General features: G+C 43.4%; 3 protein-coding genes across 3 annotated transcripts; 2 read left to right on the top strand and 1 right to left on the bottom strand.

Moving 5' to 3' along the window:
* Positions 1-6500: 6500 nt before the first annotated feature.
* On the top strand, positions 6501-17868 carry fbp1a (fructose-1,6-bisphosphatase 1a). The gene is made up of 7 exons (XM_038984573.1): positions 6501-6726; positions 12394-12556; positions 12767-12859; positions 14653-14793; positions 14970-15107; positions 15479-15598; positions 17603-17868. The coding sequence occupies exons 1-7, from the start codon at positions 6557-6559 to the stop codon at positions 17801-17803; spliced, it is 1026 nt and encodes a 341-aa protein (XP_038840501.1). The 5' UTR covers positions 6501-6556; the 3' UTR covers positions 17804-17868.
* A 30200-nt stretch (positions 17869-48068) lies between these two features.
* On the bottom strand, positions 48069-173583 carry dapk1 (death-associated protein kinase 1). The gene is made up of 25 exons (XM_038984572.1): positions 173370-173583; positions 167517-167655; positions 165141-165270; positions 162852-162900; positions 162298-162324; positions 159078-159230; positions 145578-145623; positions 145226-145315; positions 144111-144203; positions 135979-136098; positions 135703-135801; positions 133270-133368; positions 130847-130945; positions 119984-120181; positions 117334-117531; positions 113116-113214; positions 109040-109117; positions 106567-106783; positions 84013-84198; positions 83448-83645; positions 72700-72959; positions 63222-63410; positions 50792-50980; positions 50386-50589; positions 48069-49460 (listed from the first exon to the last, which is right to left on the bottom strand). The coding sequence occupies exons 3-25, from the start codon at positions 165256-165258 to the stop codon at positions 48567-48569; spliced, it is 3903 nt and encodes a 1300-aa protein (XP_038840500.1). The 5' UTR covers positions 165259-165270; positions 167517-167655; positions 173370-173583; the 3' UTR covers positions 48069-48566.
* On the top strand, positions 172835-173377 carry LOC120039047 (glycine-rich cell wall structural protein 1.0-like). Its single transcript, XM_038984574.1, has one exon. The coding sequence runs from the start codon at positions 172835-172837 to the stop codon at positions 173375-173377; it is 543 nt and encodes a 180-aa protein (XP_038840502.1).
* Positions 173584-204657: the final 31074 nt, after the last annotated feature.

The following is a 204657-nucleotide window of genomic DNA, read 5'->3' as shown; positions in this document are numbered from 1 at the left end:
GGAGTTTAGCATTTTATATCATACCCCCAAGACATGCTAACCTCTCACCATTACAATAACAGGGGAGGTTAGCATTTTATATCATACCCCCAAGACATGCTAACCTCTCACCATTACAATAACAGGGGAGGTTAGCATTTTTGGGCGGTATGATATTTGTGCGTCTATAACTTTCTCACTCATTATTATTCACGATTCATTCAGGACTATCCGTTACCACGGTAACATCCACATTAATGTAGAAGTGTTTAGAAACATATTCTATTCTTATTTACAATAAAAGTGACTCCAAAATGGGACAATACATTATTTATCATTCATTTCTATTGGACACAAAATAATCTGAAACACAACCAAAACAAACAGCAAATGCATCCAACAAGTTTGTAGAGTCACGAGCTAGATGTAATCATTGCGTGCTATGAATATGGGACCAAATCCGTGGAGGCTGCTGAGGGGAGGACGGCTCATAGTCTGGAATGCAGTCAATGCAGAAGTATCAACCACATGGAAACCACATCTTTGATGTGTTTGATGCCATTCCATTGAATACATTCCAGACATTATTATGAGCCGTCCGCCCCTCAGCAGCCTCCACTGAAATACTAAACTTTTGACTACTTTAATACATATAGGTGAATTTATCCCAATACTTTTTGTCCCCTAAAATGGGGGGACTAGGTGCAAAAAGTGCTGGAGCTTTCTAAACGGTTCCCCCGATATGGATGAAAATCCCCTCAAATTAAAGCTGATAGTCTGCACTTTAACCTCATAGTCATTGTATAATTTTAAATCCAAAGTGCTGGAGTACAGAGGCAAAACAACACAACATGTCCAATAGTGTTGGAGCTCACTGTAGTTAGTCTGCTGTTTGGTTAACTATTTAATTATCTGCGTGACTTCTCTGTTTTTCTCTCTCTCTGTTGGGAAGGGCCTGTCAGTAATCACTTCACTGTTACTCTACAACTGTTGTTTACCAAGCCTGCCAGAGAACCTGAGGGGCCCAGACTCTGGAAGAGCCTGTTTTTTATCCTCTTATGTTTGTTATGTCGTGTCTTTGGCTATGCCTGATTAAGTGATATGACATGCTATTCTATAAAATCCTTTCTCCGTAATTAATATTACCTGATTGAGCTAATCATGTAAATGTAATTAACTAGAAAGTCGGGGCACCATGAAATAATGTTAATAGAGCTGTTATCTTCCGAATAAACTCTTAAAGACCTAGTAATATTTTACATCAATAGCAGTCAATATTAATCGTCACATTATTTCAGTCTCATCTGAAAGTTGTAAATTCTTGGTTATCTTCACGAACCCTGGATAACAGTTGAATCAGCAATACAAATTGGTTTAATTATTTATTTACTAAATACCTAACTAATCACACAGAATTACATATATACAGAATGAATCATACCTTGATTACAAATTACGTCATAAAGGAAAACGTCCCTAGCGGGCGGAACAGATATGATAGCTTGTTACACAAAAGAAAGGGGGCTGGGTTTGAGTGAAAGAGCGGGAAGACTGAGGAACAGAGGGCGAAGCTGTGCTATTGTAAATACAATATCTTATGCATTCTAAATTACTGCCCATTTGGAAAAGGAAAATGCAATAAATATTTACTCTGAGCTGCGCTTCGGTAGGTTGGTGGTAGATGGAGGCCGTGTTGCCCAACCGGGTCCTTTGTCCTTTGAAGAATGTCTCTGCTGCTGCTGCTGGGTGGTAGACGGGATACTCTGTCCTAATTTACGTTTGCAGCTGCTGTTGCTAACTCAACGTCTAGGAGGTATCACTTCTATAGTGAATAAGAGTTCAAAGTTCATACCATTCGCAACCAAAGCTCATGCTGAGGTTGGCTTAGTTCTGTAGTTGACATGTTATCTGAACCATTCTGACATCGGACCGTCGTCCTCACATCCTCGGAACAGGAAGTTACATTTTCGTCAATGGCTTATATAGTGGAGGGAGAAGGGTGTGTCTGAAAAGTTTATAACCCATGTCTCTTCACAGGGACGGGCCAGTGGTTGAGCAGAGCCCTAAACTTATGAAAACTAAAATTACATTTCATCTCTTCACAAATAATTTCATATTCAAACATTTGAATTGAACAACAATTCCATGTGAATCCGATACCTCTGATGTGTAGACTTTCCACAGTAGAGTTTATGTCATTCTATCATTGATGAGAATGTGTCAGAGGGCAACCGAACTGACATAATATACCTTAAGTACCACCGCATATGTTCACTTGGTCGGATTACCAGCATATAGTTAATTTCCCCCCAACTTCTGATGTTCCCAGAATCTCTATGTTAACCAAAGGGGTTTTCTAATGTCACATCAGTAGAGTAGGGAGAGGAAAAGGGGGGGGAAGAGGTATTTATGACTGTCATAAACCTACCCCCAAGGCCAACGTCATGACAGTCCCCCCATGTTGTGTTCAATCTTGCGATTAACCTGCATGTTGCAAACCAACATAAAAATGACCGTGGGTTGTCCTGGTTGTGGACCATCGTTGTGGTCCCCATCTGGTGGTTGACCCGGGAAGGGTTTCTGCGAATGAAGTCCGCTCCATGGCTGGACAGCAGATGTCCAGTTGGTGATCGCTGTTGCAGTCCCCCCTCTGGTGGTCGACCCGGGTAGGGTGTCTGCAAATGAAGAAGTCTGCTCCATGGCTGGGCAGCGGATGTCCGGATTGGGATCGCCGTTCCGGACCCGTCGTCTGGTCGTCCAGACTGGAAGATCTGGGCAGTAACTTAGGCAGATGTTAACAACGCACACACACTCATGAAATATATCAATACATTTCCTGGCACTAACTGATGGTTGTATGGGGAAGTTGTTTATGGCTCTATCACTTTCTACATGCTGAAGAAAATGAAACAAAATGAATGAAAGCATAAACAAAACAAAATATAGTTATGCCACCTTAACCATCTAATTGGACTGTATTCTATCTACGTCCATGGTCTTGGCAAAATGACCCTATCATGGCATTGTCTAATGTCATATCTAGGGCTTTCCTAATTTGCGGGGTACTATCCTAAGTTGATAACTATATGATAAGTCTACAGCTGTAAGGCACTAGTTTTGGGCAGTCTACAGGGATGACAGGTCTACAGGTCTACAGGCCATGGTCTACAGGCCTACAGGTCTACAGGCCATGTCTATTATTATACAGGCCAAGGCTATTATAATACAGGCCAGGTCTATTATAATACAGGCCAGGTCTATTATAACATTGACCAGGTCTATTATAATACAGACCAGGTCTATTATAAGACATACCAGGTGTATTATAATACAGGCCAGGTCTACAGGACAGGTCTATTATAATACAGGCCAGGTCTATTATAATACAGGCCAGGTCTACAGGACAAATCTATTATAATACAGACTAGGTCTATAATTATACAGGCCAGTCTACAGCCATGTAGTATAGAGGCCTGGAGGAACAGGCCATTTTAATATAATACAGTCTATTAGGCCGTGTCTAAATCTCTATCCTGCCCTCTATCACACAATTACTAGAACCGTAACCTGTTATTGTAATGGTGCGAGGTTAGCATGTCTTGGGGGTATGATATAAAATGCTAACATAGCCTGTTATTGTAATGGTGAGATGTTAGCGTGTCTTGGGGATATGATATAAAATGCTAACCTCCCCTGTTATTGTAATGGTGAGATGTTAGCATGTCTTGGGGTATGATATAAAATGCTAACATAGCCTGTTATTGTAATGGTGAGAGGTTAGCATGTCTTGGGGGTAAGATATAAAATGCTAACCGCCCCTGTTATTGTAATGGTGAGATGTTAGCATGTCTATGGGGTATGATATAAAATGCTAACATAGCCTGTTATTGTAATGGTGAGATGTTAGCATGTCTTGGGGGTAAAATCTAAAATGCTAACATAGCCTGTTATTGTAATGGTGAGATGTTAGCATGTCTTGGGGGTATGATATAAAATGCTAACATAGCCTGTTATTGTAATGGTGAGAGGTTAGCATGTCTTGGGGGTAAATATTAAAATGCTAACATAGCCTGTTATTGTACTGGTGAGAGGTTAGCATGTCTTGGGGGTATGATATAAAATGCTAACCTAGCCTGTTATTGTACTGGTGAGAGGTTAGCATGTCTTGGGGGTATGATATAAAATGCTAACCTCCCCTGTTATTGTAATGGTGAGAGGTTAGCATGTCTTGGGGGTATGATATAAAACGCTAACCTCCCCTGTTATTATAATGGTGAGAGGTTAGCATGTCTTGGGGGTATGCTAACCCCCCCTGTTATTGTAATGGTGAGAGGTTAGCATGTCTTGGGGTTATGATATAAGATACTAACCTCCCCTGTTATTGTAATGGTGAGAGTTTAGCATGTCTTGGGGGTATGCTAACCCCCCCTGTTATTGTAATGGTGAGAGGTTAGCATGTCTTGGGGGTATGCTAACCTCCCCTGTTATTGTAATGGTGAGAGGTTAGCATGTCTTGGGGGTATGATATTTGTGCGTCTGTAACTTCTTCACTCACTATTGTTCATGATTCATTCATGACAGATGTGGACACCAAGGAACTTGAAACTCTCGACCCGCTCCACTACAGCCCCGCCGATGTTAATGGGGGCCTGTTCGGCCCTCCTTGTCCTCTAGTCCATGATCAGCTCCTTTGTCTTCCTCACATTGAGGGAGAGGTTGTTGTCCTGGCTAAACACTACCAGTTCTCTGACCTCCTCCCTATAGGCTGTCTCGTCGTTGATGGTGATCAGTTACCACTGTTGTGTCGTCAGCAAACTTAATGACGGTGTTGGAGTCGTGCGTGGCCACACAGTTGTGGGTGAACAAGAAGTACAGAAGGGGACTAAGCACGCACCCCTGAGGGGCCCCAGTGTTGAGGATCAGCGTGGCAGATGTGTTGTTACCTACCCTCACCACCTGGGGGCGTCCCGTCAGGAAGTCCAGGTTCCAGTTGCAGAGGGAGGTGTTTAGTCACAGGGTCCTTAGCTTAGTGATGAGCTTTGAGGGGACTATGATGTTGAACACTGAGCTGTAGTCAATGAAAAGCATTCTAACGTAGGTGTTCCTTTTGGCCAGGTGGGAAAGGGCAGTGTGGAGTGCAATAGAGATTGCGTCATCTGTGGATTTGTTGGGGCGGTATGCAAATTGGAGTGGGTCCAGGATTTCCATGAGTTTTGCAAAATTTGTATAATTTCCAGTTTAACAATATAGTGAGTTAGGCCTATGATAGTTTAATACACTATATATGCAAAAGTATGTGGACACCCCTTCAAATTAGTGATTTTGGCTATTTCGCCACACCCGTTGGTGACAGGCGAATAAAATCGAGCACATAGCCATGCAATCTCCATAGACAAACAATGGCAGTAGAATGGCCTTACTGAAGAGCTCAGTGACTTTCAATGTGACACCGTCATAGCGTGCCACCTTTCCAACAAGTTAGTTTGTCAAATTTCTGCCCTGCTAGAGCTGCCCCGGTCAACTGTAAGTGCTGTTATTATGTAGTGGAAATGTTTAGGAGCAACAACGCCTCAGCCGCGAAGTGGTAGACCACACAAGCTCACAGAACAGGACCGCCGAGTGCTGAAGCGCATAAAACTTGTCGGTCCTTGGCTGCAACACTCACTACTGAGTTCCAAACGGACACTGGAAGCAACGTCAGCACAAGAACTGTTCGTTCGGGAGCTTCATGAAGTGAGTTTCCATGGCAGAGCAGCCGCACACAAGCCGAAGATCACCATACGCAATGCCAAGCGTCAGCTGGAATGGTGTAAAGCTCATGGGACAAATCTGGGTTTGGTGGATGCCAGGAGAACGCTACCTGCTCGAATGCATAGTGCCAACTGTAAAGTTTGGTGGAGGAGGAATAATGGTCTGGGGCTGTTTTCATGGTTCAGACCCCTTAGTTCCAGTGAAGGGACATCTTAACGCTACAGCAAACAATGACATTCTAGATGATTCTGTGCTTCCAACTTTGTGACAAAGCGCACACACTGTGCATTCACTCAGCTTCAACTTGATTTCAGGCATGAGAGAGTCTATTATTTACCCTCCCATTCTAGCTACAGTGTCAGTTCAGTCCATTGTTGGTTACAGACAGCATTGTCCTCTACAAAGGACGCTCTGTTTTCCACCGAGAAGGTGCATGTGTTGCAGGACCCCCTCTTTATACCGCTATAGGTCATTTTTGTCAGTGGGAGAGTGGGTTCAGTAGGTGGCGGTAATGCACTATAGTGTTAGATGCCAACCACGATAAACCCTACAGAAGAAGAAGAGGCGTACCGCTTTTGCCCGTTTTTGTCACGGGCCATAGACCGGTGCTCCACGGCTCAGCATAATCGAATTACCCATCGTTTCCCCTCGGCCGGCCACTCCTCTTTCCCTGTGCGCTTTCACTTCGGATTGGCTGTCCTGTCTTCACTACCCTCTCTCATCTCCAAGTTCCGTGTTAACTGTCAGGCAGTACATTGTTTGATTTGTAGTCAACATTTTCATTCAGGACTCTTCTGGCCCGCCGCTCTCTACGATCTTTGCAGTCATGTCTGACCGAGGCTCTTTTGATACCAACGTGGTGACTTTAACCCGGTTTGTGCTGGAGGAAGGGAGGAAAGCGAAGGGGACAGGGGAGCTCACTACCCTGCTCAACTCGATGTGCACGGCCGTCAAAGCCATCTCCACAGCGGTGAGGAAAGCTGGCATCGCCAACTTGTAAGTAATTATCATCACAGTTAGCAAGCATGCTTTCAACAAAATAGGACTTGTCTGTCTATCTCTCATTGGAGAGAGAGACAAGAGACCGAGAAAGTTTGTTGTTCAGCAAGTCATTGTACAAGTAGCAATTTGTTTACAGATATATTAGTAGGCTAATGTCCTAGGCCTGTTTTTACACAATTTACACACTGAACGTTTCAGATGTAATATGTAAGGAGGTTGGTGGGAAGTTGGGGAGGACGGGCTCCTGGGAATGACTGGAACAGAATCAGTTGAATGAGACAGACAGACCGCCATTCAAGTTGAAATACCTATTCAAATTTGTCTGAAACGAACTGTTGTGTCATTGAACCAATTGCACTTAATAATGGCAGCGAGGTGTGGGGTCAACTTGCAAAACAAGATGGGACAAACACCCCATTGAAACCCTGCATGCAGAGTTCTGTAAGATTCTCCTACATGTCCAGAGGAAAACTACAAACAATGTATGCAGGTCAGAATTAGGCCAATATACACTAATAATAAAAACTAAAAAAAGTAATTCAGTTTTGTTAACATCTAAAATACAGTGACCCCCTCTCATATCATTACCAAGCCCTGCAATGCCAAGAGCTGAGCAAAGAAAAGAGTCCCCTCATCCAGCTGGTCCTGAGTTCACAGACCTGTTCTACTAACACACTGAAGCCTCAGGACCAGAACATCCATTCAATCAGAATAAACCAAATTACAACACAGTCAAAACAAAACTATATTGCTTATTGGGAAACAAAGCAAAATGCAGTGCTATCTGGCCCTAAATCGACAGAACACCGTGGCTAACTATTTGACCATGGTTACTGATCAAAACCTTAGAAAAATCTTGACAAAGTACAGGCTCAGTGAGCACAGCCTTGCCATAGAGAAGGGTAGACACAGGAAAACCTGGCTCCCTGTAGAGGAAAGGCTGTGCAACCACTGCACAACAGCAGAACCTGAGACGGAGCTGTATTTCCTGACAAAATGTCAAAAATATAGAACAATTATTGTCTTTTCCCCAAATTTGAATCCCTTATTCAAGGTTTCAAAGACCTCTCTGATGAGGATAGGCTACCCGTCCTGTTGGGGGAGGACGCAGAGAGCTGTGGGTTGGCAGCGCACTACATTGCTGCCTGCCATAAGATGAGGGACAGTGTCTGACAGACCAATCAACCTACACATGTCCTCTACTGTATATTTATTGTTATTGTTGAATGTATGGTTATTTTGACCCTTGGTTATTGTTGTTACTGTTGTCCCGTTGACAAAATTGATGATTATTTTAATTATGTTAATATTGTAAATATCCAAAGTAAGCATTGTTACGTCATGCCAATAAAGCGAATTTGAATGGTATCAAACACGTGGTTTGATTCCATTGGCTCCGTTCCAGCCATTATAATGAACCATTCTCCCCTCAGCAGAGGGTAGCCTAGGCCCTAGTAGGCTATTTGACCAATCATAATCACTCAACATAGGTAAGGTAAGTAGCTGTATTTTATGTAACTTCACATTTAATTTGATGGGATATTTGTTTATTTTTTATTTAACCTTTATTTAACTAGGCAAGTCATTATTTTACAATGACAGCCTACCAAAAGGCCTCCTGGGATAAAATAAATAAATATATATATATATATGACAAAACACACATCACGACAAGAGACCTAAGACGACAACACTGCATGGTAGCAACATGACAACAATACAACATGGTAGCAATACAACATGGTAGCAATACAACATGGCAGCAATACAACATGGTAGCAATACAACATGGTAGCAATACAACATGGTAGCAATACAACATGGTAGCAATACAACATGGTAGCAATACAACATGGTAGCAACACAACATGGTAAAAACATTGTTGGGGGGACAGCACAAAGGGCAAGAAGGTAGAGACAACAATACATCACGCAAAGCAGCCACAACTGTCAGTAAGAGTGTCCATGATTGAGTCTTTGAATGAAGAGATGGAGATAAAACTGTCCAGTTTGAATGTTTGTTGCAGCTCGTTCCAGTCGCTAGCTGCAGCGAACTGAAAAGAGGAGCGACTCAGGGATGTGTGTGCTTTGGGGATCTTTAACAGAATGTGACTGGCAGAACGGGTGTTGTATGTGGAGGATGAGGGCTGCAGTAGATATCTCAGATATAAGGGAGTGAGGCCTAAGAGGGTTTTATCAATAAGTATCAACCAGTGGGTCATGCGACGGGTTTACATAGGAGTATAGAGTGCTGTGAAGTGTCCTATAAGGAGCATTGGTGGCAAATCTGATGGCCAAATGGTAAAGAACATCTAGCCGCTCGAGAGCAACCTTACCTGCCGATCTATAAATTATGTCTCCATGTAATCTAGCATGGGTAGAATGGTCATCTGAATCAGGGTTAGTTTGGCCGCTGGGGTGAAAGAGGAGCGATTTACGATACAGGAACCAAGTCTAGATTGAACTGTAGCCTGCAGCTTTGATATGTGCTGAGAGCAGGACAGTGTTTTTGGTATACACAATCACACTCACTTCCTCATTTCAAAATTGCAGTATCACACTTGCTTGGCACATATTTGGTTATCTTTACATGTGGTAATGTGGAGTTGTTTTTGTGAAAGAGCATTGGTCAACTAAAACCAGCACATCCATCAACAGACAGGACTAATCTGTCTCTCATTAGAGAGACGTACAGTTGAAGTCAGAAGTTTACATACATGAATGTAGTTGATGATCCCTGGGATACGGCTTAGAATGAAATGTAGCCGTAATGCTGAGGTGGCATTGGCATGCACCTTAAAGCCAGACTCGGTAAGAGTACATTTACATAATTTGTGTTTATGAAGCAAAGGGGGGCCTAGATGTAATGTAAACAGGGGGGGGGGGGGGGGGTAGACGTAATGTAAACAGGGGGCGGGGGGGGCTAGATGTAATGTAAACAGGGGGGGGGGGGGTAGACGTAATGTAAACAGGGGGGGGGGGGGCCTAGACGTAATGTGAACAGGGGGGGGGGGGCTAGACGTAATGTAAACAGGGGGGGGGGGGGCTAGACGTAATGTAAACAGGGGGGCTAGACGTAATGTAAACAGGGGGGCCTAGACGTAATGTAAACAGGGGGGGCTAGACGTAATGTAAACAGGTGGGGGGGGCTAGACGTAATGTAAACGGGGGGGCTAGACGTAATGTAAACAGGGGGGCCTAGACGTAATGTAAACAGGGGGGGGGGGCTAGACGTAATGTAAATGGGGGGGGGGGTAGACGTAATGTAAATGGGGGACACACTAGATGTAATGTAAACGGGGGGGGCTAGATGTAATGTAAACAGGGGGGGCTAGACGTAATGTAAACAGGGGTGGGGGGGCCTAGACGTAATGTAAACAGGGGGAGGGGGGGGGGGGGGCTACACGTAATGTAAACGGGGGGGGCCTAGACAATGTAAATGGGGGGGGTAGACGTAATGTAAATGGGGGGGACACTAGATGTAATGTAAACGGGGGGGGGGCTAGATGTGAGGTTTGTTTGTTTATTTCATCACCCTCTGTCTCGTCTCAAATGTGACAGGTGGTTAGTAGGTAGTGGTACTGTCTCCTCCCCCCTGGTTGACAGGTATGGCATAGCGGGCAGCACCAATGAGATGGGTAGTGGGTACTAACTAGAGGTCGACCGATTCTGATTTTTCAACACCAATACCGATTATTGGAGGACAAAAAAAAAGCCGATACCGATTAATCGAACGATTAAAAAATAAAATAAATATTTTTTGTAATAATGACAATTACAACAATACTGAATGAACACTTATTTTAACTTAATATAATACTTAAATAAAATCAATTTAGCCTCAAATAAATAATAAAACATGTTCAATTTGGTTTAAATAATGCAAAAACAAAGTGTTGGAAAAGAAAGTAAAAGTGCAATATGTGCCATGTAAGAAAGCTCACGTTTAAGTTCCTTGCTCAGAACATGAGAACATATGAAAGCTGGTGGGTCCTTTTAACATGAGTCTTCAATATTCCCAGGTAAGAAGTTTTAGGTTGTAGTTATTATAGGAATTATAGGACTATTTCTCTCTCTACGATTTCTATTTCATATACCTTTGACTATTGGATGTTCTTACAGGCACTTTAGTATTGCCAGTGTAACAGTATAGCATCCATCCCTCTCCTCGCCGCTACCTGGTCTCGAACCAGGAACACATCGACAACAGCCACCCTCGAAGCAGCGTTACCCATGCAGAGTAAGAGGAATAACTACTCCAAGTCTCAGAGTGAGTGAGTTTGAAACGCGATTAGCGCACACCCTGCTAACTAGCTAGCCATTTCACATCGGTTACACGAGCCTAATCTCGGGAGTTGATAGGCTTGAAGTCATAAACAGCAGAGCTGCTGGCAAAACGCAGAAAGTGCTGTTTGAATGAATGCTTACGAGCCTGCTGGTGCCCACCATCGCTCAGTCAAATCATAGACTTAATTATAACATAATAACACACAGAAATACGAGCCTTAGGTCATTAATATGGTCGAATCCGGAAATGATCATCTCGAAAACAAGACGTTTATTCTTTCAGTGAAATACGGAACCGTTCCGTATTTTATCTAACGGGTGGCATCCATAAGTCTAAATATTCCTGTTACATTGCACAACCTTCATTGTTATGTCATAATTACGTACAATTCTGGCAAATTAGTTCGCAACGAGCCAGGCGGCCCAAAATGTTGCATATACCCTGACTCTGCGTGCAATGAACGCAAGAGAAGTGACACAATTTCACCTGGTTAATATTGCCTGCTAACCTGGATTTCTTTTAGCTAAATATGCAGGTTTAAAAATATATACTTCTGTGTATTGATTTTAAGAAAGGCATTGATGTTTATGGTTAGGTACAGTCGTGCATGGATTGTTATTTTTTTCTCAAATGTGCTTTTGTTAAATCATCCCCCGTTTGGCGAAGTTGGCCGTCTTTGTTAGGAAGAAATAGTCTTCACACAGTTCGCATCGAGCCAGGCGGCCCAAACTGCTGCATATACCTTGACTCTGTTGCAAGATCAGTGACACCATTTCCCTAGTTAAAATAAATTAATGTTAGCAGGCAATATTAACTAAATATGCAGGTTTAAAAATATATACTTGTGTATTGATTTTAAGAAAGGCATTGATGTTTATGGTTAGGTACACGTTGGAGCAACGACAGTCCTTTTTCGCGAATGTGCACCACATCGATTATATGCAACGCAGAACACACTAGATAAACTAGTAATATCATCAACCATGTGTAGTTAACTAGTGATTATGATTGATTTGTTTTTTATAAGTTTAATGCTAGCTAGCAACTTACCTTGGCTTCTTACTGCATTCGCGTAACAGGCAGGCTCCTCGTGGAGTGCAATGAGAGGCAGGTGGTTAGAGCGTTGGACTAGTTAACTGTAAGGTTGCAAGATTGAATCCCCGAGCTGACAAGGTAAAAATCTGTCCTTCTGCCCCTGAACAAGGCAGTTAACCCACCGTTCCTAGTCATTGAAAGTAAGAATGTGTTCTTAACTGACTTAACTGAAAAGAAAAAATCTGATTGTTATAACTTGAAATCGGTCCTAATTAATCGGCCATTCCGATTAATCGGTCAACCTCTAGTACTAACTGTGTCTCCTCTCGTCTTCCCAGGTATGGCATAGCGGGCAGCACCAATGTGACGGGGGACCAGGTGAAGAAGCTGGACATCCTGTCTAACAACCTGGTTATCAACATGATCAAATCCTCCTTCACATCCTGTGTCCTAGTGTCAGAGGAGGATGACACAGCCATCATAGTAGAACCAGACAGACAGGTAACTAACACTGTTGTTGCCCTGGTGTCAGAGGGACGATAGTAGAACCAGACGAAGGATAGTTATTGGACCAAAAGTTATTAAAATTCTGGCAGCATTTCTTTTTAGAGCAGGGGGGGGGGGGCAACCCACCAGATAGAACCAAAATGTGGACTATCCCTGCACTGATGAACATAATACAAATTATTATTTTTCTCTGGTCTCCTCCAGGGTAAATACATTGTGTGTTTTGACCCTCTGGATGGTTCCTCCAACATCGACTGCTTGGCTTCCATCGGCACCATCTTTGCCGTCTTTAGAAAGGTCTGTATTCTATAGGTTTCTCTACAGGAGCCATATCTCACGTTGTTTTTAACCAAACAGAAGGTGAACCCAGCGGTCAGTGTCTTTGACCAGGCTGGGTTTATATGTATGTATGTGTTCTATAAAGTGCTTCATTGAGACCTGATGTATTTAGCTTATACAGCGGCAAGAAACAGTATGTGAACCCTTTGGAATTACCTGGATTTCTGCATAAATTGGTCATCAAATGGTATCTGATCTTCATCTAAGTCACAACAATAGACAAACAGTGTGCTTAAACTAATAACACAGAAATTATACATTTAATCATTGTGTAGGTTGGAAAAAGTATGTGAACCCCTAGGTTAATGACTTCTCCAAAAGATAATTTGAGTCAGGTGTCAACTAACCTGGAGTCCAATCAGTGAGATGAGATTGGAGATGTTGGTTAGAGCTGCCTTGCCCTATTAAAAATACTCACAAAATGTTTGTTTGCTATTCACAAGAAGCATTGCCTGATGTGAACCATGCCTCGAACAAAAGAGATCTCAGAAGACCCAGATTAAGAATTGTTGACTTGCATAAAGCTGGAAAGGATTACAAAAGTATGTCTTAAAGCCTTGATGTTCATCAGTCCAAGGTAAGACAAATTGTCTATAAATGGAGAAAGTTCATCACTGTTGCTACTCTCCCTGGGAGTGGCCGTCCTGCAAAGATGACTGCAAGAGCACAGCGCAGAATGCTCAATGAGGTTAAGAAGAATCCTAGAGTGACAGCTAAAGACTTACAGAAATCTCTGGAACATGCTAACATCTCTGTTGACGAGTCTACGATACGTAAAACACTAAACAAGAATAGTGTTCATGGGAGGACACTACGGAAGAAGCCACTGCTGTCCAAAAGAAACATTGCTGCACGTCTGAAGTTTGCAAAAGTGCACCTGGATGTTCCACAGCGCTACTGGCAAAATATTACGTGGACAGATGAAACTACAGTTGAGTTGTTTGGAAGGAACACACAACATTATGTGTGGAGAAGAAAGGCAAAGCACACCAACATCAAAACCTCATCCCAACTGTAAAGTATGGTGGAGGGAGCATCATGGTTTGGGGCTGCTTTGCTGCCTCAGGGCCTGGACAGCTTGCTATCATCGACGGAAAAATGGATTCCCAAGTTTATCAAGGCATTTGCAGGAGAATGTTAGACTATCTGTCCGCCAATTGAAGCTCAACAGAAGTTGAGTGATGCAACAGGACAACGACCCAAAACACAGAAGTAAATCAACAACAAAATGGCTTCAACAGAAGAAAATACACCTTCTGGAGTGGCCCAGTCAGTCCTGACCTCAACCCGATTGAGATGCTGTGGCGTGACCTCGAGAGCGGTTCACACCAGACATCCCAAGAATATTGCTGAACTGAAACAGTTTTGTAAAGAGGAATGGTCCAAAATTCCTCCTAACTGTTGTGCAGGTCTGATCCCCAACTACAGAAAACGTTTGGTTGAGGTTATTGCTGCCAAAGGAGGGTCAACCAGTTATTAAATCCAAGGGTTCACATACTTTTTCCACCCTGCACTGTGAATGTTTACACGGTGTGTTCAATAAAGACATGAAAACGTATATAATTGTCTGTGTGTTACTAGTTTAAGCAGACTGTGTTTGTCTATTGTTGTGACCTAGATGAAGATCAGATCACATTTTAGGACTAATTTATGAAGAAATCCAGTTATTTCCAAAAGGTTCTCATCCTGTTTCTTACCATTTTTTTTTTTATGATCAAATCAATCAACCAATTGTCCGGTGTGTCTTCCAGACGACAGAGGATGACCCGTGTGAGAACGACGCGCTGCAGCCCGGTAGGAATATCGTTGCCGCCGGATACGCCCTCTATGGCAGTGCCACCATGATGGTACTGTCCACTGGGCAGGGGGTCAACTGCTTCATGTTGGACCCGGTCAGTACACACCCACTACCGGGCAGGAAGTCAACTACTGCTTGTCCCCTTGAGTACCGTCCTCTACCCACATCACTGCAGCTGTTATAACTCTTACTGGACCTGCCATTCAAGTTTATGTATCTGTCTCTGTCCGGTGATAGGATCATTCATGTTTATGTATATATCTCTGTCAGGCCATAGGTGAATTCATTCTGGTGGACAGAGATCTAAAGATCAAACCGAAAGGGAATATCTACAGTCTGAATGAAGGATACGCCAAATACTTTGACCCCGCTGTCACGGAGTACCTACAAAAGAAGAAGTTCCCCGAGGTACATGCACACATAGTAGTACCCCGAGGTACAGGCACACACAGTAGTTCCCCGAGGTACAGGCACACACAGTAGTACCCCGAGGTACAGGCACACACAGTAGTTCCCCGAGGTACAGGCACACACAGTAGTTCCCCGAGGTACAGGCACACACAGTAGTTCCCCGAGGTACAGGCACACACAGTAGTTCCGAGGTTAGGGTTGCGTTTAGCCAAAGTAGTTCCTTACTTGAGATTATTTTCTCATAAACATCTAAACTGGCAGTATACAGAACAGCTACAATGGTGAAATGTCCCCCTGTTATGGGCTAACTACTTAGACATTTTAACTGTGTTTGTGGTTCAGGGGCTAACCCTTACTCTGTGTCTCAGGATGGCAGTGCCCCGTACGGTGCCCGCTATGTGGGTTCTATGGTAGCAGACGTCCACAGGACCCTGGTCTACGGAGGAATCTTCCTCTACCCTGCTAACGTCAAGAGCCCCAAGGGAAAGGTGGGCCCTGACCTCTAACCCTCTCAAGGGAAAGATGGGTCATGTTCTCATTGTGTTGTAGCTTTGTGTCCTGGCTAGTTTAGTTTCCTAATGTGGAGGGGCACAGTGTGTTCATCTCCTCCGTTGCTTAAAGCAGAAGAGTTATTTCTGGGGAAATAGGAAACTGAGGTGGTGTTCTCCTCTTGTCACAACAGTGATGTCCTCAGAACAGTTGAGGTTGTGGTTCTGTTGAAAAATATATTTTCCTCATTTATTATTGGCCCCCTAACCCTACCACCCCTCCCCTAACTGAAGTAAACTAATGGATAACAACACTTCTACTTCCTCCTGGCTTCTACTTCCTGTTTATACAGAACCAAAAACCTAAACGCAACACGTATAGTGTTGGTTTCATGAGCTGAAACAAATGATCCCAGAAATGTTCCATACTCACAACACACTTATTTCTCTCATATTTTGTGCACAAATTTGTTTCTATCCCTGTTAGTGAGCATTTCTCCTTTGCCAAGATAATCCATCCACCTGACAGGTGTGGCATATCAAGAAGCATGATCATAACACAGGTACACCTTGTGCTGGGGGACAATTAAAAGGCAACTCTAAAATGTGCAGTTTTGTCACACAACACAATGCCACAGATGTCCAGTTTTGAGGAAGCGTGCAATTGGCATGCTGACTGCAGGAATATCCGCCAGAGAATTGAATGTGCATTTCTCTACCATAAGCCGCCTCCAACGTCATTTTAGAGAATTTGGCAGTGTATCCAACCGGCCTCACAACCGCAGACCACGTGTAACCACGCCAGCCCAGGACTTCCACATCTGGCTTCTTCACGTGCTGGATCATCTGGACAGCTGACTAAACTGAGGAGTATTCAAGCCCTTTTGGGGAAAAACGAATTCTGAGTTTGGTTGTGCCCCTGCCCAGTCATGTGAAATTCATAGATTAGGGCCTAATGAATGTATTTGGTTTCCTTATATGAACTGTAATCAGTAATATCATTGCATGGTGTTTTTGTTTGTGTGTGTATACATTTTACGGACACAGTATATTTTACAATAGTTATCTTTTGTTTGTTTTTAGTCCCGTCCTTCAGCTCCCCTCAACCCCTCCCATCTATCTCTGAACACCATCCAGTCCCATCCTTCAGCTCCCCTCAACCCCTCCCATCTATCTCTGAACACCATCCAGTCCCATCCTTCAGCTCCCCTCAACCCCTCCCATCTATCTCTGAACACCATCCAGTCCCATCCTTCAGCTCCACTCAACCCCTCCCATCTATCTCTGAACACCATCCAGTCCCGTCCTTCAGCTCCCCTCAACCCCTCCCATCTATCTCTGAACACCATCCAGTCCCGTCCTTCAGCTCCCCTCAACCCCTCCCATCTATCTCCATCCAGTTTGATTTCTAGCTGCCATATTTTTCCGCTGTACTGTGATGTTTCACAAAAGTTGTGAATCTTTCTATTCTCATACAGATTGTAAATTTAAGGATGAACATTTTTACTGAGTATTATTGATCGATTGACTATGGCTTTTCAAATCACCTAGCAGGCTTTTTGGAGAGTTGGCTCCAGGTAAATGTTTCAATTCTTCAGCCATTCCTGAACCTGTGACCAAAAACAAGCCACATGAGGACAGAACCAAAACAAGCGAACGAATCATTCTCTTCGCAGCAAAATCTACAGAGCTGGGATGGTTGTATCCATCATATACAAAACATTCTATTGGTTGCAAGATTTTTGTATAATCATTTTAAATGGAAATCGACGTTTTGAATCTGATGTTTGGTGTATCAGTTCATAAACCATGTGGCATGGAATCGGTACATCAAAAATCTCCCAACTATTTAGCAACCTGTATGGCGGAGCTGCCAACATGGACCAGCATCCCTGTGGAACACTTTTGACACCTTGACGAATTGAGGCTGTTCTGAGGGGAAAAGGGGGTGTAACTCAATATTGGGAAGATATTCTGTAATATTCTGTGTTCTCTGTGTTCTAGCTGCGTCTGCTGTACGAGTGCAACCCCATGGCGTTCATCATCGAGCAGGCGGGCGGTATGGCAACCACAGGAAGTCAGAACGTCCTGGACATCCAGCCAATCGACATCCACCAGAGAGTTCCCGTGGTGCTGGGGTCACCTAGCGACGTCCAGGAGTACCTGGATATATATCAAAAACACCATGCCAACAATGGCAACTAGGGACCACACACACCAGGCCAACAATGGTAACTAGGGACCACACACACCAGGCCAACAATGGCAACTAGGGACCACACACACCAGGCCAACAATGGCAACTAGGGACCACACACACCAGGCCAACAATGGCAACTAGGGACCACACACACCAGGCCAACAATGGCAACTAGGGACCACACACACCAGGCCAACAATGGCAACTAGGGACCACACACACCAGGCCAACAATGGCAACTAGGGACCACACACACCAGGCCAACGATGGTAACTAGGGACCACACACACCAGGCCAACAATGGTAACTAGGGACCACACACACCAGGCCAACAATGGTAACTAGGGACCACACACACCAGGCCAACAATGGCAACTAGGGACCACACATACCAGGCCAACAATGGCAACTAGGGACCACACACACCAGGCCAACAATGGTAACTAGGGACCACACACACCAGGCCAACAATGGTAACTAGGGACCACACACACCAGGCCAACAATGGTAACTAGGGACCACACACACCAGGCCAACAATGGTAACTAGGGACCACACACACCAGGCCAACAATGGTAACTAGGGACCACACACACCAGGCCAACAATGGTAACTAGGGACCACACACACCAGGCCAACAATGGTAACTAGGGACCACACACACCAGGCCAACAATGGCAACTAGGGACCACACACACCAGGCCAACAATGGCAACTAGGGACCACACACACCAGGCCAACAATGGTAACTAGGGACCACACACACCAGGCCAACAATGGTAACTAGGGACCACACACACCAGGCCAACAATGGTAACTAGGGACCACACACACCAGGCCAACAATGGTAACTAGGGACCACACACACACCAGGCCAACAATGGCAACTAGGGACCACACACACCAGGCCAACAATGGCAACTAGGGACCACACACACCAGGCCAACAATGGTAACTAGGGACCACACACACCAGGCCAACAATGGCAACTAGGGACCACACACACCAGGCCAACAATGGCAACTAGGGACCACACACACCAGGCCAACAATGGCAACTAGGGACCACACACACCAGGCCAACAATGGTAACTAGGGACCACACACACCAGGCCAACAATGGTAACTAGGGACCACACACACCAGGCCAACAATGGTAACTAGGGACAACACACACACCAGGCCAACAATGGTAACTAGGGACAACACACACACCAGGCCAACAATGGTAACTAGGGACAACACACACACCAGGCCAACAATGGCAACTAGGGACCACACACACCAGGCCAACAATGGCAACTAGGGACCACACACACCAGGCCAACAATGGCAACTAGGGACCACACACACCAGGCCAACAATGGCAACTAGGGACCACACACACCAGGCCAACAATGGTAACTAGGGACCACACACACCAGGCCAACAATGGTAACTAGGGACCACACACACCAGGCCAACAATGGTAACTAGGGACAACACACACACCAGGCCAACAATGGTAACTAGGGACAACACACACACCAGGCCAACAATGGTAACTAGGGACAACACACACACCAGGCCAACAATGGCAACTAGGGACAACACACACACCAGGCCAACAATGGCAACTAGGGACAACACACACACCAGGCCAACAATGGCAACTAGGGACAACACACACACCAGGCCAACAATGGCAACTAGGGACCACACACACCAGGCCAACAATGGCAACTAGGGACCACACACACCAGGCCAACAATGGCAACTAGGGACCACACACACACCAGGCCAACGATGGTAACTAGGGACCACACACACCAGGCCAACGATGGTAACTAGGGACCACACACACCAGGCCAACAATGGTAACTAGGGACCACACACACACCAGGCCAACAATGGCAACTAGGGACCACACACACCAGGCCAACAATGGCAACTAGGGACCACACACACCAGGCCAACAATGGCAACTAGGGACCACACACACCAGGCCAACAATGGCAACTAGGGACCACACACACCAGGCCAACAATGGCAACTAGGGACCACACACACCAGGCCAACGATGGTAACTAGGGACCACACACACCAGGCCAACGATGGTAACTAGGGACCACACACACCAGGCCAACAATGGTAACTAGGGACCACACACACCAGGCCAACAATGGCAACTAGGGACCACACACACCAGGCCAACAATGGCAACTAGGGACCACACACACCAGGCCAACAATGGTAACTAGGGACCACACACACCAGGCCAACAATGGTAACTAGGGACCACACACACCAGGCCAACAATGGCAACTAGGGACCACACACACCAGGCCAACAATGGCAACTAGGGACCACACACACCAGGCCAACAATGGCAACTAGGGACCACACACACCAGGCCAACAATGGCAACTAGGGACCACACACACCAGGCCAACAATGGCAACTAGGGACCACACACACCAGGCCAACAATGGTAACTAGGGACCACACACACCAGGCCAACAATGGTAACTAGGGACCACACACACCAGGCCAACAATGGCAACTAGGGACCACACACACCAGGCCAAAGATGGTAACTAGGGACCACACACACACCAGGCCAACGATGGTAACTAGGGACCACACACACCAGGCCAACGATGGTAACTAGGGACCACACACACCAGGCCAACAATGGCAACTAGGGACCACACACACCAGGCCAACAATGGCAACTAGGGACCACACACACACACCAGGCCAACAATGGCAACTAGGGACCACACACACACCAGGCCAACAATGGCAACTAGGGACCACACACACACCAGGCCAACAATGGTAACTAGGGACCACACACACCAGGCCAACAATGGTAACTAGGGACCACACACACCAGGCCAACAATGGCAACTAGGGACCACACACACCAGGCCAACGATGGTAACTAGGGAACACACACACCAGGCCAACGATGGCAACTAGGGACCACACACACCAGGCCAACGATGGCAACTAGGGACCACACACACCAGGCCAACGATGGCAACTAGGGACCACACACACCAGGCCAACGATGGTAACTAGGGACCACACACACACCAGGCCAACAATGGTAACTAGGGACCACACACACACCAGGCCAACAATGGCAACTAGGGACCACACACACACCAGGCCAACAATGGCAACTAGGGACCACACACACACCAGGCCAACAATGGCAACTAGGGACCACACACACCAGGCCAACAATGGCAACTAGGGACCACACACACCAGGCCAACAATGGCAACTAGGGACCACACACACCAGGCCAACAATGGCAACTAGGGACCACACACACCAGGCCAACGATGGTAACTAGGGAACACACACACCAGGCCAACGATGGCAACTAGGGACCACACACACCAGGCCAACAATGGTAACTAGGGACCACACACACCAGGCCAACAATGGTAACTAGGGACCACACACACACCAGGCCAACAATGGCAACTAGGGACCACACACACACCAGGCCAACAATGGCAACTAGGGACCACACACACCAGGCCAACGATGGCAACTAGGGACCACACACACACCAGGCCAACAATGGCAACTAGGGACCACACACACACCAGGCCAACAATGGCAACTAGGGACCACACACACACCAGGCCAACAATGGCAACTAGGGACCACACACACACCAGGCCAACAATGGCAACTAGGGACCACACACACACCAGGCCAACAATGGCAACTAGGGACTACACACACCAGGCCAACAATGGCAACTAGGGACCACACACACCAGGCCAACAATGGCAACTAGGGACCACACACATCAGGCCAACGATGGTAACTAGGGGCCACACACACCAGGCCAACGATGGTAACTAGGGACCACACACACCAGGCCAACGATGGTAACTAGGGACCACACACACACCAGGCCAACAATGGCAACTAGGGACCACACACACCAGGCCAACAATGGCAACTAGGGACCACACACACCAGGCCAACAATGGTAACTAGGGACCACACACACACCAGGCCAACAATGGTAACTAGGGACCACACACACCAGGCCAACAATGGCAACTAGGGACCACACACACACCAGGCCAACAATGGCAACTAGGGACCACACACACACCAGGCCAACAATGGTAACTAGGGACCACACACACCAGGCCAACAATGGTAACTAGGGACCACACACACCAGGCCAACAATGGTAACTAGGGACCACACACACCAGGCCAACAATGGTAACTAGGGACCACACACACCAGGCCAACAATGGTAACTAGGGACCACACACACCAGGCCAACAATGGTAACTAGGGACCACACACACCAGGCCAACAATGGTAACTAGGGACCACACACACCAGGCCAACAATGGCAACTAGGGACCACACACACCAGGCCAACAATGGTAACTAGGGACCACACACACACCAGGCCAACAATGGTAACTAGGGACCACACACACCAGGCCAACAATGGTAACTAGGGACCACACACACACCAGGCCAACAATGGCAACTAGGGACCACACACACACCAGGCCAACAATGGCAACTAGGGACCACACACACCAGGCCAACGATGGCAACTAGGGACCACACACACACCAGGCCAACAATGGCAACTAGGGACCACACACACACCAGGCCAACAATGGCAACTAGGGACCACACACACACCAGGCCAACAATGGTAACTAGGGACCACACACACACCAGGCCAACAATGGTAACTAGGGACCACACACACACCAGGCCAACAATGGTAACTAGGGACCACACACACACCAGGCCAACAATGGCAACTAGGGACCACACACACCAGGCCAACAATGGTAACTAGGGACCACACACACCAGGCCAACAATGGTAACTAGGGACCACACACACCAGGCCAACAATGGCAACTAGGGACCACACACACCAGGCCAACAATGGCAACTAGGGACCACACACACCAGGCCAACAATGGCAACTAGGGACCACACACTCCCAAGTGAGATGGCAAGCATACAGGTACACACTCCCTATGTAAAGACCCATTGTAAACCAAGAGACCAAAGATCCACACATTCCCCTATCACTTATGAGACTCAACGGGATCAGCATGCTGTTTACCAAAGATACACCAACACTCCATCAACCACTAGACTGTAGACCAAAGATACACCCTCAAGCATCACCACCCAGACCAAAGATACACCCTCAAGCCTCACCACCCAGACCAAAGAATAAGTAAACCAAGATAGCCACCAACTACTTCCCATGCTGGACCAGGAACTGAAGGGGAAGAGACCATTTTCCCTCCTTCATTTTCAAGGAATTTGCAGACAACCTGCAGGACCACATGTTGGGAACCAGTGTGTGAAATATCACCATGAATATTTATCAGTACTACTAAATGTCAGACAGACCTAATGTTACCTCTATGCAGTACATAAGATATGTGCCTTGACACAGATATTGTTTGGGAAGATGAAGCATGTGAATAATAAACCTTGCTGTACCAAACACAATGTTGAATGTCATTTCACCCCACATACATACACACAACACCAGGGGCACGTTCAGATAGAAATATGCTTACGTACAACAAACATCTCTATAGGTCAGAGATATGTCGGCTCTGACCTATAGAGGATATCATGTCATCTCTCTGACCTATAGAGGATATCATGTCATCTCTCTGACCTATAGAGGATATCATGTCAGCTCTCTGACCTATAGAGGATATCGTGTCATCTCTCTGACCTATAGAGGATATCATGTCAGCTCTCTGACCTATAGATGGGTTCATGTCATCTCTCTGACCTATAGAGGATATCATGTCATCTCTCTGACCTATAGAGGATATCGTGTCATCTCTCTGACCTATAGAGGATATCGTGTCATCTCTCTGACCTATAGAGGATATCGTGTCATCTCTCTGACCTATAGAGGATATCGTGTCATCTCTCTGACCTATAGAGGAAATCATGTCATCTCTCTGACCTATAGAGGATATCATTTCATCTCTCTGACCTATAGAGGATATCATGTCATCTCTCTGACCTATAGAGGATATCATGTCATCTCTCTGACCTATAGAGGGTATCATGTCATCTCTCTGACCTATAGAGGATATCATGTCAGCTCTTTTCATGGCATTCCTATCTACAACGTTTGGCTAATGAACCCTGAAGTCAGATGCTCTTAAATGAACAGCAAAGATAAACCAGACTGATAGGCAGCCCACAGTACACCGATTGTCTAACAACATAACACTGTGTCTCGTCTAGATATTTTCTCTGCAAACCAATGATTTTCACAACACCCTTTCAGACATCTTTAGGTCCAAAAAACTCAGAGACCAATAGTTTCCATGATGCCTCAGATGAGGACAGATTGTACACTAGAGCAGCGGTCCCCAACCACCGGGCCGCGGACCGATATCGGGGCACGGCACATTCGCTACCGTGCCGCACAGAAAGGATTAATAACTAATTTAAAATAATAATTATATACAATTATAGGCTATTTGTGTAGTAATTACATTGAACTGAGTCTGTTGGTCCTTTTCTCACCACTCTAATATCTCTGTCACGCCCACAACAGTTTACAGGGTTTGAACTTGAGTAATGAGCGTGAAGCGAGTTCATCACGGTCTGAGTGAGATGTGTTGCCCGGGCAACTTTGTGCTAGCTAGCTACGTTAGCTGACGTGAATAAAAACAAACGTCGCTGGAGAGCTTCTTCGGAAGGGGTAAGGGAGATTTTTTAAATTTTATTTCACCTTTATTTAACCAGGTGGCCAGTTGAGAACAAGTTCTCATTTACAACCTGGCGAAGATAAAGCACAGCAATTCGACACACATGGAATAAACAAAACATACAATCAATAATACAGTAGAACAAAAGAAAACAAAAAGTCTATATACAAATGAGGTAAGATTAGGGAGTTAAGGCAATAAAATAGGCTATGGTGGCGAAGTAAAACACTGGAATGGTAGATGTGCAGAAGATGAATGTGCAAGTAGAGATACTGGGGTGCAAAGGAGCAAGATAAATAACAGTATGGGGATGAGGTAGTTGGATGGGCTATTTACAGATGGGCTGTGTACAGGTGCAGTGATCTGTGAGCTGCTCTGACAGCTGGTGCTTAAAGCTAGTGAGGGAGATATGAGTCTCCAGCTTCAGAGATTTTTGCAGTTCGTTCCAGTCATTGGCAGCAGAGAACTGGAAAGAAAGGCGGCCAAAGGAGGAATTGGCTTTGGGGGTGACCAGTGAGATATACCTGCTGGAGCGCGTGCTATGGGTGGGTGCTGCTATGGTGACCAGTGAGCTGAGATAAGGCAGGGTTTTACCTAGCAGAGACTTGTAGATAACCTGTACCCGGTGGGTTTGGCGACGAGTATGAAGCGAGGGCCAACCAACGAGAGCGTACAGGTCGCAGTGGTGGGTAGTATATGGGGCTTTGGTGACAAAACGGATGGCACTGTGATAGACTGCATCCAATTTGCTGAGTAGAGTGTTGGAGGCTATTTTATAGATGACATCACCGAAGTCGAGGATCGGTAGGATGGTCAGTTTGACGAGGGTATGTTTGGCAGCATGAGTGAAGGATGCTTTGTTGCGATATAGGAAGCCGATTCTAGATTTAATTTGGATAAAAGACCCAACGACGATGTCGACCATGCAGAGACAGCAGAGCCCGAGACTGAAAAAAAAAGAAAACCTCATTCAATAGAAAATATGATGAGTCCTATCTAAAATATGGCTTTACTGCGACAGGCGACTCGCATGCTCCAAGCCCCCTGTGCGTAGTATGTGGAGATAGGCTCTCTAACGAGTCAATGAAGCCCTCGGCACATCGAATCCAAGCACCCTGCACTTAAAGACAAACCTGTTGAATTCTTTGAGAAAAGAAAAACGTGAACAAGAAGGACAGACGCAAGTCTTGAAAGCCACCGCATCAACAAACGTGGCTGCACTGAGAGCGTCATACTTAGTGGCTAGCCGTATTGCTAAGGCCAAGAAGCCTTTCACTAGGAGTTGATTCTACCTGCTGTTAAGGACATTTGCCGTGAACTCTTAGGAGAGGCTGCAGCACAGGTTCCTCGTTCTGCTACCACCGTCACTAGGCGAATTGATGAAAGAGCGGAGGACGTTGAGGCACAATTGTTAGAGAGGCTTAATGGCTTACCTGGTATGCAATCCAGGTTGACAAATCTACCGACGTCGACAACAAGGCAATACTGCTTGTTTATGTACGATATATATTTCAGGATGATGTGCATGAGGGTATGTTGTGTACGTTGTCCCTGCCGACTAACACAACAGCCGCAGAACTAAGTCTTTGGATGATGACATGTCAGGAAAATTGGATTGGTCATTCTGTGTTGCCGTGTGCACGGACGGGGTTGCTGCCATGACTGGACGGCTGTCTGGTTTCACTACCCGGGTTAAAGAGGTTGCGCCTGAATGTGAGTCTACGCACTGTGTCATTCACAGAGAAATGCTGGCTAGCCGAAAAATGTCAGCTGAATTTACCGTGGTATTGAATGATGATATTAAAGTTATCAATCACATCAATGCATAAGCCCTTAACGCGCGTCTGTTTGGGCAGCTTTGTGAGGAAATGGACGCAGAGCACAAATGCCTTCTCTTATACACAGAAGTCAGATGACTATCCAGGGGGAGATCGCTTGCCAGAGTGTTTGAGTTACGAGAGCCGCTGCAGAAATTTCTTTCAGAAAAAGAAGTCACCACTGGCAGCACATTTCAATGATGAGGAACGGGTCACTTACCTGTTTTATTAAACCTGCTCAACGAACTCAATCTGTCACTTCAGGGGAGAATGACAGCTGTCTTTAAGTTGGCAGATAAAGTGGCTGCATTCAAAGCCAAACTGGAACTGTGGGGATGGCGAGTGGACAGGGGCACATTTGAAATGTTCCAAACATTAGCAGGGATTATGGGAGAAACTGAGACTGGGCTGTCTTTCTCCCAACTGGTGTGCGATCACCTAGCTTCACTGTCAACGGAGTTCGAGCGTTACTTCCAAACCCCCAAAGAACCACGAAGGAGAAGGAATGGATCCGCGACCCATTTGTGAATGTCCCAGGTGTATCATCCGTACAGGAAGAAGATCAACCGTTGTTCCCACAGACACAGTGAGCCAACCGCTGTTCCCACAGACACAATGAGCCAACCAGTGTTCCCCTAGACACAGTGAGTCAACCGCTGTTCCTCTAGACACAGTGAGTCAACCGCTGTTCCCCCAGACACAGTGAGTCAACCGCTGTTCCCCTAGACACAGTGAGTCAACCGCTGTTCCTCTAGACACAGTGAGTCAACCGCTGTTCCCCTAGACACAGTGAGTCAACCGCTGTTCCCCCAGACACAGTGGGTCAACCGCTGTTCCTCTAGACACAGTGAGTCAACCGCTGTTCCCCTAGACACAGTGAGTCAACCGCTGTTCCCCCAGACACAGTGAGTCAACCACTGTTCCCCTAGACACAGTGAGTCAACCGCTGTTCTCCCAGACACAGTGAGCCAACCGCTGTTCCCCCAGACACAGTGGGTCAACCGCTGTTCCCCCAGACACAGTGAGTCAACCGCTGTTCCTCTAGACACAGTGAGTCAACCGCTGTTCCCCCAGACACAGTGAGTCAACCGCTGTTCCCCTAGACACAGTGAGCCAACCGCTGTTCCCCTAGACACAGTGAGTCATCCGCTGTTCTCTCAGACACAGTGAGTCTGCTTCGCTCTCAACCCCTTCATGATGACATGCATGTCAAAGTTTTCTAACCGTAAAATGTACTGAAATAACAATTCTGGGTGAATATCTACCCACCCATATTTTGGAAGTTGAAAAGAGAAAATCTCAGAGAAGTATTTAAGACCGACAGTCATCAAACAGACCCTACAGTCATAGCATCATGATTCAATGTGTCATATCTGGATGACATTACAGTCCCTGTTAAAGGCAGGTTAACTGTGTGGAGCTTTCCGGATCAATGAAGGGTTGCTATGTTGGTGTAGGTAACAGTCCGGTGTGTCTATACTCCAGTAGCAGCATGCTTTACATGCGCATCCTGGCATGGACGCATCTTAGGACTCATCCAGGGTTAACACTATCCCTGGGAACAGACACGCATGGACGTATCTTAGGACTCGTCCAGGGTTAACCCTAACGCTGGGAACAGACACGCATGGACGTATCTTAGGACTCGTCCAGGGTTAACACTATCCCTGGGAACAGACACACATGGACGTATCTTAGGACTCGTCCAGGGTTAACACTATCCCTGGGAACAGACACACATGGACGTATCTTAGGACTCATCCAGGGTTAACCCTATCCCTGGGAACAGACACACATGGACGTATCTTAGGACTCGTCCAGGGTTAACCCTATCCCTGGGAACAGACACACATGGACGTATCTTAGGACTCGTCCAGGGTTAACACTATCCCTGGGAACAGACACACATGGACGTATCTTAGGACTCATCCAGGGTTAACACTAACGCTGGGAACAGACACACATGGACGTATCTTAGGACTCGTCCAGGGTTAACACTAACGCTGGGAACAGACACACATGGACGTATCTTAGTACTCATCCAGGGTTAACACTAACGCTGGGAACAGACACGCATGGACGTATCACAACCCTGTGATGCTAGGGTACGGTTTCCTGGACATAGATAAAGTCCTGGAAGAAATCATTTTCAATTGAGATTCTCCATTAAGCTTGTTTTTAAGTCCATGACTAGGCCTAATCTGTGTCAGGAAACCCCCCCCCACCCCCCCCCCCCCCCCCCCCAAATGTGTTGTTTTGCTTGCATCCAATAGCCAACACTGGTATAATGACAGAATATTAAACTGACATAGGCCTATTCTACAAGAAAAACACCTCTCTGTGTTTGAGCAACAACAGTGTAATGTTGCATACTTGTCTTGCGTGATAAGGAAGTGGTCTGTGTTTAACTTCTGTCTTAGAAAGAGCAGACACACACCCGGCTGTCTGTCACAAAAGGTTTGCTGTCACTCGATACCCCCTCTGTCCTCATCACAGATGTAACCCTGGGGTTCATCCATGCTGTAGGAATTCAGAAGACCTTCTCTGTAACAGCCACACACAGTTTTACTATCCTTGTGGGGACCTAAAATTGATTTCCATTCAAAATCCTATTTAACCTAACCTTAAACCTAAAATAAAATAGCCTTTGTCCTTGTGGGGTCCTGGGAAATGTCCCCAGGAGGAAGAATTTCCCTTGTTTTACTGTTTTTGTGGGGACTTTCTCAGGGGACTTTAATAATAACTCTGAGATCGACACGGTTGTGGGGACCTAACCCGGTTTGTGATGAGACGGGTCGCCAGGTCAAGGGGTGGATAGTAGCGTTGACCCAGCGGGGACCTAACCCGGTTTGTGATGGAGACGGGTCGCCAGGTCAAGGGGTGGACAGTAGCGTTGACCCAGCGGGGACCTAACCCGGTTTGTGATGGAGACGGGTCGCCAGGTCAAGGGGTGGACAGTAGCGTTGACCCAGCGGGGACATAACCCGGTTTGTGATGGAGACGGGTCGCCAGGTCAAGGGGTGGACAGTAGCGTTGACCCAGCGGGGACCGTCTGCTGACCTCCGTCAAAGATTCCCTTTGGAATCAACCAATGTTTGAAACCCTTGGTCTATATGTATTGTCTATTTCTAGTTGAATCCTGGGTTGAACTGAAACAATAGCTCTGTTTAGCGACTATTGAATTATTCCGTTTGTGGGCAATTAGACATTCAATAGACACAATTCGTGTCTATTATAATGCACATATGAATATCAGAAGTGGCACACAGATCGTTTGAAGTGGTAGGATGAATTGTAAATTGTCACTCAACACAAAAAAGGCTCTCCAACGCTCTAGATGCCCTTTACTCCACACTCCACACACAGAAACACAAGTCCCTCCCTCATCCTCCTTTTGGCCAATCAGACCATAACTCCATACTCCTGCTTCCTGTATACAAGCAAAAAGTCAAACAGGAAGTACCAGTGACACAGTCAATATTGAACTGGTCCGATGAAGTGGATGCTAATCTGCAGGACTGTTTCGCTAACACAGACTGGAATATGTTCCGGGATTCATCTGATAACATTGAGGAGTTTGCCACATCAGTCGCCAGCTTCATTAATATGTGCATCGATGATGTCGTCCCCACGTCGTCAGTTACTATAGAACACACTGTCAATAGGTTACTACGACAACACATGCATCACATCAGCCAAGTCTCACTTCAGCCCAAAGCACATGCACATACGTGCACGACAGCAATCAAATGGTATACACTAGCTCAAATGGTATACACTAGCTCAAATGGTATACACTAGCTCAAATGGTATACACTAGATCAAATGGTATACACTAGATCAAATGGTATACACTAGCTCAAATGGTATACACTAGATCAAATGGTATACACTAGCTCAAATGGTATACACTAGATCAAATGGTATACACTAGATCAAATGGTATACACTAGATCAAATGGTATACACTAGATCAAATGGTATACACTAGCTCAAATGGTATACACTAGCTCAAATGGTATACACTAGATCAAATGGTATACACTAGTGGATCATTGATACATTCGTTATTTAAACAGAAGAGTCCAAGTGAATGTTGGACCTGACTGACACCTACAGCTGTCTGTTTACCTCTCCTTATGAATATGTTGTTATGGATACGTTGTTGTGTTGACCCCAGAGAGAAGCATTACCTGTTGTTATGGATATGTTGTTGTGTTGACCCCAGAGAGAAGCATTACCTGTTGTTATGGATACGTTGTGTTGACCCCAGAGAGAAGCATTACCTGTTGTTATGGATATGTTGTTGTGTTGACCCCAGAGAGAAGCATTACCTGTTGTTATGGATACGTTGTGTTGACCCCAGAGAGAAGCATTACCTGTTGTTATGGATACGTTGTGTTGACTCCAGAGAGAAGCATTACCTGTTGTTATGGATACGTTGTGTTGACTCCAGAGAGAAGCATTACCTGTTGTTGTGTTGACCCCAGAGAGAAGCATTACCTGTTGTTATGGTTACGTTGTTGTGTTGACCCCAGAGAGAAGCATTACCTGTTGTTATGGATATGTTGTTGTGTTGACCCCAGAGAGAAGCATTACCTGTTGTTATGGTTACGTTGTTGTGTTGACCCCAGAGAGAAGCATTACCTGTTGTTATGGATATGTTGTTGTGTTGACCCCAGAGAGAAGCATTACCTGTTGTTATGGATATGTTGTTGTGTTGACCCCAGAGAGAAGCATTACCTGTTGTTATGGATACATTGTGTTGACCCCAGAGAGAAGCATTACCTGTTGTTATGGATACGTTGTTGTGTTGACCCCAGAGAGAAGCATTACCTGTTGTTATGGATATGTTGTTGTGTTGACCCCAGAGAGAAGCATTACCTGTTGTTATGGATACATTGTGTTGACCCCAGAGAGAAGCATTACCTGTTGTTATGGATACGTTGTTGTGTTGACCCCAGAGAGAAGCATTACCTGTTGTTATGGATATGTTGTGTTGACCCCAGAGAGAAGCATTACCTGTTGTTATGGATATGTTGTTGTGTTGACCCCAGAGAGAAGCATTACCTGTTGTTATGGATACATTGTGTTGACCCCAGAGAGAAGCATTACCTGTTGTTATGGATACGTTGTTGTGTTGACCCCAGAGAGAAGCATTACCTGTTGTTATGGATACGTTGTGTTGACCCCAGAGAGAAGCATTACCTGTTGTTATGGATATGTTGTTGTGTTGACCCCAGAGAGAAGCATTACCTGTTGTTATGGATACGTTGTGTTGACCCCAGAGAGAAGCATTACCTGTTGTTATGGATACGTTGTTGTGTTGACCCCAGAGAGAAGCATTACCTGTTGTTATGGATACGTTGTTGTGTTGACCCCAGAGAGAAGCATTACCTGTTGTTATGGATATGTTGTTGTGTTGACCCCAGAGAGAAGCATTACCTGTTGTTATGGATACGTTGTGTTGACCCCAGAGAGAAGCATTACCTGTTGTTATGGATACATTGTGTTGACCCCAGAGAGAAGCATTACCTGTTGTTATGGATACGTTGTTGTGTTGACCCCAGAGAGAAGCATTACCTGTTGTTATGGATATGTTGTTGTGTTGACTCCAGAGAGAAGCATTACCTGTTGTTATGGATACGTTGTGTTGACCCCAGAGAGAAGCATTACCTGTTGTTATGGATATGTTGTTGTGTTGACTCCAGAGAGAAGCATTACCTGTTGTTATGGATACGTTGTGTTGACCCCAGAGAGAAGCATTACCTGTTGTTATGGATACATTGTGTTGACCCCAGAGAGAAGCATTACCTGTTGTTATGGATACGTTGTGTTGACCCCAGAGAGAAGCATTACCTGTTGTTATGGATATGTTGTTGTGTTGACCCCAGAGAGAAGCATTACCTGTTGTTATGGATACGTTGTGTTGACCCCAGACAGAAGCATTACCTGTTGTTATGGATACGTTGTTTTGCCAATTGGCAACCCATTCCTTATGGGATTAATTGTCACGCCCTGACCTTAGAGATCCTTATTTATTCTCTATGTTTGGTTGGGTCAGGGTGTGACTCGGGTGGGAAAATCTATGCTTTCTATTTCTTTGTTGTTTTGCCCAGTGTGGTTCCCAATCAGAGGCAGCTGTCTATCGTTGTCTCTGATTGGGGATCATATATAAATTGTGATTTTCCGTTTGAGTTTGGTGGGGTGTTCTGTAATGGCTCTCGTCATCGGAAGGAAGAGTGGACCAAAGCGCAGCGTGGAAAGTGTTCATGATATTTATTACAAGAAACACTCAAACAAAAATAACAAATCCAAAAACGAAAAGCGAACAGTTCCGTCAGGCACAGACACTAAACAGAAAATAAATAATTACCCACAACATTAGGTGGGAAAAAGGCTGCCTAAGTATGATCCCCAATCAGAGACAACGATAGACAGCTGCCTCTGATTGAGAACCATACCCGGCCAACACATAGAAATACACATAGAAATACAACATACGACCAACAAAGAAACAGAAAACATAGAATGCCCACCCAAATCACACCCCTGACCTAACCAAATAGAGAAATAAAACGTCTCTCTAAGGTCAGGGTGTGACATTAATTGACACATAAACAAACATTACAATAATTAACTGTGGTATTTAAATGATAACTCTTCTTCCGGTGGTCTCTGCACTAAAGGTAAAAATCAATACATAATAGTAAATAAGGTTATCCAAACAATAATTATATCCCTAGAGCAGTACAATAATATATATACATATGTACATATACACATACAGTACCAGTCAACAGTTTGGACACCTCTACTCATTCAAGGGTTTTTCTTTATTTTTACTATTTTCTACATTGTAGAATAATAGTGAAGACATCAAAACTATGAAATAACACATATGGAATAATGTAGTAACCCAAAAAAGTGTTAAACAAATCAAAATCAAAATCGATTTTAGATTCTTCAAAGTAGCCGCCCTTTGGAGTGCATGGCTGTCCATCCATCGGCCACATCTTGCTCTTCACCACCCACAGCTCTATGAGCCTTTACCTTCAAGTACACCATGTTCACGGTTGTTCAAAACAAAGGCTAACAGTGTGGAAGAGGTGAAAAGACTATTGTTGTCTATCAACAATGGTCAGACCCCGGTGGCTTGTCATCTGGATGGACATTTTCCGATGATAATAGCAGACGATATTGCCACTCCTATTTGCCACATCTTCAATCTAAGCCTACTAGAGAGCGTGTGCCCTCAGGCCTGGAGGGAAGCTAAAGTCATTCTGCTACCCAAGAATAGTAAAGCCCCCTTTACTGGCTCAAATAGACCACCAATCAGCCTGTTATCAACCCTTAGTAAATTTATGGAAAAAATGGTGTTTGACCCGATAAAATGCTATTTCACAATAAACAAATTGACAACATAATTTCAGCACGCTTATAGGGAAGGACATTCAACAAGCACAGCACTTACACAAATGACTGATTGGCTGAGAGAAATATATGATAAAATGATTGTGGGGGCTGTCTTGTTAGACTTCAGTGCGGCTTTTGACATTATTAATCATAATCTGCTGCTGGAAAAACGTTTGTGTTATGGCTTTACATCCCCTGCTATGATGTGTTATGGCTTTACACCCCCTGCTATAATGTGTTATGGCTTTACACCCCCTGCTATAATGTGTTATGGCTTTACACCCCCTGCTATAATGTGTTATGGCTTTACACCCCCTGCTATAATGTGTTATGGCTTTACACCCCCTGCTATAATGTGTTATGGCTTTACACCCCCTGCTATAATGTGTTATGGCTTTACACCCCCTGCTATAATGTGTTATGGCTTTACACCCCCTGCTATAATGTGTTATGGCTTTACACCCCCTGCTATAATGTGTTATGGCTTTACATCCCCTGCTATAATGTGTTATGGCTTTACACCCCCTGCTATAATGTGTTATGGCTTTACACCCCCTGCTATAATGTGTTATGGCTTTACACCCCCTGCTATAATGTGTTATGGCTTTACACCCCCTGCTATAATGTGGATAAAGAGTTACCTGTCTAACATAACACAGAGGGTGTTCTTTAATGGAAGCCTCTCCAACATAATCAAGGTAGAATCAGGAATTCCCCAGGGCAGCTGTCTAGGCCCCTTGCTTTTAGGCTTCATACCCACGTCTCACGGATGCTTCAAAGTCTTCATCCAACTGTTTCGGAGATGCTGATTTGTGTGTCTGTCACCGGGGGTTTGTCTTTACTTCCTTTTACAGCCTGTGTTCTGGTTGGCCGAAGACATCGTTCGTCACTGCTGTCAGAATCTGTTGACTCGAAGGCCAGGCAGTGCTGACCAGATGCTTGAAACCCGAGCAACTCAGCCTGAGGGTAGATTGAGGGAACAAAAGGACCCACAGGAGGAGGCCAAGTCTGCCTTCACGACCTTTGCCTCCTGGAGTTGTTGAATTTCGCCTTTTAAGATTTTTATCTGTTCACCAAGAGCCCTCAAACTCTCTTTATCTCTCTGCAATGTCCTATCGTGATTATCAATAAATAATTTATCATCCCTTTTTCTTACTTCGGAAAATACAGTTAAAGACCATTGTGTCTTTCTTAATAATGAGTTAGACATTATCTGTATTTCCCCCCCAAGCTTTTTGTATATCAGATAGATTTCATCTTAATCAACATAATATTTTCCTTTATTATCTCTTGCCTATACTTCTCTACTTCGAAATGGTTATTCATATCACTAGAATTTAAAATATATTTTCATGTTCACATCCGGAGGAGCTGTTCTGCTCTTCTCCAGAGTGGTTTTTCTCACTTAACAATAGCATTAAATGTACTTCATAATATGTATAATATACAATACCGTTCAGAGGTTTTTGTCCATTAAAATAACATCAAATTGATCAGAAATACAGTGTAGACATTGTTAATGTTGTAAATGACTATTGTAGCTGGAAACGGCAGATTTTTTTATGGAATATCTACATAGACGTACAGAGGCCCATATCAGCAACAGTAACTCCTGTGTTCCAATGGCACGTTGTGTTAGCTAATCCAAGTTTATAATTTTAAAAGGCTAATTGATCACACGAAAACCTTTTCACAATTATGTTAGCACAGCTGAAAACTGTTGTTCTGATTAAAGAAGCAATAAAACTGGACTTCTTTAGACTAGTTGAGTGTCTGGAGCATCAGCATTTGTGGGTTCGATTACAGGCTCAAAATGGCCAGAAACAAAGACTTTCTTCTGAAACTCGTCAGTCTATTCTTGTTCTGAGAAATTAAGGCTATTCCATGCGATAAATTGCAAAGAAACTGAAGATCTCGTACAACGCCGTGTACTACTCCCTTCACAGAACAGAGCAAACTGGCTCTAACCAGAATAGAAAGAGGAGTGGGAGGCCCTGGTGCACAACTGAGCACAAGTACATTAGAAACATTTGAGAAACAGACGCCTCACAAGTTCTCAATTGGCAGCTTCATTAAATAGTACCCGCAAAACACCAGTCTCAACATCAACAGTGAAGAGGCAACTCCGGGATGATGGCCTTCTAGGCAGAGTTGCAAAGAAAAAGCCATATCTCAGACTGGCCAATAAAAAGTGAAGATTAAGCTGGGCAAAAGAACACAGACACCGGACAGAGGAACTCTGTTTTGTGCTGCTACCATGTTGTGTTGCTACCATGTTGTTGTCATGTTGTGCTGCTACCATGTTGTGTTGCTACCATGTTGTTGTCATGTGTTGCTACCATGTTGTTGTCATGTTGTGTTGTTACCATGTTGTTGTAATGTTGTGTTGTTACCATGTTGTTGTCATGTTGTGTTGTTACCATGTTGTTGTCATGTTGTGTTGTTACCATGTTGTTGTCATGTTGTGTTGTTACCATGTTGTTGTAATGTTGTGTTGTTACCATGTTGTTGTCATGTTGTGTTGTTACCATGTTGTTGTCATGTTGTGCTGCTACCATGTTGAGTTGCTGCCATGTTGTTGTCATGTTGTGTTGCTACCATGTTGTTGTCATGTTGAGTTGCTGCCATGTTGTTGTCATGTTGAGTTGCTACCATGTTGTTGTCATGTTGAGTTGCTACCATGTTGTTGACATGTTGTGTTGCTACCATGTTGTTGTCATGTTGAGTTGCTACCATGTTGAGTTGCTACCATGTTGTTGTCATGTTGAGTTGCTACCATGTTGTTGTCATGTTGAGTTGCTACCATGTTGAGTTGCTACCATGTTGTTGTCATGTTGAGTTGCTACCATGTTGAGTTGCTACCATGTTGTTGTCATGTTGAGTTGCTACCATGTTGTTGTCATGTTGAGTTGCTACCATGTTGTTGTCATGTTGAGTTGCTACCATGTTGTTGTCATGTTGTGTTGCTACCATGTTGTTGTCATGTTGTGTTGCTACCATGTTGTTGTCATGTTGTGTTTCTACCATGTTGTTGTCATGTTGAGTTGCTACCATGTTGTTGTCATGTTGTGTTGCTACCATGTTGTTGTCATGTTGTGTTGCTACCATGTTGTTGTCATGTTGTGTTGCTACCATGTTGTTGTCATGTTGAGTTGCTACCATGTTGTTGTCATGTTGAGTTGCTACCATGTTGTTGTCATGTTGAGTTGCTGCCATGTTGTTGTCATGTTGAGTTGCTGCCATGTTGTTGTCATGTTGAGTTGCTACCATGTTGTTGTCATGTTGAGTTGCTACCATGTTGTTGTCATGTTGAGTTGCTGCCATGTTGTTGTCATGTTGAGTTGCTGCCATGTTGTTGTCATGTTGAGTTGCTACCATGTTGTTGTCATGTTGAGTTGCTACCATGTTGTTGTCATGTTGAGTTGCTGCCATGTTGTTGTCATGTTGAGTTGCTGCCATGTTGTTGTCATGTTGAGTTGCTACCATGTTGTTGTCATGTTGAGTTGCTACCATGTTGTTGTCATGTTGAGTTGCTACCATGTTGTTGTCATGTTGAGTTGCTACCATGTTGTTGTCATGTTGAGTTGCTACCATGTTGTTGTCATGTTGAGTTGCTACCATGTTGTTGTCATGTTGAGTTGCTGCCATGTTGTTGTCATGTTGAGTTGCTGCCATGTTGTTGTCATGTTGAGTTGCTACCATGTTGTTGTCATGTTGAGTTGCTACCATGTTGTTGTCATGTTGTGTTGCTACCATGTTGAGTTGCTACCATGTTGTTGTCATGTTGAGTTGCTACCATGTTGTTGTCATGTTGAGTTGCTACCATGTTGAGTTGCTACCATGTTGTTGTCATGTTGAGTTGCTACCATGTTGTTGACATGTTGAGTTGCTACCATGTTGTTGTCATGTTGAGTTGCTACCATGTTGTTGTCATGTTGAGTTGCTGCCATGTTGTTGTCATGTTGTGTTGCTACCATGTTGTTGTCATGTTGAGTTGCTGCCATGTTGTTGTCATGTTGTGCTGATACCATGTTTCTACCATGTTGTTGTCATGTTGAGTTGCTACCATGTTGTTGTCATGTTGTGTTTCTACCATGTTGTTGTCATGATGTGTTGCTACCATGTTGTTGTCATGTTGAGTTGCTACCATGTTGTGTTGCTACCATGTTGTTGACATGTTGAGTTGCTGCCATGTTGTTGTCATGTTGAGTTGCTACCATGTTGTTGTCATGTTGAGTTGCTACCATGTTGTTGTCATGTTGTGCTGCTACCATGTTGAGTTGCTACCATGTTGTTGTCATGTTGAGTTGCTGCCATGTTGTTGTCATGTTGAGTTGCTGCCATGTTGTTGTCATGTTGTGCTGCTACCATGTTGTGTTTCTACCATGTTGTTGTCATGTGTTGCTACCATGTTGTTGTCATGTTGAGTTGCTGCCATGTTGAGTTGCTGCCATGTTGTTGTCATGTTGTGCTGCTACCATGTTGAGTTGCTGCCATGTTGTTGTCATGTTGAGTTGCTACCATGTTGAGTTGCTGCCATGTTGTTGTCATGTTGTGCTGCTACCATGTTGAGTTGCTGCCATGTTGTTGTCATGTTGAGTTGCTACCATGTTGAGTTGCTGCCATGTTGTTGTCATGTTGTGCTGCTACCATGTTGAGTTGCTGCCATGTTGTTGTCATGTTGTGCTGCTACCATGTTGAGTTGCTGCCATGTTGTTGTCATGTTGAGTTGCTACCATGTTGTTGTCATGTGTTGCTACCATGTTGAGTTGCTGCCATGTTGTTGTCATGTTGAGTTGCTGCCATGTTGTTGTCATGTTGAGTTGCTACCATGTTGTTGTCATGTTGAGTTGCTACCATGTTGTTGTCATGTTGAGTTGCTACCATGTTGTTGTCATGTTGTGTTGCTACCATGCTGTTGTCATGTTGTGTTGCTGCCATGTTGTTGTCATGTTGTGTTGCTACCATGTTGTTGTCATGTTGAGTTGCTACCATGTTGTGTTTCTACCATGTTGTGTTTCTACCATGTTGTTGTCATGTTGTGTTGCTACCATGTTGTTGTCATGTTGAGTTGCTACCATGTTGTTGTCATGTTGTGTTGCTACCATGTTGTTGTCATGTTGTGCTGCTACCATGTTGTTGTCATGTTGAGTTGCTACCATGTTGTGTTTCTACCATGTTGTTGTCATGTTGAGTTGCTACCATGTTATGCTGCTACCATGTTGTGTTTCTACCATGTTGTTGTCATGTTGAGTTGCTACCATGTTATGCTGCTACCATGTTGTGTTTCTACCATGTTGTTGTCATGTTGAGTTGCTACCATGTTGTTGTCATGTTATGCTGCTACCATGTTGTTGTCATGTTGTGCTGCTGCCATGTTGTGCTGCTGCCATGTTGTTGTCATGTTGTGCTGCTGCCATGTTGTTGTCATGTTGTGCTGCTGCCATGTTGTTGTCATGTTGTGCTGCTGCCATGTTGTTGTCATGTTGTGCTGCTGCCATGTTGTTGTCATGTTGTGCTGCTGCCATGTTATGCTGCTACCATGTTGTGTTTCTACCATGTTGTTGACATGTTGTGTTTCTACCATGTTGTTGTCATGTTGTGTCGCTACCATGTTGTTGTCATGTTGTGCTGCTGCCATGTTGTGTTGCTACCATGTTGTTGTCATGTTGAGTTGCTACCATGTTGTTGTCATGTTGTGTTGCTGCCATGTTGTTGTCATGTTGAGTTGCTACCATGTTGTTGTCATGTTGTGTTGCTACCATGCTGTGTTGTCATGTTGTGTTGCTACCATGCTGTGTTGTCATGTGTTGCTGCCATGCTGTGTTGTCATGTGTTGCTGCCTGCTGTGTTGTCATGTTGTGTTGCTACCATGCTGTGTTGTCATGTTGTGTTGCTACCATGCTGTGTTGTCATGTGTTGCTACCATGCTGTGTTGTCATGTGTTGCTGCCATGCTGTGTTGTCATGTGTTGCTGCCATGCTATGTTGTTGTCTTAGGTCTCTATGTAGTGTTGTGTTCTGTCTTGTCGTGATATGTGTTTTGTACTATATTTTTATTAAATAAAAAATAAATAAAATAATTCAGTCTCCGCAGGAGGCCTTTTGTCATTGTAAATAAGAATTTGTACTTAACTTAAATAAAAAAAATCTGCAGAGAAGCTTGTAGCTTCATTCCCAAGAAGACTCGAGGCTGTAATCGCTGCCAAAGGTGCTTCAGCAAAGTACTGAGCAAAGGGTCTGAATACTTATGTAAATGTGATATTTCAGTTTTTTATTTATAAATTTGCCTAAAAAATATATAAAAACCTGTTTTTGCTTTGTCATTAAGGGATATTGTGTGTCGATTGATTAGGGGGAAAAAACAATTGAATCCATTTTAGAATACGGCTGTAACGTAACAAAATGTGGAAAAAGGGTCTGAATACTTCCTGAATGAACTGTATTTAGGGTGAGGCACATGAGCTGCTAACAGCTAACTACACAACAAGACAGCACTGAGCTCAGCTGAAACACCTGCCTTTTGAAGCTGCCTGACTCAAGACAGCACTGAGCTCAGCTGAAACACCTGCCTTTTGAAGCTGCCTGACTCAAGACAGCACTGAGCTCGGCTGAAACACCTGCCTTTTGGAGCTGCCTGACTCAAGACAGCACTGAGCTTGGCTGAAACACCTGCCTTTTGAAGCTGCCTGACTCAAGACAGCACTGAGCTTGGCTGAAACACCTGCCTTTTGAAGCTGCCTGACTCAAGACAGCACTGAGCTTGGCTGAAACACCTGCCTTTTGGAGCTGCCTGACTCAAGGCAGCAAAAATACCATGTTTGTGTGCAGCTTTATTAAACACCCTGGCAGGTTGATTAATAACCCGAACCAGATTACAGGCACTGGTTACAGTGAGATACCATGTTTGTGTGCAGCTTTATTAACTCAATGCTTTAAAAAAAAAAAATGTTTGAAAACTGCTGTGAGACGTATTAATGCCAAAATAAACATGTGGGGCTCAGAGCCCTGAATGACGGGGCACCACTGGATAATAGTAACATCATATTCAGTGCTGTCTAATTTGAGTATAATGAAGCCTGTTTCTTGTAATGTTTTCTGTTCTCAGATACAGAGAGCTGTGAAAGCCTGTCTGCTGATGAAGAGGTCCCAATGAAGAGCAGTGGTTCTCAGTCCTGGTCCTGGGGACTCAAAGAGGTGCACATTTTTGGTTTTGCCTCAGGACTACACAGGTGATTCAAATGATCACGTCATCATCAAGCTTCAAGTGGTATTTATGTATTCATTTGTGATGCTATATGGTCCTGCTGTATTTGTGTGCTCATGCATCTATCCAATGTTATCATGACTTGTTATAAGATATTATTATATATTATATTTTTAGTCATCTACAAAGACCCGGTGTTGTAAAAATCTAAGAATTACATTTTCTTCTATATTCTCCCAACTAGAGATTCCTTCAAAATGAATGCCTACAGTTAATGTGTAGGGCACTGCAAGGTTGGGTGACCAGGGCCATCTGGGACTGCCTCCTGGAGGAATTCAGGTGTGTGAAGGCTACCTGTGTCCTGCGTAACTTCATGAGGATGGACACGAGGACCAGGAGGGGATCTGCAGCTGGCCGCCGTGTCCCAGAGGAGGAGTCTGCTGCTCTGCAGGATGTTTCAAGGATGGGGTCCAACAACGCAGCAAGAGAGGCAATCCGTGTGCCAGAGGAGGAGTCTGCTGCTCTGCAGGAGGTTTCAAGGATGGGGTCCAACAACACAGCAAGAGAGGCAATCCGTGTGCCAGAGGAGGAGTCTGCTGCTCTGCAGGATGTTTCAAGGATGGGGGCCAACAATGCTTAAATAAATGCAAATGCATCTACTTAGCTGTTATTCTGGCTGTCTGACGTGACTAAGTTGGCCGTAGTTGAGGGATAAGGGCATTATCACTTTTATACATGTTTATAAATGATTGACATTTTTATTAAAAAAGTAATTTTGATGAATTTATTAATACTGTAATGAAACAGCAGGGAGCGGGTCTCGAACCCTCGACCTTCTAGCCCAAAGTCCAGCGCGCTATCGACTGTGCCACAAAAGCTTTACAATACTATTTCATCCTTTCACAAGATATAGTCCCGACACAAATCTAGGGTTGCTACCCAATCCAGCTGGTCATTCGTTCATTCTATCGGTTCTGTTGCCAGAGACGCGACCCAGTCGTTCAGTCTTTTTGTTCTGTATCTATGGACGCGACCCAGTCATTCATTCTAAATGTTCCATTGCCATACTGGCTGGCAATGTTCTTATCCCTTGTTTGCTAGCTAGCCAACTACGGCTAATTTACGGTCACGTCAATCAGTGCAGACAGAATAACAACAAATTAGCCACATTTGCATTTGTTTAAGCTGTTTTCTAGTGACATTTATTTGGATACTTCCATAACAATGTGCTAATGAGGCACGATTTCACCTGGCGTAAAAAATGTGCTCTCTGGCCAGGACACCGTTGTTCAGAGGAGCTAGTCACCCCCAAAGCCAATTCCTCCTTTGGTCGTCTTTCCTTACAGTTCTCTGCTGCCAATGACTGGAACGAACTGCAAAAATCTCTGAAGCTGGAAACACTTATCTCCCTCACTAGCTTTAAGCACCAGCTGTCAGAGCAGCTCACAGATTACTGCACCTGTACATAGCCCATCTATAATTTAGCCCAAACAACTACCTCTTTCCCTACTGTATTTATTTATTTATTTTGCTCCTTTGCACCCCATTATTTCTATTTCTACTTTGCACATTCTTCCACTGCAAATCTACCATTCCAGTGTTTTACTTGCTATATTGTATTTATCTCACCATCATGGCCTTTGTTGTCTTTACATTGTATAAAGATTTATATATATATATATATGTATATAGACTTATTTTCTACTGTATTATTGACTGTATGTTTGTTTATTCCATGTGTAACTCTGTGTTGTTGTATGTGTCAAACTGCTTTGCTTTATCTTGGCCAGGTCGCAGTTGTAAATGAGAACTTGTTCTCAACTAGCCTACCTGGTTAAATAAAGGTGAAGTAAAAAAAAGTAAAAAATTAATGCTATTATAAACATTTGAGGAGATTATATGCTGTTATGCTTGAGGAGATTATATGTTGTTATAAATGTTTGAGGAGATTATATAGTGTTATAACAGTTTGAGGAGATTATATAGTGTTATAACAGTTTGAGGAGATTATATAGTGTTATAACAGTTTGAGGAGATTAAATAGTGTTAAACATTTGAGGAGATTAAATAGTGTTATAAACATTTGAGATTATATGATGTTATAAACGTTTGAGGAGATTATATAGTGTTATAAATGTTTGAGATTATATGCTGTTTTAAACGTTTGAGGAGATTATATAGTGTTATAAATGTTTGAGGAGATTATATAGTGTTATAAATGTTTGAGATTATATGCTGTTATAAATGTTTGAGGAGATTATATAGTGTTATAAATGTTTGAGATTATATGCTGTTATAAATGTTTGAGGAGATTATATAGTGTTATAAATGTTTGAGATTATATGCTGTTTTAAACGTTTGAGGAGATTATATAGTGTTATAAATGTTTGAGGAGATTATATAGTGTTATAAATGTTTGAGATTATATGCTGTTATAAATGTTTGAGGAGATTATATAGTGTTATAAATGTTTGAGATTATATGCTGTTATAAATGTTTGAGGAGATTATATAGTGTTATAAATGTTTGAGGAGATTATATAGTGTTATAAATGTTTGAGATTATATAGTGTTATAAATGTTTGAGGAGATTATATGCTGTTATAAATGTTTGAGGAGATTATATAGTGTTATAAATGTTTTACAAATGGAACCTTAATGTAAAGTGTACCCTCACATCACCACATCTAACACCACCTGTTGTTCCTCACATCACCACATCTACCACCACCAGTCGTTCCTCACATCACCACATCTACCACCACCAGTCGTTCCTCACATCACCACATCTACCACCACCAGTCGTTCCTCACATTAACACATCTAACACCACCAGTCATCCTCACATCACCACATCTAACACCACCTGTTGTTCCTCACATCACCACATCTACCACCACCAGTCGTTCCTCACATCACCACATCTACCACCACCAGTCGTTCCTCACATCACCACATCTACCACCACCAGTCGTTCCTCACATCACCACATCTACCACCACCAGTCGTTCCTCACATCACCACATCTACCACCACCAGTCGTTCCTCACATCACCACATCTACCACCACCAGTCGTTCCTCACATCACCACATCTACCACCACCAGTCGTTCCTCACATCACCACATCTAACACCACCAGTCGTTCCTCACATCACCACATCTACCACCACCAGTCGTTCCTCACATCACCACATCTACCACCACCAGTCGTTCCTCACATCACCACATCTACCACCACCAGTCGTTCCTCACATCACCACATCTACCAGTTTTCCATAGCCAGTCTGACAACAGCTCAGGAATCTGAATATATTACACTCTTCTTACTAAACACAGTGAAGTACATTGAACCACATTGATCTGAACACATGATCGTTACTGATATTATCGCAACACTGATTGGCCATCAACACAAACACAATTCAAGCCTGTTCAGGTTATTCTCACATCAAAATAAAATTATGTTTATCTGATGGGAAATATTACCAGGAAGATTTCAGTCACAAACATCTGACCTATGAACTGGAGATTTATAGAGAAGGGAGGGAAATATTGCTATGCATTTAATAAATCACAGTACGCAATGTTCTCAGGTAAACAATTTATTATCAAATGTTACTACTACACTAGTTCAGGTTCAGGACATGGTATCATCCCAGTCTATGGGAACAATCTCATCAGAAATACAAACAAGGCTATTGAGCAAGGAAAGAGAGAGAGAGACGTCTTTCTGTTGTGTCTGTACAAAGTCTTAAATACACCTGGTCCCCATGCGCTCAGACAGACAGATACGGAGGGTGCTCAACAAATGGCACTGTATTCCCTACATGGTGCTAACCATATCGGGCCCCGGTCAAAAGCAGTGCACTATATAGGGAATAGGGTGCCATTTGGGACCCGATTTTGGGTCTGAGTCAAATCCAAGGAAACAAAGAAAGCCACTTACCATCAGAATCAAGACACAACAAAAACATTTCAATGTTCATTAGAAGACTTTAAAAGCTCAGTGATACACTACTAGTAACTTCCCTTTCACAGACACAGCTCTTCAGCTCAGCAAGGCAACAGTAGGAGAGTTGAGAGTTACTGTGTGTGTCTGTGTCTGTGTGTGTGTCTGTGTCTGTGTGTGTGTCTGTGTGTGTGTCTGTGTCTGTGTCTGTGTGTGTGTCTGTGTGTGTGTCTGTGTGTGTGTCTGTGTGTGTGTCTGTGTCTGTGTGTGTGTGTCTGTGTGTGTGTCTGTGTGTGTGTCTGTGTGTGTGTCTGTGTGTGTGTCTGTGTCTGTGTCTGTCTGTGTGTCTGTGTGTGTCTGTGTCTGTGTGTGTGTCTATGTCTGTGTGTGTGTGTCTGTGTGTGTATCTGTGTGTGTGTCTGTATGGTGTCTGTACTAAAATAAACCCACAAAAAAAACTCTCTGTTGGGAATCTCTGTTGCTCTTCAGGAGAAGATGCGTATGTTTAGGTGAGAAGCAACATGTTGTCTCTGACACCACTACTAACACTGTGTCGTGTCTTCCACCGTCCAACTTGTTGTCTCTGACACCACTACTAACACTGTGTCGTGTCTTCCACCGTCCAACATGTTCCCTTTCACAACATGTATGGATGGTTCATTCAGCTGAGTCCAACACTGTGGAGAAGAGTTAGACAATGGACTGACTGTAGTCTAACCCCACAGACCAGGGGGCTGGGAGGGTAACAGACAGAGTAGACTGTGAAGTGAAGGCCTCTGGGTATTCACATCATAGTAATGGACATGTTGTTTCTGCTAGGAAGGTCTTGTCATGGTAGCTAGGTCTCTGTCTGGGTTTAAACCACAGTTCTCTTCACAACACTGTGTTAGCCTGCTGATCTTAAGCCACTAGCTCAGGCAACAGTATTAATTTGGTTTCCCAGACTAAGATTAAGACTAGTCCTGCTGGACTAATTCAAAGTGTTTATTTGCTCCAGGCTTAATCTGTGACCGGGAAACCAGCCCTAAGAGTCAGATGTTCCACTAGGTTGTGGATCTCTCAACACATTGGTAGTCCCCAACTGCTGTGCTGTATCTCTGTTACTAACCCAGGGTCAATGGACTGTTCAGGGTTCCCTCCCAAAGGAAACCCTTTTGACCAGAGCTCTGTGGTGCACTATGTAGGGAAGACCCCAGGACTAGAAGAGCCCCCTAGACAGGGTTGTTGGACCGTTGTGCTTTTTAGGAGAGGTAGAAGGTCAGAAAGATCTCACTGTCGTTGGAACTAGTCAAGCATTGAACTCCTGTAATCATGTCAGAAAGAGATGGACAGAGACGTCATCTGTTATCAAACTGTAATCATGTCAGAAAGAGATGGACAGAGACGTCATCTGTTATCAAACTGTAATCATGTCAGAAAGAGATGGACAGAGACGTCATCTGTTATCAAACTGTAATCATGTCAGAAAGAGATTGACAGAGACGTCATCTGTTATCAAACTGTAATCATGTCAGAAAGAGATGGACAGAGACGTCATCTGTTATCAAACTGTAATCATGTCAGAAAGAGATGGACAGAGACGTCATCTGTTATCAAACTGTAATCTCAGCATATAAAATGAGCCCAGATTGATATCAAATCCTCCATTGTTGAGGTGGATTTATTTATTTTCCTTCATGAACACCAGTTGTGTTGCATTGAGGGCCATGCGCTGACATGTACAGTACCAGTCAAATGTTTGGACACACCTACTCATTCAAGGGTTTTTCTTTATTTTTACTATTTTCTACATTGTAGAATAATAGTGAAGACATCAAAACTATGAAATAACACATATGGAATCATTTAGTAACCAAAAAAGTGTTAAACAAATCAACATATAGTTTACATTTGAGATTCTTCAAAGTAGCCACCCTTTGCCTTAATGACAGCTTTGTACACTCTTGGCATTCTCTCAACCAGCTTCACCTGGAATGCTTTTCCAACAGTCTTGAAGGAGTTCCCACATATGCTGAGCACTTGTTGGCTGCTTTTCCTTCACTCTGTGGTCAAATGTAGGCTCATCAGACCAAAGGACAGATTTCCACCAGTCTAATGTCCATTGCTCGTGTTTCTTGGCCCAAGCAAGTCTCTTCTTCTTATTGGTGTCCTTTGGTAGTGGTTTCTTTGCAGCAATTCAACCATGAAGGCCTGATTCACAAAGTCTCCTCTGATCAGTTGATGTTGAGATTTGTCTGTTACTTGAACTCTGTGAAGCATATATTTGGGCTGCAATCTGAGGTGCAGTTAACCCTAATGAACTTATCCTTTGCAGCAGAGATAACTCTGGGTCTTCCTTTCCTGTGGCGGTCCTCATGAGAGCCAGTTTCATCATAGTGCTTGAGGGTTTTTGCGACGGCACTTGAAGAAACTTTCAAAGTTCTTGAAACGTTCCAGATTGACTGACCTTCATGTCTTAAAGTAATGATGGACTGTTGTTTCTCTTTTCATATTTGAGCTGTTCTTGCCATAATATGGACTTGGTCTTTCACCAAATAGGGCTATCTTCTGTATGTCACAACATAACTGATTGGCTCAAATGCAGTAAGGAAAGGATAAAAAAATCCACACATTTTTACTTTTAACAAGGCACACCTGTTAATTGAAATGCATTCCAGGTGACTACCTCATGAAGCTGGTTGAGAGAATGTCAAGAGTGTCTAAAGCTGTCATCAAGGCAAAGAGTGGCTACTTTGATGAATCTAAAATATATTTTGATTTGTTAAAGACTTTTTAGGTTTCTACATGATTCCATGTTATTTCATAGTTTTGATGTCTTCACTATTATTCTACAATGTAGAAAACAGTAAAAATAAAGAAAAATCCTTACTGTACTTTTAGTGCTGTGTTGGAGTTGAGATGTACTGACAAGCAGGGCAGCAGGGCAGAAATAGTAGCTATTGAAGTTTAGTGCCACTTCAGTAGGGTTCCATTTGGGATCCTCTTTGGAGCTCAGGACAGCCAGTTAATTTCAACATTCATATAGCGGGATGGTGAGGAGTGGAGGAGGAGAGGAGGTGAGAGAACAGGATGAGAGAGGAGGAGAGGAGGTGAGAGAACAGGATGAGAGAGAAGAGGACAGGATGAGAGAGGAGGAGAGAGGACAGTAGGAGGAGGAAAGAGAAGTGTAGGAGGAGGAGAGAGGAGAGTAGGAGAAGAGAGAGGAGAGTAGGAGAAGAGAGGAGGGGAGCTATATGGACACTGGATGTGCACAGAGCATCAGTCTCACAGAGCATCAGTGACCTAGGGGGTTAACAGGAGAGAACTAACACTAAACCCCCGGGAAAGATTAGATTGCACATGGTGTCGGTTGGTTCGTCAGCCCTAGTTAGTCCAGCCTCACTCTGGGGACAGGACACAGTTAGTTTCCCCAGTCAGGACTCTGATCTAGGATCAGTTTCTAGTCTTCTCCTCTGGTGGGCCAGATCACGATGAGCGGAAGCTGTTCTGATCCAGGACATGGTGTGTATTCAATAGTGCACACTGAAGCAAAATGTTTTGCAACGGAAAAAGAAAACCCAATTCAGGTAAGTCCCTGTGTTTCTCTAGCCGCTTGGTTCCGCTTGGTTCCCAGTGATTACACCCGTCTCACCGGGAGATGACCGAGCTGATGGAGTTGTAGGAGGTGCCTCCGTTACAGGCTCTGCCCCCTCCCCTAGCCACACCCTCTATGTTGACCCTGAAGACAGGCGAGGTCTTTAACAGGAAGTCAGCAGCGTCACGCCTCCCCAGCTCACGCAGCTTCCACATCAACAACCCCACCGTGCTGTCTGGACGGACTGACCAATCCAGGAGCAGCGCTGCCGTGGGGCTGGCCAGGAGGGCGGGGTCATTGTCCGGGGCAGGGCCCCCATTGGTTGGGGTGCCGTTGGGGCTGGAGCTGTGTTTGGCCACCAGGTAGGTGAGACCCAGGTTCATAGCCAGCAGACACCAGTCCTTCCCCAGCGCATCAGGAGGGTCTAACAGACGACACAGCTTCCTCCTGGCCAGCAGGCTGACCTCTGAGATGTGGACATCTGCACACAGACGACCCTGACTATAGACTTCAGTACAGCCCAAGGCTAGGATACTGCTGAAGCTCTCCCTGTACCCGCCCATGGTGTTGGTGAGGCTGGTCTCTCTCTGGGTCTGGGCCTTCAGGAAGTCTTTAGGCTGGTAGATCATGACGGGACCATGATGCTCTCTGAGCTGCTGGGGGCTGAGGTAGTACCGGGCGGTGAGAAGGCCGGGGAGGGTGGAGGACAGGAGCGACTCGGTGATGGTAACCATGGTGTCCAGGAGGGTGTAACACTTGGCCCGTTCGCTGTCGTGACCTCTGACCTGGATCTCCACCCCCTGGCCGTGGTTGACCAATAGGATCATGGCCTCTGCTCCTCCTTGGCTCACCTTTGCCCCATTAGTCCAGAGGCGGATGTCTCCGTCAGGCCCCTCCCTTGTATCATCCTCAGGGCGCTGCTGGTGACTCCAGCGACACAGGTTCACCTGGAGGTCAGAGGTCAGGAAACAGCATACTCAACATACTATTCATTCTGGGAGAGGAAACATACTGCGGAGCATCCCAGATGGCGGCATATTCAATAGTGCACTTGATAGGGAGTGGGGAGTCATTCAGACAGTCTTGATAGGGACTGGGGAGTCATTCAGACAGTCTTGACAGGGACTGGGGAGTCATTCAGACAGTCTTGATAGGGACTGGGGAGTCATTCAGACAGTCTTGATAGGGACTGGGGAGTCATTCAGACAGTCTTGACAGGGACTGGGGAGTCATTCAGACAGTCTTGATAGGGAGTGGGGAGTCATTCAGACAGTCTTGATAGGGACTGGGGAGTCATTCAGACAGTCTTGATAGGGAGTGGGGAGTCATTCAGACAGTCTTGATAGGGACTGGGGAGTCATTCAGACAGTCTTGATAGGGACTGGGGAGTCATTCAGACAGTCTTGATAGGGACTGGGGAGTCATTCAGACAGTCTTGACAGGGACTGGGGAGTCATTCAGACAGTCTTGATAGGGAGTGGGGAGTCATTCAGACAGTCTTGATAGGGACTGGGGAGTCATTCAGACAGTCTTGATAGGGAGTGGGGAGTCATTCAGACAGTCTTGATAGGGACTGGGGAGTCATTCAGACAGTCTTGATAGGGAGTGGGGAGTCATTCAGACAGTCTTGATAGGGAGTGGGGAGTCATTCAGACAGTCTTGACAGGGACTGGGGAGTCATTCAGACAGTCTTGACAGGGACTGGGGAGTCATTCAGACAGTCTTGATAGGGAGTGGGGAGTCATTCAGACAGTCTTGATAGGGAGTGGGGAGTCATTCAGACAGTCTTGATAGGGACTGGGGAGTCATTCAGACAGTCTTGACAGGGACTGGGGAGTCATTCAGACAGTCTTGGTGAATCAAAGCATGTACCTGTAGCTTGTGGAACAGTCCACAGGGGAAAGGTGTGAGGTGTTCAGCAGGAACCAGCCTGACCCCTCCGTAGATCAGAACATCGTCCTCCTCCTCTTCCTCCGTCCAGGAGTGGTGGAGGCTGTTGGTCTTGATCAGGGCGGGGACATCCACCATGCCAGGGTTGGTCAGGTCACGTGCGCACACGTCCATGGCATCCAGCACCTGTCGTAAGAGAGGATGTTAGCATGGACGCTAATGTTTTCCTATGGGAAATGCTAACATGTGTCATTGTGGTATTGTGGTATACTTGACGGTATACAACTATGTATGCCCAGCTTGTGTTAGCATGGTCGCTAAGTGTGACATGTTTTCCTATGAGAGATGCTAACAGCTCCCCGTCTTAGTAAATATGACTGTCTCTGACCTGTAGCAGTTCGTCCACGTCGCTCTCTGGGGCCAGAGCCTGTATCTCCTCCAGTCTGTAGCGCCCCCTGTAGTGGTGGATGGCTTTAGGCGTGTCCACAGAGAGGAGGCGGGCTAACACCCCACTACACAGCCAACGGGGCTCCAACACCATCACATCCTGCACCGTCTCACTCTGCATCAGGTTGATCTGTTAGGAGGAAGAGAGAGATGGATACAAAGGGAGGGGGAGAGAGCACGATGGATAGAGAGATGGATACAAAGAGAGGGGAAGAGAGAGAGATGGATAGAGAGATGGATACAAAGAGAGGGGAAGAGAGAGAGATGGATAGAGAGATGGATACAAAGCGAGGGGGAGAGAGGGAGATGGATAGAGAGATGGATACAAAGAGAGGGGAAGAGAGAGAGATGGATACAAAGGGAGGGGGAGAGAGAGAGATGGATAGAGAGATGGATACAAAGCGAGGGGGAGAGAGCACGATGGATAGAGAGGGGGAGAGAGAGATATATAATCAAAAATAAATTGTCCATAGTGAATGGTGGCATGTAAAAATCTTCCCAATGTGAAATAGTTCCCGATCGTTGTGATTGAACTAGGATCACGTCACAATAACTGCTTGTGCGTCTCCATGTGATTGGCTGATGTCTCTCACACCTTCCCTCGCCCTTGATTTAACTAGATAGCATAATTAGCTGTCAGCTGTTTGAGACGGCTTGTTGTGAGGTGTGCAGTTTTAGATGGTTTGTATAGCTTGAGTTGATTTATATTTTTACAGGGACAGTGCACATTAATCAACGTTTCAGTAAAAGTGCTGGTTTTAGCCAGCCGGATAATTTTCAACAGCAGTCCCTGCACAGGTTATTAAAAACAATTATAATAACAATACAGACAAACAATGAGCAGTGAGAAGATGCAGAGCAACATAGGACAAGCAACACGTATCACGCAGACATAGCAACATAGGACAAGCAACACGTATCACGCAGACATAGCAACATAGGACAAGCAACACGTATCACGCAGACATAGCAACATAGGACAAGCAACACGTATCACGCAGACATAGCAACATAGGACAAGCAACACGTATCACGCAGACAGAGCAACATAGGACAAGCAACACGTATCACGCAGACATAGCAACATAGGACAAGCAACACGTATCACGCAGACAGAGGAACATAGGACAAGCAACACGTATCACGCAGACATAGCAACATAGGACAAGCAACACGTATCACGCAGACAGAGGAACATAGGACAAGCAACACGTATCACGCAGACAGAGCAACATAGGACAAGCAACACGTATCACGCAGACAGAGGAACATAGGACAAGCAACACGTATCACGCAGACATAGCAACATAGGACAAGCAACACGTATCACGCAGACAGAGCAACATAGGACAAGCAACACGTATCACGCAGACAGAGCAACATAGGACAAGCAACACGTATCACGCAGACATAGCAACATAGGACAAGCAACACGTATCACGCAGACAGAGCAACATAGGACAAGCAACACGTATCACGCAGACAGAGCAACATAGGACAAGCAACACGTATCACGCAGACAGAGCAACATAGGACAAGCAACACGTATCACGCAGACAGAGCAACATAGGACAAGCAACACGTATCACGCAGACATAGCAACATAGGACAAGCAACACGTATCACGCAGACAGAGGAACATAGGACAAGCAACACGTATCACGCAGACAGAGCAACATAGGACAAGCAACACGTATCACGCAGACAGAGCAACATAGGACAAGCAACACGTATCACGCAGACATAGCAACATAGGACAAGCAACACGTATCACGCAGACAGAGCAACATAGGACAAGCAACACGTATCACGCAGACATAGCAACATAGGATAAGCAACACGTATCACGCAGACAGAGCAACATAGGACAAGCAACACGTATCACGCAGACAGAGCAACATAGGACAAGATATAGTAGCACGCAGACAGAGCAACATAGGACAAGCAACACGTATCACGCAGACAGAGCAACATAGGACAAGCAACACGTATCACGCAGACAGAGGAACATAGGACAAGAGACACGTATCACGCAGACAGAGGAACATAGGACAAGCAACACGTAGCACGCAGACAGAGCAACATAGGACAAGCAACACGTATCACGCAGACATAGCAACATAGGATAAGCAACACGTAGCACGCAGACATAGCAACATAGGACAAGCAACACGTATCACGCAGACATAGCAACATAGGACAAGAGATAGTAGCACGCAGACAGGAGAACATAGGACAAGCAACACGTATCACGCAGACATAGCAACATAGGACAAGAGATAGTAGCACGCAGACAGGAGAACATAGGACAAGCAACACGTATCACGCAGACATAGCAACATAGGACAAGCAACACGTATCACGCAGACAGAGGAACATAGGACAAGCAACACGTATCACGCAGACATAGCAACATAGGACAAGCAACACGTATCACGCAGACATAGCAACATAGGACAAGCAACACGTATCACGCAGACATAGCAACATAGGACAAGCAACACGTATCACGCAGACATAGCAACATAGGACAAGCAACACGTATCACGCAGACATAGGAACATAGGACAAGCAACACGTAGCACGCAGACAGAGACACATAGGACAAGCGAACACGTATCACGCAGACAGAGCAACATAGGACAAGAGACACGTAGCACGTGTTGTTCAAATATGTTATTTTGGTAACCAAATGTATTGAGCTACATATCTGCCATTCCCTGCATCACATGATACACTAGCACAACTAGCTAGTTTTTATAACTTTACCCTCTGTCTCTCACATGACCTAAAGTCAACAGTACCGTGGTAGCCTCTGTCTCTCACATGACCTAAAGTCAACAGTATCGTGGTAGCCTCTGTCTCTCACATGACCTAAAGTCAACAGTATCGTGGTAGCATCTGTCTCTCACATGACCTAAAGTCAACAGTACCGTGGTAGCCTCTGTCTCTCACATGACCTAATGTCAACAGTACCGTGGTAGCCTCTGTCTCTCACATGACCTAATGTCAACAGTATCGTGGTAGCCTCTGTCTCTCACATGACCTAATGTCAACAGTATCGTGGTAGCCTCTGTCTCTCACATGACCTAAAGTCAACAGTATCGTGGTAGCATCTGTCTCTCACATGACCTAATGTCAACAGTATCGTGGTAGCCTCTGTCTCTCACATGACCTAAAGTCAACAGTATCGTGGTAGCCTCTGTCTCTCACATGACCTAAAGTCAACAGTATCGTGGTAGCATCTGTCTCTCACATGACCTAAAGTCAACAGTATCGTGGTAGCCTCTGTCTCTCACATGACCTAAAGTCAACAGTACCGTGGTAGCCTCTGTCTCTCACATGACCTAAAGTCAACAGTATCGTGGTAGCCTCTGTCTCTCACATGACCTAAAGTCAACAGTATCGTGGTAGCATCTGTCTCTCACATGACCTAAAGTCAACAGTACCGTGGTAGCCTCTGTCTCTCACATGACCTAAAGTCAACAGTATCGTGGTAGCCTCTGTCTCTCACATGACCTAAAGTCAACAGTATCGTGGTAGCCTCTGTCTCTCACATGACCTAAAGTCAACAGTACCGTGGTAGCATTTGTCTCTCACATGACCTAATGTCAACAGTATCGTGGTAGCCCTTGTCTCTCACATGACCTAAAGTCAACAGTATCGTGGTAGCCTCTGTCTCTCACATGACCTAAAGTCAACAGTATCGTGGTAGCATCTGTCTCTCACATGACCTAAAGTCAACAGTATCGTGGTAGCATCTGTCTCTCACATGACCTAATGTCAACAGTATCGTGGTAGCATCTGTCTCTCACATGACCTAAAGTCAACAGTACCGTGGTAGCCTCTGTCTCTCACATGACCTAAAGTCAACAGTATCGTGGTAGCCTCTGTCTCTCACATGACCTAAAGTCAACAGTATCGTGGTAGCCTCTGTCTCTCACATGACCTAAAGTCAACAGTATCGTGGTAGCCTCTGTCTCTCACATGACCTAAAGTCAACAGTATCGTGGTAGCCTCTGTGCTGGAGCAATCCTTGAGTGGAAAGTAAATGACAGCACTGCAAATAAATGCAATGCTAATTCGTGGGAAAGACACATTAACTAATTAACACTACAACCAAAGACTTATACAACTAACCTATGGTGCTGCAGTCTCTCCAAAAGCATCTGCTTTTACTGTCATTTGTCACATGAGTGACCTCTACTGTCATGATGTGGAACTGAAGACTCTACTGTGTTTGCGAGTGTGTCTTCCAAGTATGTCGCCAGAATACTGCCAAGGAGAATGAAAGTCCTTGATGTAATTTATGGCCATATGTTTAATTAGTAGGTTGATGACAGAAATTGACAGTGAAATATCTGAGTGAACAGATTGTATTCCAGGGTATGAGGGGAAGAGACATTACAGGCCATGTAAAAGAAAACGATCCTCCTCCTGGCAGATATCAGACCTAAAGCATGTAAAACTTGCATAAACAAGGCACGTCTCAGCAATCTGCTGTCTTATAGGAGCTGTTTATGACACATAGTCAAATGAGTAGATAGATGACACTGACTCCATGCTGACCAACAAAAATAGTAATACATTCTGTAATCTGTAGACTTCCAGCCATGTAGGGTAGAAGGAACCAAGGGTCAGCACCATGTGGGAACCAAGGGTCAGCACCATGTGGGAACCAAGGTTCAGCACCATGTAGGGTAGAAGGAACTAAGGGTCAGCACCATGAAGGAACCAAGGTTCAGGACCATGAAGGAACCAAGGTTCAGCACTATGTAGGGTAGAAGGAACCAAGGTTCAGCACCATGAAGGAACCAAGGGTCAGCACCATGTAGGGTAGAAGGAACCAAGGTTCAGCACCATGTAGGGTAGAAGGAACTAAGGGTCAGCACCATGAAGGAACCAAGGTTCAGGACCATGAAGGAACCAAGGTTCAGCACCATGAAGGAACCAAGGTTCAGCACCATGAAGGAACCAAGGTTCAGCACTATGTAGGGTAGAAGGAACCAAGGTTCAGCACCATGAAGGAACCAAGGTTCAGCACCATGAAGGAACCAAGGTTCAGCACCATGTAGGGTAGAAGGAACCAAGGTTCAGCACCATGAAGGAACCAAGGTTCAGCACTATGTAGGGTAGAAGGAACCAAGGTTCAGCACCATGTCGGGTAGAAGGAACCAAGGTTCAGCACCATGTAGGGTAGAAGGAACCAAGGTTCAGGACCATGAAGGAACAAAGGTTCAGCACTATGTAGGGTAGAAGGAACCAAGGTTCAGCACCATGTAGGGTAGAAGGAACCAAGGTTCAGCACCATGAAGGAACAAAGGTTCAGCACTATGTAGGGTAGAAGGAACCAAGGTTCAGCACCATGAAGGAACCAAGGTTCAGCACTATGTAGGGTAGAAGGAACCAAGGTTCAGCACTATGTAGGGTAGAAGGAACCAAGGTTCAGCACCATGAAGGAACCAAGGTTCAGGACTATGTAGGGTAGAAGGAACCAAGGTTCAGCACCATGTAGGGTAGAAGGAACCAAGGTTCAGCACCATGAAGGAACCAAGGTTCAGGACTATGTAGGGTAGAAGGAACCAAGGTTCAGCACTATGTAGGGTAGAAGGAACCAAGGTTCAGCACCATGAAGGAACCAAGGTTCAGGACCATGTCGGGTAGAAGGAACCAAGGTTCAGCACCATGAAGGAACCAAGGTTCAGCACCATGTAGGGTAGAAGGAACCAAGGTTCAGCACCATGAAGGAACCAAGGTTCAGGACCATGTCGGGTAGAAGGAACCAAGGTTCAGCACCATGTGGGAACCAAGGTTCAGCACCATGAAGGAACCAAGGTTCAGGACTATGTAGGGTAGAAGGAACCAAGGTTCAGCACCATGTAGGGTAGAAGGAACCAAGGTTCAGCACCATGAAGGAACCAAGGTTCAGCACCATGTAGGGTAGAAGGAACCAAGGTTCAGCACTATGTAGGGTAGAAGGAACCAAGGTTCAGCACCATGTAGGGTAGAAGGAACCAAGGTTCAGGACCATGAAGGAACAAAGGTTCAGCACTATGTAGGGTAGAAGGAACCAAGGTTCAGCACCATGTAGGGTAGAAGGAACCAATGTTCAGCACCATGTAGGGTAGAAGGAACCAAGGTTCAGCACCATGAAGGAACCAAGGTTCAGCACCATGTTGGGTAGAAGGAACCAATGTTCAGCACCATGTAGGGTAGAAGGAACCAAGGTTCAGCACCATGAAGGAACCAAGGTTCAGGACCATGAAGGAACCAAGGTTCAGGACCATGAAGGAACCAAGGTTCAGGACCACGAAGGAACCAAGGTTCAGGACCATGAAGGAACCAAGGTTCAGCACCATGTAGGGTAGAAGGAACCAAGGTTCAGCACCATGAAGGAACCAAGGTTCAGGACCATGAAGGAACCAAGGTTCAGGACCATGAAGGAACCAAGGTTCAGCACCATGAAGGGTAGAAGGAACCAAGGGTCAGCACCATGAAGGGTAGAAGGAACCAAGGTTCAGGACCATGAAGGAACCAAGGTTCAGCACCATGAAGGGTAGAAGGAACCAAGGGTCAGCACCATGAAGGGTAGAAGGAACCAAGGTTCAGCACTATGTAGGGTAGAAGGAACCAAGGGTCAGCACCATGAAGGGTAGAAGGAACCAAGGTTCAGCACTATGTAGGGTAGAAGGAACCAAGGTTCAGCACCATGTAGGAACCAAGGTTCAGCACCATGAAGGAACCAAGGTTCAGCACCATGTCGGGTAGAAGGAACCAATGTTCAGCACCATGTAGGGTAGAAGGAACTAAGGGTCAGCAACATGAAGGAACCAAGGTTCAGCACTATGTAGGGTAGAAGGAACCAATGTTCAGCACCATGTAGGGTAGAAGGAACCAATGTTCAGCACCATGTAGGGTAGAAGGAACTAAGGGTCAGCAACATGAAGGAACCAAGGTTCAGCACCATGAAGGAACCAAGGTTCAGCACCATGAAGGAACCAAGGTTCAGCACCATGAAGGAACCAAGGTTCAGCACCATGAAGGAACCAAGGTTCAGGACCATGAAGGAACCAAGGTTCAGCACCATGTCGGGTAGAAGGAACCAATGTTCAGCACCATGAAGGAACCAAGGTTCAGCACCATGAAGGAACCAAGGTTCAGCACCATGTAGGGTAGAAGGAACCAATGTTCAGCACCATGTAGGGTAGAATGAACTAAGGGTCAGCAACATGAAGGAACCAAGGTTCAGCACCATGAAGGAACCAAGGTTCAGCACCATGAAGGAACCAAGGTTCAGCACCATGAAGGAACCAAGGTTCAGCACCATGAAGGAACCAAGGTTCAGGACCATGTAGGGTAGAAGGAACCAATGTTCAGCACCATGTAGGGTAGAAGGAACTAAGGGTCAGCACCATGAAGGAACCAAGGTTCAGGACCATGAAGGAACCAAGCTTCAGCACCATGTAGGGTAGAAGGAACCAATGTTCAGCACCATGTAGGGTAGAAGGAACTAAGGGTCAGCACCATGAAGGAACCAAGGTTCAGGACCATGAAGGAACCAAGGTTCAGGACCATGAAGGAACCAAGGTTCAGCACCATGTAGGGTAGAAGGAACCAAGGGTCAGCACCATGAAGGAACCAAGGTTCAGCACCATGAAGGAACCAAGGTTCAGCACCATGAAGGAACCAAGGTTCAGCACCATGAAGGAACCAAGGTTCAGCACCATGTAGGGTAGAAGGAACCAATGTTCAGCACCATGTAGGGTAGAAGGAACTAAGGGTCAGCACCATGAAGGAACCAAGGTTCAGGACCATGAAGGAACCAAGGTTCAGGACCATGAAGGAACCAAGGTTCAGCACCATGTAGGGTAGAAGGAACCAAGGGTCAGCACCATGAAGGAACCAAGGTTCAGCACCATGAAGGAACCAAGGTTCAGCACCATGAAGGAACCAAGGTTCAGCACCATGAAGGAACCAAGGTTCAGCACCATGTAGGGTAGAAGGAACCAATGTTCAGCACCATGTAGGGTAGAAGGAACTAAGGGTCAGCACCATGAAGGAACCAAGGTTCAGGACCATGAAGGAACCAAGGTTCAGGACCATGAAGGAACCAAGGTTCAGCACCATGTAGGGTAGAAGGAACCAAGGGTCAGCACCATGAAGGAACCAAGGTTCAGCACCATGAAGGAACCAAGGTTCAGCACCATGAAGGAACCAAGGTTCAGCACCATGAAGGAACCAAGGTTCAGCACCATGAAGGAACTAAGGGTCAGCACCATGTAGGGTAGAAGGAACCAAGGTTCAGCACCATGTAGGGTAGAAGTCCGTTTAACATGTGAATCTGTCCACGAGGTATTAGATTGGTCTAAAGACCAACAAGCAGGTAAATAATCAGACATGGGCTGCCTGTGTGGCTTCATCAACTCTCACTGAAGAAGCTGCTGAAAAGTTGTTTCTTTCCATGAAATCAGTGGTGTCAGATTCATTCCATGGAGTGCCTAGTGTGTCTTCAGGTTTTTGGTTTTTCCTTTCAATTAAGAGCTAGACAACATGGTGAGGTGAGTTCCTTACTGTAACCTAGACAACATGGTGAGGTGAGTTCCTTACTGTAACCTAGACAACATGGTGAGGTGAGTTCCTTACTGTAACCTAGACAACATGGTGAGGTGAGTTCCTTACTGTAACCTAGACAACATGGTGAGGTGAGTTCCTTACTGTAACCTAGACAACATGGTGAGGTGAGTTCCTTACTGTAACCTAGACAACATGGTGAGGTGAGTTCCTTACTGTAACCTAGACAACGTGGTGAGGTGAGTTCCTTACTGTAACCTAGACAACGTGGTGAGGTGAGTTCCTTACTGTAACCTAGACAACGTGGTGAGGTGAGTTCCTTACTGTAACCTAGACAACGTGGTGAGGTGAGTTCCTTACTGTAACCTAGACAACATGGTGAGGTGAGTTCCTTACTGTAACCTAGACAACGTGGTGAGGTGAGTTCCTTACTGTAACCTAGACAACGTGGTGAGGTGAGTTCCTTACTGTAACCTAGACAACATGGTGAGGTGAGTTCCTTACTGTAACCTAGACAACATGGTGAGGTGAGTTCCTTACTGTAACCTAGACAACATGGTGAGGTGAGTTCCTTACTGTAACCTAGACAACGTGGTGAGGTGAGTTCCTTACTGTAACCTAGACAACGTGGTGAGGTGAGTTCCTTACTGTAACCTAGACAACATGGTGAGGTGAGTTCCTTACTGTAACCTAGACAACGTGGTGAGGTGAGTTCCTTACTGTAACCTAGACAACGTGGTGAGGTGAGTTCCTTACTGTAACCTAGACAACGTGGTGAGGTGAGTTCCTTACTGTAACCTAGACAACATGGTGAGGTGAGTTCCTTACTGTAACCTAGACAACGTGGTGAGGTGAGTTCCTTACTGTAACCTAGACAACGTGGTGAGGTGAGTTCCTTACTGTAACCTAGACAACATGGTGAGGTGAGTTCCTTACTGTAACCTAGACAACATGGTGAGGTGAGTTCCTTACTGTAACCTAGACAACGTGGTGAGGTGAGTTCCTTACTGTAACCTAGACAACGTGGTGAGGTGAGTTCCTTACTGTAACCTAGACAACGTGGTGAGGTGAGTTCCTTACTGTAACCTAGACAACGTGGTGAGGTGAGTTCCTTACTGTAACCTAGACAACGTGGTGAGGTGAGTTCCTTACTGTAACCTAGACAACATGGTGAGGTGAGTTCCTTACTGTAACCTAGACAACATGGTGAGGTGAGTTCCTTACTGTAACCTAGACAACGTGGTGAGGTGAGTTCCTTACTGTAACCTAGACAACGTGGTGAGGTGAGTTCCTTACTGTAACCTAGACAACATGGTGAGGTGAGTTCCTTACTGTAACCTAGACAACATGGTGAGGTGAGTTCCTTACTGTAACCTAGACAACGTTGTGAGGTGAGTTCCTTACTGTAACCTAGACAACGTGGTGAGGTGAGTTCCTTACTGTAACCTAGACAACGTGGTGAGGTGAGTTCCTTACTGTAACCTAGACAACATGGTGAGGTGAGTTCCTTACTGTAACCTAGACAACATGGTGAGGTGAGTTCCTTACTGTAACCTAGACAACGTGGTGAGGTGAGTTCCTTACTGTAACCTAGACAACGTGGTGAGGTGAGTTCCTTACTGTAACCTAGACAACATGGTGAGGTGAGTTCCTTACTGTAACCTAGACAACGTGGTGAGGTGAGTTCCTTACTGTAACCTAGACAACGTGGTGAGGTGAGTTCCTTACTGTAACCTAGACAACGTGGTGAGGTGAGTTCCTTACTGTAACCTAGACAACATGGTGAGGTGAGTTCCTTACTGTAACCTAGACAACGTGGTGAGGTGAGTTCCTTACTGTAACCTAGACAACGTGGTGAGGTGAGTTCCTTACTGTAACCTAGACAACGTGGTGAGGTGAGTTCCTTACTGTAACCTAGACAACGTGGTGAGGTGAGTTCCTTACTAATTAGTGACCTTCATTCATCTATCAAGTACAAGGGAGGCTGAAAACCCGCAGACACTCGGCCCTGCATAGAAGGAGTTTGACACAAATACTTTAAACGATTAGAATATACAGTATTTGACTTTACTACTCTAGAAGAAGAATGGGAGAAACTCCCCAAATACAGGTGTGCCAAGCTTGTAGCGTCATACCCAAGAAGACTCGAGGCTGTAATCGCTGCCAAATGTGCTTCAACAAAGTACTGAGTAAAGAATCTGAATACTTATGTAAATGTCAAATTTCTGTTTTTTTTAAAACCTGTTTTTGCTTTGTCATTATGGGGTATTGTGATGTCATTATGGGGTATTGTGATGTCATTATGGGGTATTGTGTGTAGATTGATGAGGAAAAATGATTTAATACATTGTAGAATAAGGCTGTACTGTTACAAAATGTGGAAAAGTGACTACTTTCTGAATGCACTGTATGTAGAAGATAGGCTATGTACACGCTGCCCACAATATGAGGTGGAAACTGAGAGGTACTTCCTAACCTCCTGCCAAACGTATGACCATATTAAAAGACACATATTTCCCTCAGATTACACAGAACCCCAAAGCATTAAAAAACAAATCCAATTTTGATGAAATTCCACAGTGTGCATCAAAGCAGCAAGACGTGTGACCTGTTACCACAAGCAAAGGGCAACCAGTGAAGAACAAACACCATTGTAAATACAACCCATATTTATGTTTCTTATTTTCCATTTAACTATTTGCACATAATTACAACACTGTATATAGACATAATATGACATTTTAAATGTCTTAATTATTTTGGAACTTTTGTGAGTGTAATGTTTACTGTTATTTTTTGTTTATTTCACTTTTGTTTATTATCTATTTCAATTGCTTTGGCAATGTTAACATATGTTTCCCATGCCAATCAAGCCCCTTGAATTGAATTGAGTGAGATAGATGGATAATGAGAGAGAGAGAGAGAGAGAGAGAGAGAGAGAGAGAGAGAGAGAGAGAGAGAGACGGAGAGACGGAGAGACGGAGAGACGGAGAGACGGAGAGACGGAGAGACGGAGAGACGGAGAGACGGAGAGACGGAGAGACAGAGAGACAGAGAGACAGAGAGACAGAGAGACAGAGAGACAGAGAGACAGAGAGACAGAGAGACAGAGAGAGAGAGAGAGAGAGAGAGAGAGAGAGAGAGAGAGATGATAGAGAGCGAGAGATGAATGGATGGGTGGATGGATAGAGAGAGAGAGAGTAGGAGAGAGAAATGTGAATGAAGTTGGCATATCTAATATAATCTCAAGACTGGTATTGAAATGTGTGAAGTACAAGACACGTTGAAGTCTGTCCAGGCCAGTTGGCTGTCTATCTACCAGAGCAGAGTCATTCTTGTCAACATCAACATGTCCCAACAGTCCAATCACTGTTTCCAGATGGAGGAACACACTGCTAAACAGTGACACCTGGTGGCAGGAAAATAACCTCACAACACAGACACTGAATAGGGGAGTATCCTGGGTTGAATACAGATCCTTGACACTATTTGAGGTGCACTCGACTTACGTTGGAGTTTGGACTTTTGTGTAATAGTGTGTGTGTGTGTTCCTCTCCCATGTTGTGGAGCTGTTGTGTGTGTGTGTGTGTGTACGTCTCCCATGTTGTGGAGCTGCTGTGTGTGTGTGTGTGTGTGTGTGTCTTTGTGTGTGTACCTCTCCCATGCTGTGGAGCTGCTGTGTGTGTGTGTGTGTGTGTGTGTGTGTGTGTGTGTGTGTGTGTGTGTGTGTGTGTGTGTGTGTGTGTGTGTGTGTGTGTGTGTGGGTGTGTGTGTGGGTGTGTGTGTGTGTGTGTGTGTACCTCTCCCATGCTGTGGAGCTGTTGTGCGACCCCTCGGAGGTGCTCCTCGCTGACCAGTGGGTTGATGTGTTCCTGGACGTCAGAGACAAACTGTTGCCATGACGTCAGCTGGTTAGGACCACTCATTTTCCTCCAGGAGGGCAGGGTCGAGACCAGACACTCTGAAAGGGCCGACATGGGACTACAGGTCTGTCAGAGAGGGGAGAGAGAGGGACTTAACAAATTTGACCACAATAACTACCGTGGGATATGTGTCAATAGCAACCTTGGGAACATGCTCTGCATCATCAGCAGACTTATACATTTACTCAGCGAAAACAATTTACTGAGCAAATGTCAAATTGGCTTCATACCAAATTATAGTACAACAGACCACATATTCACCCTGTACACCCTCATTGACAAACAAACAAACCAAAACAAAGGCAAAGTCTTCTCAAGCTTTGTTGATTTCAAAAAAAGCTTTTAGACTCAATTTGTCACAAGTCACATTTCTCTAAAGACAAAAAATACAAAAAACAAGGTAGGCTTCTTTTGCAACATTGTAGCCAACATCACCAGAGTTGCTATGGAAATAAATACATTGACAGCCTCAACCAGCAGCTGGTCATTATGTCCTCTGCATCTAGATAACATGTCCACCAGCTTGGTACAACGCAAGCAGAACCTGAGACCAGCACAACCAGCATGGCCTCCACCACACAGCCTGATGACACTGCACCAGCCCAGGTCAGAATACCAGCCTCCCAGTCTGCACCAGCCCAGGTCAGAATACCAGCCTCCCAGTCTGCACCAGCCCAGGTCAGAATACCAGCCTCCCAGTCTGCACCAGCCCAGGTCAGAATACCAGCCTCCCAGTCTGCACCAGCCCAGGTCAGAATACCAGCATCCCAGTCTGCACCAGCCCAGGTCAGAATACCAGCCTCCCAGTCTGCACCAGCCCAGGTCAGAATACCAGCCTCCCAGTCTGCACCAGCCCAGGTCAGAATACCAGCCTCCCAGTCTGCACCAGCCCAGGTCAGAATACCAGCCTCCCAGTCTGCACCAGCCCAGGTCAGAATACCAGCCTCCCAGTCTGCACCAGCCCAGGTCAGAATACCAGCATCCCAGTCTGCACCAGCCCAGGTCAGAATACCAGCCTCCCAGTCTGCACCAGCCCAGGTCAGAATACCAGCCTCCCAGTCTGCACCAGCCCAGGTCAGAATACCCACAACTGCAATCCTCATCGATTAAAATGGGAAGCTCTTGGTCAGGAGAGATGATTCCCTAGACACCTGGTGTATAAGTTCTGGTGTACTACAACTGATAGTGCAGCTCCTCAGTCAGACCAGGATTGACACCCCTGACAACATCATCATCCACACTGGCACAAACCACCTTCGTGCCAAAGGTGAAAATGTATCGGGGGAAGTGAGAAGAGTGGCAGAACGGGCACAGGCTATGTTCCCAACAACCAATATAGTTGTGTCCACACATATTATTTCCCTTATAATTCACTGTATCACAATTCCAGTGGGTCAGAAGTTTACATACACATACTTTGAGTCAATTGGAGGTGTATCTGTGGATGTATTTCAAGGCCTACCTTCAAACTCAGTGCCTCTTTGCTTGACATCATGGGAAAATCAAAAGAATTCAGCCAAGATCTCAGAAAAAAAATTGTAGACCTCCACAAGTCTGGTTCATCCTTGGGAGCAATTTCCAAACGCCTGAAGGTACCACATTCATCTGTACAAACAATAGTACGCAAGTATAAACACCATGGGACCACGCAGCCGTCATACCGCTCAGGAAGGAGACGCGTTCTGTCTCCTAGACATGAACGTACTTTGGTGCGAAAAGTGCAAATCAATCCCAGAACAACAGCAAAGGACCTTGTGAAGATGCTGGAGGAAACAGGTACAAAAGTATCTATATCCACAGTAAAATGAGTCCTATATCGACATAACCTGCAAGGCCGCTCAGCAAGGAAGAAGCCACTGCTCCAAAACCACCATTAACTTCTTATGGCTGCAAGGGGCAGCACTGAGTAACCTGGAAAGAGGTGGCCATTTCAAACGGCCTCCTACTCAATTCTTGCTCGTACAATATGCATATTATCATTACTATTGGATAGAAAACACTCTCTAGTTTCTTAAACCGTTTGAATTATTTCTCTAAGTGAACCAGAACTCTTTCTGCAGCCCATTTCCTATCCGGAAGTGAGATTTCCAAATGCGAGGTCTTTTTTCAAGAGCTTGTCTATAAAAGGGCATGTCACTTGGGACTATAGAAACACGTCATACGCCTTCCCTTGGGTGTCATGCGGAAGTGAGAGCAGAAATGACTTGAATATCTCGTTCAGGGATTGAATACATCATCTTTGAGTGAGAGGTCCGCCATTATTTTTTGTTTCGAAGGCGCGAAGTTGGACCTGGAATTGCCTCCTGGAAAACCGTCGTTATAGGTGAATATGATCTCCGGCTTCGATTTTACTTGATACATGTCACAATATCATCCTAAAGTATGTTTTTTCAATATAGTTTAATTATATTATTGAAATTTATTCGGGACTTTAGACGTGATGCTTTGGAAGAATCTTTTCAAGAAGGAGAGGTTAGCGCCGCACGGCCAGTGTGCTTGCTAATTCAAGAGGGAAATAGTTCGTTCTGGATCCAAACAAAGAAGGTTCTGGACAATGGACCCCTTTACAACATTCTGATGGAAGATCAACAAAGATAAGGACCCAATTTGGGATGCTATTTCATATATCTGTCGAGCTGTGCTATCGCTACCGATTACTTGGAATCAATGCTGTTGTGTGTTAGCCATTGCAGTAAGCTAATATAACGATATATTGTGTTTTCGCTGTAAAACACTTAAAAAATCGGAAATATTGTCTGTATTCACAAGATCTTTGTCTTTCATTTTGCTATACACCATATATTTTTCTGAAATGTTTTATGATGAGTAATTAGGTAGTTGACGTTGGTGTCTGTATTTACTCTGGCTACTCCCGTGCTATTTCTGACTGTAGCTATGATGGTAGCATCAATGTAAAACTGATTTATAGCTCAAATATGCACATTTTTCGAACAAAATATAGATTTATTGTGTAACATGTTATAGGACTGTCATCTGAGGAAGTTGTTTCTAGGTTTGTTTGGTTGGATCTTGGTTAGTTAGGTTGGCTTTGTGCATGCTACCTGTGCTGTGAAAAATGTCTGTCCTCTTTTGTATTTGGTGGTGAACTAACATAAATATACGTGGTGTTTTTGCTGTAAAACATTTTAAAAATCGGACACGTTGGCTGGTTTCACAAGATGTTTATCTTTCAAATGCTGTATTGGACTTGTTAATGTGTGAAAGTTAAATATTTAAAAAAAATAGATTTTGAATTTCGCGCCCTGCAATTGAGCTGGATGTTGTCATAAGTGTACCGACCTCGGGCTTGCAGCCATAACAAGTTAAAAAGCCAGACTACGGTTTGCAACTGCACATGGGGACAAAGATCATACTTTTTGGAGAAATGTCTTCTGGTCTGATGAAACTGTTTGACCATAATGACCATCGTTATGTTTGGAGGAAAAAGGGGGAGGCTTGCAAGCCGAAGAACACCATCCCAACCGTGAAGCACGGGAGTGGCAGCATCATGTTGTGGGGGTGCTTTGCTGCAGGAGGGACTGGTGCACTTCACAAAATAGATGAAATCATGAGGGAGGAAAATTATGTGGATATATTGAAGCAACATCTCAAGACATCAGTCAGGAAGTTAAAGTTTGATCGCAAATGAGTCTTCCAAATGGACAATGACCCCAAGCATACTTCCAAAGTTGTGGCAAAATGGCTTAAGGACAACAAAGTCAAGGTATTGGAGTGGCCATCACAAAGCCCTGACCTCAATACTATAGAACGTTTGTGGGCAGAAGTGAAAAAGCGCGTGCGAACAAGAAGGCCTCCAAACATGACTCAGTTACACCAGCTCTGTCAGGAGGGATGGGACAAAATTCACCCAACTTATTGTGGGAAGCTTGTAGAAGGCTATCCGAAATGTTTGACCCAAGTAAAACAATTTAAATGCGATGCTACCAAATACTAATTGAGTGTATTTAAACTTCTGACCCACTTGGAATGTGATGAAAGAAATAAAAGCTGAAATAAATCATTCTCTCTACTATTATTCTGACATTTCACATTCTTAAAATAAAGTGGTGATCCTAACTGACCTAAGACAGGGAATTTTTACTAGGATTAAATGTCAGGAATTGTGAAAAACTGAGTTTAAATGTATTTGGCTATGGTGTATGTAAACTTCCGACTTCAACTGTATGTGCAGCTTGTGCTCCTCCTTCAGATTCACCATATCATGAGGATCAGTTTGTTGACAATCTCCAGACAGAAATCATTACATTTCAGGCAGAGGGTAAAGTGCTTCTTTGTGGAGATTCCAATGCGAGAACAGGTTCTGAGCCTGACTACACTGATGAGGGAGGTAACCACCACATATTTGGACACCCCTCCGTGTACAGTAGCCCTATCATAAATAATAGAAACAGTCCTGGTCAAATACTGAACAAAAATGGGAAGGAGTTAGTGCATCTCTGTCGAGCCTTAGGCCTGTACACGCTTAATGGTAGAATCAGAGGGGACTCTTTAGGTCAGTTTACTTACTGCTCAGCTCTTGGGACAAGTGTAGTTAGTGCATCCATTAGTGCATTCACTGTCAGACCACAGACACCATTGTCGGATCACAGACACCATTGTCGGATCACAGACACCATTGTCGGATCACAGACACCACTGTCAGATCACAGACACCATTGTCAGATCACAGACACCATTTTCGGATCACAGACACCATTGTCGGGTCACAGACACCATTGTCGGGTCACAGACACCATTGTCGGATCACAGACACCATTGTCAGATCACAGACACCATTGTCGGATCACAGACACCATTGTCGGATCACAGACACCATTGTCGGATCACAGACACCATTGTCAGATCACAGACACCACTGTCAGACCACAGATACCATTGTCGGATCACATACACCATTGTCGGGTCACAGACACCATTGTCGGATCACAGACACCACTGTCAGATCACAGACACCACTGTCAGATCACAGACACCACTGTCAGATCACAGACACCATTGTCAGATCACAGACACCATTGTCGGATCACAGACGCCATTGTCAGATCAAGGTTTTTCGGAAGAAATTAACCAGCAATACTCATTAGAACCAAATCAGACAGATAGGCTCCAAACAGTGCAGATGAAATAATGAACTCTACACAGGTCTTCCAGAACAATATCAAAACAATGAAAGGGGTCAATTCAGCAAATCTGAGAAAAACGAAATCCAACATCAGAAACAAAAAGTTTCTGAAAAATGGTTTGATACGGAATGTAAAACAATTAGAAAACACCTAAGACAAATGTCAAATGAAAAACATAAGCAGCAAAACAACCCAGAACTACGCTGAGAATACTGTGAAACATACACTGAAACACAAGACATGTAATAATACCAATAAGACACTGTAAGGTCTACTACACCTGTTCTATTCGACACGTGACAAATAAACATTGATTCAATGTTATTGGCTGTCAGAGTGGATGAACTAACAGAGACGATGTTATTGGCTGTCAGAGTGTATGAACTAACAGAGACGATGTTATTGGCTGTCAGAGTGGATGAACTAACAGAGACGATGTTATTGGCTGTCAGAGTGTATGAACTAACAGAGAAGATGTTATTGGCTGTCAGAGTGTATGAACTAACAGAGACGATGTTATTGGCTGTCAGAGTGTATGAACTAACAGAGACGATGTTATTGGCTGTCAGAGTGGATGAACTAACAGAGACGATGTTATTGGCTGTCAGAGTGTATGAACTAACAGAGACGATGTTATTGGCTGTCAGAGTGGATGAACTAACAGAGACGATGTTATTGGCTGTCAGAGTGTATGAACTAACAGAGACGATGTTATTGGCTGTCAGAGTGTATGAACTTACAGAGACGATGTTATTGGCTGTCAGAGTGTATGAACTTACAGAGACGATGTTATTGGCTGTCAGAGTGTATGAACTAACAGAGATGATGTTATTGGCTGTCAGAGTGTATGAACTAACAGAGACGATGTTATTGGTTGTCAGAGTGTATGAACTAACAGAGACGATGTTATTGGCTGTCAGAGTGTATGAACTAACAGAGACGATGTTATTGGCTGTCAGAGTGTATGAACTAACAGAGACGATGTTATTGGCTGTCAGAGTGTATGAACTAACAGAGACGATGTTATTGGCTGTCAGAGTGTATGAACTAACAGAGACGATGTTATTGGCTGTCAGAGTGTATGAACTAACAGAGACGATGTTATTGACTGTCAGAGTGGATGAACTAACAGAGACGATGTTATTGGCTGTCAGAGTGGATGAACTTACAGAGACGATGTTATTGGTTGTCAGAGTGTATGAACTAACAGAGACGATGTTATTGGCTGTCAGAGTGTATGAACTAACAGAGACGATGTTATTGGCTGTCAGAGTGTATGAACTAACAGAGACGATGTTATTGGCTGTCAGAGTGGAAAAACTTACAGAGACGATGTTATTGGCTGTCAGAGTGTATGAACTTACAGAGACGATGTTATTGGCTGTCAGAGTGTATGAACTTACAGAGACGATGTTATTGGCTGTCAGAGTGTATGAACTTACAGAGACGATGTTATTGGCTGTCAGAGTGTATGAACTTACAGAGACGATGTTATTGGCTGTCAGAGTGTATGAACTTACAGAGACGATGATATTGGCTGTCAGAGTGGATGAACTAACAGAGACGATGTTATTGGCTGTCAGAGTGTATGAACTAACAGAGACGATGTTATTGGCTGTCAGAGTGTATGAACTTACAGAGACGATGTTATTGGCTGTCAGAGTGGATGAACTAACAGAGAAGATGTTATTGGCTGTCAGAGTGTATGAACTAACAGAGACGATGTTATTGGCTGTCAGAGTGTATGAACTAACAGAGACGATGTTATTGGCTGTCAGAGTGTATGAACTAACAGAGACGATGTTATTGGCTGTCAGAGTGGATGAACTAACAGAGACGATGTTATTGGCTGTCAGAGTGTATGAACTAACAGAGACGATGTTATTGGCTGTCAGAGTGTATGAACTAACAGAGACGATGTTATTGGCTGTCAGAGTGGATGAACTAACAGAGACGATGTTATTGGCTGTCAGAGTGTATGAACTAACAGAGACGATGTTATTGGCTGTCAGAGTGTATGAACTAACAGAGACGATGTTATTGGCTGTCAGAGTGGATGAACTAACAGAGACGATGTTATTGGCTGTCAGAGTGTATGAACTAACAGAGACGATGTTATTGGCTGTCAGAGTGTATGAACTTACAGAGACGATGTTATTGGCTGTCAGAGTGTATGAACTTACAGAGACGATGTTATTGGCTGTCAGAGTGTATGAACTTACAGAGACTATGTTATTGGCTGTCAGAGTGGATGAACTTACAGAGACGATGTTATTGGCTGTCAGAGTGGATGAACTAACAGAGACGATGTTATTGGCTGTCAGAGTGTATGAACTAACAGAGACGATGTTATTGGCTGTCAGAGTGTATGAACTTACAGAGACGATGTTATTGGCTGTCAGAGTGGATGAACTAACAGAGACGATGTTATTGGCTGTCAGAGTGTATGAACTTACAGAGACTATGTTATTGGCTGTCAGAGTGGATGAACTTACAGAGACGATGTTATTGGCTGTCAGAGTGGATGAACTAACAGAGAAGATGTTATTGGCTGTCAGAGTGTATGAACTAACAGAGACGATGTTATTGGCTGTCAGAGTGTATGAACTAACAGAGACGATGTTATTGGCTGTCAGAGTGTATGAACTAACAGAGACGATGTTATTGGCTGTCAGAGTGGATGAACTAACAGAGACGATGTTATTGGCTGTCAGAGTGTATGAACTAACAGAGACGATGTTATTGGCTGTCAGAGTGTATGAACTAACAGAGACGATGTTATTGGCTGTCAGAGTGGATGAACTAACAGAGACGATGTTATTGGCTGTCAGAGTGTATGAACTAACAGAGACGATGTTATTGGCTGTCAGAGTGTATGAACTAACAGAGACGATGTTATTGGCTGTCAGAGTGGATGAACTAACAGAGACGATGTTATTGGCTGTCAGAGTGTATGAACTAACAGAGACGATGTTATTGGCTGTCAGAGTGTATGAACTTACAGAGACGATGTTATTGGCTGTCAGAGTGGATGAACTTACAGAGACGATGTTATTGGCTGTCAGAGTGGATGAACTAACAGAGACGATGTTATTGGCTGTCAGAGTGTATGAACTTACAGAGACGATGTTATTGGCTGTCAGAGTGGATGAACTAACAGAGACGATGTTATTGGCTGTCAGAGTGTATGAACTTACAGAGACGATGTTATTGGCTGTCAGAGTGTATGAACTTACAGAGACGATGTTATTGGCTGTCAGAGTGTATGAACTAACAGAGACGATGTTATTGGCTGTCAGAGTGTATGAACTAACAGAGACGATGTTATTGGCTGGCAGAGTGTATGAACTAACAGAGACGATGTTATTGGCTGTCAGAGTGTATGAACTTACAGAGACGATGTTATTGGCTGTCAGAGTGTATGAACTTACAGAGACGATGTTATTGGCTGTCAGAGTGGATGAACTAACAGAGACGATGTTATTGGCTGTCAGAGTGTATGAACTAACAGAGACGATGTTATTGGCTGTCAGAGTGGATGAACTAACAGAGACGATGTTATTGGCTGTCAGAGTGTATGAACTTACAGAGACGATGTTATTGGCTGTCAGAGTGGATGAACTTACAGAGACGATGTTATTGGCTGTCAGAGTGGATGAACTTACAGAGACGATGTTATTGGCTGTCAGAGTGTATGAACTAACAGAGACGATGTTATTGGCTGTCAGAGTGTATGAACTAACAGAGACGATGTTATTGGCTGTCAGAGTGTATGAACTAACAGAGACGATGTTATTGACTGTCAGAGTGGATGAACTAACAGAGACGATGTTATTGGCTGTCAGAGTGTATGAACTAACAGAGACGATGTTATTGGCTGTCAGAGTGTATGAACTAACAGAGACGATGTTATTGGCTGTCAGAGTGTATGAACTAACAGAGACGATGTTATTGGCTGTCAGAGTGTATGAACTAACAGAGACGATGTTATTGGCTGTCAGAGTGGATGAACTAACAGAGACGATGTTATTGGCTGTCAGAGTGTATGAACTAACAGAGACAATGTTATTGGCTGTCAGAGTGGATGAACTAACAGAGACGATGTTATTGGCTGTCAGAGTGGATGAACTAACAGAGACGATGTTATTGGCTGTCAGAGTGTATGAACTTACAGAGACGATGTTATTGGCTGTCAGAGTGGATGAACTTACAGAGACGATGTTATTGCGTAGTTCCAGCAGGTGGTTCCGGAGCAGTTTGACATCTTTAGAGGTGGAGGCTCCAGCGTCCATCACAAACAGCCTCTCTGAGATCTGCAGGTCGTTGCCAAACCTGTTCCGGAGCTCCTTGAGTAGAGGCCTCTCCTTGTCGTATCCAAACTCCCCTCCAGCCCCCCGAGGCAGGCAAGCCACGTCAGCATGAGTCCCCACAAGGACTACCGTCAGCGGGCTATGGATGCGACCTCCAAACGCTGGGGACGGACACACTGTGTTACTGGTCAGCTCAACATTCCCCTACAGATCTAGTCCTATCTAAACCTCTATACCTGCAGTCAGATTTCTATCAAACTCATTCAAACCATGTTCTACTGTATGGGTGTAGTCTCTGAAGCTGTCTGTCATGTGATGTTAAGACAGGCTGGAACCATGACAACACAGGAGAGAGGAGATGAGCCCGGAGCGAGAGGTCAAGGGTTAGAGAGGAGGAGGGGAATATGACAAGACAAAGTAGACAGATACAGGATGATTATTTTCTACTAAAATGTATTCCTTAGGATTTGATGAATGACTAGTGACGGCATAGTGAGTCTGTGTGACTGGCTTACAGATGTTATCCTGAGACTAACATGTTGAACCAGTACGTGGCCTGGCTGAGGGTTAAGGTCAGGAGAACAAAGGCTGTAGTTTGCCAGAAGCTGCAGACGCCCTGATGACATGGAGCTGCCTGCCCTTGGACCTGCCCACCACCTCTACTGACCATCTAGCTATGGGCTTCTAGATCCTCTCATGCCCACCACCTCTACTGACCATCTAGCTATGGGCTTCTATATCCTCTCATGCCCACCACCTCTACTGACCATCTAGCTATGAGATTCCAGATCCTCTCATCCCCACCACCTCTACTGACCATCTAGCTATGAGCTTCTAGATCCTCTCATGCCCACCACCTCTACTGACCATCTAGCTATGAGATTCTAGATCCTCTCATGCCCACCACCTCTACTGACCATCTAGCTATGAGATTCTAGATCCTCTCATGCCCACCACCTCTACTGACCATCTAGCTATGAGCTTCTAGATCCTCTCATGCCCACCACCTCTACTGACCATCTAGCTATGGGCTTCTAGATCCTCTCATGCCCACCACCTCTACTGACCATCTAGCTATGAGCTTCTAGATCCTCTCATGCCCACCACCTCTACTGACCATCTAGCTATGAGATTCCAGATCCTCTCATGCCCACCACCTCTACTGACCATCTAGCTATGGGCTTCTAGATCCTCTCATGCCCACCACCTCTACTGACCATCTAGCTATGAGCTTCTAGATCCTCTCATGCCCACCACCTCTACTGACCATCTAGCTATGAGCTTCTAGATCCTCTCATGCCCACCACCTCTACTGACCATCTAGCTATGAGCTTCTAGATCCTCTCATGCCCACCACCTCTACTGACCATCTAGCTATGGGCTTCTAGATCCTCTCATGCCCACCACCTCTACTGACCATCTAGCTATGGGCTTCTAGATCCTCTCATGCACACCACCTCTACTGACCATCTAGCTATGGGCTTCTAGATCCTCTCATGCCCACCACCTCTACTGACCATCTAGCTATGAGATTCCAGATCCTCTCATGCCCACCACCTCTACTGACCATCTAGCTATGGGCTTCTAGATCCTCACATGCCAACCACCTCTACTGACCATCTAGCTATGGGCTTCTAGATCCTCTCATGCCCACCACCTCTACTGACCATCTAGCTATGGGCTTCTATATCCTCTCATGCCCACCACCTCTACTGACCATCTAGCTATGAGATTCCAGATCCTCTCATCCCCACCACCTCTACTGACCATCTAGCTATGAGCTTCTAGATCCTCTCATGCCCACCACCTCTACTGACCATCTAGCTATGAGATTCTAGATCCTCTCATGCCCACCACCTCTACTGACCATCTAGCTATGAGCTTCTAGATCCTCTCATGCCCACCACCTCTACTGACCATCTAGCTATGGGCTTCTAGATCCTCTCATGCCCACCACCTCTACTGACCATCTAGCTATGAGCTTCTAGATCCTCTCATGCCCACCACCTCTACTGACCATCTAGCTATGAGATTCCAGATCCTCTCATGCCCACCACCTCTACTGACCATCTAGCTATGGGCTTCTAGATCCTCTCATGCCCACCACCTCTACTGACCATCTAGCTATGAGCTTCTAGATCCTCTCATGCCCACCACCTCTACTGACCATCTAGCTATGAGCTTCTAGATCCTCTCATGCCCACCACCTCTACTGACCATCTAGCTATGAGCTTCTAGATCCTCTCATGCCCACCACCTCTACTGACCATCTAGCTATGGGCTTCTAGATCCTCTCATGCCCACCACCTCTACTGACCATCTAGCTATGGGCTTCTAGATCCTCTCATGCACACCACCTCTACTGACCATCTAGCTATGGGCTTCTAGATCCTCTCATGCCCACCACCTCTACTGACCATCTAGCTATGAGATTCCAGATCCTCTCATGCCCACCACCTCTACTGACCATCTAGCTATGGGCTTCTAGATCCTCTCATGCCCACCACCTCTACTGACCATCTAGCTATGGGCTTCTAGATCCTCTCATGCCCACCACCTCTACTGACCATCTAGCTATGGGCTTCTAGATCATCTCATGCCCACCACCTCTACTGACCATCTAGCTATGGGCTTCTAGATCCTCTCATGCCCACCACCTCTACTGACCATCTAGCTATGGGCTTCTAGATCCTCTCATGCCCACCACCTCTACTGACCATCTAGCTATGAGATTCCAGATCCTCTCATGCACACCACCTCTACTGACCATCTAGCTATGGGCTTCTAGATCCTCTCATGCCCACCACCTCTACTGACCATCTAGCTATGAGCTTCTAGATCCTCTCATGCCCACCACCTCTACTGACCATCTAGCTATGAGCTTCTAGATCCTCTCATGCCCACCACCTCTACTGACCATCTAGCTATGGGCTTCTAGATCCTCTCATGCCCACCACCTCTACTGACTAGGGCTGTTACGGTGACCGTATTACCGCTCCACCCGCGGTCACGAAGGCAGTCAAAATCCACATGACCGTTTAGTCACAGTAATTAGACTTCTCCAAGCTCTGATGCTGACTGTCATTAGTAGCCTGCCAAACTTGCTAACTGCCTGGTACTCAACACTCTATTGTCCCTCTAATCATTCTGACATCAATGCAAAATGTAATGGAAAATCTAATCAAACAGTTCATGAGAGCCCATGAGCTCATGTTGCGTAACATTTCTACAGGCTATTCAATTATGTGAAAAAACAGAGTGATGTCCTCTACTAAAAAGAGGAGGATCCCATCAGCTGTCTATAGGCTTGGCATACTTTCTATAGGCTAGGCCTACTATATTTATTTCCCAACTTTTCTAATATTAAGCACATTGCTTCTCTTTACAACAGGAGTATAGCCTACCTGAGTGGCATGAAAATTAACGGGAAAAGCTTCCTCCATTCGCTATTTAAGTGCATAGATGACATATATTTTTTGGTCCATTCTACATCAAAACAAATTTCACACACATATGATTTAGCATATGTAAAGACAAGATTTAAATCAAGAATAGTCTGATGGGTGACAATATTAGCCTATCACTTGTGAATTATATATTATCACTTGTGAATGATGCCCGGCGTAAGGCAAGAAAAAAAGCAATTTATTTGCGACTTTTTCGAATCATAGTTACACACCTCATGTAGCCTAGCCCATAGGCCTATATGTTTTGACAAGGTTTGTATCACTAAAGTGTCCAAATATCTCCTTAAAATGAATCACATTAATCCGCTTTACAAGGGGTGTAAGAGCCTAACTGGCATACATAAGCAGCACGTGAGTTTCAAGTTTGGGGAAGATCATTTTCACCATAAAAATTCACCTTTATAATAAAAGCATTATATGCATAATTGCATTTGTGGTCACTTGATAACGGTATTTTCCTGCTAATGGAACATTTGCGCTTATAGCCTACTGCCGTCTGTGCATTGCTGCGCTTAAAATGTGAAGAAATAGCCTAATAGTTTATCAACATTTTAAGTTGAACATTCTGATCTGCTAGTGGTTGTATTCATTTGGGATCTATTGCATCCCACAACTGTCCCAGACTATGTTTGGAATATTTTTTCTCACACAGAATAGAATAATTCAACTGTTGTACAATGGGGGAAAGTAGATTGACTTAAGCTAGTGCTTTTGCTGTTCGTTAGGCCTTCTACTCATCTTGTTGGCTGACGAAAAGTAAATGTGGACAGTTCTTCCAATATGCACCTCTGAATTGGATAAGGAGGTGCGCAGTTGGGTCCCTGATGTGTCTGTCTTCACTTGTAGACTGTGAGACCCGATCACGTGATGGAGAGCCATGTGAATGAGAGGTGCTTCGGAGCAGGCAGCACTCAGGAAGAAGGGCACGGGAAGTGAAGGGAAAAATGTCCACTGGCAGCAAAAGGCATGGATTTTTAAGGTGAAATTAGAGGCAGTAGCAAATTGTGAATGAGAGACTGATGTAATGTGTACAGCCTGCGCAAAAAACTAAGCAGAGCTCAGGTCTTTCAAGCAACTTTTTTCAAATCATCAGTCGCATCATGCAGCCTTACAATGTATTAAAAATCAAAACATATGCCCCAACGTTTGTAGAACAACTAAAGTTAATTTAATAACTCTAAATTAAGCATATGAACTCAGCAAAAAAAGGAACGTCCTCTCACTGTCTGGTGTGGCCACCAGCTGCATTAAGTACTGCAGTGCATCTCCTCCTTATGGACTGCACCAGATTTGCCCGTTCTTGCTGTGAGATGTTACCCCACTCTTCCACCAAGGCACCTGCAAGTTCCCGGACATTTCTGGAGGGAATGGCCCTAGCCCTCACCCTCCGATCCAACAGGTCCCAGACGTGCTCAATGGGATTGAGATCCGGGCTCTTCGCTGGCCAACACTGACATTCCTGTCTTGCAGGAAATCACGCACAGAACGAGCAGTATGGCTGGTGGCATTGTCATGCTGGAGGGTCATGTCAGGATGAGCCTGCAGGAAGGGTACCACATGAGGGAGGATGTCTTCCCTGTAACACACAGCGTTGAGATTGCCTGCAATGACAACAAGCTCAGTCCGATGATGCTGTGACACACCGCCCCAGACCATGACGGACCCTCCACCTCCAAATCGATCCCGCTCCAGAGTACAGGCCTCGTTGTAACGCTCATTCCTTCGACGATAAATGCGAATCCGACCATCACCCCTGGTGAGACAAAACCGTGACTTGTCAGTGAATAGCACTTTTTTTTTCCAGTGACGGTGTGTTTGTGCCCATAGGCGACGTTGTTGCCGGTGATGTCTGGTGAGGACCTGCCTTACAACAGGCCTACAAGCCCTCAGTCCAGCCTCTCTCAGCCTATTGCGGACAGTCTGAGCACTGATAGAGGGATTTTGCGTTCCTGGTGTAACTCGGGCAGTTGTTGTTGCCATCATGTACCTGTCCCGCAGGTGTAATGTTCGGATATACCGATCCTGTGCAGGTGTTGTAACACGTGGTCTGCCACTGCGAGGACGTTCAGCTGTCTGTCCAGTCTCCCTGTAGTGCTGTCTTAGGCGTCTCACAGTATGGACATTGCAATTTATTGCCCTGGCCACATCTACAGTCCTCATGCCTCCTTGCAGCATGCCTAAGGCACATTCACGCAGATGAGCAGGGACCCTGGGCATCTTCTTTTGGTGTTTTTCAGAGTCAGTAGAAAGGCCTCTTTAGTGTCCTAAGTTTTCATAACTGTGATCTTAATTGGTTCATTGAACAAGCATGGGAAACGGTGTTTAAACCCATAACAATGAAGATCTGTGAAGTTATTTGTATTTTTACGAATTATCTTTGAAAGACAGGGTCCTGAAAGAGGGACGTTTCATTTTTTGCTGTGTTTAGGACTTCCTGTTTCATTTACATTACATTTAAGTCATTTAGCAGACGCTCTTATCCAGAGCGACTTACAAATTGGAAAGTTCATACATATTCATCCTGGTCCCCCCGTGGGGAATGAACCCACAACCCTGGCGTTGCAAGCGCCATGCTCTACCAACTGAGCCACACGGGACTTTGTTGACGCTTAACACAGAATAGCTGCAGCTGCACTCCCTCATCGCTTGGAGAAAATATCCTTTTATTCAGCTTTGTTCAATTGTATTCTTCATACTATAATATAAAATAATACTATAAAATAATACTATAAAATACTATAATATAATACTATAAAATAATATAAAAGAATACTATAAAATATAAAATACTATAAAATAATACTATAAAATAATACTATACAATACTATAAAATAATACTTATACAATAATACTATACAATAATACTATACAATAATGCCACAGAATACTGAGCAAATCTTGTCTGTTAAATGAACTAGTGTAGCCCACAGCCATTTGGCACAGCCACATCAGGGCCTAACATAAGGACAACTCAGAGTTTGCTATTCTGTTCTGAAATAAACTACTTTTTCTTCATATCATGTTTCTTTAGACCTGTTTAAAATAAATGATGGATGTATTGTGAAGGTGTAGACTATATTACATGGATTTATTGTGATGGTGTAGACTATATTACATGGATTTATTGTGATGGTGTAGACTATATTACATGGATTTATTGTGATGGTGTAGGCTATATTACATGGATTTATTGTGATGGTGTAGGCTATATTACATGGATTTATTGTGATGGTGTAGACTATATTACATGGATTTATTGTGATGGTGTAGACTATATTACATGGATTTATTGTGATGGTGTAGGCTATATTACATGGATTTATTGTGATGGTGTAGGCTATATTACATGGATTTATTGTGATGGTGTAGGCTATATTACATGGATTTATTGTGATGGTGTAGACTATATTACATGGATTTATTGTGATGGTGTAGGCTATATTACATGGATTTATTGTGATGGTGTAGACTATATTACATGGATTTATTGTGATGGTGTAGGTAGACTATATTACATGGATTTATTGTGAAGGTGTAGACTATATTACATGGATTTATTGTGATGGTGTAGACTATATTACATGTATTTATTGTGATGGTGTAGACTATATTACATGGATTTATTGTGATGGTGTAGACTATATTACATGGATTTATTGTGAAGGTGTAGACTATATTACATGGATTTATTGTGATGGTGTAGGCTATATTACATGGATTTATTGTGATGGTGTAGACTATATTACATGGATTTATTGTGATGGTGTAGACTATATTACATGGATTTATTGTGAAGGTGTAGACTATATTACATGGATTTATTGTGATGGTGTAGGCTATATTACATGGATTTATTGTGATGGTGTAGGCTATATTACATGTATTTATTGTGATGGTGTAGACTATATTACATGGATTTATTGTGATGGTGTAGACTATATTACATGGATTTATTGTGAAGGTGTAGACTATATTACATGGATTTATTGTGATGGTGTAGACTATATTACATGGATTTATTGTGATGGTGTAGACTATATTACATGGATTTATTGTGATGGTGTAGACTATATTACATGGATTTATTAGACTTTATAAAATGTAGATGTTCCAAAGGTCTGCATCAGTGGCTTGTAGTCTGAGTGGAAGCCAGGAGATGCTAAATGTGTTTATGTTAATTAACGGTCAATTACCGTGAGATCAGCAATTATTTGCTTGACAATCACCGGCTGGCGCAGTGGTCTAAGGCTGTGCCACTAGAGATTCTGGGTTCGAGTCCAGGCTCTGTTGCAGCCGGCCGCGACCGGAAGATCCATGGGGCGGCGCACAATTGGCTCAGCGTCGTCCGGGTTAGGTGAGGGTTTGGCCGGCAGGGATGTTCCTGTCCCATCACGCACTAGCGACTCCTGTGGCGGGCCGGGCGCAGTGCACGCTGACACGGTTGCCATGTGTACGGTGTTTCCTCCGACACATTGGTGCGGCTGGCTTCTGGGTTAAGCGAGCATTGTGTCAAGAAGCAGTGCAGCTTGGTTGGGTTGTGTCTCGGAGGACGCACGGCTCTCGACCTTCGCCTCTCCCGAGTCCGTACGGGAGTTGCAGTGATGGGACAAGACTGCAACGACCAATTGGATACCACGAAATTGGGGAGAAAAAGGGGTAAAAAAAAAAAAAGAATCACTGGCTGACGAAATGTTGTGCCTGCCACAGCCCTACTACTGACCATCTAGCTATGAGCTTCAAGATCCTCTCATGACAACAGATGCCCCTCTTGAGGCTTCAGGATGCACTCAAACAGACTTGATCTAGAAGCAATCAAACAAACTTGATCTAGAAGCAATCAAACAAACTTGATCTAGAAGCAATCATACAGACTTGATCTAGAAGCAATCATACAGACTTGATCTAGAAGCAATCAAACAGACTTGATCTAGAAGCACTCAAACAGACTTGATCTAGAAGCACTCAAACAAACTTGATCTAGAAGCACTCAAACAAACTTGATCTAGAAGCAATCAAACAGACTTGATCTAGAAGCACTCAAACAAACTTGATCTAGAAGCACTCAAACAAACTTGATCTAGAAGCAATCATACAGACTTGATCTAGAAGCAATCAAACAGACTTGATCTAGAAGCGCTCAAACAGACTTGATCTAGAAGAACTCAAACAGACTTGATCTAGAAGCACTCAAACAGACTTGATCTAGAAGCACTCATACAGACTTGATCTAGAAGCACTCAAACAGACTTGATCTAGAAGCACTCAAACAGACTTGATCTAGAATAACTCATACAGACTTGATCTAGAAGCACTCATACAGACTTGATCTAGAAGCACTCAAACAGACTTGATCTAGAAGCACTCAAACAGACTTGATCTAGAACCACTCAAACAGACTTGATCTAGAAGCACTCATACAGACTTGATCTAGAAGCACTCATACAGACTTGATCTAGAAGAACTCAAACAGACTTGATCTAGAGGCACTCAGACTTGATCTAGAAGCACTCAAACATACTTGATCTAGAAGCTCTTAAACAGACTTGATCTAGAAGCACTCAAACAGACTTGATCTAGAACCACTCAAACATACTTGATCTAGAAGCTCTCATACAGACTTGATCTAGAAGTACTCAAACAGACTTGCTCTAGAATAACTCATACAGACTTGATCTAGAAGCACTCATACAGACTTGATCTAGAACCACTCAAACAGACTTGATCTAGAAGCAATCAAACAGACTTGATCTAGAAGAACTCAAACAGACTTGATCTACAAGCACTCAAACAGACTTGATCTAGAAGCACTCATACAGACTTGATCCAGAAGCAATCAAACAGACTTGATCTAGAAGAACTCAAACAGACTTGATCTAGAAGCACTCATACAGAATTGATCTAGAAGAACTCAAACAGACTTGATCTAGAAGCACTCAAACAGACTTGATCTAGAAGCACTCATACAGACTTGATCCAGAAGCAATCAAACAGACTTGATCTAGAAGAACTCAAACAGACTTGATCTAGAAGCACTCAAACAGACTTGATCTAGAAGCATTCAAACAGACTTGATCTAGAAGCAATCAAACAGACTTAATCTAGAAGAACTCAAACAGACTTGATCTACAAGCACTCAAACAGACTTGATCTAGAAGCACTCAAACAGACTTGATCTAGAAGCACTCAAACAGACTTGATCTAGAAGCATTCAAACAGACTTGATCTAGAAGCAATCAAACAGACTTAATCTAGAATAACTCATACAGACTTGATCTAGAAGCACTCAAACAGACTTGATCTAGAATAACTCATACAGGCTTGATATAGAAGCACTCAAACAGACTTGATCTAGAAGAACTCAAACAGACTTGATCTAGAAGCAATCAAACAGACTTGATATAGAAGCAATCAAACAGACTTGATCTAGAAGAACTCAAACAGACTTGATCTACAAGCACTCAAACAGACTTGATCTAGAAGCACTCAAACAGACTTGATCCAGAAGCACTCAAACAGACTTGATCTAGAAGCATTCAAACAGACTTGATCTAGAAGCAATCAAACAGACTTAATCTAGAATAACTCATACAGACTTGATCTAGAAGCACTCAAACAGACTTGATCTAGAATAACTCATACAGGCTTGATATAGAAGCACTCAAACAGACTTGATCTAGAAGAACTCAAACAGACTTCATCTAGAAACGCTCAAACAGACTTGATCTAGAAGAACTCAAACAGACTTGATATAGAAGCACTCAAACAGACTTGATCTACAAGCACTCAAACAGACTTGATCTAGAAACGCTCAAACAGACTTGATCTAGAATAACTCATACAGACTTGATATAGAAGCACTCAAACAGACTTGATCTAGAATAACTCATACAGGCTTGATATAGAAGCACTCAAACAGACTTGATCTAGAAGAACTCAAACAGACTTCATCTAGAAACGCTCAAACAGACTTGATCTAGAAGAACTCAAACAGACTTGATCTAGAAGAACTCAAACAGGCTTGATCTAGAACCACTCAAACAGACTTGATCTAGAAGAACTCAAACAGACTTGATCTAGAATATATTTATTTTTAAATGACTTGTTTATGTTGCTTAACAGGTGCTCTGAGATGATGTAATGAAAAGCTAACAGTTGAATAAATGAGAGGTCCGGGTACGTACCTATAGTATCCTGTGGTAGTGTTAAGGCCTTCAACATGTTGAGCCAGTATGTAGCCTGGCTGAGCTGAGTCTCGTAGGGTTCCTCCAGACTGAACACCACCAGGTGGATGGCTGTAGGGTCATTGGCAGCGAAGTAGTCATAAGAACAGTAGTACACAGGGTTGCCACTGAACTCCCAAACACTGAAGTCTCCTACACCTAGAGACAGAGAGACAGTCACAGAGACACACAGACAGAGAGAGAGAGACAGAGAGAGAGTTTAACGAATACAGCACAACAAAGGTTTTAAGGGTTAGGGGTTAGAGGAGGATCTTCTATGACTGGAACTCATCTCGTAAAGGTTAAGGGTTAGCTCTTAGAGCAGGGTTTCCCAAACTCGGTCCTGGGGACCCCAAAGGGTAAACGTTTTGGTTTTTGCCCTAGTACTACACAGCTGATGATTAGTTGGTTATTTGAATCAGCTGTGTAGTGCTAGGGCAAAAACCAAAACATGCAACCCTTTGGGTCCCGAGGACCGAGTTTGGGAAACGCTGGGTTAGAGGATAGGGGTCAGACTAGTATTCACCATTGATGTTAGTGTTCTGGATGTCGATGGCTCTGGTGGCGAGGTCGTCGGCCGAGGAGAGTGCGTTGGTGACGGGGCTGAACACTTCCAGGACTCCCTTGGTCAGGCTGGGCTCAAACATCATACTGCGACTACGCACACAGACGTTCTCACAGCCAGGATACAGGTTGGAGATACTCACTGACACTACAGAGACACAATGAATATAGACACAGATGTTCTCACAGCCAGGACACAGGTTGGAGATACTCACTGACACTACAGAGACACACATAATGAATATAGACAATGATGTTCTCACAGCCAGGATACAGGTTGGAGACCGAAGTCAAGAAATGAATATAATACATCTAATAATATACGTTGTAACCAGCAGGTGGAGCTGCTACCTCAAAGAACAATACATAACCCAGTAGATACACTGTCTAGATATACTAAACGTCCCTAATGTCTAGAAATACTAAACTATAATACTGTCTAGATATACTACACTATAATACTGTCTAGATATACTACACTATAATACTGTCTAGATATACTAAACTACAGTACTGTCTAGAAATACTACACTATAATACTGTCTAGATATACTACACTATAATACTGTCTAGATATACTACACTATAATACTGTCTAGATATACTACACTATAATACTGTCTAGATATACTAAACTAAACTGCTGTCTAGATATACTACACTATAATACTGTCTAGATATACTACACTATAATACTGTCTAGATATACTAAACTAAACTACTGTCTAGATATACTAAACTAAACTACTGTCTAGATATACTAAACGTCCCTAATGTCTAGAAATACTAAACTATAATACTGTCTAGATATACTACACTATAATACTGTCTAGATATACTACACTATAATACTGTCTAGATATACTAAACTACAGTACTGTCTAGATATACTACACTATAATACTGTCTAGATATACTAAACGTCCCTAATGTCTAGAAATACTAAACTATAATACTGTCTAGATATACTACACTATAATACTGTCTAGATATACTACACTATAATACTGTCTACATATACTAAACTAAACTACTGTCTAGAAATACTACACTATAATACTGTCTAGATATATTAAACTAAACTACTGTCTAGATATACTAAACTAAACTGCTGTCTAGATATACTACACTATAATACTGTCTAGATATACTACACTATAATACTGTCTAGATATACTACACTATAATACTGTCTACATATACTAAACTAAACTACTGTCTAGAAATACTACACTATAATACTGTCTAGAAATACTACACTATAATACTGTCTAGATATACTAAACTAAACTACTGTCTAGATATACTAAACTAAACTACTGTCTAGATATACTAAACTACTGTCTAGATATACTAAACTACTGTCTAGATATACTAAACTACACTACTGTCTAGAAATACTAAACTACTGTCTAGATATACTAAACTACTGTCTAGATATACTAAACTACTGTCTAGATATACTAAACTACACTACTGTCTAGAAATACTAAACTACTGTCTAGATATACTAAACTACTGTCTAGATATACTAAACTACTGTCTAGATATACTAAACTACTGTCTAGATATACTAAACTACTGTCTAGAAATACTACACTATAATACTGTCTAGAAATACTACACTATAATACTGTCTAGATATACTAAACTAAACTACTGTCTAGATATACTAAACTAAACTACTGTCTAGATATACTAAACTACTGTCTAGATATACTAAACTACTGTCTAGATATACTAAACTACACTACTGTCTAGAAATACTAAACTACTGTCTAGATATACTAAACTACTGTCTAGATATACTAAACTACTGTCTAGATATACTAAACTACTGTCTAGATATACTAAACTACTGTCTAGATAAACTAAACTACTGTCTAGAAATACTACACTATAATACTGTCTAGAAATACTACACTATAATACTGTCTAGATATACTAAACTAAACTACTGTCTAGATATACTAAACTAAACTACTGTCTAGATATACTAAACTACTGTCTAGATATACTAAACTACTGTCTAGATATACTAAACTACACTACTGTCTAGAAATACTAAACTACTGTCTAGATATACTAAACTACTGTCTAGATATACTAAACTACTGTCTAGATATACTAAACTACTGTCTAGATATACTAAACTACTGTCTAGATATACTACACTACTGTCTAGATATACTACACTACTGTCTAGATATACTAAACTACTGTCTAGATATACTACACTACTGTCTAGATATACTACACTACTGTCTAGATATACTAAACTACTGTCTAGATATACTAAACTAAACTGCTGTCTAGATATACTAAACTACTGTCTAGATATACTAAACTACTGTCTAGATATACTAAATTACAGTCTAGATATACTAAACTACAGTCTAGATATACTAAACTACAGTCTAGATATAATAAACTGCTGTCTAGATATACTAAACTACTGTCTAGATATACTACACTATACTACTGTCTAGATATACTACACATACTACTGTCTTGATATACTACTGTCTAGATATACTAAACTACTGTCTAGATATACTACACTATACTACTGTCTTGATATACTACAGTCTAGATATACTAAACTACACTACTGTCTAGATATACTAAACTACTGTCTAGATATACTAAACTGATGTCTAGATATACTAAACTGTCTAGATATACTACACTATACTACGGTCTTGATATACTACAGTCTAGATATACTAAACTATATTACTGTCTAGATATACTAAACTATATTACTGTCTAGATATACTACACTACTGTCTAAATATACTACACTACTGTCTAGATATACTAAACTATAATACTGTCTAGATATACTACACTACTGTCTAGATATACTACACTACTGTCTAGATATACTAAACTACTGTCTAGATATACTAAACTACTGTCTAGATATACTAAACTACTGTCTAGATATACTAAACTACACTACTGTTTAGATATACTAAACTATATTACTGTCTAGATATACTAAACTATATTACTTTCTAGATATACTACTACTGTCTAGATATACTAAACTACTGTCTAGATATACTACACTACTGTCTAGATATACTACACTACTGTCTAGATATACTACACTACTGTCTAGATATACTAAACTAAACTGCTGTCTAGATATACTAAACTACTGTCTAGATATACTAAACTACTGTCTAGATATACTAAACTACTGTCTAGATATACTAAATTACAGTCTAGATATACTAAACTACAGTCTAGATATACTAAACTACAGTCTAGATATACTAAACTGCTGTCTAGATATACTAAACTACTGTCTAGATATACTACACTATACTACTGTCTAGATATACTACACATACTACTGTCTTGATATACTACTGTCTAGATATACTAAACTACTGTCTAGATATACTACACTATACTACTGTCTTGATATACTACAGTCTAGATATACTAAACTACACTACTGTCTAGATATACTAAACTACTGTCTAGATATACTAAACTGATGTCTAGATATACTAAACTGTCTAGATATACTACACTATACTACGGTCTTGATATACTACAGTCTAGATATACTAAACTATATTACTGTCTAGATATACTAAACTATATTACTGTCTAGATATACTACACTACTGTCTAAATATACTACACTACTGTCTAGATATGCTAAACTATATTACTGTCTAGATATACTACACTACTGTCTAGATATACTACACTACTGTCTAGATATACTAAACTACTGTCTAGATATACTAAACTACACTACTGTTTAGATATACTAAACTACACTACTGTTTAGATATACTAAACTATATTACTGTCTAGATATACTAAACTATATTACTGTCTAGATATACTACTACTGTCTAGATATACTAAACTACTGTCTAGATATACTAAACTACTGTCTAGATATAATAAACTACTGTCTAGATATACTACACTACTGTCTAGATATACTACACTACTGTCTAGATATACTACACTACTGTCTAGATATACTACACTACTGTCTAGATATACTACACTACTGTCTAGATATACTAAACTACTGTCTAGATATACTAAACTACACGACCACACTGTCTAGATATAAACTACACTACTGTCTAGATATACTACACTATATTACTGTCTAGATATACTACACTACTGTCTAGATATACTAAACTACGGTCTAGATATACTAAACTACACTACTGTCTAGATATACTAAACTACCCTACTGTCTAGATATACTAAACTACACTACTGTCTAGATATACTACACTACTGTCTAGATATACTAAACTACTGTCTAGATATACTAAACTAAACTGCTGTCTAGATATACTAAACTACTGTCTAGATATACTACACTATACTACTGTCTAGATATACTACACTATACTACTGTCTTGATATCCTACAGTCTAGATATACTAAACTGCTGTCTAGATATACTAAACTACTGTCTAGATATACTACACTATACTACTGTCTTGATATACTACAGTCTAGATATACTAAACTACTGTCTAGATATGCTAAACTACTGTCTAGATATACTACACTACTGTCTAGATATACTACACTACTGTCTAGATATACTACACTACTGTCTAGATATACTAAACTACTGTCTAGATATACTAAACTACTGTCTAGATATACTAAACTACTGTCTAGATATACTAAACTACTGTCTAGATATACTACACTACTGTCTAGATATACTAAACTACTGTCTAGATATACTAAACTAAACTGCTGTCTAGATATACTAAACTACTGTCTAGATATACTAAACTACTGTCTAGATATACTAAACTACAGTCTAGATATACTAAACTACAGTCTAGATATACTAAACTACTGTCTAGATATACTAAACTACACAACCATACTGTCTAGATATACTACACTACTGTCTAGATATACTAAACTACACTACTGTCTAGATATACTAAACTACCATCTAAATATACTAAACTGCTGTCTAGATATACTACACTACTGTCTAGATATACTAAAATACTGTCTAGATATACTAAACTACTGTCTAGATATACTACACTACTGTCTAGATATAATACACTACTGTCTAGATATACTACACTACTGTCTAGATATACTAAACTACTGTCTAGATATACTAAACTACACGACCATACTGTCTAGATATAAACTACACTACTGTCTAAATATACTAAACTACTGTCTATATATACTAAACTACACTACTGTCTAGATATACTACACTGCTGTCTAGATATACTAAACTACTGTCTAGATATACTACACTACTGTCTAGATATACTAAACTATATTACTGTCTAGATATACTACACTACTGTCTAGATATACTACACTACTGTCTAGATATACTACACTACTGTCTAGATATACTACACTACTGTCTAGATATACTAAACTATATTACTGTCTAGATATACTAAACTACTGTCTAGATATACTAAACTACTGTCTAGATATACTAAACTACTGTCTAGATATACTAAACTACTGTCTAGATATACTAAACTACTGTCTAGATATACTAAACTACTGTCTAGATATACTAAACTACTGTCTAGATATACTACACTACTGTCTAGATATACTAAACTACTGTCTAGATATACTACACTACTGTCTAGATATACTAAACTACTGTCTAGATATACTAAACTACACTACTGTCTAGATACTACACTACTGTCTCTAAACTATATTACTGTCTAGATATACTAAACTACTGTCTAGATATACTAAACTACTGTCTAGATATACTACTGTCTAGATATACTACACTACTGTCCAGATATACTACACTACTGTCTAGATATACTATACTACTGTCTAGATATACAGCACTATACTACTTTTTACATATACTACAATATACTATCATGCTGTCTAGATATACTAAACTACTGTCTAGATATACTAAACTATACTACTGTCTAGATATAATAAACTACACTACTGTCTAGATATACAGCACTATACTACTGTCTAGATATACTACACTATACTACTGTCTAGATATACTAAACTACTTTCTACATATACTACACTATACTACCACACGGGCAACATATACTATACTACCATACTGTCTAAATATACTATACTACCATACTGTCTAAATATACTACCATACTGTCTAAATATACTAAACTACGCTACTGTCTAGATATACTCAACTGAATGACTTTGGCTTCTCTCCATTCCGGAGGACAAAGACTTTCCTCTAGACACAGATTAAAGATATGACAGACAGGAGTGGCTATAGTCAGCTACCATCCTCAGTAGCTTTCCATCTAAGTTGTCAATGCCAGGAGGTTTCTCATTATTGATCGTTAACAAACAAAAAATACACCTCTCCCATACTAACTTTACAGATTTCAAACTTGCAAAGCTTTTCTTTCATTATTTGTTAATTTCTGCATGAATAGGATGGCTCACTGTTCGTTGTGGGCATTTCCTGTCTAAGTTTGTCCACTTTGCCAATGAGGTAATCAAAATAATTGGCAACATCAAAGGGTTTTGTGATGAATAAACCATCTGATTTGATGAAACATGGAGTTGAATTTGTCTTTCTGCCCATAATTTCATTTAAAGTATTCCAATGTTTTTTTCCCATAATTCTTTATATCATTGATATTCGTTTCATAATACAGTTTCTTCTTCTTTTTGTTGAGTCAAGTCACATCACTTCTCAATTTGCAGTAAGTCAGCCAGTCAGATGTGCAGCCAGATTTATTAGCCACTCTTTTGCCCCATCTCTTTCAACCATACAGTTTTTCAATTCCTCATCAATCCATGGAGCCTTAATAGTTTTAACAGTCAGTTTCTTAACAGGTGCTTGTTTATCAATAATTATAAAGAAGCAATTTCATAAAGTCATCAAGTGCAGCATCTGGACGCTCCTGATTAATCACAACATACCAACAAATATTTTTAACATCATCCACATAACATGTTGACCAGACCGGCCGCACGTGCGTCCTTGTGCGCCATCACGCGCATGTTGATGTTGTCCACCCGAACCAGACCTGATCAAGACACGCAGGTTTAAATATCAAAACCAACTCTGAAACAACTTTATAAATTTGGGGACAAGTCGAAAAGCATTAAACATTTATGGCTAGATAGCTAGATAGCTTGATGTTACTAGTTAATTTGTCCTGGGATATAAACATTGGGTTGTTATTTTACCTGAAATGCACAAGGACCTCTACTCCAACAATTAATCCACAGATAAAAGGGAAAACCAAGTTCGTTTCTAATAAACCAAATCAAACTTTATTTGTCACATGCACCGAATACAACAAGTGTCGACCTTATCGTGAAATGCTTACAAGTCAATGTGCGGGGGTACAGGCTAGTTGAGGTAATTTGTACATGTAGGTAGGGGTTGGGATATGTACATACGGTTACTGTGGGGACGACGTCGTCAATGCACTTATTGATGAAGCCGATGACTTAGGTGGTATACTCCTCAATGCCATTGGATGAATCCTGGAACATATTCCAGTCTGTGCTAGAAAAACAGTCCCGTAGCTTAGCATCTGCGTCATCTGACCACTTCCGTATTGAGCGAGTCACTGTGACTTGGGTGACTGGAGTCACAAACTCTCATTTGTTCAGAGTTGCCAAATGGAGGGTGAGGGAGAGTTTTGTACGCGTCTCTGTGTGTGGAGTAAAGGTGGTCTAGAGTTTCTTTCCCTCTGGTTGCACATTTAACATGCTGGTAAAATTTGGTAAAACTGATTTAAGTGTGCCTGCATTAAATTCCCCGGTCACTAGGAGCGCCGCTTCTGGGTGGTGGTAAATAGACGTCTACGAATAATATAGATGTGAACTCTCTTGGTAGATAGTGTGGTCTACAGTTAATCAACGAGTATTCTACCTCAGGCGAGCAATACCTCGAGACCTCCTTAATATTAGACATCACGCAACAGCTGTTATTGACAAATAGACACACCCCCCACCCCTTGTCTTACCGGACGTAGCTACTCTGTCCTGCCAATGCACAGAAAACACTGCCAACTGAACATTATTCGTGTCGTCGTTCAGCCCCGACTCGGTGAAGCATAAGATATTACAGTTTTTTATTTATTTAATTTAATCTTTATTTAACTAGGCAAATCAGTTAGTTAGGAGCAAATTCTTATTTACAATGACGGCCAACCAAAGGGCAAAAGGTATCCTGCGGGGATGGGGGCCTGGGATTAAAATAAATAAATAAATAAATATAAATATAGGACCAAACACATATCACAACAAGAGAGACAACACTACATAAAGAGAGACCTTAGACAACAACATAGCAGGGCAGCAACACATGACAACACAGCATGGTAACAACAACATGGTAGCAACACAACATGGTACAAACATTATTGGACACAGACAACAGCACAAAGGGCAAGAAGGTAGAGACAACAATACATCACGCAAAGCAGCCACAACTGTCAGTAAGAGTGTCCATGATTGAGTCTTTGAATGAAGAGATGGAGATAAAACTGTCCAGTTTGAGTGTTTGTTGCAGCTCGTTCCAGTCGCTAACTGCAGAGAACTGAAAAGAGGAGTGACCCAGGGATGTGTGCTTTGGGGACCTTCAACAGAATGTGACTGGCAGAACGGGTGTTGTATGTGGAGGATGAGGGCTGCAGTAGATATCTCAGATAGGGGGGAGTGAGGCCTAAGAGGGTTTTATAAATAAGCATCAACCAGTGGGTCTTGTGACGAGTATACAGAGATGACCAGTTTACAGAGGAGTATAGAGTGCAGTGATGTGTCCTATAAGGAGCATTGGTGGCAAATCTGATGGCCGAATGGTAAAGAACATCTAGCCGCTCGAGAGCACCCTTACCTGCCGATCTATAAATTATGTCTCTGGTTAGTTTGGCAGCTGGGGTGAAAGAGGAGCAATTACGATAGAGGAAACCAAGTCTAGATTTAACTTTAGCCTGCAGCTTTGATATGTGCTGAGAGAAGGACAGTCTACCTTCTAGCCACACTCCCAAGTACTTGTATGAGGTGATGTCAGTTAATGTCCCGTTGGTAGGATAGTCTCGAACGGAGATCATCCAGTTTATTCTCCAGTGATTGCACGTTGGCCAATAGAACGGATGGTAGAGGCAGGTTACCCACTTGACGACAAATTCTCACAAGGCACCCCAATCTCCTCCCACTGTTCCTCCGTATTTCTTCACGCGAATGACGGGGATTTTGGCCTGGTCTCGGAGAAGCAGTATATCCTTCGCATCGGACTCATTAAAGAAAAATCTTTGTCCAGTTTGAGGTGAGAAAATTGCTGTTTTGATGTCCAGAAGCTCCTTTCGGTCATAACAGACGGTAGCAGAAACATTATGTACAAAATAAGTTACAAACAATGTGAAAAATGGAATAGCGCAGTTGGCTAGGAGCCCATAAAATGGCAGCCGCCCCCTCTGGCGCCATTCTCTATCATGGTTCAAAAAATGGTTGGGAAGCACTCTACAATACTATCATACTGTCTATACACTATACTGACTGTTTACTATACTACCACACTGTCTATACTGACTGTTTACTATACTACCATACTGTCTATACTGACTGTTTACTATACTACCATACTGTCTATACTGACTGTTTACTATACTACCATACTGTCTATACTGACTGTTTACTATACTACCATACTGTCTATACTGACTGTTTACTATGCTACCATACTGTCTATACTGACTGTTTACTATACTACCATACTGTCTATACTGACTGTTTACTATACTACCATACTGTCTATACTGACTGTTTACTATGCTACCATACTGTCTATACTGACTGTTTACTATACTACCATACTGTCTATACTGACTGTTTACTATACTACCAAACTGTCTATACTGACTGTTTACTATACTACCATACTGTCTATACTGACTGTTTACTATACTACCATACTGTCTATACTGACTGTTTACTATACTACCATACTGTCTATACACTATACTGACTGTTTACTATACTACCATACCGTCTATACTGGCTGTTTACTATACTACCATACTGTCTATACTGACTGTTTACTATACTACCATACTGTCTATACTGACTGTTTACTATACTACCATACTGTCTATACTGACTGTTTACTATACTACCATACTGTCTATACACTATACTGACTGTTTACTATACTACCACACTGTCTATACTGACTGTTTACTATACTACCATACTGTCTATACTGACTGTTTACTATACTACCATACTGTCTATACTGACTGTTTACTATACTACCATACTGTCTATACTGACTGTTTACTATACTACCATACTGTCTATACTGACTGTTTACTATGCTACCATACTGTCTATACTGACTGTTTACTATACTACCATACTGTCTATACTGACTGTTTACTATACTACCATACTGTCTATACTGACTGTTTACTATGCTACCATACTGTCTATACTGACTGTTTACTATACTACCATACTGTCTATACTGACTGTTTACTATACTACCAAACTGTCTATACTGACTGTTTACTATACTACCATACTGTCTATACTGACTGTTTACTATACTACCATACTGTCTATACTGACTGTTTACTATACTACCATACTGTCTATACACTATACTGACTGTTTACTATACTACCATACCGTCTATACTGGCTGTTTACTATACTACCATACTGTCTATACTGACTGTTTACTATACTACCATACTGTCTATACTGACTGTTTACTATACTACCATACTGTCTATACTGACTGTTTACTATACTACCATACTGTCTATACTGACTGTTTACTATACTACCATACTGTCTATACTGACTGTTTACTATACTACCATACTGTCTATACTGACTGTTTACTATACTACCATACTGTCTATACTGACTGTTTACTATACTACCATACTGTCTATACTGACTGTTTACTATACTACCATACTGTCTATACTGGCTGTTTACTATACTACCATACTGTCTATACTGACTGTTTACTATACTACCATACTGTCTATACTGACTGTTTACTATACTACCATACTGTCTATACTGACTGTTTACTATACTACCATACTGTCTATACACTATACTGACTGTTTACTATACTACCACACTGTCTATACTGACTGTTTACTATACTACCATACTGTCTATACTGGCTGTTTACTATACTACCATACTGTCTATACACTATACTGACTGTTTACTATACTACCATACTGTCTATACTGACTGTTTACTATACTACCATACTGTCTATACACTATACTGACTGTTTACTATACTACCATACTGTCTATACTGGCTGTTTACTATACTACCATACTGTCTATACTGGCTGTTTACTATACTACCATACTGTCTATACTGACTGTTTACTATACTACCATACTGTCTATACTGACTGTTTACTATACTACCATACTGTCTATACTGACTGTTTACTATACTACCATACTGTCTATACTGACTGTTTACTATACTACCATACTGTCTATACTGACTGTTTACTATACTACCATACTGTCTATACTGACTGTTTACTATACTACCATACTGTCTATACTGACTGTTTACTATACTACCATACTGTCTATACTGACTGTTTACTATACCACCATACTGTCTATACTGACTGTTTACTATACTACCATACTGTCTATACTGGCTGTTTACTATACTACCATACTGTCTATACACTATACTGACTGTTTACTATACTACCATACTGTCTATACTGACTGTTTACTATACTACCATACTGTCTATACTGACTGTTTACTATACTACCATACTGTCTATACTGACTGTTTACTATACTACCATACTGTCTATACTGACTGTCTACTATACTACCATACTGTCTATACTGACTGTTTACTATACTACCATACTGTCTATACTGACTGTTTACTATACTACCATACTGTCTATACTGACTGTTTACTATACTACCATACTGTCTATACTGACTGTCTACTATACTACCATACTGTCTATACTGACTGTTTACTATACTACCATACTGTCTATACTGACTGTTTACTATACTACCATACTGTCTATACTGACTGTTTACTATACTACCATACTGTATATACTGGCTGTTTACTATACTACCATACTGTCTATACTGACTGTTTACTATACTACCATACTGTCTATACTGACTGTTTACTATACTACCATACTGTCTATACTGACTGTTTACTATACTACCATACTGTCTATACTGACTGTTTACTATACTACCATACTGTCTATACTGACGGTTTACTATACTACCATACTGTCTGTTTACTATACTACCATACTGTCTATACTGGCTGTTTACTATACTACCATACTGTCTATACACTATACTGACTGTTTACTATACTACCATACTGTCTATACTGACTGTTTACTATACCACCATACTGTCTATACTGACTGTTTACTATACTACCATACTGTCTATACTGACTGTTTACTATACTACCATACTGTCTATACACTATACTGACTGTTTACTATACTACCATACTGTCTATACTGACTGTTTACTATACTACCATACTGTCTATACTGACTGTTTACTATACTACCATACTGTCTATACTGACTGTTTACTATACTACCATACTGTCTATACTGACTGTTTACTATACTACCATACTGTCTATACTGACTGTTTACTATACTACCATACTGTCTATACTGACTGTTTACTATACTACCATACTGTCTATACTGACTGTTTACTATACTACCATACTGTCTATACTGACTGTTTACTATACTACCATACTGTCTATACTGACTGTTTACTATACTACCATACTGTCTATACTGACTGTTTACTATGCTACCATACTGTCTATACTGACTGTTTACTATACAACCATACTGTCTATACTGACTGTTTACTATACTACCATACTGTCTATACTGACTGTTTACTATACTACCATACTGTCTATACTGACTGTTTACTATACTACCATACTGTCTATACTGACTGTTTACTATACCACCATACTGTCTATACTGACTGTTTACTATACTACCATACTGTCTATACTGGCTGTTTACTATACTACCATACTGTCTATACACTATACTGACTGTTTACTATACTACCATACTGTCTATACTGACTGTTTACTATACTACCATACTGTCTATACTGACTGTTTACTATACTACCATGCTGTCTATACTGACTGTTTACTATACTACCATACTGTCTATAGACTATACTGACTGTTTACTATACTACCATACTGTCTATACTGACTGTTTACTATACTACCATACTGTCTATACTGACTGTTTACTATACTACCATGCTGTCTATACTGACTGTTTACTATACTACCATACTGTCTATACTGACTGTTTACTATACTACCATACTGTCTATACTGACTGTTTACTATACTACCATGCTGTCTATACTGACTGTTTACTATACTACCATACTGTCTATACACTATACTGACTGTTTACTATACTACCATACTGTCTATACTGACTGTTTACTATACTACCATACTGTCTATACTGACTGTTTACTATACTACCATACTGTCTATACTGACTGTTTACTATACTACCATACTGTCTATACTGACTGTTTACTATGCTACCATACTGTCTATACTGACTGTTTACTATACTACCATACTGTCTATACTGACTGTCTACTATACTACCATACTGTCTATACTGACTGTTTACTATACTGACTGTTTACTATACTACCATACTGTCTATACTGACTGTTTACTATACTACCATACTGTCTATACACTATACTGACTGTTCAATATACTACCATACTGTCTATACTGACTGTTTACTATACTACCATACGGTCTATACTGACTGTTTACTATACTACCATACTGTCTATACACTATACTGACTGTTTACTATACTACCATACTGTCTATACTGACTGTTTACTATACTACCATACTGTCTGTTTACTATACTACCATACTGTCTATACTGGCTGTTTACTATACTACCATACTGTCTATACTGACTGTTTACTATACTACCATACTGTCTATACTGACTGTTTACTATACTACCATACTGTCTATACACTATACTGACTGTTTACTATACTACTATACTGTCTATACTGGCTGTTTACTATACTACCATACTGTCTATACACTATACTGACTGTTTACTATACTACTATACTGTCTATACTGGCTGTTTACTATACTACCATACTGTCTATACACTATACTGGCTGTTTACTATACTACCATACTGTCTATACTGACTGTCTACTATACTACCATACTGTCTATACTGACTGTCTACTATACTACCATACTGTCTATACTGACTGTTTACTATACTACCATACTGTCTATACTGACTGTTTACTATACTACCATACTGTCTATACTGACTGTTTACTATACTACCATACTGTCTATACTGACTGTTTACTATACTACCATACTGTCTATACTGACTGTTTACTATACTACCATACTGTCTATACTGACTGTTTACTATACTACCATACTGTCTATACTGACTGTTTACTATACTACCATACTGTCTATACTGACTGTTTACTATACTACCATACTGTCTATACTGACTGTTTACTATACTACCATACTGTCTATACTGACTGTTTACTATACTACCATACTGTCTATACTGACTGTTTACTATACTACCATACTGTCTATACTGACTGTTTACTATACTACCATACTGTCTATACACTATACTGACTGTTTACTATACTACTATACTGTCTATACTGACTGTTAACTATACTACCATACTGTCTATACTGACTGTTTACTATACTACCATACTGTCTATACTGACTGTTTACTATACTACCATACTGTCTATACTGACTGTTTACTATACTACCATACTGTCTATACTGACTGTTTACTATACTACCATACTGTCTATACTGACTGTTTACTATACTACCATACTGTCTGTTTACTATACTACCATACTGTCTATACTAGGTGTTTACTATACTACCATACTGTCTATACACTATACTGACTGTTTACTATACTACCATACTGTCTATACTGACTGTTTACTATACCACCATACTGTCTATACTGACTGTCTACTATACTACCATACTGTCTATACTGACTGTTTACTATACTACCATACTGTCTATGCACTATACTGACTGTTTACTATACTACCATACTGTCTATACTGACTGTTTACTATACTACCATACTGTCTATACTGACTGTTTACTATACTACCATACTGTCTATACTGACTGTTTACTATACTACCATACTGTCTATACTGACTGTTTACTATACTACCATACTGTCTATACTGACTGTTTACTATACTACCATACTGTCTATACTGACTGTTTACTATACTACCATACTGTCTATACTGACTGTTTACTATACTACCATACTGTCTATACTGACTGTTTACTATACTACCATACTGTCTATACTGACTGTTTACTATGCTACCATACTGTCTATACTGACTGTTTACTATACAACCATACTGTCTATACTGACTGTTTACTATACTACCATACTGTCTATAGACTATACTGACTGTTTACTATACTACCATACTGTCTATACTGACTGTTTACTATACTACCATACTGTCTATACTGACTGTTTACTATACTACCATACTGTCTATACTGACTGTTTACTATACTACCATACTGTCTATACTGACTGTTTACTATACTACCATACTGTCTATACTGACTGTTTACTATACTACCATACTGTCTATACACTATACTGACTGTTTACTATACTACCATACTGTCTATACTGACTGTTTACTATACTACCATACTGTCTATACTGACTGTTTACTATACTACCATACTGTCTATACTGACTGTTTACTATACTACCATACTGTCTATACTGACTGTTTACTATGCTACCATACTGTCTATACTGACTGTTTACTATACAACCATACTGTCTATACTGACTGTTTACTATACTACCATACTGTCTATACTGACTGTTTACTATACTACCATACTGTCTATACTGACTGTTTACTATACTACCATACTGTCTATACACTATACTGACTGTTTACTATACTACCATACTGTCTATACTGACTGTTTACTATACTACCATACTGTCTATACTGACTGTTTACTATACTACCATGCTGTCTATACTGACTGTTTACTATACTACCATACTGTCTATACACTATACTGACTGTTTACTATACTACCATACTGTCTATACTGACTGTTTACTATACTACCATACTGTCTATACTGACTGTTTACTATACTGCCATGCTGTCTATACTGACTGTTTACTATACTACCATACTGTCTATACTGACTGTTTACTATACTACCATACTGTCTATACTGACTGTTTACTATACTACCATGCTGTCTATACTGACTGTTTACTATACTACCATACTGTCTATACACTATACTGACTGTTTACTATACTACCATACTGTCTATACTGACTGTTTACTATACTACCATACTGTCTATACTGACTGTTTACTATACTACCATACTGTCTATACTGACTGTTTACTATACTACCATACTGTCTATACTGACTGTTTACTATGCTACCATACTGTCTATACTGACTGTTTACTATACTACCATACTGTCTACACTGACTGTCTACTATACTACCATACTGTCTATACTGACTGTTTACTATACTGACTGTTTACTATACTACCATACTGTCTATACTGACTGTTTACTATACTACCATACTGTCTATACACTATACTGACTGTTTAATATACTACCATACTGTCTATACTGACTGTTTACTATACTACCATACGGTCTATACTGACTGTTTACTATACTACCATACTGTCTATACACTATACTGACTGTTTACTATACTACCATACTGTCTATACTGACTGTTTACTATACTACCATACTGTCTGTTTACTATACTACCATACTGTCTATACTGGCTGTTTACTATACTACCATACTGTCTATACTGACTGTTTACTATACTACCATACTGTCTATACTGACTGTTTACTATACTACCATACTGTCTATACACTATACTGACTGTTTACTATACTACTATACTGTCTATACTGGCTGTTTACTATACTACCATACTGTCTATACACTATACTGACTGTTTACTATACTACTATACTGTCTATACTGGCTGTTTACTATACTACCATACTGTCTATACACTATACTGGCTGTTTACTATACTACCATACTGTCTATACTGACTGTCTACTATACTACCATACTGTCTATACTGACTGTCTACTATACTACCATACTGTCTATACTGACTGTTTACTATACTACCATACTGTCTATACTGACTGTTTACTATACTACCATACTGTCTATACTGACTGTTTACTATACTACCATACTGTCTATACTGACTGTTTACTATACTACCATACTGACTATACTGGCTGTTTACTATACTACCATACTGTCTATACTGACTGTTTACTATACTACCATACTGTCTATACTGACTGTTTACTATACTACCATACTGTCTGTTTACTATACTACCATACTGTCTATACTGGCTGTTTACTATACTACCATACTGTCTATACTGACTGTTTACTATACTACCATACTGTCTATACTGACTGTTTACTATACTACCATACTGTCTATACACTATACTGACTGTTTACTATACTACTATACTGTCTATACTGGCTGTTTACTATACTACCATACTGTCTATACACTATACTGACTGTTTACTATACTACTATACTGTCTATACTGGCTGTTTACTATACTACCATACTGTCTATACACTATACTGACTGTTTACTATACTACTATACTGTCTATACTGGCTGTTTACTATACTACCATACTGTCTATACACTATACTGACTGTTTACTATACTACCATACTGTCTATACTGACTGTCTACTATACTACCATACTGTCTATACTGACTGTCTACTATACTACCATACTGTCTATACTGACTGTTTACTATACTACCATACTGTCTATACTGACTGTTTACTATACTACCATACTGTCTATACTGACTGTTTACTATACTACCATACTGTCTATACTGACTGTTTACTATACTACCATACTGTCTATACTGACTGTTTACTATACTACCATACTGTCTATACTGACTGTTTACTATACTACCATACTGTCTATACTGACTGTTTACTATACTACCATACTGTCTATACTGACTGTTTACTATACTACCATACTGTCTATACTGACTGTTTACTATACTACCATACTGTATATACTGACTGTCTACTATACTACCATACTGTCTATACTGACTGTTTACTATACTACCATACTGTCTATACTGCCTGTTTACTATACTACCATACGGTCTATACTGACTGTTTACTATACTACCATACTGTCTATACTGACTGTTTACTATACTACCATACTGTCTATACTGACTGTTTACTATACTACCATACGGTCTAAACTGGCTGTTTACTATACTACCATACTGTCTATACTGGCTGTTTACTATACTACCATACTGTCTATACACTATACTGACTGTTTACTATACTACCATACTGTCTATACTGACTGTTTACTATACTACCATACTGTCTATACTGGCTGTTTACTATACTACCATACTGTTTATACTGGCTGTTTACTATACTACCATACTGTCTATACTGACTGTTTACTATACTACCATACTGTCTATACTGACTGTTTACTATACTACCATACTGTCTATACTGACTGTTTACTATACTACCATACTGTCTATACACTATACTGACTGTTTACTATACTACCACACTGTCTATACTGACTGTTTACTATACTACCATACTGTCTATACACTATACTGGCTATTTACTATGTTTACTATACTACCATACTGTCTATACTGACTGTTTACTATACTACCATACTGACTATACTGACTGTTTACTATACTACCATACTGTCTATACTGACTGTTTACTATACTACCATACTGTCTATACTGACTGTTTACTATACTACCATACTGTCTATACTGACTGTTTACTATACTACCATACTGTCTATACTGACTGTTTACTATACTACCATACTGTCTATACTGACTGTTTACTATACTACCATACTGTCTATACTGACTGTTTACTATACTACCATACTGTCTATACTGACTGTTTACTATACTACCATACTGTCTATACTGGCTGTTTACTATACTACCATACTGTCTATACTGACTGTTTACTATACTACCATACTGTCTATACTGACTGTTTACTATACTACCATACTGTCTATACTGACTGTTTACTATACTACCATACTGTCTATACTGACTGTTTACTATACTACCATACTGTCTATACTGACTGTTTACTATACTACCATACTGTCTATACTGACTGTTTACTATACTACCATACTGTCTATACTGACTGTTTACTATACTACCATACTGTCTATACACTATACTGACTGTTTACTATACTACCATACTGTCTATACTGGCTGTTTACTATACTACCATACTGTCTATACTGGCTGTTTACTATACTACCATACTGTCTATACTGACTGTTTACTATACTACCATACTGTCTATACTGACTGTTTACTATACTACCATACTGTCTATACACTATACTGACTGTTTACTATACTACCATACTGTCTATACTGGCTGTTTACTATACTACCATACTGTCTATACTGGCTGTTTACTATACTACCATACTGTCTATACTGACTGTTTACTATACTACCATACTGTCTATACTGACTGTTTACTATACTACCATACTGTCTATACTGACTGTTTACTATACTACCATACTGTATATACTGGCTGTCTACTATACTACCATACTGTCTATACTGACTGTTTACTATACTACCATGCTGTCTATACTGACTGTTTACTATACTACCATACTGTCTATACACTATACTGACTGTTTACTATACTACCATACTGTCTATACTGACTGTTTACTATACTACCATACTGTCTATACTGACTGTTTACTATACTACCATACTGTCTATACTGACTGTTTACTATACTACCATACTGTCTATACTGGCTGTTTACTATACTACCATACTGTCTATACACTATACTGACTGTTTACTATACTACCATACTGTCTATACACTATACTGACTGTTTACTATACTACCATACTGTCTATACTGACTGTTTACTATACTACCATACTGTCTATACTGACTGTTTACTATACTACCATACTGTCTATACTGACTGTTTACTATACTACCATACTGTCTATACTGACTGTTTACTATACTACCATACTGTCTATACTGACTGTTTACTATACTACCATACTGTCTATACTGACTGTTTACTATACTACCATACTGTCTATACTGACTGTTTACTATACTACCATACTGTCTATACTGACTGTTTACTATACTACTATAATGTCTATACTGACTGTTTACTATACTACCATACTGTCTATACACTATACTGACTGTTTACTATACTACCATACTGTCTATACTGACTGTTTACTATACTACCATACTGTCTATACTGACTGTTTACTATACTACCATACTGTCTATACTGGCTGTTTACTATGCTACCATACTGTCTATACTGACTGTTTACTATACTACCATACTGTCTATACTGACTGTTTACTATACTACCATACTGTCTATACTGACTGTTTACTATACTACCATACTGTCTATACTGACTGTTTACTATACTACCATACTGTCTATACTGGCTGTTTACTATACTACCATACTGTCTATACTGGCTGTCTACTATACTACCATACTGTCTATACTGACTGTTTACTATACTACCATACTGTCTATACACTATACTGACTGTTTACTATACTACCATACTGTCTATACACTATACTGACTGTTTACTATACTACCATACTGTCTATACTGACTGTTTACTATACTACCATACTGTCTATACACTATACTGACCGTTTACTATACTACCATACTGTCTATACACTATACTGACTGTTTACTATACTACCATACTGTCTATACTGACTGTTTACTATACTACCATACTGTCTATACACTATACTGACTGTTTACTATACTACCATACTGTCTATACACTATACTGACTGTTTACTATACTACCATACTGTCTATACTGACTGTTTACTATACTACCATACTGTCTATACTGACTGTTTACTATACTACCATACTGTCTATACTGACTGTTTACTATACTACCATACTGTCTATACTGACTGTTTACTATACTACCATACTGTCTATACTGGCTGTTTACTATACTACCATACTGTCTATACTGACTGTTTACTATACTACCATACTGTCTATACTGACTGTTTACTATACTACCATACTGTCTATACTGACTGTTTACTATACTACCATACTGTCTATACTGGCTGTTTACTATACTACCATACTGTCTGTTTACTATACTACCATACTGTCTATACTGGCTGTTTACTATACTACCATACTGTCTATACACTATACTGACTGTTTACTATACTACCATGCTGTCTATACTGACTGTTTACTATACTACCATACTGTCTATACTGACTGTTTACTATACTACCATACTGTCTATACTGACTGTTTACTATACTACCATACTGTCTATACTGACTGTTTACTATACTACCATACTGTCTATACTGGCTGTTTACTATACTACCATACTGTCTATACTGACTGTTTACTATACTACCATACTGTCTATACTGGCTGTTTACTATACTACCATACTGTCTATACTGACTGTTTACTATACTACCATACTGTCTATACTGACTGTTTACTATACTACCATACTGTCTATACTGACTGTTTACTATACTACCATACTGTCTATACTGGCTGTTTACTATACTACCATACTGTCTATACTGGCTGTTTACTATACTACCATACTGTCTATACTGACTGTTTACTACACTACCATACTGTCTATACTGACTGTTTACTATACTACCATACTGTCTATACTGACTGTTTACTATACTACCATACTGTCTATACACTATACTGACTGTTTACTATACTACCATACTGTCTATACTGACTGTTTACTATACTACCATACTGTCTATACTGGCTGTTTACTATACTACCATACTGTCTATACTGACTGTTTACTATACTACCATACTGTCTATACTGACTGTTTACTATACTACCATACTGTCTATACTGACTGTTTACTATACTACCATACTGTCTATACTGTTTTCCTGTCAAACAAAGCCCTCGGCAGAGACATGAACATGCTAATAATATGATCCCACTATGGTGAGCTGGGGAGTTGGGGTGGAGATAAGTAATAACTCATCCTCGGCCTTGATATGTTGCTACGTGGCTACGGTTCATCGTCAGCCATTACAATCAGTGTGTCCCTGTGTGTGTGCGCGTGAAGCCTACCCGCAGCCTTGCCGTCCATGGGTGAGTTGGGGTGTCGTACGGTGTTGTTGCCCCGTGGTCGTCTCCTCCTGAAGAAGCCCCGTAGGATGCCACACTTCAGACTCTCCAGGAGGGAGCTCTTCCCACTGCCACAGTGACCCAGCAGCTTCAGCTTGACCCGGGGCTGGGGGGTGCTGGTGGGACGCAGGGCCTGGATGTAGCTGCCTTTATGGTTGTTCTGGAGAGGGGGGACGGGGAGCAATCAGATCATATAACAACTACTGAGTGAAGAGAAATACTACTATGGACCTGAGGTAGCGGTGGAAACTTTTATGAGCGGACACTTCCCTTCTGTCATATGCTGAGAAGGAGGGAGGGAGGGAGGGAAGGAGGGAGGATGGGAAGGAAGGAGGATGGGGGAGGGAAGGTGGGAAAGAAGAGAGGGAGGATGGGAAGGAAGGAATGGAAGGAGGGAGGGAAGGGAGGTAGGGAAGGAAGGAAGAGAGGGAGGGAGGATGGAGGGAAGGGAGGGAGGGAGGGAGGGAGGGAGGGAGGGAGGGAGGGAGGGAGGGAGGGAGGAAGGAAGGAAGGAAGGAAGGAAGGAAGGAAGGAAGGAAGGAAGGAAGGAAGGAAGGAAGGAAGGAAGGAAGGAAGGGAGGGAGGGAGGGAAGAAAGAGAGGGAGGGAGGGAGGAAAGGAAGGATGCATTTAACTAGTCAAATGGATGAGGTGAGTTTCTCTACAATGTAAAGCCTGTTCAGAGATGCTAAATAATACAACAACGGTTCATTACAATTCACTTTGTACCATATCATCAATATATGGACCAATAACCAGCAATTATACACAAGCACGTTCCTTCCTCTCCGGCAACTAAGTTAGGACGCCTGTATTCTGGGTGCAATGATACACCATCCAAAGTGTAATTAATATCTTCACCATGCTAGTCTATGTCTGCTTTAAAAAACATGTTTACCCATCTATCAATAGGTGCCCTTCTTTGTGAGGCATTGGAAAACCACTCTGGTCTGTGTAGTTGAATCTGTGTTCGAAATAACTGTACAGTTGAAGGCAGAAGTTTACATACACTTAGGTTGGAGTCATTAAAACTCGTTTTTCAACCACTCCACACATTTCTTGTTAACAAACTATAGTTTTGGCAAGTCGGTTAGAACATCTACTTTGTGCATGACACAAGTCATTTTTCCAACAATTGTTTACAGACAGATTATTTCACAAATTATTATGGAAAGCTTGTGGAAGGCTACCTGAAACGTTTGACCGAAGTTAAACAATTTAAAGGCAATGCTTCCAAATACTAATTGAGTGTATGTCAACTTCTGACCCCCTGGGAATGTGATGAAAGAAATAAAAGCTGAAATAAATCATTCTCTCTACTATTATTCTGACATTTCGCATTCTTACAATAAAGTGGTGATCCTAACTGACCTAAAACAGGGAATTTTTAATAGGATTAGATGTCAGGAATTGTGGAAAAACTGAGTTTAAATGTATTTGGCTAAGGCGTATGTAAACTTCTGACTTCAACTGTATGTGTGGGAAACAGAGATGAGGGAGTCATTCAAAAATGATGTTAAACACTATTATTGCAACTTATTATGTGACTTGTTAAAGCACATTTTTACTCCTGAACTTATTTAGACCTTAACAAAGGGGTTGAATACTGACTGAAGACATTTCAGCTTTTCATTTCATATTTTTTTGTAAAAATGTGAACTTTAAAATAATGGGGTATTGTGACAAAACAATCAATCTAAAACATTTTAAATTAAAGCTGTAACACAACAAAATGTGGAAAAAGTCAAAGGGTAAACATTTAAAAAAATAAATCTTTCCACTTTGACATTATGTGGTATTGTGTGTAGGCCAGTGACAAAAAAAATCTCAATTTAACTTATTTTAAATTCATGTCTGTTTCTAAAAACATATAATTCCACTTTTGACATTATACTTTCTGAAGGCACAGAGATAGAGATTCAATTCAAATTACACAAACCCACAAATAATTTGAAAACCAATATAATTTTGACAATTCTGAAGGCGGAATACCGCACGCAGTGTGCAATCACAGCAGCAACATGTGTGACCTGCTGCCACAAGAAAAGGTCAACCAGAGGGTCAGAAACACCAATGGAAATAGAACTTATTTATTACCCCGTCATTCATACATTGTACTATCTGCACATTGTCACAACACCAAATGAGCACGGGACCTGGCATGGGATGCTGGTTGAGGTTAAAGGGGCGGCAGGTAGCCAAGTGATTAGAGTGTTGGGCCAGATCAAATCCCCGAGCTGACAAGGTAAAAATCTGTCGTTCTGCCCCTGAACAAGGCGGTTAACCCCACTGTTCCTAGGCCGTCATTGATAATAAGAATTTGTTCTTATTAACTGACTTGCCTTGTTAAATAAAACGAATGATTTAAAGGTTCTATGTAATGTATTGTGGAGGACCACAGAGATGTGTGGTAGTACCTTCTTCAGTTTCCCCAGCAACACAGCAACATGCTCCTGCTGCTCCTGCACTGCCAAATCTTCTGCTGTTTTACCATCCTGAGGGAGAGAGAGGGAGGGACAGAGAGAGAGAGAAAGGGGGGAGAGAGAAAGGAGAGAGAAAGGGGGGAGAGAGAGAAAGGGGGGAGAGAGAGAAAGGGGGGAGAGAGAGAAAGGGGAGAGAGAGAAAGGGGAGAGAGAGAAAGGGGGGAGAGAGAGAAAGGGGAGAGAGAGAGAAAGGGGAGAGAGAGAAAGGGGAGAGAGAGAAAGGGGAGAGAGAGAAAGGGGAGAGAGAGAAAGGGGAGAGAGAGAAGGGGGGAGAGAGAGAAAGGGGGGGAGAGAAAGAGTGAGAAAAACACACACACGATGCTGTACAGTAGGGACGTAACTGTATAGATGTAACTGTATAGTAGGGATTACATTTAGGAACACACCCCGTAGTATAAACCAGCCTTTAGACTTGAAATCTTAGATTCACATGGCCTCACATGTGAACCCTTAAAAGAGATGGATGGGGCTAAGGCTTAAGAGGGTGTGAACGATGCTGAATGGGTGTAAACAAAGAAGAGCTCTCCACTAGGTACCAAAACAAGGGTCATTTTCTCAAAAGGGGGGTTACAAGTTGATCAACATTCAGAGCAGAATGACTTTCCCATTGTTCCTCAACTGTAGTGTAGAGAAACCATGTTGTAGCTCTGAGTCTCTACTTTGTAAAAAACACCATTTCAAATGTTGCTACATCAGACCGAATCGAGCCGGTTGGTCACATATCTAGTTTATATATAGCGGTCTAAGGCACTGCATCACTACAGTCCCTGGATTGATTCCTGTATCACATCCGGCCGTGATTGGGAGTCCCATAGGGCGGCGCACAATTGGCCCAGCGTCGTCCGGGTTTGGCCGGGGTAGGCCGCCATTGTAAATAAGACTTTGTTCTTAAACTGACTCGCCTAGTTAAATAGGCGTGGAGGTGTCATAATACCCATAAAACCTAGCGGTCAAACAGAGAAATGGTTCTAATCGTTTTTCCACCATTAATTTTTCCCTTTGGGGACTTTAGAAACACTTTAAATAAGGACTGTGTTTCGTGGAGGCTTACCCTGGTGTGACGTTTTGATAATCATGGAAATCGCTCCCTGATCAGGTGACTTTTATCAATATATCCACCTCTATTTACCCCCCCCCCCCCCAAAAAAAATGATGCTAATGTAGCTATGTTAAAGAACAACAAATTGAGACTACCGAATTGAGGCAAAAGTAAGAATCTCTGGATTAACTCTCTAATGTTAGCTAAACGTACTAATGAATAAGTTTGCTATTTTTTTTATTGACAATTCTGTGAACTGTCTTGTGTAAGTTTGAAATTGACACAATACCTGTTAGCAAAGGTGTCAGCTAGAGATGATGTGCAGGAGCTTGCTGGGATTTGTAGTTTTGCGTGATGTCTACTTTGACGCTAAATAGCATTTTTCAATCAGAGTAAATAGAGCCGATCATATATATATATATATATATTTCAAGAGTTACTACATGACTCCATATGTGTTATTTCATAGTTTTGATATCTTCACTATTATTCTAGAAAATAGTCAAAATAAATGACAACCCTTTAATGAGTAGGTGTGTCCAAACTTTTGACTGGAGTGAGAGAGAGAGCGAGAGAGTGATAGAAGAGAGAGAGAGAGTGATAGAAGAGAGAGAGAGAGAGAGAGTGATAGAAGAGAGAGAGTGATAGAAGAGAGAGAGAGAGAGAGAGAGAGAGAGTGATAGAAGAGAGAGAGAGAGAGAGTGATAGAAGAGAGAGAATTCAGACCCCTTGACTTTTTCAACATGTTGTTACATTACAGCCTTATTCTAAAATGGAATAAATATTTTTTTCCCCTTCAACAGTCTACACACACCTTTTTTTTTGCAAATGTATAAAACAATAACTGAAATTTGACAGTTATATAAGTATTCAGACTACTCAGTACTTTGTTGAAGAACCTTTGGCAGTGATTACAGCCTTTAGTCTTCTTGGGTATGACGCTACAAGCTTGGCACACCTGTATTTGGGAAGTTTCTCCCATTCTTCTCTGCAGATCCTCTCACGCTCTGTCAGGTTAGATGGGGAGCGTTGATGCACAGCTATTTTCAGGTCTCTCCAGAGATGTTCGATCAGGTTCAAGTCCAGGCTCTGGCGGGGCCACTCAAGGACATTCAGAGACTTGTCCCGAAGCCACTCCTGCGTTGTCTTGGCTGTGTGCTTAGGGTGGTTGTCCTGCTGGAAGGTGAACCTTCACCCCAGGCTGAGGTCCTGAGCGCTCTGGAGCAGGTTTTCATCAAGGATCTCTCTGTACTTTGCTCCATTTATCTTTCCCTCAATCCTGACTAGTCTCCCTGCCTCTGAAAAACATCCCCACAGCATAATGCTGCTACCACCATGCTTCACCGTAGGGATGGTTTCTTCCAGACAAGACACTTGCCATTTAAGAATGGAGGCCATTGTGTTCTTGGGGACCTTCAATGCTGCAGACATTTTTTGGTAGCCTTCCCCAGATCTGTGCCTCGACACAATCCTCTCTCGGAGCTCTACGGACAATTCCTCCGACCTCATGGCTTGGTTTTTGCTCTGACATGCACTGTCAACGGTGGCACCTTATATAGACAGGTGTGTGCCCTTCCAAATCATGTCCAATCAATTTAATTTACCACAGGTGAACTCCAATCAAGTTGTAGAAACATCTCAAGGATGATCAATGATCCACCTGAGCTCAATTTCAAGTCTCATATCAAAGGCTCTAAGTTTTGAATTCGGCGTCGTTTTCCATATCAGTTCATAAACTATGTGCCATGGAATCGGTACATCGAAAATCTCTTCCCAACTATTTTGCAGGTTATATGGCACAGATGTACATTTTTTTGGTCCTCAAATTAAAATGTTATACCTTTTTATTTATCACAATTCTCTTGAACCAGTTTTGGTCTAAAATGCCGAAAGACAAGCATGTGTGACATAACTGCACCAGTCCTATTTATGATATCATTTACAAAGATTATACATGTTTTTATTTATTTTTAATCAATTAGTATATTTGTTGTATTATTTGTTCTGTCTTTTCTGGTGGATTAAACTGAAATCAACTTTCTATGGCCCGTTTTAAAAATAGCGATATTTTGGAGAATATTTCATTTTCAAATAACCAAAAGTGAGAGGTTGTAAGGGAAAAAGACCATTCTGGAACACGGGGTGAGACTTCCTTACTAATCTGCTAGAGAACCAGTTCGGATTTAAGTATAACTTTTGTATGACTGAAGCCTTTAGTGGTCTAATATATTGCCAAATATATTGATAAAAGTCACCATGTCCGAGAGAGATTTCCATGGTTATCAAAACATCTCACCAGGGTTATTCTCCACGAAACACAGTCCTTATTTAAGCGTTTCTAAAATCCCCAATGTGAAAAATAAATGGAACCATTTCTCCGTTTGACCGCTAGGTTTTATGGGTATTATGTTCGCTCCACTGTGGGGCTCTATTCAGCATGGTATTGCTTCCTTTATGCCGAACAAACAGACAACAACCCAACAGGACACCAGAGAAACATCTTTCAGAGCTACCAGATCAACCCACTAGTTTCCATTTTAGATTTTTGATTTGCGACTCTGTGAAAGGTGCTGTGTGAATGTAATGTGGATGTAATGTGGATGTAATGTGGAGTTCCACAGAGATATGTGTTGGTACCTTCCATTTTCCCAGAAACACAGCTGCATGAAGGAATGATATAAAAGTTCCTATAAACTGGGTGGTTCGAGCCCTGAATGCTGATTGGCTGACAGCCGTGGTATACCAGACCGTATACCACGGGTATTGAAAAAACATTCCATTTCACTGCTCTAATTACGTTGGTAACCAGGTTATAATAATAAGGCACCTCGGGAGTTTGTGGAACATGGCCAATATATCATGACTAAAGGCTGTATCCAGACACTCCGCGTTGCACCTAATGACAGCCCTTAGCCGTGATATATTGGCCGTATACCACACCCCCTCAGGCCTTATTGCTTAAATATCTTACATTGGTGACGGCGTCTGTATTGGCCCCAGCTACACACAGGTGTCTGACTACCTCTAGAAGGTCGTTGATAGCTGCCATGTGGAGAGGTGTCCTGCCATACTGGAGAGAGACAGAGGTTAGAGGTCAGGGGTTAGAGGTCAGGGGTCTGACTACCTCTAGAAGGCCGTTGATAGCTGCCACGTGGAGAGGTGTCCTGCCATACTGGAGAGAGACAGAGGTTAGAGGTCAGGGGTTAGAGGTCAGGTGTCTGACTACCTCTAGAAGGTCGTTGATAGCTGCCATGTGGAGAGGTGTCCTGCCATACTGGAGAGAGACAGAGGTTAGAGGTCATCAGAGTGTTACGTTGGTACAGTTAGTGAAGTGTGACCGGCAAACCTAAAGTAAGGAGGAAAGCAAAATAACTTAAACAGGACTTAACCAATAGCATGCATCACAGACAGGACTTAACCAATAGCATGCATCACACAGACAGGACTTAACCAATAGCATGCATCACACAGACAGGACTTAACCAATAGCATGCATCACAGACAGGACTTAACCAATAGCATGCATCACACAGACAGGACTTAACCAATAGCATGCATCACAGACAGGACTTAACCAATAGCATGCATCACACAGACAGGACTTAACCAATAGCATGCATCACACAGACAGGACTTAACCAATAGCATGCATCACACAGACAGGACTTAACCAATAGCACGCATCACAGACAGGACTTAACCAATAGCATGCATCACAGACAGGACTTAACCAATAGCATGCATCACACAGACAGGACTTAACCAATAGCATGCATCACAGACAGGACTTAACCAATAGCATGCATCACACAGACAGGACTTAACCAATAGCATGCATCACAGACAGGACTTAACCAATAGCATGCATCACACAGACAGGACTTAACCAATAGCATGCATCACAGACAGGATTTAACCAATAGCATGCATCACAGGCAGGACTTAACCAATAGCATGCATCACACAGACAGGACTTAACCAATAGCATGCATCACAGACAGGACTTAACCAATAGCATGCATCACACAGACAGGACTTAACCAATAGCATGCATCACAGACAGGACTTAACCAATAGCATGCATCACAGACAGGACTTAACCAATAGCATGCATCACACAGACAGGACTTAACCAATAGCATGCATCACAGACAGGACTTAACCAATAGCATGCATCACAGACAGGACTTAACCAATAGCATGCATCACACAGACAGGACTTAACCAATAGCATGCATCACACAGACAGGACTTAACCAATAGCATGCATCACAGACAAGACTTAACCAATAGCATGCATCACACAGACAGGACTTAACCAATAGCATGCATCACAGACAGGACTTAACCAATAGCATGCATCACAGACAGGACTTAACCAATAGCATGCATCACACAGACAGGACTTAACCAATAGCACGCATCACACAGACAGGACTTAACCAATAGCATGCATCACACAGACAGGACTTAACCAATAGCATGCATCACACAGACAGGACTTAACCAATAGCATGCATCACACAGACAGGACTTAACCAATAGCATGCATCACAGACAGGACTTAACCAATAGCATGCATCACACAGACAGGATTTAACCAATAGCACGCATCACACAGACAGGACTTAACCAATAGCATGCATCACACAGACAGGACTTAACCAATAGCATGCATCACAGACAGGACTTAACCAATAGCATGCATCACAGGCAGGACTTAACCAATAGCATGCATCACACAGACAGGATTTAACCAATAGCACGCATCACACAGACAGGATTTAACCAATAGCATGCATCACACAGACAGGACTTAACCAATAGCATGCATCACAGACAGGACTTAACCAATAGCATGCATCACACAGACAGGACTTAACCAATAGCACGCATCACACAGACAGGATTTAACCAATAGCATGCATCACAGACAGGACTTAACCAATAGCATCACAGAGACAGGACTTAACCAATAGCACGCATCACACAGACAGGATTTAACCAATAGCATGCATCACACAGACAGGACTTAACCAATAGCATGCATCACACAGACAGGACTTAACCAATAGCATGCATCACACAGACAGGACTTAACCAATAGCATGCATCACACAGACAGGACTTAACCAATAGCATGCATCACACAGACAGGACTTAACCAATAGCATGCATCACAGACAGGACTTAACCAATAGCACGCATCACACAGACAGGACTTAACCAATAGCATGCATCACACAGACAGGACTTAACCAATAGCATGCATCACAGACAGGATTTAACCAATAGCACGCATCACACAGACAGGACTTAACCAATAGCACGCATCACAGACAGGACTTAACCAATAGCATGCATCACACAGACAGGACTTAACCAATAGCACGCATCACACAGACAGGACTTAACCAATAGCACGCATCACAGACAGGACTTAACCAATAGCATGCATCACACAGACAGGACTTAACCAATAGCACGCATCACACAGACAGGACTTAACCAATAGCATGCATCACAGACAGGACTTAACCAATAGCATGCATCACAGACAGGACTTAACCAATAGCATGCATCACAGACAGGACTTAACCAATAGCATGCATCACAGACAGGACTTAACCAATAGCATGCATCACAGACAGGACTTAACCAATAGCATGCATCACAGGCAGGACTTAACCAATAGCATGCATCACAGACAGGACTTAACCAATAGCATGCATCACAGGCAGGACTTAACCAATAGCATGCATCACAGACAGGACTTAACCAATAGCATGCATCACAGACAGGACTTAACCAATAGCACGCATCACACAGACAGGACTTAACCAATAGCATGCATCACAGACAGGACTTAACCAATAGCATGCATCACAGACAGGACTTAACCAATAGCATGCATCACAGACAGGACTTAACCAATAGCATGCATCACAGACAGGACTTAACCAATAGCATGCATCACACAGACAGGACTTAACCAATAGCATGCATCACAGACAGGACTTAACCAATAGCATGCATCACACAGACAGGACTTAACCAATAGCATGCATCACACAGACAGGACTTAACCAATAGCATGCATCACACAGACAGGACTTAACCAATAGCATGCATCACAGACAGGACTTAACCAATAGCATGCATCACAGGCAGGACTTAACCAATAGCATGCATCACAGACAGGACTTAACCAATAGCATGCATCACAGACAGGACTTAACCAATAGCATGCATCACAGACAGGACTTAACCAATAGCACGCATCACACAGACAGGATTTAACCAATAGCATGCATCACAGACAGGACTTAACCAATAGCATGCATCACAGGCAGGACTTAACCAATAGCATGCATCACAGACAGGACTTAACCAATAGCATGCATCACAGACAGGACTTAACCAATAGCATGCATCACAGACAGGACTTAACCAATAGCATGCATCACAGACAGGACTTAACCAATAGCACGCATCACACAGACAGGATTTAACCAATAGCATGCATCACAGACAGGATTTAACCAATAGCACGCATCACACAGACAGGACTTAACCAATAGCATGCATCACAGACAGGACTTAACCAATAGCATGCATCACACAGACAGGACTTAACCAATAGCACGCATCACAGACAGGACTTAACCAATAGCATGCATCACAGACAGGACTTAACCAATAGCATGCATCACTGTCGTGTTTACATTAATTCATAGAATCATAAATCATAGAATCATTTCCCTCTACTTGACCAACAGACCTGTCGCTACCAATAAGCTTGAGGAAACCAATAGTATTTTACCACAGATCTCTAAATGAATAAATACAAGGCGCTCAGGCTTTCAGACACACCACTCTTCCTGGGATACACATCACCTCCCACAATCCTTTGGGGGGGAAAGCTCTGCACAAAAATAACAGAAATGGCTTCAATCCAGTCTCAGAATACATGAATATCACAACACTGGTACCAGAACCAGAAGGTCCGTTATAATGGGATTATATTAGAGTCCTGTTTAGCAGAGAGAGATATGAAGCCTAGTCTGAAGTCATGTTTTTAGTGGAAAATAATGCTATTGATTGATTGACAGATTGAGGGACTGATAATAGATACCTTGCTGGGTAGGTTGAGCCCGGTTAATTGATTAATAAAATATAGAATCTCTACCTTGTTGGGCAGGTCGAGGGTTGCCTTGGCAGCACACAGTGTCGTGACAACGGGCAGGTTGCCGTCCTTACAGGCGATGTGCAGCGGCGTGTTGCCGTGGCGATCTTGATGGTCGACGGGGCAACGGTGACGGAGCAGACATCTGACCACCTGCAGTTGGCACCTCCTCACAGCCAGGTGGAGCGCTATGTGGCTGTCCTGAACACACGGTAACATGTCATAGATCTCTACCAGTACTAGTATAGTAATACTATATCCCAGTAATATTCTAGTATTATCCTAGTATTATACTAGTAATAGCATAGTAATATAGTAATAGCATAGTAATATAGTAATAGTATAGTAATATCAAAGTAATAATATAGTAATACCCTAGCAATAGTATAGTAATATAGTAATAGTATAATAATATCATAGCAATATCATTGTAATATTATAGTAATAGTATAGTAATATCATAGTAATAGTATAGTAATATCATAGTAATAGCAGAATAATAATATAGTAATATCATAGTAATAGTATAATAATACATAGTAATAGTATTGTAATAACGTCGTAATATCATAGTAATAGTATTGTAACATCATAGTAATATCATATTAATAGTATAGTAATATCATATTAATAGTATAGTAATATCATAGTACTAGTATAGTAACAGCATAGGACTAGTATAGTAATATCATAGTAATAGTATAGTAATACCATAGTAATATTAATACCATAGCAATAGTATAGCAATAGTATAGTAATATAGTAATAGCATAGTCATATCATAGGCACAACATAGCCCCGTCATAGTAATAGTATAGTAATACCATAATAATAATATAGTAATATCATAGTAATAGTACCGTATAGTAACATCATAGTAATAGTATAGTAATACCATAATAATAATATAGTAATATCATAGTAATAGTATAGTAATAATATAGTAATATCATAGTAATAGTACCGTATAGTAACATCATAGTAATAGTATAGTAATACCATAGTAATAGTATACCAATATCATAGTAATAGTATAGTAATACCATAGTAATAGTATAGTAATACCATAGTAATAGTGTGGTAACATCATGGTAATAGTATAGTAATATCATAGTAATATAGCAATAGTATAGTAATACAGTAATAGCATAGTAATACCATAATAATAGTACAGTAATACCATAGTAATAGTATAGAAATGTCATAGTATAGTAATATCATAGTATAGTAATATCATAGTACTTGTATAGTAATATCATAGTATAGTAATATCATAGTAATATCATGGTAATACCATAGTAATAGTATAGTAATATCATAGTATAATAATATCATAGTATAGTAATATCATAGTAATTGTATAGTAATATCATAGTAATAGTAAAGTAGTATCATAGTAATAGTGTGGTAATATCATGGCAATAGTATAGTAATAGCATAGCAATAGTAATAGTATAGTAATACCATAGTAATAGTATGGTAATATCATAGTAATAGTATAGTAATATCATAGTATAGTAATAGCATAGTAATAGTATAGTAATATCATAGTATAGTAATATCATAGTAATAGTATAGTAATATCATAGTATAGTAATAGCATAGTAATAGCATGGCAATATCATAGTAATATCATAGTATAGTAATATCATAGTAATAGTATAGTAATATCATAGTATAGTAATATCATAGTACTTGTATAGTAATATCATAGTATAGTAATATCATAGTATAGTAATATCATAGTAATTGTATAGTAATATCATAGTATAGTAATATCATAGTAATAGCATGGCACTACCATAGTAATAGTATAGTAATATCATAGTATAGTAATATCATAGTATAGTAATATCATAGTAATTGTATAGTAATATCATAGTAATTGTATAGTAATACCATAGTAATAGTAAAGTAATATCATAGTATAGTAATATCATAGTAATAGTATGGTAATAGTATAGTAATATCATAGTATAGTAATATCATAGCAATCGTATAGTACTAGCATAGTAATATCATGTCAATAGTATAGTAATATCATAGTAATAGTATAGTAATACCATAGTAATAGTAATATCATAGTAATAGTATAGTAATACCATAGTAATAGTAATATCATAGTAATAGTACTAGTATAGTAATGTCATAGTAATAGTACTATCATAGTAATAGTAATAGTATAGTAATATCATAGTAATAGTAATATCATAGTAATAGTAATATCATAGTAATATCATAGTAATAGTACTAGTATAGTAATATCATAGTAATAGTAATATCATAGTAATAGTACTAGTATAGTAATGTCATAGTAATAGTAATATCATAGTAATAGTAATAGCATAGTAATATCATAGTAATAGTAATAGTATAGTAATATCATAGTAATAGTAATAGTATAGTCATTGCATAGTAATATCATAGTAATAGTAATAGTATAGTAATATCATAGTAATAGTAATAGTATAGTAATATCATAGTAATAGTAATAGTATAGTAATATCATAGTAATAGTAATATCATAGTAATAGTAATATCATAGTAATAGTAATAGTATAGTAATATCATAGTAATAGTAATATCATAGTAATAGTAATATCATAGTAATAGTAATAGTAATAGTATAGTCATTGCATAGCCATAGCATTACCTTGTCAGTAGAGTTGAGGTCAGCTCCATGTTCTATCAGACACTCTACTATATCAGCGAACCCCCTGGCAGAGGCGGTGAGGAGGGGGCTCTCTCCCTCCCTGTTCTTGGCATTAACCTGGCACCCCGCCTGGCATAGTGTCCTGGCCACCGAGGAGTAGCCATGCCACGACGCACAGTGGAGCGGGGTCTCCTGTTCCTGATGAGGAGAGGGGGGGGTGGGTGGGTTATAGGGATTCCAACATGGCAGCTCCTAATCTAGCTGAAGTAGAGGAGGGGGTGGGGGGGGTTATAGGGATACCAACATGGCAGCTCCTAATCTAATTGAAGTAGAGGAGGGGGTGGGGGGTGGGGGGGTTATAGGGATACCAACATGGCAGCTCCTAATCTAGTTGAAGTAGCCTGACACCAGTCTGTTTGGGCCTTAATGCCACTCCTTTTCACGTTCAGTGGAATCAAAATGATCACAAAACTAACAAAACTATCTATCCTAATCACAACCTTAAACTTTGAAAAACTGGCCGTGGTTCTCTTTACAACTGACATGATCAACTAACATGCTCAACTGACATGATCAACTAACATTATCAACTGACATTATCAAATGACATTATCAAATGACATTATCAACTAACATTATCGAATGACATTATCAACTAACATTATCAACTAACATTATCAAGTCAACAACTATCTGTCAGAGAGAACAAGACAGCAGCATGGTGCTTTTCTAACGCTGCTGAACGGTTGGTTCAGAACAACGCTGCTATCCCTCCTGATCTAACGGTTGGTACAGAACGCTGCTATCCCTCCTGATCTAACGGTTGGTACAGAACGCTGCTATCCCTCCTGATCTAACGGTTGGTACAGAACGCTGCTATCCCTCCTGATCTAACGGTTGGTACAGAACGCTGCTATCCCTCCTGATCTAACGGTTGGTACAGAACGCTGCTATCCCTCCTGATCTAACGGTTGGTACAGAACAACGCTGCTATCCCTCCTGATCTAACGGTTGGTACAGAACGCTGCTATCCCTCCTGATCTAACGGTTGGTACAGAACGCTGCTATCCCTCCTGATCTAACGGTTGGTACAGAACGCTGCTATCCCTCCTGATCTAACGGTTGGTACAGAACGCTGCTATCCCTCCTGATCTAACGGTTGGTACAGAACGCTGCTATCCCCCCTGATCTAACGGTTGGTACAGAACACTGCTATCCCTCCTGATCTAACGGTTGGTACAGAACGCTGCTATCCCTCCTGATCTAACGGTTGGTACAGAACGCTGCTATCCCTCCTGATCTAACGGTTGGTACAGAACGCTGCTATCCCTCCTGATCTAACGGTTGGTACAGAACGCTGCTATCCCTCCTGATCTAACGGTTGGTACAGAACGCTGCTATCCCTCCTGATCTAACGGTTGGTACAGAACGCTGCTATCCCTCCTGATCTAACGGTTGGTACAGAACGCTGCTATCCCTCCTGATCTAACGGTTGGTACAGAACAACGCTGCTATCCCTCCTGATCTAACGGTTGGTACAGAACGCTGCTATCCCCCCTGATCTAACGGTTGGTACAGAACGCTGCTATCCCTCCTGATCTAACGGTTGGTACAGAACGCTGCTATCCCCCCTGATCTAACGGTTGGTACAGAACGCTGCTATCCCTCCTGATCTAACGGTTGGTACAGAACGCTGCTATCCCTCCTGATCTAACGGTTGGTACAGAACGCTGCTATCCCTCCTGATCTAACGGTTGGTACAGAACGCTGCTATCCCTCCTGATCTAACGGTTGGTACAGAACGCTGCTATCCCTCCTGATCTAACGGTTGGTACAGAATGCTGCTATCCCCCCTGATCTAACGGTTGGTACAGAACGCTGCTATCCCTCCTGATCTAACGGTTGGTACAGAACGCTGCTATCCCTCCTGATCTAACGGTTGGTACAGAACGCTGCTATCCCTCCTGATCTAACGGTTGGTACAGAACAACGCTGCTATCCCTCCTGATCTAACGGTTGGTACAGAACAACGCTGCTATTCCTCCTGATCTAACGGTTGGTACAGAACAACGCTGCTATCCCTCCTGATCTAACGGTTGGTACAGAACAACGCTGCTATCCCTCCTGATCTAACGGTTGGTACAGAACGCTGCTATCCCTCCTGATCTAACGGTTGGTACAGAACGCTGCTATCCCTCCTGATCTAACGGTTGGTACAGAACGCTGCTATCCCCCCTGATCTAACGGTTGGTACAGAACGCTGCTATCCCTCCTGATCTAACGGTTGGTACAGAACAACGCTGCTATCCCTCCTGATCTAACGGTTGGTACAGAACGCTGCTATCCCTCCTGATCTAACGGTTGGTACAGAACGCTGCTATCCCTCCTGATCTAACGGTTGGTACAGAACAACGCTGCTATCCCTCCTGATCTAACGGTTGGTACAGAACGCTGCTATCCCTCCTGATCTAACGGTTGGTACAGAACAACGCTGCTATTCCTCCTGATCTAACGGTTGGTACAGAACAACGCTGCTATCCCTCCTGATCTAACGGTTGGTACAGAACAACGCTGCTATCCCTCCTGATCTAACGGTTGGTACAGAACGCTGCTATCCCTCCTGATCTAACGGTTGGTACAGAACGCTGCTATCCCTCCTGATCTAACGGTTGGTACAGAACGCTGCTATCCCTCCTGATCTAACGGTTGGTACAGAACAACGCTGCTATCCCTCCTGATCTAACGGTTGGTACAGAACGCTGCTATCCCTCCTGATCTAACGGTTGGTACAGAACGCTGCTATCCCCCCTGATCTAACGGTTGGTACAGAACGCTGCTATCCCTCCTGATCTAACGGTTGGTACAGAACAACGCTGCTATCCCTCCTGATCTAACGGTTGGTACAGAACGCTGCTATCCCTCCTGATCTAACGGTTGGTACAGAACAACGCTGCTATCCCCCCTGATCTAACGGTTGGTACAGAACGCTGCTATCCCTCCTGATCTAACGGTTGGTACAGAACGCTGCTATCCCTCCTGATCTAACGGTTGGTACAGAACGCTGCTATCCCTCATGATCTAACGGTTGGTACAGAACAACGCTGCTATCCCTCCTGATCTAACGGTTGGTACAGAACGCTGCTATCCCTCCTGATCTAACGGTTGGTACAGAACAACGCTGCTATCCCTCCTGATCTAACGGTTGGTACAGAACGCTGCTATCCCTCCTGATCTAACGGTTGGTACAGAACGCTGCTATCCCTCCTGATCTAACGGTTGGTACAGAACAACACTGCTATCCCCCCTGATCTAACGGTTGGTACAGAACAACGCTGCTTTCCCCCCTGATCTAACGGTTGGTACAGAACGACTCTGCTATCCCTCCTGTCCCCAAGCCACTCCTGTGTTGTCTTGGCTGTGTGCTTAGGGTTGTTGTCCTGTTGGAAGGTGAACCTTCAACCCAGTCTGAGGTCCTCAGCTCTCTGGAGCAGGTTTTCATCAAGGATCTCTCTGTACTTTGCTCCGTTCATCTTTCCCCGCGATCCTGACTAGTCTCCCAGTCCCTGTCGCTGAAAAACATCCCCACAGCATGATGCTGCCACCACCATGCTTCACTGTCGGGATTGTGCCAGGTTTCCTCCAAACGTGACACTTGGCATTCAGGCCAAAGAGTTCAATCTTGGTTTCATCAGACCAGAGAATCTTGTTTCTCTTGGTCTGAGAGTCCTTTAGGTGCCTTTTGGCAAACTCAAAGCAGTGCCTTTTACTGAGGAGTGGCTTCCATCTGGCCACTCTACCATAAAGGTCTGATTGGTGAAGTGTTGCAGAGATGGTTGTCCTTCTGGAAGGTTCTCCCATCTCCACAGAGGAACTCTAGAGCTCTGTCAGAGTAACCATCGGGTTCTTGGTCACCTCCCTGACCAAGGCCCTTCTCCCCTGATTGTTTGGCCGAGCAGCCAGCTCTAGGAAGAGTCTTGGTGGTTCCAAACTTCTGCCATTTATGAACGATGGAGGCCACTGTGTTCTTGGGGACCTTCAATGCTGCAGAAATGTTTTGGTACCCTTCCCCAGATTTGTGCCTCGACACAATCCTGTCTTGGAGCTCTAAGGACAATTCCTTTGACTTCATAGCTTGGTTTTTCGCTCTGACATGCACTGTCAACTGTGGGATCTTATATAGACAGGTGTGTGCCTTTCCAAATCATGTCCAAACAATTGAATTTACCACAGGTGGACTCCAATCAAGTTGTAGAAACATCTCAAGGATGATCAAAGGAAACAGGATGCACCTGAGCTCAATTTCGAGTTTCATAGCAAAGGGTCTGAATACTTACGTAAAAACCTGTTTTTGCTTTGTCATTATGGGGTGTTGTGTGTAGATTGATAAGGATTTTTACATTTTATTTGATCAATTTTAGAATAAGGCTGTAACGAAACATAATGTGGAAAAAGTCAAGGGGTCTGAATACTTTCCGAATGCATTGTACCTCATCAGGTTAACACATGAGATTCCTCATCAGGTTAACACATGAGATACCTCATCAGGTTAACACATGACATACCTCATCAGGTTAACACATGAGATACCTCATCAGGTTAACACATGATATACCTCATCAGGTTAACACATGAGATTCCTCATCAGGTTAACACATGACATACCTCATCAGGTTAACACATGAGATTCCTCATCAGGTTAACACATGAGATACCTCATCAGGTTAACACATGAGATACCTCATCAGGTTAACACATGAGATACCTCATCAGGTTAACACATGACATACCTCATCAGGTTAACACATGAGATACCTCATCAGGTTAACACATGAGATACCTCATCAGGTTAACACATGAGATTCCTCATCAGGTTAACACATGACATACCTCATCAGGTTAACACATGAGATACCTCATCAGGTTAACACATGAGATACCTCATCAGGTTAACACATGAGATACCTCATCAGGTTAACACATGAGATACCTCATCAGGTTAACACATGAGATACCTCATCAGGTTAACACATGATATACCTCATCAGGTTAACACATGATATACCTCATCAGGTTAACACATGAAATTCCTCATCAGGTTAACACATGAGATACCTCATCAGGTTAACACATGAGATACCTCATCAGGTTAACACATGAGATACCTCATCAGGTTAACACATGAAATACCTCATCAGGTTAACACATGAGATACCTCATAAGGTTAACACATGAGATACCTCATCAGGTTAACACATGAGATTCCTCAACAGGTTAACACATGACATACCTCATCAGGTTAACACATGAGATTCCTCATCAGGTTAACACATGAGATTCCTCATCAGGTTAACACATGACATACCTCATCAGGTTAACACATGAGATACCTCATCAGGTTAACACATGAGATTCCTGATCAGGTTAACACATGACATACCTCATCAGGTTAACACATGACATACCTCATCAGGTTAACACATGAGATACCTCATCAGGTTAACACATGAGATTCCTCATCAGGTTAACACATGAGATTCCTCATCAGGTTAACACATGAGATACCTCATCAGGTTAACACATGAGATACCTCATCAGGTTAACACATGAGATACCTCATCAGGTTAACACATGAGATTCCTCATCAGGTTAACACATGAGATACCTCATCAGGTTAACACATGACATACCTCATCAGGTTAACACATGACATACCTCATCAGGTTAACACATGAGATTCCTCATCAGGTTAACACATGACATACCTCATCAGGTTAACACATGACATACCTCATCAGGTTAACACATGACATACCTCATCAGGTTAACACATGAGATACCTCATCAGGTTAACACATGAGATACCTCATCAGGTTAACACATGAGATACCTCATCAGGTTAACACATGAGATACCTCATCAGGTTAACACATGAGATACCTCATCAGGTTAACACATGAGATACCTCATCAGGTTAACACATGAGATACCTCATCAGGTTAACACATGAGATACCTCATCAGGTTAACACATGAGATACCTCATCAGGTTAACACATGAGATACCTCATCAGGTTAACACATGAGATTCCTCATCAGGTTAACACATGACATACCTCATCAGGTTAACACATGAGATACCTCATCAGGTTAACACATGAGATACCTCATCAGGTTAACACATGAGATACCTCATCAGGTTAACACATGAGATACCTCATCAGGTTAACACATGAGATACCTCATCAGGTTAACACATGAGATTCCTCATCAGGTTAACACATGAGATACCTCATCAGGTTAACACATGAGATACCTCATCAGGTTAACACATGAGATTCCTCATCAGGTTAACACATGATATACCTCATCAGGTTAACACATGAGATACCTCATCAGGTTAACACATGAGATTCCTCATCAGGTTAACACATGAGATTCCTCATCAGGTTAACACATGACATACCTCATCAGGTTAACACATGAGATACCTCATCAGGTTAACACATGAGATACCTCATCAGGTTAACACATGAGATTCCTCATCAGGTTAACACATGACATACCTCATCAGGTTAACACATGAGATACCTCATCAGGTTAACACATGAGATACCTCATCAGGTTAACACATGAGATACCTCATCAGGTTAACACATGAGATACCTCATCAGGTTAACACATGAGATTCCTCATCAGGTTAACACATGACATACCTCATCAGGTTAACACATGAGATACCTCATCAGGTTAACACATGAGATACCTCATCAGGTTAACACATGAGATACCTCATCAGGTTAACACATGAGATTCCTCATCAGGTTAACACATGACATACCTCATCAGGTTAACACATGAGATACCTCATCAGGTTAACACATGAGATTCCTGATCAGGTTAACACATGAGATTCCTGATCAGGTTAACACATGACATACCTCATCAGGTTAACACATGACATACCTCATCAGGTTAACACATGAGATACCTCATCAGGTTAACACATGAGATTCCTCATCAGGTTAACACATGAGATTCCTCATCAGGTTAACACATGAGATACCTCATCAGGTTAACACATGAGATACCTCATCAGGTTAACACATGAGATACCTCATCAGGTTAACACATGAGATTCCTCATCAGGTTAACACATGACATACCTCATCAGGTTAACACATGAGATACCTCATCAGGTTAACACATGACATACCTCATCAGGTTAACACATGACATACCTCATCAGGTTAACACATGAGATTCCTCATCAGGTTAACACATGACATACCTCATCAGGTTAACACATGACATACCTCATCAGGTTAACACATGAGATACCTCATCAGGTTAACACATGAGATACCTCATCAGGTTAACACATGAGATACCTCATCAGGTTAACACATGAGATACCTCATCAGGTTAACACATGAGATACCTCATCAGGTTAACACATGAGATTCCTCATCAGGTTAACACATGACATACCTCATCAGGTTAACACATGAGATACCTCATCAGGTTAACACATGAGATACCTCATCAGGTTAACACATGAGATACCTCATCAGGTTAACACATGAGATACCTCATCAGGTTAACACATGAGATTCCTCATCAGGTTAACACATGAGATACCTCATCAGGTTAACACATGAGATACCTCATCAGGTTAACACATGAGATACCTCATCAGGTTAACACATGAGATTCCTCATCAGGTTAACACATGATATACCTCATCAGGTTAACACATGAGATACCTCATCAGGTTAACACATGAGATCCTCATCAGGTTAACACATGAGATTCCTCATCAGGTTAACACATGACATACCTCATCAGGTTAACACATGAGATACCTCATCAGGTTAACACATGAGATACCTCATCAGGTTAACACATGAGATTCCTCATCAGGTTAACACATGACATACCTCATCAGGTTAACACATGAGATACCTCATCAGGTTAACACATGAGATACCTCATCAGGTTAACACATGAGATACCTCATCAGGTTAACACATGAGATACCTCATCAGGTTAACACATGAGATTCCTCATCAGGTTAACACATGAGATACCTCATCAGGTTAACACATGAGATACCTCATCAGGTTAACACATGAGATACCTCATCAGGTTAACACATGAGATACCTCATCAGGTTAACACATGAGATACCTCATCAGGTTAACACATGAGATTCCTCATCAGGTTAACACATGACATACCTCATCAGGTTAACACATGAGATACCTCATCAGGTTAACACATGAGATACCTCATCAGGTTAACACATGAGATACCTCATCAGGTTAACACATGAGATACCTCATCAGGTTAACACATGAGATTCCTCATCAGGTTAACACATGAGATACCTCATCAGGTTAACACATGAGATACCTCATCAGGTTAACACATGAGATACCTCATCAGGTTAACACATGAGATTCCTCATCAGGTTAACACATGATATACCTCATCAGGTTAACACATGAGATACCTCATCAGGTTAACACATGAGATTCCTCATCAGGTTAACACATGAGATTCCTCATCAGGTTAACACATGACATACCTCATCAGGTTAACACATGAGATACCTCATCAGGTTAACACATGAGATACCTCATCAGGTTAACACATGAGATTCCTCATCAGGTTAACACATGACATACCTCATCAGGTTAACACATGAGATACCTCATCAGGTTAACACATGAGATACCTCATCAGGTTAACACATGAGATACCTCATCAGGTTAACACATGAGATACCTCATCAGGTTAACACATGAGATTCCTCATCAGGTTAACACATGACATACCTCATCAGGTTAACACATGAGATACCTCATCAGGTTAACACATGAGATACCTCATCAGGTTAACACATGAGATACCTCATCAGGTTAACACATGAGATTCCTCATCAGGTTAACACATGACATACCTCATCAGGTTAACACATGAGATACCTCATCAGGTTAACACATGAGATTCCTGATCAGGTTAACACATGAGATTCCTGATCAGGTTAACACATGACATACCTCATCAGGTTAACACATGACATACCTCATCAGGTTAACACATGAGATACCTCATCAGGTTAACACATGAGATTCCTCATCAGGTTAACACATGAGATTCCTCATCAGGTTAACACATGAGATACCTCATCAGGTTAACACATGAGATACCTCATCAGGTTAACACATGAGATACCTCATCAGGTTAACACATGAGATTCCTCATCAGGTTAACACATGACATACCTCATCAGGTTAACACATGACATACCTCATCAGGTTAACACATGACATACCTCATCAGGTTAACACATGAGATTCCTCATCAGGTTAACACATGACATACCTCATCAGGTTAACACATGAGATACCTCATCAGGTTAACACATGAGATACCTCATCAGGTTAACACATGAGATACCTCATCAGGTTAACACATGAGATACCTCATCAGGTTAACACATGAGATACCTCATCAGGTTAACACATGAGATACCTCATCAGGTTAACACATGAGATACCTCATCAGGTTAACACATGAGATTCCTCATCAGGTTAACACATGACATACCTCATCAGGTTAACACATGAGATACCTCATCAGGTTAACACATGAGATACCTCATCAGGTTAACACATGAGATACCTCATCAGGTTAACACATGAGATACCTCATCAGGTTAACACATGAGATTCCTCATCAGGTTAACACATGAGATACCTCATCAGGTTAACACATGAGATACCTCATCAGGTTAACACATGAGATACCTCATCAGGTTAACACATGAGATTCCTCATCAGGTTAACACATGATATACCTCATCAGGTTAACACATGAGATACCTCATCAGGTTAACACATGAGATTCCTCATCAGGTTAACACATGAGATTCCTCATCAGGTTAACACATGACATACCTCATCAGGTTAACACATGAGATACCTCATCAGGTTAACACATGAGATACCTCATCAGGTTAACACATGAGATTCCTCATCAGGTTAACACATGACATACCTCATCAGGTTAACACATGAGATACCTCATCAGGTTAACACATGAGATACCTCATCAGGTTAACACATGAGATACCTCATCAGGTTAACACATGAGATACCTCATCAGGTTAACACATGAGATTCCTCATCAGGTTAACACATGAGATACCTCATCAGGTTAACACATGAGATACCTCATCAGGTTAACACATGAGATACCTCATCAGGTTAACACATGAGATACCTCATCAGGTTAACACATGAGATACCTCATCAGGTTAACACATGACATACATTATGCACTTGTCTCATTTACTTGCTGAAAATCTACACTTACTGAACAAAACATTAGGAACACTTTCTCTTTTAATGACAGACTGACCAGGTGAATCCAGGTGAAAGCTATGATCCCTTATTGATGTCACTTATTAAATCCACTTCAATCAGTGTAGATGAAGGGGAGGAGACGGGTTAAAGAAGGATTTTTACGCCTTGCGACAATTGAGACATGGATTGTGTATGTGTGCCATTAAGAGGGTGATTTGAGTGCCTTTGAACGGGGTATGGTAGTAGGGTAGTAGGTGCCTGGTGCACTGGTGCGTGTCAAGAACTACAACGCTGCTGGGTTTTTTACGCTCAAAAGTTTAATGTGTGTATCAAGAATGATACAGTATAGTATTCAGTACAAACTCAGAACGTACACTGTGACTGGTCTGTGTGTGTGTGTGTGTGTGTGTGTGTGTGTGTGTGTGTGTGTGTGTGTGTGTGTGTGTGTGTGTGTGTGTGTGTGTGTGTGTGTGTGTGTGTGTGTGTATACGTACCCTGTCTGAGAGGTCTGGGTTGGCATGGATACTACACAGGTATTGGACCACATCCACGTTGCCATAGCGAGCTGCCACGTGGAGGGCTGTCTCTCCACTCTGTAACAGCATCAACACGGGTCGTTACTCCTCAAAAAGCACCCAGAAAGTATTTCAACACCCACCATGTCAGATCGTTCTGAAATCATTTCTGTTGTTAGAAACAGATAAGATTAACATTCCTGCAACATTATTTTGTTGAAATAAAATTTGATTTTTTAAAAATTAAGTTCATTGATTGCACTCAAATTGCCCTTTTTAATTTATAGGATTCATACAATATGCAATAAATATAGTACCTAACATCCAATTTGGGCCAAACTCTTTAGTAACAGTGAGTTAGACATTGGAATCCAAAGACATGGTCAAAAGCCCCCCGCCCCACGCCAATCCCACCCCAACAACCAGTATATATATATATATACTATATATACCATCTAGTGGTCAGAACCTGGTAATACTAGGATGTAGGATGGGACAAAACTTCAATGACTCATTTCACTGAGCAGGGTAAACAAAACACCACCAGATTCACTGACAATACATTACATAAGATGAAGGAACAATATTCCAAGCCGTAGCTCCATACTACTGGTCAGACATACTGATACTACACTGAGTGTACAGAAAATTAGGAACACCTGCTTTTTCCATGACAGACTGAACAGGTGAATACAGGTGAAAGCTATGATCCCTTATTGATGTCACTTGTTAAATCCACTTCAATCAGTGCAGATGAAGGGGAGGAGACGGGTTAAAGAAGGATTTTTACGCCTTGAGACATCGATTGTGTATGTGTGCCATTCAGAGGTTGAATTAGCAAAACAAAACATGTAAGTGCCTTTGAACGGGGTAGTAGGTGCCAGGCGCCCCGGTTTATGTCAAGAACTGCAGTGCTGCTGGGTTTTTCACACTCAACAGTTTCCTGTGTGTATCAAGAGTGGTCCAAAGGACATCCAGCCAACTTGACACAACTGTGGGAAGCATTGAGGTCAACATGGGCCAGCATCCCTGTGGAACACTTGAGACACCTTGTAGAGTCCATGTCCTGACGAATTGAGGCTGTTTTGAGGGGAAAGGGGGACTCAATATTAGGAAGGTGTTTAATGTTTTGGTTGTTGGGGGGGGGGGGGGGTTGTTGTGGGGTGTGGGGGGGTCCCTGGATGACTTTTGACCTCTTCTTTGTATTCCTCATGTCTTACTCATTGTTACAAAACAGTTAGGTCCAAAACGGATGTTAGGTACTATATAAATTAAAATGGCCAATTTGGGTACATTCAATTCACTTAATTTCTCAAAGAACAAATTATACTTCAACAAAATAATGTTTCTGGCTCATCTGCTCTATTTCTAACTACAGAACATTCTAAATGTTGGGTGTCATGACACACACACACACACACACACACACACACACACACACACACACACACACACACACACACACACACACACACACACACACACACACACACACACACACACAGTCCTTCTGAAGTATAAACATCTAGGCACACCCAGAAACAATATTCTATTTCCATTGAAGGGTTCTGTGACGTAAAACACCAGTGTATCAGCTGATGCCATCCTGGCCAGTCGGTAGGCGTAGTGATCTAGAGAGGTGACGAGGCACTGAGAAAGGAGGAGTGAAGCGTCTCTAGCACAGTCTCCATGGCAACAGCAAATAAAGCAGATAAATCCAGGAATGATTGAACTCTGATGACGGGGCCTCCTGCCTAAAGGTAGTGTGTTAGGACTGGCATACTACTGTATAAGCGTGTAACCGACGGTTACGGATGAAGACCGTCATGAAAATAAACATTAAAACCGTATTATTAAAAAAATTATAATCACTGAACAAACAACCGAATGTAGACTAGATGGCCAGGCATTCGTGTAACAATTTGACTGGTAAACTCATGGGTACAACCGCAATGGCTGCCTGGTATTGTGATGCAATAACTTCCATGGTAACAGAATGTTATTCAAATGATGTTAACTGATGTCGCTCATGCAATTGAAAGCATCAGTTGAGTTGAATCAACAAATCACAGCTCGTGTCGATGGGTACACTTCCTGCTTTTACTTCCTGCTTTTACTTCCTGCTTTGCTCCTCGCAACGGCCGCCAGTCCACCCATTATGACATCACTGACTTGAATGGGGAAAATCATTCTATTCACGGCCAATTACCGTCATCCAAAACTCCATGACCGTCACAGCCGCAGTGTGTGGGGAGGAAGGGGGCGAGCCGCTCGAGGGGCCGGATGGACTGACTAGAGTGTGTTGTGAGAGGAAGGGGGCGAGCCGCTCGAGGGGCCTGATGGACTAGAGTGTGTTGTGATTGTGGTATTCAGGGCTCAGGGTGAGTGTGCGGGGAAATCACCTTATCTTGGACGTCCAGAGGGCAGGTCTTTTCATGCAGGAACCTGAGTGTCTCCACGTGTCCGTGTCTCCCTGCGTAGTAGATGGCGTTCGCTCCACTCTGAGGTTTAATGGGTACAGTCAGACACTGGGATGTGCAGCACACATGGTTGAAATGGGCAACGTGTGATTACTTACGCTACATTAGAATGGTTTGTAGTGTGTCTGTTACTCACACCTCATCACACCTTATCCCATCCAACTAGACGGCTGGTTTAACAGCTAGCCTTCAAATATTCTCCACCTCTCAAAACACTCCCTCACATTTAATCAAAGGAAGCCAAAAATGAAAAACATTTTGAACTTCTATGAACATTTGATAATATCTACACTACCGTTCAAAAGTTTGGGGTCACTTAGAAATATCCTTGTTTTTTAAAGAAACATTTTTGTTTCCACAAATTGAACCCACAAATGCTGATGCTCCAGATCCTCAACTAGTCTAAAGAAGGCCAGTTTTATTGCTTCTTTAAATCAGAACAACAGTTTTCAGCTGTGCTAACATAATTGCAAAAGTGTTTTGTAATGATCAATTAGCCTTTTAAAATGATAAACTTGGAGTAGCTAACACAACGTGCCATTGGAACACAGGAGTGATGGTTGCTGATAATGGGCCTCTGTAGATATTCCATTAAAAATCAGACGTTTCCAGCTACAATAGACATTTACAACATTAACAATGTCTACACTGTATTTCTGATCAATTTGATGCTATTTTAATGGACAAAAAATGTGGGCATTTCTAAGTGACCCCAAACTATTGAACAGTAGTGTATATATTTTTGTATTCTTGAGTGTCATTAAAATGAAACCCTAATCAAGAAGTCGACTGTGTGTTTTTTCTGTGTGTGAGTCCTGTCTGTGTGCACCTTGTCGTGGTAGTGTGTGTGTACCTTGTCGTGGTAGTGTGTGTGTACCTTGTCATGGTAGTGTGTGTACCTTGTCGTGGTAGTGTGTGTGTACCTTGTCGTGGTAGTGTGTGTGTACCTTGTCATGGTAGTGTGTGTACCTTGTCGTGGTAGTGTGTGTACCTTGTCGTGGTAGTGTGTGTGTACCTTGTCGTGGTAGTGTGTGTACCTTGTCGTGGTAGTGTGTGTGTACCTTGTCATGGTAGTGTGTGTACCTTGTCATGGTAGTGTGTGTACCTTGTCGTGGTAGTGTGTGTGTACCTTGTCATGGTAGTGTGTGTACCTTGTCATGGTAGTGTGTGTGTACCTTGTCATGGTAGTGTGTGTGTACCTTGTCGTGGTAGTGTGTGTGTACCTTGTCGTGGTAGTGTGTGTACCTTGTCGTGGTAGTGTGTGTACCTTGTCGTGGTATTGTGTGTGTACCTTGTCATGGTAGTGTGTGTGTACCTTGTCGTGGTAGTGTGTGTGTACCTTGTCGTGGTATTGTGTGTGTACCTTGTCGTGGTAGTGTGTGTACCTTGTCGTGGTAGTGTGTGTGTACCTTGTCATGGTAGTGTGTGTGTACCTTGTCGTGGTAGTGTGTGTGTACCTTGTCGTGGTATTGTGTGTGTAACTTGTCATGGTAGTGTGTGTACCTTTTCGTGGTATTGTGTGTGTACCTTGTCGTGGTATTGTGTGTGTACCTTGTCGTGGTATTGTGTGTGTACCTTGTCGTGGTATTGTGTGTGTACCTTGTCGTGGTAGTGTGTGTACCTTGTCGTGGTAGTGTGTGTACCTTGTCGTGGTAGTGTGTGTACCTTGTCGTGGTATTGTGTGTGTACCTTGTCGTGGTAGTGTGTGTACCTTGTCGTGGTAGTGTGTGTACCTTGTCGTGGTAGAGTGTGTACCTTGTCGTGGTAGAGTGTGTACCTTGTCGTGGTAGAGTGTGTACCTTGTCGTGGTAGTGTGTGTGTACCTTGTCGTGGTATTGTGTGTGTACCTTGTCGTGGTATTGTGTGTGTACCTTGTCGTGGTAGTGTGTGTACCTTGTCGTGGTAGTGTGTGTACCTTGTCGTGGTAGTGTGTGTACCTTGTCGTGGTAGTGTGTGTACCTTGTCGTGGTAGTGTGTGTACCTTGTCGTGGTAGTGTGTGTACCTTGTCGTGGTAGTGTGTGTACCTTGTCGTGGTAGTGTGTGTACCTTGTCGTGGTAGTGTGTGTACCTTGTCGTGGTAGTGTGTGTACCTTGTCGTGGTAGTGTGTGTACCTTGTCGTGGTAGTGTGTGTACCTTGTCGTGGTAGTGTGTGTACCTTGTCGTGGTAGTGTGTGTACCTTGTCGTGGTAGAGTGTGTATCTTGTCGTGGTAGAGTGTGTACCTTGTCGTGCTAGAGTGTGTACCTTGTCGTGGTAGTGTGTGTACCTTGTCGTGGTAGAGTGTGTATCTTGTCGTGGTAGAGTGTGTACCTTGTCGTGCTAGAGTGTGTACCTTGTCGTGGTAGTGTGTGTACCTTGTCGTGGGCCTGTATCTCAGCTCCTTTCCCCATCAGCACATCGATGATCTGAATGTTCCCACAGCCTGCTGCAATCAGGAGGGGGGGAGTCCCGTTCTACACACACACATGTTAACATGGGATCAGTGAATGTACACACACACACACACACACACACACACACACACACACACACACACACACACACACACACACACACACACACACATACACACATACACACACACACACACACACACACACAGAGAGAGAGAGACAGAGCTGTGTTCTCACCTTGTTGGGCTGGTTCAGGTCATAGCTGGTCAGTGAGGTCAGAAGGTGCTGCAGGCCAGGTACGTTGTTGTCGTTTATCGCATGGATTATAGCCTTCATCACAAAGGAGTCTTCCTCATCCTATTGACACACCACATGGGTTATTTGGTTTCCATCAGGTGTATGGTATCATCACACAGGCTCGGGTAACAGGATAATATGCTCTAGTGTTCTAGTAACATCTGGATGTGACCAAGTCCCTCTCAGAAAAACATGTTCTGTACTGGGGAGGGACAGACAGAGAGGGGGGTGGGGAGGGACAGATAGAGAGGGGGGGTGGGGAGGGACAGACAGAGAGGGGGGTGGGGAGGGACAGATAGAGAGGGGGGTGGGGAGAGACAGACAGAGAGGGGGGTGGGGAGGGACAGATAGAGAGGGGGGTGGGGAGAGACAGACAGAGAGGGGGGTGGGGAGGGACAGATAGAGAGGGGGGTGGGGAGGGACAGACAGAGAGGGGGTGGGGAGGGACAGATAGAGAGGGGGTGGGGAGGGACAGACAGACAGAGAGGGGGGTGGGGAGGGACAGATAGAGAGGGGGGTGGGGAGGGACAGACAGAGAGGGGGGTGGGGAGGGACAGACAGAGAGGGGGGTGGGGAGGGACAGACAGAGAGGGGGGTGGGGAGGGACAGACAGAGAGGGGGGTGGGGAGGGACAGATAGAGAGGGGGGTGGGGAGGGACAGACAGAGAGGGGGGTGGGGAGGGACAGACAGAGAGGGGGGTGGGGAGGGACAGACAGAGAGGGGGGTGGGGAGGGACAGACAGAGAAGGGGGGTGGGGAGGGACAGACAGAGAGGGGGGTGGGGAGGGACAGACAGAGAGGGGGGTGGGGAGGGACAGACAGAGAGGGGGGTGGGGAGGGACAGACAGAGAGGGGGGTGGGGAGGGACAGACAGAGAGGGGGGTGGGGAGGGACAGATAGAGAGGGGGGTGGGGAGGGACAGACAGAGAGGGGGGTGGGGAGGGACAGACAGAGAGGGGGGTGGGGAGGGACAGACAGAGAGGGGGGTGGGGAGGGACAGACAGAGAAGGGGGTGGGGAGGGACAGACAGAGAGGGGGGTGGGGAGGGACAGACAGAGAGGGGGGTGGGGAGGGACAGACAGAGAGGGGGGTGGGGAGGGACAGACAGAGAGGGGGGTGGGGAGGGACAGACAGAGAGGGGGGTGGGGAGGGACAGACAGAGTGAGGAGTGGGGAGGGACAGACAGAGAGGGGGGTGGGGAGGGACAGACAGAGAGGGGGGTGGGGAGGGACAGACAGAGAGGGGGGTGGGGAGGGACAGACAGACAGAGAGGGGGGTGGGGAGGGACAGACAGACAGAGAGGGGGGTGGGGAGGGACAGACAGAGAGGGGGGTGAGGAGGGACAGACAGAGAGGGGGGTGGGGAGGGACAGATAGAGAGGGGGGTGGGGAGGGACAGACAGAGAGGGGGGTGGGGAGGGACAGATAGAGAGGGGGGTGGGGAGGGACAGACAGAGAGGGGGTGTTACAGGGTCTGAGACGCCAAAGCCTCCCACCATTAGCTCTGACAAATTGAAAACCCTAGTCATTGCCCGCAGTATTAGACTTGAAAAGATTCCTAGATGCCCTTCCAGACTCCCTCCACCTACCCAAGGACGTCAGAGTACAAAAATTGGTTAACCACTTGACTGAGGAACTCAATTTAACCTTGCGTAATACCCTAGATGCAGTTGCACCCCTAAAAACTAAAAACATTTGTCATAAGAAACTAGCTCCCTGGTACACAGATAATTCCCGAGCTTTGAAGCAAGCTTCCAGAAAATTGGAACGGAAATGGCGTCACACCAAACTGGAAGTCTTCCCGACTAGCTTGGAAAGACAGTACCGTGCAGGATCAAGGGAGACACTCAAGTTTTTAAATGTGATTTCTCTTGACACATTGATGAAAATAATCATGGCCTCTAAACCTTCAAGCTGCATACTGGACCCTATTCCAACCAAACTATTAAAAGAGCTGATTCCTGTGCTCGGCCCTCCTATGTTGAACATAATAAACGTCTCTCTATCCACCGGATGTGTACCAAACTCACTAAAAGTGGCAGTAATAAAGCCTCTCTTGAAAAAGCCAAACCTTGACCAAGAAAATATAAAAAAAACTATTGGCCTATATCGAATCTCCCATTCCTCTCAAAACTTTTAGAAAAAGCTGTTGCGCAGCATCTCACTGCCTTCCTGAAGACAAACAATGTATACGAAATGCTTCAGTCTGGTTTTAGACCCCATCATAGCACTGAGACTGCACTTGTGAAGGTGGTAAATGACCTTTTAACTTCTTATGGCTGCAAGGCAAAGTGTTGAGTAGCCAGTGAAATCGTGCCCATTTCAAACGGCCTCCTACTCAAATCTTGCTCGTACAATATGAATATTATTATTCTTTTTGGATAGAAAACACTTTCTAGTTTCTAAAACAGTTGGAATTATTTCTCTGAGTGAAACAGAAGTCCTTCTGCAGCACTTTTCCTGACCAGGAAGTGAAATGTCAGAAATCGATGCTCTTTTCAACTTGATGCCTATACATGGTCTTGACACTTAGGAGTCTGCTGACACTCTATACGCCTTCCTATTGGTGTAAAGAGGATGTCAGAGAAGAAATTTTTGTGCTCATCTTGTTCTGTGGTGGAAAAAAACCAATTTCTTTGACGTGACCGTCCACTTCCGGTACTCTGAAGGAAGTGGGATTGACTTCTGTTTTGCCTTCGTAACGAACGGCTAACATCTCCGGCTCGAATTTTTTTTGATACATGTGACCATATCATCGTAATGTATGTTTTTTCAATATAGTTTAATCAGACTATTGAAACTTTATTCGGGAGTTTTGCCGTGTTCCGTCCTCTGACTGTGTTTACGTTGGAGAAATTTATGCCACTCGGCTAGTGCCAATGCTAATTGAAGAGGGAAATTTGCCATTCTGAATCGAAACAACGACTCATCTGGACAGAGGACACCTTCTTCAACATTCTGATGAAAGATCAGCAAAAGTAAGACCCATTTTATGATGTTATTTCATATATCTGTCGTGCATGTGAACTGGCCGTGGGCGCCCAATTGTGTCTGTCTATTGTAGCTACGCTAATATAGCGATACATTTTGTTTTCGCTGTAAAACATTTAATAAATCGGAAATATTGTTTGGAATCACAAGATGCCTGTCTTTCAATTGCTGCAGACTATGTATTTTTCAGAAATGTTTTATGATGAGTAATTAGCTATTTGACGTTGGTGTCTGTAAATATTATGGCTGCTTTCGGTGCAATTTCGGATTGTAGCTGAAATGTAAACTATGGTTTATACATGAAATATGCAAATTTTTCGAACAAAACATATGCTATACAATAAATATGTTATCAGACTGTCATCTGATGAATTTGTTTCTTGGTTAGTGGCTATTTATATCTTTATTTGGTCGAATTTGTGATAGCACCTGATGGAGTAAGAAACTGATGGAGTTAGAAAAGTTGTGTCTTTTGCTAACGTGGTTAGCTAATAGATTTACATATTTTGTCTTCCCTGTAAAACATTTTAAAAATCGGACATGTTGGCTTGATTCACAAGATGTGCACCTTTCATCTGGTGTCTTGGACTTGTTAATGTGTGAAAGTTAAATATAAAAAAAAAATAGATTTTGAATTTCGCGCCCTACACTTTGAGCTGGATGTTGTCATAAGTGTACCGGTGTCGGGCTGCCCCCGTAAAAGGTTAATGGCGTCAGACCGAGGCTCTGCATCTGTCCTCGTGCTACTAGACCTTAGTGCTGCTTTTGATACCATCGATCACCACATTCTTTTGGAGAGATTGGAAACCCAAATTGGTCTACAAGGACAAGTTCTGGCCTGGTTTAGATCTTATTTGTCGGAAAGATATCAGTTTGTCTCTGTGAATGGTTTGTCCTCTGACAAATCAACTGTACATTTCGGTGTTCCTCAAGGTTCCGTTTTAGGACCACTATTGTTTTCACTTTGGCAGCAGCTAATGGGGATCATAATAAATACAAAAAACCAAATACTATATATTTTACCTCTTGGTGATGTCATTCGGAAACATAATGTTAACTTTCACTGCTATTCGGACGACACACAGCTGTACATTTTGATGGAACATGGTGAAGCCCCAAAATTGCCCTCCCTGGAAGCCTCTGTTTCAGACATAAGGAAGCGGATGGCGGCAAATGTTCTACTTTTAAATTCCAACAAAACAGAGATGCTAGTTCTAGGTCCCAAGAAACAAAGAGATCTTCTGTTGGATCTGACAATTCATCTTGATGGTTGTACAGTCGTCTCAAATAAAACTGTGAAGGACCTCGGCTTCGGTTACTCTGGACCCTGATTTCTCTTTTAACGAACATATCAAGACTGTTTCAAGGACAACTTTTTCCCCATCTACGTAACATTGCAAAAATCTGAAACTTTCTGTCCAAAAATGATGCAGAAAAATGTATCCATGCTTTTGTCACTTCTAGATTAGACTACTGCAATGCTCTACTTTCCGGCTACCTGGATAAAGCACTAAATAAACTTCAGTTAGTGCTAAATACGGCTGCTAGAATCCTGACTAGAACCAACATTTTCTTTCATATTACTCCAGTGCTAGCCTCTCTACACTGGCTTCCTGTTAAGGCTAGGGCTGATTTCAAGGTTTTACTACAAAGCATTACATGGGCTTGCTCCTACCTATCTTTCCGATTTGGTCCTGCCGTACATACCTACACGTACGCTACGGTCACAAGACGCAGGCCTCCTTATTGTCCCTAGAATTTCTAAGCAAACAGCTGGAGGCAGGGCTTTCTCCTATAGATCTCCATTTTTATGGAATGGTCTGCCTACCCATGTGAGAGACGCAGACTTGGTCTCAACCTTTAAGTCTTTACTGAAGACTCATCTCTTCAGTAGGTCCTATGATTGAGTGTAGTCTGGCCCAGGGGTGTGAAGGTGAACAGAAAGGCTCTGGAGCGACACACCACCCTTGCTGTGTCTGCCTGGCCGGTTCCCCTCTCTCCACTGGGATTCTCTGCCTCTAACCCTATTACAGGGGCTGAGTCACTGGCTTACTGATGCTCTTCCATGCCGTCCCTAGGAGGGGTGCGTCACTTGAGTGGGTTGAGTCACTGACGTGATCTTCCTGTCCGGGTTGGCGCCCCCCTCGGGTTTGTGCCGTGGGGGAGATCTTTGTGGGCTATACTCTGCCTTGTCTCAGGGTGGTAAGTTGGTGGCTTGAAGATATCCCTCTAGTGGTGTGGGGGCTGTGCTGGCAGTGGGTGGGGTTATATCCTGACTGGTTGGCCCTGTCCTTGGGTATTGTCGGACGTGGCCACAGTGTCTCCTGACACCTCCTGTCTCAGCCTCCAGTATTTATGCTGCAATAGTTTATGTGTTGGGGGGCTAGGGTCAGTCTGTTATATCTGGAGTATTTCTCCGGTCTTATCCGGTGTCCTGTGTGAATTTAAGTATGCTAACTCTCTCTCTCCCTCTCTTCTCTCAGAGGACCTGAGCCCTAGGACCATGCCTCAGGACTACCTGGCTGGATGACTCCTTGCTGTCCCCAGTCCACCTGCGTCCCCAGTCTACCCAGGTCCACCTGCTGCTGCTCCAGTTTCAACCGTTCTGCCTGCGGCTATGGAACCTTGACCTGTTCACCAGATGTGCTACCTTGTCCCGGACCTGCTGTTTTCAACTGTCTCTCTCTACCGCACCTGCTGTCTCTAACTCTGAATGATCGGCTATGAAAAGCCAACTGACATTTACTCCTGAGGTGCTGACTTGCTGCACCCTCGACAACTACTGTGATTGTTATTACTTGACCATGCTGGTCATTTATGAACATTTGAACATCTTGGCCATGTTCTGTTATAATCTCCACCCGGCACAGCCAGAAGAGGACTGGCCACCCCTCATAGCCTGGTTCCTCTCTAGGTTTCTTCCTAGGTTTTGGCCTTTCTAGGGAGTTTTTCCTAGCCACCGTGCTTCTACACCTGCATTGCTTGTTGTTTGGGGTTTTAGGCTGGGTTTCTGTACAGCACTTTGTGACATCAGCTGATGTAAGAAGGGCTATATAAATACATTAGATTTGATTGATTGAGGAGAGGCATACAGAGAGGGGGGTGGGGAGGGGATTACACTACCCTCCATCCAACCCAGACACTACCCTCCATCCTACCAGGCACTACCCTCCATCCTACCCAGACACTACCCTCCATCCTACCCAGGCACTACCCTCCATCCTCCCAGACACTACCCTCCATCCTACCAGTAACTACCCTCCATCCTACCAGTAACTACCCTCCATCCTACCAGACACTACCCTCCATCCTACCCAGACACTACCCTCCATCCTACCAGACACTACGCTCCATCCTACCCAGACACTACCCTCCATCCTACCAGACACTACCCTCCATCCTACCCAGACACTACCCTCCATCCTACCCAGACACTACCTCCATCCTACCCAGACGCCTACCCTCCATCCTACCAGACACTACCCTCCATCCTACCCGACACTACCCTCCATCCTACCCAGACACTACCCTCCATCCTACCAGGCACTACCCTCCATCCTCCCAGACACTACCCTCCATCCTACCCAGACATTACCCTCCATCCTACCAGGCACTACACTCCATCCTCCCAGACACTACCCTCCATCCTACCCAGACAATATCATCCATTCTCCACGATTCTACTAACTATCATTCTACCCAGTGGTTTCAGGAAGTAACCAACAGCAGTTGAGGAAGTAACCCACAGCAGTTGAGGAAGTAACCAGCAGCAGTTTCAGGAAGTAACCAACAGCAGTTGAGGAAGTAACCAACAGCAGTTTCAGGAAGTAACCAACAGCAGTTGAGGAAGTAAACAACAGCAGTTGAGGAAGTAACCAACAGCAGTTTCAGGAAGTAACCAACAGTAGTTGAGGAAGTAACCAACAGCAGTTTCAGGAAGTAACCAACAGCAGTTTCAGGAAGTAACCAACAGCAGTTTCAGGAAGTAACCAACAGCAGTTGAGGAAGTAACCAACAGCAGTTGAGGAAGTAACCAACAGCAGTTGAGGAAGTAACCAACAGCAGTTGAGGAAGTAACCAACAGCAGTTGAGGAAGTAACCAACAGCAGTTGAGGAAGTAACCAACAGCAGTTTCAGGAAGTAACCAACAGCAGTTGAGGAAGTAACCAACAGCAGTTTCAGGAAGTAACCAACAACAGTTTCAGGAAGTAACCAACAGCAGTTGAGGAAGTAACCAACAGCAGTTTCAGGAAGTAACCAACAGCAGTTTCAGGAAGTAACCAACAGCAGTTGAGGAAGTAACCAACAGCAGTTTCAGGAAGTAACCAACAGCAGTTGAGGAAGTAACCAACAGCAGTTTCAGGAAGTAACCAACAGCAGTTGAGGAAGTAACCAACAGCAGTTTCAGGAAGTAACCAACAGCAGTTTCAGGAAGTAACCAACAGCAGTTTCAGGAAGTAACCATACAGCAGTTGAGGAAGTAACCATACAGCAGTTGAGGAAGTAACCTACAGCAGTTGAGGAAGTAACCAACAGCAGTTGAGGAAGTAACCTACAGCAGTTGAGGAAGTAACCAACAGCAGTTGAGGAAGTAACCAACAGCAGTTGAGGAAGTAACCTACAGCAGTTTCAGGAAGTAACCAACAGCAGTTGAGGAAGTAACCAACAGCAGTTGAGGAAGTAACCAACAGCAGTTGAGGAAGTAACCAACAGCAGTTGAGGAAGTAACCTACAGCAGTTGAGGAAGTAACCATACAGCAGTTGAGGAAGTAACCTACAGCAGTTGAGGAAGTAACCAACAGCAGTTGAGGAAGTAACCAACAGCAGTTGAGGAAGTAACCAACTGTGTAAAGTTTAGATGGGTAAATTGATAACGCTGATAAGGCAAATCACTAACCTTCAACCAGTATGTGGGTGGGGAGGGGGGTCTCTATGCTTTTACATGGTACTTCATAAGGATCTGACTAAACGTAGGGCACCACCACATAGGGAACAGGGTGGAATAGAGTTGTCACCGGTGGGTGTGATTTGTGTATGTATATGAATGTGTGTGTGTGTGTCTAGGACAGGGGGTGTTCTTACCAGCGTGTCATCACTGCGAGCCACACTCATGTTGCTTCTAGACAGGAAGGAGCGAGAGAGACGGTTACACAACGAGATGAGGCGCACCGATTGCTGGAAGATAGGAGAGAAGAGAGAAACAGAATGTTAGGATGGAGGAGAGAAGAGAATGCTATGGAGTTTCTCCTAGCCACCTATATACAGAAGAGGACTGGCCACCCCTCATAGCCTAAATTTGATTTGATGTAGTGCAGTGAGCTCATCCTAACACCCTCAGAGCTCACTACGCCACACCCTCAGAGCTCACTACGCCACACCCTCAGAGCTCACTACGCCACACCCTCAGAGCTCACTACGCCACACCCTCAGAGCTCACTACGCCACACCCTCAGAGCTCACTACGCCACACCCCCAGAGCTCACTACGCCACACCCTCAGAGCTCACTACGCCACACCCTCAGAGCTCACTACGCCACACCCCCAGAGCTCACTACGCCACACCCTCACAGCTCACTACGCCACACCCCCAGAGCTCACTACGCCACACCCTCACAGCTCACTACGCCACACCCTCAGAGCTCACTACACCACACCCTCACAGCTCACTACGCCACACCCTCAGAGCTCACTACGCCACACCCTCAGAGCTCACTACGCCACACCCTCAGAGCTCACTACACCACACCAGCTCACTAAACAACACTAGAGTGACTAAGCTAAACAGACAAGCTTTGTTTGACGGTTTTCAGGCTCTTAGGGCTTTGTCATTTCTGTCTGAATTATGTTGAATCCTAACCAGACGCATCTCAATATGATGGACAATGTCATTGGACAGAGAGAAGGAGAGAGAGAGAGAGAGAAACAGGGAGAGTGAGATATAGATAGAAGAGATAGAAGAGAGAGGGAGATAGAAGGGAGAGAGATAGAAGAGATAGAGAGATAGAAGAGAGAGTGATAAAAAGACAGACAGAGGGAGAGAGATATAGATAGAAGAGAGAGATAGAAGAGAGAGGGAGAGAGGGAGAGAGAGATATGAGAGATAGAGAGATAGGAGAGAGATAGAAGAGATAGAGAGATAGGAGAGAGATATAAGAGATAGAAGGGATAAAAAGACAGAGGGAGAGAGATAAATGTACCTTCCATTTCCTCCGAGCAGCAAACTTCTTAAACTTCTCCATGTTGACAGCAGACTCCTTCCTGCTGAGAGCCTGCTGGGAGTCCTTTGGCTGATTGGACAAACAGGAACATATATGACTAATCAGATCAATAGATTACATCCACTTATCAATACTTTTTATATTGATCATATTGTGTATCATTCTGCTACCCTTTGTTTTCAAGTAGGATTTTATGAAGTGAATGAACACTCATTCCCTGTATAAAGTGAATAAAGAAATAACTTATCCTGTGTGTGTGTGTGTGTGTGTGTGTGTGTGTGTGTGTGTGTGTGTGTGTGTGTGTGTGTGTGTGTGTGTGTGTTAGACAGACCTTGATCCAGGGATGAAGTAGACTGTCCTGGATGGTCATTCTCTTTCTGAAAAAGACACGACAGTTAGGGTTAGGAAGGGAACAGGGGTTAGGAAGGGAACAGGGGTTAGGAAGGGAACAGGGGTTAGGAAAGGAACAGGGGGTTAGGAAAGGAACAGGGGTTAGGAAAGGAACAGGGGTTAGGAAAGGAACAGGGGTTAGGAAAGGAACAGGGGTTAGGAAGGGAACAGGGGTTAGGAAAGGAACAGGGGTTAGGAAAGGAACAGGGGTTAGGAAGGGAACAGGGGTTAGGAAGGGAACAGGGGGTTAGGAAGGGAACAGGGGGTTAGGAAGGGAACAGGGGTTAGGAAGGGAACAGGGGTTAGGAAAGGAACAGGGGTTAGGAAAGGAACAGGGGGTTAGGAAAGGAACAGGGGTTAGGAAGGGAACAGGGGTTAGGAAGGGAACAGGGGTTAGGAAGGGAACAGGGGTTAGGAAGGGAACAGGGGTTAGGAAGGGAACAGGGGTTAGGAAGGGAACAGGGGTTAGGAAGGGAACAGGGGTTAGGAAGGGAACAGGGGTTAGGAAGGGAACAGGGGGTTAGGAAGGGAACAGGGGTTAGGAAAGGAACAGGGGTTAGGAAGGGAACAGGGGTTAGGAAGGAACAGGGGTTAGGAAAGGAACAGGGGTTAGGAAGGGAACAGGGGTTAGGAAGGGAACAGGGGTTAGGAAGGGAACAGGGGTTAGGAAGGGAACAGGGGTTAGGAAGGGAACAGCGGGTTAGGAAGGGAACAGGGGTTAGGAAGGGAACAGGGGTTAGGAAGGGAACAGGGGTTAGGAAGGGAACAGGGGGTTAGGAAGGGAACAGGGGTTAGGAAGGGAACAGGGGGTTAGGAAGGGAACAGGGGGTTAGGAAGGGAACAGGGGGTTAGGAAGGGAACAGGGGTTAGGAAAGGAACAGGGGTTAGGAAAGGAACAGGGGTTAGGAAGGGAACAGGGGTTAGGAAGGGAACAGGGGTTAGGAAGGGAACAGGGGTTAGGAAGGGAACAGGGGTTAGGAAAGGAACAGGGGTTAGGAAGGGAACAGGGGTTAGGAAGGGAACAGGGGTTAGGAAGGGAACAGGGGTTAGGAAGGGAACAGGGGTTAGGAAAGGAACAGGGGTTAGGAAGGGAACAGGGGTTAGGAAGGGAACAGGGGTTAGGAAGGGAACAGGGGTTAGGAAGGGAACAGGGGTTAGGAAGGGAACAGGGGTTAGGAAAGGAACAGGGGTTAGGAAGGGAACAGGGGTTAGGAAGGGAACAGGGGGTTAGTAAGGGAACAGGGGTTTGGAAAGGAACAGGGGGTTAGGAAGGGAACAGGGGTTAGGAAAGGAACAGGGGTTAGGAGGGGAACAGGGGTTAGGAAAGGAACAGGGGTTAGGAAGGGAACAGGGGTTAGGAAGGGAACAGGGGTTAGGAAAGGAACAGGGGTTACGAAGGGAACAGGGGGTTAGGAAGGGAACAGGGGTTAGGAAAGGAACAGGGGTTAGGAAAGGAACAGGGGTTAGGAAGGGAACAGGGGTTAGGAAGGGAACAGGGGTTAGGAAAGGAACAGGGGTTACGAAGGGAACAGGGGGTTAGGAAGGGAACAGGGGTTAGGAAAGGAACAGGGGTTAGGAAAGGAACAGGGGTTAGGAAAGGAACAGGGGTTAGGAAAGGAACAGGGGTTAGGAAGGGAACAGGGGTTAGGAAGGGAACAGGGGTTAGGAAAGGAACAGGGGTTAGGAAAGGAACAGGGGTTAGGAAAGGAACAGGGGTTAGGAAAGGAACAGGGGGTTAGGAAGGGAACAGGGGTTAGGAAAGGAACAGGGGTTAGGAAGGGAACAGGGGTTAGGAAGGGAACAGGGGTTAGGAAAGGAACAGGGGTTAGGAAAGGAACAGGGGTTAGGAAAGGAACAGGGGTTAGGAAAGGAACAGGGGTTAGGAAGGGAACAGGGGTTAGGAAGGGAACAGGGGTTAGGAAAGGAACAGGGGTTACGAAGGGAACAGGGGGTTAGGAAGGGAACAGGGGTTAGGAAAGGAACAGGGGTTAGGAAAGGAACAGGGGTTAGGAAGGGAACAGGGGTTAGGAAAGGAACAGGGGTTAGGAAGGGAACAGGGGTTAGGAAGGAACAGGGGTTAGGAAAGGAACAGGGGTTAGGAAGGGAACAGGGGTTAGGAAGGGAACAGGGGTTAGGAAAGGAACAGGGGTTAGGAAGGGAACAGGGGTTAGGAAGGGAACAGGGGTTAGGAAGGGAACAGGGGTTAGGAAGGGAACAGGGGTTAGGAAAGGAACAGGGGTTAGGAAGGGAACAGGGGTTAGGAAGGGAACAGGGGTTAGGAAGGGAACAGGGGTTAGGAAGGGAACAGGGGTTAGGAAGGGAACAGGGGTTAGGAAAGGAACAGGGGTTAGGAAGGGAACAGGGGTTAGGAAAGGAACAGGGGTTAGGAAAGGAACAGGGGTTAGGAAGGGAACAGGGGTTAGGAAGGGAACAGGGGTTAGGAAGGGAACAGGGGTTAGGAAAGGAACAGGGGTTAGGAAAGGAACAGGGGTTAGGAAGGGAACAGGGGTTAGGAAGGGAACAGGGGTTAGGAAAGGAACAGGGGTTAGGAAAGGAACAGGGGTTAGGAAAGGAACAGGGGTTAGGAAGGGAACAGGGGTTAGGAAGGGAACAGGGGTTAGGAAAGGAACAGGGGTTAGGAAAGGAACAGGGGTTAGGAGGGAACAGGGGTTAGGAAGGGAACAGGGGTTAGGAAGGGAACAGGGGTTAGGAAGGGAACAGGGGTTAGGAAGGGAACAGGGGTTAGGAAGGGAACAGGGGTTAGGAAGGGAACAGGGGTTAGGAAGGGAACAGGGGTTAGGAAAGGAACAGGGGTTAGGAAGGGAACAGGGGTTAGGAAAGGAACAGGGGGTTAGGAAAGGAACAGGGGTTAGGAAGGGAACAGGGGTTAGGAAGGGAACAGGGGTTAGGAAGGGAACAGGGGTTAGGAAGGGAACAGGGGTTAGGAAAGGAACAGGGGGTTAGGAAGGGAACAGGGGTTAGGAAGGGAACAGGGGTTAGGAAAGGAACAGGGGTTAGGAAAGGAACAGGGGTTAGGAAGGGAACAGGGGTTAGGAAAGTCAATCCTGGACAACTCATGGTGCACACACTATACTTCTGTCACACACACCTTCCTCTAGTCACACACACCTTCCTCTAGTCACACACAAACTGAGCTGACTCGCTGGTCAAACGATGAACATAACACAGTACATACATGCAGACAACTCTCTCTCGTTCTCACACACACACACACCTTCCTCTCATTCTCACACACACACACACACACACACACACACACACACACACACACACACACACACACACACACACACACACACACACACACACACACACACACACACACACACACACACACACACACACACACACACACACACACACACACACACACACACACTGTGGTTCCTCTGTCCCTACGACTATCCTCTTTGGTTATCTCCTCTTAACAGACCATGACTGTTTAATAATACACTAAGACCAGCATCACCACAGCAACCCAATCTTCAATCGGCTGTTGCCTAGGCAACCTCCATTAGGGCTGCTGGGATGATGATAACACCTACTACAGTCACGGAGCTCTGACAGTAGCCTACATAACGTATAAATGTACATTAATGCAGGGGTTTTCAACCTTCCCTTGCCCAGGGACCCCCGGCTAGGCAAACCGGCGACCCAGGGACCCCCGGCTAGGCAAACCGGCGACCCAGGGACCCCCGGCTAGGCAAACCGGCGACCCAGGGACCCCCGGCTAGGCAAACCGGCGACCCAGGGACCCCCGGCTAGGCAAACCGGCGACCCAGGGACCCCCGGCTAGGCAAACCGGCGACCCAGGGACCCCCGGCTAGGCAAACCGGCGACCCAGGGACCCTGAACATGTTAGCAAAACATGTTTTTTTCCCATAAAATGTCTTGTCTTATCGTCAGGTGAATGATATTGGCAAGGAGAAGTAATCAACATTTTAAAATGATTAGATTTGGTAGATATCTTTTAATTACGTTGACCTCCCCACAGGTCATCGGAAGAGGAAGTGTCAACTACCCAGTCTATTAGCTAGAAAGGTAAAGGTCTATTAAACTATCCAGTCTATTAGCTAGAAAGGTAAAGGTCTATTAAACTGTCCAGTCTATTAGCTAGAAAGGTAAAGGTCTATTAAACTATCCAGTCTATTAGCTAGAAAGGTAAAGGTATATTAAACTATCCAGTCTATTAGCTAGAAAGGTAAAGGTATATTAAACTATCCAGTCTATTAGCTAGAAAGGTAAAGGTCTATTAAACTATCCAGTCTATTAGCTAGAAAGGTACAGGTCTATTAAACTATCCAGTCTATTAGCTAGAAAGGTAAAGGTCTGGTAAACTATCCAGTCTATTAGCTAGAAAGGTAAAGGTCTATTAAACTACCCAGTCTATTAGCTAGAAAGGTAAAGGTCTATTAAACTATCCAGTCTATTAGCTAGAAAGGTCTATTAAACTGTCCAGTATATTAGCTAGAAAAGTAAAGGTCTATTAAACTGTCCAGTATATTAGCTAGAAAAGTAAAGGTCTATTAAACTGTCCAGTCTATTAGCTAGAAAGGTAAAGGTCTGGTAAACTATCCAGTCTATTAGCTAGAAAGGTAAAGGTCTGGTAAACTACCCAGTCTATTAGCTAGAAAGGTCTATTAAACTATCCAGTCTATTAGCTAGAAAGGTAAAGGTCTGGTAAACTATCCAGTCTATTAGCTAGAAAGGTAAAGGTCTGGTAAACTATCCAGTCTATTAGCTAGAAAGGTAAAGGTCTGGTAAACAGTCCAGTCTATTAGCTAGAAAGGTAAAGGTCTGGTAAACTGTCCAGTCTATTAGCTAGAAAGGTAAAGGTCTATTAAACTATCCAGTCTATTAGCTAGAAAGGTAAAGGTCTATTAAACTATCCAGTCTATTAGCTAGAAAGGTAAAGGTATATTAAACTATCCAGTCTATTAGCTAGAAAGGTAAAGGTCTGGTAAACTATCCCGTCTATTAGCTAGAAAGGTAAAGGTCTATTAAACTATCCAGTCTATTAGCTAGAAAGGTAAAGGTATATTAAACTATCCAGTCTATTAGCTAGAAAGGTAAAGGTCTATTAAACTATCCAGTCTATTAGCTAGAAAGGTAAAGGTCTATTAAACTATCCAGTCTATTAGCTAGAAAGGTAAAGGTCTATTAAACCACCCAGTCTATTAGCTAGAAAGGTAAAGGTCTATTAAACTATTCTGTCTATCAGCTAGAAAGGTAAAGGTATATTAAACTATCCAGTCTATTAGCTAGAAAGGTCTATTAAACTATCCAGTCTATTAGCTAGAAAGGTAAAGGTATATTAAACTATCCAGTCTATTAGCTAGAAAGGTAAAGGTCTATTAAACTATCCAGTCTATTAGCTAGAAAGGTAAAGGTATATTAAACTATCCAGTCTATTAGCTAGAAAGGTAAAGGTCTGGTAACTATCCAGTCTATTAGCTAGAAAGGTAAAGGTATATTAAACTATCCAGTCTATTAGCTAGAAAGGTCTATTAAACTATCCAGTCTATTAGCTAGAAAGGTAAAGGTCTATTAAACTATCCAGTCTATTAGCTAGAAAGGTAAAGGTCTATTAAACTATCCAGTCTATTAGCTAGAAAGGTAAAGGTCTGATAAACTGTCCAGTCTACTAGCTAGAAAGGTAAAGGTCTGGTAAACTATCCAGTCTATTAGCTAGAAAGGTAAAGGTCTGATAAACTGTCCAGTCTATTAGCTAAAAAGGTAAAGGTCTGGTAAACTGTCCAGTCTATTAGCTAGAAAGGTAAAGGTATATTAAACTATCCAGTCTATTAGCTAGAAAGGTCTATTAAACTATCCAGTCTATTAGCTAGAAAGGTAAAGGTATATTAAACTACCCAGTCTATTAGCTAGAAAGGTAAAGGTCTGGTAAACTACCCAGTCTATTAGCTAGAAAGGTAAAGGTCTATTAAACTATCCAGTCTATTAGCTAGAAAGGTAAAGGTCTGGTAAACTGTCCAGTCTATTAGCTAGAATGGTAAAGGTCTGGTAAACTATCCAGTCTATTAGCTAGAAATGTAAAGGTCTATTAAACTATCCAGTCTATTAGCTAGAAATGTAAAGGTCTGGTAAACTATCCAGTCTATTAGCTAGAAAGGTAAAGGTCTGATAAACTGTCCAGTCTATTAGCTAGAAAGGTAAAGGTCTGGTAAACTATCCAGTCTATTAGCTAGAAAGGTAAAGGTTTATTAAACTATACAGTCTATTAGCTAGAAAGGTAAAGGTCTGGTAAACTGTCCAGTCTATTAGCTAGAAAGGTAAAGGTCTATTAAACTATCCAGTCTATTAGCTAGAAAGGTAAAGGTATATTAAACTATCCAGTCTATTAGCTAGAAAGGTAAAGGTCTATTAAACTATCCAGTCTATTAGCTAGAAAGGTAAAGGTCTGGTAAACTATCCAGTCTATTAGCTAGAAAGGTAAAGGTCTATTAAACCACCCAGTCTATTAGCTAGAAAGGTAAAGGTCTATTAAACTATCCAGTCTATTAGCTAGAAAGGTAAAGTGCTGATAAACTGTCCAGTATATTAGCTAGAAAGGTAAAGGTCTGGTAAACTATCCAGTCTATTAGCTAGAAAGGTAAAGGTCTATTAAACTATCCAGTCTATTAGCTAGAAAGGTAAAGGTATATTAAACTACCCAGTCTATTAGCTAGAAAGGTAAAGGTCTGGTAAACTATACAGTCTATTAGCTAGAAAGGTAAAGGTCTGGTAAACTATCCAGTCTATTAGCTAGAAAGGTAAAGGTCTATTAAACTATCTAGTCTATTAACTAGAAAGGTAAAGGTATATTAAACTATCCAGTCTATTAGCTAGAAAGGTAAAGGTATATTAAACTATCCAGTCTATTAGCTAGAAAGGTAAAGGTCTATTAAACTATCCAGTCTATTAGCTAGAAAGGTAAAGGTCTGATAAACTGTCCAGTCTACTAGCTAGAAAGGTAAAGGTCTGGTAAACTATCCAGTCTATTAGCTAGAAAGGTAAAGGTCTATTAAACTATCCAGTCTATTAGCTAGAAAGGTAAAGGTCTGATAAACTGTCCAGTCTACTAGCTAGAAAGGTAAAGGTCTGGTAAACTATCCAGTCTATTAGCTAGAAAGGTAAAGGTCTGATAAACTGTCCAGTCTATTAGCTAGAAAGGTAAAGGTCTGGTAAACTGTCCAGTCTATTAGCTAGAAAGGTAAAGGTATATTAAACTATCCAGTCTATTAGCTAGAAAGGTAAAGGTCTATTAAACTATCCAGTCTATTAGCTAGAAAGGTAAAGGTATATTAAACTATCCAGTCTATTAGCTAGAAAGGTCTATTAAACTATCCAGTCTATTAGCTAGAAAGGTAAAGGTCTGGTAAACTACCAGGTCTACTAGCTAGAAAGGTAAAGGTCTGGTAAACTATCCAGTCTATTAGCTAGAAAGGTAAAGGTCTGGTAAACTATCCAGTCTATTAGCTAGAAAGGTAAAGGTCTGGTAAACTACCAGGTCTACTAGCTAGAAAGGTAAAGGTCTGGTAAACTATCCAGTCTATTAGCTAGAAAGGTAAAGGTCTGGTAAACTGTCCAGTCTATTAGCTAGAAAGGTAAAGGTCTGGTAAACTATCCAGTCTATTAGCTAGAAAGGTAAAGGTCTATTAAACTATCCAGTCTATTAGCTAGAAAGGTCTATTAAACTATCCAGTCTATTAGCTAGAAAGGTATATTAAACTATCCAGTCTATTAGCTAGAAAGGTAAAGGTCTATTAAACTATCCAGTCTATTAGCTAGAAAGGTAAAGGTCTGATAAACTGTCCAGTCTACTAGCTAGAAAGGTAAAGGTCTGGTAAACTATCCAGTCTATTAGCTAGAAAGGTAAAGGTCTGATAAACTGTCCAGTCTATTAGCTAGAAAGGTAAAGGTCTGGTAAACTGTCCAGTCTATTAGCTAGAAAGGTAAAGGTATATTAAACTATCCAGTCTATTAGCTAGAAAGGTAAAGGTCTATTAAACTATCCAGTCTATTAGCTAGAAAGGTAAAGGTCTATTAAACTATCCAGTCTATTAGCTAGAAGGGTAAAGGTCTGGTAAACTGTCCAGTCTATTAGCTAGAAAGGTAAAGGTCTGGTAAACTATCCAGTCTATTAGCTAGAAATGTAAAGGTCTATTAAACTATCCAGTCTATTAGCTAGAAATGTAAAGGTCTGGTAAACTATCCAGTCTATTAGCTAGAAAGGTAAAGGTCTGATAAACTGTCCAGTCTATTAGCTAGAAAGGTAAAGGTCTGGTAAACTATCCAGTCTATTAGCTAGAAAGGTAAAGGTTTATTAAACTATACAGTCTATTAGCTAGAAAGGTCTATTAAACTATCCAGTCTATTAGCTAGAAAGGTAAAGGTATATTAAACTACCCAGTCTATTAGCTAGAAAGGTAAAGGTCTGGTAAACTACCCAGTCTATTAGCTAGAAAGGTAAAGGTCTATTAAACTATCCAGTCTATTAGCTAGAAAGGTAAAGGTCTGGTAAACTGTCCAGTCTATTAGCTAGAAAGGTAAAGGTCTGGTAAACTATCCAGTCTATTAGCTAGAAATGTAAAGGTCTATTAAACTATCCAGTCTATTAGCTAGAAATGTAAAGGTCTGGTAAACTATCCAGTCTATTAGCTAGAAAGGTAAAGGTCTGATAAACTGTCCAGTCTATTAGCTAGAAAGGTAAAGGTCTGGTAAACTATCCAGTCTATTAGCTAGAAAGGTAAAGGTTTATTAAACTATACAGTCTATTAGCTAGAAAGGTAAAGGTCTGATAAACTGTCCAGTCTATTAGCTAGAAAGGTAAAGGTCTGGTAAACTGTCCAGTCTATTAGCTAGAAAGGTAAAGGTCTATTAAACTATCCAGTCTATTAGCTAGAAAGGTAAAGGTATATTAAACTATCCAGTCTATTAGCTAGAAAGGTAAAGGTCTATTAAACTATCCAGTCTATTAGCTAGAAAGGTAAAGGTCTGGTAAACTATCCAGTCTATTAGCTAGAAAGGTAAAGGTCTATTAAACCACCCAGTCTATTAGCTAGAAAGGTAAAGGTCTATTAAACTATCCAGTCTATTAGCTAGAAAGGTAAAGGTATATTAAACTATCCAGTCTATTAGCTAGAAAGGTAAAGGTCTATTAAACTATCCAGTCTATTAGCTAGAAAGGTAAAGGTCTATTAAACTATCCAGTCTATTAGCTAGAAAGGTAAAGGTATATTAAACTATCCAGTCTATTAGCTAGAAAGGTAAAGGTCTATTAAACTATCCAGTCTATTAGCTAGAAAGGTAAAGGTTTATTAAACTATACAGTCTATTAGCTAGAAAGGTAAAGGTCTATTAAACTATCCAGTCTATTAGCTAGAAAGGTAAAGGTCTGGTAAACTATCCAGTCTATTAGCTAGAAAGGTAAAGGTATATTAAACTATCCAGTCTATTAGCTAGAAAGGTAAAGGTCTATTAAACTATCCAGTCTATTAGCTAGAAAGGTAAAGGTTTATTAAACTATACAGTCTATTAGCTAGAAAGGTAAAGGTCTGATAAACTGTCCAGTCTATTAGCTAGAAAGGTAAAGGTCTGGTAAACTGTCCAGTCTATTAGCTAGAAAGGTAAAGGTCTATTAAACTATCCAGTCTATTAGCTAGAAAGGTAAAGGTATATTAAACTATCCAGTCTATTAGCTAGAAAGGTAAAGGTCTATTAAACTATCCAGTCTATTAGCTAGAAAGGTAAAGGTCTGGTAAACTATCCAGTCTATTAGCTAGAAAGGTAAAGGTCTATTAAACTATCCAGTCTATTAGCTAGAAAGGTAAAGGTATATTAAACTATCCAGTCTATTAGCTAGAAAGGTAAAGGTATATTAAACTATCCAGTCTATTAGCTAGAAAGGTAAAGGTCTATTAAACTATCCAGTCTATTAGCTAGAAAGGTAAAGGTCTGATAAACTGTCCAGTCTACTAGCTAGAAAGGTAAAGGTCTGGTAAACTATCCAGTCTATTAGCTAGAAAGGTAAAGGTCTGATAAACTGTCCAGTCTATTAGCTAGAAAGGTAAAGGTCTGGTAAACTGTCCAGTCTATTAGCTAGAAAGGTAAAGGTATATTAAACTATCCAGTCTATTAGCTAGAAAGGTAAAGGTCTATTAAACTATCCAGTCTATTAGCTAGAAAGGTAAAGGTATATTAAACTATCCAGTCTATTAGCTAGAAAGGTAAAGGTCTATTAAACTATCCAGTCTATTAGCTAGAAAGGTAAAGGTCTGGTAAACTACCAGGTCTACTAGCTAGAAAGGTAAAGGTCTGGTAAACTATCCAGTCTATTAGCTAGAAAGGTAAAGGTCTGGTAAACTATCCAGTCTATTAGCTAGAAAGGTAAAGGTCTGGTAAACTACCAGGTCTACTAGCTAGAAAGGTAAAGGTCTGGTAAACTATCCAGTCTATTAGCTAGAAAGGTAAAGGTCTGGTAAACTGTCCAGTCTATTAGCTAGAAAGGTAAAGGTCTGGTAAACTATCCAGTCTATTAGCTAGAAAGGTAAAGGTATATTAAACTATCCAGTCTATTAGCTAGAAAGGTAAAGGTCTATTAAACTATCCAGTCTATTAGCTAGAAAGGTAAAGGTCTATTAAACTATCCAGTCTATTAGCTAGAAAGGTAAAGGTATATTAAACTATCCAGTCTATTAGCTAGAAAGGTCTATTAAACTATCCAGTCTATTAGCTAGAAAGGTAAAGGTATATTAAACTATCCAGTCTATTAGCTAGAAAGGTAAAAGTCTATTAAACTATCCAGTCTATTAGCTAGAAAGGTAAAGGTCTGATAAACTGTCCAGTCTACTAGCTAGAAAGGTAAAGGTCTGGTAAACTATCCAGTCTATTAGCTAGAAAGGTAAAGGTCTGATAAACTGTCCAGTCTATTAGCTAGAAAGGTAAAGGTCTGGTAAACTGTCCAGTCTATTAGCTAGAAAGGTAAAGGTATATTAAACTATCCAGTCTATTAGCTAGAAAGGTAAAGGTCTATTAAACTATCCAGTCTATTAGCTAGAAAGGTAAAGGTCTATTAAACTATCCAGTCTATTAGCTAGAAAGGTAAAGGTATATTAAACTACCCAGTCTATTAGCTAGAATGGTAAAGGTCTGGTAAACTACCCAGTCTATTAGCTAGAAAGGTAAAGGTCTATTAAACTATCCAGTCTATTAGCTAGAAAGGTAAAGGTCTGGTAAACTGTCCAGTCTATTAGCTAGAAAGGTAAAGGTCTGGTAAACTATCCAGTCTATTAGCTAGAAAGGTAAAGGTCTGGTAAACTATCCAGTCTATTAGCTAGAAAGGTAAAGGTCTGGTAAACTGTCCAGTCTATTAGCTAGAAAGGTAAAGGTCTGGTAAACTATCCAGTCTATTAGCTAGAAAGGTAAAGGTCTGATAAACTGTCCAGTCTATTAGCTAGAAAGGTAAAGGTTTATTAAACTATACAGTCTATTAGCTAGAAAGGTAAAGGTCTGATAAACTGTCCAGTCTATTAGCTAGAAAGGTAAAGGTCTGGTAAACTGTCCAGTCTATTAGCTAGAAAGGTAAAGGTCTATTAAACTATCCAGTCTATTAGCTAGAAAGGTAAAGGTATATTAAACTATCCAGTCTATTAGCTAGAAAGGTAAAGGTATATTAAACTATCCAGTCTATTAGCTAGAAAGGTAAAGGTCTATTAAACTATCCAGTCTATTAGCTAGAAAGGTAAAGGTCTATTAAACTATCCAGTCTATTAGCTAGAAAGGTAAAGGTCTGGTAAACTACCCAGTCTATTAGCTAGAAAGGTAAAGGTATATTAAACTATCCAGTCTATTAGCTAGAAAGGTAAAGGTCTATTAAACTATCCAGTCTATTAGCTAGAAAGGTAAAGGTCTGGTAAACTATCCAGTCTATTAGCTAGAAAGGTAAAGGTCTATTAAACTACCCAGTCTATTAGCTAGAAAGGTAAAGGTCTGGTAAACTATCCAGTCTATTAGCTAGAAAGGTAAAGGTCTGGTAAAATGTCCAGTCTATTAGCTAGAAAGGTAAAGGTCTGGTAAAATGTCCAGTCTATTAGCTAGAAAGGTAAAGGTATATTAAACTATCCAGTCTATTAGCTAGAAAGGTAAAGGTCTATTAAACTATCCAGTCTATTAGCTAGAAAGGTAAAGGTCTATTAAACTATCCAGTTTATTAGCTAGAAAGGTAAAGGTCTATTAAACTGTCCAGTCTATTAGCTAGAAAGGTAAAGGTCTGGTAACTATCCAGTCTATTAGCTAGAAAGGTCTATTAAACTATCCAGTCTATTAGCTAGAAAGGTAAAGGTCTATTAAACTATCCAGTCTATTAGCTAGAAAGGTAAAGGTCTATTAAACTATCCAGTCTATTAGCTAGAAAGGTAAAGGTCTATTAAACTATCCAGTCTATTAGCTAGAAAGGTAAAGGTCTATTAAACTATCCAGTCTATTAGCTAGAAAGGTAAAGGTCTATTGGCAGCGTAGAGACATGATTTTGAAGATAATTTCCAGCAATTCTATAACGTTTTGCACGGGACTGAGAGACAAGTTCAGTTTTAAAGATAACTACTTTTAATTCTATGCATTTTGTCTAATCAATGGACCTTGAATGGTTTTGAGACTTTCTATGTTCCTGACTGCCTATATTTTATTTGATTGTAAGTTCTCATAGATGTTATTATTTAATATATTTAGTTAAGTATGTTTTCTGCATGCTTTCTATTATCTGGTCTTGGATGTTTAAAGTTGACACTGTTTTTCCATCCCCAAAAAGACCACTTAAACGGCCCGCCTAAGAATTTCTCTACATAGAAACCCCTGTAATTAGCACCAATGACTAATTTCCTCCATACTGAAGGGATAGTTTGAGATTTTGTCAATGAAGCCATTTATCTACTTCCCCAGAGTTGGATAAACAGGATAGCATGCTAACTGTTCCTGTAGACTTCAAGTCATTGCGCTAACGCTAGTTAGCATTGGCTCGTGAAACTACCTCTTAACTTCCTTCATGCTGGACGCAGAGACATAAAAATGGTATCTAGAATGATATTGTGTTGTAGCTAGCTATATTCATAAATTAAATTACTTTTCACCTTAAAAAAATAGCCAATACGATTTTTCCCCAAAAAGTATTGAATAAACTGGTGTACCCCCTGCAGTACCCCACAGACTCCAGCTTGAAAACTCTGCACTAATGTATAGAGTTGAGAACATTGGGCACACTGTGTTTAAGTGCAGAGCGGTGTATATGCACACTCCGGTTCAGTGGCATGTTTCAATACATTCAGGACCGAACCAAGCACATAGTATATACAGAGGCCTCACCTGTACAATGTTAGGGATAGGGGTGAGGGTTAGGGTCAGAGGTTAGTGTAAGGAGATCATGTACTTTGGGTCTTTGATAAGCAGCCTGGTGATAAAGTCTTTGGCCAGGAGGCTGGTGCTGCTGAAGAACTCTTCATCGAAGGTGTAGTCCACCGCCGACACGTTAGCTAGAGTCTCCTGCTTATTCTCCCCCAAGAACGGCGATGCACCACTCAACCTGAGGAAGGGAGGGAATGGGAGGGGAGAGGGAGAAAGCAGGGACGAGAGGGAAGGGAGACGGGAAGGGGAGGGCAGGGATGGGAGGTAACGGGGAGAAAGGGTGGGGAGCGAAGGAGGGAGGAGGGGAGGGCAGGGATGGGAGGTAACAGGGAGAAAGAGGGGGGGGGGGGGTGAATGGGGGAGGGAGGGAGGGAGGAGGAGGGGGAGAAAGAGGGGAGACAGGGAGAGAGCAGGGATGGGAGGAAAGGGGGGAGGGGAGAGGGAGGAGGGAGGAGGGAGGGGAGAGGGAGAGAGCAGGGATGGGAGGGAAGGGGAGGGGAGAGGGAGGAGGGAGGGGAGAGAGCAGGGATGGGAAGAAAGGGGGGAGGGGAGAGGGAGAGAGCAGGGATGGGAGGAAAGGGGGGAGGGGAGAGGGAGGAGGGAGGAGGGAGGGGAGAGGGAGAGAGCAGGGATGGGAGGGAAGGGGAGGGGAGAGGGAGGAGGGAGGGGAGAGAGCAGGGATGGGAGGAAAGGGGGGAGGGGACAGGGAGAGAGCAGGGATGGGAGGGAAGGAGAGGGGAAAGGGAGAGAGCAGGGAGGAAGGAGGGAGGGGGAGAGAAAGAAAGATAGTGCCATAGGGAGAGAAAGAGTTTGAGAGAGGTAGAGAAAGTTTCCATTCATTCCAATAACTTCCCACATACCACTGAATGACGCTCTAAAAGGTTTACAGTGTATACATCGTTTGTTTCTCTGAATGTATAACAAAGCCATGAAGATGTTTTATAGATGTACTCTAGTTATGGACAGATATCTATCAGAGGAATTGTGAGTTATAAGTTAAACAGTTGGTCAGGTGTCAGGAATGTGAAGCACCAAAGTCTTTCTCTCTGATAAGCATTCTCTCTCACTCCATATCTGGGCTACATCAACATGGTAACGGTCCATTCCTCTGGAAAGGTAAAATGGTAACGGTCCTTTCCTCTGGAAAGGTAAAATGGTAACGGTCCTTTCCAGAGGAAAGGTAACATGGTAACGGTCCTTTCCTCTGGAAAGGTAAAATGGTAACGGTCCTTTCCTCTGGAAAGGTAAAATGGTAACGGTCCTTTCCTCTGGAAAGGCAAAATGGTAACGGTCCTTTCCTCTGGAAAGGTAAAATGGTAACGGTCCTTTCCTCTGGAAAGGTAAAATGGTAATGGTCCTTTCCTCTGGAAAGGTAAAATGGTAACGGTCCTTTCCTCTGGAAAGGTAAAATGGTAACGGTCCTTTCCTCTGGAAAGGTAAAATGGTAACGGTCCTTTCCTCTGGAAAGGTAAAATGGTAACGGTCCTTTCCTCTGGAAAGGTAAAATGGTAACGGTCCTTTCCTCTGGAAAGGCAACATGGTAACGGTCCTTTCCTCTGGAAAGGTAACATGGTAACGGTCCTTTCCTCTGGAAAGGCAACATGGTAACGGTCCATTCCTCTGGAAAGGTAAAATGGCAACGGTCCTTTCCTTTGGAAAGGTAAAATGGTAACGGTCCTTTCCTCTGGAAAGGTAAAATGGTAACGGTCATTTCCTCTGGAAAGGTAACATGGTAACGGTCCTTTCCTCTGGAAAGGTAACATGGTAATGGTCCTTTCCTCTGGAAAGGTAACATGGTAACGGTCCTTTCCTCTGGAAAGGTAAAATGGTAACGGTCCTTTCCTCTGGAAAGGTAAAATGGTAACGGTCCTTTCATCTGGAAAGGTAAAATGGTAACGGTCCTTTCCTCTGGAAAGGCAATATGGTAACGGTCCTTTCCTCTGGAAAGGTAACATGGTAACGGTCCTTTCCTCTGGAAAGGTAACATGGTAACGGTCCTTTCCTCTGGAAAGGTAAAATGGTAACGGTCCTTTCCTCTGGAAAGGTAAAATGGTAACGGTGCTTTCCTCTGGAAAGGTAAAATGGTAACGGTCCTTTCCTCTGGAAAGGTAACATGGTAACGGTCCTTTCCTCTGGAAAGGTAAAATGGTAACGGTCCTTTCCTCTGGAAAGGTAAAATGGTAACGGTCCTTTCATCTGGAAAGGTAAAATGGTAACGGTCCTTTCCTCTGGAAAGGTAAAATGGTAACGGTCCTTTCATCTGGAAAGGTAAAATGGTAACGGTCCTTTCCTCTGGAAAGGTAAAATGGTAACGGTCCTTTCATCTGGAAAGGTAAAATGGTAACGGTCCTTTCCTCTGGAAAGGCAATATGGTAACGGTCCTTTCCTCTGGAAAGGTAAAATGGTAACGGTCCTTTCCAACATTTAAACGGTTTTGAAATAAGTCGACCAGGCAAACGACTAAAATCAAACAATTAGCATAAATCTGTTCATGTTCATACAAATATTTACACATGTTAAGTTTGCTGAAAATAAACGCAGTTGACATTGAGAGGATGTTTCTTTTTTTGCTGAGTTTATATGCACGCACCACTTTTCCGTTGTTAATTTTGAATTTTTTGAAACAAGTTATTTTTCCATGTCCATTACATGAAATCCAAATAAGAATCCATTTAAATTACAGGTTGTAATGCAACAAAATAGGAAAAACACCAAGGGGGTGAATACTTTTGCAAGGCACTGTAAACGGCCATGTACTCTAATAATCTCCACCCGGCACAGCCAGAAGAGGACTGGCCACCCCTCATAGCCTGGTTCCTCTCTAGGTTTCTTCCTAGGTTTTGGCCTTTCTAGGGAGTTTTTCCTAGCCACCGTGCTTCTACACCTGCATTGCTTGCTGTTTGGGGTTTTAGGCTGGGTTTCTGTACAGCACTTTGTGACATCAGCTGATGTAAGAAGGGCTTGATAAATACATTTTATTGAAATATATGCATTAATATGTTAATATTTTTTTCATAAATATCAAAGCAGACTTGATTGGTCACGTCCACAGGATACACCATGGGTAAAGGGTACAGTGAAATGATTGGTTGCATTCGTCAACAACGCAGTTATACAAAGAAATACACGCAAGATAAAAAAAGACACTAAGATCAATATCAGGACCAATCACTGAACGGGATACTGGTGACAGTTGAATGTAGAGCTTCATGTATTACACCAATCATTAGGAATGTTGTACTTACAGAATGTAGGTGATCACGCCAACACTCCTGGAACAACAATATGGATTATTAAGCGACAGACATATAGAGATATATACAGAGCCTTATACACTGAGTCAACTAAATATTAGGAACACCTTCCTAATGTGGAGTTACACCCCCTTTTCCCCCGTCAAAAAAGTCTTTATTTGTCGGGGGACTCTACAATGTGTCAAGTGTTCCTTTTGGGTGGTGGACCGTTCTTTATACACACAAAAGAAACAGCAGTGTTGCAATTCTTGTGCTTCCCGTATGTATCAAGATGTATCCACCATGCAAAAGGACATCCAGCCAACTTGAAACAGCTGTGTGAAGCATTGGAGTCAACATGGACCAGCATCCCTGTGGAACGCTTTGGACACCTTGTAGGGTCCGTGCCCCGACCAATTGAGTCTGTTCTGAGGGGGAAAAGGGGAAGCAACTCAATACTAGGAATGTGTTCCTAATGTTTTGTATACTCAGTGCATGTATGCATGTGTGTGTGTGTATATATATATACATACACTATCTAAATATAAAGTACATCTGTCTCTCACCACATGTCTGCCTCCAGGCCGAGCGGTTCATAGTTGACTACCTCTGGAGCTGCAAGAGTTAAAAGACACACTATTAAGCCAAAAACACTGAGCCTAGAATGTAGGGTATTGTGTGTGTGTGTGTGTGTGTGTGTGTGTGTGTGTGTGTGTGTACACACACTACCGTTCAGAAGTTTGGGGTCACTTAGAAATGTCCTTGTTTTTGAAAGAAAAGCACATTTTTGTCCATTAAAATAACATCAACTTGATCAGAAATACAGTGTGGACATTGTTAATGTTGTAAATGACTATTGTAGCTGGAAACGTCTGATTTTTATGGAATATCTACAGAGGCCCATTATCAGCAACCATCACTTCTGTGTTCCAATGGCACGTTGTGTTAGATACTCCAAGTTTATCATTTTAAAAGGCTAATTGATCATTACAAAACACTTTTGCAATTATGTTAGCACAGCTGAGAACTGTTGTTCTGATTAAAGAAGCAATAAAACTGGCCTTCTTTAGACTAGTTGAGGATCTGGAGCATCAGCATTTGTGGGTTCGATAACAGGCTCAAAATGGCCAGAAACAAAGAACTTTCTTCTGAAACTCATCAGTCTATTCTTGTTCTGAGAAATGAAGGCTATTCCATGTGAGAAATTGGCAAGAAACTGAAGATCTCGTACAACGCTGTGTACTAGTCCCTTCACAGAACAGCGCAAACTGGCCCTAACCAGAATAGAAAGAGAAGTGGGAGGCCCCGGTGCACAACTGAGCAAGAGGACAAGTACATTAGAGTGTCTAGTTTGAGAAACAGACGCCTCACAAGTCCTCAACTGGCAGCTTCATTAAATAGTACCCGCAAAACACCAGTCTCAACGTCAACAGTGAAGAGGCGACTCCGGGATGTTGGCCTTCTAGGCAGAGTTGCAAAGAAAAATCCATATCTCAGACTGGCCAATAAAGATAAAATATTAAGATGGGCAAAAGAACACAGACACTGGACAGAGGACGATTGTAAAAAAGCGTTATGGACAGAGAAATCTAAGTTTGAGGTGTTCGGATCACAAAGAAGAACATTCATGAGACGCAGAAAAAATGAAAAGATGCTGGAGGAGTGAACCATCTGTCAAGCATGGTGGAGGCAATGTGATGGTCTGGGGGTGCTTTGGTGGTTGACGCCATCTGTCAAGCATGGTGGAGGCAATGTGATGGTCTGGGGGGGCTTTGGTGGTTGACGCCATCTGTCAAGCATGGTGGAGGCAATGTGATGGTCTGGGGGGGCTTTGGTGGTTGACGCCATCTGTCAAGCATGGTGGAGGCAATGTGATGGTCTGGGGGGGCTTTGGTGGTGGTAAAGTGGGAGACTTGTACAGGGTAAAAGGGATCTTGAAGAAGGAAGGCTATCACTCCATTTGCAACACCATGCCATACCCTGTGGACGGCGCTTAATTGGAACCAATTTCCTCCTACAACAGGACAATGGCCTAAAGTACAGCTCCAAACTATGCAATAACTATTTAGGGAAGAAGCAGTCAGCTGGTATTCTGTCTATAATGGAGTGGGCAGCACAGTCACCGGATCTCAACCCTATTGAGCTGTTGTGGGAGCAGCTTGACCGTGTGGTACGTAAGAAGTGCCCATCAAGCCAATCCAACTTGTGGGAGGTGCTTCAAGAGGCATGGGGTGAAATCTCTTCAGATCAACAAATTGACAACTAGAATGCCAAAGGTCTGCAAGGTCTGTAATTGCTGCAAATGGAGGATTCTTTGACGAAAGTTTAAAGGACACAATTATTATTTCAATTAAAAATCATTATTTATAACCATGTTATAAATCATTATTTATAAACGTTATCAAATCAAATCCTATGTATTTATAAAGCCCTTCTTACATCAGCTGATGTCACAAAGTGCTGTACAGAAACCCAGCCTAAAAGCCCAAACAGCAATGCAGGTGTAGCAGCACATATGTTTTTCATTATGTTTTCATGGAAAACAAAGACATTTCTAAGTGACCCCAAACTTTTGAACAGCAGTGTATATATATATATATATGGGTATTTGATGTTAAACTGAGCTGACTCGCTGGTCAAACGATGAACATAACACAGTACATACATGCAGACAACTCACACACACACACACACACACACACACACACACACACACACACACACACACACACACACACACACACACACACACACACACACACACACACACACACACACACACACACACACACACACACACACACACACACACACACACACGGCTGTGGTGCACTTGGTTCGCCGGATAGACTGACCTACAAATTCCGGGGTGCCAAATATGTTTTTGAAATCATTGCCAAAATCGATCTTGTGTGCCAGACCGAAGTCGATGAGCTTGATGCGAGGATGGGCCACAGCTCTGTTCAGTAACATAATGTTCTCTGGCTAGAGAGAGAGAAGGGAGGAAGAGGGGGGGGGGCATTAAACATGGAAACAACATCCCATAAAGTAAAGCCTCTCTAGGAACCAGCAAGTGAGAGAGGGTGTGAGAGAGAGAGAGAGAATGTGTGTGTGAGAGAGAGAGAGAGAGATGGTGTGTGAGAGAGAGAGAGAGAGAGATGGTGTGTGTGTGTGAGAGAGAGAGATGGTGTGTGTGTGTGAGAGAGAGAGAGAGATGGTGTGTGTGTGAGAGAGAGAGAGAGAGAGAGAGAGAGAGAGAGAGAGAGAGAGAGAGAGAGAGAGAGAGAGAGAGAGAGAGAGAGAGAGAGAGAGAGAGAGAGAGAGAGAGAGAGAGAGTGAGAGTGAGAGTGAGAGTGAGAGTGAGAGTGAGAGAGAGAGAGAGAGAGAGAGAGAGAGAGAGAGAGAGAGAGAGGGACTACATTCCAGAGCCACAATGCCTCCTTCGGCAGACTATCTTGACTCCTGACTTAATCCTTTAAAAGCTCTTTAGACCAGCAGGTTAAAGAATGAATGGGGCTGTTAGACTGGGAACAGAAGAGACAGGACTGGAATCAGATTGAATGAATGGCTATTAGACTGGGAACAGAAGAGACAGGACTGGAATCAGATTGTCCCTGACAGAAATGGCTCCAGGTAGATGTAATGGTATTATTTACATTTACATTTAAGTCATTTAGCAGACGCTCTTATCCAGAGCGACTTACAAATTGTGGAGTATGTAGGAGTAGTGTATCTGACATGTTAATGTGAGTGTAGCGAAATGCTTGCTAATATGGTGGATGAGTAGTATTATGCAATATGTGTAATATGAGTACAGTAGTATTCAGTCATTTGAGTAGTGTTCAGTAGTATGAGTAGTATTATGTAGTATGGGTAGTATGCAGTAGTATTATATAGTATGTGTAACAGTCAGTAATATGAGTAGTATTAGTAGTATTATATAGTATGTGTAATATTCAGTAACATGAGTAGTATTAGTAGTATTATATAGTATGCGTAGTATTGCGTAGCATGCATAGTATTATATAGTATGTGTAGTATGAGTAGCATGACATATTATGAGTAGTATTATGTAGTATTACGTAGTTTTATATATCATGAGTAGTATTACATATTATTAGTAATATTACATAGTATGAGTAGTGTTACATAGTATGAGTAATATTACATAGTATGAGTAGTATTACGTTTTATGCGTAGTATCACGTTGTATGCGTAGTATTATATAGCATGGGTAGTATTATGTAGTATGGGTAGTAGTATGCATTATGTGTAGTATTATATAGTATTACGTAGTATGAGTAGTATTATGTAGTATGCGCAGTATTATGCTGTGCGAGTAGTATTATGTTGTATGTGTAGTCGAGTGTGTGGTATGAGTAGAATTATATAGCATGGTTTGTTTTATGTAGTACTATGTAGTATGTGTAGTATTATATAGTATGAGAAGTATTGTGTAGTATGAGTAGTATTATATAGTATGCGTAGTATTATGTGTAGCATGAGTTGTATTATGTTGTACGAGTAGTATTATATAGTATGATTGGTATTATATTGTATGTGTAGTAGTATGTGTAGTATGCATATTATTATGTAGTATGTGTAGTATGACTGGTATTGTGTAGTATTATGTAGTAGGCGTAGCATGAGTAGTATTATGTGGTATGAGTAGCATTGTGTAGTATGTGTAGTATTATGTAGTACGTGTAGGTGAGTCGTATTATGTAGGGTAGTATGTGTAGTATTAGTAGTATGTGTAGTATTAGTAGTATGTGTAGTATTAGTAGTATGTGTAGTTAAGGGATCATGTGACTCAAGCTGTCCTATAGTGTAGACCATGTTCATTCTTGAGTTTTTGGGGAAGCGTGTTTAAATGATCACATTCCACAACATCGACTGATTTGAAATTGACCTGATCCGGACCCTGATGTCGTCCACCACTAACAACCGGTGAGTGATGGTGATGATGGATGTTCCGGCTGGAGACAGGCCAGAGAGCCATGTGTGATAAAAGCTCTGCCATTGATTAGTTGTGTCTGGTTTTAGTGCAGAGCAGAGTGGAGAGGACAGAACACATCACTGGAGTGGCCCTTGTAGCTATGTGTGTGTGTATGTGTACCTTGAGGTCAAAGGGTGTGTATGTGTACCTTGAGGTCAAAGGGTGTGTATGTGTACCTTGAGGTCAAAGGGTGTGTATGTGTACCTTGAGGTCAAAGGGTGTGTATGTGTACCTTGAGGTCAAAGTGTGCAATGTGTTTGGAGTGCAGGTAGCAGACTCCGTCCAGAATCTGTTTGAGGAACTCTGTAGCCTCCTCTTCTGTTAGGGACTCCTTCTCTGCTAGCAAATTAAACAGTTCTCCACCGGCCACCCTAGAGGAGAGGAGGAGGAGAGGAGGAGATCTTAGACAATACCTACTGTAGATACAATAAGCTAACAGCAGGCACTTCTATCAACCTAAGGCTTACTTCATACCAACGAGTGGGCAACAACACATCAGTGCCATGAAGAAGGCAGGTGACAAAACTAGCACATCTTTCAGTGACACCGGAGACGGCGTCATCGTGGCCGTGGCTGCCGGACCGCTGGTCCTTTTCCTCGCGAGGAGGCGAGAGCAGAAGTACAGTAATGCATGAAGACAACCCTTCACCAGACATGTAGATGAATGTAGACAACCCTTCAGAGTCTAGAGAGATGGAGGCCATGTAGACAACCCTTCAGAGTCTAGAGAGATGGAGGCCATGTAGACAACCCTTCAGAGTCTAGAGAGATGGAGACCATGTAGACAACCCTTCAGAGTCTAGAGAGATGGAGACCATGTAGACAACCCTTCAGAGTCTAGAGAGATGGAGACATGTAGACAAGCCTTCACCAGAGTCTACACTGGAATATATTACCTTTGGCACAGCTTATTTGACACATATATTGCCTTTTATAAAACATTAGCGAATCACTGAGTAATGATTCAGTGAAGTGGCACTACTTGGGTCCAGGCCAAAAGTTGTGCACTACACAGGACCTAGGGCTCCATTTGGGATGACGACATGGTGCTCTCAGACTGGTGACTGGTATAGGACCTAGGGCTCCATTTGGGAGGACGACATGGTGCTCTCAGACTGGTGACTGGTATAGGACCTAGGGCTCCATTTGGGATGACGACATGGTGCTCTCAGACTGGTGACTGGTATAGGACCTAGGGCTCCATTTGGGAGGACGACATGGTGCTCTCAGACTGGTGACTGGTATAGGACCTAGGGCTCCATTTGGGATGACGACATGGTGCTCTCAGACTGGTGACTGGTATAGGACCTAGGGCTCCATTTGGGATGACGACATGGTGCTCTCAGACTGGTGACTGGTATAGGACCTAGGGCTCCATTTGGGATGACGACATGGTGCTCTCAGACTGGTGACTGGTATAGGACCTAGGGCTCCATATGGGAGGACGACATGGTGCTCTCAGACTGGTGAATGGTATAGGACCTAGGGCTCCATTTGGGAGGACGACATGGTGCTCTCAGACTGGTGACTGGTATAGGACCTAGGGCTCCATTTGGGATGACGACATGGTGCTCTCAGACTGGTGACTGGTATAGGACCTAGGGCTCGATTTGGGATGACGACATGGTGCTCTCAGACTGGTGACTGGTATAGGACCTAGGGCTCGATTTGGGATGACGACATGGTGCTCTCAGACTGGTGACTGGTATAGGACCTAGGGCTCCATTTGGGATGACGACATGGTGCTCTCAGACTGGTGACTGGTATAGGACCTAGGGCTCCATTTGGGAGGACGACATGGTGCTCTCAGACTGGTGACTGGTATAGGACCTAGGGCTCCATTTGGGAGGACGACATGGTGCTCTCAGACTGGTGACTGGTATAGGACCTAGGGCTCCATTTGGGAGGACGACATGGTGCTCTCAGACTGGTGACTGGTATAGGACCTAGGGCTCCATTTGGGAGGACGACATGGTGCTCTCAGACTGGTGACTGGTATAGGACCTAGGGCTCCATTTGGGATGACGACATGGTGCTCTCAGACTGGTGACTGGTATAGGACCTAGGGCTCCATTTGGGAGGACGACATGGTGCTCTCAGACTGGTGACTGGTATAGGACCTAGGGCTCCATTTGGGAGGACGACATGGTGCTCTCAGACTGGTGACTGGTATAGGACCTAGGGCTCCATTTGGGATGACGACATGGTGCTCTCTCTCAGACTGGTGACTGGTATAGGACCTAGGGCTCCATTTGGGAGGACGACATGGTGCTCTCAGACTGGTGACTGGTATAGGACCTAGGGCTCCATTTGGGATGACGACATGGTGCTCTCAGACTGGTGACTGGTATAGGACCTAGGGCTCCATTTGGGAGGACGACATGGTGCTCTCAGACTGGTGACTGGTATAGGACCTAGGGCTCCATTTGGGATGACGACATGGTGCTCTCAGACTGGTGACTGGTATAGGACCTAGGGCTCCATTTGGGATGACGACATGGTGCTCTCAGACTGGTGACTGGTATCGCAGGTCACTGTAGTGACTACATTGTTGAGGTCTCCCCCTAATAAAAAAGTATTTCCTCTGAGGATGGAAACAGGAATCAGGAACAGGACCCAACTGCAGAGGAAGCTGTGACAGGATAATAACACACTCAGCCAATCACAACACAGCGTTCAGTCACTTGACCACAATTTGCCAAAACAACAGTTTTTTTTTGTTTTACACTGGAACCGACTGGATATAGTGACTGGATATAGTGACTGGATATAGTGACTGGATAAGGTGACTGGATATAGTGACTGGATATAGTGACTGGATATAGTGACTGGATAAGGTGACTGGATAAGGTGACTGGATATAGTGACTGGATATAGTGACTGGATATAGTGACTGGATATAGTGACTGGATAAGGTGACTGGATATAGTGACTGGATAAGGTGACTGGATATAGTGACTGGATATAGTGACTGGATATAGTGACTGGATATAGTGACTGGATAAGGTGACTGGATATAGTGACTGGATATAGTGACTGGATATAGTGACTGGATATAGTGACTGGATAAGGTGACTGGATATAGTGACTGGATATAGTGACTGGATATAGTGACTGGATAAGGTGACTGGATATGGTGACTGGATAAGGTGACTGGATATAGTGACTGGATATAGTGACTGTATATAGTGACTGGATATAGGGACTGGATAAGGTGACTGGATATAGTGACTGGATATAGTGACTGGATAAGGTGACTGGATAAGGTGACTGGATATGGTGACTGGATAAGGTGACTGGATATAGTGACTGGATATAGTGACTGGATATAGTGACTGGATATAGTGACTGGATATAGTGACTGGATAAGGTGACTGGATAAGGTGACTGGATATAGGGACTGAATAAGGTGACTGGATATAGTGACTGGATATAGTGACTGGATATAGTGACTGGATATAGGGACTGGATAAGGTGACTAGATATAGTGACTGGATATAGGGACTGGATATAGTGACTGGATATAGTGACTGGATATAGTGACTGGATAAGGTGACTGGATATAGTGACTGGATATAGTGACTGGATATAGTGACTGGATAAGGTGACTGGATATAGGGACTGGATATAGGGACTGGATAAGGTGACTGGATAAGGTGACTGGATATAGTGACTGGATAAGGTGACTGGATATAGGGACTGGATATAGTGACTGGATATAGTGACTGGATATAGTGACTGGATATAGTGACTGGATATAGTGACTGGATAAGGTGACTGGATAAGGTGACTGGATATAGGGACTGAATAAGGTGACTGGATATAGTGACTGGATATAGTGACTGGATATAGTGACTGGATATAGTGACTGGATATAGTGACTGGATATAGGGACTGGATAAGGTGACTAGATATAGTGACTGGATATAGGGACTGGATATAGTGACTGGATATAGTGACTGGATATAGTGACTGGATAAGGTGACTGGATATAGTGACTGGATATAGTGACTGGATATAGTGACTGGATAAGGTGACTGGATAAGGTGACTGGATATAGGGACTGGATATAGTGACTGGATATAGTGACTGGATATAGTGACTGGATAAGGTGACTGGATAAGGTGACTGGATATAGGGACTGAATAAGGTGACTGGATATAGTGACTGGATATAGTGACTGTATATAGTGACTGGATATAGGGACTGGATAAGGTGACTAGATATAGTGACTGGATATAGGGACTGGATATAGTGACTGGATATAGTGACTGGATATAGTGACTGGATATAGTGACTGGATATAGTGACTGGATATAGGGACTGGATATAGTGACTGGATATAGTGACTGGATAAGGTGACTGGATATAGGGACTGGATAAGGTGACTGGATAAGGTGACTGGATATCGGGACTGGATAAGGTGCCTGGATATAGGGACTGGATATAGTGACTGGATAAGGTGACTGGATAAGGTGACTGGATATAGGGAATGGATATAGTGACTGGATATAGTGACTGGATATAGTGACTGGATATAGTGACTGGATAAGGTGACTGGATATAGTGACTGGATAAGGTGACTGGATAAGGTGACTGTCAGGATGTATAAAACAGGGTTGTGCTCAATTCATAATATAAAATGCCTCTTCAATTCCAATTAAATTATTGAAGTAGCAAACAGGATACAGAATTGCAATTCTAATTTGAATGAAAGGAAATTGAATTGAAAGAAATTCAAAGGCCTCTACTATTCTATATTAGGTGTAGTCTATACAAATATACATATTATAAAACATTCATATAAAAAGGTGATGAAACACCTGATTTTCAGGACAAACTTAAATGCACACCAATATCCCGTTATTATTTGGGATACTCAAGGAGTGTCTGTCTTACATCGATAGAATGAGCATTAATAACCTAGTTACCATCGGTAAAGTTGTCGGTTTCATTTAGGGACCGGGGAGAAAACGCAATAACTCCAAAACACTGGAAAGATTTAGGGACCGGGGAGAAAACGCAATAACTCCAAAACACTGGAAAGATTTAGGGACCGGGGAGAAAACGCAATAACTCCAAAACACTGGAAAGATTGATCCTGTGCAACATGTCCCAATGTCATCAGTTTGACCGGTTTCAAGGAAATGAAAAGCTGGGAAAACGATGAAACACGTTTCTGATAAGACTTCAGTTGGTATTGGGTGCATTATGTGGTTGAAATACTGTCTGCTTGGATAACAGTGTCAAAGATAACACGTTATCTCTTGGTAGAAGCCCTGGTAGAAACAGCACCTTCCACTGGTCTTTGGCAGAGATTATTGTAGTGGTACTGATGTGGTAACGTTTACGATGTAGTCAATGCAGATTCACAGTGCTTAGCTTAGACTTGTAATAGATTCTTCAAGCCAGAGAGTCCAGGTTAAAGCAGCCCCAAACATAACCTTAACCATAACACTAGTTCACAAACTGGTTCTGATGAGAAAGCACCCCTAACTATGGCCTCAACCTTGATCTGTAACCAGTCTGGTCAGGGGGGGTCGGGGCATCATGGGGGGTTGGGGCGTCAGGGGGGTCGGGCGTCAGGGGGGTCGGGGCGTCAGGGGGGTCGGGCGTCAGGGGGTCAGGGGGGTCGGGGCGTCAGGGGGGTCGGGCGTCAGGGGGTCAGGGGGTCAGGGGAGTCGGGGCGTCAGGGGGGTCGGGCGTCAGGGGGTCAGGGGGGTCGGGGCGTCAGGGGGGTCGGGCGTCAGGGGGTCAGGGGGGTCGGGCGTCAGGGGGGGTCGGGCGTCAGGGGGTCAGGGGGTCGGGGCGTCAGGGGGGTCGGGCGTCAGGGGGTCAGGAGGGTCGGCGCGTCAGGGGGGTCAGGGGGGTCGGGGCGTCAGGGGGGTCGGGGCGTCAGGGGGGTCGGGCGTCAGGGGCGTCAGGGGGGTCGGGGCGTCAGGGGGGTCGGGGCGTCAGGGGGGTCGGGGCGTCAGGGGGGTCGGGCGTCAGGGGGTCAGGGGGGTCGGGGCGTCAGGGGGGTCGGGGCGTCAGGGGGGTCGGGGCGTCAGGGGGGTCGGGGCGTCAGGGGGGTCAGGGTACTCACAGTTCTAGTATGAGGATGACATCAGTCTTGTTCTCGAACACGTCGTGTAGCGTGATGGTGTTAGGATGTTGAATCTCCTTCAGAATGCTGACCTCCCTCTCGATGTCTTCCCGGGTCACGCCACGCCGGCTCGACTTGCTCCGTCGCTTACGGATGAACTTAGCGGCATACTCCAGGCCAGAGCTACGCTCACGACATTTCTTTACCACCGCAAACTGACCACTGCAGGACAAGGGGAGAGGAGATGGTCAAAGAGTTAGACAGATAGAAACAGACTGTTCACATTGAAATTAGTCTGAGCTCAGTTATAGTCTCAGCTATAGTCTCAGTTATAGTCTCAGCTCAGTTATAGTCTCAGCTATAGTCTCAGTTATAGTCTCAGCTCAGTTATAGTCTCAGCTATAGTCTGAGCTCAGTAAGTCTCAGTTATAGTCTCAGCTCAGTTATAGTCTCAGCTCAGTTATAGTCTCAGCTATAGTCTCAGTTATAGTCTCAGCTCAGTTATAGTCTCAGCTATAGTCTGAGCTCAGTAAGTCTCAGTTGTAGTCTCAGCTCAGTTATAGTCTCAGTTATAGTCTCAGCTATAGTCTGAGCTCAGTAAGTCTCAGTTATAGTCTCAGCTCAGTTATAGTCTCAGCTCAGTTATAGTCTCAGCTATAGTCTCAGTCATAGTCTCAGCTCAGTTATAGTCTCAGCTATAGTCTGAGCTCAGTAAGTCTCAGTTATAGTCTCAGCTCAGTTATAGTCTCAGTTATAGTCTCAGCTATAGTCTGAGCTCAGTAAGTCTCAGTTATAGTCTCAGCTCAGTTATAGTCTCAGCTATAGTCTGAGCTCAGTTATAGTCTCAGCTATAGTCTCAGCTCAGTTATAGTCTCAGTTATAGTCTCAGCTCAGTTATAGTCTCAGCTATAGTCTCAGCTCAGTTATAGTCTCAGCTATAGTCTCAGCTCAGTTATAGTCTCAGTTATAGTCTCAGTTATAGTCTCAGCTCAGCTATAGTCTCAGTTATAGTCTCAGCTCAGTTATAGTCTCAGCTATAGTCTCAGCTCAGTTATAGTCTCAGCTATAGTCTCAGCTCAGTTATAGTCTCAGCTATAGTCTCAGCTCAGTTATAGTCTCAGCTCAGCTATAGTCTCAGCTCAGTTATAGTCTCAGTTATAGTCTCAGCTCAGTTATAGTCTCAGCTCAGTTATAGTCTCAGTTATAGTCTCAGCTCAGTTATAGTCTCAGCTATAGTCTGAGCTCAGTAAGTCTCAGTTATAGTCTCAGCTCAGTTATAGTCTCAGCTATAGTCTGAGCTCAGTAAGTCTCAGTTATAGTCTCAGCTCAGTTATAGTCTCAGTTATAGTCTCAGCTCAGTTATAGTCTCAGCTATAGTCTCAGCTCAGTTATAGTCTCAGTTATAGTCTCAGCTCAGTTATAGTCTCAGCTATAGTCTCAGCTCAGTTATAGTCTCAGCTATAGTCTCAGCTCAGCTATAGTCTCAGTTATAGTCTCAGTTATAGTCTCAGCTCAGCTATAGTCTCAGTTATAGTCTCAGCTCAGTTATAGTCTCAGCTATAGTCTCAGCTCAGTTATAGTCTCAGCTATAGTCTCAGCTCAGTTATAGTCTCAGCTATAGTCTCAGCTCAGTTATAGTCTCAGCTCAGCTATAGTCTCAGCTCAGTTATAGTCTCAGTTATAGTCTCAGCTCAGTTATAGTCTCAGCTCAGTTATAGTCTCAGTTATAGTCTCAGCTCAGTTATAGTCTCAGTTATAGTCTCAGCTCAGTTATAGTCTCAGTTATAGTCTCAGCTCAGTTATATTCTCAGCTCAGCTATAGTCTCAGCTCAGTTATATTCTCAGCTCAGCTATAGTCTCAGCTCAGTTATAGTCTCAGTTATAGTCTCAGCTCAGTTATAGTCTCAGCTCAGTTATAGTCTCAGCTCAGTTATAGTCTCAGCTATAGTCTCAGCTCAGTTATAGTCTCAGCTCAGTTATAGTCTCAGCTCAGTTATAGTCTCAGCTCAGTTATAGTCTCAGTTATAGTCTCAGTTATAGTCTCAGCTCAGTTATAGTCTCAGCTCAGTTATAGTCTCAGCTATAGTCTCAGCTCAGTTATAGTCTCAGCTCAGTTATAGTCTCAGCTCAGTTATAGTCTCAGGTATAGTCTCAGTTATAGTCTCAGCTCAGTTATAGTCTCAGCTCAGCTATAGTCTCAGCTCAGTTATAGTCTCAGCTCAGCTATAGTCTCAGTTATAGTCTCAGCTCAGCTATAGTCTCAGCTATAGTCTCAGCTCAGTTATAGTCTCAGCTCAGCTATAGTCTCAGCTCAGCTATAGTCTCAGCTCAGTTATAGTCTCAGCTCAGCTATAGTCTCAGCTCAGCTATAGTCTCAGCTCAGCTATAGTCTCAGCTCAGCTATAGTCTCAGCTCAGCTATAGTCTCAGCTCAGCTATAGTCTCAGCTCAGCTATATTCTCAGCTCAGATATAGTCTCAGCTCAGCTATAGTCTCAGCTCAGACATAGTCTTAGTTATAGTGTCACCAGATTCAATGCTATTTCACGGTTAACAAATTAACAACAGATTTATCATCTCACTTATAGGGAAGGTCATGCAACATGTATAGCACTTACAAAAATGACTGATTGGCTGAGCGAAATTACTAATACAAATATTGTGGGAGCTGTTTTGTTAGACTTCAGTGCGGCTTTTGACATCACAATCTGCTGCCGGAAAAATGAGTGTTATGGCTTTACATGCCCTGCTATATTGTGGATGGAGAGTTATCTGTCAAACAGAACACAGAGGGTGTTTTTTATGGAAGCCTCTCCAACATAATCCAGGTAGAATCAGGAATTCCCCAGGGCTGTTGTTTAGACCCTTACTTGTTTCAATCTTTACTAATGACCTGACACTGGCTCTGAGTAAAGCCAGTGTGTCTATGTTTGCTGATAGGGGATCCTGAGTGGCGCAGCGGTCTAAGGAACTGCATCTTGAGGTGTCACTACAGACACCCTGGTTCGAATCCAGGCTGTATCACAACTGGCCGTGATTGGGAGTCCCATAGGGCGGCGCACAATTTGCCCAGAGCCGTCCGGGGTAGGCCGTCATTGTAAATAAGAATTTGTTCTTAACTGACTTGCCTAGTTAATAAATAAAGGTTAAATAAAACTCAACAATATACACACCAGCTACTACAGTTCAGAATAGGTGTCAATGAAGAAGTTAGTACCAAATATTTCAAAAACTAAAAGCATTGAATTTGGGAGAAATCTTTCACTAAGCCCTAAACCTCAACTGGAGAGTGGAGAGTGAGCAAGTTGAGAGGACTAAACAACTTGGAGTAACCTTGGATTGTAAACTGTCATGGTCAAAACATATTGATACAACAGGAGCTAAGATGGGGAGGAGTCTGTCCATAATAAAGCGCTGCTCTGCCTTCTTAACAACACTATCAACAAGGCAGGTCCTACAGGCCCTAGTTTCTACCTTCTTAACACCACTATCAACAAGGCAGGTTCTACAGGCCCTAGTTTCTACCTTCTTAACAGCACTATCAACAAGGCAGGTCCTACAGGCCCTAGTTTCTACCTTCTTAACACCACTATCAACAAGGCAGGTCCTACAGGCCCTAGTTTCTACCTTCTTAACAACACTATCAACAAGGCAGGTCCTACAGGCCCTAGTTTCTACCTTCTTAACAACACTATCAACAAGGCAGGTCCTACAGGCCCTAGTTTCTACCTTCTTAACAGCACTATCAACAAGGCAGGTCCTACAGGCCCTAGTTTCTACCTTCTTAACAACACTATCAACAAGGCAGGTCCTACAAGCCCTAGTTTCTACCGTCTTAACAACACTATCAACAAGGCAGGTCCTAGTTTCTACCTTCTTAAAACGTATTCTTAATAGGGGGCGCTGTTTTCACTTTGGGAAAGAATCGTGCCCAAATTAAACGGCCTCGTACTCTGTTCTATATCATACAATATGCATATTATTATTACTATTGGATAGAAAACACTCTGAAGTTTCTAAAACTGTTTTAATTATATCTGTGAGTAAAACAGAACTCATTTGGCAGCAAACTTCCAGACAGGAAAATGGGGCTTTGTGTCAGGGCCTGCCTATTCAACTGGCTTATATTTATGGATCTGTATGCACTTCATACGCCTTCCACTAGATGTCAACAGGCAGTAGAAGGTTGAACGGGGTGTCTAGCTTGATGTGAGGCCGAATGAGAGCTTTTGGAGTGACAGGTCCGCTCTTTTGTCAGTTTTCAACGGCGCACAGGGGAACTCCACATTGTCTTCTGAAATGCGTTACGTATACACGACGAAATGCTCCGGCTCTGATTTTATTGGATACATATGAGAAAAACATCATAAAGTAGGATTTTCAACCGAGTTTGACCAGTTTATTCGACGTTTATTGGGAATTTTGGAATTTTTCGTTCCAGGCGCAACTATTTTTTGGACATGTGCCCTCCACATGGCTAGCCAAAGTTGCTAATTCGACAGAAGAAATTGACATTCTAAAACCAAACAACGATTTATTCTGGAACTAGGACTCCTTGCACAACATTCTGATGGAAGATCATCAAAAGTAAGAGAATATTTATGATGTTATTTCGTATTTTTGTGTTCTATGTTGGCTCCAACAAGGCGGAGAATTGTAGGGCGCTGTCTCACAATATTGCATGCTGTATGTTGTACTAAAGTTATTTAAAAAAATCTAACACAGCGGTTGCATTAAGAACCAGTGTATCTTTCATTTGCTGTACAACATGTATTTTCTTAGTAAAGTTTATGATGAGTTCTTTGGTTAGATTAGGTGACTGTCCAAAATATCTCCGGACATTTTGGTGCTATTTGTGACGATGGCTGCGTTGTAAAACCCAGATTTGTAGCTCTAAATATGCACATTTTCGAACAAAACATAAATGTATTGTATAACATGATGTTATAAGACTGTCATCTGATGAAGTTGTCCAAAGGTTAGTGATGAATTTTATCTCTATTTCTGGGTTTTGTGAAAGCTATGTTGGCGGTGAATAAATGGCGTTGTGTGTTTGGCTATTGTGGTGAGCTAATATAAATATATATTGTATTTTCGCTGTAAAACACTTAAAAAATCAGAAAAATTGGCTGGATTCACAAGATGTTTATCTTCCATTTGCTGTACACCATGTATTTTTCATAAATGTTTTATGATGAGTATTTATATATTTCATGTTGCTCTCTAATTATTCTGGCTGTTTTGGTGCTATTTGTGATGGTGGCTGCAATGTAAAACTACGATTTATACCTCAAATATGCACATTTTCGAACAAAACATAAATGTATTGTATAACATGATGTTATAAGACTGTCTGATGAAGTTGTTCAAGGTTAGTGATTAATTTTCTCTCTATTTGTGGGTTTTGTGAAAGCTACCTATGCGGTGGAAACATGGTGAAAACATGGCGTTGTGTGTTTGGCTATTGTGGTGAGCTAATATAAATACATATTGTGTTTTCGCTGTAAAACATTTTAAAAATCGGAAATGATGGCTGGATTCACAAGATGTTTATCTTTCATTTGCTGTATTGGACTTGTGATTTCATGAAATTATATTATATGATATCCCTGTCGCGTTAGGCTAGGCTATGCTAGTCAGCTTTTTTGATGAGGAGGATCCCGGATACGGGAGGGAGACTCGTTAGAGGTTAACAACACTATCAACAAGGCAGGTCCTACAGGCCCTAGTTTCTACCTTCTTAACAACACTATCAACAAGGCAGGTCCTACAGGCCCTAGTTTCTACCTTCTTAACAACACTATCAACAAGGCAGGTCCTACAGGCCCTAGTTTCTACCTTCTTAACAACACTATCAACAAGGCAGGTCCTACAGGCCCTAGTTTCTACCTTCTTAACAACACTATCAACAAGGCAGGTCCTACAGGCCCTAGTTTCTACCTTCTTAACAACACTATCAACAAGGCAGGTCCTACAGGCCCTAGTTTCTACCTTCTTAACAACACTATCAACAAGGCAGGTCCTACAGGCCCTAGTTTCTACCTTCTTAACAACACTATCAACAAGGCAGGTCCTACAGGCCCTAGTTTCTACCTTCTTAACAACACTATCAACAAGGCAGGTCCTACAGGCCCTAGTTTCTACCTTCTTAACAACACTATCAACAAGGCAGGTCCTATAGGCCTTAGTTTCTACCTTCTTAACAACACTATCAACAAGGCAGGTCCTACAGGCCCTAGTTTCTACCTTCTTAACAGCACTATCAACAAGGCAGGTCCTACTGGCCCTAGTTTCTACCTTCTTAACAACACTATCAACAAGGCAGGTCCTACAGGCCCTAGTTTCTACCTTCTTAACAACACTATCAACAAGGCAGCTCCTACAGGCCCTAGTTTCTACCTTCTTAACAACACTATCAACAAGGCAGGTCCTATAGGCTCTAGTTTCTACCTTCTTAACAACACTATCAACAAGGCAGGTCCTACAGGCCCTAGTTTCTACCTTCTTAACAGCACTATCAACAAGGCAGGTCCTACAGGCCCTAGTTTCTACCTTCTTAACAACACTATCAACAAGACAGGTCCTACAGGCCCTAGTTTCTACCTTCTTAACAGCACTATCAACAAGGCAGGTCCTACAGGCCCTAGTTTCTACCTTCTTAACAACACTATCAACAAGGCAGGTCCTACAGGCCCTAGTTTCTACCTTCTTAACAGCACTATCAACAAGGCAGGTCCTACAGGCCCTAGTTTCTACCTTCTTAACAACACTATCAACAAGGCAGGTCCTACAGGCCCTAGTTTCTACCTTCTTAACAACACTATCAACAAGGCAGGTTCTACAGGCCCTAGTTTCTACCTTCTTAACAACACTATCAACAAGACAGGTCCTACAGGCCCTAGTTTTGTCACACCTGGACTACTGTTCAGTCATGTGATCAGGTGCCAAAAATAGGGAAAATTACAATTGGCTCAGAACAGGGCAGCACATCTGGCCCTTAAATCTACACAGAGAGCTAACATTAATAATATGCATGTAAATCTCTCCTGGCTCAAAGTGGAGGAGAGATTGACTTCATGTCACTCCCTGACCCTAGAGAGCCTTGTTATTCTCTATTTTGGTTAGGTTGGGGTTGTGCCTGGGGGGGTGTTGTATCTAGTGTGTGCATTTCTTTGTTGGCCTGGTATGGTTCCCAATCAGAGGCAGCTGTTTAGCGTTGTCTCTGATTGGGGATCATCCTTAGGCAGCCATTTCCCCACTGTGTTTTGTGGGATCTTGTTTCTGTGTAGTTGCCTGTGAGCACTGCTTGAGCTTCACGTATCGTTTCTTCTTTATTGTTTTGTTGTTCGGTTCTCTTCAAATAAAACCGGTTCCACGCTGCGCTTTGGTCTGAATATGATTACAACGACGATCGTGACACTTCATCACTACTTGTATTTGTGAAAGGTATTGACATGTTGAATGCACCCAGCTGTCTGTTTGAACTACTAGCACACAGCTCAGACACCCATGCATACCCTACAAGACGTGCCACCAGAGGTCTCTTCACAGTCCCCAAGTCCAGAACAGACTAGGGGAGGGGAACAGTACTACATAGAGCCATGGTTGAGATGGGGATGGTTGAGACGGGAAGGGGATGGTTGGGAAGGGGATGGTTGAGGATGATACAGGGATGTACAGTTGAAGTCGGAAGTTTACATACACTTAGTCATTAAAACTCGTTTTTCAACCACTCCACACATTTATTGTTAACAAACTATAGTTTTGGCAAGTCGGTTAGGACATCTACTTTGTGCATGACAAGTAATTTTTCCAACAATTGTTTACAGACATATTATTTCACTTATAATTCACTGTATCACAATTTCAGTGGGTCAGAAGTTTACATACACTAAGTTGACTGTGCCTTTAAACAGCTTGGAAAATTCCAGAAAATTCTGTCATGGCTTTAGAAGCTTCTGATAGGCTAATTGACATAATTTGAGTCAATTGGAGGTGTACCTGTGGATGTATTTCAAGGCCTACCTTCAAACTCAATGCCAATGAAAAAAAATTGTAGACCTCCACAAGTTTTGTTCATCTTTGGGAGAAATTTCCAAACGCCTGAAGGTACCACGTTCATCTGTACAAACAATAGTACGCAAGTATAAACACCTTGGGACCACACAGCCATCGTTCTGTCTCCTAGAGATGAATGTACTTTGCTGTGAAAAGTGCAAATCAATCCCAGAACAACAGCAGAGGACCTTGTGAAGATGCTGACGGAAACAGGTACAAAAGTATCTATATCAACAGTAAAACAAGTCCTATATCGACATAACCTGAAAGGCCGCTCAGCAAGGAAGAAGTCACTGCTCCAAAACTGCCAAAGAAAAGCCAGACTACGGTTTGCAACTGCACATGGGGACAAAGATCGTACTTTTTGGAGAAATGTCCTCTGGTCTGATGAAACAAAAATAGAATTGTTTGGCCATAATGACCATCGTTATGTTTGGAGGAAAAAGGGAGAGGCTTGCAAGCCAAAGAACACCATCCCAACCGTGAAGCACGGGGGTGGCAGCATCATGTTGTGGGGGTGCTTTGCTGCAGGAGGGACTGGTGCACTTCACAAAATAGATGGCATCATGAGGGAGGAAAATGATGTGGATATATTGAAGCAACATCTCAAGACATGAGTCAGGAAGTTAAAGCTTGGTCGCAAATGGGTCTTCCAAATAGACAATGACCCCAAGCATACTTCCAAAGTTGTGGCAAAATGGCTTTAGGACAACAAAGTCAAGGTATTGGAGTGGCCATCACACAGCCCTGACCTCAATACTATAGAACGTTTGTGGGCAGAACTGAAAAAGTGTATGCGAGCAACGAGGCCTACAAACCTGACTCAGTTACACCAGCTCTGTCAGGAGGAATGGGCCAAAATTCACCCAACTTATTGTGGGAAGCTTGTGGAAGGCTACCCAAAACATGTGACCCAAGTTAAACAATTTAAATGCGATGCTACCAAATACTAATTGAGTGTATGTAAACTTCCAACTTCAACTGTACAGGCCTTTCTCGTGTTAATAGGAACAGCAGATGGTTCCCCAGAAGCTGCAGGCAGAGACCAGATTTTAGAAGAGAAGAGACAAGAGAGGAGACTAGGGAGAGGCCTGCATGTCAATATGCTCTGAGAGGAACTGACATTCAACTGTAAGACCGGATTTCAAATCTCTCCTTCCTCATTCATTCATTCATTAACCACTGTGTGTCTGACTGTAGAGAGCTGCATTCCCGTGGGCAACTGGCGTGACCTGCGGGCCCCGACATGCTGCGCGCAGGTGTGAGGTGGTCAGAGAGACAACTTTTGGATGAAAATATGTTTTAGTGCCGCAGATTATTTTGAACATTTGTCTTTGTATGTGTTATTTAATGTATTAAAACATTATGCACAAACTAACATGATAATTCTGTATGTTGCAGAGCAGTGATTAAAATATATTTGAAGAATATTAAAAAGGGGTAAGCCGTTAGTGACGGAGTTGACAAGCCACTGACGTAGGTGACAACAGATACTCAAAACAGACATATTTTTGCCTCTAAAAATAAATGTTCAATACAAGTCGCTATAAAATTGAAGAGGTTTAGGTCGATCACCACGTATCTGGTGCCTACCTGTAGCATCAGCTGGTAGAACCCCCAGTAATACTACCCAGGGCAGCGGGCCCATCTAGCATATATCACATCACAGTAGAATAGCATATCATCCAATTTGTAAGTCGCTCTGGATAAGAGCGTCTGCTAAATGACTTAAATGTAAATGTAACATTTTTTATCTTTGCCCTGTGGCAAAATGTCTAGAAATGCAACAAGTGGTAATATGTAACTCATAGAAATGTGAGTTATAGATCTGTAATTCTCATTGAAAGCCAGTCTAAGAAGAGGTAGATCGGTTCTGTGTGCTTTTTCTATGCTTCCAGTTCTTAGATTTTGTTTTTGTGTCTTTTACTTTCGGTTTGGTACCCCAGCTTCAAACAGCTGAAACAACAATATTTTTGGTAATAGAAGGTATATTGATTCTCTACACGACACTCTATTTTTTCACATCAACTGCAATTAGGCAAACTATTAGAGAGTTCTAGCAACCAGGAAATGGAGGAGCGATTTCTGCATAGTAAACGTTTAATGCTTGCTGAGTAAACACACGTGCTGAGGAACACAGTCAGAGTGGTTTCTCTCTCCCCTGTCTAAAACACTCCCTGACAGCATTCTGTTTCTCCCTGAAGCCAACAGTCAGAGGGATCAAGTTGCTTGTTCTCTTTTGTCATGTTTTTGGAATGATCGTAGCTTCCAACTTGTTTCAAAAGAGCAACTGGAGAAGATGAGGGGAGGAGAGAAAGGAAGTAGAGAGGAGAGAAACAGCCTTTGAGTCAGCTGGTTGTTCAAATAGAGCTCTAATCCAGTCAACTGGTTGTTCAAATAGAGCTCTAATCCAGTCAACTGGTTGTTCAAATAGAGCTCTAATCCAGTCAACTGGTTGTTCAAATAGAGCTCTAATCCAGTCAACTGGTTGTTCAAATAGAGCTCTAATCCAGTCAACTGGTTGTTTAAATAGAGCTCTAATCCAGTCAACTGGTTGTTTAAATAGAGCTCTAATCCAGTCAACTGGTTGTTCAAATAGAGCTCTAATCCAGTCAACTGGTTGTTTAAATAGAGCTCTAATCCAGTCAACTGGTTGTTTAAATAGAGCTCTAATCCAGCCAACTGGTTGTTTAAATAGAGCTCTAATCCAGTCAACTGGTTGTTTAAATAGAGCTCTAATCCAGTCAACTGGTTGTTTAAATAGAGCTCTAATCCAGTCAACTGGTTGTTCAAATAGAGCTCTAATCCAGTCAACTGGTTGTTCAAATAGAGCTCTAATCCAGTCAACTGGTTGTTGTTGTCTGTTTTTAAATAGAGCTCTACTCCAGTCAACTGGTTGTTGTCTGTTTTTAAATAGAGCTCTACTCCAGTCAACTGGTTGTTGTCTGTTTTTAAATAGAGCTCTAATCCAGTCAACTGGTTGTTTAAATAGAGCTCTAATCCAGTCAACTGGTTGTTCAAATAGAGCTCTACTCCAGTCTTCTGGTTGTTCAAATAGAGCTCTAATCCAGTCAACTGGTTGTTCAAATAGAGCTCTAATCCAGTCAACTGGTTGTTTAAATAGAGCTCTAATCCAGTCAACTGGTTGTTTAAATAGAGCTCTAATCCAGTCAACTGGTTGTTCAAATAGAGCTCTAATCCAGTCAACTGGTTGTTTAAATAGAGCTCTAATCCAGTCAACTGGTTGTTCAAATAGAGCTCTAATCCAGTCAACTGGTTGTTCAAATAGAGCTCTAATCCAGTCAACTGGTTGTTCAAATAGAGCTCTACTCCAGTCAGCTGGTTGTTGTTGTCTGTTTTTAAATAGAGCTCTACTCCAGTCAACTGGTTGTTGTCTGTTTTTAAATAGAGCTCTACTCCAGTCAACTGGTTGTTGTCTGTTTTTAAATAGAGCTCTAATCCAGTCAACTGGTTGTTGTCTGTTTATAAATAGAGCTCTACTCCAGTCAGTGGCGAATTTGCCAATCTCGGTGTTCTCTGGCAAATGCCAAACGTCCTGCACGGTGTTGGGCTGTAAGCACAACCCCCACCTGTGGACGTCGGGCCCTCATACCACCCTCATGGAGTCTGTTTCTGACCGTTTGAGCACTGCAGAGCCCTGCAAATGACCTCCAGCAGGCCACAAATGTGCATGTGTCTGCTCATTGATGTGCCATCCTGGATGAGCTGCACTACCTGAGCCACTTGTGTGGGTTGTAGACTCCGTCTCATGCTACCACTAGAGTGAAAGCACCGCCAGCATTCAAAAGTGACCAAAACATCAGCCAGGAAGCATTGGAACTGAGAAGTGGTCTGTGGTCACCACCTGCAGAACCACTCCTTTATTGGGGGTGTCTTGCTAATTGCCTATAATTTCCACCTTTTGTCTATTCCATTTGCACAACAGCATGTGAAATTTATTGTCAATCAGTGTTGCTTCCTAAGTGGACAGTTTGATTTCACAGAAGTGTGATTGACTTGGAGTTACATTGTGTTGTTTAAGTGTTCCCTTTATTTTTTTGAGCAGTGTATTAACATTCAAAGCATCCATCCTCCACACTACCAGCTCCCACGACAACGCTGGCCAGCTCCCACGACAACGCTAGCCAGCTCCCACGACAACGCTGGCCAGCTCCCACGACAATGCTGTTAGTACCCACGGTAACGGTGAGATACAGATGAGGAATGACTCTGGCTTGTCTCCCAGAAACTAACACTATAGACAGACAGGCAGACTAGTGCTGCTAGACAGACAGACAGGCAGACTAGTGCTGCTAGACAGACAGACAGGCAGACTAGTGCTGCTAGACAAGACAGACTAGTGCTGCTAGACAGACAGACAGGCAGACTAGTGCTGCTAGACAGACAGACAGGCAGACTAGTGCTGCTAGACAAGACAGACTAGTGCTGCTAGACAGACAGACAGGCAGACTAGTGCTGCTAGACAGACAGACTAGTGCTGCTAGACAAGACAGACTAGTGCTGCTAGACAAGACAGACTAGTGCTGCTAGACAAGACAGACTAGTGCTGCTAGACAGACATACTAGTGCTGCTAGACAGACAGACTAGTGCTGCTAGACAGACAGACTAGTGCTGCTAGACAAGACAGACTAGTGCTGCTAGACAAGACAGACTAGTGCTGCTAGACAGACAGACTAGTGCTGCTAGACAGACATACTAGTGCTGCTAGACAGACAGACTAGTGCTGCTAGACAGACAGACTAGTGCTCCTAGACAGACAGACTAGTGCTGCTAGACAAGACAGACTAGTGCTGCTAGACAAGACAGACTAGTGATGCTAGACAGACAGACTAGTGCTGCTAGACAGACAGACAGACAGACAGACATACTAGTGCTGCTAGACAGACATACTAGTGCTGCTAGACAGACATACTAGTGCTGCTAGACAGACAGACTAGTGCTGCTAGACAGACAGACTAGTGCTGCTAGACAAGACAGACTAGTGCTGCTAGACAAGACAGACTAGTGCTGCTAGACAAGACAGACTAGTGCTGCTAGACAGACATACTAGTGCTGCTAGACAGACAGACTAGTGCTGCTAGACAGACAGACTAGTGCTGCTAGACAAGACAGACTAGTGCTGCTAGACAAGACAGACTAGTGATGCTAGACAGACATACTAGTGCTGCTAGACAGACATACTAGTGATGCTAGACAAGACAGACTAGTGCTGCTAGACAGACATACTAGTGCTGCTAGACAGACAGACTAGTGCTGCTAGACAGACAGACAGACAGACATACTAGTGCTGCTAGACAGACATACTAGTGATGCTAGACAAGACAGACTAGTGCTGCTAGACAGACATACTAGTGCTGCTAGACAGACATACTAGTGCTGCTAGACAAGACAGACTAGTGCTGCTAGACAAGACAGACTAGTGCTGCTAGACAGACATACTAGTGCTGCTAGACAGACATACTAGTGCTGCTAGACAGACAGACTAGTGCTGCTAGACAGACAGACTAGTGCTGCTAGACAGACAGACTAGTGCTGCTAGACAAGACAGACTAGTGCTGCTAGACAAGACAGACTAGTGCTGCTAGACAGACAGACAGACAGACTAGTGCTGCTAGACAGACAGACTAGTGCTGCTAGACAAGACAGACTAGTGCTGCTAGACAAGACAGACTAGTGCTGCTAGACAGACATACTAGTGCTGCTAGACAGACAGACTAGTGCTGCTAGACAGACAGACTAGTGCTGCTAGACAAGACAGACTAGTGCTGCTAGACAAGACAGACTAGTGATGCTAGACAGACATACTAGTGCTGCTAGACAGACAGACTAGTGCTGCTAGACAAGACAGACTAGTGCTGCTAGACAAGACAGACTAGTGATGCTAGACAGACATACTAGTGCTGCTAGACAGACATACTAGTGCTGCTAGACAGACAGACAGACATACTAGTGCTGCTAGACAAGACAGACTAGTGCTGCTAGACAAGACAGACTAGCGCTGCTAGACAAGACATACTAGTGCTGCTAGACAAGACAGACTAGTGATGCTAGACAGACATACTAGTGCTGCTAGACAGACAGACTAGTGCTGCTAGACAGACAGACAGACAGACATACTAGTGCTGCTAGACAGACATACTAGTGATGCTAGACAAGACAGACTAGTGCTGCTAGACAGACATACTAGTGCTGCTAGACAGACATACTAGTGCTGCTAGACAGACAGACTAGTGCTGCTAGACAGACAGACAGACAGACATACTAGTGCTGCTAGACAGACATACTAGTGATGCTAGACAAGACAGACTAGTGCTGCTAGACAGACATACTAGTGCTGCTAGACAGACATACTAGTGCTGCTAGACAGACAGACTAGTGCTGCTAGACAGACAGACTAGTGCTGCTAGACAAGACAGACTAGTGCTGCTAGACAAGACAGACTAGTGCTGCTAGACAGACATACTAGTGCTGCTAGACAGACAGACTAGTGCTGCTAGACAGACAGACTAGTGCTGCTAGACAAGACAGACTAGTGATGCTAGACAGACATACTAGTGCTGCTAGACAGACATACTAGTGATGCTAGACAAGACAGACTAGTGCTGCTAGACAGACATACTAATGCTGCTAGACAGACAGACAGACATACTAGTGCTGCTAGACAAGACAGACTAGTGCTGCTAGACAAGACAGACTAGTGCTGCTAGACAAGACAGACTAGTGCTGCTAGACAAGACAGACTAGTGATGCTAGACAGACATACTAGTGCTGCTAGACAGACAGACTAGTGCTGCTAGACAGACATACTAGTGCTGCTAGACAGACAGACAGACATACTAGTGCTGCTAAACAAGACAGACTAGTGCTGCTAGACCGACAGACATACTAGTGCTGCTAGACCGACAGACAGACTAGTGCTGCTAGACAGACATACTAGTGCTGCTAGACAGACAGACTAGTGATGCTAGACAGACAGACAGACAGACTAGTGCTGCTAGACAGACAGACTAGTGCTTCTAGACAGACAGACTAGTGCTGCTAGACAAGACAGACTAGTGCTGCTAGACAGACATACTAGTGCTGCTAGACAGACAGACTAGTGCTGCTAGACAGACAGACTAGTGCTGCTAGACAAGACAGACTAGTGCTGCTAGACAAGACAGACTAGGGCTGCTAGACAGACAGACTAGTGCTGCTAGACAAGACAGACTAGTGCTGCTAGACAGACAGACTAGTGCTGCTAGACAGACAGACAGGCAGACTAGTGCTGCTAGACAAGACAGACTAGTGCTGCTAGACAAGACAGACTAGTGCTGCTAGACAGACAGACTAGTGCTGCTAGACAGACAGACTAGTGCTGCTAGACAGACAGACTAGTGCTGCTAGACAAGACAGACTAGTGCTGCTAGACAAGACAGACTAGTGCTGCTAGACAGACAGACTAGTGCTGCTAGACAGACAGACTAGTGCTGCTAGACAGACAGACAGGCAGACTAGTGCTGCTAGACAAGACAGACTAGTGCTGCTAGACAGACAGACTAGTGCCGCTAGACAGACAGACCAACAAATCAGGCTTAGCTTCCACAGTGCTTTTAGTCTTGCTGTTTTGTGGTTAAGGTAGGGGTCTATATAACAGTGAGGTGGGGGGGGGTCAGCATTGAGGTGGGGAGAAAGGGAAAGCAGCTGGAGAGAGGGGGAGGCAAGGAGACCCACCCTCCTAATCTCTGACCTCAATCTGTAGTAATCCATCCAGCTATCATAGAGCAGACACACTGACTGACTGAGGTGCAGTAGGATTGGTGTGTACAGGGCAACAACAAGAAAACACTTTAAAGCAGCTGCCCTGAAATGCCAGTATGTGGCTCTTGTTTTGACACTCTCCACCAACTGTTCAGTGGTTCTCAACCTCTGTGGGTTACTGTATCCCCTTCAGTAGCTCCAGGGCAAAACACCAGGGTGGGAAGTACTGTTCTAGATCACAGAACATTAAGGTATGTCAGTTTTGTATTTATTATGGATCCCCATTAGTTCCTGCCAAGGCAGCAGCTACTCTTCCTGGGGTTTATTATGTATCCCCATTAGTTCCTGTCAAGGCAGCAGCTACTCTTCCTGGGGTTTATTATGGATCCCCATTAGTTCCTGTCAAGGCAGCAGCTACTCTTCCTGGGGTTTATTATGGATCCCATTAGTTTCTGCCAAAGCAGCAGCTACTCTTCCTGGGGTTTATTATGGATCCCCATTAGTTCCTGTCTAGACAGCAGCTACTCTTCCTGGGATTTATTATGGATCCCCATTTAGTTCCTGCCAAGGCAGCAGCTACTCTTCCTGGGGTTTATTATGGATCCCCATTAGTTCCTGTCAAGGCAGCAGCTACTCTTCCTGGGGTTTATTATGGATCCCCATTAGTTCCTGCCAAGGCAGCAGCTACTCTTCCTGGGGTTTATTATGGATCCCCATTAGTTCCTGCCAAGGCAGCAGCTACTCTTCCTGGGGTTTATTATGGATCCCCATTAGTTCCTGTCAAGGCAGCAGCTACTCTTCCTGGGGTTTATTATGTATCCCCATTAGTTCCTGCCAAGGGAGCAGCTACTCTTCCTGGGGTTTATTATGGATCCCCATTAGTTCCTGACAAGGCAGCAGCTACTCTTCCTGGGGTTTAGTATGGATCCCCATTAGTTCCTGCCAAGGCAGCAGCTACTCTTCCTGGGGTTTATTATGGATCCCCATTAGTTCCTACCAAGGCAGCAGCTACTCTTCCTGGGGTTTATTATGGATCCCCATTAGTTCCTGCCAAGGCAGCAGCTACTCTTCCTGGGGTTTATTATAGATCCCCATTAGTTCCTGTCAAGGCAGCAGCTACTCTTCCTGGGGTTTATTATGGATCCCCATTAGTTCCTGCCAAGGCAGCAGCTACTCTTCCTGGGGTTTAATATGGATCTCAATTAGTTCCTGCCAAGGCAGCAGCTACTCTTCCTGGGGTTTATTATGGATCCCCATTAGTTCCTGCCAAGGCAGCAGCTACTCTTCCTGGGGTTTATTATGGATCCCCATTAGTTCCTGTCAAGGCAGCAGCTACTCTTCCTGGCGTTTATTATGGATCTCCATTAGTTCCTGCCAAGGCAGCAGCTACTCTTCCTGGGGTTTAGTATGGATCCCCATTAGTTCCTGCCAAGGCAGCAGCTACTCTTCCTGGGGTTTATTATGGATCCCCATTAGTTCCTGTCAAGGCAGCAGCTACTCTTCCTGGGGTTTATTATGGATCCCCATTAGTTCCTGCCAAGGCAGCAGCTACTCTTCCTGGGGTTTATTATGGATCCCCATTAGTTCCTGCCAAGGCAGCAGCTACTCTTCCTGGGGTTTATTATGGATCCCCATTAGTTCCTGTCAAGGCAGCAGCTACTCTTCCTGGGGTTTATTATGGATCCCCATTAGTTCCTGTCAAGGCAGCAGCTACTCTTCCTGGGGTTTATTATGGATCCCCATTAGTTCCTGCCAAGGCAGCAGCTACTCTTCCTGGGGTTTAGTATGGATCCCCATTAGTTCCTGTCAAGGCAGCAGCTACTCTTCCTGGGGTTTATTATGGATCCCCATTAGTTCCTACCAAGATCTGATAGAATGGTTGTGTGTTTCAAATGAATCAATTTCTATATTTTACAAATGTTTTTATTGAACATTTATTATTATTATATTATTTTAGAGGCAAAAATATGTCTGTTTTGAGTATCTGTTGTCAACTACGTCAGTGGCTTGTCAACTCCGTCACTACGGCTTACCCCTTTTTAATATTCTTCAAATATATTTTAATCACTGGTCTGCAACATACAGAATTATCATGTTAGTTTGTGCATAATGTTTTAATACATTAAATAACACATACAAAGACAAATGTTCAAAATAATCTGTGGGTCAAAAACATATTTTCATCCAAAAGTTGTCTCTCTGACCACCTCACACCTGCGCGCAGCATGTCGGGGCCCGCAGGTCACGCCAGTTGCCCACGGGAATGCAGCTCTCTACAGTCAGACACACAGTGGTTAATGAATGAATGAATGAGGAAGGAGAGATTTGAAATCCGGTCTTACAGTTGAGTCTTTTTCATCACACTGAGTCATGTACTGAATGTCAGTTCCTCTCAGAGCATACTGACATGCAGGCCTCTCCCTAGTCTCCTCCATTGTCTCTTCTCTTCTAAAATCTGGTCTCTGCCTGCAGCTTCTGGGGAACCAACTGCTGTTCCTATTAACACGAGAAAGGCCTGTACATCCCTGTATCATCCCCTTCCCGTCTCCACCATCCCCTTCCCTTCCCAACCATCCCCTTCCCGTCTCCACCATCCCCTTCCCGTCTCCACCATCCCCTTCCCTTCCCGTCTCCACCATTCCCTTCCCTTCTCCACCATCCCCTTCCCTTCCCAACCATCCCCTTCCCGTCTCCACCATCCCCTTCCCGTCTCCACCATCCCCTTCCCGTCTCCACCATCCCCTTCCCGTCTCCACCATCCCCTTCCCGTCTCCACCATCCCCTTCCCGTCTCCACCATCCCCTTCCCAACCATCCCCTTCCCGTCTCAACCATCCCCTTCCCGTCTCAACCATCCCCTTCCCTTCCCGTCTCAACCATCCCCTTCCCGTCTCAACCATCCCCTTCCCGTCTCAACCATCCCCTTCCAGTCTCAACCATCCCCTTCCCGTCTCCACCATCCCCTTCCAGTCTCAACCATCCCCTTCCCTTCCCGTCCCCACCATCCCCTTCCCGTCTCAACCATCCCCTTCCCGTCTCAACCATCCCCTTCCAGTCTCAACCATCCCCTTCCCGTCTCAACCATCCCCTTCCAGTCTCAACCATCCCCTTCCAGTCTCAACCATCCCCTTCCCGTCTCAACCATCCCCTTCCAGTCTCAACCATCCCCTTCCAGTCTCAACCATCCCCTTCCAGTCTCAACCATCCCCTTCCAGTCTCAACCATCCCCTTCCAGTCTCAACCATCCCCTTCCCGTCTCAACCATCCCCTTCCAGTCTCAACCATCCCCTTCCAGTCTCAACCATCCCCTTCCAGTCTCCACCATCCCCTTCCCGTCCCAACCATCCCCTTCCCGTCCCAACCATCCCCTTCCCGTCCCAACCATCCCCGTCTCCACCATCCCCTTCCCGTCTCCACCATCCCCTTCCCGTCTCCACCATCCCCTTCCCGTCCCAACCATCCCCGTCTCCACCATCCCCTTCCCGTCCCAACCATCCCCTTCCCTTCCCAACCATCCCCGTCCCCACCATCCCCTTCCCGTCTCCACCATCCCCTTCCCGTCTCCACCATCCCCTTCCCGTCTCAACCATCCCCTTCCCTTCCCAACCATCCCCTTCCCGTCCCAACCATCCCCTTCCCAACCATCCCCTTCCCGTCCCAACCATCCCCTTCCCTTCCCAACCATCCCCTTCCCTTCCCAACCATCCCCTTCCCGTCCCAACCATCCCCTTCTCAACCATCCCCTTCCCGTCCCAACCATCCCCTTCCCGTCTCAACCATCCCCTTCCCGTCCCAACCATCCCCTTCCCAACCATTCCCTTCCCATCTCAACCATCCCCTTCCCGTCTCAACCATCCCCTTCCCAACCATTCCCTTCCCATCTCAACCATCCCCTTCCCGTCTCAACCATCCCCTTCCCAACCATTCCCTTCCCGTCTCAACCATCCCCTTCCCGTCCCAACCATCCCCTTCCCAACCATTCCCTTCCCATCTCAACCATCCCCTTCCCATCTCAACCATCCCCTTCCCAACCATTCCCTTCCCATCTCAACCATCCCCTTCCCGTCCCAACCATCCCCTTCTCAACCATCCCCTTCCCGTCCCAACCATCCCCTTCCCGTCCCAACCATCCCCTTCCCCTCCCAACCATCCCCTTCCCGTCTCAATCCTCCCCTTCCCTTCCCAACCATCCCCTTCCCGTCTCAATCCTCCCCTTCCCTTCCCAACCATCCCCTTCCCGTCCCAACCATCCCCTTCCCAACCATCCCCTTCCCGTCCCAACCATCCCCTTCCCGTCCCAACCATCCCCTTCCCTTCCCAACCATCCCCTTCCCGTCTCAACCATCCCCTTCCCTTCCCAACCATCCCCTTCCCGTCTCAACCATCCCCTTCCCGTCTCAACCATCCCCTTCCCGTCCCAACCATCCCCTTCCCGTCCCAACCATCCCCTTCCCGTCTCAACCATCCCCTTCCCAACCATCCCCTTCCCAACCATCCCCTTCCCAACCATCCCCTTCCCAACCATCCCCTTCCCGTCCCAACCATCCCCTTCCCGTCTCAACCATCCCCTTCCCAACCATCCCCTTCCCGTCCCAACCATCCCCTTCCCGTCCCAACCATCCCCTTCCCGTCTCAACCATCCCCTTCCCAACCATCCCCTTCCCGTCCCAACCGTCCCCTTCCCGTCTCAACCATCCCCTTCTCAACCATCCCCTTCCCGTCTCAACCGTCCCCTTCCCGTCTCAACCGTCCCCTTCCCGTCTCAACCGTCCCCTTCCCGTCTCAACCGTCCCCTTCCCGTCTCAACCGTCCCCTTCCCGTCTCAACCGTCCCCTTCCCGTCTCAACCGTCCCCTTCCCGTCTCAACCGTCCCCTTCCAGTCTCAACCATCCCCTTCCAACCATCCCCTTCCCGTCTCAACCATCCCCTTCCAATCATCCCCTTCCCAACCATCCCCTTCCCAACCATCCCCTTCCCAACCATCCCCTTCCCAACCATCCCCTTCCAACCATCCCCTTCCCAACCATCCCCTTTCCCGTCTCAACCATCCCCTTCCCGTCTCAACCATCCCCTTCCAGTCTCAACCATCCCCTTCCAGTCTCAACCATCCCCTTCCAGTCTCAACCATCCCCTTCCAACCATCCCCTTCCCGTCTCAACCATCCCCTTCCAATCATCCCCTTCCCAACCATCCCCTTCCCAACCATCCCCTTCCCAATCATCCCCTTCCCAACCATCCCCTTCCCAACCATCCCCTTCCCAACCATCCCCTTCCCAACCATCCCCTTCCAACCATCCCCTTCCCAACCATCCCCTTCCCGTCTCAACCATCCCCTTCCCGTCTCAACCATCCCCTTCCAGTCTCAACCATCCCCTTCCAGTCTCAACCATCCCCTTCCCAACCATCCCCTTCCCGTCTCAACCATCCCCTTCCAGTCCCAACCATCCCCTTCCAACCATCCCCTTCCAGTCTCAACCATCCCCTTCCAGTCTCAACCCATCCCCTTCCAGTCTCAACCATCCCCTTCCCGTCCCAACCATCCCCTTCCAACCATCCCCTTCCAGTCTCAACCATCCCCTTCCCGTCTCAACCATCCCCTTCCAACCATCCCCTTCCCGTCTCAACCATCCCCTTCCCAACCATCCCCTTCCCAACCATCCCCTTCCCGTCTCAACCATCCCCTTCCCGTCTCAACCATCCCCTTCCAACCATCCCCTTCCCGTCTCAACCATCCCCTTCCAACCATCCCCTTCCCGTCTCAACCATCCCCTTCCAGTCTCAACCATCCCCTTCCAACCATCCCCTTCCCGTCTCAACCATCCCCTTCCCGTCTCAACCATCCCCTTCCCGTCTCAACCATCCCCTTCCCGTCTCAACCATCCCCTTCCCAACCATCCCCTTCCCAACCATCCCCTTCCAGTCTCAACCATCCCCTTCCAGTCTCAACCATCCCCTTCCAACCATCCCCTTCCCAACCATCCCCTTCCAACCATCCCCTTCCAACCATCCCCTTCCCGTCTCAACCATCCCCTTCCAATCATCCCCTTCCCAACCATCCCCTTCCCAACCATCCCCTTCCCAACCATCCCCTTCCCAACCATCCCCTTCCAACCATCCCCTTCCCAACCATCCCCTTTCCCGTCTCAACCATCCCCTTCCCGTCTCAACCGTCCCCTTCCCGTCTCAACCGTCCCCTTCCCGTCTCAACCATCCCCTTCCAGTCTCAACCATCCCCTTCCAACCATCCCCTTCCCGTCTCAACCATCCCCTTCCAATCATCCCCTTCCCAACCATCCCCTTCCCAACCATCCCCTTCCCGTCTCAATCATCCCCTTCCCAACCATCCCCTTCCCAACCATCCCCTTCCCAACCATCCCCTTCCCAACCATCCCCTTCCAACCATCCCCTTCCCAACCATCCCCTTTCCCGTCTCAACCATCCCCTTCCCGTCTCAACCATCCCCTTCCAGTCTCAACCATCCCCTTCCAGTCTCAACCATCCCCTTCCCAACCATCCCCTTCCCGTCTCAACCATCCCCTTCCAGTCTCAACCATCCCCTTCCAACCATCCCCTTCCAGTCTCAACCATCCCCTTCCCGTCTCAACCCATCCCCTTCCAGTCTCAACCATCCCCTTCCCGTCTCAACCATCCCCTTCCAACCATCCCCTTCCAGTCTCAACCATCCCCTTCCCGTCTCAACCATCCCCTTCCAACCATCCCCTTCCCGTCTCAACCATCCCCTTCCCAACCATCCCCTTCCCAACCATCCCCTTCCCGTCTCAACCATCCCCTTCCCGTCTCAACCATCCCCTTCCAACCATCCCCTTCCCGTCTCAACCATCCCCTTCCAACCATCCCCTTCCCGTCTCAACCATCCCCTTCCAGTCTCAACCATCCCCTTCCAACCATCCCCTTCCCGTCTCAACCATCCCCTTCCAGTCTCAACCATCCCCTTCCCGTCTCAACCATCCCCTTCCCAACCATCCCCTTCCCAACCATCCCCTTCCAGTCTCAACCATCCCCTTCCAGTCTCAACCATCCCCTTCCAACCATCCCCTTCCCAACCATCCCCTTCCAACCATCCCCTTCCAACCATCCCCTTCCCGTCTCAACCATCCCCTTCCCGTCTCAACCATCCCCTTCCCTTCCCAACCATCCCCTTCCCGTCTCAACCATCCCCTTCCCTTCCCAACCATCCCCTTCCCGTCTCAACCATCCCCTTCCCTTCCCAACCATCCCCTTCCCTTCCCAACCATCCCCTTCCCGTCTCAACCATCCCCTTCCCTTCCCAACCATCCCCTTCCCTTCCCAACCATCCCCTTCCCGTCTCAACCATCCCCTTCCCGTCTCAACCATCCCCTTCCCATCTCAACCATGGCTCTATGTAGTATTGTGCCCCTCCCATAGTCTGTTCTGGACTTGGGGACTGTGAAGAGACCTCTGGTGGCATGTCTTGTAGGGTCATGGGTGTCTGAGCTGTGTGCCAGTAGTTTAGACAGACAGCTTGGTGCATTCAACATGTCAGTACCTCTCATAAATACAAGTAGTGATGAAGTCAATCTCTCCTCTACTTTGAGCCAGGAGAGATTGACATGCATATTATTAATATTAGCTCTCTGTGTACATCCAAGGGCCAGCCGTGCTGCCCTGTTCTGAGCCAATTGTAAGTCCCTCTTTGTGGCACCTGACCACACGACTGAACAGTAGTCCAGGTGAGACAAAACTGGGGCCTGTAGGACCTGCCTTGTTGATAGTGTTGTTAAGAAGGTAGAAACTAGGGCCTGTAGGACCTGCCTTGTTGATAGTGCTGTTAAGAAGGCAGAGCACCACTTTATTATGGACAGACTTCTCCCCATCTTAACTACTGTTGTATCAATATGTTTTGACCATGACAGTTTACAATCCAGGGTTACTCCAAGCAGTTAAGTCTCCTCAACTTGCTAAATTTCCACATTATTGATTACAATATTTAGTTGAGGTTTAGGGTTTAGTGAGTGTTTTGTCCCAAATACAATGCTTTTTGTTTTAGAAATATTTAGGACTAACTTATTCCTTGCCTCCCACTCTGAAATTAACTGCAGCTCTTTGTTGAGTGTTGCAGTCATTTCAGTTGCTGTAGTAGGTGACGTGTATAGTGTTGAGTCATCCTCATTTTTTATTTCACCTTTATTTAACCAGGTAGGCCAGTTGAGAACAAGTTCTCATTTACAACTGCGACCTGGCCAAGATAAAGCAAAGCAGTTCGACACAAACAACAACACAGAGTTACACATGGAATAAACAAACATACAGTCAATAACACAATAGAAAAGAAAAGTCGATATACATTGTGTGCAAATGAGGTAAGATAAGAGAGGTAAGGCAATAAATAGGCCATGGTGGCTAAGTAATTACAATATAGCAATTAAACACTGGAGTGATAGATGTGCAGAAGATGAATGTGCAAGTAGAGATACTGGGGTGCAAAGGAGCAAGTTAAATAAATACAGTATGGGGATGAGGTAGATAGATGGGCTATTTACAGATGGGCTATGTACAGGTGCAGTGATCTGTGAGCTGCTCTGACACCTGGTGCTTAAAGCTAGTGAGGGAGATATGAGTCTCCAGCTTCAGTGATTTTTGCAATTCGTTCCAGTCATTGGCAGCAGGGAACTGTAAGGAGAGGTGGCTTTGGGGATGACCAGTGAGATATACCTGCTGGAGCGCGTGCTACGGGTGGGTGCTGCTATGGTGACCAGTGAGCTGAGATAAGGCGGGGTTTTACCTAGCAGAGACTTATAGATGTGCTCACACATGAACTGCAGAGACGGCAGAGTTTCTAGAGCAGGTAGATGTTCCCAAACAACCAACAGGACTGGAGTGTGTTGAGTCTACGGACGTTTCAGCCAACCTCAGAGTGAATCAACAGGACTGGAGTGTGTTGAGTCTACGGACGTTTCAGCCAACCTCAGAGTGAATCAACAGGACTGGAGTGTGTTGAGTCTACGGACGTTTCAGCCAACCTCAGAGTGAATCAACAGGACTGGAGTGTGTTGAGTCTACGGACGTTTCAGCCAACCTCAGAGTGAATCAACAGGACTGGAGTGTGTTGAGTCTACGGACGTTTCAGCCAACCTCAGAGTGAATCAACAGGACTGGAGTGTGTTGAGTCTACGGACGTTTCAGCCAACCTCAGAGTGAACTGAATCAACAGGATTCAGCCTGACCAGATGGTCTCACGTCTGAATCCTGATTCCTAAAAACATGGTCTGATTTAGCCCTAACGAATAGTCTACTTCTATGACGGCTGACAGTGGTGCAACAGAGACACTGCAATTTGGCAAAAGTGTCGACTTGATTGTGTGTGGGTCTGTGCGCGGACGCCTGCGCCTGTCTGTGTGACAAGGTCAACCAGACATCAATACTTTGTTTACAGCCTGACCATAATGAACAGAGTCCCCTCAGCCTGACCATAATGAACAGAGTCCCCTCAGCCTGACCATAATGAACAGAGTCCCCTCAGCCTGACCATAATGAACAGAGTCCCCTCAGCCTGACCATAATGAACAGTCCCCTCAGCCTGACCATAATGAACAGAGTCCCCTCAGCCTGACCATAATGAACAGAGTCCCCTCAGCCTGACCATAATGAACAGAGTCCCCTCAGCCTGACCATAATGAACAGAGTCCCCTCAGCCTGACCATAATGAACAGAGTCCCCTCAGCCTGACCATAATGAACAGAGTCCCCTCAGCCTGACCATAATGAACAGAGTCCCCTCAGCCTGACCATAATGAACAGAGTCCTCTCAGCCTGACCATAATGAACAGAGTCCCCTCAGCCTGACCATAATGAACAGAAAGAGTCCCCTCAGCCTGACCATAATGAACAGAGTCCCCTCAGCCTGACCATAATGAACCTCAGCCTGACCATAATGAACAGAGTCCCCTCAGCCTGACCATAATGAACAGAGTCCCCTCAGCCTGACCATAATGAACAGAGTCCCCTCAGCCTGACCATAATGAACAGAGTCCCCTCAGCCTGACCATAATGAACAGAGTCCCCTCAGCCTGACCATAATGAACAGAGTCCCCTCAGCCTGACCATAATGAACAGAGTCCCCTCAGCCTGACCATAATGAACAGAGTCCCCTCAGCCTGACCATAATGAACAGAGTCCCCTCAGCCTGACCATAATGAACAGAGTCCCCTCAGCCTGACCATAATGAACAGAGTCCCCTCAGCCTGACCATAATGAACAGAGTCCCCTCAGCCTGACCATAATGAACAGAGTCCCCTCAGCCTGACCATAATGAACAGAGTCCCCTCAGCCTGACCATAATGAACAGAGTCCCCTCAGCCTGACCATAATGAACAGAGTCCCCTCAGCCTGACCATAATGAACAGAGTCCCCTCAGCCTGACCATAATGAACAGAGTCCCCTCAGCCTGACCATAATGAACAGAGTCCCCTCAGCCTGACCATAATGAACAGAGTCCTCTCAGCCTGATCATAATGAACAGAGTCCTCTCAGCCTGATCATAATGAACAGAGTCCTCTCAGCCTGACCATAATGAACAGAGTCCCCTCAGCCTGACCATAATGAACAGAGTCCCCTCAGCCTGACCATAATGAACAGAGTCCCCTCAGCCTGACCATAATGAACAGAGTCCCCTCAGCCTGACCATAATGAACAGAGTCCCCTCAGCCTGACCATAATGAACAGAGTCCCCTCAGCCTGACCATAATGAACAGAGTCCCCTCAGCCTGACCATAATGAACAGAGTCCCCTCAGCCTGACCATAATGAACAGAGTCCCCTCAGCCTGACCATAATGAACAGTCCCCTCAGCCTGATCATAATGAACAGAGTCCTCTCAGCCTGATCATAATGAACAGAGTCCTCTCAGCCTGATCATAATGAACAGAGTCCCCTCAGCCTGACCATAATGAACAGAGTCCCCTCAGCCTGACCATAATGAACAGAGTCCCCTCAGCCTGACCATAATGAACAGAGTCCTCTCAGCCTGACCATAATGAACAGAGTCCCCTCAGCCTGATCATAATGAACAGAGTCCTCTCAGCCTGATCATAATGAACAGAGTCCTCTCAGCCTGATCATAATGAACAGAGTCCCCTCAGCCTGACCATAATGAACAGAGTCCCCTCAGCCTGACCATAATGAACAGAGTCCCCTCAGCCTGACCATAATGAACAGAGTCCTCTCAGCCTGACCATAATGAACAGAGTCCCCTCAGCCTGACCATAATGAACAGAGTCCCCTCAGCCTGACCATAATGAACAGAGTCCCCTCAGCCTGACCATAATGAACAGTCCCCTCAGCCTGACCATAATGAACAGAGTCCCCTCAGCCTGACCATAATGAACAGAGTCCCCTCAGCCTGACCATAATGAACAGAGTCCCCTCAGCCTGACCATAATGAACAGAGTCCCCTCAGCCTGACCATAATGAACAGAGTCCCCTCAGCCTGACCATAATGAACAGAGTCCCTCTCAGCCTGACCATAATGAACAGAGTCCTCTCAGCCTGACCATAATGAACAGAGTCCTCTCAGCCTGACCATAATGAACGAGTCCCTCTCAGCCTGACCATAATGAACAGAGTCCCCTCAGCCTGACCATAATGAACAGAGTCCCCTCAGCCTGACCATAATGAACAGAGTCCCCTCAGCCTGACCATAATGAACAGAGTCCCCTCAGCCTGACCATAATGAACAGAGTCCCCTCAGCCTGACCATAATGAACAGAGGCCCCCTCAGCTGAACCATAATGAACAGAGTCCCCTCAGCCTGACCATAATGAACAGAGTTCCCTCAGCCTGACCATAATGAACAGAGTCCTCTCAGCCTGATCATAATGAACAGAGTCCTCTCAGCCTGACCATAATGAACAGAGTCCCCTCAGCCTGACCATAATGAACAGAGTCCCCTCAGCCTGACCATAATGAACAGAGTCCCCTCAGCCTGATCATAATGAACAGAGTCCTCTCAGCCTGATCATAATGAACAGAGTCCTCTCAGCCTGACCATAATGAACAGAGTCCTCTCAGCCTGATCATAATGAACAGAGTCCTCTCAGCCTGATCATAATGAACAGAGTCCTCTCAGCCTGATCATAATGAACAGAGTCCTCTCAGCCTGATCATAATGAACAGAGTCCTCTCAGCCTGATCATAATGAACAGAGTCCTCTCAGCCTGACCATAATGAACAGAGTCCCCTCAGCCTGACCATAATGAACAGAGTCCCCTCAGCCTGACCATAATGAACAGAGTCCCCTCAGCCTGATCATAATGAACAGAGTCCTCTCAGCCTGACCATAATGAACAGAGTCCCCTCAGCCTGACCATAATGAACAGAGTCCCCTCAGCCTGACCATAATGAACAGAGTCCCCTCAGCCTGACCATAATGAACAGAGTCCCCTCAGCCTGACCATAATGAACAGAGAGAGTCCCCTCAGCCTGACCATAATGAACAGAGTCCCCTCAGCCTGACCATAATGAACAGAGTCCTCTCAGCCTGACCATAATGAACAGAGTCCCCTCAGCCTGACCATAATGAACAGAGTCCTCTCAGCCTGACCATAATGAACAGAGTCCCCTCAGCCTGACCATAATGAACAGAGTCCCCTCAGCCTGACCATAATGAACAGAGTCCCCTCAGCCTGACCATAATGAACAGAGTCCCCTCAGCCTGACCATAATGAACAGAGTCCCCTCAGCCTGACCATAATGAACAGAGTCCCCTCAGCCTGACCATAATGAACAGAGTCCCCTCAGCCTGACCATAATGAACAGAGTCCCCTCAGCCTGACCATAATGAACAGAGTCCCCTCAGCCTGATCATAATGAACAGAGTCCCCTCAGCCTGACCATAATGAACAGAGTCCTCTCAGCCTGATCATAATGAACAGAGTCCTCTCAGCCTGATCATAATGAACAGAGTCCTCTCAGCCTGACCATAATGAACAGAGTCCTCTCAGCCTGATCATAATGAACAGAGTCCCCTCAGCCTGACCATAATGAACAGAGTCCCCTCAGCCTGACCATAATGAACAGAGTCCCCTCAGCCTGACCATAATGAACAGAGTCCCCTCAGCCTGATCATAATGAACAGAGTCCTCTCAGCCTGACCATAATGAACAGAGTCCCCTCAGCCTGACCATAATGAACAGAGTCCCCTCAGCCTGACCATAATGAACAGAGTCCCCTCAGCCTGACCATAATGAACAGAGTCCCCTCAGCCTGACCATAATGAACAGAGTCCCCTCAGCCTGACCATAATGAACAGAGTCCCCTCAGCCTGACCATAATGAACAGAGTCCCCTCAGCCTGACCATAATGAACAGAGTCCCCTCAGCCTGACCATAATGAACAGAGTCCCCTCAGCCTGACCATAATGAACAGAGTCCCCTCAGCCTGATCATAATGAACAGAGTCCCCTCAGCCTGACCATAATGAACAGAGTCCTCTCAGCCTGATCATAATGAACAGAGTCCTCTCAGCCTGATCATAATGAACAGAGTCCTCTCAGCCTGACCATAATGAACAGAGTCCCCTCAGCCTGACCATAATGAACAGAGTCCCCTCAGCCTGACCATAATGAACAGAGTCCTCTCAGCCTGACCATAATGAACAGAGTCCCCTCAGCCTGACCATAATGAACAGAGTCCCCTCAGCCTGACCATAATGAACAGAGTCCCCGCAGCCTGACCATAATGAACAGAGTCCCCTCAGCCTGACCATAATGAACAGAGTCCCCTCAGCCTGACCATAATGAACAGAGTCCCCTCAGCCTGACCATAATGAACAGAGTCCCCTCAGCCTGACCATAATGAACAGAGTCCCCTCAGCCTGACCATAATGAACAGAGTCCCCTCAGCCTGATCATAATGAACAGAGTTCCCTCAGCCTGACCATAATGAACAGAGTCCTCTCAGCCTGATCATAATGAACAGAGTCCTCTCAGCCTGATCATAATGAACAGAGTCCTCTCAGCCTGACCATAATGAACAGAGTCCTCTCAGCCTGACCATAATGAACAGAGTCCCCTCAGCCTGACCATAATGAACAGAGTCCTCTCAGCCTGATCATAATGAACAGAGTCCCTCAGCCTGACCATAATGAACAGAGTCCTCTCAGCCTGACCATAATGAACAGAGTCCCCTCAGCCTGACCATAATGAACAGAGTCCCCTCAGCCTGACCATAATGAACAGAGTCCCCTCAGCCTGACCATAATGAACAGAGTCCCCTCAGCCTGACCATAATGAACAGAGTCCCCTCAGCCTGACCATAATGAACAGAGTCCCCTCAGCCTGATCATAATGAACAGAGTCCCCTCAGCCTGACCATAATGAACAGAGTCCTCTCAGCCTGACCATAATGAACAGAGTCCCCTCAGCCTGACCATAATGAACAGAGTCCTCTCAGCCTGACCATAATGAACAGAGTCCTCTCAGCCTGACCATAATGAACAGAGTCCCTCAGCCTGACCATAATGAACAGAGTCCCTCTCAGCCTGACCATAATGAACAGAGTCCTCTCAGCCTGACCATAATGAACAGAGTCCTCTCAGCCTGACCATAATGAACAGAGTCCCCTCAGCCTGACCATAATGAACAGAGTCCTCTCAGCCTGACCATAATGAACAGAGTCCTCTCAGCCTGACCATAATGAACAGAGTCCCCTCAGCCTGACCATAATGAACAGAGTCCTCTCAGCCTGACCATAATGAACAGAGTCCTCTCAGCCTGACCATAATGAACAGAGTCCCCTCAGCCTGACCATAATGAACAGAGTCCCCTCAGCCTGACCATAATGAACAGAGTCCCCTCAGCCTGACCATAATGAACAGAGTCCCCTCAGCCTGACCATAATGAACAGAGTCCCCTCAGCCTGATCATAATGAACAGAGTCCTCTCAGCCTGACCATAATGAACAGAGTCCCCTCAGCCTGATCATAATGAACAGAGTCCCCTCAGCCTGATCATAATGACAGAGTCCTCTCAGCCTGATCATAATGAACAGAGTCCCCTCAGCCTGACCATAATGAACAGAGTCCCCTCAGCCTGACCATAATGAACAGTCCCCTCAGCCTGACCATAATGAACAGAGTCCTCTCAGCCTGACCATAATGAACAGAGTCCTCTCAGCCTGAACGCATAAGTATGAACAGAGTCCCCTCAGCCTGACCATAATGAACAGAGTCCCCTCAGCCTGACCATAATGAACAGAGTCCCTCAGCCTGACCATAATGAACAGAGTCCCCTCAGCCTGACCATAATGAACAGAGTCCCCTCAGCCTGACCATAATGAACAGAGTCCCCTCAGCCTGACCATAATGACAGAGTCCCTCAGCCTGACCATAATGAACAGAGTCCCTCAGCCTGACCATAATGAACAGAGTCCCTCAGCCTGACCATAATGAACAGAGTCCCCTCAGCCTGACCATAATGAACAGAGTCCCCTCAACAG

Source organism: Salvelinus namaycush, unplaced genomic scaffold, assembly GCF_016432855.1.
Source record: "Salvelinus namaycush isolate Seneca unplaced genomic scaffold, SaNama_1.0 Scaffold249, whole genome shotgun sequence".
NCBI lineage: Eukaryota > Metazoa > Chordata > Actinopteri > Salmoniformes > Salmonidae > Salvelinus > Salvelinus namaycush.
The sequence above is the reverse complement of the archived record's forward strand: the minus strand, read 5'-3'. Positions and strand labels throughout refer to the sequence as shown.

What these genes read in the sequence shown, in the direction of transcription:
- dapk1 (XM_038984572.1), bottom strand. Translation starts at nt 165,258, where the DNA reads ATGTTACTGAACAGAGCTGTGGCCCATCCTCGCATCAAGCTCATCGAC. An exon ending in TGGCACCCCGGAATTTGTAG is followed by an intron (nt 162,901 to 165,140) that starts GTCAGTCTATCC and finishes TAACTCTTGCAG; the next exon opens with CTCCAGAGGTAGTCAACTAT. An exon ending in GACTGTTCCACAAGCTACAG is followed by an intron (nt 49,461 to 50,385) that starts GTACATGCTTTG and finishes TCTGACCTCCAG; the next exon opens with GTGAACCTGTGTCGCTGGAG.
- fbp1a (XM_038984573.1), top strand. Translation starts at nt 6,557, where the DNA reads ATGTCTGACCGAGGCTCTTTTGATACCAACGTGGTGACTTTAACCCGG. An exon ending in ACTGCTTCATGTTGGACCCG is followed by an intron (nt 14,794 to 14,969) that starts GTCAGTACACAC and finishes TATCTCTGTCAG; the next exon opens with GCCATAGGTGAATTCATTCT. An exon ending in TCAAGAGCCCCAAGGGAAAG is followed by an intron (nt 15,599 to 17,602) that starts GTGGGCCCTGAC and finishes TCTGTGTTCTAG; the next exon opens with CTGCGTCTGCTGTACGAGTG.
- LOC120039047 (XM_038984574.1), top strand. Translation starts at nt 172,835, where the DNA reads ATGGGGGGTTGGGGCGTCAGGGGGGTCGGGCGTCAGGGGGGTCGGGGC.